Consider the following 281,593-nt stretch of genomic DNA (forward strand, 5'->3'; position numbering starts at 1 on the left):
GGTAGCCATATGTGGCCTTTATTCCTGACCACTAATTATAGTTTGGGTCAAGCGGCTATAAATTTACACTTTGATCCAAAGGACAAGAATTTCACCTTCATCTCAGGCACTGTATTCTGGTTCCATTCTTTCTGTTGTAACCAATGCTACTAATTTGGGAGAAAGTTTCAATTGTTCTCAGCAGGTCTGCGGACTATAACAGCTGTCGTGGGCCACGTACCTCAGGTGTGCAGCAGAGAGGAAAGGAGATTCCAGGATCACGGCAGCCAGTGCCGCCTCCGATACTGAAGCAACAGTTTCTACCATAGCCCTCTCCTAATCTGTAAATACTGCAAGCACAGTGGATCAACTAGCAGGTGTTTTGGCTTAAGCCTTAGCCACCCAAAACACACTTGATTATCTAGTACAAATTGGCATTTTCAAACTAAATTTACAAAGTAACCTCCTATAGAAACACTTGAATTTTTGTGGGAAGCTCATATGGCTTCTTGTTCTCTGTATTTCACACATATCTGTGTTAATGCATCATTTTTCTCCAGAAATCCTGGAGTGATCAGTTTTTAAGTTATACACATGCTTTAGCCATCAGATCATTAACATCTATGAAACCTGAGTGCCACTTGCCAATGCAGAAGACATTTTACAAGGACTTCAACTTGTGGGCAGATTACTGGGGTTCGTAGCCCTTGCACTTGGTGCTACTTTGCCACAGCATTAGACAGGCCCAGGCCAACTCTCAAACAAGACAGATACTGTCTTTGGCTCAAGAGAAAATGCCTCTGCCACGTGTGGCTGACAAACTATTCACCAGAGACGGGTAAGGCAGAGGGGGCAAATATCCAACCTAAGATAGGAAGGTTATGGGGCCTGGGTGACCTCTCCAATGACAGGTAAGGAATTATGCTTATGTCCTTTGTCACCTAAGACAGGTGTTAGTTTATATTAAAAGGGGGACCTGTAGAACCCTGCATGGACCCCCAAGTCACCTTGAGCAAGCCTGAAGCTGTTGGCTGGAATTCCTTACCCCAAGGCTATTGTTGGTACTCTTCCCATTTTGATGACATACACCTTGTGACAATACACCCCTCATAGGGAGGAGCTAAGCCTAAAACTATAATTTTCCACTGTGCTGCAAGTCAGTATTTAAGCCCGCTCTTTCCCCTCAATAAACGGCATTCGGCATTTGGCGTTCTGACATTGCCATCGAACGAATGACCCGCTGTCTTGTCTTTATTTCAGTCTCTAGGCCTTCGCCCAATTCGTGGAACAGATGTGGGCGATACACTCTCCCAGGGTGTTTGTAATTTGGAAAGAAATGAATTCAAACTTGAAGGCAAAGGGAAAAAAAGAAGGGGGTGTGGTTGGGTGACGGAAGGCTTGCCCAGCTAGCTGGAGGTTCTGGACCACGAAGGGAAGAAAACTGGAATGTTGCGGAGTACTTAAGCAGTCATAATAATGACGATTTAAATACCCTCCTGTTATGAACAGCTAGGGCCCCAAGATCTTCCTGAACAAATAGGCTCTGTCAGTGGGAAATGTGATCTGATTTTTCCTTTTCCTTTGCCACGAAAAAATTCCACTCCGACTAGCAGCTCTTTTTTGGCTCAGAGCCAAGTGGCAGGAGCCTCTTTTCCTACTTTTACCCTTCCTGGACCACAGGGGCCCAGAGGATGCTTCCAGAGCTTGGCCTCCTAGGTTTCCCTGCTGCCACCAAAGACCTGTTAGTGTCAGAGGAGATTTATTCAGCCCAGGCAGAGAACTGGAGCCTCCCTACCCCTCCCTTTTAAGTGTGCCATGATGAAGCGTCACCAGGGAAACCTTCTGGGAGGCTGAAGAGAGATCCTGGATTTTAGACATAAAGCACCAGTTGAGAGCTTTTCAGTCTTCAAAGTGTATACTGTGTGTGCTATATTTTGTTTTGCTTTTGATTTACTTGTTTTGAGCTACGTTCTCAGTAACCCAGGGTGGCCTGGAACTCACTACATATTGGAGGATGTCTGTGAACTCATTTCTTGCCTCTAGGTCTTGAGGGCTAGGATTGCCCTAGGGAAACCCCATATACCCTTTTTGTTTGCTTGTTTGGTTTTTTGAGGGAATGTCTTCCTAAGTAGCCCTGTCTAGCCTGGAGTTGGATTTGTAGATCAGGCTGACCTTACATACACAATGATCCTCCTGCCTCTGCCTCCCAGGGGCTGGGATTGCAAGTGTGTCACACCATATAGCCTTTTGTTTGTTTGCTTTGATTTTGGTTTTGAGATAGTCTTGCTAACATTCTAATAATCTCTTACAAGCTTATTATCCAAGTGAATTTCCCATCATGACATAGATGTGTACTTAGTTTTTATAATAATTACGTATTAATTGTCTGCCACCCCTGCCAAGATGCAATACCTGACTATATTTCCAGGGCTGAACCAAAAAGCCCTTCAGTAAATGCAGTGACAGATTAGATGACTGAATGACCAATTCTTTCCAGAAGGGAAAGGAAAAGGCCTTGGGAAGACAGGGCATTGGTGATGGGAGAGTTTTGAGCTGGGGTGCAGAGTCAGACAGTATAAATGGGAGAGGGAAGAGCTGAGGGGATGAAGTTCACGTAGTACAGGAGCGGTTGGTTCACTTCGTGAGGGCAGAGGGACTTCATGGGAATGAAGCAAACTGGAGTAATGACATAGAGCACCAAAGTGGGCATGTTGGGACAGGCCTGAAATCCCAGCGCTTGGGAGGCAGAGGCATGTAGGCATGTGGGTTTGAGGTCAGCCTGTTCTACATAGGAAGTTTCAGGCCAGCCAGGGCTACATAATTAGACTGTCTTTATTTTTTAAACAATGCAGCGGGGTGGGGTGGTCCCCTCCAGTTCCACTCAAAACCCAATGTAAGGGATTCACAGAAGCAGTCTTCTCACCCCCCCCCCCCACTTCATATTTCCAGCCACTCTACCAACCGCTGGGTCTGGGACCAGGACCACATGGAACTGGACCCCAAACTCTACTTGAGACCTCCATAGTCAGTCCCCTTCCCCCAGGTGCTCACTTATCACCAACCCCTCCCGCTATGTCAATCTGGGACTACTTAGAGTCTAAACCCACAGTCCTAACCAAAATGTCAGCCAATCTACCTACTGTGCTGATCTGAGACCACTTGGAGTTTGAACCCTGAAACCCAGAGTGGCCCCAACACTGAAGGCTTAGCATCATTCAGCTGGTCCATAACCTAACAGATTGGGTAACAGCAAAGACCCAAACATCTACTCAACCAGCTATCCATGCCAAGATCCCATCTCAGAAGCACAACCATGAACAAGAACAATATACCTGCTCCAGAAACCAGCACCTATTATAATATTCCCTCAGAAATCAGTTTTTCTGAAACACCAGATAAGGACCTCAAAATAGCAAGTGTGAATATATTCAATGACCTTAAAGAGGCTATGAAAAAAAAATGCCTGAATGAAGACCATGAAAACACAAATAATTGAATGAAATAATGAATACAATGTAAGATATGAAAACAGAATTTAACAGAGGGATAGAATGGCTAAAGACAAGTCAAACTGAAAAAAATTGAAATGAATAAAGCAGAAAGCCATACAAAAAACTCAGGGACAAGCCTCACCAACAGATTAAATGAAGTAGAAGAAAAACAAATCAAGTCTTGAAGGTAAAGTAAAAAAATGAATCAATCAGTCAAAGAATATGTTAAATCTAAATTTAAAAAAATCCAGGCAAAAAACATTCAGGAGTCAGGCAGTAGTGGTACATGCCTTTAATCCCAGCACTCAGGAGGCAGAGATAAGTGTATCTCTGTGAATTTGAGGCCAGCCTTATCTACAAAGTGAGTGCCAGGACAGGCTTCAAAACTACACAGAGAAACCCTGTCTTAAAACAAAACAAAACAAACAAACAAACAAAAACATTCAGAAAATCTGGGACACTATGAAGCGACCAAACCTATGTAAAATAGGTATAAAGCAAGGAGAAGAAACCCAGGTCAAGCAACAGAAAATGCCTTTAACAAAACTATAGAATGAAATTCCTCCAATCTAAATAAAGAGATTTCTATCAAGGAACAAGAGAAATACAGAACACCAAATAGATAATACCAGAAAGAAACTCCCTTAGACACATATATGTACAGAACAAAGCTAGGGAAAAAATGAAGTCAACTAACACCTACCTATCTTTTCAATGGAAATTCTGAATGTTGGAAGAGTCTGGACAGACATTCTACTAGCTCTGAAAGATGACATAGCCAGCTCAGACTACTATATGTAATCGGATGTTTCTCTCTCACCTGCCTGTTCCAAAATACCCAGCAGCCACTTCCCAAATAATTGAGTTGGAGGCTTAATATAAATCATAAATAGCTCAGGCTTATAACTAACTAGGGCTTACACTTTAAGTTAACTCATATTCCTTATTTATGCTCTACCATGTGCTGGTACTTTTTTAGCATGGCACGTTTTCCCTTGCATCTGTCTGTCTGGCAACCCTCTGACTCTACCCTTCTCCTCCCATTCTCCTTAGTTTGTTCACCCTGCCTTTACTTCCTCCCTGGCTACTGGCCAATCAGCGTTTTATTAAACTAGTTTGAATGACAAATTTTTACAGTGTACAAGAGGATTATTCCACAGAAACTATACCCAGCAAAACTATCAACCTGAATTGAAGGAGAAAGAAAACCCTTTCACGATAAAAACAAATTTAAAGAATTTATATCTATTATCTCTACAGAAGGCACTAGAAGGAAAACTTTAATCTGAAGAGGTTAGCTACATACAAGAGGACACAGGGGATAAATTATCCCAGGACAGTTTACCTGAAGATCATTTATGGTTGCATATCACTGTCCTTAGCACCTTTTTTCTGACTAAGAATTTAATCCTGGGACTTGCTATGTTAATCAGGCTGACCTTGAACTCACAGAGATCCACTTGCCTCTGCCTCTTGAGTACATATACCATCACACCTAGCTCAAAATTACTTTTCTCGTTTATTTACTCATTTGAGTGAGGGAAGGGGGAGGGGTGTGTATGTCCCTGTAGTGACATGGAGATCAGAGGACAATTTTTGAGTCTCTTTTTCCACTATGTGCATCTTGGGGACCAAAGTCAGTGAGGTTTGGTGGTGAGCCACCTGGCTGGCCCCTTCTACAGTCTTGAGGATGCTAGACAAGTACTGAACTACATCCCTCCCTAAGAAAGTTTTGATTCATTCATCCAAGTTATTTTTGGCAACCATGTATCAGCCTCATCATGTTCCCTGGGACATGGGAGGACAAGGCAAATAAGGTCCCCAGAAGATGAGAGTAGGAACTTGGAGCCAGACTGCTTGGCTTGAATCCTCTCTTGACTCACTGTATAATCATTGACAATCCAGAGATTGTGTGTCCGTTTCGTGACCTGTAAAACAGAGACAGTACAGCACTTTGATTGGATTGTGTGTTGAATTGCAAAGGAGTTAACTCTGGCCTTATCATGTGGGTAACACTCAGGAAACACTGGATGTTAATGTGACTCTTCTGTCCACTTTGTAGCACAGGCTGGCCTGGAACTCTAGTAAGTAGCACAAGCTGACTTTGAATCCATAGTGATCCTATTGCTTCTGCCTCCAGATTGCTGGGATTTTCTTTTCTTTTCTTTTTTGCTTTCTTTCTTTTTTTTCAGGACAGGATTTTGCTATGTAGCTAAGGCTGGCCTGCAACTCACAACAGCTCTGAATTGATGGTTACTCTGCCACTCTAGCTTTAGCACAATTCTTCATAGGCCAAGTGGCAGGAAGGAAGTGAGAAGCTTTGTCTGCTTTTTGTAAAGAAGCTAAGGTTGGAAGGTTAAGCACATTTCCCAAGTCAAACAGTCAAATGAAAGGGGTAGGGGTGAGACTTTGCCCTCTGTCCCATTGGACAGCAGGTTACTGTCTTCCAAGCTCAACAGACTCACTGTCTCATTTCATGTACATCACCAGCTGGCTTGGAACTCACTATGTAAACCAGGCTGGTCTAGAACTCACAGAGATCTGCTTGCCTTTGTCCACTGAATACTGGAATTGAAAGTGTTGTCCCACATGGCTTTTTTTTTTTTTTGGTTTGTTTGTTTTAGATGACTTAGAAATAAAAGAATGCATTTTGCAAGATTTCATGCCCCAGGTTATCTCAAGGGTGAATTCAGCAAGGACCAGTTTCTATCTGTTACTGGTAAACAACACCTCTGAAATTCTAAGTATTCTATGTAGCAGGATAAGCCTATACTACAAAGTGAGTTGTGTACCTCCCTTTGACTATCAGATTATTGAAATAATAAATACCAAGACACTGAAACTCCCCAAGGAATCTGTCTCATCCTGTGAAAGAAAAGCCCTTCTTCTGGGCCAAACAGAAGGAGAAATTTCCTCCTTCCAAGAAATTTGAACCAGTCAGACCACCTTATAGGAGAATGGAGCTGAGATGATGGGTCAGAGATGGGTAGGACCACACTGTCACAACTGTCACAGGGCCCCAGACCTTAGCAGATCTTCAGACCTTAGCATGACTGACTCCATGATGGAAGCGCCATTCAGGCTGTAAAACTCAACATGTAGACAGGACCACCTGCTAAAACTAAAACAAGGGCCTAATACATTAAGTCCATAGTTCTGAGAAAGTCTGCTTCTGGTTAAATGTTCTTATTCCCTGAAGTATGTCAACCCAGGACATGGTTTTTGTGCTTAAAAGCTCACCCTGAGAAGGCTTGGGTCTACACCGGGATCCTGAACACCCAAGGTAGTCACTGGCCAGCTAATAGAGTCTCTATTGGCTTAAACCCATGTCCCAGCAGTCTCTGGTGAATACCCCGCCACAACCATGACTGCTTAGTTATACATACCTCTTGCCTTTTAGTCAGACCTAAACCACACATTAGGACTCTGCACTGTCCCTCTTCCTAGTAGCCACATTGAATACATCTCCTCTCTGTTTTTCAATATTAATTTGCTTCCCACTCCTTTTATTGGCTTATTGAGGGCAGGTGGCTGAGCCCCTCTTGTCAGGGCTGCCAGGGGCACAGGCTCTGACCCTAACTCTGCTAACAAAACCATCAGTCAACCCTTCAGGAAGTCAGAAGCAATTCCCATGAGCTGCTGCTTGCTTCATCTTCAATAGAACATATAAACAGTTTTTTTTTTAACTTGCTTGTTTTAAACTTTGATGTTCTAGGCACTTTTCTAAGAGAGAAGGCTATCAGGTCAGGCGCAGTGATCTTCATCTCTTCACAGTTAACGGGGTTCTAGATGTAAAACAAGAGAGCCTCCCACAATGCCAACCTAGTAACTATATGAAAACCCTGCTGTGTGTTTAACTCAGATGTAGAGCCTGGCAGGGCTCCAAGAAGGGTGAATAAGCTTGATTTAGAGGAATAAGAGGACTTAGAGCCACTCCCTGATTGTGGACTGACTGATTGGTTTTGTTTTTAATTTTAATTAAAAAATTATTTTATATGCCTGTGTTGCCTGCATGTCTGTGAATCACATGTGTGTCTCATGCCCAGGAGGTTAAAACAGGGTATTAGATCTCTTGGACCTGGAATTACAGATGGTTGTGAGCTACCATGTGGGGGCTGTGAATCAAGTCCAGGCCCACTGGATGAGCAGCCAGTACTATTAACTGTTGAGCCATCACTCCAAGGCCCTGGTGATTTGTTTGCTCAGACTGGGTTTTTAAACAGCCTCTCTGCCTTGACTGACCTATAACTCACTATATAGACCAGGCTGGCCTTGAACTTGTGTCATTTCTCCTGCCTCAGTCTTGCCAGTGCTAGGATAAAGGGTACACCAACCTTCATGTCTCAGTCTCACAATGCTAGGATCCTGGGTGTGCACCTCCATGCTTGGTTAGCAGACCCCTCTTTAGTCAGACAATGGGAATACCTAGGGTCTGAAAGCACCAGACTGGAGTGAGAAAGAGAGCTAGCCAGAGTAGGTGAGAAACAGTGAGGCAGTGTCTCAGCGAGGCCAGAGTACAGAGCCTGGATAATCATCAGTGCTTACTTGGTGGCTAATATAAACATGAAATGCTAATTTTTCTCTAACACTTGGGCAGATGGTCTGTGTAATAGTCAGCTTTGTGTCACTTGAGATCACTGACACTGGATACTTAAGTAAGAAGAGGTTTATGGTTGACCTATAGCTCTGGAGATCCAAGTGGAAGATTAGGTAGCTGCCAGGTGGTAGTGTGAGTTGAGAGAGACAGAGACACACAGAGAGATCGCTTTTGAATGCATGGTTCCCAGTGACCTAAGAACCTTCCACAAGACCCATCTCCTAGTACCTTGTGGACCAAGCCTTCACTTATGGACCTTTGGGAAACACTCATCAAAACACAGCCCAGGTGATTCTAGTACATTTCTAGGTGTGGGACCATTGAACTAAATGAATGGTGTCAACCAGTAGAGATGAGACAATTTGTGTTTGTAGTTTCCATTGAGTCAAATGCTCCACATTTATTGGCTGGCTGGCTGTGGTGGTACATACATGTAAGCCAAGCTTTTTCGAGGCTGAGGCAGCAGAATCAATGTCATCCTTCCAAATATAGTAAGTTTCAGGACAGCCTGGACTATATGAGAACCTCCCTCAAAAACAAGACAAAACAAACTGGGTGGTGGTGGCACATACCTTTAATCCCAGCACTCGGGAGGCGGAGACAGGCAGATCTCTGTGAGTTCAATGTCAGCCTAGTCTACAAAGCTACACAGAGAAACCCTGTCTGGAAAAATTATAAACAGAAATTACCTTCTTTTACTTTGACTGGAATGCTTCCTAGCAGATGTATTTAAACTATTTCTGAATTTAGAGTCCTTGTATCTGATAACAGTTATTTATTAAGCCAGTGTCTTGCTACATGACTCTGGCAGGCATGGAGTCCCCTGCATAGTACAGGGTGGCTTCAGACTGGTGACACTTTTGCTTTTGAGTGTTGAGATTACAGGTGTTACTCCACATCTGGTGCAGGAACTCCTGGCCACCTGTATATTCACAGGGTTGGCTCAGAGCCTTCATGTTATTTTGCATTATTAAATGGACAAAGGTGCCAGAATCAGTTGGCAATCAAATAATTCACCCAGAGCAGGATTGCTTAAATGTTTTCCACTCCTGACACCCATATATAAGTATACAAATCAGACATGCAATGGTAATAAATAACAGATTAATTTTAAAACAATTCCTTGGTATACATATCATTTTATAATCTATTAAAGAGGAAAGGAAATTTGCACGCTAATGAGATAGACAAAGAATGAAATCTTTTCTGAATATTTGATACTTTAGGAGTAAATAAAAATGGGTGCAGTAAAGAAACCAAAATCTCCATGGGTGAAGAAGGAAAAGTTTATTCCAAATTGTCAAGTCTGTCTCCCCAGACAGCAAGAAAAATGGACAAGAGGGAAATGTCTAGAGTTAAAAGGGAACCAGAGCAAGGGGGCTTGTGAGAAGGGACTGAGGGAGTCTAGAGTCTACCACTACCCTTGACCAGTTAATGGGCACCATAGTCATGTGTTAATGTAAAGCCACAGGTTCCAGAGATAAAGAGAATGGTTCCCTTTTAGTGAGCCTGAACTTTCTTCAAGCTCCCTCCCCCCAGGGAATGGTGGCTTTTGTCTAAATGCCCACCTTTGGGAAAAGGACTTTCTTAGGGGACCAGACTAGGACATAGAACACCTTCAATGTCTTTCCAAGATGACCAACATTTTGACTTATTAGCTCTTCTGGCAAACCCAGTAATTAATAACACAGCAAAAGTAAACTAAGGACTGGAGAGATGGCTTAGATGGTAGGACCTGGGTTTGATTCCCAGGATCCATATCATGGCTCACAACCATTCTCACTCAAGTTCTAGGGGATCTGACACCATCTTTTGACCTTAGTGGGGACCATGCACAAGTATGGTGGACAGACATACAGGGAGACAAAACATTCATACACATAAAATTAAATAAATCTTTTTAAAATGCCTTTAATAAGTTCAAAATTACTGCAGGCTGTATCTCCAACTGATGCCCCTGCCTCAGGCTCTTATGGATTAAGCATAGACTCAAACTAGAGTCACCCATGCCAAATCCCATGTCTCCAGGCTACAGTTCAACTGTTCATCTTACCTTCTGAGAAATCAGGACTAGAACAATATAGTCAAATCTTCCAAACAAGCAAACTCCTATTAGTTTGATAATCAAGAGTCACTGATGAAGTGACCCCAGATGGCCTGATGTTAATGATCATCTTCCTATTGTTTTCCTGGTGCCACCTTACACAGAACAGAACTGTCTGTTAGGTGCGGTAGCCCAAGCCTGTAATCCTAGCCCTCAGAAGAGGATATGGGGATCTAGTCCTAGGCAATATTGGGTTGAGACTATTTCAAAAGACATGAAGGAATTCCCAACAAAAACAGATGTCAGGGGTGTCACTGAGCGTGCCTCAGGGCCTGCAAGAGTTCATGGTGAGGTCTAGAGCAAAGCATAGTAATACGACATGCAAGATGGTCACTGTTACTCTACCATTAAGGGAGAACTCTGTAAATTACATGAAGTACCTTCTGGTAGTTGTCACAGCAAAAGAATGGCTGTGTCCCTTTCCAGCAGAGTACTCCATCATATAATGATGGTGACTCAGAATATTTAGCACAAATAAGAGATGGTAGCTGGGTGAGGTAATGTACACCTTTGATACTAGCACTTGTGAGGCCGAGGCAGGAGGATATCTGTGAGTTTGAAATCAGCCTGGTCTACATAGTGAGATCTAGGATAGCCTGGGCTACATAGTGAGACCCTGTCTCAAGAAAAAAACGGAAAACAAAGAGCTGGTTCAGACCATTATGGTTAAGTGTTTGCAGGGGCCCTGCACGGTAGAATGAAAGGGCTGTCTGTCTCCTAACCTAATACACGTGAATGGCATTCATGTACAACCCCTACAAGAACACAGGCACACAAATTAAGAAAACACATTAAAAAGGGCAAGTTCAGTGGTACAAGATGGCCATTTCAAATACGTAATCTTCATAAAAAAAAACAGATCAGAAGAGCCCCAAGACTCCTCAGTAAATAGTGGAGTGAATTGGTCTGGCATGGTATAATTTATTACATTTGTTGTGTATTCATGAGTGTGTGCACATGCATGGGAAAGCCAGAGGGTGAAGCTGGTTATCTTCACGAAATACCCTCTTACCTTATATTTTTAACAGTTCAATCAACATATTTACCATTCATTAACAAATTACTTGCTTCTCCTGGGACTAGAGAGATGAGTCAGCAATAAAAAGTACTTGCTACTTATGCGGAGGATTTGGATTTGATTCCCAGGACCCACATCAGATGGCTCACAATTGACTTTAATTCTAATTCCTGGGGGAGCCAATACCCTCTTCCAGTATCTGAGGGCATCTGCACACATATGTTACACACACACACACACAATCACACACATATACATAAAATTAAAAAAAAAATCTTTAAAGATTTTTACCTGCCACCCTCCGTCCCTTCTTTTGCAGACAAGAGTCTCACTATGTAGCCCTGGCTGTGCTGGAATTTACAGAGATCTGCCTGCCTCTGCCTCTGCCTTTCTGGTGCCAGGATTAAAGGTGTGCACCCCTACAACCACCCACTCTCCCAATTTTAACAACGTAAGTACAAACCCAATATTTATCCCAGTACTTGGAAGCAGAGGCAGGAGGATCTCTTGAGTTCTACTCCAACTTGGTCTACATAGTGACTACAGGCTATCCAGGGCTACATAGAGATGCTGTCTCAAGAAACAACAAAAAGTAAATTTCCTATTGGGTTTTACAATTTTATTTAAACTTCATTTTACGTGGATGGGTGTTTTGCCTGCATGTATGTCTGCGTACCACATACATCCCTGGTACTTGAGGAGGCCAGCCCTCTTGGAACTGGGGTTACAGATGGTTGTGAGCTGCCATGTGAGGGTAAGGAATGGAACCTGGATCCTCTGAAAGAGTAGCCAGAACTTACTTTTTAAAATGTCTCATATCAATCCCATTCTCCCTCCCTCCCCTCATCCTTTTCCCCCCATCCATCCCTCACCCCACCCCCTATCTACTCCTCAGAGAGGGTATACAGTCAGTACTGCTGCCCAGCCACCTCTCCACCCCTATACCAGGCTCTGTGTGTGTATGAGGGGTGGGGCCAGGTCTCACTATGTAGCCCTGGCTATCCTGGAAGGCACTGTAGACCAGGCTGGCTTTGAACTCAGATATTCACTTGCCTCTTCCTCCCAGTGCTAAGATTAAAGTTGTGAGCCACCATGCCAAGCCCCTACTAGCCTTTAAAAAAAAAAAAAAAAAAGAGAGATAAAAATTAAGTTTGTGTTTCTTCAAAATCATGCCAAGGTGAACAGCTTCAGGTTGTTTTCTCCAAAAAGCACTTCTGTTTGCCTTGTCCTTCCGAGGTTCCCTGGAGACAACCATCCTGCTGAATGGAGGATGGGGGATGATGGATCCCCTTATATTTTGAGATAGGTTTTCTCATTGATCCCAGAACTCACCAATCTGGCTGGACTTGATGGCCCATAAAGCCCTGGGGCGGGGGACCCTCCTGTCTCCATTTCCCAGCACTGCACCCAGACTTTTACATTTGGGGGTTGGGGACTGAACTCAAGCCCTCACGCTTTCGTGGCAAGCCGTTTATAAGCGAGCCACCTCTCTGACCCACAACAACATGTTTTAACAAGCTCTCCACGTGGATCAGAAGCGTGCTCTTGTCTTCATAATCACTGTAAAGAACTATCAGCTGTTTATTACACAGCATACGGCGGGAACATGAGAGATTCAAGCTCCCTCACCACCAGTTCAGAATAAGGTGTATAGCATGTTGGGTATTTTAGGAAATGAGTCTATGGAACAAATGCTGGCCCAGGGTTTGTTGGCCTCAGTGTGTTGTCTTGCCACAGCTGTGTGTGAAATGGCAACCAGGGGAGCTGGGCTGGCAAGACACCATCTCTGTCTTCTGCCTCCACAACACACAACAGCCAGAAATCTAGAGGAGGCACTTTCCCACCATGACCCCGCTGTGCTGCTCCTCACCACCTCGAAGTTATGGACAGCACTGATGAGAGCTCTGCAAAAGGTTCTTGCAAGGGAGGCAAGGGACCTCAGGAAGGGAGGCGGGACACACCAAAGTGGGCAAGAAATGGGAATGGGTTTTTCCTTTAGCAGTCTTCCTAGTGATAGAAGGGTGCAGGAGACAGGTTTGCAGGTGATTCTCCCAACACTCAGGGTGGGAAATTGAGGGCTTTCGTGTAATTTGGAAAGAAAATTGAGAGAGGAGGCAGAAGGGCCTGCTGACCCATTCCTGTAATCCTGGTATTAGGGAAGCTGTGGCACTGTGAATTCAACACCAGCCTGGCTACAAAGTGAAACCCTCACTCAAAACAAGGACAGAGGCATGCAGGAGTATGGGATGGTGTATGTGAGAGGCAAGGAAAAGGAAGCCTCCTTTCGAGTTGTTGAGTAGAGTTAGGAATAACACATCCTAGGCACAGAAGTCCTGGAATCATCTGGCTATAGGGTGCTGGGCTTTGGAGCCAGCCAAGGGTTCAACACTGTGGCTGCAACCATGGGGGCAGATCACTTGTATACCCAACACACAAAATACGTTAGGCACACAAGACAGGTGTTTCTTCTCTTTTTGATTTTTCCATGCAGGGTTTCTTTGCATTGCTCTAGTTGTTCTGGAAATCGCTCTGTAGACCAGGTTGTCCTCAAAATCGGAGACTCCCCACCCCCAATCTTCTACCTCCCAAGTGCTGGGACTGAAGGCATCAGGCAGGGCTACCACCCGGCTTTGTTGTTTCCTTTTCCTTTTTTCTTTAGACTGGGCACAACTTTTTATTCTCTTTCCAGGACCTGCTGTGAATACTGGTGTAAGATTTCCTGGTTTAAGATATAGTCTCAGGGGGTTCGAGCCCCCCACCCCCATGGATTAAAACAAGTAAGTCCACTCAACACTGCTAAGTATATGAATGAATGGTTCGTATTCCAAGCCTTTCTCCATCCGTACCTGCAAAGATTGCATAATAATATCTCACAGCCTAGAATTGGACACAGAGTAGGCGCTCAACAAGTTGTGTTTTTCCTTCCCCTTGACAATAGACTGGGTCCCCAGGCGGTTCCTTTCTCCCTGGGCGTCTCCACCTCCGTTCGCCCCCGCAGCCTCAGCATGGCCCCGGACGCGCCGGGAGGGGAGAGGAGGGGGCGCGGCGGCTGTAGCCAGGAGCCGGCTCCCGGCTTACGTAAGAAGCGAGTCCGGCGCGGCCGCCGGGCAGAGGCGGCGCCGCCCAGAGCGATCCTGCTCAAGTCAGGCCCGGCTCCTTTCCGCCGAGGTGTCTCTCTCCGGCTGCTTGGGGCAGAAGTGGCACCCCCTAGTTTCAGGCAGTGGCCACTCTGGGGATGCGACTCAATGAGGAAAGGCCGGCGAACGGGCCCCGCTCAGCCCACGTGCGGGAACCGGCAGGGGACGCCCGGGATCGCTCGCCTGGGATGGGATGCAAGGAAGGACCCGGGTGGGTCTGACTGACCTTTGACCCCAGAGGGCCGAGCTCTCAGGGCCGGGGCCCCAGCAGGGCTGCACCGGCGTGGCCCGGGGCTAGGAGGTGGCGGAGGGCGGGGCTGAGGGCGGGGCCGTCTTGAAAAGCCTCTCCTTCCCCTATAGGGGTGGCAGGCGAATCCCCGCGTGCAGAGGGTGCCGAGGCAGGGTCTGTTGAGCCAAGCGCGCGGGCTGCGGTTCAAATCACCCTCTCCCCTCCAAAGCCATGTCTTCCAAACTCCTGCGCGCGGTCATCCTCGGGCCGCCCGGCTCGGGTAAGGGCACCGTATGCGAAAGGATCGCCCAGAACTTTGGCCTCCAGCATCTCTCCAGCGGCCACTTCTTGCGGGAGAACCTCAAGGCCAACACGGGTGAGGGGCCGGGGCAAGGGAGCGAGGGTGGAGACGAGCTCGGAGGGGTGGGTGGTAGGGTCGGGATCTGGGCAGTCGCGGCCACGGGTCCCCTCGGTGCCGGCGCCCTGCCCCCGCCCGCCCGTGTGTGCCCGTGCGGGCTCGTACGTGCCGCGGCGCATGCAGCCAGCCGCCCGCCCGCGCGGCTTAACCGCGCCCGGAGGAGGCCGAGGCTGGCCGGCAGCGCCTCCCACTGCATCAGTCTCTCGCTCGTGGGGAGGATCTTGTGCTCCAGGCGGAGGGAACGCGAGCCTGTCGGCGGGAACCCTAACTGGCCTCTCATGCCGCCTCCCGTATGCACAGTCCCTGGGTCCCCTGTTGCAGTCTTTCCGTGCCGCGCGTCGCCTCCGCGGGCGAGGAGCTGGGGATCGCGCGCCTCCCACCTGTGGGAGTCGCGTCGGCCGGCGCGCTGGGACTCAGTGGCGCGCTCCGGCCTGGAGCTAAGCGCTGCATGGCGGTGAAAGGCCTGTGGTTGCTGCTGGCGTCCGCGGCAAACTGTCCCCGCTGACTTTACTCCTCAAGCCGGGCTTGGCTGCCTGGAGACTCGCAGACTCTTAAAATGCGTTTTGAGTTCTGCCTTTCCTGCAAATGGCCTTTTGAGACTGTGTGGGCGGGTGCGATGAAGTTGGGAATCTAGATTGCCCCATATCTTCCTAGTCTTGCAAATTCCTGGTTTCTCCCCTCTTCCTGCGCTCCGGGTTCCAAAGGAATAAGCTCGAGAAGGCAAAGCTACAGCGGGGAACTGCGGGGCATGGATGCTCCTAGGATGCAGATGAGGGTAATTAGCAACTCCCTCATGAAACGTGTTACCTATGAGGATCTTATCTGTGGCCAAGGTGAATTTTGCTCCTTATGGGCGAATTGTTCCTGAATCTGTATTTCAGAGGCATCTACAAGTGTGAACAGGTGGGTGGAGGATAATGAGTGAAAGTAGATTAAAAGTCAAACATTTTAAACATCTGAAAGGCCGATTATTCTGAAGCAGGTTATAAAAGCCGGCCTTTATTTTTGGATTCTCGGGCACGCTTCCTCACACCTGTGCCTGAGATAGAAGCCTTTATGTGTATCAGATTGTATTGTTATCTCCAGGGCGGCCCCCTTAGCCCAACCACTGGGTGGGGATTGAAGCCCAGGCTTTCAAATAGGCTAGGCAGGTACTGCACCACAGAACGACATCCAAAACTTTTAAAATTCCATTTTAAAATCTTACTTGTATGAGTGTGGTCCTAGCATTGTGCATGTGGAGCTCAGGTCCCCAGTCAAGTGTCCCCTTAGGTTTGAGATAGGTTAATAGTTTTTCAGTCTTAGTAGCCTGGGATATAGAATCACGCCATTCCCAAGTTAGATTCTTATTCTCTGCAGAGAGTGGAACTTCATTCAGGTGTGAATGCTAGGCAAGCAATGCACTCCTGAGCTCCATACATTCCCTTGTCTAATGTACTTTTCTAGTATTTTGAATACAGTTGGGAGCAACCTGAGGGCTTGTGTGTAGGGTTGGACTTCTAGGTAAGGCTATATATAGAGAAGGGTAGCTGAGACATGGCTAGGATCATATCCAGCCCATTTCATAACACCCTCTGCACTGAGCCTGTGTGGCCAGACTGGCCTTTTTCAGATGGGCAGTAGAGGTAGCCACCGTTATTGGTGACTTTAGGCTGTTTGGCTTCACTCCAAGACCATGAAGTTGATTCCAAAGTCACCATTTACTACCGAATAGCTGATGACCTTCATACTGAGGCAGTAGGGGAAATCTGGCAGCTTGGTGGTCAGGTCAGCCTGGTTGAGAAGATTCATGCCTCCTCTGTGGTGCTCCCAGGTTGGAGAAGGAAGGCAGGCTACTGGTGCTCTGTCTCCCGGGTTCTGCTGTCTTGGCTGTTGCACATGAGGGCAAAGACTTGTGATTCCTCATCAGCCCAAGTCGGACCTGTGTCATTGTGCAAGTGTAGCCCTAGGTGCTGGAACTAGCTATGTAGATCAGGTCTGCCTCAAATGTAGATCCCTCTGCCTCTACCTCCTCAGTTCGGGAGTTTAAAGGCCTGTGCATTGCTCCATTGCTCCACACCTGGCTCCCTTTCTACTTTTGTAAAGAGCATTAAGCATTTTAAAACAAGGTTAATTCATTATTTGTATGAATGTATATAGGAACCATGTTCATGTGTGGTACCTACAATAATCAAGAGAGCGTCAGATCTCCCAAAACTAGTCAATGGATGGTTGAGACATCCTATGGATACTGGAAACTGGATCCAGGTCCTTTTGAGCACCCAGTGCTTTTACCCACTGAGCCACCCCTCCAGCCCCATCATTTTTAATTTGAATTTCTTAAAGACGACATCTCATATGTTGACCAGACTGGCCTGGAGATTAGATCCACCTGCTTCTGTCTGCTTAGGGTTGGGATTAAGGTGTCCTTTGTCATACTCTGCCTTGTTCTCAGTTTTTAAATTACCTGTGTGTGTGTGTGTGTGTGTGTGTGTGTGTGTGTGTGTTTATTATCATTATTATTATTATTTCTTTAAGAGTTTCTCGGTGTAGCCATGGCTGCCATGGAACTCACTCTGTAGACCAGGCTGGTCTTGAACTCAGTCTGCCAGCTACTGTCTCCTGAGTGCTGGGATTAAAGAAAGACATTCACTACTATTGCCCTGCAGGTTTCTATCCTTTTAAATGTCTTCATTCCTCCACTCTTTTCTCCCATAGTAAAAGTGACCTAAATGTTTTTGGGAATCACCCTCCCCCCTTTTCTTTAGAGTTGGTGTGTATGGTATCATTCTGTCTCTCTAGAGGTCTATGTGAGAGTCTTAGGGTCCTCTGTCTTGTAAGGACACAATTTACACAGTATTTATTTTTCTTGTCACCCTGCTGCTTGCTTTTAACCTCGCCATGAAGCCAAGAACCCTTCAGAATATACAGTTTGTATCTGAAGTTTGAAGGTGACATGAAACACAGCAACCCAGGAAATCAGCAATTTCAGTTGGAAAGTAGCTGAGGCCATCTGCTACAGCCTGGATTTGGGCAGACTCTTGCCTCCTGCAGTCGGGTCTGGCAAAAAGCTGCCCTGCAGGAAAGGGCCTATCTGAGCTCACCACTCTGGAGAAGGAAGTCCTCTCACTGCCCTCCTTCCTCTGCACTTACCGATTGTATCAGCATGGTTGAATGCAGCAGAATGAAGGCCGGTAGCTTTCTGCCTCATCCACTGGCCACATGTCCACTGTGCCAGTGTGCCTGGTGCTGGGGTAATAGCACTGCTTAAGAAAAAGATTTACCATAAGCTTTTTATCCCTAAAAAGTTATTATTTTTTTGAGATGAAGCTGTGTGTGAATTATGTCAGCTTAAGCTGAACTTGAACTCTTTTTTTTTTTTTTTCTCTTGAAACAGTTTCTCTGTAGAACAGTCCTAGCTGTTCTGGAACTCTCTGTAGACCAGGCTGGCCTCCAACTCAGAGATCCCTCTGCCCTAGGATTAAAGGTGTGCTCTACCACCGCCTGGCGAACCTGAACTTCTACCCTGATACCAGGTGCTAGGATTATAGGCTTGTGCCAGTAGGAACAGCTTAATGGTGTACCTCTTACTGTACTTTCTCCCTATAGCATGTGTTTACCCCTGGTAAACTAATGCAGGACAAAGGGTTCATGTCTGTATTAAAGGTACGAGTCCAGTCGTAAATTGTGTATGTGTGGAATCAGACAGCCTGCTTCAGCTTGATTAGTTTTATGGTAAGAATGGTACTCACAAAGGACTTGAGATCAGCTTGGCAATAGTTGTTTCTCCCTTGGTTTTTCCTGGGCTGCCTGGAGCTATGCAGGCTGAGGCTTATCAAATACCTTGTTTGAGTACCCGCCTCCAGGTCTATGGAATGTATCCCATCAAAAATTCTGTATGTGGTGGAAATGTAGTTTAGTTGGTAGCATGTTTGCCCAACACTGAAGTACTGAGGGTTTGAGTCCTAGCACCGTGAATGCCTGTAATGTCAGTGTCAGTGCATAGTAGGTTGAAGTCGGTAGGGCTAGGGCTACGAAGGGAAAGTGTGTTTCAGAAGGACCCCCCCCCCATGAACTCTGATATTTTGTAATCTCTTTGCTAGGTTTTATCTGCAGGATATAAAGATCCCATCTAAGGAGCAGACAGATAGTGATGATATAAAAGCAAATAAGTGGCCATGGTGGCACACACCTTTAATCCTAGCACTAAGGAGGCAGAGGCAGGTGGATCTCTAGGAGTTCAAGGCCAACTTGGTCTACTGAGTGGGTTCCAGGACAGCCTCCAAAGCTACAGTGAAACTGTCTCCAAAAAACAAGAAACAGGCATCTTTTAATATTGGTGTCTAGTATCTCAAAGTAGAAATTGGAGAAGTTGCATTTGGAAGCATTTCTTGAAGCATTTGGACTTGACTAAAAGAACCTGTTTCTGCTTTTTATTAATATTAACTGCAGCTCTTACTAGGGTTTTACAGATGGACTAGCACTTCAAATGAGGCTCTCAGTTGATCTTCTCTGAAGAGATGACCTCGTCCAAAGGTTTGGGTACTCATTAAGTGTCAGTATGCAGCTTATGTAAGAGATTTTTCTGAGAATTAAGTATACTGGGGTTTGGAGACCTGAGTCAGAGTTCAGGGTTGCATCTATATCAACTTTAACCTTCCCTGGTTCATCTGGGGTTTGGCCTACTTCAGATTTCTAGGGTATGCTATATTCCAGTTTCCCTTTTTGGTTAGACTCAGGACCAAGCCCAAGTAAGTGAAGGGCTAGATAGTCCTTGGATCTAGCTCAGTTGGGTAGCTTACCTAGCCTGAAGGGAGCCTTTGGTTTGATCTCGGCTCTGTGTAAATAGAGTAAGAAGACATCTCATTGAGTCCAGCCTCAGTTCTGGGCATTGGAACTCAAGTTTTTTTTTTTTTTTTTTTTTTTTTTTGTACTAATGCACAGCAGGGACTTGACTCACTGAGCTCTTTCCCAAACCCGATGGTCTTGAACTTCTGGTCCTGCTGCAACCTCCTGAGTGCTGCCTTCGTAGGTAGGAGCCACATACCTTGTTCATTGATGTTTTGCTTGTATGCACATCTGTGTGAGGGTGTCAGAAGCTCTGGAACTTATAGACAGTTGTGGGCTGCCATGTAGTGCTGGAAATGAACCTGGGTCTCTGAAAGAGCAGCCAGTGCTCTTTAACTGTTGAGCCATCTCTCCAGCCCCATGCTCAGTTTTATGTGTCTTTGGGATTTTAGCCAGAGCTTCTGCCTATTAGACCGGCTGAGGTATAGTGTTTAATTAAATTGTTTCCATAGGTTATTTTCATAAGCTAATAATAACTCAGTAAAATTAACATTGACCGTGTCATCACCTAATTTGCAGATATTCTCTGAATACCATTTGCTAAGATTCCGTTTAATAGTGTCCTGAAGGAAGTCAGGACAGGAGCTCACACAGGGAGGAACCTGGAGTCAGGAGCTGGTGAAGAAGGGATGCTTACTGGTTTACTTCTCATCGCTTGCTCAGCCTGCTTTCTTCTAGAACCACCATTCTAGACGTGGCCCTACCTAAAACAGACTGGGCCCTCCCACATCAATCACTAAGAAAATGTCCTACAGGCTTGCCTACAGCCAGATCTTATGGTGTTTGCTGAGGCTCCCTCTAATGGCTCTAGCTTGTGGTCAAGTTGACAGAATTAGCCAGCAGAAGTTGTTTCTTTTTTGACAGGGTTTCTCTGTGGCTAGAGATCCACCTGCCTCTGCCTCTGCCTCTGCCTCCCAAGTGCTGGGATTAAAGGCATGTGCCACCACCGCCCGGCTAGCAGAAGGTGTGTTTTGAATTTGATAGATACCACTCCACAGGCGAGGAAATGGGCTTAATTATAGTGTCACTGGATACTGTCTCTAGAACTGTTGTCCACTAGAGCTCACTGACACACCTTTATAGAGCATCATTTCAGTCTTCATTAATATTTTCTACTGTCCATTGCAGTGCTTTGCACAAGCCAAGCCAAACCTTAGTAAGCATGGCTGCTGAGCTGCACCAAGTCTAAGGTACATTGTTGTATTTGCTCCATGCCCCTTGCTCTGGCTCCCATTGCTTGTGCTTTTAGATGCATATAAAAATAAGGAATCAGGGGCTGGAGAGAGGCCTCAGCAGTTAAAGAGGACCTGAGTTCAATCCTACAACATTCACAGGCAGCTTACAACTGCCTTTAATTTTCACTCTGGGGTACCCTAGGGGTGTGTTCCTTAAACACAAACTCTTTCTCTCCCCCTTTTACACATTTTCTTCCCCTCTCTCAAATATAGTATATATCAGTGTATGAAACTTTGATGGTTAATGATAATGAAGCTGATAAATTGAGGTTCAAACTATTAGATAGAAATAGACAGTTTATGAAGGTCTATTGGCTACCTTTTTGCCAAAAAAAGTTGTTAGATGGAGCTGTACTCTGCTGTGCTTCTCTCTGTGATTTATAGAGTTGGAAGTGATGTTATCCCTTTCCTGTGACGTTTTTTTTGGCTTTCTGCGTGAATCAGGCATTCAAACATGGACTTCCCCCTCCCTTAAGTTTTTAGGGTTACTCTGACCCCTCCCCCTACATTGACATTTATTTAGTTCTGCTTGGCCTTTCAGACACAGTACAAAAGGTCTCATTTGTACAGCGCATGAAGTCCGTATTGGATGGTTGATGTTACATTTTAACAGCTTTACTTACCTCCAAGGCCGAGAACTTTTGTACCAGGGAGATGGCCAGGCAGCAAGCATCCACTTCATGTGGGAAGACTGCAGCATTAGCCCTGATCATCAGATTCTGAAGAAGCTAAAGATTAATTATTTTTTAGACTTAGCACTTTAATTGACATCACTTTTTAAACTTTTATTTTTATCACTAACCAGGGACCCTGCCTGGCATTTTGTAATTCTCTGGGACTTGGCCCTAAGTTTGCAGTGAGCGTAGCATCTGGCAGGCTCTGGGCTGCCTCCCCTGTTGCTGTTAGTTAGAATCTACATGCCTGTCTACACAGTAGCAGTCCTTGCTGTGTAATTTTCAAATAAGTAAATGGCCCCAGAGGTTGAGCAACTTGCCCTCTGTCGGACAGCTAGATAAAAGCTGGGGCTCTTCATCTGGACTCAATCATTACATCATATTACCCTCCTGGCACTGTGTGTGTGTGTGTGTGTGTGTGTGTGTGTGTGTGTGTGTGTTCTAGTGTTTTCTATTAGAATGTGTTTCTCAAGTTTTGATCACTCCCTCCACTGCTTTTTGCTGAGAGGGACTCTTGCCACATCGCCTGCGCCAGTTTGAAACTGGCCCAGGCTGTCCTGGAACTCTCACCTGGTTAGAAATGCCTTTTGAGATAGTGTATCTTAATCTGTTTGCCTGCTATGACAAAGTGTTTTCACGCTGTAAGTTTAAAGCAGCAGGAATTCATTTCAACATTTCTTGGGGCAGGTAGACAGACATAAGTTTCTTTTGCCTGACTGGCCTGGCCTGGAACTCAGTGTATAGCCCAGGCTGGCTGTGAACTTGGATCTTCCTGCCTCAGCCCCTTAGCGCTTTGGAATCACAGGTGCGTGGTCATTTTGTATGTGCCTGAAGACTGGCAGTTGCCAGGACCAAGGCCTCCTCAGGGGCTTTGATTCTTTTTGTTGGCTTCCTGAGCACTGAGCATGTGCTAAGGGGCATAAAAGGGTTAAGTGCTGCTTAAAGAGTTTTGTTTGTTGCTGTAGTTTTTTGAAAGTTTATAACATGTATTCATGAGGGGTGGTTGCCTATTCCGAGGTCCCAGGACAATTTATAGGAGTCAGTGCTACTGTGGGGCCCAACATTGAGCTTGGCGGGGAGACCATCATGCTAAGCATCCCAGATAAGCTTTATAGCCATGATTTATCCTTCTGCCTCGGTTTCCCACTGAGTGCTGAGATTACAAGCTTTACTATCATGCCTAACTACTAAGTTGCTTCTCCCGCCCATATGCTGTAACGATACCGACAAACTATACCATAAACTCTAATTGATCTTTACCCCTAGCCTTGTACCTTTTGTAATAGGGGAAGCAACCCCATTCTCAAGGGAGGTCAGGTGTCTTCACCTTTAATACTATCAGTGCAGTTATCATGAATCTTGAGGTGTAGGGGATACAGTTGACAGAAGAATGGCAGGTGGCAGAAAAAAAAAAAATCCCAGCAACCTAGTTCTCCACTAGTGTGTTGAGTTGCAAAAGACCCTTTAGGTTGGGAGGGCAGGGTGGCACATACTCCAGATGCTAGCACTCAGGAACCTGAGGCAGGAGGATTGAGAGTTTTCCAGGCCAGTGTGGGCTATTGTCACAAGAAACAGGTTGGTAGGTTGGCTGGGGGTTTGTGGGGTTTTGATTTTAAAGCTCTGCCCTCAAGACAACATAATCTACGGAGAAGGAAGCGCCACCCTCAATCCCCAAAAGGTCGGAAAAGGTCTAAAATAGAAACCATCTGTGGTGGTAAGAGGGTAGGAATGGGTCTTCATCGTAACAGGATGAGGTTTGGCATATTGCCGGAGCCCGGTGTCCTTCATTAGGCATTTGATAGCAGTGTCTGTGCCAGTGTTAGGCATGAGGAGGCATGCATGCAAAACTTGTTCTCTGACCTTGAGGCACTTATGGCTCAGGGTTCAAGTTTCAGGTCTCATGATGTTCCAGCAAGGTGTGCGGGTGCGTGCGTGTGCGGGTGGAGTGTTGAAGTCAGAGACCCCGTGGACGGGGGACATTGCTCAGATGTGACTTCCCTGGGGTGACTTTCATTTTCTGACTCTGGTTTCAGCCTTGCCTTTGGAGTTCTTCCACAGTTCCCACTGCAGGTGGCTCTTTTCTGGGACTTCCCTTCACACCATCTGTACCTTCAGTTGGGTGTTCACGCTCTCCTCCCAGTGACAGGCTCCCCTTGGTTTGGTTGTTAATGGCTTCAGCTGTAGTCTCTCACCATTGAATAGCAAGTCAATCAGTGGCAGTTGAGTTCAGAGGCTTTTGACATTAGTTCAACAGGGTAAAGTGTGGCATTTCTTATGTTTTTGTGTTCTGTGTATGTATATCAAGAAGGTGGCATACCACAGTGATGATGACTGGTCCCTGGAAGGCCACTTCATTCATGCAGGGTGGGCAAGCACTCTACCACAGAACTACAGTGAGATGAGACTAAAGCCCGGTCTCTCAGGAGATGTTAAAACAGCTCCAGGTGGAGCTGCGATCTGGAGGTCCTTTTTGGGGGAAGAGCAAAGTTAAAGTTGGAAAGGGGGAAAGAACCTGCTCCACCGATGGAGGAAGGGGTTTCCCGAGTGGTCAGATTCATTATTAGAGATATGCATTTCTATTGCTGTTAATATATAAACCAGCTTTCCTGAGAAAAATTGCAGTAAAATTGGCCTTCAAATGAGTTGGACAGTAGTGATGCATGCCTTTAATTACATACAGCACCTGGGAGGCAGAGGCAGGTGGATCTCTACGGCCCAGGACAGGCTCCAAAGCTACAGAGAAGCACTGTTTTACAAGACCAAAACCAACCAAACAGCCCCCGCCCCCCAAAATGTTCAAATGAGATCAGTGGGTAAAAGTGCTTGCTGTCTAAGCTTGAAGACTTCAAGTCCCAGAACTCAGGAACCCAAGTTACAAGCTGTGTGTGGTGGCTGGCATGCTCCTGTAATTCCAGCACTCCTATAGGCAGGTAGGAAACTCACCTGGAAGCTTGTGGGACTGTAACACATGCACAAGGAGCAAGAGAGACCCTGCAGAAGCAGAGAATAGGTCTGACATCCCCCATAAGCCAAGACACTTTAAAGACCACATGTTCCAGTTACCCACCACCACAAGCCAAACATAACTACAAATCAAGCTAAGTGTGATGGCATAGGCTACAACCCCAACTTCTGCAGAGGTGGAGGCAGAAGGACTGAGTTCAAGGCCAGCCTGGGGAGTTTTTGTCAGCTGATGTAAAGCTCTATTTGCTCTCCACCAAACAGTTTGTTTACACAGAGCAGTTGAGCACCACATCCTACATCTGTAATCTCAACATTAGGGAGGCAGATGCAAGCAAGCAACAGGAGATTGTGAGTTCAAGGCCAACATGCCAATGAGCACCACACAACAGAAAACAAAAACAAATAAATCAACAACCAAAACCTAGAAGAGAAGTACTCCCAAAGAAATAGTATTCAGTGTATTTTACAGAGTGGTAAATCCGCTATCATCACCTTGTCTCAGACCCTGTGCCCATTAGCAGGCAGCCCACACCAGATTCCGGCCTTCTAGCCTCTGTCAATCTTGTACTGCTTGTAGATTCTGGCTTCAAATCTTCTGCCTTTGCCTCCAAATGCTGGCTGTGCTCCATCTGACAGTGTTACGGTCTTATTTTGGATATTAGTCACCTTAGAGAGCAGCAGTAGAGTAGCCAGATAGACTGAGCATGAGATATATAGTTCCGGAGTTTTCCTTAAATGGTACCGATGGGTAACATCTTAGGACCCACTTTCTTTTTTCCAGAAGGTTGGTTTTTGACTTGTACCAACTCCAGACCCCTTAGTTTTAGGGAAATGAAGTCTGCATCTTGGAGGCAGTATAAAAATCTCCACAGTTTTGTTTTGTTTGGTTTTCCAGAGTTCTTAGTGGCTAAACGCTATGCATAACAATGAACCTGGTAAGTTTTAATTATTCAGTTTCTTAAATGTCTTAGAATTGGAAGGGATTTTTGGGTCATTCTGTCCAGTTGGCTGGCCATTTTAGCTTGCTTCCTTCTGTGGCAGCTGACAGCTCACCCCCCCCCCCCCAGGCTTTGAGAGTGGCCTCTTCCATCAATTCATAAGTCCAGTTGTTGTGGTTCCCCCCACTCCCTACAGAGATGAAAGCTAGGTCCTTGAAATGATTATCAAGAAGCCGCTGCCCATTTGTCTAGCTTCTGTCTGTTCTGTATATTATATCCACTTTCTATTCAGATAATTGAATAATTTCAAGGCACCTCTGAGAAAAATAGCCCTACTTTCCTACACTATTGGGGTGTGTTGTGTGGGGTGTGTTGTGTGGGGTGTGTTGTGTGGGGTGTGTTGTGTGGGGTGTGTTGTGTGGGGTGTGTTGTGTGGGGTGTGTTGTGTGGGGTGTGTTGTGTGGGGTGTGTTGTGTGCGGTGTGTTGTGTGGGGTGTGTTGTGTGGGGTGTGTTGTGTGGGGTGTGTTGTGTGGGGTGTGTTGTGTGCGGTGTGTTGTGTGCGGTGTGTTGTGTGCGGTGTGTTGTGTGCGGTGTGTTGTGTGCGGTGTGTTGTGTGCGGTGTGTTGTGTGCGGTGTGTTGTGTGCGGTGTGTTGTGTGCGGTGTGTTGTGTGCGGTGTGTTGTGTGCGGTGTGTTGTGTGCGGTGTGTTGTGTGCGGTGTGTTGTGTGCGGTGTGTTGTGTGCGGTGTGTTGTGTGCGGTGTGTTGTGTGCGGTGTGTTGTGTGCGGTGTGTTGTGTGCGGTGTGTTGTGTGCGGTGTGTTGTGTGCGGTGTGTTGTGTGCGGTGTGTTGTGTGCGGTGTGTTGTGTGCGGTGTGTTGTGTTGTGTTGAATTCAGCCTTGGGTCCAGCTTTATCTGTTTCTGTACAGGATTTCTCTGTGTAGCCCCAGTTGTCCTAAAACTCAATCTGTTAAACCAGGATGGCCCCAGATTCAGAGAGATCTGCCTGCCTCTGCCTCCTGAGTGCTGGAATTAAGTCATGTTCCATCACACTGGCTCCCATCTTTTTTTCGAGACTTTGAGCATTGGTGAGTGCATGCATGGGTACCTGGGGCCCTTAGAAGTCAGAAGAGGATACTGGATGTTCTGTAATTATAGGCAGTGAACCACCATATGGGTGGGTGCTGGGAGTGGAACCTAGGTCCTACAAGAACAACCAGTGGTCTTAACCAATGTCATCTCTCTAGTTCTCCCATCTTAATTATAGAGATAGTCTCTCACTTTCTTAACTCAGTTAAGCTAAGATCTTGGGTTAGAGCCCCAGGGCCACCATGGCGACTTTTTCTTTTAACATCGGTACTGTGTATTGAACTCCATTTTTCTCAATTGCATGACAAGCACTCTACTACTTACTGTCAATCTCCCCTGCCCTAATTTGTTAACTCTCTGAATTCCAAAGCTGTATGTGTTTAAGCTAACCAGCCCATTTTAGTGATGTAGAGCTCTCAGTGGCACCTGCCCATTTCAGACCTTGGGCTCTCAGTGGTACCCTGTGACCTGAGGTGAGGTAGCCAACCTTTGGCAGAGCTATTGGAGGATTTCTTGGAGTATTGGCAGGGCTAGGGCTAAAGTGAGGCAAGTCAGTGGGTGTTGCTGGAAATGTGAGGGATACTGAGAAATCTTCATAGCTTTACATCACTTGAAAGAAAAAAGAGACTTTTAAAGATTTTTATTTGTGAGCTTTCATATGGTTGCTAGGAATTCAATCCTGATCTGCTGAGTTCATTTTCAGGTCCCATAGCTTTCTTTTTAGTATTTAATTTTTAATTATGTTTGTATGTATGCTTTGTGTGTGTACATGGTTGTATGTATGTGTCTGTGTGAGGTATGCACATGAGTGAGTGCAGGTACCCAGGAAGGCCACAAGAGGTCATCAGGGGTTTCTGATCTGCCTGACTTGAGAGCTTGGAACTGAACTTGGGTCCTCTGAGCCATCTTTTCATCATCTATGAAATAGTTTTTTCCTATTTTTTTTTAAGCCAGTGTGGGAGCTCATACCTATAATCCTAACACTTGGGAAGTTGAAGCAGGAGGATTGTTGAGAGCAGATTCCAACCTAGCTTAAATAATAAACAAACAGCTTGGACTACAGAGTAAGACCCCCCTCTAAAAGAAGAGGGGGGCCCTCCAATAACATAATTAGTATTTTAACAAATGAGCAGGATGCCAAGTGTTTTATTTTTTAAGAGAAGTCTTTTGCAATGTCCAGGCTGGGGCACATGAAAGTAGGTGGCTCTTCAGACAGTGACACCATAGGTGCCTAGCATGGATGCAGGTCAGTACACTACACAATTGATTTGAGCTTCAGGGCTCAAAAATCCTCCATGTCAGCCCGTGGAACAGGTAGCTGGTACCGTCTGTCCGTCCGTACTTTCTTTATATCAAGCTCAGAATGCCAGTTTGAGGTCCCAGCACTTGAGGGGCTGAGTCAAGAGGGGAAGAGGGGAGTTTCCAGGCAACCTGGGTAGTGGTGCACGAGCCAGGGTTTGTGTATAGAGGTCAGGGAACAGATTTTGGAAGTTTTCTCTCCTTCCATCATGTGGGACCAGGGGGCAAGGACCTCACCCACTGTGACCAGCCCAGAGCCTCCAGAAGTTAAAAATGGAAGTAAAGACCAGACCCAACAAACTTGAGAATTGACTTGAAGTACAAGGTTAAGTCCTGTTTTGGGTTAGAATTTTTGGAGATTTTTTAGCTTTTGGCATTTCTCTTTGTACTGAAATATTTCAATAAATGGGCCTGCTGAGTGTGCATCTGGCATCTACAGTGGGCCCAGTTATTACGGAGGCTCAGGATTGCTGGAGTTAGGGATAAACCTGAACTTAAGGACTACCTGGTCTATAGAGTGAGCTTGTCACAGACCTCAGTGGAAAATTGTAAAATAGCCCATCATTACTATCAGTCTGGCTAGTAGGGGCTAAGGCAGGAGGCTGTGAATCACTGTCTGACACTAGAGGTGTTTTGAATGTCATGTTGCAGCACCGACTACCCAGGCTGATGTGCAGAGGAGCCTAGCCAAACTGAGCCTGCTGCTTAAACTGCACTCCCTCTATGTAGCTGGAACTGCTGCTGGTGGCAGGATGTTCTGGGGACAGAAGCCAGAAACTCACTGGAGCTGGCAAGCATGCTTCTGGACCTTAAAAAATTATTTTTGTAGTTCTGGTTCTGCTGCTTTTAGATTCTTACTGTTTTGGATGGAGATCTGTAGCTCAGTTAGGGCTGGAACTCAACAATGTAGCCTAGGCAGCCTCAGGCACTATGGCTGGCACTTTTAGTTATCTCTTAAATCTGTCTCATGTGATAAGTGGCCCCTGAAGGGGGCCATAAGAAGGTATAGAATAAGCTGTGGAAGTGTTAAGTTGTGCAGACCAGTGGTCTGTTTAGGACCCTGTCACAGCTGTTCCTTCTGAGGACCCAGACCCTGCTATAGTGGTCTCTTTGTGACAGTATCTCCTCTTTGAGACAAGTTCTTTCTGTGTAGATCAGACTGGCCCAGAACCCATTCATCTTTTGCTTCAGCCTCCCAAAGGTGCTAGGATTGTAGGTGTGCACTACTACGGCCTACGCTATAATTTTCAAAGTATAGGTTTATTTTGTTAATGTATACAACATAATTGTAGTTGCTCGTAGGTTTACTGAAGACCAAAATGGGCATAAATGGTGTATTTGTTTATTTTTATCTAACTTGTGCACGGATGCACATGTAAGTACATGCCACGGCACATGTGTGGAGATCATAGGACCACTGTGGGACTTGTTTGTCATTTTAAGCAGCACAGCAATGGAATCTGTTTATACCCTTGGAGTGTAGCGACTTTAAAACAACTTAATTTCAGTGGCTGCTTTATTCAGTTGCTGCCTTGGTGGGCGAGGAGTGTATACTGCATGGGTCACAGTCATCATCTCTTAGGTGCCCTGGTTTAAGGAAAAAGGGAGGAAGTCACTCTAGCAAACATGCCTTTCTCTTTGTGTACCCTTTGGAGAGCAGCCCTGGGCAATTCTGAATGCTACGCCTGTGTTTTTCTCCTTTCTCTCTGGCAGTGGATTGTGTGAACATTTTGAAGTGTCTCTAAAATTAGTCTCCCTGGTAGAGCATTCAGCTTCAGGTATGTGCTATTTGAAAGAGCTATGTTACTTTGGAGACCACAGACTTGTTTGGAGTAAGCTCATGGCTGGAAGTCATGGGGCTGGGACCCCACCGGCCATTGTGTAGCAAGGAAAGCACCTTGGGGTGTCTAGGAGCCTGTTGGAATAGAAATAATCATGGAGTGGATGGTCCCTGTAGAGAGCAGGCTAAAGGTAACTATGTTTTAGTTTAATTTTTTATTTATGCATGTGTTTTGTGTGTGTACCACTTGCGTGCTTGGTCCCTGAGAGAGCCAGAAGAGGGTGTTGAGTTCTTTGTAAGCTACTTGTGGGTGCTGGAATCAAACCTATCTCTTCTGCAAGAGCACCTAGAGCCATCTCTCCAGCCCCTGGGTTACTGGGTCTTATTCAGCATTTTCCTTCCCAGTTCATCTTTAGTTAGAAAGGTGAGATTTACAGTTTCAAGATGAAATCCAATGCTTTTTTCCCCTCTTCCTCCCTTTGCTTCTGGGCCAGTTTAGTCTGAGATCCCAAGATATTGTTAAATCACAGCAAAAATTCCTGGTCACATGTTGAGTCATTCTGATGAGGCATAATAGGAAGTGTTTGCTATGAAGGGAATTGGTGACCCCGCCTGGTCCTAACTGAGCGTTGACTATTCTCATGTCCTCCAGTATTGTCTGTTAACACTGAAAAGATGGCAAGTCAGATAACCCGATTACATGATGCCTCACAACTGTAACTCCAGGAGATCTCTGTGGGTACTAGGTACAAACATAATGTACAGTAAAAACACTGAACACACATGAAATAATAACAAAGAAATCAGATGATTGGGCATGTGGTTCCGTGAGGCTTTAAGTGACTCAGGTGAGCCTGTTGGGAAAGGATCGCTTGGGTGAAGCAGTACTACAGACTGCAACAGCACAGAGTCAGTTGCATGAGGGTGTTGCAGGGAAGACTTTCAAAGGCTTTGCTCAAGAGATGAGTCAGCAGTATAGACTCTGGGATCCTATTTGGTGGAAGCCAGGTATTTATTTGTAAACATGTTCTATCTCTACGTTTTGAAACCACAAACTAAGAACAGTAGTGTGATGCCAGCCTTGGGGTTCCTGCATGCAATATCACACTTGGCCCTGGGCCCCAATGGGATAGAACCCGGGGACTTGAGAGCAAACATTCTACCAACTGAAATTGTTCCCCAGCCTTGTCACTATCATTTCTCTACCCCCCCCCCACCCCCCATTCACCTGTTTCTCCTCATCTCCCTTGATAGTGTCTCCTTGGCCTTGAACTCAGTCTTGCCTTTGGGATAGTTTTTTCCAATCGCCAGGGTTTTCATCCATTTGTACTCACACCATTCCCCCCCCCCCCCAGTGTAGCTTTGGAACTCACTCTGTAGACCAGGCTGGTCTTGAATTCACAGAGATACACCTATCCCTGCCTCCCATGTGCTGGGATTAAAGGCGTGCACCACCACCGCCTGGCTACATGCACCCAATTTTTATGAGCACTCAAGATAGCAGGATTGAACTAAGTCTCAGTCTGTCTTCCCTGTCATTAATTATGCTTCACCCTTACTCTCTGACTCTTGATTCCTCTATGCATGCATGTGAGTGTGTGCAAATAAAGTTAGAAAAAATAATTATTACAGAGTGAGGCTGTGCTGGAGGGAGGGAAGGGAGTGGGTTGTTAAATAAATAAAACTTGTTTTTGAAATTCGGAATTGGTGCCGGATGTCCACCACTGGTGGAATGCTCACCTTTCAGACATAAGGCTATGGATGTGTTCAGGTGCAAAGAACAGCAGCCGCAACAGAAACCTTAATTCAGCACTAGCAACAGTTGTACCACATTAGGAATGTACTAAAAGTCACTGGATGGTATGTTATAAAGGGAAATGGTGTGTGAATTATGCTGATGAAGCTGCCACACCTCATCTCTGGAGGTGAGGACCTTAACGAGGGTTTCAGGGCAGAGCACGTGACTACCTGAAGCATAGTAGTGCTTCACTGTGTCAAATGCTCAACTAATGATGTCATTGTTGTTACCAGTTACATGTTGTTACCAGTAAGCTGGAACGAACTGTTCATCTCTGTATAATCCACCATATAGTTTGCAATTAATACTACTTGTTGAATAAACGTGATTCCTTCAAAAGTTGTGTGTTTGTGCTATGGTGAAGTGTGTCTGAGGACAGCTTGTGGGATCAATTCTTCTACCATTTTGGCCCTAGGGAATGAATCTTCAGGTCCTCAGTTGGTTAAGCCTGGCAGCTTTACCTACTGAGCTGTCTCAGGTGTCCATTCCTACCAATCTTAGTGCACACTTGCATACGGCTGAGTTTTTGGGTTCTTCTGCTGGCATGTTACCTGACATCCAGGCTTGAGATGCCTTGACTGTGTTGGTTGCAGTTGGTTTTCTTTGTAGTCTCCTTGCCTTAACCCTGTGGTTAGGCATATCTGGCTTGGACCTGTGTTATATTTTTAATTAAAATATAATGTGAGTTTGAGGCCAACCTGGTGATTTCCAGGACAGCCAAGGCTACATGGAGAAAACAGAGGCAGAGATGGGTGGATCCCAGAATTCTGTTTGAGGCCAGCTTGATTTATGTAGTGTGTTACAGGATGGCCAGGGCTACCCGGAGACAGCCTGTCTCCTTGAAAGAAAGAATGAGGGAATATACATAAATATTTGAGTATTTTAGTGTTGCTTGTGTGTATTTGCTTTTAGAGCTGACTGCCTCTGTCATTATCAGTCAGTAACTGTGTGGGGCCCCAAGAGATTTCCCCATCTGTGTTAATCAACTGGCAATTACTGTTCAGATCTTGTTTAGGAAGCCAGTTGTTGAGATTTCATGGGTATAGCTTCCTTGTCATGTTGGAAGGCACATCTTAACAGTAGGCTGTCCCTTTGGCTCTTGGGTAGCAGTTGTATTGTAGATATAACAGTTGGGCCTGGATAGAACTTGTGGATCTGCCATTTTTAGCTGCTGTAAATTGGGGATTGAGTGCTTGCTTTTCACTTGAGGATAAGAATGTAGACTCAAGCTGGGGAAGCAATGGATCTACACAAATTTAAGGAAAGCCTGGGGCCAAAATACGTCTCAGGCACTTTCCTGGTAATATTCTTAAATATTCTACTTACTTTGTCTGTTTGTCTACCTACCTGTGCTTGTCTGTCTGCCCATCCATGCACCCACCCTAGTGTGCATGTGTGCGCTAAATAAAAGCATGAGTGGAGGTAAGAGGCAATTTGCTAGAGTCTGTTCTTGCTACCCAAGGTAGCAAGGACTTTACTTTTGTACAAAATGTTCAGTTCTTAGAGAGATTGTAGGTTTAACCCAGTCCTTTATCTGCCAGTCCTATGTAAGATAACGGTTCCTACATACAAAAAATTGTTGGGTGTTTTTTTCTCCTGAAGTATGGCAGTCCATTAATAACACCAATTTTACCATTACAAACTGTGCTGTCACTAGATATTGAGGCTCAGGAAAAGAAACATATATGTGTGGATGCATGTTAAAGCTTTGGGAGACAGTCTTTCTAATGTAGCCTTATTAAACCCCTGATCCTTCTATCTTGGCCTGCCTAGTGTTGGGATAATAGGTGTGGATAGCCATACTTACCTGTTTGATGTTTTTTTTTTTTTTTTTTTTTTTGAGACAAGGTGTAAATGTAGCCCTAACTGGCATGGATTTTGCTTTGTGAACTATACCAGCCTCATTCTCAGATCTACCTGCATCCTCCTCCCCAGTGCCAATTGGAATGTTTACGTTCCCTGGTGTCTCCCAGAGAATGGCTGAGCCATCTCCCATCTTCCCTCACTGCTTGATGAATACCTGTTTGGGGCCCTTTTCAAGACAGTGTCTTCCTGTGTAGCTCTGGCTGTCCTGGAACTCACTCTGTAGACCAGGTTAGCCTCTGGAACTCAGAGACCCACCTGCCTCCACCTCCCAAATGCTGGGATTAAAGGCATGCAGTGCCATGCATCTGTTCTTGTTACCGTTGTCTGTTGGGGTCTTGCAGCCCAGGCGGTGGCTTAACTCCAGTGTGTTTCCAATCTCCCTCCTCATTCTAATCTTCTTGGGCCATTTTTCTTGAACAGTGCCCCAATGTAAGAAAAGCTAATATTAAACACTATAATAGTTACCTCCATTCAACTTTGCTACCATGTCATGGATGATGAACCTATTTATTAACTTATCTCCCCCCACCCCAATTTTGGAAACATCACATAGGTTGGCCTACATCTTGCTGGTAGTTAAGGATAAAACCTTGAACTTCTGACCCTCTTGAGGGCTGGGATTATAGGCTTGTGCCAACATACCTATCTTGAAAGCCTTGTTGAGTGTTTTTTCTCCCCATCTCTTAAACAGAAGTTGGTGACACGGTGAAGCAGTACCTAGAAAAAGGTCTTTTGGTTCCAGACCATGTGATCACACGTCTAATGGTGTCAGAACTAGAGGCCCGGAGCACACAGCACTGGCTGCTAGACGGTGAGTGGGTAATGGGCAGGCTGGATTTAGCACCCTTGATCAATCGAACCCACAGTTTACATTACAGTTCATTAGTTGTCCCTCCCCCAAAGCTGTCATCGATATTAATATTATAATTTGACACCATGGAAACCCAGTGTGGTGATGCATCTAAATTTTCTGCCTGCTGACCATTATCGTAAAAGCTTTAATTTGAGGGAAGCATGCAGCCCTTGCCTTAGCTCCGTGGTGTCCATGATGAGCTAAATTAAGAGGTGTTTTCATTCACCAGGGTTGTACAAATTCCAACTCTGAGTTTCTTGTTTTTCTCTTGACTGATTAGCCTTATTTTTATGATGTAACCATTCCGTTGCATTATTCTTTATGCTGTGGAATGTTTAACTCTGTAAAGCTGTTACTTTGCACAGCCAGTGGCTAGGCAGGAGAGAAACAGGTGGGGCTGGCAGGAGGGGGAGAGGACACCAGGGCCCAGCCACCCTGCCAGTGACTGTGTAAGAAGAAAGGTATATAGAATAGAGAAAGGTAAAAACCCAGAGGCAAAAAAAAAAAAAAAAAAAAAAAAAAAAAATAGATGGGATAATTTGAGACGCTGGCTAGAAAGTGAGCTGCTAAGTAAGGTCAGGCATTCATAAGTAACAATAAGCCTCTGTGTATGTATTTATTTGGGGGCTGGGTCATGAGCCCCACAAAGAGGAAAGGGTAAAATAACCAATTACATTCCATTCTTAATTTCTGCCTAGGGATGTGTCTCTAAGGATGTTTATTTGATCTCCCCTTTGGTAAATAGTTTAAGACCTTAAAAAAAAAAGATGCTAATAGCTGTCTCCAGAAAGGAGTAAGCCATGTAAAGAAATGTTTAAAAAGAGGAAAAAAAGCTACAAACAGTGTAAGAGAAAATAAGTGTTTTTATGGTTGTCTGAGGGAGAACACAGGGGATGAAAGAAAGGGTTAGGTTAGTGCATTGGAGGTAAGTGGGGCTTGGAGAGGCCTCAGTAGTTAATGCCAGGTCTCTGCAAGAGCTTGCTTCCCAGCACAAACTTGGTAGCTCACTTGAGTCTATAAATCCAGGCCTAGGGGATCCAGTAACTAACCTGACCTCTCAGAGCACCAGGCATGTACATGGCACTTTATGCAAATATTTGAGCAAACATACACACCCATAAAATATAAGCGAGAAGATGAATGTTCCCTAGGTAGAAAAATGTGATACAGAAAATATGGATTTGTGTGAGGGTAGGTACAGTAAATGGGGTATGACTCAGCCTAGTGTTTGCTGAACTTTCAAGAAAAAAAGCAAAAGAAAGTCCTTTTGATTTTGTGCATGTTATTCCAAATTGTATGTCACTGTGATCCAAATAACCAAGGAGAGATAACTCAGATACTTTTGATATGTTAATTGTATGAGTTTCATGATGGTATTTTGTATATAAATGTGTTTTGATCATATTTGCTCTTCATCTGTTGTCCACCCAGACTGATCTTCCCTTTTCCCAACTAGTCCCCATTCTATTTTTGTACTTGTGTGCCCCAGTGAGTTTAATTAAGGAGCAGTGGGGGGAAGGCTTAGTCATAGGAGACAGGACAACTTACCAGCCACTGTACCACCAAAGAAAGTCCTTTTCTCCTGTACTTAACTGCCTGTGAGTCCTCAGGGAGTGGCAGAGCCTTGTGAACTTTTTCAGGACAGAATGCCAATGGGTCCAGTTTTAGGCAGGTCTCGTGTAAGTAATAACAACCACCCAGAGTTCAAAAGTGCAAAGGCCAACCGTGTCATGCTTAGAAGACAGCATTCTACAACTCGTTTGTCTGGCTGCTTTTACGCTTCTCACCCTGTTTTAGTGTTCCCATTGCTGTGAATAAACACCATGACCAAAAGCAATTTGCTTACACTTCCCCATCACAGTTCATTACAGAAGGGAGCCAGGGTAGGAACCTGGAGGTAGGAGCTGATGCAGAGGACATGGACTTACTTGCACATTCAGCCTGTAGCACCCAGGGCCATCAGCCCAGGGGCGGCCCCACCCACAATGGACTGAGCCTTCTCATAGCAATCACTAATTAAGAAAATGCCTACAGCCTGTTTGGAGACAGTTTCTCAGTCAAGTAGCCAGCACACACTGTGTATCTGTGGTGGTTTCTGAGCCTCAGCGGATGTGGTTATGGGTGCAGGTAGGTTGGTAACACTGGTGCCCTGTTAAGGGATGAATACTAAGCAGGCACTTATTCTTAGCCCTTTGAACAGTTAACAGCGTCTACTTTAACTGCCACCCATGGCACACAGAAGCTTCTTTGACTGAACTTGATGGAGGCACTAATCTGTGGTCACAAAACATAAATATTTAGAAGTCAGCTTGACAGGCAGGATGTATCATGGCCACTTAGCAAAACAGCAGCAGTCTCTTCCCTGCTGTGAATTCCTTCCTATAGATTGAACCTCACACCCAACTGGAAAGCAGTTGGTTACTATCCCTATTACAGGCATGCCACTATTGCATCAGTTGGGATAGTCTCATGGCTTGGGCTCACAGCTGGATGACATTTACCCCCAGCAGTGGCATTATAGGCTTGCAGTCCTATACCTGTTTCCCCCCCAAAAAAAATTTTTTTGGGGGGGTGGTAAACTCTAGCTTTGCCAATCCCTGTCAATAATTTCTTTAAAGTTCTTTAATCATAAGGCCTTGTCTACTTTTAGTGATCATATCTCTCTATTCCTCTCAAGAGGCCGCTAATGGGTATTGGTTCTTAACTTACCTCTTCTCCTTGGGAGAGTGTAACCTTGGGCCAGGCCACCATAGTTTTCTGTGCATTTGATTCATTGTGGAAGATGGATTAAGAAAGAGTTTAAGGATGAGATGAATGACTGGGTGCAAAATGCTTAGGAATGTAACATTTAAGTAAATGCCATGAAGATCTTATGTACAGGGCTTTCAGCTGGTGATGGTGGTGGCACATGCTTTTAATCCTAGTCCTGGGAGGCAGAGGCAGGTGGATCTCAGGTTCAAAGACAGAACCCCTTTGGTGGGGGTGGGGCGGGGGAGAGAAACTTTAAAAATGAGCCTTGCAGCACATATGGCTTGTTTCCTACTTGCTTTTGTCTCAGAGAATAGTTAGACCTTTTACATCACTGGCCTGTTTTTAGTGAAGTGCGTCAGTCTCCCAACTGGGTTAGTTTTCATCTTCCTGAAAACCCATCTGGCCATTTTCAGTTTTGATTTTTCTTCAAAGCCCTGGAAGCTGTCCATTTGGCATAGTGTGGGTGTAAGGCTTGCCTGGTCCCCATGTTCTACTTTAGGCCCCTTATGTTGTAAGGAACATGATTGTGCTTCGCAGAGGGCAAGCTCGTTGAGCGTGCTAAAGGTGATTGAATGTGTAGAGGCCTGTCTTAGAAGGAATTCTGGATGACAGATGATTCATCATCTTGGTCCATATGGCTTTGGAGAGGCATTCTGCTAACCGTGGGTGGAAATCAGTTCAGTGGACTCAAGCCAAGGGAACACCAAGTCGGTGGGGGATGGAGTGTGTTCTGCCTGGCCAGCACCATCCTTGTTAAAATGTACAGACCTTTCTACCTTCTGAGCGTTTGGAAAAGAAGCACCCATTTTGTGCTTTGAAGTAGAGCTGCACTGTGTAGCTCAGATGACTTCAAACTCCCGGTAAACCCCTCTGTAGCCTCCCAAATGCTGGGATTACAGATATGAGCTGCCATGGTTGGTTTTCAAAAGATTTTTATTTGGTGCATTGGTCAGCTCTCACCAATAGATGAGTAACCGGTGAAGAAAAAGTTTTGTTTAGTTTGAAGTTGTGTGTGGGGCATGTATATTAGTTACTCTTCTGTTGCTGTGATGAGATACCATTACCAAAAGCAGTTTGTGGAAGGACGACTTAATTTTTATTATGCTAGGGCTCCAGAGTCCATAATGGGAGCCGGACGGAGCAGGAAGCAGAGGGATCACACCATCAACAGCAGACATGAAGCAAAGGCAGCAAATGGAAGTGTGGCGAGATTATCTCTGCCTGCCTGCTTAGTGAGGACAGTCTCTACTGCAACATGTCATGATTGATTGCACCTCAGTAAGAGCACACGCACAAGGAGAGGTGCATGATGTAAGGAAGCCAGAGTTGGTAGGGTGCCATGCTCCTTGATGCTGCACAAGTCTTATGGGGATTGACTGGCATCCTCAAGAACCATAGTAGTTACTTCCAAGGAGTGGACACACCCCTACCTTCCCATTAGGCTGTACCTCTGAAAAGTCGTATGATCTTACACGCGTTGTCTCACTGGTTACTACATCTCAGAATGTGAACCTTTGGGGGATGTGCCCAACTCATCCTAATTAATTATAGCATTTGTTTTCATGGAAAGCACTCTTGCAATTTGGAAAATAATAGGTATACAAAGCTTTCTAGAGTGCTCATCAGGTTATGGTGCTTGATCCCAAGGCTAACTACTTGAGTTTGACCCTTTGGGCCTAATGCTGGGGAAACAAAACTAAGTTCTGTAAGTTGTCCTCTGACCATCACAGGACCACTCTTTCCTGCCCACTCCTCCCAAATAAATAAATGAATGTAAACGTCTAAAAAAAGGAATATAGACATGGTAATAAGACAGGTATGATAATGATTACATTTTGTTGGTTTATTTTGGGGGCAGGGACTGTGTAGCATTGGCTAGCCTAGGACTCCATAGATCAGGACTCCCTAGAGAGCCTCCTGCCTCTGCCTCATGAGTCATCAAACCACGAACAGTACCATTATGGTAAGAACAATCTTTGCCCTAACCCTGTAGCTTAGGCTGACCGTAGCTCATTATGTTTCATTCAGGTGCTGGCCTTGAGTATAATGGCTAGTGCAAGGCAGCAATGAGATCACACATAGCTCGACTTTTGAACTCAGAAACTTTTTCTGTTGCCAGATTATTTTGCAATCAGTTACAAATGGGCCTTGGTGGGAATTGTATCTAACTGGGCTGTATTTTTAAGAAGCGGGAACTGTATTAAGCGGGCTGTATTTCATTGTGAACAGGACCGAACTCAATGGTTCTTCCTGAAGGAAATTTTATGAATTCATTTTCTGCTCTGCCATGCCTGCATTTCTTCCTGGAGAGTGATCTCAGACGTGAGATCAGCATGCCTGCCTACTGACTTGGGCCTTCGAAGGAGATGCATTTAGAGAAAGTGGAGCAGGGGTCCTGGGGCTGAGGGTTGTGTTCCGTCTTTGCAGAGTTGTTTTTAGCAGATTAGCCGGCTTTGACCTCTTCTCTGTATTTTCCTTTGTGAGGCTGACCTCTGAAGAGTACCATTTCCTGCTGGGCAGCAGCTGTCTACGGGGAATGAGCAATACATTTGTTTCATCACATCTTTTAGCGAATGCCTAGAGCAGTTTTTCCTGTTGCCCTTGTGATAGTGTGATAGTGTGTGATTCTGGATGTGGTAGATCTGTTTAGAAGGTTACTGAGGAGTTTCTGTTGGAAAATGGACTGTAGCCTCCACTTTGAGGCAGTATGTCCTCCTGTGTATTTTTCTAAAGAAGTCAAGTGTAGCTGATTCTGCTGGTGATAGTGAAGGAGAAAGGAAAAAGATTTAAGGAGGGATTATGGCTGGTGAGATGGCTCCATTGGTGAAAGTGCTTGTCACTCAAAGCCTGAGGGCCTCAGTGTGACTCCTGGAACCCACAGTTGGCTAGAGAGAGCCAGTTCTGAAAAGTTGTCCTCTGACCTATAGGTGTGCTATAATCTCTCTCAGGCAGATCTGAGTTTGATGTCATACAGTCCATCCAGGGTTATGTATGTAGTGAAGCCATATCTTAAAAAAACCAAACAGGCAGAGGCGGGTTGGTTCAAAACCAGTCTGGTCTACAAAGTTCCATCCAGGACAGGCTCCAGAGCAACACAGAGAAACCCTTGCCTTCCTGTGTACCCAATTATTTCCCAAGTGATCTTGCTGTGGTAAGATGCCATAATCAGTAGCAACTTAGGGAAGAAAGACTTATGGTCTGAATGGATAGATCCCATCCCATCCCATCCCATAGGAAGGCATGATATGATCCGCAAAAGCAGAAAACCGGCTGATCATCTTTCATACATTCAACTTGCATACAAGGGGCACAGGAAAGAGAAGGCTCTAAATCTCTCAAAGCGCTACCCTCACTGGTGACATAACTTCCAGCAAGGGACCCCCTCCTTAAAGTTCCATAACCTCCCGCAAAAAACTGCCAGTTGGGGACCATTAGGGAACCTTAATGCAAATCATAACAATCAGATTTTTGTGTGTTACTTTGGTAACCTGGTAACCATGATACCATCAAGCTACTTTTGAACTATTTCTCATTCATAAAGGTTTTATAAATAAATACTGGTTAGAAGCTTGTTTGAGACAGTGTTTCTCTGTAACAGCCCTGGCTGTCCTAGGACTTGATTTGTAGATCAACAGATCTGCTTGTCTCTGCCTCTCCAAGTACACGTGCCACCATTCAAAAATACACTTGGCCCACAAGCATGGAGTGCTTAAGGTTCTGGACATAATGAAATCATTGGCATGTGTTATTGTTATTAATATCAATCACCACTTGTATTATATTTTTCCTCGGTTTCATGTAGGCTGGGTTGGCTTTGGATAGCCAAGAATGACTTTGAACTCCTAATCTTCTTGCTTCTACCTCCTGAGTGCTAGGATTATAGGATTGTCACCACGTCTGGTTCACTCTTTGTGAGAATCACATGGCATCATGTTTATTTGCATATTTGGTTTCTTAGTTCTTTGATCCGCAGTGTAGGCTCACACTGCCAGTGTCTGATCATAGACAGATCGTCAGCATTTACAGAAATACTTTATAAGGCAAAGACTTCCGAACCTTATGTTCATTTCAGAAAGACCTCACCTGCAACCAGTGGCTGAGCCCTCATGGGATGTTTACCAGCTATTTCCTGAGTGCAGTAATGAATGGTCTTGTGGTAAAAATAACTTGTCCCTTTGTATACGGTGGGACCAGTTTCCCCCCAACTTGTCTGTGCACAGAGAACAGAGAGAGGGTTCTTAAACAGAGGAGCCTTTGTACAAGGTTTTGCAGATGGGAGCTTCTGCTTCCACTCATGGGCATCTTCCCTTGGGGGAAGGATGTTCAGCCTACAGTTGGGATGGTCAGAAGTAACCATAGACTTGATAGGTTGGGGAGAGACTTTCCACAAGGTTCAGCTGATCTAGGCAGATGTTGGCCTTGCAGAACTGTCAGGTTATTTCTACCAGGCAGTGGTCCTGCACCTCCCTGTGACTGTGTGCCTAGTTAGGAAAACATGAACCCTCCTCTGCTGTTGCTGTGGCATTCTGCTCTAGCTGCCCCCTCCCCCAGGCCTGTGGCATGATTGGGAGGACCAGGTACCAAAGCCCATTGGCCAGAAGAGACTTAGCTACTTCTCACTGTTGCACAAATCTTTTGAGGAACTCAGAGACAAACCTGTTGGTGTTATGGTTAGTGGTGCGATGAGGGACTTGGAGCTTTCTACCCAGAGTGGCTGGACAGGGAAGGAGACAGTTCTCTGTAAGGGAGAGAGGCAAGCACTTTTTTTTTTTTTTTTTTTTTTTTTTGCTGAGACCTTTAGCCATGCCCTAGGCAGCTAGCGTACCTCCAACCAAACACCCATTGGCAAGTATTCTCCCTTTCTCTGTTAACTGAGTCTGGGTCAAACTGGTCAGAAAGTCAAGCTGCTCTCCTGCCTCAGCTCCTCCCAAATGTTCTTTACAGGGACAACTTCCCTGCCCAGTTGTAATTCTCTGTTCATGGAGAAGTTGTTAATGCTGCCACCTGTTGACCAAGCATGCACACACATCGCATCCACTTTCAGCATCCCTGCCCAGGTGGCATCTCTCTGTGTTCTGGGTGTGGCAGAAGTAGGCATTAACTAGGTCTCTTTAGGATCTGTCAGCAACCAAGTTTAGTGGGGTAAGTACCCCACTGGGATGGCACTGTCTCTGGGGTCACCATTGTGAGTAGTAGCCTGTCCAGTCAGATCAGTATTCTGTCTTGTCTGTCTTTCCCTCCTTCCCCTTTCTCCTCCTTCCTATCTCCCCCATCCCGAACCCCCCTTTGTATGTGTAATGCATGTACAAATGCAAGTTCTGGGTTTTGATTCCAGAATACAGCATCCCTCTTGTTAAGTTGCTCTCCACACCCCAGAAATGGCTACTCTTACACTCTCTAGGTTTTTTGAGATAGGGTTTCTCTGTGTAACAGTCTTCGTCCTGGTGATCCACCTACCTCTGACTTCCAAGTGCTAGGATTAAAGGCATGTGCCACCACCACCTGGCTGATATGGATTTTTCTATTCAAAGATTTTAATGGATTGTATTTTAACTTGGAATTTCACTTGCTTCTTTTCACAAAGCCAATATCCTAACAGATACACTCATTGTTCCAAGAACTTGAGTCTCCAAGGGTAAATCTTTAGAAGGGAGTTTGAATCGATACATATCAAATGCTAACTTAGGTCAGAGAAACAAAATGCGTCCAGTTCTTAACCTTTTTCCACCGTCTAAAGAATAACTCATTCACACAGACATTCTTGATTGATAGGTCTTCATACTGTCAACATGTTGATTTCAAAAATTTCAAAACTACATTGCTACCAGTGGTTCAAGAGCCTGGTTCACCATGCTCTCCTGTGTTCTTGGCTGCTGTGATGGTAGAGTTACACTTAAATAACTTGATGTGCTCAGATCAGCTTGAGACAGAGCCATAGACCAGTTTGTAGAATACACCACCTACCACCCTTGGAATTCAGGGCTTAAGACCCTAGTCTATACTCTTTTTCCAGTCCTAAACCCTAAAAAGCTGAATAGAAAGAAAGCTAAGAGTCATATTTCAAAATCTTGAAAGTAGTTAAATGGCACATTTCAAGAACGTGTGATTTACATCTAATCAAAGTAACAGCCTGTTCTCCAATGCCTGTGACAGTAGCCCAGGAGGCTATTTTCTAGGCCTTTGGTCTAGGATACTGTCCTGGCGAGTCTGTTCATGGCCTGTCACTTCTAACCATTGAGTTTCTGTAATGTTTGGGCATGAACTAAAAGGCAAGGCAGTCCTCCCTGATTTTTATTTTGGGCTTTTTTTTTTTTTAAACATTTAAAGAAGTGGACCGACCTGTAACTTGCAATAACCAAAAACAAGGACTAGTTACTTATGAAATCAGGCTTAACTAATGATAGTGTCTGGAACTTGCTATGTATACCACACTAGCCTCAAAAGCCCCAGTGTTGGGATAAAAGGTTTCTTCCACCACATTCAGTCAGGCTTAGGTATTTTGGGTAATTTTTTTTTTCTTTTTGAGACAGGATCTCACTTATTTTTTCACAAGCTGGCCTGGAATTCACAACTCTTTGTGTAGCCTCCAGAATGATGGAATCATGAGAGTTTGCTACCATTTTCCAGGCACATTTTTCACATGTATGGAATTGTTAGGTACATAAAGTACAGGTGAATATCTGGGTAAAGGCATCTATTGATTTCAAGGCTGTGCCTACTGTTGCTTGTGGTAACCTGAGAATAAATAACACAGAGTGTAAGCTAAAAGGCCCCAGATAGGAGTCTACTCTGTCTGTAGCAGAAGACGGAGGAAGAAGTACAGCTTGCTCAACGGCATATGGGGGTGGTTAAGGCAAAGCTCTTAGCCTTGGCTGGGCTAGTGGTTTTCAGTTCAGTGCAGTCTACTTTCAATCCTGTGACTCCTGGACCAAGCATGAGAGCTGGCAATGAAAGGCCATGGTCACATGATGTGCTTAGACCATGTAAGCTGGGCTGTCAAGGGCGTATTTACAGAGGCAGTTAAATGCTTTGTTAACTCCTTTTGGATTATGTAGGTTTTCTTATTCCCCACTCAGTGGATAGTATTTTGCAATTGATTTTTGTTTCGACCTTTAGGCTTTCCGAGGACATTAGTACAGGCAGAAGCCTTGGACAGAATCTGTGATTTGGATCTAGTGATCAGTTTGAATATTCCTTTTGAGACACTCAAAGACCGTCTGAGCCGACGATGGATTCACCCTTCTAGCGGGAGGGTCTATAACTTGGACTTCAATCCACCTCAAGTGCTGGTAAGATACACCGAGTGCTGGAATAGGGGTCATGAGTACACTGTTCAGGGGAAAAAGAATGGCCAAGACGCTAAATTCTGTAGAAGTCAGAGGGGACAGGTAGGACTTGCCAAGACAAGCGTTGCTGGTGACCTGGGAAAGTTGGCATTTTTCTTATTTTTTGGTTTGTTTTTCGAGATAGGGTTTCCTCTGTATTGCTTTGGAACCTGTCCTGGAACTACCTCTGTAGACTGGGCTGGCCAAAAGCAAATAAGAAGGAATGTTCATCTAAAGGATTGTTTAAATAAACTGGACAGTATCTGCAAGTTTTAGGTTACAGAATTGGTAAATTTTGCCCATCAGTGTTGGGGATCAGAATCCCTGAGCCTTGTGTACATTTACCAAGAACCATACCACAGAGGTATACCTCTGCTTCCTGATTAAACCCCTCTCCATAGGTAGCATAGCCTGCCTCTAAGTTTTCTAGCCTTGGTCTTTCAAATGCATGAGAGATTATGGGTGTGCACACCATGCCTGGTTCATACTACTTGTGATTATCTTTCTGTTAATTTTTCTCTGACTCCCTGATAATGACTGATTAAAGTTATTTCTGGACTGGAATAGGTAACACAGTATCAAAACTTTACACAGAAAAAAAGCCTGATATATGGAAGCAGTAAAAAGCTACAGTGGTATCACCACTACTGGTTGCCACTGTGCCAATAATGTCCTTAATTGATGCCAGTTCATTTGTGATAAACATTAGTTTTCTCCTACCTTTTTTTTGGTTGTTCACCATACTAGCTAATTGGTTTGCACATTCAGTCTTCATTCATTTTATAGACCCAGTTTCATTGTGTTGACCAGATGGGTCCTAACCTTCTGAGGGGCTGGGTGGACAGTGTGTCACTGAAGTGTAACCCAAGATATGGTGACAGCAAAACAAAATGGGAGAACGAAAGGAGGTTGAGAACACAGACAGGAAAACAGAAGCCTGTCTCAAAGGCTCCTGTCCTGGCCTGGTTAGGAGTTCATCAATTCTTCCAATATCTGAAAAGCTTTACTTGCTAGCTAGCATGTTACTTTCCAAAAGCCCAACTCTACCAGAAAGAACCTAAGCACAACCAATCAATGCTTTTTCCAGATTCAGCTGTGGAAGTGAATGGCTAGTTCCACCAGCCACTGGTGTGTCCCCATGATAGAGTGACATTACTGCCCAGGTGTCTCAAATGAGTTCTAAGTGTTGTGGCCATTATAGATTTCGGCCTCTCCTCTTCTGCCTTGCTGACACCACCTGTGATAATGATGTGTCTTGTCCTGAGTCATCACTCTAAATTGTATACCCCTAGCGGCAGCAGGATTTTAATACATGGGCATCTTCTAATGGTTGGTTTGTGTTGCCTGAGCCTTGTAGTTCCTCCCCAGCCTGTTTTTGACAGATTCACTCTGCAGCTTTCCCCAGAGAGTATTGGCCTGATACTACTGCTGCGCTGTACTTCCTATAGGACTCAAAGTACTGAATTGGAAATTTGTTGGTTGGTCTGGAACTAACTGTGTAGATAAGGTTTAGCCTTGAACTCATAGACAGATAGGTCCTCCTGCCTCTTCCTTTGCTGGCATTAAAGGCATGTGCAACCAGAGCCACTGAAATTCTTATACATTTAAATTTCTCATTTCTTAGAGTGCTTGTCTCTGGTCTGGGGCATTTGAATCCTGCCTATTTTGATATGCCTTAGGGACATCATGCATGGAGCCAGTTTTTAAATTTTAAAATGTTTGTGCCTTTATTATGGATGTTCATGGCACAAGTGTCGTGGGTTATGGTTAATTTGCAGGAGCCTCCTACTTCGTGGGTCCAGAATCATCAGATTTGGCAGCGAGAGCCCTTCGCCTGTGAGCTTGCTAGCTCCCCAGTTCAATTCTTGAAGTTAATTTGTTTCCCACAAGAAGTCAGAATTTAGAAAACAAAGCAGTTGTGTGTGTGTGTGGGGGGGATATTAGTGGTACCAGCATGACATTGTGTAGGTGTGTTGTTTAGGGAGTCCCATTTGGCTGTAGCACGGGGATATGCTTATAAAGATGTGAATAGTTACGGAAGATCTATTGCCCTTCTCAGGACATGAGGTCAGCACGGGGAAGCCCCGGGCTTGGTGCGCTGTGGTTGGAGTTCACTTTGCTCACGTGGTTATTGTATAATAAGAAAGTTGGGAATGCCCAGTGGTTGGCCATGCTAACTGGTTCCTCTGATGTTTTAGGGGGCTGATGACGTCACTGGTGAGCCACTTGTCCAACAGGAAGATGATAAGCCTGAAGCCGTTGCTGCCAAGCTACGACAGTACAAGGATGCAGGGAAACCAGTCATCGAGCTATACAAGTGAGTGTGTGTGTTCGCCAGACCGTAGGTAGGGGCCTGATGGGAGAAATACTAGGCTGGGCTAGGTATTGCTGCTTCTAGTTAGACATGTCTGAAGGCCCACACCTCCCAGAAGGTGGGTGGGTTGGTGGAGTGGTATAGGGGAGGTAAGGTCCAGCTTGTTTATTCAGAAACTCTTAGAACATGAGGACTCAAACCCAGGTGTGTGTGTGTGGGGTGTTAGATAGGTTTTGGTAGTTGCCGTTGAGGTGTTATGCTATGCAGATGTTCCATCTGAGCCCCCCCCCAATATTAAATGTAATATTATAAAGTTATATAATTATATAATTAAAAATGGCCTCAGATATTTTGACATGTAAATAAGTGATTCAAGTTGACTTAGGGCTGGCTGTAAAACTATAAGCAGACCAGGGGATGGCACCTGCTTTAACTCACTTGGATCTTTGCCTGTCCTGTGATGTTAAACAATCTAAATGATGTTTATCTGGATTGTCTTTCAGGAGGCGCGGGATCCTCTACCAGGTCTCTGGGACAGAGACTAACAAAATATGGCCTTATGTTTACACACTTTTCTCAAACAAGATCACACCTATTCAATCCAAAGAAGCATACTGAGCCTGTTACCGTCGGAAGAACCAAGAGGACATGATCGTTCACTCAATCATGCGTGTGTCATCCTGGTGCCCTGGCCAAATTAGAAGCTAGCAGAGATAGCTTGCAGCATCTTTTCTAGTTAAAATGATGAAGTAATGAGGAAAATCTAGTGGGTAGAAAGAACTCATGAGGAAGAAATGCTCATCCTGCCTTTGAAAAGAAGCTGTATGTAGCTCTGCAGGTGTGAAAGCAAGGACAGACTGGATTTCCACCAGCGTTGAGCCTTCACTCTCAATGGGTTGACAGCCATGTGCTGCCATCGTAGCCTTTTTGCATGTGGTGGCAGCGGAATCCCTGGCCCACACCACCTTCCACAGGCTATTGAACCACACTACTGTCAGCCTGAGAACTTGAAGGGCTGTGGTTCCAGCTTGTCCCCCGCCATACCCTCTTGACGACAATTGAATTGATGCTAATTGCACTCGGTGATTATTTCTCCCTCCCATCTTAGACATGCTAGTTTCTGTGTCTTCTCTCATCTGCTTGCTACTCAGTAACACAGTGGTTTCCACATCTCTCTCTACCTTCTGTCTCTGGGAGATCTCAAAAGACAGGGGTATGTTCACATAAAAGACACGTGGGATGATCCAATCTTCTGCATAGAAGTAGTGATCGTATGGGAATCACTGGACCAATGAGATGGGTTAGGCTTCTTTTGCTCAAGGCGAGTATTGAACATGCTGCTAAATATTACTGCTGACAGTGTTTAACTTCTTTCTGTGAGTGGTTCAAGCAGGTGGTAAGAAGTCAGTAAAGGGAACAAGTCTGTGGGCTTGGAGCATCTTGCACTAGATGTATATTGCACCTACACTGAGTAAGACAGCTTTACCATTAAGGGAACGCAGAATGTTTTTGTTTTCTTCCTATTCCAAAGATGCAGTCTATAGGTGGCCATAAAGTTCAGAAATGAAGATGCTAATATTTTGTCAATCATCATGTGTCAATAAAGCATTTGTTAAAAGACTTCCCTGGTTCCAGACTTGTTGGCCACCTTGTATAATTCTTACTCTTCTCTGGAAGAATGAATTTCTTCCCGCTGCCTTAAAAAGGTGCCCTGCACCTGCCTGTCCCCAGGGAGCGTCCTTTATTACTGGTGGTGGTTTTTAGTGTGACTACTCATAGTCTATGTGGGGTCAGGGTGTGGGGTGGACCTAGCACTTTAGTGGTATCGAAACATGTGATCAACATTCTGAAGGTGTCCTGTGAATCCCCAGTCCATTCATTGCCATGTATCCTGTGTGCTAATGAGTCTGTCTTCCTTACTGTATTGCCTAGACTCTTGTGGTTCCTTGCCTTGTCCTTCCATGAGCATGTTCTTTGGCTGCCTTAGTGGAAATGCAGACCAGCACCAGTCCTTATGCTCTCAATACAGAGAAGTCAGATCGTTCACCTGGTAAGCTTCTGAAGTGGACATACATACATGTCTGGCTCAGGCCTGCCACCATCAGTCATTGTCACGATGATGCTGACTGACTACTTTTGAAAGCTTGCTTTTGGTGTAGGGGCTAGGTCAAACAGATAAAGCCCAGGGTGGGAAGCTATATAGTTTAGAGGAAGATCAGCCTGAGATTATTCCCACAAACCAAGGGAAGTAGAGAGCTAAAGGAATTTGGGGTAACTCAAGGGGGGGTTACCTTCCAACTTCTTTCTTCACCTCCTGTAGAGATGTTCCTGCCTGTGCATGTTGTTTCTTCGCCTTTTTCTCTTTGCATTTCAAGCTCCGTAGACTATGGTAGCTAGCACTGGGACAAAGGGGTCAGGAGTGTCTGCTGGTGAGACCAGCAAGGGGCAGAAGGCTTATTTCCAAGGTCTTTGCTGATTTTCTTGTTCCTTGACCTAAAAAAATCTGGTCTTTTGCACCAGACACACCTGTTCTCTTTTGAATGATTTTGTAGAAAGCGCATTAATACTGAAATCTCTTGACAAAGGTGAAAGAAACATCTTTTCTTTCCCATGCCATGCATGCCTACCCTTCAGATGGGAGCCAAGAGTCTGGGTGGTGTCTTGAGTCCAGTTTGACCTTAATTCTCAGGATCCACCCGGCCCTTCCTTCAGTTTGCTTCCCACAATCCTCTTGCTTAGAGCTTGGAAAACTGCATGCTCGTTCCTTCAGTATTATGACAAAAAGGTGCTATGAAGGAGGCCTGAGTGAATGGTGTACTCTCTGCAAGCATCTTGGTGAATCTTCCTCGCTCCCCATGAGGTAGACAGAACCAGTCTTCTAGAAACAAGGAGTCATGTAGTCTTGCCCAGGCTCTTGATACAAGTAAACAGTGCAGCAATGACTCAGTCCCAGATTTTCCTGCTTTGGAAACAGTGGCCTTTTATTGGGTGTTAGTTGTCTGTCGCCCTAAGCAACCCAGGGCCATGAGCCTGCTTAGGTCTGCATGTGGGCTCAGGAAGAGTGGCAGACATCATTAGAGTGGCTGCCTGAGACTTTACTCTTTACTTAAGCAAAGGAAGTTGCTGGAAGAGTCCTCTAAATACAAGGCTTTGAGGCAGGCTGGGTTTAGACCCAGGCTGATTACCTCAATTCCAGGTATCAAGAAGCCATGAAGCCATATGAAGAAAACCTACATCTATTAAAACATGAAAGTTAATCATAAATGCCACCTCTTATTTTTGGTGTGGCAAACTGCACAATTCTTGCCAGAATAAATGCCATCTCACCTGTACCTCGGCGCTCCTTGGTGTGGCCATTCTGTATGTGGTTGGGTGTGAAGGACAAAGGCTAAGCCATTGCCCAGATGGCAAAGGTTCACGTATGACATTCATGTGAACACTATAGTGACAGGCAACTATAGGAAGCAGTGTCTTTCAGTAAAATGTTCTTGTTTAAAACCTTTGGAAGGATCGTCACCTCTAGGTTTAGGGAAAAGGGAATGAATGGAAAACTTGGTCTTTGTAAAGTGCAGACAATTTTAGGGCTCAAGGCTTTTCTAGTTTTATGAGAATTTGTACTACTGAATTTATTGATAAACTTGTTTTTGAGATGAATAGGTCTCTGGGGGAATAAATATATTGAGCTACCATAGCATTTCACTGTGATCCCCCAAAGTTCAAGGCAGTCTTCTAACCCAGTGTGACATGCTTTTTGGTTCACTGGCCTCTAGAATATGGTGACTTAAGTTTTCAAGGAGCCACAGGTCTGCTTTTCTTCAGTGTGACAGTTGGTGTTCTTGATTTGGGCATATATGCTTAATTCAAAGTATCTGAGTGTGTTCTGTATATGCTATCCTAACTATTCATTGTATTAATTGATTTTTTTTGTTATCTTGCCTGAAGATTGATTTGTATTCAATTTGATAGAAATAAACATTTTTCTGCTTAATGAGCAATTAGTGCTTGTGGCTGTTTATCCATTAACGTTTTCAGTTCGCTCATTTATGCCATGTGATGGCTTTCCCATTATCCACAGTTGTTCTGCATTTGCAAATGAGGCAAACAATGTAACCTAAACAGATTTGTGATGGCAAGCATTGCTCCTGATCCAATTCATCTTCCTGCTGTTGTCTTGTTGGTGTACCCTCATGTTCCTTGTTTGCCCTGTCCTTTACCTATTAGTTATATTTTTACAGAAGTCCCTTTGTAAGGTTGTCTGGTGGGAGCTGGGGCCATGAAAATGTATCTACTGGCCTTGAGAAGAAATCTGAGAAAATGGAGGTATGAACCCTGGCCTTTGCAGACTCTGGAATGGCCTCCTGACCTGTGGGGCCTCCCAGTAGCTGGAACCAGCTGGAACCAAGTTCTAAACTTGTTCGTGTTCCCCAGGAAGGACAGGGAAGGCCATCTGCATAGGATGGCTATGTGGTAGGTTGTCAGATGGCTGAGACACCATGTTCTCTCATCTGTGGAGTTCACTTCCCTGCTCTCTGAGTGGGCTTCATGCTGAAGTCACTGAAATGAGGGGATGGTTAGACTTAACAGGAGTGAAGAAAGAAAACTCATCCATGGGGAAGTGAGGAACAAAGATGAGAAAATGGGGGTGAGCTTAAAGGTGAAGTGGGGTGAGTATCTGAACAAAGAGGGAGCCACTGCAGCTAGCCAGTTGCTGTCACTGTCATGTAACGGCCTGTTGTTGCCCACTCAACTCACTTTTCTCCGATAAACCTGTATTTCGTGTGTGTTGAACATTTCAGATTTTAACTGGCCATCTAGCAGATCCTTGTGGACCAATTTGAGACTTTTATTAGATTAGAGCGGCAAGATAAAGGAGTGAGAGTTATCTTGGTGACTAGTTAAGTGTGTGTATAGACAGAATGTAGTGGGAGACACTGGGCTGTCTGATGCCAGGCAGTTGGCCATGCAACAGTCACCGGTGATGAACTGTCCAATGACTGATAAATTGGTCAAGCCTGTCTACTCAGTAAATCAGTGGTTAAAGGGACTACTGAGTACCACTCAGCTTTTCTTTCTCATTCTGACACCCAATATCCAAGAGCTTGGAGGGACCACAATCTAGCTACTTTGGGTCTTGGTCAAGATGATAAGTCATCTGTCTAGGAGCTAAACAGTTAATCAGGCTTTTCTCCTGGCCATGGTTCTGGTGGCCAGCCCCTTTAACAAGCTGGGAAAGCTTTCCATGGAGAGATTGTCTCTTGTCTGATCAGGGGCTGACATTCTCTGTCCCACCATCTAAGCCCATGGGTATAGAGAGAACAGTTTCCTGACAAGCAGTAGTCAGGAATAGAGAGATGGATGGCAAATCCAGCTCTGAAGCTAGAGCAGTGCTGTCTTCAAGGATCGCCTACAGTCTAGATCTAGTGATTGTAACAACACCATATACCATTTCAGGTGACTCTGGACATAGTGACAGCAAGACAAACTGACACTGGACACATGGGTCATGGGTCATGGGTCCTTTTCACTGGTCCATGAGTGAGTAGGAGGAAGAACAAATTTCTTAGACCCGAGAGAACTGTTTTCTTCATTTAAACTTCCCCTTATTTTCACATTTACTTGTTTTAATCTTTTTCCCTACACACACACACACACACACACACACACACACACACACACACACACACCATTATGTGCATTGTGTGCAGAGTTGGTCTTTTCCTTTCACTATGATCCTTCCAAGTATCAAGCACACTTGGTATCAAGCATCTTTACACTCTGAGCAATTTCACTGTCCCTGTCTTATGTGTAGAATAAATCTGTTTCTTTATTATGAAGCCAATAAACCAGGCCTATTGTATAATTTCCATGTGAAGATGTATCAGTATTGGTACTTACAAGTTTTGACAGGACTTTGAAAATAATACTTAAAATCCGAGCCCATACTTCTTTTAAAAAATAAAGCCAACAAAAAGCAGGATAAAATTGTATTTAACTCATATATAGTCAGGGCATAGTACTGCAAACCTCTATTTAATTTGGATTGGGAATTAAAAAAATATCTGAGATAGTACCAGCTCTGGAGCCCATGTGGAAACGGAGCGTTAGACAGGATTTATGAGACAAAACCCATAGAAACATCCCATGAAATCTATGACATCCAACTCTCCCTAACATTGCCCCAAAAGATGCGCTTATATTTCAGGGAGCTGGGGGTGTAGCTTTCTTTGATGTTTCCATTGCATATGTCAGAGCTGTTGACTCCAACCTTGCTGTAGAAACACCCTGTGCAGGAAAATCAACAACTTGAATAAGCAGAAAAAGCATCCACACTAGCGTGTGTGTGTGTGTGTGTGTGTGTGTGTGTGTGTGTGTGTGTGTGTGTGTGTAGGTGCCACTGCTCAAGTGTAGAAGTCTGAAGACTGCAGGACTGAGGTGGAAATCTCACTACGCAAGATTATCTTATTCTATCTTATCTTATCAGGTAGGTGCTTGAAATCAAACTTGAGCCTAGGAGCAAGTGTCTTTAGCCATGATCCATCTTTCCAACACTCTACAAAGTCATTTTTAAGAGGAAATAAATTGGAAATCTACATTCTATAGCTTATAAATAACATTCAAGACCCAACTTCAGAGCAGAGGCAATTGTAGTCCACCACTCCCAACAGTGAATCAAATAACCAGGGAAGTAACAACAGACACGAAGAACACCATAAATCAGAAATGCAAGACACAAGAAAGGCGCTGTAAGTAAGAGTTAATAGAGGAACACAAAGTGAGACAAGAGGCCTTGGAAGTAACTCTCAAGGAGAGTCCAGGGTCTGGTGAAGTGGCTCAGTGGCTAAGAACACTGACTGTTCTTCCAGAGGACCCAGGTTCAAATTCCAGCACCCACATGGAAGTTTAAAATGGTCTGTAAGTATGGTTCCATATATATGAGTCCAAATTCAACCAGGCGTCCAAAGAAGGCATGGAGAATGAAAACTCAAGGGATTAGAACAAAATGATAAAAAGGTGAAATGTTCAGGAAGGAAATATGCATAGGGATGGAGAAGACCCAACACACTTAAAAGCCAATCCTCCAGAAGAGGAGAACAAAACCATGACTCAAAACCAACATTCAAATTCATAATGCAGTATAGCTTATAAAACAGGTTTAAAAACTGGACGGGTGTTGGTGCGTGCCTTTAATCCCAGCACTGGAGAGGCAGAGACGGGGATCTCTGTGAGTTCAAGGCCAGCCTAGCCTGCAAAGCAAGTTGCAGGGCAGCCAGGACTGTTACACAGAGAAACCCTGTCTTGAGAACTAAAACGACAAGTCCTGAACCTACACATTGATTTAATTCAGATCTTGGTTTTAAAATTTTTTAAGAAACAGAAAAAACAAACAAACGAAAAAACAAAAACGTGGGCTTCTGTGCAGAAAGTCCAAGCAATTCATACACAGGCAGAACAGCAGGGGAATCATGAAGAATGGAAACATCCAGCTCGATGATCTTCAGTAGACAGGCGTATGGATAAGGAGTCTTCAAATATGCAAGGAGTCCTCACTTACGACTCTGTTACTGCTTGATGACAAGCGTCACTGAAACTGGGAGATGGGCGGAGGGGGTACAGCAAGAACTGTGGCATAGATACAGTTTAACTGAAGAGACTAAAATGAAAGTAGTCCTAGAGGAGTAGAAGTGGTGTTGAGCAAAAGAAAAAACGAGAAAGAAGCAAACAGGAGAGCATGCTAAGTGAATGACTCTAGGTATAGGAAGTAGGGGGAAGAGGAAGGGATTTGTTTAAAGCAACAAATCAACTAGTTCAAGCCTAAGTGAAAACAAGAGACTCCCTTCGTGCCAGGATGGTTTGTGGGAAAGGGAGGCGGCCCAGAAAAGACAAAACTGTGTCCGTGTGGAAGCAAAGGAAAGGAAGGTCAGTCACCATGGTGGAGATTTCTTTCCCCTCTCATTTTAAATACGAGAAGTTTGCTGTTGGTTACAGAATTTCTCAGGGACCAGTAAAGGGATGGATAAAATGGCTCTTTGTTCTTCACAAGAACAGCTCTTCAGTGTGATGGAGACGGTGTTTCTGAGCAGGTGATCTCAGGTCAAGAAGCTGTGTGAGAGCCAAAAGCAGAAATAGATGCAGCTAGCAAACTGTTTGCAAGGTGTGACTCATTTGTGGGGAGCTACTCCCCAAATCTAAAGTTTAGAAGGACAGCCACGTAAACAGTTGCGATCGTCATCATCATTGGTGATTCAGCTTGGCCAGCTGATTCTCAGTGTTCCAGTTCTGAAGAGAGAGTTTAACAAAAGGGGGAGGGGCAGTTCCTGAAACCATAAAAAAGAAAAGAACTCCAAAAACAAGATCTAGTAAAGCTGAGCCTGAAAACCTTGATGAACAGCCCCTGTCTGTCTGTTGTCCATGTGGAAAGGACCTCTTCTAATACCAGAGAAAAGGCTTCCTAAAGTTGATGGCAAAGAAAGAAAAAATGGGTGGAGTATGGGGGAGGACAGAGGTGTGGTTCACCTGACTCCCAGCCACTTCCTACAGAGAAGACTATTAGCTACTGGGTCTCACAGGAATAGTAAAGAAAGAGGACATTATTGAATTCCTAAATACAAATCAAGGAACTGTTTCAGACATAGTAAAATCCTCAGTATTAGAGGCACAAGACTCAGAGAGCTCAGAGAATGAACTGTCAAGAGGCAAAGGATGGATCGAAGGGATGAGAGTGAGTTGAATAAAATAAAAGAAAGTCAAATGAAGTCCAGTTATAGTAGGAGGAAGAGGAGGAGGAAGAGAAAGAACATAGACATGTGATAGACACACCTGAGAGACCAGACAGTAAAGAGAAAAGGAAGAGAAGGTTAAAGCCATACCTGATTGCAAAGAGAAAGACATCAGAAAGAAACCTAGAAAAACATGATAAATACAATAAAAACAAAGTGAGGAAAGGAGGTAAATCAAAAGAGAGAGATGAGGTCAATGAGAAAAGAAAGGTGACAGGAATTCTAGAAAAGTTTGCTTCTAAAGGAAAAGATCAGGGAAGGGTCAGAAGTCAATAGAAGATAAACAGAATCCAAAGTAGGGAGCAATAGACCAGCCAAAGCAAAGGGTAGCCATAGGGACCACAGTCCAGCCAAAGCGAAGGGTAGCTAGAGAGATCACCGCCCAACCAAAGCAAAGGGTAGTCGTAGAGACCACGTTCCAGCCAAAGCAAACACAGTAGAGCAAGGGCCCATGGCAGGAGTAGGCACAGAAGCAAGAGCAAGTGATCTAGAAGTCATGAAAGATATCTCAGCAGAAGCAAGGAATGCTGTAGATAGAGAGGAGTACGAGAGGAGGGTCGCAAAGCTGAGAGAGAACACAGGACAATGGAAAAGGCAAGAGAAATTCTCATAGCTCAGAGAATATAAGGAAAAGTAGAAACAGAGAGAGAAAATAAAGGAACCAAGAAGATAAGGATTTACAAAGAAATGAAAATTCCGAGGGTGAAAAGATGTCCTCTAAGGACCCTGATCATAGTAGCTCAAATAGTAACGGGGGGGGGGGGCTGAGAGACCAAAGTCAAGAATTCCATTGTTTACTTTCCTGACAAATGCAATTTAAGGAAGAGAGGGTTTATTTTGGCTTACAATAGGAAGTACTATTCACTACAGACAGGTAGTCAAGGCAGTGGGAGCTTGCAACAGCTGCTTACATTGCATCTACAGTCAGGAAGTAGAGAGAGATGGATACAAATGTGCAATCCACTTGTTCCCTTGTATAGAGGCCAGAATTTCAGCCTAGAGAATGGGACCACCCAAAGTGGGCCAGTCTTCCCACCAGTCTTCCCACACTAGTAACCTAAGCAAGATAATCCCCAACAAACTCACCCAGAGGCTTGTCTCCCAAGTACTTCTAGCTCTCATCAAGGTAACAGTTGAGATCAAACATTTTTAAAAAGTATAAAAAATACAACTAAGCAGTCAGGACAACAAATTGCAGTTCTCCATGTAGAAAAATAAGGAGGCTGGGAAGGCCAGGTCCTGATTGGTAAAAGAACGAAGATCAGAGGGCCAAGAAAATGACCATGTACAACAATGAACAACACACATACACACAAATAAAATAAAACAAGCAGGCAAGCAAATAAATAAATAAATAGATAGATAAATACACACTGTGGTTATGAATCAAGGTCCAGCAGAGATGAGGACTCACTCATGTAGATAAGTGAGTTGGAGTTGTAAAAAGTTGTAACTTGTAAACTTGTTTCCTTCCTGTCTCAAATTTTAAGTTTTCAAAACTTGCTGTTAAATCTACCTCTTGCTGGTTTTGTTACTCAGTATCAAGTTTATAGGATTGGTATAAACAGAACTGCACTATATTTTGAAAAGGAAATGTTTACAAGTCCACAAATGAAAAGAAAGTCTTGTTTTCTGACTTGATTAGGCAAAGAAAAGACTGAGCTAGAAAAGAATTTGATCATGTTGTTCACTATTCTAGATTAAAGCACCTTTGTATTGTGTTTCTTGAGAGGGGGTAGACATTTTAAAAAACAAATTTTTTAAGTTTTTTTAAGTTTTTTGTTGTTTTGTTTTGTTTTAAGCAGGGTTTCTCTGTGTAACAGTACTGGCTATCAGGCTGGCCTCAAACAGAGATCCACCTGCCTCTGCCTCCCAAGTGCTAGCATTAAAGTTGTATGCCACCACTGCCTGGCAAATTCATGCATTTTCTTTGTTTAAATATGGAAACTGTAACAGAAGGGATTAAGAAACCTGCACTTATTTGTGTACAACTATAATCCCAACTGCTCTGGAGGCTGGTAAGGGGATTCAAAGTTGAAAGCCTGTCTGGGTGAGTACAAAGTCAGCCTGGTAATGTAGCCTTATCCTGTCTCAAAATAAAAATTTTTAAAAAGATGATGGTGAGAATATAGATCAGGGAAGGTGGGTAGTCTGTACCCAGTGTCATAAAAAAGGAAAGAAAATTATTATTTTTTTGCTTTTGTTTTTTGACAGTATTGCTATGTAACCACGTCTGACTGGAGAGCCTAAAACTCTTAGGGATCCTCCTGCCTCTGTCTCTAGAGTCCTGGGATTAAAGGCACAATCACCACCCCAGGCAGTTCATACCTTTTCCAACATAAAACATTTTTCCACCCAAAATTGATGTTTAGGTTTTTTTTTATTAATCCACAGAAAATTTTAAAAAATATAAAGAAAATCAAAATAGACATTCCTGGAGCTATTCACTTAGAGCCAATAAATAAAATTTCTTCCATATTTGTTTGCTTCAATTTTTTGGCTAAAACCATTAAAAAAATCATTTTGCTTATTTGTGTGTGTGTGTGTGTGTGTGTGTGTGTGTGTGTGTGTGTGTGGTGCCTGTTCATATGCCACATTGTGCATTTTGGGGAGACTGGGGAACAAATTTCAGGAGCTAATTTTCTCCTTTTTTTTAAAAGATTTTTTAAAAATTTATTTATTATGTATGCAGTGTTCCAAAGGGCACCAGATCTTATTATAGATGGTTGTGAGCCACCATGTGGTTGTTGGGTATTGAACTCAGGACCTCTGGGAGAGCAGCCAGTGTTCTTAACCTCTGAGCCATCTCTCCAGTCCTGATTTTTTCTTTCTATTGTGGGCCTCAGGGATTGAATTTAGATTTATCAGGTTTATACAGCAATTGACTTTACAGAGATCTTGTCATTGGTTCAGACTTTTGAAATGTGCAGGCACCAGGAAACCTCACCTAGGTTCATAGCTGTGGTCAGAGCTGGAATACTGGGACAATGTTTTGTCCTCGGAGTGGAACTACTGTGGAATCTTCATGGTTGCTACATCTTGGTGTGATGGAGCAGTGATGGTTTAAGATAGTGGGGCACTTCCCACAGTTAGTAGTGTGTGAAGCCGTGAGTGAGGTCAGTGGGTTGTGCCTGAAAATGGATGTGCTTCTGGGAGAGGCCTGGGCCCCCTCTCCTATCCTCACTGAGTTCTGGATCTCTATTGCACCACCCACACTGTGGCTGTGGCCACTTTGGCCCTGGTATCTGTGGGATCAGTGAGAGACCCGGCTGTTTGAGAAGACTCAAGCAGTTCTTGTCATACCATGTACTGAACTCAGTAGAAGCTGGGCACTCTGAGCCGGGAAAGCAGGAATGGCTCTTTTAAGGGTCCTCTCAGCCATCTCTTTACCCAGCAGGTGCACTCAGATCCCTACTGTAGGATTTTGGGTTTTGTTCTTTTGTTTTCTAGTTTGGATTTTTTTTTCCTCCAAAATTTCCCTAAATTACCCAGAGTTCCCTGGAGCTCCTCCCATCATCCCCTCTTGATAGCTGAGGTTACAGAAGCCTGTAACTGTACCTATGCCATTTAAGTTAGAATCTTCTAAAGCAAAAGATCTTTAAAATAAAGATCTGTCTTCAAGACAAATTTGTTAATCTGTTTCATTTTCAAATATATCACAATACTCTCCCACTGTTGAAGTTTTATATTTTTTCATAATTGTGGAAATATTTAATAGAATGCATGCTTGCTTTTGTCATGTCAGCTTTGAAATGCTCATCACAAATGCCTGCTTATGCTTTTTTGGTTGAGATCATGAAGGCAGTTTTTTTTTTTTTTTCATTTCCTGTGGTCCATCTGAGACAAAACACTAGAAAATGATGACACACATTCTGCCCATGGGAAACACGTGCATAGAAAGTGCCAAGTGCCATGGGGAGCTCCTTCCCTTGTTACATGCCTGTCTTCCTTCCTTCTTTCCTTCCTTCCTTCTTTCCTTCCTTCCTTCCTTCTTTCCTTCCTTCCTTCCTTCTTTCTTTTTCTTTGTTTTATTTTGTTGTTTTATTTGTGTAACTGCCCTGGCTGTCCTGGAACTCTCTCTGTAGACCAGGCTTGCCTCAGACTCACAGAGATGCAGCTGCCTCTGCCTCCTGAGTTCTGTATTTTAATTTTTTTTTTTAATATCAGGGAATTGGTAAGAGTTTAGTAAACAAGCAGGGGCTGGGAGAGGGATGACTAATGATCCCCTGCTTGTGTGCTGGCCTGGCTGGGAGTTCAGTGTTCTTCTGATCTGCCTTATTTGTACATTCCTTTCCATTTCATGTGGACATAATGACATTTATTGTGAATTTATATTTGCTTTTGATGTTGTCATTATAAAACACGTATTTCTTCTACCTTATCATTTTCCTCCCTATTTTTAGTTATTTCATAGTCATCGAATATGCTGGTGCATCATTTATTGTATAGTTGGATTTTAAAACATTTTTTACTAAATGAAAAGCTGTTTATCTGATTTTAAAAAGAATACAAATTAGTATATATATATGAAGTTTGCACAGTATAGAGAAATATAATTTCATGCCTTTAATTCTTTTACCAAGAAAGAGATTAAAAATTTTGCTTCCTTATCTTGATGCACTCCATTTCTCAGTCCATAATCTGTGCTATTAATAACAATAGTAACAACAGCATAAAAATCCCCATGTGTTATATAAAGCAAAGAATGTCTTGTATGACTTTTTAAAAGGATGTATTTTATTATTTCATGTGTATAAGTTTTGTCTGCATGCATGTTTATGTACCACACATGTGCTTGGTGCCTATGGAGGTCGAAAGGACATCAGGTTCCTTGGGATGGGAGTTCAAGGCAGTTGTGAGCGGCTATGTGGGTGCTGGGAATCCAGCTCAGTAAGAGTAACAAGTGCTCTTAACCCTGAGTCAACGCTCCAGACCTAAGATATGTGCAGGTGTATGTGTGTGTGTGTGCATATGGGGGGACAATCTTGGGTGTCATTCTCAGGAAAGTTATTCATCTCTTCTGAGACAGGGTCTCTCATTGGCTTGGAGCTCAGCAATCAGGCCACACAATATCAAGGAACCCCACAGCATCACCCCTACAGGTATAGTCTCAAGGAATCTCACAATATCAGTCTAAAGTAGAGCTTTCTTTTCTCTTGTTTCAAAGAGCTGGAAGCTGCTGTCAATCCAGCTGAGATTTTTGTTTGTTTGAGATAGCATCTTATTATATAGTTCAGCTGTTCTGGAACACAGGAACCTCCTGCCTCCACCTCCTGAGGGCTGGAATTACCTTTTGATTCTTAAGTACCATGTGAATGTTAAGGGCGTCTATCAGCATAGGCCAAGGTACTTACCTTTCTGTGGAATTCTTGGTGGCCAATTTTCACAGTTGTCCCTGTCCGTCAATCTACTGGCTTTTACTACCGCTTCTCCACCCTGCCCAGGGCACAGGACTCATGGCGTGCTTCTGCTCCCTACAGAGCACTCCCATTCCCACCTTTTCATGATTCAGCCTCAGGCACAGGTCACTGGGACCCTCCCTCTACAACCCTCCGCCTCCCTGATCCCTATCTCCACATAGCCCTACAGTTTTTTTTCCTCTGTCCTCTCAGTTTGGTTCTCTCCCTCTTTAACAACCAATGATTGATAAGAAGAAATGGGTACCATTACTCAGAAAATCAGCACACATAAAATGCTAACTAATATCACTCAGAAGAATTTGCATGGCGCCATCAAATAATCTTAGTTGGGTTTTGTGGTTGGGAGATGATGACATGCAGCTACAGCTAATCTTCCCATGAAAATAGTCACTTACTAGGATGTTGCCAGCAGCACTTGCCAGTGTCAGGCATTTATTTCAGCTGTACATGGGAATAGAAGGACTGAACTGATGAAACAAACATCTGGAGTGTCTCAGTTCTGGGTCTGGTAAAGGCATTTCTTGCTGGCTCTGCTATTTTATGTGATTTGTATCATGTTGGTGGTTGAACCCTTTCTTAGAGGAATCACAGACAAAAGTTTCCCCTCTGGGCACGGATGGCAAAACAAAGCAAGATTCCATCAGTGCCCAGGTGGGGGAGCCAGTGAGCTACTGGGCTAACTTCCAGAGTGTGAGTGAATAGTTACTTACTGGAGTGTGGATGACCCCCAAAGCAACTGCCCCACCAGGAAATCCATTTCAGCATGAATGATGACTTCCCCATAGCTACATAGATGAAGACCCTGCTTTAGTTTACTTTGCTCATACTAGGCTGGGGTCCAAGAGGATCTGTGCAACTGGGGTAGAATTGCATATGGTGGGCTGGGAAGTACAGCAAGGGAGCTCTGGGAATCTCCTGCCATCTCTGAATGAGCTGCAGTGGTTAACAGGCCCAGTGCTGTGGGTCTCTTGCAGGTTGTCAGAGCTGCTCTGATGAAAATGATAGCTGTTGTGCTGGAAAACAGCACTCCACAACATTGCAGGGACCTTGGCTCCCACCATCTCCGCCTCCATCAAGTTGAGTTGGGCAGAAGAAAAAGCTAAGTAGGTTGCATGAGAGTGTTCAGAGGCCAGACCTCCATTGGTGTGCATATTTTACCTCTAGTCCTTTATCCAGTCTTGGTCCTGAAGCTGCGAACACCATAGGACCCGGCTCTCTTTGCACTGACTGGACAAGATTGGCCGATTTATCACTGAGCAAAGTGATCCACAAGAATTTGGTAGGGTTTTTGTTTTTGTTTTTGTTTTTGTTTTTTTTTGTTTTGTTTTTTTGAGATAGGGTTTCTCTGTGTAGCCTTGGCTGTCCTGCTATAGACCAGGAACTCAGAGATCCATCTACCTCTGCCAGCTGAGTGCTGAGATTAAAGGTATGCCCACAATTTAGTGGTTTGTATAGGACATTAGCTCAGAAGTAAGTAGTCCCTCCAGGTCTTCCATGCCAAGCCTGATGCTCTTTCCCTGGGCGTAGCTGGAACACAGCAGGTGCTCAGAAGTGGTTTTGGGGTTTCTGATGGTTTTAAGATGAGACCACATTCAGACCTGGCGGCATGCCCCTCTTCCTGTGCATGTTCCCCATTTAATGGGCATTTTCCATTCACATAGGGAGTTCAGTCAGCATACTGTATCTGATCATTGGTAAGAATCTGGCAGAGGAGATTGTCTGAGGGCACTCACGGTGCTATAGCCTTGAGAGACAACCTTGAACAACTCCACACACCTTGCAGTGAGTGTATTCTTTCCATCACGAAGTGGGGTGTAGGGCTCCCTGTAGAACAGCTGAAGGAAACAGTTTGCTGAGCACTTCTGAGCTAAGGCTTGAAGGGAGGCCAGCATCTCTGCCTTCCTGCATTTTGAAACCCAGCCATCACTAGTGAGGAAGACAACCCAGCCACTTGCAGAAAAACCAAGGATTTTGGCAGAGCTCCTAGTGACCTCCAGCACCATCTTGTCAGCGGTAAGAGTAAGTCATCCTAGAGTGGGGACTTGGAGTCTTGAGCCTGAGCAGCTGTGGCTATGGAGAGCTGCTTCTGTGAGTACTGCCCAGCCCACTGAACCACCGTTGCTGTTTTCAACTACCGAGAGATGGTGGATTACTGGGCAGTAATAGGTGATTGAATCAAGTTTCTTAGAAGCCCCGAAACATTTCACCTGAAGAGGGTCCCCTCTTTGCACAACTACTGCCACTATTTAAGTTGTCCCAGGAGTAGAGTGGGAGTTTTACACAGATGTCACTCTTTGTTGTAGTTACTTTTCTATTGCTGTGAAGATACGCCGTGGCCAAGGCAACTTATACAAGAAGCATTTAGTCCGGGATTCAATTCATGGTTCCAGAAGGTTAGCGTCCATAGCCATCATGGCAAGGAATATGGCAATAGGCAGGCAGACATAGTGTTGGAGCAGTAGCTGAGAGCTTACACATTGAGACACCAATCATGAGCCAGGGATGTAGAGAAAGAGCTAACTGGGAATGGTGTGAGTCTTTCGAAACCTTGAAGACCACCCCAGTGACATACCTCTTCCAAGAAGGCCACGCCTACTAATCCTTCCCAAACAATTCCACTAACTGTCAGGGAAGGGATGGGTGGATGGGGTGACAAAGCATTCAAATATAGGAGCTTATGGGGGCCATTCTCATTCAAACCACCGCACCCTTTAATCTTGTGAACTTGGAGAACTTGAGCTTGAACAGCAGATTTAGGTGGGATTATGTTCAGCTTGTTCCCTTCAGTTCCCTATTGGAATTGACATTCATCCAGAACTCAGTGACTTCAGAGGCACTGGCAGTGGGAGACAGTACAATATAGTTCATATCCTGGAATATTCTGGAAGGGGGTGTGTGGGTAATGGGAATGTTTAGGCATAATAGAAGAAAGGAGGATTTGCAGGATGGAGCTTGTAGGATTTGACCTTTATCCCAGATCAAGGCCTTCTCATGCCTCTATCATTACACACACACACACACACACACACACACACACACACACACACACCACTTCATTAGTTGAAAACAAAAAAACGACATAAAGCCTGTCACTGCTTTTCTAAAGGACATGGTGTTATAGCAGGCTATTGTCACAAATCTGAGCCCATTGGCTCTAGAGCGTTGAATGCACTAAAATTATTACAAGTACTTCTCACCACTTTTACTTCATGGATGAGGAAACACAGGTTGAGCAGGTAGGCAAAGGTGCTAGGATTGTGCTGTTCCCACAAGGCAAAGTTATAATTCTCACAGTGTACTCCTTCCTTCTGTTATCTCTTTAGATACCCCATACCTGCCTGCCACAAACACACACATGTGCACGTACATGCATGCACACACACACACAAACCCATAAGTGCACACATGCATGAACCTACACATTCCTTAAATCTTATTAATTTTGAGAACTGAAATTAGTATTTCTTATTTCTGATAATTAGCTTTGTAAGCTTTGTAAGCAGAATGACATGAATGGAATTTATTTTTTTTCCCTCTCTCTTTGCACAGTGAACTAAATATACAATTAAGTGGATTTATTTGGTTTTCATTTTTCACATTTGAATTTTTACATTATTTGTTTGTGTGTGTGTAGTGTATGTGTGTGTGTTGTGTGTGTGATATATGGTGTGTATGCAAGTGTGATGTGTGTGATGCTTATGGGTGTGTGGTGTTTATGTATGTGGGTGTGTGTATGTGGTATGTGTGGTGTGTATGTGTGTGTATATATGTATATGGTGTGTGTGTATGTGTGTGCATGTGATGTGTATGGTGTATGTGGTGTTTATGTGTGTGGTATGTGTGTATGGAGTGTGTATATGTGTGTGTGTTGTGTGGTGAGTATAAGTGTATATGGTGTGTCTGTCGTCTATGTTGTATGTGTAAGTGTGATGTGTGTGGTGTGTGTATGGTGTTTATGTGTGTAGTGTGTGTACATGTGTGTGTATGTATATGTGTGTGTATGTGTACATGGTGTGTGTGTGTGGTATGTATATGTGTATATGGTATGTGTGTATGGTGTGGTGTGTATATGTGTGTGTTTGTGCATATGGTGTGTATGTATATGTATATGCTGTGTGGTTTGTGTGTGTGTTGTGTATATGGGATATGTATGTGTGGTGTGTGGCATGTATGTGTGGTGTATATATGTATATGTGTGTTTGTGTGTGTGTGGTGTGTATTGTGGTGTATGGTATGTGTGTGTGGTGTGTGTATATGTGTATGTTTGTGTATATGGTGTGTGTGTGTGTGTGTGTGGTTGTGTGTGTGTGTGTGTGTGTGTGTGTGTGAGGTCAGAGGACAGTTTGAAGGGGCCCGTTCTCTTTTTCTACTATGTGCGTCCTGAGAGAATGAAGGTCACTGTACTTGGCAGCAGGTGCCTATATCTGACAAACCATCTCACTATTCCACATTTTCTTTCTTTCTCTGCCTTACTGTATTTTCAGTCCACATTTTTGATCTTTGAAAAGAAATTCTTGTCTCTAAGCTCCTAAATGTGCCTCAGGGCGCTTGGATGTTTTCACTCAGGCTGAATTCTCTTCTCATGGGCTTCCAGGGTTTGTTGAAGAGAGCCCATTCTACCCTCCCCCATCTATCTGTGGCTTGCTTTAACTGTGAGAAGCAGATGCTTCTGACCTTGTCCAGCTCTGAGCTGGAAGAGTGTCAGGAAGTCACACAACGTTTGGAAGAAAAAGGAAAATAAGTCTCTCTGATTTTTTCCAAACAAATAAAATCTTTCTGCTTGCATGCTGTCTGCCTCTGTCTGAGGCAGACTCTCATTCTGTAGTCTAAGCAGGACTTTAACCTGTAATGTTTCTCCCTCTGCCTGCCAAGTGTGGAGCTATAGGTACATACTACCACACCTGGCTTAACCAGTAAGTGGTAAGCAACTTGGTCTATTCAGGTGCATCAGAGCCCAAAGAGATGCAGACAATGCGGATGCCAAGGGGAGTCTTACTGGCCTGGGATGGTATTTCAGAGCTAGCTGGTAAGACTTGGCACATATAGGTTAGTATGATGGGGTACACAGGAAGGGCCATCTAGGACATCTGGTTACACCCCTTCCTTGATGGGAGATGCATATATATATATATATATATGTATATATATATATATATATATATATATGTTTCTCATACTGGTTAATGAATAAAGCACTGTTGGCCAATAGGAAAGGAAGATAGGAGGAACTACGAGACAAGGAGGAAATAGGAAGTAGTAAGTAAGGAGCCAAGATGGAGAGTCTGGAGAAAGCAGTATGCTGGCCGGCTCCCCGGTAAGAGAAATACATAGATCAGCAGAAATTGGTTAATAATTAAGACAGAGCTAGCCGAGAAGAAACAAGTAACTGGGCCAACAGCATTGTATCAAATACAGAGTCTCAGTGTGTTACTTGGGGCTGGCGCGGGGCAGCAGGACAAGACCAGGCGATGGGTGGAAAAACTGTATTCCTTACACTTCCTTTAATGAGAATGGGCATAGAGGTGATGGTTAAAGCAGGGGAAGCTGCATAACCATATTCACAGATGTCTTCACTAACACAAATTAGATACACGAGTTCTAACTCCAAGACTCTCCATGCCCCGAGTTAAGAAGTCACACAAACTGGGGAAACCTTGTCTAGGGAATTAGTAGATTACATGCCACAAACGTTCCTGAATAGCTCTGTTAAATAGATGATTTGTTCAAAGGGCCAGTGTCTTCAGTTTGGAGGCCATGGAACCTGAAAATTGGTGCGGAAGAAATCTGTTTACTGTTTACTGGACACACACACACACACACAGACTTTGTGTGTAAGAGAGAGATCAATCTATCTGCTTCCTAGTCTCTCCCACTGAGCTTTCATTTTATAGCTATATCTTCACTTTTCTGCATTGCAAATTAATCAAATAGGGCTGCCCTATAATTGCTGTGTAGGGTTAATTATTTAGACCATCAAGGGCCTCTTTGATATCATGGAGGTTATATCCTTGCCCTTGTAACTTCTCAGAGTCATCAGGCCTCTACCTTAGGTGACTGCTGGCTTCCTCAAGGGGGAAAGAGTGATGAGTAAGTCAAACGTGGTCTTGGAAACAGCCTAATGATGCAATCTCATTTTATATACTGGATTGAACTATCTGAAATTCAGATATGCCTTTGATTGAAGCGCTGAGGGGGCAGAGACACAAGGATCTCTGCAAGTTTGAGGCCAGCTTGGTCTACATAAAAAGTTCCAAGATAAACTATTACTACCTACATAGGGAGACCTTGTCTTAAACCAAGTTTTTGTTTTATTTTGTTTGTTTTTTTTTTGTGTGTGTATACACGGCATAGTGTACACATGGATGTTAGAGGACAACTGTTGGGAGTTGGTTTCCCCGTCTACCTTGCTGAGGCAGGGTTTTTCTTTTTTCTGACTCTCTTTGCACTGTAGGCTAGCTGGGCTGTGAACTTCTGGCTGTTTCTACTTCTCATCTCACAATAGGAGTGTTGGATTACAGACCTGAGCCATGGCAACTCCCAGCTTTTTGTTGCTTCTGGAGATCAAATTTGGGTTGTCAAACTTGTGTGGCAAGTGTTTTCACCTGCTCGGCCCAGATATATATTTTAAAACATTTACTTGCATTTATCTTTTTCTTCTTAGTATTGCTACTGCTGTTTTGTAGCTCAGGCTGGTCTTGCATTTGCCATCCTCCTGCCTCAACCTCTTCAGTACTAGGATTATAGGCGTGCACCAACAAGCCAAACACTGAACTGCTCTGAACTTTGGTCAGACATTGGTTGGGAGTCTATTGGAGGATATACTTCCTGGTGACTTATTCAGTCACATTGATCTATGTGTCTTGTTCCTTAGCAAGTACCCTATTTTGTTACAGCCCTGAGAACATACTCAGGACCTTGAACATTTACAGTGTGAACATTCCGACTCTGAATACTACACTGTTTTGATGCCTGGGCTGTAAGTGATTTCTCCCATTTTAGTTTTTACCTTTACTGTGTCTTGGTCCTTTATTTTGAAATACTTCAACATATATTTTCTAAAATTGAGGAGTTTTTAAGGTAACTATGGGACAGCTACTGCTAACAAATATATAATTAAAATATGGTTATTTTTACCAGCCATATTTAATGGGTTAACCCATTAGTATCCTTTATAGCCTTAAAAACAACAAAAACACGAAATGCCTCTATGCCAGGGTGCAATCGAGGTGCAAAAATCGTGTTTGGTAATTAGCCGTGTCTTTTCGGCCTCCTCTGATATTGTACATAACCTTCTATGACATCAGCACCTTGGCAGAATACAGGACCCCATCTTAGGACTGTTGTCTTAATTTTCTGTTTACTTGGTGTTTCCTAACGTTAGATTATGTGTGTGTGTGTGTGTGTGTGGTGTGTGTGTGTGTGTGTGTGTGTGTGTGTGTGTGTTCAGGGTACAAGCCAGAGAAGCCTGGATTTCTTAGCACGTCATGGTCTGAGGAATGCAGTTTTCATCTGCCGTCACTGGTCACTGGTGATTTTAATTTTGATCACCTGACCCTTGTCTGATTTTAATGACTGCAAAAATCAAAAACAAACAAACAAAAAACCTGACAGTTTTATAATTTGACGGCTGTATAAAGAGATGTATGTTTAATTTCTAACATGTTCATTCATTGAGGCAGAGGACTCAGAAGCCGTCCTTTTAGCGCGCTACCACCTATGGGTAGAAGACTTACCCGTGGGAGCTTCGATCTTATGCTCGTTCCATGCTGTGAGATAGGATCGAGGCTCTCCCAGGGCTCGGGCATTAGCCTAGGACGCCTGGCTACTGCAGCAAAGAGCGCGTGTTCGTGGACGCGCACACCTGTTCGTGGCCAAGGTCCCGCGGGTCCCGCCGCCACTGGCGGACTGGATCGCCCCGCCGCAAGCTCCTCCCCCGTGGCCGCGTCCACCCAGCAGTGACCGGGCACAAGCAGACGCGCAGCGACGGCGGCGGCTACCCTGGGCCCAGGAGGCGGCGGAAAGGGGCGGGCGCACCTATGGGCGCGACCGAGGCCGGAGGCGCTAAGAGCCCGAGGCTGCTGTCCGCGCTGCGGCGGTGGCGCGCGGGCCGGCGGCTGCGGAGGACGCGATCGGCTCTCCGGGCGGAACGGGGTGAGTGCGCGCGGAGGGCACCGGGGCGGCGGAGGGCACCGGGGCGGCGGAGGGCACCGGGGAGCCTGCGGGCACTGGGACGCGGGGCAGAGGCCGGCCAGAGGTTCCCCAGGCTTCCGCAGGGCAGGAGCGGGTCCCGGTGTGCACCCCCTCCCCCCGCCCCGCGTCTTGTCTTCGGGCTTGGCTCTGCACTGGGGGATTCGTGTGTGACACGCGGCAGAATCTCAAGCAGGTTGGCTCCCCTTCTGGACCCCACACCTGGCCCAGCCCCTGCAGTGCGGTACCTTTGGGGGCATTGATAGGATTCCTCAGGCTCCCTTCCCGGTTCTCCCTATCTGTACCCATCCCACCACCTTTCCAACCTGTAAGCTCTGGGGGACTCTAGGTTATCCCAAAGCGCTGCTACAAGGAACTGCTTTCCAGGCAGTTCCAGGCTTTCCAGGCCTTGGTGTCGTCATCAGGACCTCTACTCAACAACTGCTCATCATTCCATTCATTTTTATCCAGTCCTTCTCTCTGCCTGGATCCGAGGGGAATAAGATAGGCAAAGCCCTGCATTTGAGACCATGTCTAGAGAAAGGGAGCCACCCATCCCTGGGAACTGGGTGTGCTGAGGAGGCCTGAGGCAAAGCCACAAGGGAACCAGCCCTAGACCTGTTGAGTTACTCCTGTAAGCGCCTAGGAAAGCAGTGTGGCCTCAGGGGAAGCAGCGGCATGGTTCCCAGGAGCTCAGCAAGGGCAAATGGAGAGTTGTAGGGCAAGGATTGAGGCCTGGGAGGAACGACATTTTATTTCACTGAGAAGAAAGGCTTCTGAGTAGTAAAAAACACGATGATCTATAGGCTCATGTTTTTCCAGCCGGCAGTGGCCATGCCCTCATCAGGCAGCCTGGCTGACTGCCACTCAAACGCGGTCTCTCCGGAAGCTTTTCCTGCCACCTGTAACCTCTTCTTTAGGATTTTTACTCTCTGCAGGGCGTTTGTGTCTGTCCATCTGGTATTACAGATCACACCCACCCAAGCCCTGTTTACTTTTCCCACCATTTGAAGCGTGCGGTTGGTACTTGTGTGTGTGTGTGTGTGTCCCTTTTTGTCTGTTTTGTCATCTAGAGATCTTTTCTCTGTGAAGCTGACATGCCTTGATTTCTAAAATGGCCGACAGATCCAGACCTGAGCCAGATTCCAACAGAGCCCTGTGGTGACATAGTCACCCTTACTCCATTGTTTTAAGTATCGAATAAATAAATGATTGACTAGGAAGAGTGAATAGCTAGAAGGTGCAGAAGATCAAAAGTCTTGCAAATATTTATTGCCATAGGCATGAGCTTTTGTGAGTGATAAAGAGACCCCCAGCCTGTCACCACCACCTTGCTGGCTTCTAAAGTTTGTTTTCCTATTTTAATTAACATACACATAAAACTTCTGCTTACAGCTAGGCTACCAAGATCCGTTGCTGCTGACACCCAGTGGGGCTAGGGACAATCAGCTTTTCCCCCCTAGGCTGTTGAGTCCAGAATGGCAAAAGGCACTCCCCCTACAATTGTATGCACCATCTGGTTCTGGGTAGGAAGGAATGGATAATTTTACAGTTCTACCTTCACGTTCAATCCCAGTACTTGGGAGGCAAAGGCAGGGGGATCTCTGTGAGTTCAAAGGCAGCCTGGTTTATAGTGAGTTCCGGGATACCCAGGGTTATATAGTGAGACCCTGTCTCGAGAAATACAAAATTAATTAATTAATTGATTGATAGATAAGTAAGTAAATAAATAAAATTCTATAATGAATGCACAGCATCCTCTGCCTTCTGCTTCTGTTGCTGGTTCCTATCTTGTGGTCCACCCATAGCTTTTCAGGCTGTACACCCCTGTACATTCCTCTTTTTGTTCCCTAGACATCCTGGGAATAAAACTACTGTGATATGACTAGTAAATGATAGTTTTTTTTTTTTTTGGTGTGTGCAAGAGGTTTATTGGGGGAGAAGGGGGGAGAGAAAGCAAAAGAACAGAAGACTAAGAAGGCTATCTTAGAGTGGGGACACAAGAGAGGCTGACAGACAGACAGAGCAAGAAGGGGTTAGGGATTAAATGACAGTAGATTAGTTCAAACAAGATCTTGCTTAGATTTTTATTTTTTTTTCTGAGATGTTCTCTCTCTCTCTCTCTCTCTCTCTCTCTCTCTCTCTCTCTCTCTCTCTCTCTTTGTTTTTTCCAGATAGGGTTTCTCTGTGGCTTAGGAGGCTGTCCTGGAACTAGCTCTTGTAGACCAGGCTGGTTTCGAACTCACAGAGATCTATCTGCCTCTACCTCCCGAGTGCTGGGATTAAAGTCATGCGCCACTACCACCAGGCTCTGAACACGGTTTACTATGTAGCTTTGATTGGCCCAGAGCTCTCTAGACCAGAGCTCACATAGATCCTGTGTCCTTTCCCAGTAGTGTGGGATAAAAGCTTCAGGTCACTGTACTCAGCCTTGGTCAGATCTTGAAAACAGGCCTGGGAGGAAGAAGGGTAGATGTTACTTATCCCCTCCATTTTGTACTTGAGAAGATAAATCAAGGGCTACTGAATGACTTGCAGGAGGCCTCATAGCAGGTAAATAGCCACATCAGGCCTCTCTGTTGACCTTTCTGCCACATCTCCCAGCACAGAATGAACAGATTCTCATGTTCTCACGGAGGGGAGAAGATGCACTACTTCATGATAAAAGAAACCCACTTTTATCTGGTTCCTATAAAAGGTGGCCTGAAGTTTTCTTCATGATGACATTGCTGTCACCTGAACATGTGGAGACATGTTCTTTGATGGTAGCAATGCTACAATTTTAGTCTGCTGCTACACAAAATAGACAGTGTGATCTTTGCCAGTGGCCCTTAATCTTCCTAAAACTCAGCCATTTGTCATCTGCAAAATGGGGATGCCAATTCCCATGGCATCTTGTAGCTGTGCTGATTAACCTTTGCCTAGTACACGAAGGCTCAGGAAAAGGCTACTTATTATTTTTATGAATATTAGTATATGTATTATACCTGAAATCTGGGTGATCATGGTACTGAGAAGTTTCGTGAGTTGTAGGAAGGACAATAACTTGAGTCTCACATGGGCAGCTGAATCTTCTGGGTTAGTGAGGCCTTCTGTAACAGCATGCTGCTATCTGCCAGCCCTCCTCACAAGTCATAGGGGAGAAAGGAAAAACATAGCTTCTAGGGACTCCTGGCATCTTCTAGTGCATGCTGCTCTTCCAGAGAACAAGAGTTTGGTTCCCAGAACCCATGGCATGACTTCCTGTAACTCCAGTTCCAGGGGATCCAATAATAGCTTCTAGCCTCTGTGGATACCAATCTCCATCCCCACATATACGTTTAATACAAATAAAATCTTCAGACATGTACTTTGAGTATTTATAACTGTGAGGACAATGTAAGTACTTAGAGTGACAATTACTGGATAAAAGGTGACATACTTTTGTTTTTGGTTGTTTTAAAGGATCTTACCACATTGACCTCTGAAGATTTGTGCTAATTTCTTCTGTCAGTGGTGAGATTCTTGATTCCTTTCTGTGCTCTGCTAGGCCCTTTTTTGTTTAAAATTTGGTAAGTTTACTCTCTGACAGTTTCATACAAGTATACAGTGCATTCTGATGGTGTTAGATATTTTAATTTTTGCCAGTGGATGTGTACAAAACAATGCTGTGGGCCCTTTCATTGCTTTGTGTTTTTGGAGACAGGTATCTCAGGCTGGCCTTGAATTTCTGACTCTCCTACCTCCACCTTCCAAATGCTGTATATATGCATGCTCCAAGTAGGCATGCATGATCATTACAACCAAGACCACCATGGTCATTTATCTTACAAAAAAAAAAAAAAAAAAGGAAAATAGTGACTGATTTTTTCACAAACATGGGCTACTCATTTGAGCCCCCATGGAAAACTTGATGCTGACCTTTCCCACTCTTTTATTTCATAGCTTGCCTTTTTTTTTTCTTTCTCTTTATAGGAATTCTTTAAATATTCTGGGCTCTAATCAGTTGCTTGATTTAGATTTAATGATATAGTGTTTTTGTCTTCTTCCAGTTCTGGGATCAAATTTAAGGCCTCTCCACGAATGGGAATACGATCAGGCTGTGTGGAGTGGAAGTTAACCCTTCCAGTGCCTCCATCCTTCCCAGAGAATGACTTTTAATCATACCCCAAAGCTGTTAGGTGTAGAAAAGGGATCCATTTGTTTCTGTTGCCAAGAGATGGCTCAAGCCTTTGGGATTATGCTAATCAGCCCCAGATCAGCTCACCCTGCTGGATTCTGAAATAAGCTAGTTCCTGGGAAGATACAGCTGGAACCAGCTCAGTCTGTACCAGTGGATATTATTCCAGGACAAGAAGAGAGCAGAACACATGTCTGTTAATCCCCAGCTTCACTCCTTGTTTCTAATAGTGTGTCTTTTTCTCTTTTAAACACATCAAATAGAGAGAATGGTTACTGGAATCAAATGAGATCACAAATATGAAAGGAGTTAAGGTGTGAGCAGATGGCTCAGTGAGGAAAGTACTTGCTGAATAAACAGGAGTACCGCACTTTAGCTCTTGAGCACCCATGTAAAAGCTGGGTGTGGCAGATCGTGTCTGTTGTTGTCACCCTCACTCCTGAGTGCACATGCATGTATATGTAATACGCACGCACGCACGCACACACACACACACACACACACACACACACACACACAGAGTCACACACATAAAATACAAGATAGCTAAGCCCTGGCAAATAATCAACACTTTGACTGACAGTCTCAGGCCCAATTCCTTCCCCTAACATCTGTTCCGCTTATAGATACATAACTGTTAAGGGAGGTTCTGCAAATCAGCCTTTAGGGATACAAATTCATGCCACACTGTTTTAGAGTCACAGAGTCAGAAACTCTGGGGATAGAACCTAGAAATCTGTCCTTTACTAATCCCTGCAGTAACCCCAATACAAGCTAAAATTTGTGAAACTGACCTGTGACAGAGATGAGGGCTTTCGTCAAGTGTGGGTCTAAGCCCTGTTTCTTCCATTTGCCAATACTGACATGAGTGAATTGCCAGTATTTCTTGGAGCTCGCAGCAATACAGGAGGATGTTCGGATGCTGCCCTTTCTTTCCAGAGCTGCTGTGAGATATGAATGACATGGACCTCCCTGGCTTGCTGCTTCTTGTCTTTACAGCTTCTGCCAACTCACCTTGCCTCTCACTCTATCATTTTTCTTGTCTAAGAATTGGGACTGTAACATATATGTAGTACTGTGTGCCAGCTAAAGAGCGCGTGGGCATACACACACACACACACACTCTCACACGTATGGGTGTGTGTGTGTATATATATATATATATATATATATATATATATATATATACACTTTTAAATTGTGTGCATGTGTATGTGTGCTTTTCTGGAAACCAGAGAAGCAAAGCTGCCAACCACTAGAGAGTTCCCACTCTATCAGTGTTGAGACTGAAGGGGCGATCGTGTCCTATGACTGCTACCTCCAAACTGCACCGCTCCTCAGACTGCCTAGATTGCAATGGTTCCTCTCTCCTCCAGCTATAGCACTCCCACCCCACCTCCCTAGCGCTGGGGTTAAAGGTGTGAGCTGTTTCTCTTTTAGACTGATGTGCTCTCACACAGCCCAGGGTGGCCTTGATCCATCTGCCTCTGTCTCCTGAGTGCTGGGATTAAAGATGTGTACCATCACTGCCTGGCCTCAATGGCTATAGCTAGCTTTGTACTTTGATCTCTAGGTAAGCTTTATTAGATCATAAACAAAATGTCACCACACTTGCCCCAGAGGTTCTGTCCTGTCTCTGGCCCTGTGGAAGTGTTGGGATTACTGATGGGTGCTACTGCACCTGGCTTTTTCCGGATTTAAGAGCTCAGGCTCAGGTCATCAGGCTTGCTTTGCTAGCACATTTCCCTCTGAGCCATCTTCCTGGCCAGAACAACCTTGTTTTACAGTCTCCATTTTATGAATAAGAAAAAGGCCAAAGCAGAGCAAGGGCAGATAATGCTCCCACAGTCACAGCTGGTACCCAGGGAACTTGAACCCGAGCTGCTTGATGTGAACACACATGCATTAAAACCACTGCTTGGCAAATGAGTTCTCCAGTAAACAGTATACAGATGGCAATAAAAATTAAGAGCCTGGCAAGTGGTAGGCATTGCACGGGTTAATTTCCTTCCTCTTGTCTGGTAGCTTGGCTTCTTGGGAACTCTGCCTTCCTTGTGGCCTTCCTGCCTGCTATTCTCCTGTGGTTAGTCTCGAGGCATACTCAGCTACACATCCCCACTGCTCAGCAGTCCACCCCCCACCCCCACCCCCGGTATTTTAACTTCTTAACCGCCATTTGGGTGCTCAGAGCAAACCAAACAGATTCAGCCGGGTGGAGATAGAACAAGTGTGATACTTCCGGAGAAGCTATTTCTCTTTTCTCTAGCATGCATGTGACTCACAAAGTGACTAAGAAGTGGCTTCTAACAAGACAGGGGCTGTGCAGAACTGCTGAGGGACTCAGTGGCTTGTGGAGTTGCTGGAAGCATTCCCTAAGTCCAGTTATTGAGACAGAGTGTCATGCCATGGCTGGCTATTTAGAACTGTGTTTTTTATGGTTCTTTTGAAGCTCCGGGTCAGAGACACCATTTAGTGGAAAGACTCAATCTTGTTCCTGAATGAGGCATGGTCTTGAGGCTAACTGTGGGGCAGGATGAAACTTCTGAGAGCTTGTCTGACCCTGACTAGAATGGTCTGAGGATCAGAGATATAAGGTTTTGGTAAATATTGTGTCATGAGGGGAATGTTAGATCCCTTTCCATTCAGTAAGACTTTCAAATCCCTTATTTTAAAAAGAGAAAGAGATATTCTGTTAGCCATATACAGTGGCCCAAGCCTGTAGTTCCAGTGCTCAGAAGTCCCAGATGGAAGAGCTGCTTAATCTGGGGCCCCATCTTAAAAAAAAGAGGAGGAGATAAAATCTGGGTGTGGTCCTGGGTCCCAGCACTTGGGTGGCTAAAACTGGAGGGTTGTAAGTTTGAGGTCAACCTGGGAATGTAGCTCAGCAGACAAAGGCACTTGCTGTACAACCCTGATCCCCTGTGTTCCATTCTTGGAACTCATGTAAAGCTGGAAGATACTAATACATTGCAGAGTAGTTCTCTGACATCCACGTGATCATCATGGCATGCACACATGTTCTCTTTCCCTCTCTCTCTTTCTCTCATGTATGTTCTCTCTCCCCCACACCATAAAGTAAGGAGCAGCTAAGGACAGATTAGAGATAGAAACATGAACCAAATATAATGAAATTGATATGGTTAAGGGGCTCACTGAGCAATACTTTCAACTTCTTTGCATGCCGGAAACCTTTCAGAAACAGCGTTTGGTAAAATGCAGATAGCCATAGAGAAGGTCACACTTAAAAATGTTTCTTCATTTGAAATATGAATGGCAGTTCTCCTTCCCTTCTCCCCACTTACTACTCCTTCCCTGAAATAAATACAGCTTGGGTGAGCTAGGCAGTGGTAACTGCTCCTTTATACCACAGGCTTTATCTCCTTCTCACAATAACCCCACACACTAATGACTATTTTCCATAGCTTGTGAGGAAAGCTAAGGCTAGGAGGGCTGACTCAGACACTCACATTAATCTTACAGCACTGTCTGTGACCTTCCCCCATGGCATGTGTCAAACTCTTTTCATGTTTGAAGCCACTATGCCTCACCCAGCCTTGGGAGATGGCCCCATTGCTATCTTCAACCACAGAGTTGGAATAGAAACTTATAGAGGCTCAATAATGGACTCCAACTTTCTCTAGGGACCAGTAAACGGCACAGCCCATGTTTAGCCCCAGACTATTCTGCCTCAGACCCCTTTTGCCCCCTACAATTCAGACCCAGGCCTGGCATTTGCCTGACTGATTCAGTAACCCCCCCAGCTGGAGGTCACAAACTCCATCGTGTTGTTCAGAACATGTGGTTCAGCGCTTCGTCTTCTTATGTTCAGAACAGCTCCAAAATGACGCGTATTACTGAGTGAAGGGAGGACATAGGAACCACAGCATCAGCCTCCTGAAGTGCTCCCACTTGGCATAGTTTGACTTAGTCCTTGGTGGAGGAGATGCCCAGTTGTTTGAGGTGATGTGTGGGCCTGAGGCTCAGAAGATGGATACTAAATGAACCCATTTGTGATAGTCAGCTTTCCATCACTGTAACAAAATACGTGAGATGACTTAGGAGGAATAGATTGTTTTAAACATTTTTTTACATTTATTATTCATGGGTGCATATGTGAATGAGGTCAGAGGGTAATCTTTGGGAGTCAGATCTCTCCTTCCACTGTGTGGGTTCCAGAGATTTAACTCAGGTCATCTGGTTTGGTAGCAGGTGTCCTTGTCCTCCGAGCCATTTCATTGGGCTGGGGAAAAGTTGGTTTTTTATTTCGGTTCCTGATAGGTTTGACCAATTGCTTTATGTCAGTGGCAAAGCAGCATATTATTGGGGATCACCTGACAAAGCAAAACCAGTTTATCCTGTTTCCAGAAAGAGAAAGAGGAAGGGGCTGTGGTCCCATATTCCTTTTTGAGAATATATTCCCAGTGGCTGAAAGACACCCCCCCACACACACAACACACTGTACACTACTTCTTAGAGGGCTACCATCCCCCAAATAGCTGCACTTCCAGAACCAACCCTTTATCGAATGGGTGTCTTGGAGACAGTGTAGATCCCACTGTCTGAGTGCATTCCCCTCACTGGCCCCCACACTTCTAAAGAAGAGCAGAAAGGTATCATACATTGCCAAGGAGTAATGGAAATCAAAACCAAATGCTTAAACATTCCCAAATTTTCCAGGAGTCTTCAAATGTAAACAGCTAGGATCAACTCAGGGGCCCCTAGTGGCCAAAAACAGCTTCTGCTCCATGGCCATCCTTGAGATTAGTCATCTTAGATGTGCCCTAGCAGCTGGTAAAGACTCCTCACATTGACAGAGTGCTTTGTTTACCAAGTTCTGCATTTCCTCTCCCTTCATCTTCCCAGTGTACCAGGGCAGCTGTGATGAGCTCCTATTTATAGTGGAGGAAGCCATTCTGGGAGGTTAAGTCATCTGCCCTACACTACTCAGTTGATAATGGCAGAGGGGTCTTCAGCTCTCTTCTCCATGGGAACATCTTTTGTGTCCAGACTGTATTTACCAGTGAGTTCTGAGGATGAGAGTAACAGATGGATTTCTTCCTGTTGGTTTTCTCTCAATGTGGTTCTTGTACTTCATCAGTTAATTTCTGAACATTAGTTTCTCCTTTTTGTAATGAAAAAAAAAAAAAAGTCACACAAAACCAGCCAACCACCACCAGTGAGGCAACATGTAGTAGAAGAGGTTGTTAAGGATTCAGAACTAAAAAAAAAAAATTATTTTATTTTTAATTTAAAAAGTTACTTATTTTTATGTGTATGGGTATTTTAAATTATATATATATATGTGTGTGTGTGATAGTTTTTAAGTAAAATAAACCTTAAAAATAAAATAAAAGGGCCGGAAAGATGGCTCAATGGTTAAGGGCACTGGTTGCCCTTCCTGAGAGTGAGGTTGGATTCCCAGCACCCACCTGACAGCTCACAAATATCTATAACTTCAGTTTCAGGGGACCCTTCTCTAGCCTCCTTGGGTCCTAGGCATGCACATTGTACACACACACACACACACACACACACCACAAAAATTAAAAATTATGACATTCATTGATTCAGTATGCATGTGTGTTGTGGTACATGTTGGAGGGCAGAGAACAATTCTGGGGAGTAGTTCTCTCCTTGCACTATGTAGAGCCCAGGGATTGAGCTCAGGTCACCAGTCAGGCTTGGTGGCAAGCACCTTTTACATAGTGAGCCATCTCACTAGCTCTGAAAAGCAAAGCTCTTTTCATTTTTTTAGGGGGGGGGCATGGAAGGCTGTAAGGCAATGCTAGAGGTGAAATCCTTGAACACGCCAGGCAAGTGTTGTACCACCGAAGCACACTCCTGGCCCCAATTTTAAGTAGAGATGTTTGGGAGACTATGATAATGCTGACCCATTTTCCGTGAGTTAATTACCATCTCACTTGGCCACACTGTCTAAAAATGGCATTTGTCACCTCATTGCCACGTTCCATTCGTTATTTCTCACAGCATTTGCTGCCACTTATGTTTTTTTACTGCTGGTCTGAATTCTCTCACCGGAAGGTAAAAATTGTTACCAGAGCGGGGACATGCCCGCCTCTGAAGCCCTAACAGGTAGAACAGTGCCTGCCAAAAATTCCTGTTTGTTGAATGAATGAATGACAGGGGAAGGAAGGGATGTACCTGAGCTGTATAATGAGACAAAATTCATTTTGACCTGAATGAGTAAAAATTGTTTGCTGGACACTTGCCTTCCACTGGGGGGATCTCCTGGTCTGGCTTCCTCATACTTGGTCCTGGCTGATTCACTGGCTGGCTGGTTTGCAAAGCTTCCCTGCCCATTTGTTAAAACCCGGGTGAAGCAGCTTTAGGAATCATGTCCTCGGAGCAGATACAGGTCACTGTGTGGCACCCATTGTCTCTGTATTGTGCAGACCTAGGGGTTGGTCCTGTGCACACTGCTGTGCAGGCAGGGCTACCCTGTGCTTGACTCACCCAGAAGTGAATAAATGAAGGAAGCAGTGAGTGAGTATGGAAGAGGAAGGTCTGGGCTCTTAACCCCCTCCAAAGTTGTTGGGGAAAAGTCTGCACAGACCTTCCACATTTGAATGTCTACTGAGGCAAAGAGGCACTAAGAAGTCAATCCCCGCTCCAGGGAAGGGAGAAGGGCAAACATAGGCTCCAGATCCGATTCCATGCCATGTTTTGGAAGTCGTGTTTAAGTCTGCCTTCATCCTCATCCCTTCCGCTCCAGCATAAGCAAAATTATAACCCTGCACACTGACTTGCATGCCATTATCATAGCCTGGGTGCTCCTGCGTTGGGGGACTTTGCCCCCGGGACCGCTGACTGTGAATGACAAATCCAAAGTCAGGGTTGCACAGTCAGCTGGACCTCGCTACTTTCGTGCAGCAGAGGGAGGAAACAGAGAATGAAAGATTCTGAAAATAAAGGTAAGGGGTTGACAGCAGAGGGGCGGCTAAAAGATGCTTGGGGGGAGATGTCACAACATGGACAAGATTAGTTTGTGCTGATGGCTGATTTGATTACTGAGGTACATTCGCAGCAATTTTTAGTTATGTAATAGATGTCCTCTTTAAATGACGGTTTTCTAAATACCATTTCATTCAATATTCTATTTTTGCAGTACTAAACATTTTATAAATATATATGTACATATACACATACATACATACATACATATATATATATATATATATATATATATATATATAATTTTTTATTTAATCTTGGCCGAGTACCTATCTCACAGTTTTCTTTATAGTCGCTTCCATAATTTTGATACTTTTATTTTGGAGGTGTTTACAATTGTTAATCATTAAGATGTAGGGTTTCAGCCAATTATTGGAATAGCTGGGGAACTTGGTACTTAAACAGTTCGGGTTTTCTAGAGAGTCTTCAGATGAACATTCATCTTTTTTGGGAGGGCCCAGCGGGGAGTCGTCGCTGACCTTCAGAACTGTTTACCTTGCACAGGGATGTTCGGACGCAAACTCCCCCTATTCCCCGCCCCCACCGCCGCCTCTGAAAAAGAAAAAAAAAAAAAAAATCATCAGCACAAGAATTCTGTTGGAGGGGAGGTAAAGGGCAGAAACAGATTGAAGTAAAAGCTTCCCCCCCCCCCCCCACAAACAAGGTCTCCGGAGGATTCTGGGGTTCAAGGCGGAGGCCCGGGCAGAAATTTGCCGCAGCGGGAGGAGGAGCAATGGCCCCCAGAGTACACGTGGTTCATTCAGGGTCTGCACTTCTGCATCCTTGGTTCTCCAGATCCTGGTGCCCAGAGGGGCCGCGTGAGCCGGGGACAGGCCGCCATCTCCTTGGCCCGGCTCTCATATTGGGGTTCACTAGCTGCGTTTCTCAGCAGCTGATCATCGTGCGGGTAGCCCCAGAAACTGCCCCGACCAAGCGCTTTGCCCTTGGCCAGGAGTGTGTGCAGGTGTAGGCAGGTGTAACCACTCGCCCCAGCCCCGCCCCCCCCCCCAGCCTGCCTGCTTGCCCAGTAGCCGGTGCACCCCCCCCCCCACTCGCCCCACCTCAACCCCCACACAGGAGTCTGACCTCTGCTTGTTAAAAGATTCCTTTCTGGTGATGATCAGTGGTGTATACACACTCACATACAGGAGAACTCCAAAGTGGATAGGGTGTGATGGATGCCTGGGGGGGGGGGGGGGGATGGTGGTGAGGCTAGTTTTCCCATCTACCAAAAGCAAGGCAGTGTCTTAATGGATCCTGGTTTCTCCTGACTTTAAAAGTGATAGGGTGGGACCTGGGGTTTTTAGAGGCTTTGGACCCTTCACATTCAAGTATTGATCCATGTGGTTTTTGATGTTTAAATTTTAATTAAGCAGTCCCAGGGAGGAAGGAACAGCTGTGTGGGGCCCTGGTGAAAGCAAAGAGGACAGTTCACTCCTATTTCCCAGCCAGCTGCCACTCATGAACAAATAATTCCTGTGTGATCTAAGTATTCAAAATCAGTTCCTAAAGAGGGCTCTTCCCTGCCATTTGCAGTGGCTAGAGAAATGGAGAAGGAGGTGTGGGGGGACTGCCTATCTGTCAAGTCATGCTAGGCCATGGGCACGAATTAAAAACAATTACAGCTGTCTGATTCAGAGGCTCAGGCCCAGCTCAATATTTAGAACAGAAATACTTCCCATCTCAAAGTGTCAGCATGTTCTAAGCCTCAGGTCTCTCTCTCTCTCTCTCTCTCTCTCTCTCTCTCTCTCTCTCTCTCTCTCTCTCTGTGTGTGTGTGTGTGTGTCTGTCTCTCTCTTTTTCTCTCTGTCTCCTGACCTTTTTGACAGGGCTGGTATTTGGGATTTTTGTATCACTGTGTTGGAGAGAGCTTAGGCTGGCAATCCAAACAGACAGGTTTTGGCTTGTTCAGCTATCTCACAATAGAGACCAGTGATAAGACTCTTGGTTTCTAAGGGTCTCAGTTTCTTTACCTCCCAAGGGGAAAGATGTTAGCTAGATGACATTAATTTTTTCCCCCCAGATTGTGGGGGATTGGGTAACAATTGAGCAACATTTTAGGCAGACACACAGAATAAATTCATCTTAGAAATTATTGCACATATGTGACTGATCTGTTTCCTGGAGCTTCTGTTTCAAATATTTATGTTTATGTGTACAGACAGGTGACTGTATTCTGTCCTCTGGTCTATGTCCTTTGAGTCCTAACCAAAACACAATGAAGAATGATGAAACAAGCAGTAACTTACTAATTTCATTTTCAGAGTCTGTAAAATGCAACCGTACATGTACAAGTGTCATCTATCTATCTAGAGAGAGTCAGCCATCTCCCTTTGATTTGAAAAGGTGTCTAAGCCTCCAAACAGGTCATGAATTAATGTGTGTCTAGGGTCTCCCAAGAGCCTTTCAGGTCAATTTCTTTCTGTGTTGGGAGATGGGTCTGTGTTCAGGAGTGGATCTGAGTGTGTGTGAGAGAGAGTGTACAGAGGTGAGTGTGCATATGCATCCAGGTGCATACACAGAACTGTTGAAAGAGGTTATGAGTATGTCCACAAGACCATGAGAGCTATTTTGGGGAGGCAAAGTACCAGTTGTTGATCTGAATCTGAAATAAATGTACCAAAACTGTAGAGTCTTCATGCTGAAAAGGGCCCCTGAAAAAGTACCAAAATATGGGAATTATTTAGAAGTCAGTTCCCAAAAAGACTAACAAAGGAACCAGGTGGATTGCAAGAGGTAGTTGGAGCCAGTGCATGCTCAGTATGTTGGCAAACAGAACTTGAATTTTAACGAGCTACTGCCACATGACTGTTGTTCGGGAAATGTTAGATTGTGGTTTAATAACTGCCTTCCTTTCATTGCCCTGTTCTCATGACATCTCAGATAGCCCAGTGAGGGTTTTAACTATGAAGGCCTTTTATAACTTATGCCCTCTTTATAACTTCATCTCAAAATGCTTTGCAAGCCAGGAAAAACCATATGTATAAGACAATTAAAATAGTTGAAGGAATTAACTAGATATTGACAAGCATGGCTGCTAATTTTAGTAATAATCATCCTAGAGCCTATTTAATGAACAATGCATTTGTGAAAAGTTGTCTGCCGGGTGCTTTACATGTTGTCCTAGTCGTGCAAGGTAGGTGGTATTTCATGTCTAAAGCTTATAGACAGAAAGCGGTAGAATTTATTCAAACTCAGGTCTTTTCACCTCACTAACCACTTCTCAGGTAGGTAGGGGTTTGCAGACAAGTCACTCCATAAAATTAGCATCAAAAAATTATGTAGGGTCTGGAGAGATTGTTCAGCAGTTAAATGCATGTATTGCATGTATTGGTCTTGCAGAGGACCTGAGTTTGATTCTTAGTCCCCACATCAGGCAACTCACAACTTCCTATAACTCCAGCTGTAGGGGATCTGAAGTTCCTCTGACCTCCTCAGGCACACACACACACACACACACACACACACACACACACACACACACACACACACGTACACACACACATGTACATAATTGAATAATAACAAAAATATAAAGAAGATAAAATTGCCTATAGTCATATTAGAATTAATTTACCTTGTATAAAGAAGAGAAACATAAACATGAATTCTAGAAAATATAATAATGGTTTTTGACTAATTTTCTACTTTGTTTGAAAAATAAACATGTTAAAGTCTGTGAATCAATAAGGTCTTAGAAGAAAAGATTAAAGGACAAGAAGAGAAGCTAAAAAAAAAAAGGGGGGAGTGGATTTTTTTTTAAAATATAAAAGGCAGAGAAAATATTTCTTGTCCCATGTTTATGTATTTTGAGGGATTTTATCTAATATTAATAAACACAACATTCTATGAGCAAATGAGGATGTGCCTAACATTTGAATGTGCTGAGACTAAAGTTTCAGCATTGTCTGGGGTACAGGAACCTGGATGTTCTCACTAGAAGACATTGCAGAATCTGATTGGGAGCTGAGCAAGGTCAGACCCAGACTTCAGGCCTCACATATTAAATATGGTCTCTATTCTTCAATCAAAAAAAAGGATAAAAATGTTAGTTTTTATTTTCCTTAACCATCATGACTCCTTTTGATGTCTCAGAGAAAACACAAGGGCTTTTCTTCATGGCTACCTTTGCTTCGTTGGACTGGTGAAATATTTTTTCAGGAAAGAAATATCTACAGAAATATCATGTGATTTCTCAGGGGCCCAGGGCATGTGATAAGACTGGAAATTTGTCCATGCCAATGGTTATTAATGAAAACAGTATGCACACTAGAAATCTGTTATATGTTTTTCATTTTGTAGCATTCACAGGGAGAAACCAGAACTGTTTGAATTAGCTTATGGGATATGTAACTTTCAAATGTTTTTGCTGAAGAGGTGAAACTTTTGTAGTTTCTGAGCTTAGAATATATATTGGTCTTATACATAACATGAAATTTCCAGGATTAAAAGTGCTATCAAATCTAAGAAAGTTTGTAACAATTTTATTTCAGAATAACTCACCTAAAGCAATGTTGCATATTTTGCAGGGCAGTGGGAAGAAATTGGAATACAATTTATCTTTCTCATTCAGTCTATATGCAACTACAAATACCTGGCTACATTGTAGCATGATTCTGCTTGAATGCTTACACATTGCAATACATATATTTTATTTTTAAAATGTTATTTACTTTCTGCTCGGTGCATTGCATGGCTACATTGTAACATAGTGCTTAAGTTGCAATGCATATATTTTATTAATGTGTTATTTAATTTCTACTTGATGCATGGGCATTTGTGGGATGTGGAGGCTAGAATAGGATGCTGGGTGTCTTCCTCCATTGCTCTGAGCTAGGTTACTCACTGAAGTAGAAGCTCACCATTTTTGCTAAGCTGACTGGCCAGCCTCCCACCCTCCAGTACCGTGCCAGTGCGGAGGGTATAGTCACTCACAGCTATGCCCAGCTTTTTACATGGGTGATTGCAATTTGAACGCAAGTCCTTATGCTTACAGAGCAAGTGCTCTTACCCACTGAGTCTAAATATTTTTCCAGTTACTCCTGATTTATTTACTTATTTATTATTTATTGAGGCATGTTTTCCCTGTGTGGCTTTGGCTGTCCTGGGACACTGGAGCAGTTTTTCTCATTCACACCTCTGGAGGAGTCTGATTCACACTATACCGGTCTCAATTTAGATGTCATTTAACACTTAGTTCTTGTTTTTGTTTTTGAGACTAGAACTAGCTCTGTGGATCAAGCTGGCCTCTAACTCACAGAGATCCACCTGCCTCTGCCTCCTAAGTGCTGAGATTAAAGGCATGTGCTACCACCACAAGCTGGCTGTATATTTTAATATTTATATAAAAATGGTTTGGTTTTGACTCCTTTCCTCTTTTTGTTTTGGGTTGTTTTGTGCAGTGCTGGGGATGAAACTCAGGGCCTTCTGCATATGAAGCAAACCCTCTTATCTGTACGTCTTACTCTTGACCTTCCTGCTTTATAAAGAGTTTAAGTTCACATTAAAACTTCTTAACAGTATATATTCCATCCTGTAATAATTTTGGTGCCTTTCCAAAAAAAAAAAAAAAGATGGAAACAGTATATGACAGTTTGTTACTGAAATTGAGCTGAACAGAAATGACACTATTTTTCCTTTTCTTTCGCTTTTGAGACAAGATCTCACTGCATATGCAGCTCTCACTGATCTTGAACTTGGTTCATTCCTGGCTGGTCTTTGACTTGCTCCTCCTGCCTCGGTCTCCTGGGATGCTGAGGTCATAAACAAGTACCATCATATCCAGTGATGGGACATCAGGCATACAAATCTGCTGGACAGTGATGCTGCGGGTACCAATTCTGCTCTATGCTGCTGGAGCTGGCCTTCGGAGTTTTCATTTTTGAGTTGTTCCTGGGATATAGAAATGTGATGCATTTTCTATGTGTTGGCTTTGTTCCAGTGATCTTGAGAAATGCCCCTATTAACTTGAATAGTTTTTAGATTTGGAAGGATTTCCTGTGTTGACATTTTTCTGTAATTAAGACAGGTTTTATTTCCCCATTTCCAATTCTTACACATATTTTAACCTTCTCTTACTTGAGCGTTAGCTAGGATCTCTCTTAAAATGATGAATAGAGGGCTGACACGATGGCTTAGTGTAAAGGCACTTGCTGCCAAGCCTGAGGCCCTGAGTTTGATGCCTGGAACCCACATGGGAGAAGGAGCAAGCATATATACATTTCCTTTGAGCATGGCTGCTGTAAATCCTGCAAGTGTTGTGTCATAATTAGTTATTCTAAACTATTTAAATATCTTTTTTTTTCTCAGAAGCTCATATAAAAGTGTACTTCATTACTAGGGAAGTAAGTAGTTCTATCTAGCTACTTCTTTGCTCTTGACTTCTAGTTTAACTTCTACTGTAGTGAGAGGATGGACAGACTGTGGATATATTAGTTCTTAGAAAAAATATGAGATCTGCTTTGAGGCCCTGCATATGTTTATAGCATATATACTTATTATGTACTTTAAAATATGAGCATACTAAAGTTGCTTGGATCTATATTTTAGGTGTGTTGATTGTTTCAATTTTTTTTCTTAAGAACAAAGATTTACTCTTGTTTTTACGAATGTCTATGTGTGTATGTCTGTGTGAATGAATGTCATGTGTGTCCAGGTGCTCCAGGAGTTGAAAACAAGGTGTCAGATCTCCTGGAGCTGGTTACAGGGTTGCAAGCCAATGTGGGTGCTGGAACTTGCACTTTCATCCTTTGGAAAGGCAGAATGCACTTGTAATCCTGAGCCACCTCTCTAGAACAGTTCACTTTTTTGAGAGAAGGTCTAATTCTATAACCCAGGCTGGCCTGGAACCCACTGTGTTGCCCAGGTTGGCCTTGAACTCACACCAGTCATGGTGCCTCAGCCCCCCAAGCTAGAATAGCAGGCATGAGCCACCTTGCCCTGCTGGTGTTGGCATTTTCCCCCTCCTTTTCTGCATAGCCATAAAACCTGTTCTGGAATTTGCTATATAGACCAGGCTGATCTTGATGATGTATCAGTTTCCCTACCTCTGAATCCTGGGTGTTAAGATAACAGTTGTGAGCCACCATGCCCAGGTCACCCTTGCCGTTTGAAGGGTAGTGCCACACTGGGTGAATACAATTCTGGGAGAAATCAAGAAGATGCCATGCACTATGGAGGCTGAGCTGGGAGGGTCATTTGAGCCCAGAAGTTCAAGGCTGGCCTGGGAAACAGTGAGGCCCTATCTCAAAACCACACCAAACTAAACCACCAACAAAACCCCAAGCTGGCAGATACTCTATTAGCATTTAAATGTTAAACAAACAAACAAACAAAAACAAACAAAAACCATTTTCAGTTTTTATTGGCATATAGACATTGTACATAGCACTGGCTCGTTGTCTGAACAATTGTGCACCCAACTCTCCTTTCTTCACAAATGCCCATTATGGCAGCTCTTGATTCATCAGGAGAGTAAAATGGCCTAGAGCTGGGAGGCCCTGAGCTGATCCATGGTGTGCAGTTGTGGATACTGTACAAAGAGTTTTCACGTTTTCTAGTAATATTAGACCAAGAGACAAACTGGTACTTCCTTTGCGTCTTGGTGTGCCTCCCTACTCCACTTCTAGTACAGAAGATGTGCCAAGCAAGGGGCCTTGGGGTGTCACAGTGTGCTGTCAGTTATCGGACCGAAGTGCAATGTGGGAGCACCCTGAGCTGAACATGCACTCTGTTCATTCTCAGCACATAGGTTACACACCTGAATAAAAATTGTAAAAACCCAATGCTTTGATGTTATATGTCTTTTTTTTTAAATTTTTGAATTTGAGGTGGGTTTTCACTATGTAGTCGTGGCTGACCTTGAGCTCAGATATGTTCACCAGGTGAGCTTGCAGCCATCCTCCTGCCTCTGCCTCCTGAGTGCTGGGATCACAAGAACAAGCCACCATTCCTTGATGACGTCAAACTCTTTAGAAAAAAGTTCCAAGGACAAAGCAAGCCAGGGGACCACTCAAGGTCAGCTTCATTTTTATGAATGAAGTCATGGGAAAGGCATGCTACCTGGGAGCTGTGGATGCCCTAGAACCCGAGGTCAGGCCTTCTGATTCTTACTCTTTGATAGTTTTAAACTTGCTGATCCGAGAGTGAGGGACTGGACATGGGGACTAGAGGATGCTCTCGAATCCTTAAAGCATCCCGCATGACTCAGCACCTTCCCCCTTTCTGTTTTTCTCTCTTGTCCTCATCCTTTTTCCTGGCCATTTAAAAACAGCCACTTATCTCAAACTGTAACCTTGGAGCTGCTGCTTCTTCTTTTTTAAAATTATCACCTAAGAATCATTTGATCACATATGAGAATGAGAGAGAGAGAAAGAGAGAGAGAGACTTTGTGCCTGTGAAATCTAACAAGAGCCTGATTCAAGGTATGGCTGTTCTTCTCTGGGCCATTTTTAGTTTGGTGTTGTGTTGTTTAAATTTAGAATCCATTTTCCAAGTTGAGGGGGTGGCAGTAGTTAGCAGAAATTGAACCGGCTGTGACTCCTGCTGCTGCAAGATAAATGGAAAAATCTGGAAAGGTGTTGGGAGAGGTCCCCCCTGAGGAAGGGATTTGCTTTAATGCCACAAAAGTAGGATAAAGAGCTGGTTGTGGTGGCAGCGGCATTCGGAAGGCAGAGGCAGGTGGGTCTGTGAGTTCAAGGCCAGCCTGGCCTACATAGCATGTTCTAGGACAGCCAGGGCTACATATAGAGACACTGTCTTACAAACAACACACCCCAAGAAAGTAGGGTAAGACAAGAAAGATGGTGCCAGCTCTCTTCCTCCCTCCCTTGTGAGACATGGCCTGCTGAGGATACAGTGATGGGATTTTTGGCTTGGGAGCCCAGACTTTAAACTATAAATCTTTAAAACTTAGCCAACAAGTATTAATAATTACTAAGATGTCAATATTAAAATCAAGGTACTAAGACATACAGTTATATGCATATGCACTCATAAATATGCATGTCCATATCACATACTGTTAGCTTTCTGTCACTGTGACAAGACCCCTGAGAAGAATTGCCGCTGGCAGAGAAGATTATTTTGGCTCACAGCTGCCGAGATTTCGGTCCTTGGTCATTGATTGGCCTTACTGCTTTGGTGCTTTGTTGATACAGTGTATCATGATGGGTCTGACAGTGTATCATGATGGGACAGTGTTGTAGGTAAAGCTTATTAACCTCCTGGCAGCCAAGAAAAGAGTGGGGGGAAGAGAGAGGGGCCGGACAGGATCCAGGGTTCTAGGATCTCCTTCAAGGACATGCCTCGGTTGCCCAACTTTTCTACTAAGCCCTTCTCTCCACTGGTCCCCCCACCTCCCAAGGCTTTCAGCATATAGCTCTTTGGGTGAGGTTTAATATCCAAACCATAACGCATAGCTATCTGCACATGCTCAGCTTGGAACTGGTAGCCACCGGGCTGGATTGCTTCCCATATGCTATTCTTTCTGCTTGTACTATGTTTCCATTTCTCCTGTCAGCCTGGCTCAGGGTCCCCCTCTTTTTGGCAGTGGCATGGTCTCCAGAGAGCTCTCTGACTCCAGGTCTGGCCCATAACCTACTCCCAGGGCCTTCTGCATTTTCTCTTGCATGGCTTTTACATTTTTAATTGCTATATAAAATTTGAACACACCTTAGGCCTTCAGGTGTGGGATGGGGACAGAGGAAAAGAAGGGAAGGAAACGGAGAGGGAGAAAACCACAAGTGAGTAAGTCCCTTACTTTCCTGAAGCCTCATTATCTCGTGTGTGTGTGTGTGTGTGTGTGTGTGTGTGTGTGTGAGAGAGAGAGAGAGAGAGAGAGAGAGAGAGAAAGGAGATAGTTCAGTCTGTGAAGCCTCATTATCTCGTGTGTGTGTGTGTGTGTGCGTGTGTGTGTGTGTGTGTGTGTGAGAGAGAGAGAGAGAGAGAGAGAGACAGAGAGAGACAGAGAGAGACAGAGAGAGACAGAGAGAGGCGATAGTTCAGCCTGGCCTTGCATTGTGGCAATTCTCCAGTTTTGGCCTCCCAAATGCTGGAATTATAGGTGTTATGATAATGATTGAGGAGGACCTTGGCAGGCGAGTGTGACTGAGATGGTGGACAAACATGCCAGGCAGACAGAGCTTAGTGAGAAGTTTCATTGGGGGGCAGGGGGAGAAAAGAGGTAAAGAGACACAGAGACAGAGAGAGGACAGAAGAGAAGAGGGAGACAGGAAGAGTCCTGTCTGCCCCAGGGGAACAGCAGGAAAGAGAGACGGAAAGAGAGCAGGAAAGAGAGAGCAGAAACAAAGTGTAAGTTTGCAGAGGTCTTTCTTTTAAAGGGGTCCTTTGCACCTGGGCTGACCAGAGTACTGCCTGAGTGCATTCTGCTAGAGACAGGGGCAGGCCAGCATAATGCCTGAATCCTTATAATAGGTATGTGCCATCACACTTGACAATTTATTTTTAAAATATTTTAAAGTGTTTTTATTTATTAATTTTGTGTCTGTGTGTATGGACTCGGATACCTGCATGCCATGTGAAGTGTATGAAGGTCAGAGAACAAGCTGTGTGTGTGGGTTGCTTCTTTCAAATAAGCGGGTCCCAGGGATCAAACTCAAGGTCATCAGGGGTTTACCCGCTGAACCACCTTTCTGGCTCAGTCTCTGTGGTTTTGAGAAGGAAATAGTAATACTTACAAAGTTGTTATAAAATTAGCAATAGTACATTGAAAACGCCAAGCACAGTACCTGATACTGAATAGGTAAAAGCATATATACTCCCCAAAGAGATTTACAAACATCCAGGAAAGTACAGAGAAAACCTGTAATCGATGATCTTGTTTCTTGGAGATGACAGCTGCAGAGGCTCTGCGTTCGTTCGTTTCGTGCTCACACATTCTTTCCTATTTGTCATCATATTCTTTCTTCTCTTAACTCGGCATCCCATTTTCTACACTTTCAGTAACTCAAAAATTGGTGTTATACTCACAGCAGCTCATCTTGATTACTAGGTCTTCAGTTATGGAAAGGGGACTTATAAACCGGTACTGTATCTTCTGAAGCCCAGCAGGACACTGTGTGAGTTAGGGAGCTAATTCAAATCCCTGGTAAATGAGATGGTGGATATGATCCAGATAGGCCTCCCTTCCCCTCTCCTTCTCTTCCCCTCCCCTTCCCTTCCCCTCCCCTCCCCTTCCCCTCCCCTTCCCTTCCCCTCCCCTCCCCTTCCCCTCCCCTTCCCTTCCCCTCCCTCCCCTTCCCCTCCCCTTCCCTTCCCCTCCCTTCCTCTTCCCTTCCCTTCTCTCCCCTTTCCTCTCTTCCCCTCCCTCTCCTCCCTTCTCTCCCCTGCTCTCCCCTCCCCTGCTCTCCCCTTCCCTCCCCTCTCCTCCCTCCTCTCCCCTCTCCTCCCTCCCCTCCCTTCCCACCCCTCCCTCCCTTCCCTACCTTCCCTTCCCTTTCTTTTTGTGATATTCCTTTCTTGCTCATTTCAGTGGACGAGAGGGTTACTTTTGGTCTTTAAAGAAATGAAGCAGCTAGGTAGAAGAGGCACCCGTTGTCCTGGAAGTGGGGAAGTGGGTGTTTCTGCTTACTCTCTGACACCACTCAGCTATTTCATACCTGCTGTTTTTCTCATTTGAATAAGTGGGAGCAGCAGGTTCTGCCATAGAGGTTTTCACACTGGGTTCATGTGAGTTTTAGAGTTGTGTGGAGGTTTGCATACTAGTAAAATGGTGTCTTTTGGCTGAGCCAAGCACTTGCTTGGTGTGCACAAGGCCTATGTTTGACTCAGCATGGAAAAACATAAAAAGAAAAAGAAAAATTAGATTTGAAATTTTATGAGTGAAATACCATGGTACTTTAAAAAATTGAGATAGACTTCAGATACAAGAAAATTTACCCTTATGAAGTATGCCTAGTCTAGACATTTTGTTTCTGTCCTGCCCAGACCTGCAACTGTTCAGTCTCAAATACAGAGGCTTATATGAATTATAAACTGTTTGGCTGATGGCTCAGGTTTTTTATTGGATAGTGCTCTCTTGATTATTAAGCCATTCCTATTAGTCTGTGTATTAATATGTGTATGCCCACGTGTTTTTGGTTTATCAGTGATGCCCATGTCTCTTGCTTCCTTGGCTACATGGCATCTCCCTGACTCCGCCTGCTACCTTTTTCTGTCCTTGTTTGGATTTCCCACTTGGCTAAATCCTGTCTGTCCATTGGCTGAAACAGCTTTATTCATCAACCAATAAGGGAAACATATATTCACAGCATGCAGAAGGACATCCCCCATCATCCAACATCCAAACCTCTATGCCTAGCTAGTGGCAAGCTCCATTCTCTGGACTTCAGACAAGCTTTATTTGTACAAGCAAGATATAACTACAGTTTTGCATAAATATAATCACAGAATATAATTTTTCACATCTGGCTGCTTTTATTTAATGCAAAGCTTTCAGATTTCATCCATATTGTAGCATGTGTAAATTCCTCTTAATTTTTTATTTTTTGTTTTGTTTTGAGGTAAAATCTTGATGTGTAGCCCAGACTGGCCTCAAATTCATTATCCTACTGCCTCACTCTCTCAAAGTTGGGGTTACAAGCATGAGTCACCATGCTCAGCCTACGTGATTATTTTTTTTTTAAGCATGTTAGGAATTTTTTGCTATGTTTGGCTAAAAAATTGGCCAGACTATCAGAGAGAGCCATCATAGGGATGTGTTTTGTGTCTATTCAAATGTAAAACAATTTCAGTTCCTTTGATTTTAAGCAAAATGCTGTGTTTAGTGCATGGGGAAGCTTATAAAACTCCTATTCCCTTAAAGCCTGGAAACCAATACATCAATTGGTCAATTTCATGTCTCTCCTCTAGGTCCATGGCGATGACTAGAGCCAGTCTTCCTTGGATGAAGGAAATGGTAGTACAAGGCTTAGGCTGGGCTGCTTAGGGAGAAACTGTGTTAAATGACACCAGACAGGAAGAGATGAAAGATGGACTGGAGGACTTTATCTGTTCACCTCTGGGGCAGAGCTTCTTGCTTTTTTATCCCTAGTATCTCCAAGGAGGTGTGAGGAGGGCAGTTGGACCATGCAGATGCTGTCTTCCTCAGTTCCTACGAGATCAAAAGGAGCTCTTTCAGTGTCAAACTCCACAGGAATCACAAACCCTAGAGGTCATTTTGTCTCATCACAATTGCATCCTGTTGTTTCATATGGAACCTAGCATACTAGTGTGCAGTTTATTATACTATTGATTAAAAAACCCAACCAGCTCACATCACAATACATACCTCCAGCACCTGAACAAGAGAGTGGTGAGTTCAAGTCTGCTTCACTGCTCAGCTAAAAGATGAACACAAAGAGATGAAAAACCAACAATAGCAACAGCAGCAGCAACAACAACAAATCAACGAGTTACAGAGTTGCCAAGTATTTCAGAAATGCACCATGAAGTCCAGTGCATCTTTCCTGTTCCCTCTGTGTGAAACTATGCTTATTTATTCATTTTCATGTGATTACACATGTGTGCATGTGTATGCTGTGTGCAGGTCTGAAGTTGATGCCAGATGTCTTGTTTGATTGCTCTCCAGTTTGCTTATTGAGGTGGGATGTCCTGCTGAAAACCCAGACCTTCCAATTTGGATAGTATAGGTAGCTAGCCTGCCCTCTAGTCCTCCTGTCTCTGCCTTCTTGGTGCTGGTTTTATAAGCAGCACTATGCCTGCCCAGCTTTTACTTGGATTCTGAGGATCTAGGCTCTGGTCCTCATGCTTGCCCAGCAAGAGTTTTATTCACTGATCTGTCTCCTAGGCTCCATTAAACCTCCTATGCCTGCTATACTGTATCACAAATAGGAAACTGACACTTGTACATTGTTATGCCTATTTAGGTTGTATGAATCACACATGGTCTCATCTGTGTGTTTGTATGTATAGCTTTGTGAAGGTTTTAGCATACTTGCAATTTTAAGTAACCACTACTTTACTCAAGACAGTCAATTAAATCATGGCTATAGACTTACTATAGACTTCCTTGTGTTACTCCTTCATAGCCATCCCTTTCCTTTAATCTATGACACTTTACTTGTTCTTCTTCATTTTAATTGTTACTTTGTAAGTTTTGCAAAAATGAAGTTGTGACATATGATTGGCTTTTTTTTTTTTCCCACCCAGCCTGGTTTTCTCCAGGATAATGGAGGTGGTGTGGACCAATACAGCTGTAGTCTGTGGTGTGCCCACACCATAGCTTGTTTATTCAGCCTTGAAAGACGTGTGAGTCATTTCGTGGTCCTGTCTATGGGGACCAGAGCTGCTGTGAATATCTGTATATAACTTCCTGTGTGAAACTAAGATTTCATTTCCAAGTGAAAAAGAACTCAAGTAAAAGGCATTGCCAAGCTGTTGTTCAAAGTGTGTACCATTTCCCACTCTTACCAGCAGTATGTGAATATCTTCACACACCTGTGTGTGCCATTCTGTGATATGTAGATGACCCATTGTCCCTCCTTCCACCAAATAAATATGCAGGCTGTGAGCCCAGCTTTACCTGGCTTAGGCTTTTTTTTTTTTTTCCTCTAAGCCTGAGTCCCAGGGTCCATCTCTAGCCTGCCACCTTCCTAATTCCTGGGGAAAGTCACAAAAACCAGTTTCTGCTGGGACTTGAGCTCCACAACTCCTGCACACTCCTTTCCATTACCTTGGTAACTCCCATTTCTGGAAAATCCTGCTCTAAATGTGTGGTGCCATCATCACGTCCTCTTATCTTAGGTGCCCTCTCCACTGGTGAGCAAGGCTGAGACCATTCAGCTTGAAGATCCTGGGCATTTTTGCATCACAGTGGTCCACATCATCCATCTCATCTCATGCCCTTCTCTTTTGAGGAAAACCCAACTGATTATGGGAGTTTGGTCCACTATACTAGCAGAATTCTCATTTACCTAGAATGGGGATCATTTTGTTTTTCTCATTTGATCAATTAGTATCCATCACTTCTTAGGATTAAAAAACCCATGGACGGTTTCATCTTGCTTGATAAATGCAGGGCACCACAAGAGAAAGGACTGGAAGAATGTGTGATATTTGCTGTAACTCCTTTGAGAAAGAGTTTGATTTAAAAATGTTACAGAGTAGGTTAGTGAATTGGAACAAAGTTGCTACTTGCTGCTCTTTACTGAGTGCTTGGACACCTCTATTGCTAACCCCCAGAGATGTGTTGGTTTAAGTACATTGGTAAATAACCACACAGTACCCAATGTGTCAGTGTTGCATTGTAGAAAGGAAATAAAACACATTTCTCCTTGAGGAATTTAACCATGAGCCAAGATCTGAATACTCTACTTATTTCCACCTGTGTTGTCCATTATCTCAGACCTGTTTTATGAGTCTGGATCTATGCCTGCCTGAATGCTGTCTTGTCTCTCCCTGTGTTTGTGCTGTCTGTGTCTGTTAGTGTCTGTGTCTGTGTCTCTAACAAAGGGCTTTGGTCTGTGTTTCTTAAACAGCACAGAAAGAGTCACATAGGAATACTTTATAGAAATCTTTAACAGGGAATGAAACCTTAGTGACTCTAATGGCCCCATGCTGACCCAAGCTGTACTGTAAACACCACTGCACATAGATTTATCAACCCGTATTCATGTCTCTTTCAACATTTATGGTGGATATTTGCTTTATAAGGTTGTTTTCAACCTATTTGCTGTTTCCAGTGTTTATTATCATTACATGCACACACACTTGCCTTACCCATGGGTCAGAATGCGGAAGAGTATATAATTTAAGATTACAGCTATTCATTGGTTTTGGTTGTAAAGTTGATTACATGGAATCTCAAGGCAAGCAAGGTTGGCTGTTACATTGTTCTCTTAAAAGCAGGTTAAACAAACAGGTGGAATGCATACCAGAATAGCAATCTTAAGTCTTAAGTGACCTCAGGGTGTCATTAACTCTGGTAGTGAGGTCCAGCAAAATTTCCAGTCTCTTAGAATGTAAGAGATATTTTTATAATGATGTACTGCCACATAGAAGTAGGCATTAGTATATCCATTCTGTGAATGGAGGCATTGAAGCTCAGTGCCGAGCCATAACCTGCTCAAAGTCAGACAGCTAGTAGGTGGTTGTTATTCTCATAACAACTGTCTGCCCCCCCCCCAAGCTCATGCCTTGAAGGCTTAGTCCCCTGCTGATGGTGTTATTGCAGATGGTGGAAGTATTAGGAAGTATTAGGAGGGTAAGCCTAGTGGAAGGAAGGTGGTCATCGGCAGTATGCTCCTAAAGGGAATTTGGGGGCCCTGGCTCATCTTTTCTTTCTGCTTCCAAGTTGGTATGACATGGACAACTTTGCTAGACTAATGCACCTTCCCCTTCCCCCACGCAGGTCCCAAAGCAAAAGAGATGGCCAAGATGGAAACCTCTGATCCCATTAGCCAAAACCCAGCTTTTACTCTCTCTCTCTCTCTCTCTCTCTCTCTCTCTCTCTCTCTCTCTCTCTCTCTCTCTCTCTCACACACACACACACACACACACACACACACACACACACGCACACACACCCGACAGGGGTTTCTCTTTGTAGCCCTGGCTGTCCTTGAACTCGCTCTGTAGACCATGCTGGCCTCAAACTTCGAGATCTGCCTGCCCCCTACCCCATGCAAGTGCCACCACTGCTTGGCTAGCTTTTCCTCTTTCTGTATTGATTAGCTACAGTATTTTTGTCACAGCGACAGGGCTGGATCCAGGATTCCAGCATGTTTCTTTGATCAAACAACTTATTTATTTTATTTTGTTGAGACAGGATCTCATTATATAGTTCAGGGTGCCTTTAAATTAGCAACCCTCTTGCCTTATCTCCTAGAGTGTTGGGATTACTAATGTGCCAGCATGCTAGTCACAGCTCTATTCTTTATGCTGTTTTGCCTGCCTACATAAAGGCAGACATTGTCATACTGTAAGAATCAATTCTCATGTGAACACTATAGTTTGAAGTTGCTATCTTTAAATAATTTGGGGCCTGGGTGGAATGCCCAAGCCAGTGGTGAATGAATGAGAGAGGGTAGGCCTGAGGAGTCATATGGATGAGTCAATGAATGAATGAGTGGAGTCGGGTCGGCTGTTTTATGTACTGCTCTGCCTAATATAGCAACACACTTAAAATTAGATTCTTGCATTGATAGATTTGCCAGAAAACCACATTCAAAAAAATTAAAAGTCTAACAAAACAATGCAGACAAATGAGATAGTACAATGTAAAGACATGGAAGCGAGGATGGGCTTATAGAGATACACTGCTTAGATGCCAAGACCTGCAGGTCCATGAATCATGGGGGTAGTGAGGTGCTGTAGTAGTCAGTTGTGACCTATTAGAAGCCCTCTTCAATGTTTCTTAAATAGTAATTTTTAATCCTGGTTACAGCATGTTTTTCTCATGTCTTTATCAGTCTTTAGGGGAATAGGCATTTTTTTTTAACTTATTGGGGACCTATTTTATGGTAGTAGGATTGAGTCAAAGGTCATGAACTTTCTAGACAAGGTAGGGTACCACTAAGCCACATATGCAGCTTGGCCGGCTTTGTTAAACTGCAAGAGACCAACTGCAGAATAACCAAGGCCCCATGCGCCTGCCTCCACCAGCCTTGCTGCTTACTCTCCTTTGTGAGAATGTGTAGCAACTCAAGAGGACTGGGGGGCTTATGAATACTCAGGTATTTATGAGATGATCATTTATTTTCACTCTCTGATTCCAGTGTGAACCCCCACCTGAGTCCCTGTTGTTCCCATAGCCTTTATTCTTCTGCCTGGCACTTGCCCACTTCAGAGCCAGAAGAAGAGAATACTCAGATCTCGACATTTCTTAAGTAAATTTGCAGCCAATCCTAGTTCCTAAGTTCAGTCTTGCTTTCACAACTCACTCATCACACAGAGCAGTGGTTCTCAACCTTCCCAGTGCTGTGACCCTTTAATACAGTTCCTCATTTTGTGGTGACCTCTAACCACAACATTATTTTCATTGCTACTTCATAACTATAAGTTCGATACTTATGAATCTTATGTTATGAATCTTAATGTAAATATCTGTGTTTTCTGATCATCTTAGGCAACCCCTGTGAAAGGGTTGTTCAACCCCCAAAGGGGTTATGACCCATAGGTTGAGAACCACTGACATAGAGGCAATGTGCTGTTAAATTCTGAGTCCTTGGATGATTCTATACTGTAACATAGCTTCCAGGCTAGGAGTTAGCATCCTTTAGTCAACATCCAGTGGCATAGGATAAACATTCCATCCCAAATGTGGTAGATGATGGTACAGAAAGAAAGGATGGACCAAAGCAAGACCCAAGTGCATCAGGGCCAATATAAACCCTGTAGCTCCTTGTCTGGTATTTGTTATCTGAGCACATCATGCATTAACTTAAGCTCCCAGTGGCTTAGGCAGCACCATCCCTATGGCCTTGCAGGCCAGAGCCTATATGATTTATTTTTTGTGTTATCTCTGCTTTCTGCCTGTGTTTTTTTGTTGGCATGTGTTCCACATTCCTGGCATTGCTAACTTCCTATGTTCTCCATTGTTTCCTTTGCCTTCGTGCTCACAGTTTCACACACTGCCCCCCTCAGGGGCTGCCTACAGTGGTCTGGAGGCTACCACGTATTACTACTTAATCTCCGAGGTCTTTGAAATCACATGGAAGTATTAATGGCCCTGAAGTTCTTATATTCTGCATACCTGCAAAAATAGTATCATGTGGAAGATGCCAAGGCATGCTGAAGCTTGAGGTCTCTGTGCCTGGATTGCAGAACAGTAGAATTAATCCTGAAGAAACAATTTTTTTTTTCTAGGTCAGCTTGTGCAAGCAGTATGATTCAGAGATGCTCTGTACTCAAGGGAAAGTATTTCATATTCATGAGTCTGTCACCAGTGAGTTCTGGCCAGTTCTTCAGAGCATGTAAAGACACATTTTCTCTGATGCGACTAATCTGACTTCTTGTAAATAATCCTAGATCCTTTAGAAACCATATCTTTCTTACCTCTGATTTTGCATTGGCTTTATGACCAAATTGTGAATTTTCCCAGTCTTTATACTCTGCATTTTTCTTCCTATTTTCACTGTAAACTTGGCTAGAAGAAGCCAGCAATAACCATACCACAGTCTTAATTCTGGTTTGATTTGAAATTTCCTCACTCAGATCAATTAATCTATCACCTTTAAACTCAGTCTCCTGGCAAGATACAGGTCATGTATAAAAATGTAACCAAGTTCTTTGCCAAAATGACAGCAGGAATGGCTTTTAGCCCAAATCCCAATAGAATCCTTATTCTCATTTGAAACCCCATGAGAATAATCTTTATTGCTGTATTAGTTACTTTTATGTTGTGATAAAAATTCCACACCTTTAATCCCAGCACTTGGGAGGCAGAGGCAGGCAGATCTCTGTGAGTTTGAGGCCAGCTTGGTAACAGAGCTAATTCCAGGACAGCCAGGGCTGTTACACAGAGAAATCCTGTCTCGAAAAAAAAAAATGATCAAAAGCAAATAAAGATGCTTACTTTGTCTTACAGTTCTAGAGGAGGAGTCCATGATGGCGAGGGAGGCATGAGAGCATGCAGCCAGATCACATCACAGCCAGAGAGAGTGAGCAGGAAGTGGAATAAGCCCATAAATCCTCACAGCCCACCCCTATTGACATACTTTCTCCATCAAGGCTACATGTCCTAAAAGTTCCATATTCTCCCCAAACAGCCAGTACCACTAACTGGGAGCCAAGTGTTCAAATGCATGAGCCTTTGGGTGACATTTCTCATTTAAACGATGACAATTACCCACCTTTCTGCTGTCATTCTGGTCCCTTGAACTCTCACTTAATCACCTGGTAATCTCTGCTTGCAATAGCCAGGACTTTCTTGGCTCACTTCTAATTTTTCCAAATTTCTCTTGCATACTCCTGTCTAAGTGTAGAGTCTTTCAGTCAAGTGTAGTCACAGAAATGACCCCACTTCTCAGGGGGCCGGTTTCGTTTTTTTTTTTTTTTTTTCTCACTTTCGCTGTGACCAAACACTCGAGAGAGCATATTGAAAGTAGGGACTGTTGGTTTTGGTTGACAGTTTCTGAGGTTTCACTCCATCTTCTTAGGCTCCATGGCCTGTGATGTAGCAGCAAATGATGACAAGAGGAGCACCACATGGCAGAGACTGCTCAACTCGGGTACACATTAAGTAGAAAGAGATAGAAATATAGACAGACAGATGCTAGATAGATAATAGATGCTAGATAATACCTGCATTATCTGGATTAAAAAAAATATGCAGCCCATGGAGTGACACCACCCACATTCAGGGTAGGTCATCCTTCTTTAGTCAAACCCTTCTGGGAATATTCTCACAGTCACAGCAGCAGTGTGGTTTTCCTAATCTTGTCAACAGTTCTCAAGGCAATCATGTTGGCAATGAGGAATCTCCATCACAGGGGACAGAACTTTAGATTATCAGAGGTGTGAGGATTATCTTGTTTTACCACATCTTTGCCTTTTGAGGCTCTCAGTCTTTAAAATTTTAGCCATCCTGTCTGGTATGGAGTGGATCCCTATGGTTATAATTTGAGTTTCCATTATGACTCAGGGGTTAGACATCTTGTCATAAATATATAGGCCACTTGGATATAATTTTTTTTTTTTTTTGGTTTTTCAAGACAGGATTTCTCTGTGTATCTCTGGCTGTCCTGGCACTCACTCTGTAGACCAGGCTAGCCTCAAACTAGCCTGTCTTTGCCTCCCAAGTGCTGGAACTAAAGGCGTGCATCACCACTGCCTAGCTGGATATAATCTTTTGTAAAATATCTGATTTAATAACTTTTGCCAATTTTTTTTTCTTTCAAGACAGGGTTTCTCTGTGTAGCTTTGGCTGTCCTGGAACTCCCTCTGGCCCAAAACTCAAAGATCTGCTTGCCTCTGCCTTCAGAGTGCTGTAATTAAAGGCATGTACCATTATGGCCTGGATTTGCCAATTTTCTTACTGGGCTTTGTTGTTGTTCTTATCGATTCATAGATTTTAAAAATTAATTAATTATTTATTTAATTATTAGTATGTGTGCATGACATATGTGTGGGTCATGTGTGCCATATCATAAGTGTAGAAGTTGGAGCCTGACTTTGAAGAGTTGATTTTCTCCTTCCACTGTGGGGTCTGAGGTTTGAAGTCAGGTTTCTAGACTTGAGCGTCAAGAGCCTTTACCTGCTGGGCCATCTCCTCAGCCCTGCTGTATAGATTTTTCTTATCGAATTATACACACACACACACACACACACACACACACACACACATGCATATATATATTCTCTGGATAACAATATTGTGAAATTGTGAATATTTCTTTAGTGTGGCTCATGTTTATATTTTTATTCTCCTAAAGATTTTTTTCAAATATATTTTCAACTGGGCTAGCCTAAATGTGTGATCCCCTTGCCTCAGCCTGATGACTATTAGATGATAGGAATGTACAGTTATATCTAGCTTCTTATTGATGTATTTGATGGAAGAACAGTTTGCTTTGGGGCAGGGTTTCTGGAGACTGGATAAGGTGTTGCCTGCTATGCATGTGTTCCTCTACTGCTGAGCCACGACCTTCAGATTTGTGACCGTTTGGAATGTTGTCTGCTAGTTTTACATTTTGATTCCTGCTTTCTGGATACTGTTTGGCAAATTCTGTTTCCTCAGTGTCATAAAGATGTTATTTTATGCTTTCTTCTGAAAGCTTTATTTTAGAATATGGTGATTTTTAAAATGTTTAATGAATTTGATCTGTTGAAAATAAATGCTTAAGAAAACTTGAATAATGATTTTGCCATGCATGCTTTAAAAATTCTTTTGGTGTTGGTGATCAAACCCAGCAACTCACACTTGCTGAGCAAGCATACTGCCATTCAGTTACATCTCTATGTCCTTTTATTATTTTTTCAAAATGTATAGACGTGTGTTACATGTATACATATATGTTATGCATATATATGATATTACATCTTGAGATATATGTTTACATTTATTTATTTATATGTTTATAATATCTTACAAATGTTTATCTATCTATCTATATATATATAAATTTGCACACACATACACACGTGTGTCTGTGTTGTGAATAGTCAAATCTAGCTAATTAACAAGTGAATGCCTCACATAGTCATTACTTTGTTATGAGAACATAACTTTACTGTTCCTATATTTTTCAAGAATATGATATAGTAAGCCATCATTGACTATGGTGATGGTGCCATTTAGTCGACTTCTTAAACTTACCCCTGTAATTATGTACCTTTGACTAATATATCTCTACCCCCACTCCACACCATGCCAGCCCCTGGTAATTACTATTCTACTCTCTGTTTACATCAGCTGTTTAGGTTTCACATATGCGAGGCCATGTGCCATTTGTCTTTCTGTGCCTGGCTTAGTTCACTTAACATCATCCAGGTTCACCCATGTGGTTTGAAATGATGGGCTTTCCTCCTTTCATAGCTAAGTAGTATTCCATTGTGTATGCATACCACATTTTCTTCACAAGTTTTAAAGTGACAGACACTTTGCTTGATTCAGTATCTTAGCTATTGTAAATACTACTTCTGTAAACATGGGGGTGAAGGTGTTTATATGACATTGATTCCATTTCATTTGAGTATGTGCCACCAAGTTGTGGGTTTTCTGGATCATGTAGCTGTTTTATTTTTAATTCTGAGGAACTTTTAAAAGCTTTCCACACTAACTATATTAACTTACATTTCTACCCACAGTGTGTGTGTGTGTGTGTGTGTGTGTGTGTGTGTGTGTATCTTTTCTTTACATCCTTGTCAACATGTACCCTTTGTGTTGTTTTGGTGATAGCTCTTCTAAGGATGAGGGGATAGCCAAGTGCTTTTGAATTTTTCTATTCTGATGATAAGAGATACTGAGCACTTCTTCATATACCTATTGGTCATTTGTATGTCTTCTTTTGAGAAATGTCTATTCTTAATTGGTCATCCATTTTCTTACTCTTCATCATTGCGTGTTGTTGGTACCATTGTTGAAAGTCAGGAGGGCCTAAGTGTATAGATTTATGTCTGGGATCTCTGGTATGTCTTGTTGGTCTACATGTCAGTTTTGTGTCAGTATCATGTGGTTTGTCGCTATAGCTTTGTAGTGTGTTTTGAAATTAAATAGTTGGTGGCTCTAGCTTTGTTCTGTTTGTTTATGATGGCTTTGTATGTTTGGGGTCTTGTGTGATTCCATATGAATTTTAGGAGTATTTTTTTTCTCTTTTTATGGTTAATGTCATTGGTATTTGGTAGTGATTGCACTCAGTTTGTAATTTGCTTTGATTGGTGGATACTTTAACAGCATTGAAGCCCAGGATGTATTTCCATTTATTTGTGTCTTCTCCAATTTCTTTTCAGTGTAAAGCTCTTTCACCTTTGTGATGGTGTCACCTTGGCTGGAGTGAGGATTACCCGGAGATCTGGTAAAGAAAGCATTGTTGTGGTTGTATGTCTGTGTCCTAAGGAGCCTGGCATTTGAGTCCCTGCCCCAGTAAGGAAGCTCTGCCCTCAACGCAGGCAGCTGCGGTCCAATCAGCCAAGGGCGATCAGACAATACAAAATGATTGGAGGAGTTTAGCTTTGTGTCTCTTCAATCCGGGGTTCACAACTCTTAACTCCTGGGCATCAGCACTCCAAGTTTAGACTTCAGGACTTACCTGAGAAGCATACTACTGTCCTCGGGGCTTTGATCTCCCGTTGAGAACTGTACCATTGGCTTCCCTTGTTTGGAGGACTTAAAGCTTGGGCTGAGCCACCGAACACTCTTCACAAGGTATTTAATAACTTCATCAAGTGGAGTTTGAGTCACTTCATTTGTCCAGCATGAGAACCCAGCTGAAAAGAAATGAAGAGTAAGATGTAGTGATGGTGAAGAAAACTGAGCCATAATCGGTTTGTAGGCCTTGCTGGGTACAGAAGAAAGTGGAGAAGCGACGTGAGACATATTGAATGCCCATTAAATGTCAGTTGATCTGCCAGATAACATAAACATCTTTAAAAGTGATTTTGGGGGAGAGGTATACATTTAATCAGCTTTGGGTGATTTAACTAACATAGTTACTAGATGGTAAAGTCAGGATTTGAACTCAGAAATATACTGTTTTTCCCCCCACTCCCTCCCCAACCCCTTTTCCAACCACTTCCCTTCTCTCTCCATGCATTTTCCAGCTATATTATTGTCCCCTTTGTGGATTTCTGAAGCTCTTCCTTACTTTCTATGGAACATAATGTATCTTTTCATTCTTTCTTTGAGACAGGGTCTCACTATGTAGTTTTGGCTGGCCTGGAGCTCACTATGTTCAAGGCTTGCCTTGAACTCATACAGATGCCTCTACCTCTGCCTTCTGAGTGCTGGTGTTAAAGACGTGTGCTACCAATCCTTACTGGGTCATAGGGAGGCAGCTTCCAGCCCACTTTCTTACCCTAAAGTATTCCACTTTTTATTGTATCAGTCCTGAAGCATGCTCACGTGTTGCTTAGGTTGTGCTGTGTAAGGAACCATCTGAGCGGAGTGGCTCGGGACAGCATACACTTAGCTCACATTGCTACAGCAGGAATCAGGCACATCAGCTCAGTCATGCTGAATTGGGCCACACTCAGTTGTTCTCATGTCTGGGGCATCAACTGAGGTGCTGGGATCAACTTCTCCACGTGGCAACTACCTTACAGCTGGCTAGCTTGGACTCATGATTCTGGAGGAGAAGAGGAGCCAAGGAAGCCCACAGAAGTCCGTGGAGCTCTGGGGCCCAGGCACAGAGACAGTACACTTATAGTGTCTAACTCAATAAAGTACCTCAGACTGGGTGACACAAACAACAGGTGTTTTTTCTCATAGTTTTAGGCACATGGAGATCAAGGTCTAGATGCTGGCTGACTTCGTGCCTGGTGCAGACCTTTTCGTGGCTCAAAGAAAGCCACTTTCTCTCTATGTCTTCACATGACAGAAAGCTCTGAACTTTCTGCTTTTTGACAGTTAATAATTTTTTTTTCCGCAAGGCTCCTGCCCTTGTAACCTTGTCATCATAAAATAATATTTTAAAAATGGACTTATTTTTAAATTACATTTCACATACACTTAGAATATATTTTGATTACTCTCTCTCCACATCCTTTCTTATCTCCTCCCCATTCTCATCAACTCCTCCCTCTTCCACTCTCCTTCCTGGATTTTTGACTTTTGGTTCTGTCTTGTGGTCCATGTAGAGGTCATCTGTGTGACCATTGGATTGACACTACCCATTGGAATTTGGTGCATTTTTCAGTGGGCACAAACCTGAAGGAAATGGTTCTCCCTGTTCCTGAATCTTATTCGTAGCAAGTAGTACAGCCAGATTCGTCCCCATCCCTGTGTGACTGCTAAGGGCCAATTCTGCTGGCTCAATGCAGGCAACTACAGCTGCTCTGGGTACATGGTTACAATGACTGATTTGCAGCTCCTCTCCCTGTCTTCTGGCTCTTATATTCTGCCCTCTGCTACAAGTTTCCCTTAAGCCTTCGGTGGAATGGCATAAATGCCTTGCTAGGCTGAGCATTCATGCTACATGACCTCACCTTTACCCAATTACTTCCTAAAGGGCCCCGTCTCCAATATATACATATTAGGGGGTTAGGGCTTCAGCCTAGGTACCTTGAGAGGCCCAGTGATAACGAGGAAAGGCAAACTCCATTTCTGTCCCTGTACTGAATGCTCTCCTATTGTAACAAACATCATTTCTGAGATCTCAAAATGCATGGTTGATTCTTGTCATCTACTAGCAAGCAATCAATTCTACTATTGCAGGATTCAATTCAATTCTGCCCTTGCCTACTTGGGGACAGCATCAGATCTCAAACGTTAAGGGTTCAGTTTCACAGGTCTATTTAGGCATCAGCCAAGAGTCTAGGCTTCAGGACTTCTGAACAGCTGGCTACAAGCAGCTCCTTGCATCTCCCTGGTTTGCCTTAGTTCATTTGCTAGGGTGGCTCACAGACCTTGAGGAAACATTTATTGATTTATTTTAAGGCCACAGATAAGGATCTGAATGAAAATACACATGTCAGGGGCTTGACTGTTCCTGGAATGTGGATCTGTTCCTCCTCATGTTCCTCAGTCTCCATAGGTTAGGTACCCAGGAGCTCTCTGCACCCTCCCATTGGCATGACTTAAGGAAGCATATGTAACTGTGTACCAATGTGACTGGACAGAAGGTTCTTATCTAATGCTCAGAGACAGAGTAACCCAGTGCACCCTGTCTGTTCAGATTCCTTGTGGCCCCTTTGTACAGAGTGCCTTCCTTTCAGGTATGGGACAGGAGTTCATGTGGAATGAAGGCTTTAGGATCTATTATTAGACAAGGTAGGCCAAGACTGTCTTTCTGGTGAGATATAAGACAGGAAAAGCAGGAAAGGGTTATAATGTGATTTTGGTTTCAGTAATCTGACTTGGGGGAGAAAAATCTTAGTTATTCCGGTGTGCATTCAGGAGAAAAAAGGACAGAGAAAGGGAAAATAGAAGATTGGAAACAGGATTTTCTCTGAAGCATAAATTGCCCCAGCATCATAACAAAGACACTTTCTATCCTCTATGGCTATAAACCTTCCAAAACAAAAGACCAAATCCTTTAACAGAAGGTATACTTATTGTTCTAGCCATGTTGGAGCTAGTAAGAGCAATGAAAACTCTCTTCTCTCTCTCTCTCTGTCTCTGTCTCTCTCTCTCTCTCTCTCTGTGTACATGCATACCATGTATCCATGTGCACACATACATTTGATTTTGTGAACACAGAGGGTACCTTGCAGGCTAAAGAATATGTGATGGAGGGAAGACATGTTAGTGACAGTAATTATCCCATTCATGAATACACACTCACAGAGAAGTATGGATTTGAGATTATTTTCATTAAAGATTCTGTGTGATCTGAGAGGAAATAGAGTCCTCACGTCTGTGGGCTGCATTGTATGGGTGATGCCTTGCTTGGCGCATGCGTTCCTTTGATGTGACTGTATTTCAGGATCATTTTGAGCACAGTCCTTACACTGCAGACTACAGAGTGAAGTGCAGAGTGTCAGAAGCAGAGGCCAGAGGCCAAGGTTGAACTCTAAGCTGTGTACTGATTAGCTGTTGTTGGAAAAAGAGTTTACCTCTTTGAGTTTTAGTTTAGTTTTAGTTTAGTTCTGTTTTTTTTTTTTTTTTTTTTCCTTTATAGCTACAAAACGCTTGTGGTCTCAGGTTGCCAGGAAGATGGAAATATTTTCTATCTGTGCTTGCTGGGTCAAGCACTCTAAGAGCCTAATGCAAAATGAGATACACTGTAATATAAAATGTAAAGCCTATCAAGTATGCAGCAGGAAGAAAATCTTACTGGTCCCACATTGAAGTAGCAATACTTGGTGTATACCAAGATAAATGAGAGACACTACAAAACTGAATTCTTTTGTTTCCTTTTAGTTTTTAATGTGACAACATTTGAAAGCATATATATATATATATATCTTATCTTTATTTTCTGTTGTTGTGATAAGAACTGATCAAAAACAATGTAGAAAGGAAGGTTTTAGTTCATCTTATAACTCCCCGGTCATTCTCCATCACTGAAGGAAGACAGGGCAGGAGCTCAGAGCAAAACCTAGAGACAGGATCTGAAGCAGACACCGTAGAGGGATGTTGCTTGCTGGCTTGATCCACCTAGATTGCTTGGCCTGCTTTCTTAAACACCCCAGGACTATCTGCCTAGGGGCTATGCTGCCCACAGTGAACTGGGCCTTCTCATGTCAATCATTAATCAAGAAAACACCCCCCACACAGACTTGCCTACAGGTCGGGGTGACAGAGGCATTTTCTCATTTGAGATTCTTTCTTCTCAGATGATCCTAGCTTGTGTCAAGTTGACACAAGACTAAACATTACACACTTGTTGCTCACTGGTGGCTTGTATCCCATTTCCTCAGACCAGTGTTACGCTTTGTGCCCATGAAGTATTGTATAAATGTTAGTTCTGGCCTGGACATGTATAGAAGATGTCGTTATCACGTTGGGATTCCTTTTTCATCTAAAACTTATTACCATTAATTAAATTTTTTAATAGAAGCTTTTATGTAGACATCTTAGTTTTTTCTCCTAATGTATAATAGGGAAGAAATAATTCATTTATGTTAGCAAACTTGAGTGCACTGGGTTGGGTCACAATGATGTGAGCACTTTTCCTATAGTAGGTAGAATCCTTTTGGCTATATACCACAGATATAGTGCAAATCAATTTAATTAAAAAAGCACTGGGTGTCTTATAATTATGGAAAGGTAGTGGGTTTCTGGGATTACTGCACCTACAATGTTGTCTTCTTGTCTCTTAATTTCTCTCAAACGTACTTCTTCCTCATTGGCAACATTTTCTCCTTAGATCTCCTATCCACACACATCAGAAACACTGGTCCTAGACCTGCTGTCTGTTGCCTTTGCTCTATGGCAGGATTCAGTCTGACTGGTTTTCAGAGCACCTGTTGACCTAGCTTCATTTTAGATAATGTTCTGGGTAGGACTTGGGCAGCTCCAACTGCAACCATAGAAGAGGAGAGTTTTCCAGAAAGAGTCCTTCTTTCGATGGCTCAAAGAAAATATATACTATGTCTACTGTTTTAGCTGTGACTTCTCTCCTAAAGGTTTTTGTGCTGAAAGGTTAGTCCCCAGGATGGCACCATGACAACAGTGGGCCCTTTAAGAAGTAGGCTTAGTGTAAAGGAACTGGGTCATTAGGGCTCCAAGCTCATGAGTGGAGTACCATTTTGTGGAGGTAGCTCATGGGAGTAGACTCATGGTGGTAGGGCTGGTTTATACGTCTATAATCCTAGAAGATCTCAAATTCAAGGCCTGCCCTAGGTTACAGAGTGAATTCAAAGCTACCCTGGGTAGCTTAGCAAGACCCCTTTTCAAAATAAAACATTAAGTTAAATAAAAAGTTGGCTAGGGATACAGTTTTGTGATAGGATGCCTACTTAGCTTATAGCATATGCAAAGCTCCGGGTTTAATTCCCATATCACAAAGAGTAGGTTTATTGCTGTGAGTAGGTGGGTTGTTATCAAGAGCAGGCCTTGACTTTCTTGGTTCCCTGTCAAGCTAATGCCTTCTGTGTTCTGCTTCTCTGAAGACTGTTCTCCCGTGTTGTAATGTAGCGGCCAATTGTACTGTGATGTTTAGTCCTTCCGCTCTCCGGAATTGTGAGCCTTATAAATCTCTTTAAAAAGGGACCACAACTTACATCCTTTGTTATAGCAACGTAAAACAGGCCAGGACCACAGTGGTAACAAACACGTACAGCCAAGGAAAACAGTGAGACGCTCCATTTGGAAAAGAGCAAATTGTGACTCAAAGCAGTTCTATGTTTTGCCCAATTTCAAACTTCTAGGCTAGATGCTCAAGTCTCTTTAAAGACCACATTTTAACCTAAGCACCAAGAGAATTCTAGAAAATTGGATTGGGCTGACTTGGATTTTATGGGGTTAGATTTTATGTGGGGGGACTGATGGTGGGACTGCAGATGAAGGAACTGGCCCCTGATTACACCAGAAAAGTTTCTCTGGAGCTGAGAGTGGGTACCACTATGCCCTGCAGCCTTGTAGCCAAAGCCTGAAAGGAAATGGGAAAGTACATCAGTTACCGTCTTTCAACTACTGAGCTTCAGATGGTGTTAGTAGTACATACATGTGGGTGTATATGTATTTTCCACCATTACATGGCTCCCTGTGGTCCAGAGCTCATGGGCGTTGTGATTGTAGGAACAGAGGTGAACATCATAGTCTGTCATTCACAAACGATGTAAGAACTGAAGGGTTATTCTTTTAGACATCACCTATCACTCAAAGGGGAGTCTTGAGATACTTGCAAGGTGACTTAGTGGGTAAAGGCACTTTGATCCCAAGCTTGCTGATCTGGGTTCAGTCCTTGGGCCCATATGGTAGAAGGAAAGAAACAAGTCTCTCAAGTTGTTCTGTGACCTCCACATGCTTGTGTGGTCTCTCTCTCTCTCTCTCTCTCTCTCACACACACACACACACAAAAGCAATAAAGTGTAATAATAATAATTAAGAAAAGATGGTGGCAAGGTGAAGCACGAAGTGTGAGTTCTGATGGGGAGGGAGCAGGCCCTGGAGTGTGAAGGGTACATTGTGTTAAATACCTAGAGCAGTGATTCTCATCCTTCCTAATGCTGTGACTTCAACAGTTCCTCATGTTGAACATGACCCCCAACCGTAAAATCATTTTCATTGCTACTTCATAACTGGAATCTTGGTACTGTTACGAACCATAATGTAAATATCTGTGTTTTTCAGTGATCCTAGGTGAACTCTGTGAAAGGGTCATTGGACCCCCCCAAGAGGTCAAAGCCCCATAGATTGAGAACTGCTGACCTAGATAGAAAGCTGAAAGCTGAGTTCTTAACTTCTTGTCCTTTTTTTTTTTTTCTTTTCTTTTCTTTTTTTTTTTTTTTTTTTTTTTTTTTTTTTTTAGAATTTTTATTACTGGGATGAAACCATCACACCATGACCAAAAGCAACTTGAGGAGTGCCTTAGTTACTGTTCTATTGCTGTGAAGAGACACCAGGGCTAGGCAACTTATAAGAGAAAGCATTTTATTGGGGGCTTGCTTCCAGTTTCAGTGGGTTAGTCTATGATCCCCATGGCTGGGAGCATGGGGGCAGTCAGGCAGGAATGATGCTGGAGCAGTTGCTAAGAGCTTACATCCTAATTTGTAGGCAGTAGGCAGAGAGAGAGGAGTTAGACTGAGAGAGATAGAGGGAGAGAAGGAGGGAGAGAGTAAGAGAAAGAAAGAGGGAGAGGAAGAGAGGGGGGAGTAGAAGGAAAGGGAGGGAAGGAGGAAGAGAGAAAAAGAAAGACAGGGGGAGAGGGAGAAGGAGAGAGAGATATTGGAGCCTGATTTGGGCTTTTGAAACCTCAAAGCCCAACCCCAGTGACTCACCTCCTTCCTAAACAGTTGTACCAACTGGGGACCAATCATTCACTAGCCTATGGTGGCCATTCTCATTCAAATTACCACAGAAAAGAAAGGGTTTATTTTATCTGGGAGGAATGTTGCTTACTGACTTGATTCCCCTGGATTGCTCAGTTTGTTTTCTTATACCATAAAGGACCACCTGCCTAGGGCTAGCAACACCCACAGTGAGTTAGGTTCTCCCACATCAATCATCAGTCAAGAAAAAGCCTTGCAGACTTGTCCATGGTCAGTCAGTCATAGGGAAGCATTTTCTCAGTTAAAATTCCTTCTTTTCAAATGACCCTAGCTTGTGTCAATTCCTATAATTGGATTTGCATTTTACATGTGAATCAATTTGTTCACTCTTCTGACTCATTTCTCTTATCTCTAAATTGAAAGGGATCTTCTGCCCAACACAGTTCTCCCTACTTTAGAATCCTGCACCTTTCTCTGGCTGTAGAAATCTTAATGCCATGCCAGCTTCCAGATCTCCTGGGCATTGAGGCCCAAGATTATAACCAGGGATGGAAGAGGTGTGGTGTGGGTGGGGGTACCCAGGGACAAGAAGCAGACTGGGAGTTGTATCTTTCCCACACAAAGTTAGCCAGTGCGAATGGTAGCGGTTATCTTCGTGGGTCACCTGACAAGGAATGGGTGGGAAGCTTCAGTCCCTCAAGCAGGTGGAGTACATCTTGCTCACTTCTGGCATGGGTGAAATTTAATAGCCACCTCCTCCAAAAAAATCGAAAGTACTGCATATTGAAGTATTCAATGATGAATAATACAAAGCCCGAAATATGCTTTAAGACACTGGGGAGTACTGCAGGGGTGGCAGGAGAGAGGGTAGAGCTTAGTGGCCTAGCATGCAGGAGGCTCAGGAAAGATCCCCAGTCTTGCAAATAAAAGACAAGCACACACAAGAAGGTGTTAGTGAATAAAGTTAGGGTTATACATATGAACGAAGATTGGTTGTGTCATGGTATCAGTAATGTTGAGTTGCAGGTAAAGGAATCAACAACGTAATTTTATCTACTTTTGTGTGTGCTTGATAACGTCAACAATAAAAATGAAAAAATAAAATAAATGATAAAATAGAATGCTTCACTCTCATTACCTAAATCTCTCTCTCTCTAAATGGAGAATGAATCAGACTCTCACTTGGCCCTATAAAACAGTCTTTGAACTATTGGCAACACATTTTTTTTTTTTTTTTTTTTTTTTTTTTTTTGAGACAGGGTTCCTATACGTAGCTTTGGAGCCTGTCTTGGAATTCACTCTGTAGACCAGGCTGGGGTCGAACTCACAGAGATCCACCTGGTGGGATTAGAGGTGTGCACCACCAGCGCCTGGCCACAACCAACTGTTTTAAGTTATGTTATCAACTTGAATTGAATGGCTTCAAGAGTTCTAGACTGCATTGAAATTATGTGGGTAGGTGAAAGAAATAGAATTCTGTACAAAGGAAGGGGCATAGACTAGGGAAGTTGTAGGTGACATAAACCAGGCTTGAAGTTCTGTTCTGGGTCAGTCCAGGAGGAATCTTTGGGCAACACGGTGAATTGCCAGCCTTGGAGTCAGATGCAGTAGACACAGCTATGTACTTGCTTAATTACAGCAGATAACATCACAGCCAGGCACCAAGCTAAGCTCTTTCTGTCCTTGATGTCACACAGTTTTAATAGCTGCTTTACTTAGATGTAACAATTTTATGAGTGAGCTAATAGGGTCTTAAGTTATAAAACTTGTTTCTGACCACATGGATATGAAATTCCCAGTCACTGTTATGGTGAATGAAGAATTGAGAACCAGAGGTCAGGTGGAACATTGCATCCCATAGGGGACTAGAATGGCTGCATGTTACAGGAAAAAGCGAAGGAGTGGCTCACCACATGGTGATTTCTTCCTTCCTTCCTTCCTTCCTTTCTTCCTTCCTTCCTTCCTTCCTCCCCCCACCCACTCTTTCTTTCCCTTAACTGATCTGGGGATAATTATCGCATGGCTGTTATGGATTTCTAGGGCTCAGGGTCCTTATGTCTTTCACTTTGGCACTGAAGCCTTTTGTCCTGAAGCCTACCCCATGGTTTGAGATGCCTGTGTGAGCTCCAGTGTTCAGCCATAAAAAAGAGTAAAAGATTGGAAACAGGATGTTATACCTGCATTTGTTTTTAAAGATCAATGCCAGAAACTGCTTACATGGCTTCTTTCTGTATTACAGAGGCTACTTAGTCCTGTGAATATGTCCAGCAGATTGTAGAGAGCTACATGTGGCTTTCCAAATCCCGAGAGGAAAATGAACCCTGTGTTCTTCATACTGAATGGTTAGACTCCCAGCTTCGTGGCTTCTGTTAATCCTGAATATGAAGAGAGGGATATAGGTGGACACCTGCAATAACTGTTTAGGCCAAACAGCTCATTTTAGAGCTCTGGTCTCTTTGAATGAAATCCTAAGACCTTTCAAAAACTGAACAAGTAAAAAACACTAGACGCCCAAGAATTCAGCTTAATGTGCAGGAAGGCTAGATTCTTCCAGCCACATGTAGCCAGGAGGCAGCAGTGTTTTGGTGCTCCAGTTAGCACCAGCACTCAAAATCAGTTCCCTTGGTGCTGCCAGATGTTCCATGTGCTTTGGGCCCCAGCGCCATACTAGGCACAGTAGGACTTGGAGCGTGGGGGGGTGGTTCAGATTGTAAGGGTTGAGGCGGGGCACATAGGAACATCCAAGATTTAGTCCCATGCTGGCGTGCACCTGATTTGGGGAAACACTACCAAAAAGAAAACAACAACAACAAAGTTTATCTGTTTCTCCCTGATGGAAAACAGCTGAGCACACGGCTAGCCTGAGGTAGTCTATCTGTCAGCATCTGTCAAGTTGTGTACCTGAGGTTTCTCTGCTTGAAAGGGGACATGAAACCAGCCAGCGTTTCCATGAGTTACTCTCCCTTTAATTACATGCACTCACTTATTTCACACACTAGATTGGTTATACAGAGAAAAGCATGTGCAACTGCATAAAAAAGAATCATGTTGTCATATAATCAAACACACAGCAGTGAGCAAAAAACGATAGACTATAGAATGAATGGACCAAAGGTTGCAGAAAACACACTATGCAAGGTGTCAGGCTGCCAGCTTCACTGAATCTAGAATTGAATTTGCTTCTTTCTACACCTCAGCTTCTTCCGAGTCTTTTTGACATTCTAATATCTGCTGAAGATGGGTGTAGACACAGCCTCTAACCTGCACTGGCAAGCTGTGCTCGTCATCCAGGACTGTTTCAAATTTGTTGCCTGATTTGTAATGGCATCATTTTCAATAATTCTTTGCTTATGATACCTTTTTTAGGCCAATGGTTTTACCATGTGGTTCTGAATCTTGATCTCCATGGGTTACTATTACAATGGCAACACAAGGATATTATGCATGAACAATTTCTTGAAAAGTCAAAGACATGCCAGATGCCCAGGTCAGCCAGTGATGTAAGCCAAGAACCTGTAAGAACATAAACAAAAACTAAACCCAACCAAAACCAACAAAACAAAACCAAAACAAAAAGACAGATACCTAGCAAGCAACATTGGTAACTATATTTTAAGTAAGTGAGCTCATTAAGAAAATGCAAGGTGGATTGTTCTGCAAGCTAAAGGTAGTCCCCAAATAACATTTTGCTTTTTCACTCACTTAGTAGTATGTGCTTTCTGTTACACCTAACATGGAGCAGGCACTGTACAAGGCCTGGTATAAAGTGATGCAGATTGTGTTTATGTAACTGCCAGAGTTGCTTAAAATACTTTCATGAGACACTGGCGATATCAGGCTAATACATACTTAAGAATGTTGTGACATTTCTAAAGCAGTTTTTTTTTTAATGTAAACGTTTATGAAATCTTGAAGCACCCTAAAATTGGTATGTCATATTTGCATCTGCAACATGTTTTCCTTTCTGAATGCTGTGACTTAAAATGGATTCTTAGATTTGATAAAATGTAACATTTGATAGGTTTCCTGCTCATTATATGCTTTCATGTGTCTTTAAAAGTTTTTCAAGTAAAATTTATTTGTTTGTGCGTGTGGGGTAGGGGTGCATGAGGACTAAGAGAGACTCAAATAGGAGTCTGTTCTGTCTTTCTACCATGTTAGTTCTGGGGGTGGAACTCAGGTGGTCAGGCTTGGTGGTAATCACCACAATGCCTGATTTCATGCATCTTACTTTGTTTCATTCACTGAGGGAGGGATTGGAGTTTCTTCCACTGTGGAGAACAAGAATGTGGGCATGAGTCCATGCCAGGCCATGGAAAACTTGTATATACACATTTGGACAGCACTCAAATATGGGTACAATGGTGCCTTCAAAGACAGAGGCTTTTCTCCATGCCTCTTTAGTCTCTATGTGCTCAGACTGGCATACTGACATGCCCATGTAACCACTTTCATTGTTAAGAGCATTTTTTGTTTGGCTTTTTTTTCTTTGTGGCTTCAAACTTGTCACCATCGTCCTGCCTCTGTGTCCTAAGTGCTGGAGAAACAGGCATGCACCATCACGCCTGTCTCAAGCCTTACCTTTTTTTTTTTTTAAATTTATTTACTTATTTTTATTACATATATAATGTTCTGTCTGCAAATCTGCCTGTAGGCCAGAAGAGGGCACCAGATCTCATGATAGATGGTGGCGAGCCACCATATGGTTGCTGGGAATTGAATTCAGGACCTCTGGAAGTGCAGTCAGTGCTCTTCACCTCTGAGCCATCTTTCCAGCCCCTCAAGCCTTACCTTTTTATTTTTAACTTTTTAAAAATCTGAAATAAAGTCTCCCTATGTAGCCAAGCCCAGCCTTGAACTTTCCTGTCCCAGCCCCTTGAGTTGCTGGCATTTTGAGTGTGTGCCTCCATACCCCATGTAGGAATTACTTGGTCATTTTTCAAAAAGACCAACTATATTTTAACTAGTTTGAATTTACAATTGCTAGGAGCTTGTTTTTTCATGAAAATAAAATCATTTTCCTTCTAGTCATCCCCTCCCTTCTTTGGGTTTTTGAAACAGTCTTTCTGAGTATTTCAGCCGTCCTGAAACTGGCTTTATAGACCAGGCTGGCTTCTAACTCAGATCTGTCTGCCTCTTCCTTCCAAGTGCTGGGATTAAAGGCGTGCACCACCAACCTCTAGCTCGCCTAATGATTTTGAATCAAACCAAAGGGTAACCAAGTAGCAAGTTTTAGGTGTACGGCCCAAAATGTTCTTTGAGCCAGTTGTTTGTAAAGCAAGAGAGCCTATGAGGAAGCTGTATGAATCGGAAAACTTCAGGCTTCACTGAGCAGAGGCTGCTACATGGGCAGTGAAGGCAGGGCATTTCCCTTTTCACTGGTCACCCTGAGAAAGGAAAGCCAGACAAGTGTGGTGACCCCCCTGGCTTGAAGCTTCACTGTCACAGTGGAGTTGCCACTGTAGCCTTGTGACCAGAAAATTTGACATTTGAATCCTGATATCTGTAGTGAGATAGTTCTGTGGCACTGACCACGCCCATTGGGGGGTGGAGCCATGGGCGGAGTGACCTGTGGAAGGAGGTCGGAGGAGGCCAGGAAAGGCGCTCTCTTTCTGGCGTGACTCGGTCAGGAGAGGATCGGGTTGAATTTCCTGGTGTTCATCTGTCTAGGTTGTAAGTTATTTCTCCCTGAATAAACATCTATTCGGCCTATTTGTTTATCCTGATCCTTATTTAACCGCGATATCTGGTGTCAGAAGTGGGATCTATTTGTTTATCCTGATCCTTATTTAACCCCGATAGATATCTGTGTGAGCGTGGGAGAGACACATAGGTATTCCAAGTTTGCTTGAAAGTAAGATAACATTTGCAGGGTTGCCAGGGGTGTGAGAGTTGAGCAACAAAGGGAACCTGAAAATAGGAACTGACTTTATTACTACCGGCTCTTGAAGGAAGCACAGGTTTTGGGGTGAGTTAGTTGTCTTGGAAAATATGTCCTACCTGGAAAACTGGTCTTGTTTTCCAGGAGACCCAGCACTTGGTCGGGTCACCCAAAGCAGCCATCTCTGCTCCCAAGTAATGCTTAGTAGGGATTTCCTGGGCTTGGTGATACTATGGTATTCTCACCATTTTCCAGCACACTGCCTACTTGCTATTGTGTGTTGCTGTGTGTAACTCTTGGCAGCTGCTCTGAGTTACACACGTGATTCTTTGCTGAAACCTTGATCTGCTGGGGCATAGCAAACGGGAGCACTTGAATGATAGGAGTTTCCCCCTTTGGGCGTTGTTCGGAGAAGGAGAGGGAAATGACGAGTCAAGTTTGGGGAAGATAGGGAATTTGAGCCCAAGAGACCCCTGAAAAATCTGCATTTACTGTCAGGAGGAGAACGAGTCAGGTCTACCTTGATGTCCAAGAACAGAGTGGGAAAAGATTCCCAGCCTGGTCCCCTTTCTTCTTGGCTGTGGCTCAAAGATGTAAATTTTGTCATTGGTCTTGGTCCTTCAGGCGAGACTTTGACACTACAGGTCTCAGGTCCAAATGCCTGGGAGGGCTGGCAGGAACTAGGACAACAGGTGGGAAATGATGTTGGGATGTGGCACTCAAACTAGATCCTGGGAACCTTCTGGAAAGACATGACAGCTAAAGGTTTTTCTTTTTTGAAGTTCAGACAAATCAAACGTGTCCAGGATACCAGGAACTGCCCAGCTCAGTGCTTCAACTGTGTGCATTCACAGGTCATAGCCCACAGGAGACAGCCTGAATATGACTCTGAGTTGTGGTGCCCATGGAAGTTTTAATGCTGTTCATTGATTTATATTCGTCACAACAGAAAACTATACGTCAATGTTTCAGAGACCTGGTTTTGTAATGGAAAGAACACACCAGGAACTTGGCCCTCGCTTACTGTGTAATTTGTAAGATTTCTTTGTTATCCAATTGTTCAGGTGAGCACAGATGTCACAGTGTAGGCAGTTGTCATGGTTAGGCACACTGGTACTGCTCAGAAGCAGAGGTTGTACTTATGAGAGACACAGACAGACATTTGCCATCGGAACCTATCTGTATCGTCACTGAGTGTAAACACACACACACACACACACACACACATACACACACACACACACACACTCACCACCACTACCACCTTAAGCAGTATTTTAAGAAACAACATTTCCCACATTCAAAAAACTAATTTTTTAAAACTTATTTCCTTTTTGCTGAAAATAATAGCTATGATCTGCTGTTCATTTTACAGTTTACCACTGAGCCACAATATGAATAGTTAAAAAAAAAAAAATTAAAGACATCACTGGACTAGGTCCAGGGATGTGGCTCAGTGGTTAAAGCACTTGCCTGAATTTGTATCTCCAAAACCCACATAGAATGTTGAATGGGCATGCCAGCTCATTTGTAATCCCAGTCTCCATGGCTGAGACAGAGGATGCTCAGAACAAGGGGCTAGCAAAACTAGCTATATTTGTGAGCCCTGGGTTTAACTGGGTTGACTCTGAATCAACAAATGACATGGAAGAGTGACCTAGGGTTTTCCTGATGTCAACCTTGCATTTCTGCATGTATATTCCATACATTTGTGCCCACATACAAACATACACGAGCACATATACCACACAAATGCAAAAAGGAAGGTGATGATACAGTATTTTTGCTTGGTCATTAATTGGTTAGTTTAGTATTTTTTATTTGTTTGTTTCAGTGGCATTGGAGATTGAATCAGGGCCCTATGTGTTTACTGGCTTTTTGGGTGCTCTCTGATTGTCACGGAACACAAGGAAAATATGGACTTTCCTTCATAAATACTTCTAATGTAACTGGAGAAACAGTCATGAAGACATGTAAAAATCCAATGCTAAAAAATCACTTTATGTCATACAAAATGCTTTTTATATTATCATCTATCATAATGGTTACAAATCTCTAAGGCACAGCAGGGTTCGCTTAATTTTAAAGATAGGAAACTGTTTGTATCCTTGAAAATGTGACTTAATGAGACATAAAATACAGTAATAGGTGGAAATATAAGGAATAAGTCATAACATTATAATAGTAGGAATAATAGGTAATTATAATAGTATTTGTTAAGCACTGTTATGTGGTTAACATAGGGCTGGAGAGATGGCACAGTGGTTAAGAGAGCTTGATGATTTTCTAGGGGACCCAAGTTCGGTTTCCAGCATCCATACTGGGAGATTAAAACAGTGTAAATCCAGCACCAAGGAATCTGTGGCTGTCTTCTCTACACTCACATATATACCTACATTAAAAAGATTTTTTAAAAATTGATTTATTTCTCTCTTCAAACTTGTTATAATGGAAGTATGTCCCTTTTAACCATAGGAAAAGTAAGACAGATTAGATGATCTGGCCAGAGCCTGGGTGAGGCTAGGACTTGTTTGCTGAGTGATTTGGTTCAAGAATCTCATTCTCCATCACTGTTCCCAGAAGTGAAAGGGTGTTACAGCTGTAGCTTACCTTCACTTGGCAGCCTCACTGCCAAATGTGGGTGATATTTTCTGAGAAGAGAGCTTTGGCTGGGGGAATGGAAGAAAAGAGCTGAATATCTATCTCTCAGTATGGACACTCATCATGGAGTTAGTAAAATCAACTGAAGAATCACCCCAAAGAGGGCATCCAGTCCTTTGTGTCTGTCCCCATATGCGACATTTTATTCTTGAGATAAAATAGGTTATAGAGAAATCTGTTATTTTTTATTAAATATCTACATCTATTTATCACCCATCCATCCATCTATCTGTCTATATTGAGGTATGATCTCACTGTGCAGTCCTGGTTGCCTGAAACTCGCTGTGTAGACCAGGTTGGCCTTGAACTCCTAGAGATCCACCTGCTCTGCCGCCCAAATGCTGGGATTAAAGATGTGCACCAACACACTTGGCAACTGTATTTTTATTTGTGTGTGTAGGCCAGAAGTGGGCATCTGATGCCCTGGAGCTAGAGTTATAGGTAATTGTTTTCTGCCCAACATGGATGCTAGGAACCAAACTCCATTTCTTTGAAAGAGTACCAAGTACTCTTGAGCATTAAGCCTTGTCTCCAGCTTCTATAAACCAGCCTTGATGTTGGGAAACAGCAGAGTACATGTTCACCCCAGATTTTGTCAATACTACCTCCCTCTCTGAAGTGCAGGTTTTCATCATCATCAGTGTGTGTGTGTGTGTGTGTGTGTGTGTGTGTGGTCAGTAGTTGATTTTGATTTCTGCTATGTCTTCTTAGGTGTGGTGCACCCAGCTTTTTGGCTTTGTTTATATAGGATTTCTCATTGCCCTGGAGTGCCAGGGTTCTTCTTTTCTTCACTTCCACAATGCTGGGTTATAAACTTGAAACCACTAGGAGGAAGCCCTTTATCAGCTGAACCATCTCTCCATCCATCCACCCTTCACCAGCTGCTCTCATGGGAAGAGCTAGGATTGAGAAAGCACAGGAGAGAGCTGTTCCTGAAGACAGACCAGCACAGTGACAATGGGAAACATTTCTGTGCTTAGGTTAGACAACTCTGCTAGGTACTATTAATTATTCCTTCAGCTACATCATGCTTGTGGTTGTGCCCTGCACATCCAATAGCAAAGAGCAGAAAGATTTCTGCTCTTTAGGAATCTGTTAGAGTTAAATTGGTGCATGTTCCAAGTTAGTCTCCAAATGCTAGACTTTAGACTACTGTAAGTTAATCTAGAGAGTGTAGTTTTACTGTGTTCATTGTACCCCAGCTTTATAGAAATATTAATAGTTATCCTGATTGATTTAGTTAGTGTTAACTTTGTGTTAAAATGACACAGCCCAGGGTGTATCTCAGTGGTACATTCTTTGCTTACCATATTTGAGAATCTGGGTTCCATCCCAGAAAAGAGAGAGAGAGAAAAACATACTGTCTAGCCCATTCATGTCTTTCTTTAAATTTTCAAACTTGGGGGATAGATAGCCAAAAATACAAAAGCATATGTCTCAGTTTCTTTCGCCAGTGTGTTTGCAATTCTGAAGTGTAGCAAAAATAACCCAAAGTGCTCCTTTTGAAAATCATAGTTTTCACTTTCAGAAACGGCCATCTCTGAATTCTCTAAATTTAGTGAGTATAAAGTCAGTATCTGCCAAGACACATGGTGGACATGAGATTCTGTGCTCCCCGCTGGTCAGTAATGAATTGAGAAAGTGCAGAAAGAGGTTATTAAATGCCACTAAAAGCTATTTTGTTACTAGATTTTAAAAGTTATTGCTTCAGTGAAGTAACCAAAATAACTCAGGCTTACAGATTTGCAAGTTTGAAAGTAATGCATTTGTGTTTAGAACCACATTTCAGTTTTTCCTGCCACCATTCAAAGTTGTTCTAAGCAAGCATTAGCTGTGGATTCAGCTTCTTGTCACACCCCACTCCCTGGAGAGGGAGTAGAGAAGGGTGACAGGACCCAGCACCCAGCATCCTTGACCTCTTCAAACTTCTTCTCTACCACAGGATAGGTGTCTGTGTGATCTTTGAACAGGAGAACACATTTGTCAAGCCAATTAATTTATTGTGTTTAGGCCTATGAGGAGCTGGAATTTCCAGGGACTTCAGTTTCAGATGTTCGGGATGGAAGACCCCCAGTTGCTCTCATTTGTTTTTTGTGTCCTCATGTGATCAAAACAACAACAGCAAGGGAAACCCATGTGAAACTAAGAAGTAAGTCAAGCCCCCACGCACTGCACACACATGCAATTTTTTTTTTTTGTCTTGTATCACAGGAAACTGTCAGAGTGCCTCTAAAAGGTTTTCATTTTACTTTATCCAAGGACCAGGAGGGAAAAATGGTACTCTTAAGTCAACATTTTTATCTAGTCTTTCACCTGAGCTGAGGAGGGAGCCTTCTGGAATACTATCAGGTGAAAACAAACATTGGGCCATTTCTTCTTCACACTGAATAGAGTTCTTTTCTAGATTGTGGAGGTCTGAAACACAATATTGAGGCCCTCTTTAAGAATACAAAAATCACAAGTGGACGGTCGGTTAGGCAGGTAGGCTTCCAGAGCCTTCCTCAAGAAGAGGGCTTTAGCTCTCCAGCTTAACTGACTGTGACATTTTTTCCCTGTCTACGACTATGAAAGAAAAATAAGGGGCCAGAGGATGGAAAGAAAATCTGGTATAATTTTCTTTCCAGAGATCCCCCAAGTCACTGAGTTGGGGAGGCCTTTCTCCCTGTTCCAAGCCAAAGGGTAAGAGGCCCGGAAGTGCCCATGACTTAACATTCCTTCCCAGATTATACCTACAGCAAATAGTTGCTGAACGGATCTGGCCCTAGCTCCCTTGCCCCCTCACACATCCACAGCTCATCCTGTGCCAGCAGAGATGCAGCTCTGCCCTGTGTGTACAAATGGTCTGCCATCAACACGGTTCTTTCCCCCCTCCTACTGGAGTTACCAGTCAGTCCACCAGGTCGATCGCCATCCAGGCGGCTTCCCGTTGCCGAATTCTCCAACAAAGACAAGCCGAGTTACATGAAATGGGCGTGCCTGGCTCTCCCCGACAGTGCCCTTCTCCAAGGCTCACTAGGCCTGAGACACCTTCCCCCCCTTTTTTTTTTTCCTGAAGCAAGCGCGCGCGCTGACACACCCCTCCCTCCGCGTTGTCGCGGTCCCCTCCCCATCCCGCCCCGCCCCGTTTTCCGCTTTCAGCCTCCCTCCCTTCGACTCTCCCCTCCTTTACTAGCTTCTGTTTATTCCCTCCCCCTCCAGCCACTCCGGGAGCTGCCCGGCTGCTGCCCGGCTACACCTACACTTCCTCGGGCGCTGTCCAGCCTACGGGTGGCCGGGCCGGCTACGCGCGCTGTGCCCGGGGCGGCGGCTGCAGAGCCCTTCCTTGTGGCCGCTCCCCCTTTCCCTCCTCTTCGCGTCATGTCGGGCACTTGATTATTATTGCTATTATTTTTTGCATCCCTCTCTGTCCCGCTTTCCCTCCCCCTTCCTTTCCCAGTTTGATTTTTTTTTTCTTTCCCCTCTTCTCCGGGCTTGCACATGAGCCTCCTCGGGAGCTACCGGAAAAAGACCAGCAGCGATGGTTATGAATCTTTGCAGCTGGTGGACAGTCACGGGGACTCGAGTGCGCGGGGCGCGGTGGCTGGCACGCAGAGGGTGACCGCGGGTGCGGCGCGCAGTCCCGCCCGGCAGCCTCCGCACCGCGCCAGCACCACGGACAGCTCAGGTAGCGGCCCTGGTGGCGCAGTCCTCTGGCCCGGCGTGTTTCCCCGGCCCCAGCAGGGAAAGGCTGGGTTGTAGGCCACGGCATGTAATACCACAGGGTGTAACGTCTCTAATTTCGTTGGTCCGGGGAGCTAAGAAACGTTAGATCCGTCTGGAGGCTCGGTGACATTAGCGAGCACCTCTTAATCTCCCTAGGCTGCTGAATACACCAGCTGGGGGCGGGGAGAGGAGGGGAGGGCAGGGAAGGGGAGGGGAGGAAACCAGGGGAGGGTTGCTCCCAGCGAGGCGAGGCGCTTTCACCGCCCAGCTGCAGGAGCCGAGGTGAAGGAAAAGTGGCAGGTGCTTTTGCAGCTTAAAGACCACGTTTATTCAAGTTTTTTCCCCTGAAGCTGCTGTTATTTACAATTATGTAAAGCTCGGCCACGTCTAAACGATCTGCTAGGGTTAATGTTTCCTTTCTCCCACGGAAGGCTTTACCTGGGATCAAGAGCCCTGTTAAGCAACATAGCTCTTAGCTTTACACGATGCAATTTGTTTGTTCTGTTGTTGGCTTTGATCTTATCCTTTGCATGCTAATAGTTCCTAAGGCTTCTCCTACAGGGAGACGGAAATGTTTCTAAACTTTATTATCTGTGTTTGCAAATGTTTTAAAGAGTCAGAGACCTCTTAGACCTGGTGAGAGTGAGCAATTTGTGTATCAAAAGAGTCATCCAGGAATCCCTGCTGGCCAAAGCCTTGTGTCAGAGCTGTTGTTTACCTTTTCAGGATGGGAACCACAGGGGGCTGGTTTTACATTTGTGAGTCTAACTCTGGGCAACTGAGGACTGTGGTGGGATGGAACCAAGTTGGACTTTATTCCCGTCACTTTACAAACAATGGCTTGGAGATTTTAATTGTGTAATATCTCTCCTTGGGATGTCATTTCCCATTTCCTTCTACCTGAAAGTAACGTGAAATACTATTCACAGACATTCAGACATACTGGACTGAAAGGGAGTTCACTAGGTAAGCTCTGGTTTAAGTTGAAGAGGGTGTTGGTGGGAGGTCCTCTGAGACTTACTTAGGGCTGTCTTTGTTCCTAGTGGACTGCTGCTTTCAGGGTTTGGGGAGTGATGCTGTGTTTCATGTTTTGAGCGGCACGTTTCTACATGGGTGTCAGTCATCTTTTGACTGGACATGGTCCTCCTTTCAATCATTAGCAGATTCTTATTCTGAGACTCGGAGTCATTTTGGGAAATAATTGAAATGAGCACATATCTAAGTGAGTTCATAGAAGCCCTGCATCAGGGACAGGAAAAATAAATCATGGATTTCTTTTTTCCCCCACAGAAATCATATAGGGATGGGAATTTGTTTTGTGAAGCATGTTACATTATAGGAAAAAAACCCCACATACTTTTCATAGGAAAAAATGTATTTCCTGGGTTCAGTGGTGTTCAAACACAAGTTTAAACTTTGTGGGAGAATTCAGTTGAGAACACAGTCTTTTGGGTCTCTGGTGGGTTGTCATTCGGTAGGGACAGCCATTCTAGCACAGAAGGCCTAGTTAGGTCCTGGACTTTTGAGGACTGTTTTTCTCTTTTCTTTTCCTCCTCACTAAATCAGGTTTTGCAGTAGGTGGTGAGAACAATGAGTGCCTTGTTAAACTGTGGAGGTGGGAAGGAAGGTACAGTTATCTCTACAGTGCTGTTGCCAGGAGTTGGTTCTTCAACTTCATCAAACTAGAGCTGTTTCAAGAGCCCCCCATTCCTCCTTGCTGCTCCCTGCCACCCTGCCATGTCTGTCCCTCCTGCATCTGCTTAGGGAGATGCTGTTGCTCTGTAAGTGGCCACTGTAGCAAGCTGGTACAACGGAGGACTTGATGCATGTTTTCAATAGAGAACATAGTTTAGAGTGATAATGTTTGCTTTGGATGAGGGATTAGATTCTGAGAACCACATTTGTTTCCTAGTGCTATTGTATGCCTTGCCTAATTAGAGCTTTCTTCTAAGAGGTTCAAAGTGTGGCCCATGTTGTGTAAAGATATCCATTTGTTAAGATATTTAATTAAACTCATAGATCATTTCTAATGCAATAGTCATCTGCTCATTTATCCAGCTGATTGTGTATGATGTGGTGGTCCGGATAGGAGGTTCATGGGGCTTTGTTTGAGCAGGAATGCTTTTGAATTGGAAAATACGTGGATATTGCTGTGGAAAATGGAAAGCTTAATCTCTATACTGCCTTACACATGTGTGACAATTTATATAGAGCTCTTGGACACTTACCTTATTTCATTCTTTAGGATGCTATGAAACAATAAGGTAGCGACTTGTGCCTGTGTGCATGAGACTGGGGGATGGAGCCTCAGAACTATTGTTTCCAACTGGAAAACCTGGTTTTAAACCCATTGCTTACTTGCAAAAGGAGGCAATGTGCAGCAGAAGTTGCAAATTTCCCTTACTTTATTGACTCTTGTGCTCCCTAATCCCGGCATGAGGAAGAGGATTTTGTTGAAGATGTCTAGTGAAAAGCAGTTTCCTAGGGGCAGCCAGGCTCTGGTCTTCTGCCTTTTTCCTGTCTTTTAATTATTACATTTATTTACATTTTTATTTGTGTGTGTATGTGCATGATTGTGTGTGTATATATGTGTGTGCATGTGTGTGTGTACACAAGTGTGTACACATGTGTGTGCATACGTTCATGTGTATATATGTGTGTATATGTGTGCATATGTATATGTGTGTGCACGAGTGTGTGCACATGTGTGTGCATGCATATGTGCATGCATATGTGTGTATGTATGTGCATATATGTATATGTATGTGTGTGTATGTGCATGTGTGTGTGTATGTGCATGTGTGTATGTGTGTCTCATATATGAGGTCAGAAGACAGCTGACAGGGGTCAGTTCTTTCCTTCTTCCATCTAGGTCCCAGGGATCAAACTCAGGCCCTCAGACTTGATAGCAAATGTCTTTGTCTCCTGCCCCATCTTGCTGGCCATGTTTAGTTTGGAGATAGGGTTTCAGTGTATAGCCCTGGCTGGCCTAGGATTCACTGTGTAGACCAGACTGGCCTTGGACTTGCAGCGATCCTCCGGCCTCAGCTCTGAGCTTCAGGTGTGTGCTCAGTCTTCTGTCTTCATGAGCTGAGTTTTCCCCCGTTAGACTAAAATGACTTTCTGTGTAGGCACTGTGTCAAGTGACTGTTGAAATCAAACAATCTTATCAAAGTGGATTTCCCATCTGTTTTCAAAGGGAAGAGGGGAAGCTGTACCAAGGACAGTAATAACTTTCCAATGTAACAGTTTCTAGGGTGTTGAGTTCAGAGCAGTTTTCTAGCCAGATGTATCTTATAGAACTCTCTGCTTTGACTGGTGTGTGTGTGTGTGTGTGTGTGTGTGTGTGTGTGTGTGTGTGTGGGCTTTCACTTCATTCAGATTATTGTCTAGAAAGGGCTAGAACGGGAGCTTATCCCAGTATACTGTTTGAGAAATTTTATATCTCTCTTGTGTATATTCTGCCTTCTGGGGGCAGATGGTAGAATTCATAAAACGCATGAAAGTCAAATACCCTAGATTGAACCAATTAAGGTTAACTTACCAAATTTATACTGACAGGCCATAAAAGATGGTCCACTTAAAAATCTGGGATATATTAATGAAATCAAAAAGAATAGGACAATGAGCTTTTATGACAAATAGCAATGTTTCCAACAGACTCATGTGTTCGACACTTGCTGCTTTTGGGGGTTAGCTTCAAGGGGTACAGCATGTCTGGGGGAAGTGTGTCACAGGTGAGCCTTCCATGTTTCTGCCTTTCGTAGTCTCAGCTGGACCTGCCCTTTATCTTTTTCTGCTTCCTGGTTGCCATGTGTAAGGGGCTCTACTCCATCCACCCTCCATGCCAGGACAGACTGAGACCTCTGAGACAATGAGCCCAAATAAACTTCTCATTCTTTTAAGTAGTTTATATCAGGCATTTTGTCACAGTAACACAAAGTGACTAACATAGGAAGAATGCTAGAATACTTTTCAAGTTGAGCATGAGAATCTGTTTGGAAATAAAAAAAAAACTATCTTTGGTAAATACAATGTTAAGAGTGTCTAAATGTAGTGTTCACACTTTGAACTGTGTTTTAGTGTCATGAAATATATATTGGGTAACTTTATGCTTCATAGAAATGAATGTATGTGTAACAACCCTTTCCTGTTGAATTCCATTTTAAGGATTTTATAGTTTTGAGGCAAATTTCATCTCGGTAACTTATTTAATTTGTGGTTAAGTATGTGCTACCTTTGGGGTAGGTAATGAGCAAAATATGTTCAAATTTCCAATGCTGAGGACTACCAGACCTCTTGGACTTGGAAGGAGAATCCTAGGAACTAAACCTTGGATGTGAGGACCATGTGGCTGTGACATCTTCCACCCAACTGCACCGTGGTAGATTGGTCCGATCTCACTGGCTAGATATCCACATCCTCCCTCACCTCTCCCTGAACATCCTTCTCCAAGTGATAGCTCAGTTAAAGAGGATGGCTTTCCCTGATAGAGGAGAGCCCATCTTTGGCAGGATCAAGGATGTATAAGCAGCTTCGTGCTCCTGCTGGAACCCCCAGACAGGCTCTTAAGGAGCTCACCTTTCCGAGCACAGCCCTGCAGCCCCATGAAAAGCACCACCTTCAGAGATGGTGTCTTTGGACTGCCCTTATCAACAGAGTCCTTTCTGTGTTGGGGCAAAGTAACCTTTCTGTTATTTAGATCCAAAAACACCTTCAACCCTTCTTTAACATGGTGACTTTTGACAGTTGGAGAATAGAAACTTTCCTTGACCTGGTCTCTTTTTCTGGGCCAAACTACCTTCTTCACTCTTTTATTTTTCCATTTGATTCCTAGCCATTTTCATATTGTTACTCTAATACTGGAGAATAATTCATAGTTTTGATTTTCCATAACAGATATTTTCATTGATATTTACTATAAAAGGTTCTGGCACTCTTGGTTAAAAAGAATTAATGATTACAGAAAGGGACAACATGAAAAATGTAAAGTAACCTTTCATCTTTGGTACCTTAGGCTCTTGCCTCAGAGATAAATCACTATTGGATGTTCCTGGGGTGGGAGTGTCCAACGAGGTAGCTCAGTGGGTAAGAGTTCTTGCCACACAAGCCTGATGAGCTGAATTTAATCCCCAGGACCTATGTAAAAAGACCAGATTTGGTAGCACACATCTGTAATCACAACACTCTCACAGGGAGATGGAAGGCAGACCAAGTGGTCTGAAGTATGCAATGTGGCAGAAATAAGGTGGAAAGAGAGAGCCAGTTCCTCCAGGTTGTCCTGTGACCTCCACATGCATGCTATGGCACACACATTCCTGTACACACACACACACACACACACACACACACACACACACAAAAATTAGAAGTTTCTGATCTGAAGGAACATTCAACCTATAATGTGTGTTTGCATAAAATATATATTATATACACATCTATCCATAACATTAAAATTGTAATAAATGCAAATTAAAATTATTCCAGTTATATATGTGTTTTACACTATTCAATAATGCTTAATAATGAAATGGATATGATCCAAGCATCATGCTAAATACTGTACATGTGGTATTTCTTAACCTTCATAAGAATTATGTAAGGGAGAAATGACAACAAATGCTCTCAAGAATGTGGAGTATGAGGAAGACTTTTAACTGGTAGGAATGCAAACTGGTGTAGTTCCTATGGACATCAGTGTGGAGGTTCCTCAAAAACCTAACAGCAAAACTACCATGTGACCCAGTTATACCCTTCCTGGGTATAGATCTGAAGGACTATGAGCCAATTGGTCACAGAGATGTTTGCACAGCCATGTTACTGCTGCACTAGTCTTGTGTGGATATGGATGGATGGATGCAAGTGTGTACACATGTGCACATGTGTGTGTGTGTGTTTGTGTTGTGGTCAGAGAACAACCTTGGATACCATTCCTCGGATGTCTTCCACTTTTTTGCAGCAGGGTCTCTCACTGCCCCGGGTCTTGCTGTGTCCAGGGAACTGTCTGGGAGCAGTAAGGGAACTAGCAAGACAGTCATGGGGCAGGCCAATGGAGATGGGAATAAGAACAAAGTATAATATGTAGGTATGAAAATGTCACAGTGAAATCCACTTCCCTGTTTGCTGACCAAAACAACTATTAAAAACTCAAGTTCCAGGTCAGTGTGTTACTTTACAGACCTGGCCAGTGCATGTGCCATCCTGCCCAGCTTTGTTTTCTTTTTAAATGGGTTTGGGAATTTGAATTCAAGTCCTTATGCTTGTAAAGCAAGAACTTTACTGGCCATGTTCATAAACAGATGAACAAATATATGCAAAATGTAATCTTATTTAGTTGTAAAGAAGAATAAAGTTTGCTGTTAAATTTACAGGGAGAGATTTATTACAGTTTAATGGATGGAACTGAAGATCATTTTGTTAAAAAACAAAAAACAAACAAACAAACAAAAGAGTCAGATCCAGGCAAACTGTGCATGTTTTTCTTCTATAAATGTAGGGCATGAAAGGAGAAGGTGGACAGTGTTGGGGAAGAAATATTTAAAGAAATGGGTGACAGGGTAATAAGAGAGGTTAATGGCTAATACATCTGTGAAGCCAGATGAGGGATCTTTCGGGACAGGTTTAAGGGAACTAGTAAGATGTGGAGATAGGTTGGGGGCAGGGCAGTGGAGGAGGGGAATAAGAAAAAAAAGTGTAATATGTATTATGGAAATATCACAGAGAAAGCCATTTCCTTGTATGCCAACAAAATAGCTAGTGGAAAAAGATGCAGTTAAAAAAAATCTGCTTAAGGTAGAGAACAATCGTTACCTCCTTCCTGCGTTTGAAGTAACTGAGATGCAGAGGGGTTGAGCTACTTGTCTCTGGTTATATAGGCTTCTCTTATTCTTTTAGGGAACAGAACACTGCAGAGCAATGCCCTTCAAATTGCAAAGGAAGATTTGCAGTGAATTCTCTTTGTTTGCCTCTTTCTCTGAGGCAAGGTGGAATAAGACGGATGAAGGAATGGGAATGCATGTAGTTCCTTTTCGTTTTGAATCTCCCCAACATGACAGATATGTCGTCCTTATTTTCATATAACATAAGGAATTTTTAAAAATGCAGGAACGAGGGAGACGGAGCCGAAGCATCGTGGAATAAGGCTGATTAAGCTTTGAGATGGCACTTTGGCAATAATGTAATTGGTGCAGGTTCCTAAAATTTATGGGGTAATATCTTGCCAAGGCAAATGGATTGCTAGTTCTCTTGGGATGAAGGCCAGGATATTGTGAACTGGACACTAGCAGCAGCCCAGTGTGGGTCCTTTGAACACCAGCCCAGAAGCACTTGCTATTGTCCCTGACTAGGAATGCCTCCCTCCTCTTCTGAGCTTTTGCAAACATTTGCCCCTCCGCTTTGAGCATCTCATTCCAGAGCCATCTGGATGCTCCTTTCCAGCATCACTCCTACTCTTTGTCCGGTGGCAGCCTGGGGCGGTCATGATCCATGCTCCTCATCGGCCTGGCTCTCACCACTGTGATACCCTGCCTGATGTGTCTCCTGGAGGGCTGTAGATAAAGTTCAGAGAGAGGCTTTGTCTTGGTCACCTTTGTGTTCTTTTCACAGCTTGGCATTTATTAGCAGCCTGGACAAATACTTGTTGAGTAAAAGAAAGCAAGAACAGATTCTGAATTTTTAAAAAGGGCATTTATAATGGAAAGTGCCCAGCCAAACCTAAAAATAAGAATATGGCTAGATTTGATCAGAAATGAGGCCAAGCTTAAATGAAATTGTGGCAGAACGCTCAATCAATTCAGTAATGAACATTTTTTTTTTTATGTGCAAGAGTTCCAGAGGGGGAAGATGGTTAAGATGCACCCAGACTGTCAAGAGCCTCTTAATGCAGAAATGCAAGTAAACAGTTTATCCCAAGACTACTTTCTTGACCAAAAAATTGCAGCCTATTGTTTGACTTATCCTAAAGGTGGCTTTTTGTTTGTTTGTTTGTTTTTGTTTTTCAAGTCAGGGTTTCTCTGTGTAGCTTTGGAGCCTGTCTTGGAACTTGTACTATAGGACAGGCTGGCCTTGAACTCACAAAGATCTGCCTGCCATCACAAAAGTAGTAACTCCAGATACCCTCCCATTGTCCCACCTGCTCTCCACCCCCTCCCCACTTCCTCTCTCTCTGCTTCCCTCCCCCTTCTCTTTCTTGCCCTACTCCTCATTCCTTTTCTTTCTTAAGTAGAGATGGCTTTTATCCACAGACTTGAATATCCCTTAGTCATTAGCACAGACTTTAAGTCTTGGCCATTTTCACATTTTCTATTAGAAGTTCTGCATATCACCATTGGCCATATGAAGTAAGATAAGACTTACTGTCATGCAGTCAACATCACCCTCTACAGATGCTTTCGCTTCCTTCCCCCCTTTCTCACTCCCTCCCTTCTTCTCTTCCTCCCTCCCTTCTTCCTTCCTTTCTTCCCTCCCTCCTTCCTTCCTTTCTTCTTTCCTTCCCTTATTTTGGGGGTGGGGGGGACTTTGAAGTAAATAAACGAATCCTAGAGATAAGAACATGTGTTTCTTTGCTGCAAGATTTTTAAGTTAGGTAGAAACTGAATGCCCATTGTTTTGTGTGAAACCATTCTTCCCAAAAACCTCCCTGGAGAATTTGATGGGAAAACTCAGTCTCTGCCGGAGTACGAAATTCATGGTCCAAGGAATTAGAAAATTTCATAACTTGGGCCAAGGGATCTGGCACATTCTCCTGCCTTTAATTGCTCTATATCACTGGTCATAATCTAGATCTAACATATCTTATTTCAATAAATCATCCAGATATAATTTTAAAAGGCATTAGAGATAGAAACTAAATGAAAATCCAGCCATATATAGTATTAACAATGCGAAGGCCACTGCCAAGGACTTAACCAGACTACTTACCGCCAGAGTGGAGTTAGGGTTGCACATGCAGAAAATGACTGTTGGCGCTTTGCAGGGTAGCGTTGCATCTGGGAGCTGACAGGAGTGCTTGGTGCACATGAGGCTGCCTCCTGACTCTAGAGTATTCTGTCGGGAAAGAAGTGCACATTAGAATTGGGAGGCAATATGTGGTGTAATAGTAGACTAGCCTGAAAAATGCCAAAGAAAGATTCACTGTTTAATAGGAGGGATAGCCAGGGCCACAGTCAACGGTGACAGCTGAAGGAGAAATCAATAGGCAGAGAGGTTACGGTACCAGACCAGAAGTTGCCATGTTTCCTGCTGCCAGGCCAGCTGGAATTGCTGCCTTCCCTGGGCCCTCACACTCCCCAGCAATCTGGTCATCAGCACCCTAGGTTGTCTCTTATTCCTGCACCAGCTGGCACTGCCCTGGTGTGGCTGGCCAGCCCCTTAGCTTATCATCTGGACTGCCATGTGACAGACTCAAAGGTTATGCTGGCTTTCAATGCACTTCTGCTCACCCTACTTACTAAGTGAGCATCCCTGGACCCAGGTAGGTGGAGATGCTGAGGCCAGGCAGGTGCAGGGCAGCTGGCTGTCCCTCCTTTGCCCTCAGTAGGTGTGCATGGGGCTCTGCTTCCTTGCTTGGTGATGGAGTCACAGCAAAAAAGGTCAAACACCAGAGAAATGTAGACGATGGTTATGGAGAATAAGGATTCTCGGTCTCCGTGGAAACAGACCTTGACACTAGAGATTGTCAAGGACTGCCTGTACCAATCAGTATTTGACTACTGGAGCTTTATGGCAAAATCTTAGTTGGGTAGCTGCTTTTTATTTTTCTTTCCTTGAATCCTTCTTTCTGTCTCTCCACATTCTACAGTCCTCCCTTCTCTTTTTCTCCATCCTCCTCCATCTTTGGCTTCCTCATTCCTCTCTCCTCCTCTGTCTCTACTTCTCTTCTGCTTCCTTCTCTCCTCCTCTCCATTTTTCCTATCCATGCTCCCCACCCCCACCCCCAGTGACTGAGTCAGCGTGTTTAAGATACTTACTGAACAGGATGGTGTATGGATGGCTGCAGTCTTGGTGTGTGTGTGTGTGTGTGTGTGTGTGTGTGTGTGTGTGTGTGTGTGTGCCTTAGCCCCCAGCCTGCTCCTGCTTGTAGCCCAGTATGTGTGAATATGAGCATCACTTTCCAATTTGGGTAATTGCATCTAACCTCCCTACAGTTTCACTTGCTTCAATTAGCAACGTGTTCCACACTACGACCTGGTGAAGAACAATTTCATAAGGGTCCCAGAGGCTGGTGTGTTCCATCAGAGGAAAAGAAAAAAAATGTACTTACTCATTTCAGGCAAGGCGTGCAAGATTACAGCTCTCCATTTTTTCCTTCCTTTCCTTACCTCATTTTTGCAAGAAAGCAGACCTTTGTCTTCCCTTTCCTCATGGCTGATTTGCTGTATTTTCAAGTCTCTTGAAGTTCAGATTTGTGGATGGGGTGTGTGTGTGTGTGTGTGTATGTGTGTGTGTGTGTGTGTGTGTGTGTGTGTGTGTGTGGTATATATATAGGGTGGGACACACCATCGTGTTATGAGTCAGAAACTCCAAATTTAAGTTCTGCCTTTGTCATTTACAAGCAAGCACCTTGGACAAGTCATTCAACCGAGGAATCTCATATTGTCCCTGTGTTTCACTGGTGAGGTAAATGTGGGAATGTAAAATGTACTTGCGAGCTCATTTTATAGCCTGTATTTCATTTGCTCATCCCTAGACATCTCTTGGCTTCCCATTTGCCATGGAGAAGCTAGAGATGCGGAAGAGGTTGAGACAGATAAGACCGTGGCTTTATGGATTTCCCTGTGGCTGTATAGTGTGCTCAGGAAGAACTCAGATTTGGGAGGAGGGAAGGCCTGTTTCACAGAGGTGGGTCAGGAAGGCCCATTCTGAGGAGACGACAAGTAAACTTTGAACTAACTGATAAAGAGGCAGGCAGGAAGAACACTAGCAGGCAGAGGGTTCAGTGGCTGTACTGTGCCTCAAGTGTGCAGTTTGAGAGATGCATTGTTAGGCAGATTTCGTGACTGTGAGTATTATAGTATGTGTGCCCAAGCTCAGATGGCCATGAGGTGATATAATACTCTGGGACTACTGTCATAGAATTGGCTTGTTGCTACCCAGAGTCCTAGTATGTGGCTTGTGCCTGTACTGTATGACAGTGAGTGCATGATCTGCAGGTCAGCACAGATTTCACAAAGGGGTATGTGGCAGAGAGGCTGACATTTGGTGAGCTAGGAGGAGAGGCCAACAGTTTAGGCCCTGGGTGTGTTGGCGGATTAGCTGGAACACTTGTGGTTTTACAGATAGCTGGTTACTTACACAAATTCACATTAGAAGTCAAAGTTAATTAATTATTGTTTTTTTTGAGTCAGGGTCTCACTGTGTAGGCTAGACTTATGATCCTACTGCTTCAGCCCCCTGAATGCTGGGATCAGAAGCGTGTGCTGCAATATCTGCCTTTAGGGTTAGAATTGTTTAGCTTCGCTTATAAGGAAATGGTATTGTGGCATCTTCATACATAAATGTCATTATCCTTTGCCCTTATTTTAATCTCCCTCCACTGCAACTTTATGGCTGACTTGTTTTAGGGCAGTTTTGTATTTATTGCAAATTTGAGTGGATGATAGAGAGATGTCCCATACAGTTCCTTTCCCCACCCCCATTAGCAGGATCTTCACCATCATCAGCACCAGGGTTGTGCCTGTCACATTTAGCTCTTACAGAGGGGATGTGGAGTGAGTGGTGTGCACATAACGTAAGAGGAAGAAACCCGGGTCCTGAGACATAATGAGCTGTGACAGAGGTCTGCCAAGGAGAGTCAAGATCCTGGGCACCCCGTGGCTATGATGTATCAGCTAGAGAAATAGAAAATTGGGTTTTAACAGCCAGAGAAATTGGAAGGTTGTCCAGAAAGTATAGCTGAATATTCACTGTATTTCCTGGTTTTTTAAAATGGAAGCCCCTAAGCTGGATAGGAGGCCAGCTTTGTCTCTAAATGTGCCAGGAGAGTGCTGTCTCCATTATGCCTGTCACAGGCACACAGAGGCTGAGGACATCACACACTGCCTTGTTTTGTGTGCAGTCATAACAGACGTGCTGTTTCATGTCTGGCTTTGTCTTTACACTGTACTCTGCTGCAAGGCATGGAGCCTTTTGACACACAACTTCCTCCCACAGCCCACACAAGACTAGCTTGTAATATGACACATGTATGTTCATGTAAAGGAAATTTAAAACAATCCAGAAAATTAAGTAAAAGTGGAAATAAAAACCTATTTCCTTCCCTGCCCCCACCCTGCCCTGCTCTCAATTATCACTGGTTTCCACATTCACTTAGAAAAATTCCCATGCATTTACAAAAGTGTGCAAGCCTGTAAACACATGCAAATTCCTTTATGTTCATGTATGTGTATAAGTCTATTCACTCGTGTGTGTCCTGGAATCCATATGTGTTGCTACAGAAGTTCATATTTTACTTCCCACATTAGTCGCTAAGGATGTACCTGTTTTTTTCTAGTGACTTCTCTGATCTCTTTGGGGAGGTAGCAAGTATCTTGGGGCAGAAATACTTAAAAATGTTTTAAATTTACACATAGTTATCATTTATATTTATGGAGTAGAGTATGAATTTGAATGCGTATATATGCTCTATAACTGGATCCATGGAACTGGAATGCTGTATGCTGTCCCTGTGGCAATTCTTGAAATGAAATGAAAACCAGAAGAATACAGGCAGACACATCGATAGGCTTTCCGTGTTGATGAGAGCCCTGTACCACTAACGAGGATGCTTGCCTTCCTATATTCCTCTCAGAGTTGAGTGCTAACAAACTTCTTAATCTTTGCTATATGTTGGTATGTTCAGGAATTATTTTTGTTATTCATAATTGTTAGTTACTGTGTTAGTGAGTCACACATGAGGGAATAGACATACATACATGTGTGACACGGGGGAATCTTCACACGTTTGTGTGAAATTTCAGCAGTTTGTATAGTCTGGGAGATAACGTAGAAAATGCAGACAAGCAAGCACAGTTGTGCTTTCCCTGGTGACTGTGGCTGGCGTTTGTCCTGTTCTTTGGGGGACTGATTTTTACACCTGTGCCTCTGCTTCCCACTCTGTAAAGGAGACAATGCTGCTCTTTAGATTGCCAGGAAGTCCAGGTGAAAAGGGACCCAGGAAATTCCTTACCCTGTGCAAGACACAGATAAATACTAACTGATCAAGAGTTGGAAGCAAACTTGAGCAGGGTGGAAAATATTTGCCCTTCTGGGGGTTTTCCAGGGCTGTTTTACTCTCAAGGACCCGAATCTTTTATTTGTTATAGTCATCCTGGGGTTATCTGTAACCTTTGTAAACTTTACAAACACCTTGGGTTACTATAAAGTTTGCATAATACTTACCCTTGGCTGAAGAAGTCAATAGGTAGTCAAGGTAGACTTCGGCAATTAACCAGTAGTAATGCTTGCTATGTCATGGGACATCCATCCAGCATAGCCTAGTTCAAGGAAAATTTTGAAGGTATAAGACAGAAACTTTCCAGAAGAAAGGGAAAGTAGCATCTATTTTAGTATGACTGGGCATTTGCCCACCTCCCATTTTATTGCTTATAACCGAGCATGTGAGTAATCTATGAATACACACTTAAACCAGCATGAACTATATACTGGGACTATGTGCTTTTACAAGAAGGGGATGTTTTTGCTCCCTCTCCCTGGGACATTTGGAAATAGCTGAAAACACATTTGGTCATTACAGTAGTAGGGGGAGCTGTAACTGACACCTGTTAGATTAGAGACTGGGATTTACTGATGAACATTCTCTAGTTAACTGGTAAAGCTCCTCATAGAACAAAGCCTGTTCAGTATGTCGACTCCATCTGGAACCCCCCTCCCAAAAGAGGAAAGAAGTGATTATATGGGTTGAAGTTAAGGACCCTGGTGAAGGGTGTGCCTTTGGACGTATCAAGATGATGGTATCATCCATTAATACCCACCCCAGAAGAATTTGGAGCTTCAAGATGGGTTCTTGCCTTGTAGAGAGCTGAGGCAGTAAAGATTAAAGTCCACTTGGCTTGGGCTATCTTTTGGAGGCACATGTGATGCTGTAGCTTCATGTTCATAGTTCAGGATGGATTTTCCTTTTCCACTCACATTTAGTAAATCCATTTAGCAAATACTAAGTATAAAGCCCAAATACTATGCAGTGATAAACAAAAACAAAAACAAAACAAAACAAAGCAACAACAGCAACAAAACAAAACAAAAGCTGTTTGTCCCAAAGGGGCTTAAGAGTTGATACATAGATCTGTGTTCTCTGGAGTCAATCAAGGTCGAATCCTTCTTTGTTTGTTTGATTGTTTGTTAAGAGCTGAGGATAGGCCATAGCCCCTTACTCATGCTAGTCAAGGGCTCACCACTGAGCCAGACCCTCAAGCCTGCCTGCTTTTATAATAAAAGTAACAAATACATATCATCTCAGCTTTATACATATATCACATTTCTCTTGCTGATCTGAGGTCTTGTGGATTTTCTAGGGTGTTCAGATTTGATTGGTAGGTAATAGATTCTTTTACACAGTAAAGCCTTAGCCTCTGCATGTTTAAAGTATATGAAAACAGAGAGTCTCTGGTTAATGTAAAGATGTGAGGCTAGACACTGTTTTTAGAGGACTGGCCCACTCTCCCCAATAGTATTTAGTGTATGGCTGCCTTGGATCCAGTTTGATCACACACTTTTAACCCAGTTACTTTGAAGCCAGGTCCTCTGCAGGAGAAAGGGATAGTGGCATCTAATGTAAGTATGGCAGGGAAGTATGGCTTTCTTAAGCCAGCCAGAGTCCCCATCTCCATTTATTTATTTATTTATTTATTTATTTATTTATTTATTTATTTATTCCCATTGTTATTACTACAAGAGCTAGGTTATGTAAAGTAGTGGATTTGCTTTGAGTGGATTAGAGTAAAGAGCTAAAGGCCTAGAGGAAAAGGCAAGCCCAAGAATAGCTAGTGAGCCATTGTCAAGCAAAGGTACCTGACTTCACAGACAGGGCCTGTCCTGGCTAGGCTGTAACTGGGATCAGTCAAAATAATTAATGAGAATATTTATAATATAGTTGGAAAGAAAATTTTAAGGGGAAGATGGTAAGATAGGAGAAGAAGGAGAAGGAGAAGAAGAAGAAAAAGAAGAAAGCCACGGAGTCTTTTCCATGTCTTAGTACATCATCTTTGGGTGCAAGTAATAAGAACTTGAATTCTAAAGCAAAGGAGGGGGGCTGTGATGAAATCCCAGAGGCAGAGAGGGAATGGAGTGTGGCCTTGGATGGACCTGATGGCTGGAGCAAGCTGCTGGCTGGCAGTGCCTCATGGCTCTTGTCTTCCCTCTCCTCACATTTGCTTCGTCCTCTGTTCTTTCTGTGGATGTCCTTTTCTTCTCTGTGTATAGCTGCCCAAAGATCCCTAGTTTGTGTGTTGCAACCAGTCCTCCCTGATCACCTCTCTGTCCCAGGAGAAAGGGATCTGTTGGGCTGTAGGCAGTATTTGTATATTTATTACCAAGTAATCAGAGTAGCAGGGGTGAGGAGCCTCTCTTGGGGTATCAGTGGTTGGTAGAGCACTCCTCAAAATTGAAAATGGAACAAACTGACCCTCAAGTTGCCCCTTTGAGAAACAGTTGAGACAGATGCTTGTGTGGGTATGACCAGGTGTGAGATAGATAATATGGGCAAGAAACAATGAAGGGGCTTGATGGCAGTATCCTGTGGATGGTACGAGCATCTTTGAAGTATAAGCAAGAGCTCCCAGTGGGGAGAAGGGGGCAGGGAGAATGAAAACTGGGAAGAACTCTGAGTGTGTGAGCATTTGCATACACCAGGGATTCCTCTATTCACTTAAATGACAGGCACTTACTGAAGGCCTAGTAATGGGTCCATTTGTTTATAGATGAAAACAGGGTTAAAGTAGTTAAACTGCTTAGAAAGTGGGAATAGGATCCTGTCTACCTGGTTCTGAAGTCTTAAGCAGCTTTTCCTATTGCTTCCTTCATTTCTGCCTTTCATATTTGATTCCACAAGGTCAACTATAGCCCCAAGCAAGCTTGGTGCTGAGGCTTGAATCTGCTCATTGCTGTCCCTGCAGGGGGAACAGACATGCAATTTCTACAGCTGCAGAATTGCTTGTGTGTGGGCACATATTTGTTTTAGGGGAAACAATTGATCAGCTGCTTTCTAAACTGTGTTCTAACTCTTGTAGCAAGATAGGGTTTGGTATCATTCATTCTGGTTATGTTGGAAATCAGCTATATGTGTTTCATTGCAGAATTACTTACAATAGGAAAATCTTCGAGTTGTCTAACATTTCTCCAACAGGACAGTGATTAAGAAAATTAAGATATGCCCATAGTCTTACTAAATAGCCATTACAATAATTACTTAAGGAAGCTGTAACTAATAAAATCTCCAAATAGAATAAAGAAGCAAACTATATGCATTAAATGCAACACCCCCCCCCACATATACACAGAGGAAAAATTTTGTGAAAGTACATCTCCTATTTAAAAACAATGATGAAAGTAGAACAAAATATTACAAAAGCGTATTTGGGTTTTACCACCAGCAAGTGAAACTTTTTTTTTTTTAAATGTGTTTTGCTTAAATCTCAACAGTGAATTTATATTTTCTGCTACAAAGTGGTATGCCTCTGTTTCCTCTATAGAAACTGGTTTTTATTGAAATAGTTCCACATTCATTCATTTGTAGTTCTGCAGGACAGTACAGAGATACCTGTAAACGTTTCCTACTTCTCCCAAATGTGGTATTTTGCAAATCTGTAGAGTAATGCCACATCTAGGACGTTGGCACTGATTTGTTTGACACCAGATTCCCTGGGTTTTACTTGATTTGAGTATGTGTTAAGTCTTGTATTATGTCTCATCTGAGGATTCCAAAATCTGCCATCACAATGAATATTAAACACCTTCGAAACCATAAGAGACCTCGACTTGTTCTTTTCTAACCACATCCACATCCCCCGCATTTTTTATTTCATGTTTTTATACTTAATATTAATGCATTACGTACTTACTTTATTATAGCTTTTCATCTGAAGCCAAAATTCTAGAACCTTAGAGTGGGAAAAGGATTAGAAATCTCAATGGTCACTTTGGATGGGAAACTTTTAAAGTGGGAAGAAGGTCTACTATGGTTGTCTTCCATTACCCAGAAACACCACCAGCCTGAGTTCTTTCCCCACTCCGCCTCTCAGTCTAGGCCAGGTGCCCTGATTCCACGCCACATCTTCCATATTGCCGTGCATTCTTCATTTAGTAATGGCTAATAGGTAAAACATTGAACAGGGCCTGGCTCAGTGGATAAAGTGCTTGAGGACCTATGTTTAGCATCGCTGAACTCGCAAGAAGACACTGTCTTAAACAAGGTGAGGATGAGAACCACAACCAAGGTTATCTTCTAGCCATGTGCACCGTGGCACATTCGGCACTTGCCCCCACACCCATGCTTTCCACATGTGCCTGAAACTGCTAGCTCTCCCATTTCTTCCTGACGTGAGTAGTTTTTGATATTCCTGTGTGTGTGTGTGTGTGTGTGTGTGTGTGTGTGTCATAGTACTCATAGTAGGAATTGTACCCAGGGCCTCCAGCATGCTAGGCAAACACGTGATCACTCAACTACATTTCTAACCCTTCTTGCCCCCTCCTCTACCATGTCATGTTTGTGGTGGGATTTGACTTATTTTGGCTACAACTACTGACTTTGCCCAGAAATTCCAGCTCTTTACCTGCACACACATCTATCAGAATGCTGAATCTTACCTTTCGAGTTACTCCACGAGTGAAGGTAGTAAGACAGTGATTGATGCTTCAAGCAGCTATGAGCCTATCACTGTGCTGTGTGTTTGACATGCGTTATCTTCTTATTTCACATTATACTTTATTATCCCTAGCTTTAAAATGAGGAAATTCAGGCAAAAAAAAAGTGAGCCTTTGTTCAGGATCACATGACAGTCGCAAGTTCAGAAATGCCATTCCCTAGCCACTACCCTGACTAGTCTGCAAAAAAGGAGCTGAGGTCTATGGAAATGCCTTAGTTCCATTGAAGTTTTAATATTCAACACTGACTCTGGGTGCCTGAACCAGCGTTCAGCTCCTGACCCAGCCTGATGTTAGAAGGTCATTCATCACCTTTTGATATTTAGTGGAAATCTCCCCATACATTCTCTGTGTTGTATCCTTGCAAGTTGGTGTTCTAGACTTTGCTGGAACACATTTCTCTGAATCTATAGATCCTTCCTTGTATAGCTAAAAGGGATTCCATCCCTCCTCTTGTTTTACCTATTTATCTCAGATGAGGAAATTTGAGTGCAGAGAGGAACCCTGTTCAGCTTACCAACCCTGGGTGATTTGCAACCTTATCATGTCGTCCTGGCTTACCTCCCCCCTTCTCTCAGTTCTCCCCTGTGACATGGGTTTTCTTGACCTTTCATCACCCTAGCTATTCTGTCGTCACTTTCCAGCCTTTGGAACTGACCTCAATTGTCCAAATTTGGGTTGGTTGCCTGGAGACCTACAGCAATTTTACACGTACGTGTTAATGAGCTCCTACTGGGTGCCGAGGCAATGTCATAACCATCACTCATGCTTTGCCTTTCTCCATATTGTCTACTGTATTTATCATGCTGTAGGTTTGACTGCATGTAGTAAAAGCCATCATGATTGTAGCCTGAAACAAAAGGAAGTTTCTTTCTTGCTTATGTAAATGCCTGGTTTGAATAGATGCTTTACCCTATGAAGCAGGAAGGGTCCCAGGCTTGTGTCTTGCCACTTTTTGACCCAGAGGTTGTTACTTTCCTCATCTTTATATAGAATGGGCAGCCAATGTGTTTGTATCTAGTAAGTATAAGGCTATAATGGGATGGCACACCTCCTCTCACTTAGGAACAGCTTGCCAATTGAAAGCTCACATTCCATTGGTCAAAACATAATCACAATGGTCACAGCAAGCCTGGGTAATGTAGTCTTTTATTGTAGGAAACCACCTGACAAGAAGGGATGTGGGTTGGCAAAGATGTCTCTGCTATATCCTTTTTATGTCAATTCTGGGAACACAGGCTCTGGTTGGTTGATAGAAGAACTCAAGTCCCAGGCCTACGGGGTTCTAGAAAAAGTGCAAAGCAGAACCTTCCAGAAACTGTCAGGATTCCACAAAAGATAAGAACTCAGAATAATATGTGAGGAGGTTGCAATGTTAAGAATACCCGTGATTTATTTGGGGCTTAACTATTTATATGCTGGGTTTTTTTTTTTTTTGATACTTACGATGTATTATGTAGATTTTAGGGTAGCTAAAGGGTAGCTGCCATTTTTAATCCTCAACTTATATATCAAATTTCCCAGAGAGATGAAGTAACATCCCAAGGTCACTAATCAGGGACGTGAGGAAACTGCTATATGTATTTATTAAGGGAGCCTGAGGTCACTGCCCGCTTACTTTGATGCCAGATAACTCAAAATTGCTCCTCAACACTTCCAAAAGCCTTCTTGTGTACCCACAATAATTAGACCCTTTCAATCATAACTTAAACAGGAGGTGTTCTTTAAATGTTCTTGAAACCAAGTTGAAATGTCCTTTGTTATGCCCTGTTTGCAGAGTGGGAGCTTAGATCAAATGGAATAAGATCAGACTGGCTAATGGTGTATTAGCTCCCTGTTTTGCCTTGTGTACACCATTCCTTAGGATGTTTCTTTGTAAAAATGTTTAAAATTATAGTGTGCGTGTGTATGTGTGTGTGCGCGCGTGCACGCACACAATAATATGTATGTGAATGTCAAAGGGCAACTCTTAGGAGCTGCTTATCTCCTCCCATCGTGTCAGTTCTGAGAGCAGAACTGAGATTATCAGGCTTGGTAACCTGGGTAATCTTTACCCACTGAGCCATCTTGCCAGATGTAAACTGGGACACAGGTATATCATCGTCACATGAAGTAGAATTGAGATTTGGCCACATGATGATGTGATGCCAAGTTGGAAGTCTTACTTTGATGCGTTTATCTAATTATTCTTTATCAATAAAAAAAAGTCAGGACTGGGCATTGGCTGTACATGCCTTTGATCCCAGCACTGGGGAGGCAGAGGCTGGTGGATCTCTGTGAGTTCGAGGCCAGCCTGGTCTACAGAGCTAGTTCCAGAGAAACCCTGTCTTGAAAAAAACAAAAAAGCAAACAATTTAGGAGTCAGATATTGGGGTAAGAACCTCAGTGATCAAAGAAGTGGTAGAGAAGCAACCAGTGGCTTCCTGTCTCTTCTGTTCCTTCATCCAAAAGGGTTGAGACCCTCTTTAAGCCCCGCCTTTCTACTTCCTGTCCCTCTATCCATCTTCTGTCCACAAAACCACTGTGGTTAATTTTGGTCAGCTAGTGGCTAGCTCTGCCCTCTGATTCAAAGCAAACTTTATTGTCTGAATTTGATCAAAATATCACACATAACTTTGCTTGATGCCTCATGTCTATAATGCTAGTGAGAATGTCTTTATGAGGACTCTCCATGTGTCCTGGGACCAGGTATCAGGCCTGTTGCTGGCCTTTCTGCACTGGTTAGAGAGCACAGACTTATTGTTTATGGACTTTTATTTGATGGCAGCTTTGCTTTTTAAATTTTTGTGTCCTTTTCTTTACCAGCATGATGGATGGGTTATGCATCTAAAATCAAGAATGGGGCATTCTATGAAGAAAATATATCTCTATAGTAAACTGGGTTTTCAACCCAAATCAGGATTAGGTAGTTCCCAGAAGGGACCCTGGAAAGCTGGATATTTCAGAATAACTTTTCGGGGTAAAGTTTGTGTGTGTGTGTGTGTGTGTGTGTGTGTGTGTGTGTGTGAGAGAGAGAGAGAGAGAGAGAGAGAGAGAGAGAGAGAGAGAGAGAGAGAGAGAGAAATACTGCTCTTTGGGGGTGGTGGCATTTACAGGGGATCTGCTGTTGGAGGCTAGGAAGTATTTATTCATGCAAAAAAATGAGGACGATGGTCCCTGAAAGGAATAGCAACCACAGATTCCCAGGAGATGGGAAAGAGACAAGTACTTCAGTGCAAGTTTGAAACTTGGAACATAGAGCTTATTTGTTACAGATGGGAGCTAAGGCACATTGCCAATTCAGCATCCATTTCCCAGTATCAGTGGATGTTTTGGGCAAGCTTCAGCAAAACTGGGAGTAAATGCCATCACACTGGTTCAACAACTTCTACTTTGGACATATTGGAAGAATGGCCATCGGCTGTCTGGATGAAGGGCTGGTCTCTTTCACTTAATTACATTCACCTCGGATGTGATTGGCTTAACAGTGATCCTTTGGGACTTCTTTTGGGTCCTCTGACTATAAGGAAGCTGCAGTGTTTTTCAATATTGGTAATGTTTGGTGAAAATATTTGGAGTTTTGTTTCCACTTAAAAGCCATTTAAAGAGTTAAGAGGTTGGAAATTAAATGATCACATCAGAGTTCTAAACCTAGAATTTGTAGAAAACTCAGAGTGTTCTGTTGACAGAGGAGTTGAGCTGTTCTGAAAACAATGGCAGATTCTTTCATTTACAATGCCGCTGACTCACAGATGTGCATGGCTGGCTGTTGGCCATCAATAACTAGCAGATTGGGACATTGTTTCAGTGTGGGCATTTGGGTTTTTAATCTGATGTTAACTCAGCTGTTCACATTAAGGATTTTTAACAAATCAACAGGTTCTTTAAAAACAAGTGAAAAGAACACAGGCCTAAAATGAATGGTAGGAATTTAAAAGTACATTCTGGACTTGTTCCTTGCAGAGGATCAGCGGAGAGCCTTTTGATGTGTTTCCCAGCACAATGGAAATGCCAGCTGGGAAGGATGAGCAGACTCCCAGGTAGAATGCTGAAGCTTGGGAGAGCACACTCTTCTGATTGTATTACTGTTTGGCAGTGACCACAATAAAAACGCCCATGTTTTTATTGGGTTTATAAAATGATGGATATCATTTCCCGTCCATTTTCTAGCTGGCTCATGAACAGTATATGATTATATTAATTTTATGGGGGAGGAGACCGGGTACACAAGGGTTAAATGACTTTGCCCAAGGTTGTAGCAGAGTGGGTGATTGAGTCAGTAGTTCCACCCAGATGTCACTGTGCAGGTGGTTGGCAGTCTAACATCTGCCAAAGCATCATAGTCATCATTGGAATAATGGCTTGGGGTCGTTTCTTCCACTGGTATTATTTTAAACATTCAAGGAGGAAGAAAACTACAAATTTTGTTTCATTCTCAGCCTTTTCAGAATGTCTCACAAATCAGAACACCTTGGGATTATTTGATGTTTTTCTCTGGGCTTTAGTCGTCAGTGTTATCTTGTTTGAAGGCAGAGCCTAGAAAATCATTATGTATTGTTTGCCATGACCTTTTAAAATGAGAACCATCCTTGTGAAGAGAAATAACCAAGAGCATTATACAAAATTACCAAGTCATCCCATCAAGATAATTTTGAATTTCTCAGACAGCATAATTGGGAAAAATGAGGCAATGTTATTAGGGTATGTAACTATCACTTCTTTGAAGAACACAATAGCAAAATCATGTCAAAAGAAAAGGAAATTTCTGAGGCAGCATTATACTCACAAAATATTTAAGGCATCAAAATATGAGCTGTAACGACATTTGACAGTGGAACTAGAACACAGACTACAAAATCCTTTAAGCTTGACAGCCTTTGGCAAGGCTGAGGAGTGTGAGTTCTTTCATGTCTCTTCTGGGCAAAGCACCAAATGCAAGGCATGCTACTTGCAGGGCCATTGCTGCAGAGGATGCTACAAGATGCTCCTGGCACCATGGAGAACACTTGGGCAAGTGAAAGATTCTAGAGCAGTGGTTCTCAACCTTCCTAATGTTTCAACCCTACAATGCAGTTACGCATGTTGTGGTGACCCCCAACCAGAAGATTATTTCATTGCTACTTCATAACTATAATCTTGCTACTGTTAATAATTGTAAAGTACAAATCTGATATGCAGGATATCTGATATGTGGGTCATTTGACCCCTCAAAGGGGTTGTGGCCCACAGGTGGAGAACTGTTGAAGAAAGGGAGAGTGTGGGCTAAGGGGACATTTCTACATGGTTTCCTGGGATTAAAGCAAAGCGCTGAAGAATGATGGGCCCTTGGAATTTTGGGGGAAGAGATTGGTGACATAAGGTCTGCCTTACAGCAGCCTCCATGTGGAGGGGTAAAGGACAGGCTGCAGGGGCCAGTTAGCTGGCTAATCAGAGGCCGAGGATGGAAATGGCTGAAACTAAGATTCTAATTGGGAGTGGTATGTAGAAATGGAATGGCACTGAAGTGCTGGTTAGTGTTTGGGTCTGTCGACAGAAAGGGTTTGGAATGGGGTTAACTGATAGTAGGTGTGTAGAAAGGGACATGGCTACTAGGAAGCCATGTTGGCTATTTATTTATTTATTTATTTTCCTTTTCACGTTTCTCAGGTCCTAAGTAAAAATATGTGCCCCACATTGGGGTCCAAATGCATCAGGCTTTCGTAGGCTGCCTGCCCCCACATCATGACAAGGACAGAAATTTACTATTAATTATCAATGCTTGGCCTTAGCTTGGGCTTGCTTATAGATAGCTTTTTATTGTTGTTGTTTTTTGTTGTTGCTGTTGTTTTACTTAACTAACACATTTCTATTAATTCATGTGCTTCCCCAGGCTTGCTTACATCTACATATTGTTGACCTTGCTTTCCTGTTTCCTCTGTGTCTGTCTAGCTGGCCCTGGCTGGCTGGCTCCCCTTTTCTCTCCGCCCACCAGCCCTGCCTATCCCTCCTCTGCCTAGTTACTGGTCATTCAAATTTTTATTAGATCAATCAGGTAGCATGCCTTATTCAAGCAAGGTGATACAGCAATACATCTTTACATAGTTAAACAAATGCAGCATAACCAAAAGCAACACGTCTTTACATAGTTAAACATACTCCATTCTATAACATTCTTCCCTCTCTCCCCTCCCTCTCCCTTTTCCTCCCTTACAAGAGCATGGCTGAGGGAGCACCTTATCAGTAGTCACACAACTGAAGAAGATGTCCCTTCCTTAGCTACCGTTAACTATATTATAGACTCAGAGAAGGATGAGTCCTCATGATTTCCTCTGACCCTGTGACAGAATATGGACAGGCCCAATCTTGTGCAGATCTTGTGCTGGTGTCAGAGCTGCTGAGAGTTGAAGAACACGATGGCTGCATCAAGCTCAGAAGAAAGCGTTTCCACTGCAGCTCTTACATTCTTCCTACCTCCACTTCATGATGTTATCTGAGCCGTGGGATGATTATACAGATTCATTTTAGGGACCAGTTTTCAAGACTCAGTTATTCTCAGCACTTTGACCAGTTATGAGTCTCTATAATAACTGCTGTCCACTGCAAAAACAAACCTCTGCTCTGACCAAAGCTATACACAAATATATATATATATGAGAATTTTGACAGGCTCATCGTGCCTAGCAGATGAGGGGTTCTCCCTCAGGTCTGTGACGTAACTCACTGAGAGGCTTTCGAATAAGCTTATTGGGCCAGATGTGTTTTCCTTCCTATGGAGCAGTTCTGACACCCAATCAGAAAGCCCTTAGTTTTCTCTATCATACCCTTTCCCACTATTGCACCAGCAGAACTTCTTGCCTACCTGGTCAGCAATGCAACCTGTGGGATCTACAAGGAAGCAAGATTGGTAAGACTTTTCCTTCAGCATCCTGTGGAGCAGTTCTGGTGCTATGAAGTCAGGCAGGAAGCTTCTGGTTCAGTTCCAGGTTGATCTTTTTCTGTTTTGCAACCAGTGTGTTGTGTCTTTAGCAATAGTCTTAGCAGTCTACACAGCAGCTAATGGCAGTGGCAATAGCTTGCATTGTTGTGCCATAGTTCATAGTCAGGTGGCTCACCACTACTCAAGAGCAAGTCTTTAATTCTCAAAGAGACTATTTCTTTTTTTTTTATGCATATAGAGTATTTTTTATTTAATTTTATATAACAAAGTCCAATTAAATGAAAACAAACATTTATACACAATATTTGGGAATTTGGGCGTCGTTCTTTCCAAACTACTTCCTGCTGGTAAGGGGCGCTGTCTTGGGGGATTCGAAGAAGATTCAGATATCCTAGCTGTAGTCTGTAGGGCTGTTTTGTCCAGCTGTTTGGAATGTAGGATCAGCTTGTACTCTGTTTCAGGCGGTCTGGTGTGATCAAACCACATTAGTCTGGAAGGAATCCACATCTTTTCATTTTCTGTGGAAACAAAAATAGAAAATACTTTTCCCCAGTAACTTGTTCTTCAACTTAAATTTTGGAGTCAAAGCGTTTTTTTTTTTTTTTTTTTTTTTTTATTATTATTATTATTTTACATGTCGATCCCAGTTCCCTCTCCCTCCCTCCCTCCCTCCCCCCAAGCCCTTCCTCCTTCCTTCCCTCCCTTTTGCCCTCTCTACCCTCTCCCATGCACTCTAAACACCCTCCCCTCCCAACCCCCCACCACAATACAATATGTAGGGGAATGCCATCCAGTTGGGGTCATGTAGATCTGACAGGTCCTGTGAAGTAGGGACTAGGGCTTCTCTCCTATCTCTAGAATAAGGCAGTTATCCCTCCATGGGGGATATGTTTGCAAAGTCCTTTTGTGCACCAGGGATACATCCTGGCTCCACTGTCTGAGGTCTCTTAGACTGCTCAGACCTTCTGGCTGAGACCCATATTCAGGGGGGTCCGAGTCAGACCCCTGTTGGCTTCCCAGCTATCAGTCTAGTGGCCCTTAGCTCCTCCTTGTTCAGGTAAGCTGTCTCTATGTACTTCTACCGCATGGTCTTGTCCTCTCCATCTGCTTCTGGGTTCTAGTTTGACTCAGTGTTTATGTATGGGTGTTTGCTCCTGTTTTCAACAGGCATTAGTTGAGGACTCCATGGAGAAGTTAGTTGTTGATCTCACTCTCTGGGAAGGGCATTTATGATAGCCTTTCCACGGAAGCTGAGATTGTTAGTTGGGAGCAGTCTTGTAGTTCCCTCGACCTTTCTTTGTGTTCAACTTTATCTTCAAACCAATATTGGCTCCCTCTTTTATGTTCTCTCTCTCTGTCTCTGTCTCTCTCTCTCTTTCCTATTTTCCATTCCTAACCAGGCTCAATCCTCCTGGTCGCACATGCCTTCCTCTCCTCCCTCTCATTTTCTCCTACTTCTCTCTCCATTAGCTGTCCTCCCCCACTATACCTGAGGTCTGGGGGACTTGTCCCTTCCCAGTTCTGTGAGGGACTTTATATGAATCTCTTAGAATACAACTTGTATCCTAGTTCCTCTGGTGCTGTGAATTATAGGCTGGTGATCATTTGATCTAGGTCTAAAATCCATATATGAGTGAGTACATACTGTGTTCCTTTTTTTTGTGACTGGGTTACCTCATTCAGGATGGTTTCTTCAAGTGCCATCCACTTGCCTGCGAATTTCAAGATACCATTATTTTTTTCTGCAGAGTAGTATTCCATTGTGTAGATGTGCCACATCTTCATTAACCATTCTTCAATTGAAGGGCATCTAGGTTGCTTCCAGGTTCTTGCTATTACAAATAGTGCTGTTATGAACATAGTTGAACAGATGTCTTTGTTGCATTGATGTGAATCCTTTGGGTATATGCCTAAGAGGGGGATTGCCGGGTCCTGTGGTAAACTAATTCCCATTTTCCTGAGGAACCGCCATACTGATCTCCAAAGTGGCTGTATGAGTTTGCACTCCCACCAGCAGTGGAGGAGTGTTCCACTTTCTCCACATCCTCTCCAACATAAGTCATCACTGGTGTTTCTAATTTTAGCCATTCTGGCAGGGGTAAGATGGTATCTCAAAGTTGTTTTGATTTGCATTTCCCTGATAGCTAAGGATGTGGAGCATTTTCTTAAGTGTCTTTCAGCCTTTTTGATTTCCTCCATTGAGAATTCTTTCTTCAGTTCTGTACCCCATTTTTTAATAGGGTTATTTGGTGTTTTGTTGACTAGTTTCTTGAGTTCTTTGTATATTTTGGAGATCAGCCCTTTGTCGGATATAGGATTAGTGAAAATCTTTTCCCAGTCAGTGGGCTGCCGTTTGGTCTTGTCAACTGTGTCCTTTGCCTTACAGAAGCTTCTAAGTTTGAAGAGGTCCCATTTATTAATTGTTTCTTTCAGTGTCTGTGCCCCTGGAGTTATGTTCAAGAAGCGGTCTCCTATACCAATTTGTTCAAGGGTACCTCCTACTTTCTCTTCTAAGAGGTTCAATGTGGCTGGATTGATGTTGAGGTCTTTGATCCATTTGGACTTGAGTTTTGTGCATGGCGACAGACATGGGTCTATCTGCAGTCTTCTACACACCCTCATCCAATTGTGCCAGCACCATTTGTTGAAGATGCTGTCTTTGCCCCATTGTATAATTTTAGCTGTTTTGTCGAAAATCAGGTGTTCATAGGTGCGTGGATTAATATCAGGATTTTCAATTCGATTCCATTGGTCTACCTGTCTATTTTTATGCCAATACCAGGCTGTTTTCAGAACTATAGCTCTGTAGTAGAGCTTAAAGTCAGGAATGGTGATGCCTCCTGATGTTCTTTTATTGTATAGGGTTGTTTTGGCTATCCTGGGTCTTTTGTTTTTCCATATAAAGTTGATTATTATCCTTTCAAGGTCGGTGAAGAATTGTGGTGGGATTTTAATGGGGATTGCATTGAATCTGTAGATTGCTTTTGGTAAGATTGCCATTTTTACTATGTTTATCCTACCTATCCAAGAGCATGGGAGGTCTTTCCATTTTCTGGTATCTTCTTTAATTTCTTTCTTTAGAGTCACAAAGTTCTTATTATATAGATCTTTTACTTTTTTGGTAAGCGTTACACCAAGATACTTTATGTTGCTTGTGGCTATTGTAAAGGGTGATGTTTCTCTGATTTCTTTCTCTGCCTCTTTGTCGTCTGAAAAAAAATAGGGCTACTGATTTTTTTGAGTTTATCTTGTATCCTGCTAGTTTGCTGAAGGTGTTTATCAGCTGTAGGAGTTCCCTGGTAGAGTTTATTGGGTCGCTTATGTAAACTATCATATCATCTGCAAATAGAGACAGTTTGACTTCTTCCTTTCCAATTTGGATGCCCTTGATCCAAAGAGACTATTTCTTAAGAATAACTCACACCTTTGCACTGACCTGTGGCATGACTGTGGGAAATCATCTGAAGTTAATTGCTATAGAAAGACCCAGGCCACTGTGGGTGGTTTTGTTCTCTAGGCAGGTTCAGAGCTGCTGAACTGTAAGAATGGATAAATGAAGCCAGGTGTTGGTGGTGCACACCTTTAATCCCAGCACTTGGGAGGCAGAGGCAGGCAGATCTCTGTGAGTTTGAGACTAGCCTGGTCTACAGAGCGAGTTCCAGGACACGCTCCAAAGCAATACAGAGAAACCCTGACTCAAAAAACAAAACAAACAAAAAAGGATGGAGAAATGGTGCTGTGTTGTGTAGTAAGTAAGCAAGTGAGCATGTTTGCATCCATTTCTTTGTGCTCTTGATTGTGAACGTGATTAGCTCCTGTTGCTGCCTGTGACTTCCAGCAACAAGGTGTACATTTTGTGAGTTAAAAGACAACAACAACAACAAAACAAACGTTGTCTTCATGAAAGCTGTTCTTTGTTGGGATTATGTTATCACAGCAACAGAAGCAAAACTAGAACAGATACTTCAATAAGAAGAAATTCTTCCTTATCAGACACTTGAACAATTTATTTAGCAAAGATAAGAGAAAAAGGGCTTAATTTTTATTTCTATTTATATTTTCAAAAATTATCTTTTCCAATGGTGATTGAGTTTCTTTATCTTACTATTATTATGAACCTGTATTTTAGTGCCAGTTAGCACTTCATTGATACTCAAAAAGATACACCCTTTGCTGGCCAGAGCCCCTTCTGTGGCCCCTAGTTCCTTTGTAGTGGTCTCTGACTTGTCTGTCGGCTGCACTGCCCTGAGGATCAGCCATGCTTCCAAAGGGCCCTCATTCCTTTCATAGGGAGGTGGTGTTTTGTGGCCATAGTCCCCATGGAGGGGGGCTCTCTGCTTCTGGGCAACAGTGTATAGGTCTTTTTAGTGGACAGTACTACAAATAACTTTTTAAAAGATAAAATACCACATGGATCCTAATGATATCTTGTGTGCTCTGTATCCCAAACCTTTTTTAAAAGTTATTTATTTTTATTTAATGTGCATTTATGTTTTGCCATGGGTGTAGGGTCCCCCAGAACTGAAGTCACAGATAGTCGTGGTTGCCATGTGGGTGCTGGGAATTGAACCCAGGTTCTCTGGAAGAATAGTCAGTGCTCTTAGCCACTGAGCCACCTATCTCTCTTACCCCCATCTTAATTATAGGTCCATAACTACTTACTTTTATGCAGTAACACACAGCAATAGAATACAGGAGAAGCTCAACTCAAGATACTTTACATTGCTTCGTACTCTTTGGGAGAGCCAGTGGATTTCACTTTAGCACATTATTTTATCAAGTCATTTGAGATCATTTCTCTGCATGGTTATATCATCTGCCATGTACTTACTGAGTTCATTTGTTTCATGTCACTTTTACTTTGGGCGAGTTATTTTAAAACTTATATTTATAATAATGTAGAATGATTACTATAAGTATATTTACAGATTCCAATACAATAACAATTGTATTAAAAGAAACCCGGTTCCTGCCCCGATCCCTCTCTTATGGGTGACTCTTTTAGTTAGAGTATATCTTTTTACTGTATAAATCTGTCAGCCCCCATTTCTTCTGCTTTCTTTGAGATAGTGGAGAATTCTGTATAGAGTTGGATTGTGATAGCATTCAGGGTGAAAGAGGAAGTATTTTATGAAATGTTGGATACAAGACATGAGAATAGGATCAAGGTTGATACCTGGTGGTGTATACTGACTGACTGTGAGAATGGAACAATCTGGCCTGCCTCTTCATCCTTACATGTCCATTCATCTGTCCCTGTCCTCGGGTGTCCTCTGCTGAGCTCCTCTGACATGCTGTGCACAGCACTGTCCTTCCTGTAAGGCATTATGCACCTTTCTTGTTTACGTTTCTCAGTCCATAGGTTATGCAAAGCTTGAAGGTAGCAACCATGCCTTCTCTCTGTTTTCCTGCTGCCACCCAAGAACCTCCCACACTGGAGGGGCTCAGTGACACACACAAATGAACAACAGGCAGGCACAACAATGGGTTCCGTTTCCTTGTTTTATGTTTATAGGTGTATGCACACTTATGTGACCACATGTATGTGCAGGACCATGTGTCCATGGATCTAGAGGCCAATGGTCAACCTTGGATGCCATTCCACCTGTTTTTTGAGACCCTGTGACACTGACAACTCTTATAAAGGAAAGCATTTAGTTGGGGCTGGCTTACAGTTCAGAGGTCCATTGTCATCACGGTGGGAAGCATGGCAGCATACAGGCAGACTTGATGCTGGAGAGGTGGTTAATATTTCTGCATCGGAATCAGCAGGCAGCAGGAAGAGAGTGAGACACGCCGAGCCTGGTTTGAGCATCTGAAACCTCAAAGTCTTCCCCCAGTGACACCCTTCCTCCAACAAGGCCACACTTCCTAATAGTGTCACTATGGGGGCCACTTTCTTTCAAGCCAGCATAGAGTCTCTTATTAGCTTGGTACTTGTTCAGCCTCCTGTTTCCACCTCTCCAGAGCTGGCATTATAGGACTGTGCCAGCACCATGGCTTTTTCATATGGCCCTAGGAATGGAGCTCAGGTCTTCATGGTGCACAGGAAGAATGTCACCCACTGAGCTACTTTTCCAGCCCGACCCTGGTCTCATTAACAGGTGCTGTCTCTGATCCTCAGAATGGCTCCAGGAGGTAGATGATGTTATCCCATTTTTCAGGACATGTAACAAGCCCAAAAAGGTTTATGCCATTTATTTAGAGAAACAGCTGGCTGAAATGAGACACAGACACGTGCCCCCACCCCTAACTCAGAAGCCATCTCCAACTGATAACCACTTGCAAATGAAAATTTCCTTTCCTCCAAGGGAGTCTCACTAAGGGCAGGCTACACGCCCCACAGTAGACAGCCAGCAGAAAACAAACTCAGTGGCGTCCTTGTCTCATCATGTCATGTCAGGGCTTTTCACTTAAGAAATTGCTTATTTTTTTATTATATATCATATTAAATATATACTTTATATACATGTTAGTCTCTCTTTTTACCCAAACAGGTCCTTTGCATGCATAGCATGGCTTCCAGTTTGGTGTTCTTATGGGATTCCTGATTCTTCTGGGCTCTTTTCCTTCTGTTTGTTTTGTCCAATTCCAATGTGTCAGTTTTTATTTTATTATTACTATCATCATCATCCCTTAGTATCCTGCTTGCTTTCTACCGAGAGACAGAAAAGGGGTGGATCTGGATGGGAGAGGAGGTGTGGAGGAACTAGGGGGACAGAGGGAGGAGAAACCATAATTAGGATATATTATGTGAGGGGCGGGAAACTATTTTCAAAACATAGTCAGGGGGTATGGGAGAAAAAGGAACAGCTAGCAAAGTGCTGACCTGAGGTTTGGGCACACATCGCCTGGTGCTGGCTACTCAGCCCTGACTGTGTTCCCATGTGTTCCCATTCAGAGGGCTGGGTGGGACTGTGCCCATTTGCCTGTCCCACCACTGTGCACACGCCCTGCACTGTGTTCATCCTACCCATCTTCCAAACGAGGTGTGTGGTTAAAGGTTCCAAGCAGGGCCATGGGCAGAGGTCAGTCAACAAGCAGTCTGCTGAGGTCAATGCCAAGTGCAGAGAAAGGACGGAAGGCATTTGCAGCTGGCCAACCATTATGGAGCAGTCGTCATCGGGGCTTCCAGGGCAGGGAGAACAAAGGCTGCCGTGGAGCCATCCATGCTCTTGCTCCACAGACAGTGCTGCCGTTAGTGGCAAGCCCAGCCAATCCCCCACACACTTTGGTGATGTTAGTACCCGTACTTGCCATGTAGTTGATTAAGTCATGTTTTCCTTGGGTTATTTAGTCTAAGAATCACAGGGTGACTGGCATTAGGGGGACCATGGTAAACAGATAATTCAATCCCCCTTTTCATCCAAGGAGTCATTTCTTCAGAGTACCCTGGCAATTGGATCTGTGCGTTACCCTCAGGGGTCAGAGGGTGGATACCCCCAGTGTCTGGTTCAGGCCTGGGAGTGGTGGGCATCTACTATGGAAGTGTCAGGAGGAAAGTTGGGGCTGCCTTGTTGTTCTGAGCTTGTGCTACTAGGCAAAGCCAGCCTTCTGTCAGAAGAGCAATGGTGGCTGGTGAAGGAGAGATGGATCCCTCTAGTATGTGGCCATTTCTGCTATGCGATTCATCTTGTATTGTACAGTCTTCCCTGCAGCCATCCATACATAGCTGATGACTGTAGTGAGGCTGGTTAATATCATTCTCTGCAAAATGGTATGATAGCAAAAGGGGGTGTGGCTTTAGAGCTGGGCAGACCCGGATCTGTTCTGACCTTGTGCAACCTATTACCTAATCATTTAGCTTTACCAAACCTCAGTTTCCTCCTCATCTATCAGACGTGAGAAGATCTGCTTCGGCAGTGTGTTGTAAGGACTAAATGTGATTTAATGCACCTGACAGATGAAAAGTGCTGAGTAAATGGTACTTCCTCTGTAGCTCTCCCTCGCTCCCACTGGACCTTCACTTAGGGCGAGCTATTCTTGGTAAGTAAGATGACAGAGTTGAGGCTGTGTAATCGTGCTTCCCCGGTCAGCAGCCACAGACATTGTTCTAATGCAGAACTCTCTCTCTCTCTCTCTCTCTCTCTCTCTCTCTCTCTCTCTCTCTCTCTCTCTTTACTTAGAAGCAAAAATTCACTATGTAATACTCAGGTTGGCCTCGAACTTACTCTGTAGCCTCAATTGAATGCTTTTGGCCTTAGCCTTTTGAATGCTGTAATTACAGTACAACCCTCCAGACTCCTCCCCCCCCCCCTTGTTTATCCGGAACTCTGGCTGTTTGGATATAGTGGCCTGTCTTCATCAAAGTCAGGCCGGTCTGGAGTCAGCAACTCCTGCTCCTATGCTTGCAGGCCTCTTAGCTTAGGCAGGCTCTATAACCCCTAAACCTGTAAATCAGGCTTGCTCCCAAGCCTTTGAAAGGGTGGAGGAAGATGCTGTGTGCGCACGCATCTTCTTGTCTGACCTGACACTTAGCAGGAGCCCAGGGAAGCTTAGCTTTCCTGGGCCACCTTGCCCGACTGTGTTCAGTGATATTCATATATAGGCTTGGGCCAGGCATTGAGCAGAACTGCCCCTGAATGTACAGGTTGAGTCACCCTCACCCAGTGTGCACAAAGGTTCTGTAGAAGCCTCGATCCCTCCTGTTGAAGGACACCAAGCCTTACAAAGTGCTTGGCAACCCACGGTTGCCTTTCTTTGCAGAGAACATTCTGTGCAGAGTGGAAAGGCACAGGCTTTCAACCTTGCCAGCTGTCTGCCTTTTACCCAGACCCCTGTTGTGGTTGTCAGCGCTGGCCTTTGAAATCTCAGAGCCTCTGAATCCTGGTCATGTTGCCTGGGATCTAAAGGACACAGAGGGAGACCAGATTCCTCTAATGACTTGGGAATTTTTTCCAGTCACAGCCACCTCCCTTTGAGAGTGCTTTGACCTTGGGTCTGTCAGTGAGAATGTGCTTTTCTCCCTCAAAGAGACTTGACAGTGAGCAGTCTCCGAAGCTCTTGGAGAGAGTGAGTCGTGCTTGCATTGCAGCTCGCCCTCTGAGTCCTCGCTCTTCCCATCCTGTGCTCTGTTGCCACACTGGCAATGTCTGTGCTTGCCTCTGGTGAACATAAGACTGAAAGTCTGAATGGATGCAGTCTCTAAAGACAATGCTCTGTGTGTGTGTGTGTGTGTGTGTGTGTGTGTGTGTGTGTGTGTGTGTGCGTGCGTGCACGCCTGCATGCGCGTGCACATGCGAGCATCTACAGGGTCTAGGCAGCTCAAGAAGACTCATTAGGAAAAAACATCTTTGTGAGATGTTTGAAGAAGGGGAGAAGACTAGAGTCCGCCTCCCCCCCACTGTTCTCTTCTCCTGCCAATTAAAGTTCTAGCTGGTAGTTCATTAATTTGTGTCTTCCTTTCCAGCCATTGCTTCTCAGCAGCTCCCCCTGCTGGGTGTCTGGTCTTGAATATATCCCTAGATGGCTCAGGGCAGACATCAGGCCGAATCTGATTCTCCCCTTGCTGGGCTTTTTAACAAATACACAGGAAGCAGTGATGTCACAAGAAGAACACAAGCTTTAGGTGAGACAGACATGGAGAAGAGACTTGGCTGTATGTCGTGCTTGCTAGGGACTAAATATTTGTGCAGGATGTGGGCATGGGACATCCGGAAGGTGATTGGATCACCACAGCAAAGCTGTGGAATTAGCTTCTTGGGACTGGAGATGGCTCAGTGGTTAAGAGCACTGGCTGCTTTTCCCAGATCCTGGCTTTAATCACCTGTACCTGTATAATGGTTCATAGGTACCTGTATCTCCAGTCCTAGGAAATCAGATTCCCTTTTCTGGCCTTTGAAGGTGCAGCATGCTTGTGGTATACAGACACGTGTGAAACATCCGCACATATTAAAAAAAAAAACTCTGGAGGACTCATTCATCATGCGAGGACACAGGGAAAAGACCCTCACTGTCTCCCACTGGATCTTAGACTTCCCAGCCTCTGAACTGAGAGGAATATAGTTCTGTTGTTTGCAAGCCACCTAGATAGTGGCATTTTGTTAGAGCAGCTCAAATACACCAAGACAGGTTCTCAGTTTGCTCTTCTGTAAAATAGAATGATAAAGCTTAACCTGAAAATATATTGGATGGTGGATACAGGCCTGTGGCCACATTCACAACACTGAGAATGTGGGTAATAAACAATGGCCAATATTGTTAGCAGAAAGTCATACTTCAGCTTGATAGAAGTTGGTTTGAAAAATAAATTGAGGGGTGAGGAAGATGGTTCAATTGATAAAGTGCCTGCCATGCAAACACAAGGACCTGAGTTCAGACCCTCAGCTCCTACATAACAATGTCAACATCTGTAACCCCAGTTCTGAAAGATGTGGAGATGGGATCCCTAAAGCTCACTGGCTGGCCAGCCTAGCCAATCAACAAGCTTCATATTCAGTGAGGGATCATGTTTCAACAAGTAAGTCAGGGCTGATGAGATGGCTCAGCAGGTAAAGCTGTTTGTCACCAAGCTTGGTGACTTGTTTGATCTTCAGGTCCTACATGGTGACCAAGAGAACTGACTCTTCCAAGTTCCTCCTCTAACCTCCACATGTGTGCTGTCACACCCACATGCCTACCTCACATAAACAGACAAACAAACAAATAAGTGCAATAAAAATTAGCAGTAGTGGAGAGTGATTGGGAAAGATGCCTAATGTTACCTCTGGCCTTCAAGTTCAAGTACATGCAGTTGCACATGTATCCCCCCACACACGCCCATTCCCATACAAACATGTACATATACCATAGACACATATACACTCACAAAAGAAAGAAAGGAAGAAAGAAAGGGAAGACAAGGAAGAAAGAAAAAAGGAAGGAGGGAAGAGGGAAGGAAGGAGAATGAATTGGAGCTTTTGGATTCTTGACAGGTTCAGTTGAGTTCAGTTTCATATCCTTTAGACTGCTCATGCTGAGAAGCATTGTGCTGAATGCTTTATTTTTATTTATTTATAAATAAATAACATGTAGGGTTATTCCATCCAGGAGGGGTGATGTAAATCTGTCAAGTCATTTGAAGTAAGGACTAGGGCTTCTCTCCTGTCTCTAGGTTAAGGGAGTATCCCTCCAGGGGGATGTGCCCGCTAGGTCCTTTTGTGTACCAGGAATACATCCTGGTTCCACTGTCTGAGGTCCCTTAGACTGCTCAGGCCTTCTGTGCTGAATGCTTTATATATATCAGATCCTCACTTGTCCTTCTTGCTCATTCTCATTTGTCTCAAAGCCTTCAAGAGAGTCATCTCCACACCTTCCCAATGGTTCCAAACACTGTCTCCTTTGAAGGTCAGTTTAGCCTTGAAGCCTCTGGGGCTGAGAACCTCCAAGTTTCCCAGTCTCAGCTCTCATGTCCCTAATACATGTTTAGTGTGCCCAATTCCAAGAAGGAACACAGCATGTGCTGTAGACAACATTTTTTAATGTGGCACACCCCTAGAGAGCCTCCAGCCTTCCCTCTCGTTACTCACTTCTCTGTGTTGGCACTGTGTGTCTTTGACTCAGAACCAGACACAAGCTCACAGGCAGATGGCAGGAACAGAAGAGACATATTGGCATCAAGTCAAATGTCAAGCAGAGACAGATGAAGCCTTGAGCTCAGGGAGGTGCTGGGTGGGACTGACTTTTCTATGCTATTGGTGGCATCATTTTTTTGTAGCCAATCGGGGTTGCAGCTTGTAGCAAAGAAGGCCTCATAACGATTTCCCCCATTTTTTTTAAAAAAAGGAAGATTGATGATAATTGTCACTGCTTCTTGAGCTATCTATCTATCTATCTATCTATCTATCTATCTATCTATCTATCCATCTATCTATCCATCCATCTATCTATCATCTATCTGTGTGTATATGTGTTTTGTGTCTGTCTGTCCCTGTGTGTGTTTCATTCTTTTAATACCTGTTATCTCAAAACAAAGTTTCAGAGAGGTTACATCTATATGCATGGTTGAATATATAGAAAACAGAGAGGTCCGAGTGAAGGTTATGTCGCCTTCAAAGCGTGACTTCAGACTGATCTGATGGTTGGGTAACTAGCCAGCCCGGGAAGTAATCAATTACCTGTCTCCCTCTGCAGGGCTCAGTATTTGGCTTAGTTGTCATTGGCACATGTCAGTTATCTTGATAGAGGTGAAGAAACAGGTTTCAGAAAATTTAATCCGGATGGTAACACTATGCCTGGAATTCAATTAAGGCCATGATTTCCAATTAATGGACCTTCACGTCAAGATTGAGGTCACGTCGTTAATCTTGCTTTTATTTTAGAATTTCCACTGTCATGATTTACAGCACGGCTCAGCCAGCCTTGTCAGGGTTATTTGAGCATAATTAAATGAGGAAGAGAGCCAGATGAGCCAGCTGACAGTTGGAGCAGGGAAAGCAACTCTGTTCTTGATTGGTAAAGGAGGCTGGCAGGATGAGGCACACATGGAGATTCCTTCTTCAAGACTATTTCCTGGGTGTGTGGCCTCTCTATACGCCTCAAAGCCACACAGCATAAAAACTCTCTCTGACTCTCTCTGTCTCTCTCTGTCTCTTTCTCTCTCCCTCTTTTTCTCTTTCATTCAACACAGGGTCTCACTTTCAATTCCTCAATGTCCCCAGCATCTCAGGTACTTGGCTAGCTGCCATGAACTACCAAACCCAGCTGGCTTAGTCCCTCTTAATCATATTATCCTTGTAGAAAATGCCTTTTCCCTTTTCCTGGTTCTTGAGGAGTTGTCATTGGAGCTGAGACTCTTTGAGAAAAGGGGCACACAGAACGTCATTTTTGCATGGGAGGGTCCTGGATAGGAGGTAGCAACCATCCTTCTGTGGCCCAGCAGGCAAGGGTGTGTTATTGGCTGCTGTGAGTAGAGTGTAGACCTGGCTGTCTACTCAGGCTAGCAAAGCTCAGAAGCTCACCAGCCTGCTCACTGACTGAATTTGCTCATTGATGGATGTGTCCACATAGAGAAGAGGTTACACTTATTAGAATATCTCCGTAAACTACACCCACACAAAAGTTGGTTTACATATAATGTTAGTCTTCTTTGTCATTGAGACCCATGAAATGGAACAGTAGCCAGTTATCTTAAAACGTTTTTTTGGGGGGGGGTTACATTTATTTATGTGTGTGGGTGCATATGTCATGGAATGCATTGCATGGCAGGATAATTCGAATTAGTCACTTCTCACCTTCTATCATGTGGGTCGCCAGGATGGAACTCTGGTTGTCAGGCTTGGTGGCCAGTGCCTTTACCTGCTCTGTAGCCAGCTCTGTTTGTAGTTAAGTAGCAGATTTTCTTTCAGGTGCTTGCTATGGGAGTTTTTCTGTCTGTAGAGTCATTTTCTAACTTCTCACCTTCCCTGTTTAGTCAGCATGTGAATGTGTTCTCTTGCAACTCTCTGAGCCTCCTTGAACATTTTTATGCACCACGTGAGTCACTGCGGACTATTACTGGGTCCTACTTGCACATTTATCTGTGCGTTAGATGCTTAAAACAAAACAAAACAAAATAAAATGAAACAAACCCCCCCAAAACAAAACTTCCTTGAAATTTCCTTCAGATGCCTTGGGGTGGGATTCTGGCTTTTGAAATATACAGTAAAGGATGTGCTATCCCTTGCCAGAACTGTAACAACATGCTCCGTGAACAGCTCTTTGAAAATCTGCTGGTCCCTGTAGTTTTACCATTGCCGTGTGAGTGCGAGAACTGAGCTCTGTATGTAAGCAGTTACATAGAGAGTTTGGTAAAATGTTCACACTCTTCAGCTTGACTTCTGAGTGTTCTGGAATCACAGGGACATTCACTCACCATCCCAGTTTAGGTCACCCTCCCTACCATCCTCTCAATCCCTGGGGAGACAGCAGAAGGTGCTGGTATATAGCCAAGTGTGTGATTTGCCATCTCAGAACCACCCCCTGCTTCCTCATCTCTTCAGTAGGGAGGGACCAGAACACCCACTCTTCAGTGTTGGCTGAGCCAGGCAGGGTCGCTAGTGTGAGGATGGTAGTAGGCGCTTAGCTATGATTCCTCTCATCTTGGTGCACTGTTCTCTTGACCTTTGCTTGTTTCCTAAGCTTAGCCCATCCCCACTCAGGCTGCGATTCAGATATCCTTTCTTAGACAGAGCTCTCTTCTCTCATCCTTTCTATAGTAACATTAGTGCATGTGGTGATCAGAATATCTTGGAATAACCTAATGATAATGATGAAGCCAGGTGAGAGAAACCGGGGGTGGGTGCCAATAATTGTGTGTGTGTGTGTGTGTGTGTGTGTATGTCTGTGTGTGTGTCTCTCTCTCTGTGTGTGTGTGTATGTGTATGTCTGTGTGTATGTCTGTGTGTGTGTGTCTGTGTGTGTGTGTCTCTGTGTGTGTGTGAGTGTGTGTGTGTGTGTTTTCTGTGTGTGTGTGTGTGTCTGTGTGCATGCCACGGTGCACTTGTGGAGGTCTGAAGACAACCCTGGGGTATCAGCCACCACCTTCCCTCTCCTTTTGAGACAGGGTTTCTTTTTGTGTTGTCGACTTTTGCTTTTGCCAGGGCTAGCTTACCCACGTGTTCTGGGCTCTCCTATGTCCGCCTCCCATTTTGCTGTAGGAGCTCTGTGGTTATAGATTCACAGCACTGCACCCATCTTCATGTCAGTTCTGGGGATCTAAACTCAAATGTGTGACAAGCACTTTACCCACTGAGACATCTCCCCCGCTTGGCATCTTCTGTTTTGTTACATAGGTCTCACGAGGTGGACCAGGCTGGCTTCAGACTCTCAATCTTGCCTTGACCTCTCCGAGTTTCAGAGAACAGGCATGCACAACTGTGCTTGAGTACTAATAACTTCTAGTACTAACTTTTACTGATAAATAGGAAAATCGGCAGGCTCAAGGCAGTATAATATGACTTCTATGTGTGTGGGTATAGGACTCCAAATATTTGTCTGCACTTGTATATAAAAAACACGGAACCAAGAATGGAAGACTATTGTTTCTAAAAATACCAACAGAGATTTTTTTTTTTTTTTTTAAAGTAAAAACCTGGAGTTTAGCCAGGCATGGTGGCATAAGCATTTAATCCCAGCAATCTAGAGTCAGAGGCAGAAGATCTCTGTGGATTCTAGGCCTACAAAAATAATCAAATAAAAACCAACCCTGAAGTTTACATTTGTGCCTTGCTTGTCCTTTCTTTTCTTCCCCTCAACTCCAGGGTCACACACACACACACACACACACACACACACACACACTCACATGCCTGTACTAACACTGGTGGAGGCTTGCTTAGCCAGTTAAGCTCCCATCTCCCAAGCAGCATTTTTTTATGATAATTTTTTATTTAAATTTGAGACAAGCTTGTTTTACATGTCAATCCCAATCCCTCCTCCTCCCCTTCTTCTCTGCCACCCCCCCCCAATCCTTATCGCATCCCCATTCTGCTCCCCAGGGAGAGTGAAGCCTTCCATGGAGGATCTTCAAAGTCTGTCACATCATTTGGGGCAGGGCCTAGGCCCTCCCCCATGTGTCTAGGCTGAGAGTGTTCCTCTAGCAGCAGAATTCTTTATTGCACATGTACACAATCCCTCCTTTGAGCTCAGTGACATATGACATACATGGCATTTCCCTCTGGTTTGACTCAAGCTGCTGGGAATTGGCTCTTAGTTCTCAGCAGGGGACATTCTTAACAGAGACTAGCCAGGCAGGGCAGATAGGATGATGGGACAAAGAACGGTATTTTTGTGTTTGTTTAGCTTATCAGTCTAGGCTTTAGTTAAGGGTATGGTGAATGGGTCATGACCTTTAGAAGTAAAGCCATTTCATCTCCCTGCTCTGCCTGTGACTTCATATTGGGCAACATGGATCCCTTATTATGTTATCAGATATTTTATCCAGCCTGGGCTGATCCCAGGAAATATGTATTGTTTTGAACTTTGAAAACTTGCAAGACTTATGCCCCATAGCTCATGTAAGCACTTGACAAGATGCTTTGTTCTTTTTCTTTACCATATTTTGTAAATGTCAAGTAGGGGTAGATAGTTGGTCCTTATGGTTTGAACACATGAAAGTTTATTTAAAAACCTACCACTAGAATTACCATGTGACCCTGACCTCTAAGTCAATGAATTACTGGTACTGAAGTACCTACATGTCTGTGGTTAGAGCCACACTACTGAGAATAGCCAGGAGATGGAATCAGCCCATCATCCGATGAATGGGTAAAGGGAATGCGGTATATCTACATAGTGGAGTTTTATTCAGCCATAAAGAAAAATGGGGTCATGGTATCAGTAGCAAAACGGATAGAAACGTAAATAAGAATGAGCAGCAGAAAAGCCAGACCCTGGAAGAAAAACAGCACACGTAGACCCTAGCTTTGAAATTACATGTGTGAGAGTTGTATTAATATGTGTGTACACATGAGCCATAAAAATAAAAGATGAGCATGAGAAGGGAGGAAGAGCTCTTAAAGGTGGTAGAGAGAGTCAAGGGACACCTGTGACATGAAGACACGTTGGGGACTAAGTGGAGTAGGAAGGGAACCAGTCAGAATGGGGCAGGGAACCTGGGGAGGGCAGTGGGGAAGGTGATTAATTAGAACAAAGCATGGTGGTGTATATATAGGTAGATAGATAGATAATAACATCTATTACTTTGTATTAACTTATTTAAAAAAAAAACAACCACATTCTGAGGCTATTGTGTAGATGCAAATTAATTGACAAAATAGAACCAAAGAGGAGTAGAGAGTGTATCAAGTCCTGCTATAACTTTTTAATTTTTCATACTTAAAATATGCAATGATTAGTGACAAATGTGTATTGTAACCCAATGAAGACACCATCTTTCAAAATTTTAAAAAAAATTACATAGACAAGAGGCCAGTAGAAGAAGTGAAATTTCATACTAAAATGATATGAATAATCCTAATAAGGTTGAAAAAGAAGAAAAACAAAAGGCTAGACAAAGCAATGAAAAAGAAATAGTGAGACACTGGGTTTTCCTCTAACCACATCTGTAGTTGTTCTGTGTATAAATGAATGACACACTATTATTAAAAGGCAGCGGTTACTAGACCAATGTAATGGCTAAATCTAAAATGGCATCAAGGCAGTGTGCTACTGACTTGGCTGCCAGCTAAGGAGCCTTTGGGATACAACTGGATCACAAGGACTCTGATAACCAACAGATTCGCCTATAGGAAGGTCATAGTGACCGTGGAAGTTGGAGGAAGAAAGTCACTGATAACAGGTCCCTAGAGACCATGATGCTCTTACTGCCTTAGCTGAAGCCCAAAGGAAAGGAGCCAGCCAGACATAGACACAAACCTCTAAACCATGAGCTAACATAAATCTTTCCTCCATTGAATTATTCACGTTTCCTTGCCAAGCTGCACACCATCTGTATGGAACACAGTTTAGGTGTAAAATCACAGTCCGAGAGGACCGTCCACATCCTTACAGTGACTGAAGTGTTACCGAGTACAGGAAGATGAACTGGCAACTTTCTCCTGGAGAAGGCCTTAGCTGGGGATGAAAGTTGGGCTTTGGTAATTTTTTTTTTTTTTTTTTTTGTCAGTCAGTTCTTTTATTGGCAGGCTGTGTTTTGCCATTACATAAAAAGAAAAGAAAAACAATCATTTTATTACTTATCTTGAAAGGTAATCTTATAAGGGATCTTTTTTTAAAAAAAAATATTTTTTCTTATTTTACATATCAATCCCAGCTCCCTCTTCCTCCCATCCTCCTACATCCCCCCACAGACCCCCTGTCCCATCCCCCATCTACTCCCCAAGGAGGGTGAGGCCTTCCATGAAGGAACATCAAAGTCAGTCAAATCATTTGGGGTAGGGCCTAGGCCCTCCCCTGTGTCTCTCAGCTAAGGGGGTATCCCTTCATGGGGAATAAGCTCCTGAAGTCCTTTCCTGCGCTAGGAATACATCCTGCTTCCATTGTCAGAGTTCCCATAGACTTCCTGGGCCTCCTAACTGAGATGCACAATCAGGGTCTGGGTCAGTCTTATGCTGTTTTCCCAGCTTTCAGACTGAGCTCTCCCTTGTTCAGGTCAGCTGTTTCTGTGGGTTTCTCCAGCCTGGTCTTGACCCCTTTGTTCATCACTTCTCTCTCTCTGCAGGCTTTGGTAATCTTACTTTTCCTGGAAACAATTGTCTTTTGAAATGGGTTGAGAGAGGAAAAATAATCCCTTGTGTTAGACACACTTCATTTTGGAATTGTGACTTGTTTCCAGTCAAATAGGTTCCCATCTGGTAACATATCCCATAAGACTGAAGAATAGTTTTTAGCATTCCTCATAATGCAGACCATTAGGTAACAAACTACTAAGGCAGGTTCTCAATATATGACTCTGGCTGACCTTGAACTTGAAATCCTCCTGCTCCAGCCTCTTGAGTGCTATCATGCTTAACCTAAAAAGTTTTTTTTTTTTTTTAAGGAGTTTTTGCCATCTATAACATTCTTGGTTGATAGTTTTTCTGTCGAAACCTCCATTCTGTCTTTTTATATTTCAATTGCTTCTGATTAAATTCATGCCAGTGTGACTTTATATGTATCCCCCCCCCTTTTTTTTTTTTGCTCTGTTTGGTGCTAAGTTGCCCCGTTAGTCTTGGCTTCTGTGGTTTGATTCCGATGTGTCTCAGGTTGGTTCTTTATGTATTTATCTTGCTTGGGGTTTGCTGAGTTTCTTTCTCTCTTCCTTCCCTTCTTTCCTCCCCTCTTCCCTCCATTCTTTTGATAGAATCTTTTCAGAGGGTTCTTGGACTTGATACCTTCTGGCCTCCCCTTCCTGGATACTGAGATTTTAGGCATGTCCAGCTATAATGGCAGTTTTAAACCAAAGACAATTGTGCTTTCCTAGGGAATACTTGGCTCTGTCTGGAAGTATTCATGGCTACATATTCTGGGACTTGGGGTTGATTATGATATTATTACAATCTGGTTAATGGACGCCAAGAATGCTGCTGCAAATTGCAATGTGCATGGTAGCCATCACAACAGTGGAAGGTCCTGCCCTCATGTCAGTATAGCTGAGACCCGAGATGAAGGAATTCCATCTTTTTTGAGACAATGTCTGCCCAAGCAGACCTGAAACTCATGATCCTCTTGCCTCAGACTCCACAGTACACAAATATTGAGATTACAGGTGTATGTCACCACTCTTCACCCAGAGACCCTCATTTAAGTTTTTCTTTAACACATTTTAGAAAGATTAAAATCTTTTTTTCTCTGTCATCTCGATCCCTCACCTTTCCATCACACATCCCTTCCTTCTACCTCACTTCCAGTTTTCCCAGGATCTTTAACTATTTTCCTTCCCTGGGGCCCTCCATGTGTGTCCCTCTTAGGTTCCCCCTTTTTACCTAGCTTCTCTGGAGTTGTGGATTGCTCTGGGGTTGCTTTAACATCTAATATCCATCTAAGAGTGGACCATATTTGTCTTTCTGGGTCTGGGTTACCTCACTCAGGATGTTTTGTTTTCTAGCTCTAGTCTTTGTTTTTTGAGCTAGGTTCTTGCTATGTAGCCCAGATTGGCCTTGAACCCATGATCTTCCTATCCTGACCGAAGTCAGTGGTTCTTAACCTGTGGGTCATGACCCCTTTGGGGTCACATATCAGATATTTACATTACAATTCATAACAATAGCAAAATGACAATTATGAAGAGTTATGAAGTAGCAACGAAATAATTTTATGGTTGCGGGGGATCACAGCACTGTGAGGAACTGTTTTAAAGGGTTGAGGTGTTAGGAAGGTTGAGAACCCCTGTTCTAAGTGCTGAGATTACAGGCACGTACCTCCACTTTCTCCAGCTTTCTAATCTGCCCCCAAGTTTATTTGACAAAATTTTCATTTCTTATTTTCTGCTTTGGATTCTAGATTCTAGAACTGAATCCTCCCCTTCTCCCCACCCCCTTCCCCCAGTTACTTTTTCAAGACTTTTTTTTTTTTTTCTTCAAGACAGGATTTCTCTGTATTGCTTTGGAGCCTATCTTAAAACTAGCTCTGTAGACCAGGCTGGTCTTGAACCCACAAAGATCTGCCTGCCTCTACCTCCCAAGTGCTGGGATTAAAGGTGCCTGGCTCTCAAGACTTTGTTTTGTTTTTTGTTTGCTTTTTAAGCTCTTTGAAGATGTTTACTGTAATGTATATGTAGCTAATTCCAACACTGGGGTCATCTTAGGATCTATTTCTTAGAGCTTTCTGAGGGAAAGCATCATGGAACTGGCTCTCTGGTACTGAAAACCTGGAAGCATTAGAGTTGAGGCTAATGCAAGCCGGTCTGCTTCAGTCCTGAGATGGAGTTGCAAAGTAACATGGGGAAATGGTGCATGGGGCAAGACCCTCTCAAAAGAAGGCAGGATGGGAAGGTAGATAATAACTGAAGCCTTAGCCTCTTCCAGCCCTCTGTTCAATTCTATTTTGCCATCACTTCTTTCTCTTTATTTAACTTTCTTTTTATTTATTCTTTGTGTCTTTCACACCAGGCATCTGGATCCCATTCATTTCCCATCCCTTTGTATCTACTCTCTGCCCTTGAACCACCAACACCCCCAAAATAAAATTTAAGAGAAAAAAAAAAAAGAAAAAAGAAAAGAAAAAGGAAAAATATCTTCATGGAAGCTGCAGTCTGACACTGATCAGACAGTTAACCTTTTTATCCATACATCTTTACTTGTGTGATTGCAGAGTCTTTGGTCTGGTTCAAAGCTTCTGGTTTCTGCTGCACTATCAATGCTGGGCCCTCACTGGGTCTCCTCTTGGATATCCTGTTGCTGCCCTTCGTCATAGGGATCCTGCAGCTTTGGGTCTGCAGGCCATGCCCCTTCATGTGTTCCAGTGGACCTTAGATAGGGTAGGTGTGGAAGTGGCCAACTCATACCCTAGTTCTGGGCTTGGGTAGTTGCAGGGTTGATCAGCCCAGCACCTTTCCTTCATCCTCATCACTAGGGTGAGCTCTCCTGCATTGCCCTGGTTAGTTCACCCCTTGCCACAATGAACAAGGGGTGGGGCCAGTTCTCCTGCTTCTGTGCCTTCAGAATAGACTCTCTGACCATCAGGGCCAGCTCTGCTGTTGCCCAGGTGAGACGTAGGGGCCACTCTGAGGGGCATCTGGTGAGGGGCAGGAACAGCTCTTCTGCTCTTATGGCTTTAGGGCCAGCTCTCCCACCTCCCTCAGGTGTAGAGGTGGAGGGAGGGCATCTCTCTCCCACCCTTGTCGCCATATGGCAGGTGAGGGGTGGGACCATATCTCTCATCCTCATTTTCTTGGGGTAGCTTACACATGCCCCCATAAATAGGGTCCGTTCCATTGTGCTGACCAGATGAGATGCAGGGCTCCTGTCATCATTTCTAAACTTAACCAAAGCCCAGCTTTCCCCTGTGGGATGCTATTTTCTTTCTGTTGCTGTGATAAACCCAAAGTAATGTGGGGAAGAAAGAGTTTGTTTCATCTTTGCGGGAAGCCAGGGCAGCAGCTCGGGGAAGGAACTCGGATGCAGGAACTGAAGCAGAGTTCCTGGAAGAGGCTGCTCGCTGGCTTGCTCCAGGTTCACCTTCAGTGGCCCAGGCCCACATTCCTAGCAATGTTCCCACTCACAGTGGGCTCAGCCCTCCTATATCTATTAATTAGCCATCAGGAAAATGCCACAGAATTGCCCACAGGCTGCTCCAAAGAAGGCTGAGGTCACCTCTTCCCAGGTGTGTCAAGTGACAACAGAAGCTGACTATGACAGATGCTCACCTGGTCCCCTGCATAGCATGAGGGTTTAATTTTGTAGTTTATGGAAACTATTTTATTAAGTAGTGCCTAGATTAGAATATTTGCTCAATAGGAAGCTTTTCTGTTATAATAATGATGCCATCAAAGGGTTTCAGAACTGGAGGAGACTTCGGGAAAGATGTAATCCATTCTTATACTTTTAAATTCTTTGAGACCTTGAGTTTATAGTCTTCCCATGGCCATATAGACTGGGGAAAGAAAGAGCCAGCTGGGAACACAGATCAGCAATCCAGAGCAGTTTTAGCAGCAACCTCTGACAATGAGAGGAGAAATAGTGTATCTGTGGATTCTGTGGTGTCTGTAGTGTTATAAATATTTAATAGTTGATACAACATATGCATTATAAAGGATAGCACTCCTTCAGCCTATAAAAAATAAGAAATGTTAAACACATGCACATTGTAACTACTTGACTGATAATGTAACATGGATTACTTATCACTAACTTCCAATATTTTCCCATTGAATTTTGGAAGTTTTCAAGACCGATCTCCCTGTCAGCTAAATTATCTCTATTTTGAGGCAATGGATGGAGAAAGGGAACAGAAGCAGACCCTTACAGCAACTTTCTCATTAAATTAAATTCTACCTAGTCCCAACCTAAGGCAGGCTTGCCTAGGCTGACCTACAAGCACCATCCTGCGCTAGTGTACCCATGCTTTTTCTACACTGCACGAACCCATAAAACCTGCTGCTCTGGGCCCTTGCCAACCCTGGCTCAATACACCACAAGACCTACTTCTGTCAAGCAGTCATTAGACCTGTCAGGGCTGCTCTTGAGCACTGTGACATAATAGCTCACACTGTGGGCCAAACAGCCCAGAAATCACATAGTATTTAAAAATAGTGACATGAAATCCATGTATGCCTTAATAATAGTTCTGCCAATAACCTATCATAGTCCCACACACCAGAGCTCTACGAGATGGAAAGTAGGGCCCCAGAGATATAGAGAGTGCTGCTTCTGTTAAGCAGTTTTGATTCCGAATCTCCATAATGGATCCCTCCCTTGCTCTAACCCTGTCCAGTCCAGTCCGGCCAAGTATGAACCAGAACAATGTGGTTCTCTGTGATGCAGGGTGCATTGGTCATGGCTTTATCCACAGCTGCTGCTAACTGTCACTTACCAAGCGTTCACAATATGCCGGGCATATGCTAAGAGCATTATGGACCTTTAGTTCTCCCAGCCCTCCCACAGCTGCATCTGGTATTCTGTGGGTGCTTCTCTCCTGCGGGTCAGGAGACTGCTGGAGGGCAGCTGTAGGCTGTATGCCCTTCTAGTAGCACAAGCAGGGTCCAACCCCGTTCTGACTAAGCGGCAGTCTGCATTTTAATACTGCCAGCTCTGTTTAGCCTTCCTCCTTGTTTGGCATATAGTGTTGAATACCTTTTGCTTAATTTTACTTAATTTTGCATGTGTTAAATTTTTATTTTGCGCACTTGGATACCTGTGCTCTCTGTTGTGGGCCATCCCTGGAATCATTTACTAAGAGAGCTGAATTTCTAAGGCTACAAATTAAAGTTCTCGCTCATTTTTTAAAAAAGGTCTTATTACTATAAAAAACAAAACAAAACATCAGCATACACAGTCCCCTTTGATCCTATTGATGCCATGAGGCAAGCTGCAGGAAAGCTTTTGTTCCCAACTGGTTCCATTTTATGGGGAGAAGGAGCCACAGAGGAATATAATGATATGCTCAAGCTTACATAGGTTTTAAGTAGGAAAATCAACCCTCAGGTTTAAGACATTTTTCTCCAGAGTCCCATCTTCTCTCCTTGAAGGTTCCCTGGAGTAGACTGAGAGGGGAAAGATGATTCTGGAAGCCAAAGCAGTGGGCTCTTTAGTAAGGAAGCTAGTTGTTATGCCTATGTGATTTATTTGTTTAATTGATAGGAAATCAAGAGCTGAAAATCTTTTGCCTTGGGATAAGGGAGCTTTTTGTGGCAATGACAACGCTTTCTTTGCCCTTGGCAAGCTTTGGGCAAAGGCATGCTTTATTCTTGAGGCAGGAGATGGTGGTGAATGCCAAGGCCGTTGAGGCCTGGGATTTCACGCCTACACCCATCAACTTTGTAGATGCCAGGCAACATGTGTAGCATGGTGACATTTAAAAAACAAACAAACACAAGGGAAAATGTCCTTTGGTGAAGGAGAATGTGAACATGGCCAGGACCTATTAGCAAAGTTGGTTTTATTAGTCTTACCTGAATGCTAACTGTTATTAGGACCAGGGATAGAGGCTTTCTGGAAAGAAGACAGATGGAAGACTCTGTGGAGGTGTCTTTGTGTAGGCATAGAGGACCAGCTGAGGATGGTTGATGGCCCCAGACACGTGATGTGATTGTTGCCAAGTGTTCCCTGACATCACTTCTCTGTCCTTGGGGTCCTGGATCCAGGCCTTCGATGGGGTCTCAGGCAGAAGGATGCCCAGCTTGCTTGCAGTTAGACAGCCACAGGGGCCACTAGAATGCTGCATCAAGCATGGCTGCTTCTCAAAAGCCATTGAAGAAGCTTTTGTGTTGGAACTGTCCCATATAGAAGAGGGATGACCCCACAGCCATTCTGAAAGCATGTACTGGCTTGTAATTGTGCAGCACTTGGCTATTGTCCCTACTTTATATGGGTTTTAAACTGTGAAGGTGTGAGATGTAGAAAATCTAGAAAATGCAGTCATATGAGGAAATAAAAAAAATCACTTATCATGTTACAATTTTACTGCAACTAATTTGAAAATGTAGTGGATAAAAGCCGGGGCCTTGGAACAATTTGACTGGCTGCACACCCTAGCACTTCTGCTGTGGGGGCCTGAGCGAGTTCCTGGTGGGCCTGTGAGTCTTCATCTTCCTGTGTGAATGGGACAAACAGAGGAACTGCCTTTGGAGTGATGTGACAATTCATCGTCACTGAGAAGGAGGCATTTAGATCAGTGTCTGGTACATAGGAGGCATCCCGGAAGTCTGGGCTAGTGTCATTATTCTTTTATATTAATTATAATTTCTGAGATAACTGTGGTGGTGCATGCCTAAAATCTCAGCACTGGGGAGGTGGATCCTTCAGGAAGGAGTTCAAGGTCATCTTCAGCTATACGTAGAACCCAAGGACTGCCTGTATTACATGACATCCCTTCCCCAAAACACCAAAATATATAACACTTTTGAATTCTTTCTCTACTTGTCAACGTTTTTCTCCTACAAGTTGATGTATAATGTTTATATTTTAATTTTCATTTTTTCCTTAGTCCTCTAAGTATCTCTATTCTTCCACAAGGCAATTTAGTGGTTAATTATATGTGTGTGTATACATACATATATATAATCATATATATGAGCTAATTATATATAATTATTATATATCATACACACACACACACACACACACACACACACACACACATATATATATATATATGAATGAGCTAATTATAATAACTACACAGCAATGTTAGGAATATTCAACCAATTCCTTTACCATTAAAAATACATCATACATCATTTGGAGCCGGACAAATGGATCTGCAATTAAGATCATTGGCTCTTCTTCCAGAGGACTTGGGCTTGAGTCCCAGCACTCACATGATGGCTCACAACTATCTGTAACTACAGTTCCAGGGGATGTAATGTCTGCTGCTGGTTTCGATGGCACTGGGTATGCACATGACACTCTGTGGTAGATTAAATGAGAATGGCCACCATAGATTCATGTATTTGAACTCTTGGTGAAATTGTTTGGGAAGGATTAGGAGGTGTGGCTTTGTTAGAGGAGTTGTGTCACTGGGGAGGGGGGGAGGGTGGAACTGTGAGGTTTCAAAAGCCCACACCATTCCCAGTTAGTTCTCTCTCTCTGCCTCATGGTGTTGTCTCAAATGTGAGCTCTCAGCTACTGTACCAGGCCCATGCCTGCTTGCCTGCTGCCATGCTTCCCTGCCATGATGGTCATGGACTCCACTACCCCTGGAACTGGAGCTCCAACTTAAGTGCTTTCTTTTATAAGTTGCCTTGGTTATGGTGTCTCTTCACAGCAATAGAAAAGCAACTAAAACACACCCATTCACATACAATTAAAAATAAGGTAAAGTGCATCATCTTTATTTTCTTGTCATTCAAAAAAGTGCCATGGTTAATATCTTAATATGATGGGAGATGTCATTCTGTAAATATGTTTCTCTTATTGGTGAATGAATAAAGCGTTATTGGCCAATAGGAAAGCAAGATAGGTGGGACTATGAAGGGAGAGGAAGAAGTAGGGAGGAGATTCAAGATGGAGGACAGAGAGAGCAGAATGCCAGCCCCTCTCTCCGGTAAGATGATACCACGTGGAAATACTTAATAGAAATGGATTAATCTTTAAGACAGAGCTAGCTGATAAGAAACTAGTAACTAGCCAATAGCCTTATATCTAATACAGCATCTCTGTGTGTTATTTGGGGTTGGTGCGGCTGTGAGACCAGGCTGGCGGGGAAAACCCTGCTCCTAACATATCTTGTTATTTTTAACTTTTTGCAAGATACAGTACTGCATGGGAGAGCATGCCTTATTAGAGTCAACAAGTAAGACTGCATGCAGTTCAGGGTGCTCTTGACAGGTCGTGATGTGAGCCATGGGAGCATGTGTGGGATGACAGTGTTCATGATGGGCTGTGATGCCCTTGTCTATATTTTCCATCTCTTCCCTTGGCACTTCTCAGCATCCTGACGAAGGTATCATAGGTATAGAAAATTCTACTTTTCTCACATGGTGAGGCAGTTAGGCCCAATGACTACTGAATTGCTTCCAGTCCTCCTTGAAAAGAAGTTGGTGCCTACAGGTAGACAGACAGGGAACAGTTCAGTGGGGAGACAGATGGATGCTCTCTCAGCAGTCAAGTGTTCTAAGAACGAGTCAGGCAATCCGAGTCTCATAATGGGAGGGGTGTGATGCTAATAATCCCCAAGGAAACCCATTCTTGACATTTTTGGGAATTACATGGGGGTTGGTTAGTGGAAAAGCAGGGTATGATTCTGACATTTGCCTTCTGTGGGCTTAGGTTTTTAAAATGACGAAATGTCTTAGATAAAAAGCTACTTGGAGCCTGAAGCACAGAGCCAGTCCTTTCTCCTTCTAAAATAATCTCATATTACACTTTCAGTCCTGGCCTTGACACTGCGTTAGATATTCAGCTCCCCCAAGGACCCCGGCCAGAACTGCTCCCACGGGTAGCATTTAAGGTGGGCAATTGAGTACAAAGGTTGAGAAACTCTTAAAGGGCCAGCAGATAAATACGTAGGCTCTGTGGGCTGTCAGATGTGTCACAGCTGTCCATCTCTGCCATAGCAGAATGGAAGCAGCCACAGACCAGACAAAAAGACAAAAGTCTCATTCTGCTTTTGTTTTCTGTTTGTTCCAGGCAAGTGATACACCACTGAGCTATACCTCCTGCCCTGTGTTCCCATAACATTTTACTTATAGACACTGAAAGTCGGCTTTTATGTAATTATCATGTAGTATGAACTCAACTGTCTTTGATATTTGCTCCCTAGCAGTTAAAACATAGGAAAGTCGTTGGGATCTCATAGACTGTAAAGACAGGCAAGTGACTGGATTTGGCTCACAGGCTAGAATTCAGTCCTGGTAGCCTCTGGCCACTGCTCTGTCAGGATTTGAAACCCCTCTCCCTTTCTTTTTACCAGCTGAGGCAAGAACACTCTTTGCAGAATCCCTTCTCAACACTAAGAAAAGCTGTCATATCCACCCCAATGTGCCACTAGAGCAAAATCACACAGTGCCTCCTGCCCCCCCCTTTCTCTTCCTGTGTCATGGCTCATGTGACAAAGTTTGGATGCATGGGTGTTATAAATGGCTCTGGAAAGTCATCCTGGTTTGTGCAGCATTTTTAATGAGCAGAGTGAGGCCTGAGTGATGCTGAGACTGAGTTTCAGAAGATCAAAGACAGTCACATCTTTTAATTGGCCTATGCCTTAGGGTTCTGCTCCAGCATGAAACTGAGAGTCAGCGAGATGTCTAGATAATCAACTTGATGTCTCCTTTGAGAAGTGGAAACCAGGAGGGTGTTCAGACAGAGCACTTTGGAGTGTGAATGGGGGTATCATTTTATGCTTCTCTGTCCTCAATATATTTAAAATGAAAGCAGGATGTCACTTTTTATACATGCATGTTCTTAAAGGGAGGTATCTACCCTCTTTCATAGGTGTAGTGGTTTTTGTGAGATGTGCCCTATAAGTCTCAGGCATTTGAATATTCGATCTCCAGTTGTGGGCTGTTTGTGGAAGATTAAGAGGCATGGCCTTGCTGAAGGAAGTAAGTGTATCACTGTTGGCAAGCTTTGACATTTCTAACAATGCATGCCGTTTCAAGTTAGCTCTGTCTATTTCCTATTTTCAGTTTGAGGTGTAAGCTTTCAGCTGCTGTGCCAGCCAACATACCTGCTGCTTGCTGTCCCATGCACCATCATGATGGACTCTTATCCCTCTGGAACCATAAACCCAGATACACCCTTCCTTCTTTAAGTTGCCTTGGTCATGGTGTTTTATTTTTTGTTTGTTTTGTTTTTGTTTTGCACATCTATAGAAAGCTAACCAACACAATAGGAAACAGCATAAGAGAGTCTCTTATGCTTGCAGCACCAGCCTTTGCTAGTCCAGTATTTCACTCAAGTGGTGGAGAAGAGGGGCCACCAGAGCTCAGGCTATTTATACAATGCTTTAGTTTGTCTGGTGTCTTAGTTTCGGTTTTTATTGGTGCGAAGGGATGTCATGGCCATGGCAACTCTTATAAATGAAAACGTGTAATTGAGGGGGCTTGCTTAGAGTTTCAGAGGTTTAATCCATTGTCATCATGGTGGGGAGCATGTGGCATGCGGGCAGATGTGCTGCTGGAGTTGAGAGTCTTACATCTTGACTCAGAGGTAACAGGAAACTGACTGACACACTGAGGGAAGCTTGAGCAAAAGAGACTTCAAAGCCCACCCCACAGTGACATACTTCCTCCAGCAAGGCCACGCTTCCTAGTAGCACCACTTTCTTTGGGGAACATTTTCTTTCAAACCATCACAATTGATTTGACAGATGTAGAAATTTGGGGTTGCTGGTCATGGGAACATTGGCACTGAGCTGACAGATGAAATTCACACAGTTAGGAGGATGAGAGGACCAAGAGGCAGTTAGGGAGGCTGGATATGAGGACAGAGTTGCTAAAATTCCTTCTCGGGGGGCATAAGAATACCCATCCTCCCTCCTCAGGTCCCAATAACAAGTTGAGGCAAATTCCTCCAGAGTTTACTCTAGGGAACCAATGAATTTATTGAACTTCTTCTTCGTGTATAGGTGAGGGGTCACTTGCAGGGGTGTGAGTTCTTCCCCCAGCAGGCCACACCTGGAAAGCCATTACTCAGCAGGGATGAGGGGTTCCTTCTAGTTGTATAGATGGAGGCCTCCTCCCCTAGACTTCCCTGCCTATATACTCCATCTCTGACTCAAGGCAGAGGTGCTGTAACAGGTAGGATTGGCTGGGTACTTAGGTGAGGGTCTTTTCCCTGACCCTCCAAGACAGAATCTAAACAGTCCACAGAAGGAAGAGCAGCTGATACTCCCCAAGATGGTTATTTCTTGGTTCGGAGGAGGGTCGCACACAGACGGATAGACACGTGTGCACAAGAGAGAGACAGAGAGAGAGAGCAAAGAAGGACCATCTTAACCACAGCTGGCAGAATCATGGGCTGATGTGGGTCTGGGGCATAGTAGGATATGGCTGGGTCTCAGACTTTAGAATTGCACACATGGGTGTGAATAGCCAGCCGGCTCTTCTAATTAACAAAGGCTCCAGTTCTCCTACTGTAAAAATAGGAATAATAGGCCCAGCATGGGCTTTATCTATAATTCTATCACGTGGGAAGCTGAGGCAGGAAGATCACTGTGAATCCAGGTCTGCATTGGCTTTGGAATGGGACCCTGCCTCACTGCCTCTCGGTAGGAATTCCAACTGTGAGGAACTGTACCACGATGAAAGGTCCAAGTAGAGCTCCCATCGTGCAGGAAGAGGAGGACACTGTTGTCATGTGCTTACGTGTCTATTTCTTTAGTCACCAGCATTTACTGTTCTTTGCAATTTCTGATATATCTCCACTTTGAAATTGATGCTTAAGGATGCCTAAGGCACCCATGACTTTTGTGATCAGGATAGAAGAGTGGCAATAAAACATGTATTTATGGGCATATGCCAATAGCAATGTAGGAGTATAGTAGGTACTTGAAATTAAAACAAACAAACAAAAAAACCTTTCTGGCTAGATAATTACCTCATCTTAATCATCTGCAGAGGCTAAGTTCCAAGTCCCCAGAGGATGCCTGGAGCTAGATAATACCAGACTCTAAGATAGCTAGGGATTCTAAGCACCCTGTGATGCAGGTGGTACCTCAAAAAAGAAGTACTTGACCCAAATATCAAATGCTGACAAGAACTATCCACAGGGGGTATAATGTTACCTGGTCACATGGGGAGAGATGTCGCAGTGTTAGATAAGGCACAGCAGTGTCCACTGTGCAGTTCTCAGCCAATGATGGACAGGATCTGTTGCTGTGAGGGTGAGTCTAACAGTCAGGTCCCCTGGAGGGCAGAGCAGGCCCCAGGTGAATGAACTTAAGCTGCAGGCTTCTTCTTCTGTCCTGGGGTCTCTCTGTGTCAGCCCCAAATATTAGAATAGGATACAGGTTATGTAGGTGATTTAAACTTTCTAACTTTTCCTAACCAAGTGTGATGGTGCACACCTGTAATCCCAGATACAGGGGGCTAAGGTAGGGAGATAATTATGCTGGAGGCCAGTCTACTCTGTATAGCGCCACTTTGTTTCAAAAATTAGATGAAATACAATATATACAATAAAATAAAAATAATTTTAGTATTCACATTAAAAAGAGACAGTTAAATATTTCTGAAATGTAATTATTTCTTTCTCCCTTCCTTTCTTTCTTTTGAGACAGGGTTTCTCTATGTAGAACAGGCTAGCCTCAAACTCACAGAGATTCGCCTGCCTCTGCCTACCTAGTGCTAGGATTAAAGGCATACCCCCCCCCCACACACACACATACATGAAATTATTTCAAAATGTAATCAGTGTGAAAATATGGAGGTCTTTCATTCCTTTTTTTTTTTGTGCCAAGGTTTTCAGGGTTTGCTGTATATTCTTACAGGACAGGTCAGTGTGTCCAGTTGTATTTCAAGTGCTCAATTGCTACCTAGGGATAGTGGCTGTGGTGCTGGGCAGTGTGACTCTGGAGGTCCCTGTTCCTGTGACCCCTGGTACTCTGGGAAGAAGGAGCATGGCTAAAACTCATAAATTCTGAGAGCAGTGCTTACTTGCTGGGGCAGTCCCGGCCTCATAACGACGATGTGCGTGCTGTGGGATGAAGGGAGCCAGGGTTCAGGGAGGTCTTTGAACTAACCTTCTGCTTTCCTTTACAGGTGCCTCATCTCCAGACATGGAGCCCAGCTATGGGGGAGGCCTTTTTGACATGGTAAAAGGAGGTGCAGGGAGGCTGTTCAGTAATCTGAAGGACAACTTGAAGGACACCCTCAAAGACACATCCTCTCGAGTCATCCAGTCAGTTAGCAGGTATGTGCATCCTTCCGGGTGAGGCTGGCGGAACCCAGGCTTCCATGGGATCCTGTTACTTGCCAACTCCGTGTTGGACTCACATAGTGTCAGCCTGGTGACATAATGGCAGACTCTGATCAACTGAGAAGTGAAATACAATAATGTTAAGTCACTTTGAAGTTGTAAGCACAGTCAGGGGGGACGTCAGCTCATTGGTGTGTTGGCATGAAATGGTCACCATCTTTGGCTATACCAATATTGTGCGTTCTAACGTAATATCTGTGCTTGTAAACTATGTGGTGTAAGGCAAGGTGATAAACTCTCTGATAGGATTTGTGTCTTTGGGTGGCTTGAGGATTAGATTAGATCATGCACAGGCAGTCTGTGGATTGCAATTGAAAACAGAACTTTTGTATCCTGCTAGTCCTTCAACACTCATTTAGCGGGTGTGGGGGTGTGGGGGTGAGTTCATTTCTTTTCCCCTATGTGAAACATACATAGGGTAGTAGTGTACTTATATTTTCTTTTCCTCTAGCCCCACATTGGAATGCCAAAATGTTGTTGGTGATTTTTACTCATACTACTCTGCTCTCTTTTGGCTCTTAGTTCTTTTGGGGAACCTGCCACCCAGGTCCCAAATAAATCATACACGGAGGCTTATTGTTACTTATGAACATCGGGCCTTAGCTTGGCTGGCTTCTTGCCTGCTTTTCTTAAATTATCCTGACTACCGTTTGCCTCTGGGCTTTTACCTTTCTCTGTTTCTGTCTATCTTTTCTTTCCTTTTTACTCTATGTGACTGGGTGGCTGGCCTCTGATGTCTCCCCCTCTTTGTTCTATCTTGCTCCTTCCTTCCTCCCAGATTTCTCCTCCTATTTATTCTCTCTGCCTGCCAGCCCCATCTATTCTTTTTCCTGCCTCATTATTGGCTATTCAGCTCTTTATTAGAGCATTAGGTGTTTTAGACATGCAAAGAATCCCAGCTTCACAGAGTTAGACAAATACAACACAAAAGAATGGAACACATCTTTGCATCATTAAAACAAATGTTCTTCAGCATAAATAAATGTAACATACCTTTAATTTTCCACAATGTAGTAGTTCTTATATTTTTTATTATTTTAATTTATTTTTAAATTTCATTTTACATTCCAACCACAGTTCTCCCTCTTACCCCCACCCCATCTCCTCCCCAGCTCACCCCCCATCCACTCCTCCCAATAGGTAAGGGCACCCATGGGAAGTCAACAAAGTCTGGTACATTGAGTTGGAGCAGGACCAAGAGCCTCCCCATTGCATTAAGGTTGAGCATGCCATCCCACTATAGGGGATGGGGTCCAACAATCTAACTCATGCACCAGGCATTGATTCTGGTCCTACTACCAGGGGCCCCTCAGATAGTCCAAGCTTCACAGCTGTCTCCCACATATGGAGGGCCTAGTTCTGTTCTCTGGAATCTCCACAGCTGTTGGCCTTGAGTTCATGAGTTTCCATGAGCTTGGTTCAGCTCTCTCTATAGATTTCTCCATCATGATCTTGACTTCCCTTGCTCATATATTCCTCCTCCCTCTCTTAGACCAGATTCCCAGAGCTCATCCTGGTGCTTGGTTGTAGATATCTGCATCTGATTCCATCAATTACTTGATGAAGGCTCTATGATGACAGTTGGGTATTCACCAATCTGATTACAGGGGAAGGCCAGTTAGGGTACCCTTTCCACTATTGCTAGGAGTCTTAGCTAGGGTCATCCTTGTGGATTCTTGGGAGTTTCCCTAGTTTCCCTAGCACCAGGGTTCTCCCTAACCCCAAAATGGCTCTCTCTATTAAGATATCTCTTTCATTGCTCTCCCTCTCCATCCCTCCCTGCCCTCAACCATCCATTTCTCCTATGTTCTCATCTCCCATCCCCTCCCCTTTCCTGCCCCTGACCCAGTTTACCCAGTAGATCTCATCTTTATATTCTTAAGAATTAGAAAATTATTTATTAATTTTTGCTTACACAATGCAGTTTTGAATTGAAGATCAAATATCAACTCCAATATCATTATTGGCATTTTAATCTTATTTCAAAGGCAAAGTTTCCTGTATCTTCTGTTGCTTAACCAAGACCTCATTAGGAGCTTCTTCTTTCTCTCCCTGTAGCAGTCCACAATTAGGAAAGAGAGTTCCAGGGGGGTCAGACACTCCAAATTGTTGGTGTTAGGAAAGACACAGTAGTTGTGTTCTGAAGTTGACACTGCTCATCAAAGAGCATGTGTAGGGTGGTGTAGCCAGAGGATGTGGGTTGCCTTCTCTCAATGATGCCCCCTTGTCAAAAGAAAGACAGTGAGGAGAGTTAAAATATGCCTGCTGGACACAAGTGCCCCAGCTCACGATGTTTACATGGAGAGAGAAACCTTCACATGTTTGAATTGCTCTAATGAGTGCCCTCTCCTGCCTTACTTTTAGCTACACAAAGGGAGACCTAGACTTCACTTATGTCACCTCCAGAATTATCGGTAAGTTTCTCATGTGTGGTAGCTGCTCTTCAGCGCCATTCATCCTGACAGCATTGACTGAACCTGTTCTCTTTGTGTGCAACCTCTCCTAGTGATGTCCTTTCCTCTGGACAGCGTTGACATAGGATTCAGGAATCAGGTTGATGACATCCGTAGCTTTTTGGATTCCAGACATCTCGACCACTATACAGTATACAACCTGTCACCCAAGTCCTACCGAACTGCCAAGTTTCACAGCCGGGTAAGGAATTTTCACCCTGGGGAAGGATTCTTGAGGACACTGTAGTTTCACTATTTGCATGCTTGAGGGTATTTTTGCTCTTGGGAGATGTCCTTGGGGCCTTTGTCATAGGCACATGAGCTGAGAAATTATGGACCCTGGATGTTTCTAGCCACAAACTCTTGCTATGAAATATTCTGGATGTGAAAATACAAGATCATGTGCCTACCCCATTGGAGCTGGGGTCTCAAAGCATTTAGTGGTTGCGTATGAGGCTCAACTTAGAAACTGAACTGCCCAGGATAATTAGCTACTGTTTTGCTGTAACACTAACCATGCCTTTGATCTTCCTCAATAAGGCTACATGGCTATCAGTATGAGGTAGTTAGACAAGTACAGACAGGCTGATTTTAAGAATAATAATTTCTGGGGCTGGCAAGATAGCCCAGAGGCTAAGAGCATTATCTGCTCTTCCAGAGGACCCAAGTTCAATTTCCATCACCTACACAGTGGCTCACAGCCAGCCGTAATCCCAGGTCCTAGGTACCAATAGCCTCTTATGGCTTTAGAAGGCCCTTCATGTACATAATATTCAGATATACATGTAGACAATATGTTCAGAAATTTAAATTAAAATGATAATATACTTATGACATCATATAAATGAAGGGTAACATGCAGACATCTGTACTATAGGATTGGTGCTACCATTGATTTTATTTTGTAAATTAACTTTTTATGAGACAAAGCCTTGCTACATATCCCTAGCTGGCTTGGAATTCTCAATATAGACTATACTGGTCTTGAACTTGCTGAGATCTTGTTGCTTCTGCTTCTCAAGTTCTGGTATTAATTAGACACCTTCCACACCTCACCTTGGTAATATGATTTAAAACATTGATAATGGAAAGAGCATCAGCCAACATTTATAAAGTATTTACATAGCATAGAGAAGTGTACATGCAACATCATACACAGCAGAATAAAAAACACCCAGAGAAATGAGGGAACTTGCCCCCAACACATAGCTAACAAGTGGCGTTCTGCTTCTGTTTTTAACCATCAGCCTGGGTTAACAGCTGATACTGGAAAATCTAGATTATCCTTTTAAATTTTAATTAGCCTTTCAAAGGAGTTTTTGTGAACAAGGTAGAGGAATATTCTTGGTTTCTGGCCTGGGAACTATGGGAGCCAGCTTAGGTTTGACTCTGATGTCATGCCTGATACTTTTGGCTTCTGAGTTCTTGACTAACTCACTAAAGTATGGCTTTGCTGCTCTTAAGTGCTCGCTCTGTCTGTCTGCCTGCCTGCCTGCCTGTCTCTTTTGTCTTCAAATATTTGTGGAAACCAGAGGCTGACATCAGGGCATCTCTCTAATTGCTTTTCTGCCTTAGTTCTTAAGACAAGGTCTTTCACTGGACCCAGAGCTTGAGGTCTCAGCTAGACTGGCTGGCTAATGAGCCACTGAGACCTGCCATCCCCTATCCTCAGTGCTGGGGTTATAGATACACACCAAGGTGTTTGGCTTTTAAATGGATACAAACTCAAGTTCTCATTCTGGCAGGACAAACACTCTACCCACTGAGCCCCATAAAGGTATTTATAAGGAAAGGCGCCTAATGGTGTAACTAAAGCTCTTGCTGCTGGTCTTAATTGGCAAAAGGGAACAGGGATTACATACTGAGCATCTACCGTGGCTGGGTTGCTTTCACTCACCCTAAGAGAGCAGGGACCTTGTTTATTTTATTTGATATACAGAACAGTACTCAGCATGACTAATAAATGTTTCCAAAAATAACAGATGTGCCAAGAATTCTTAAACATTGTAGCCATAATAGAAATGTTTGGTTCTTGCTGTCAAAGCACTTAAGCCTAGTTGGAGAGAGAATGCAGGGGGTTCTAAAGGTAAATAATAACTGTGTGCTGGGAGACAGGCATGTGGCTGGTCTTGAGAGTGGGATACACAGTGTAGTTGGGAGAAGTGGTGTCATTTCTCTTCCAAGCAGAGGTAGAATGTTTCTTATAAGTCCTGTCCTGAGGACTTTGCTTCTTTCTCTAGCTTCATCATTCACTGTCCTTCATTACTAGAGCCAATCAGGGATGCTCAAATGATGTATACACACACTCACTCACAGACACATTCTCTCTCTCTCTCTCTCTCTCTCTCTCTCTCTCTCTCTCACACACACACACACACACACATTCGCACTCGCACGCATTCACATGCACACACCATACTTTTGCCATACTCTTGCATGAACTATGCATTCTCCCTAAAAAAAACATCTGAGCTGCAGGCCCTCCACCCTTTCCTTTGCTGGTCTTTTCACTAAGGGGAGAGTTCTCACACCCCAGGCTTTTGCAATTCTTTCCCACACCGTGGATGACATGGCATCCAGAACCCTTCCCTGAGAGTCCCAGCAGAGTTGGCCAAAATGGATCTGGACCTGCTGACCTGCATCTCTTAACCCTTAGCTGCAGGTATAGTTCCCAAACCTGAATGTTCCACTCAGCCCTGGTTTTGATTTGGTTCATCTCCTTCCAAAGTTGTTGCCCATCTCTCCCAACACTGACTCTGTGAACTAATTGGCATCTCATTGTCACATACTTAGACAATCTGTCTTCTTAGTTGCCATCCTCCAGGCAACAGGGACTAGAGCCACACCTCCTGGTGCCAGCTTAGTGAAGGGCTAGGTCTGCTCCTAAACGTCATTTTAATAAATGTAGGTATATTTTTCCATAAAGGACCATTGGGCATGACGTATTGCAGGACTCCAGCTGTCTGTGTGAAACCTGAACGCTATTGCATCCCCTTTGATTATGTGGTTGAATTTGGGGTAGAGCACAGGGGTGGAGACAGTTGTAGCACGAAGATTTTTAACTTCTGTGATTTGATGAACTTCCATGGTTTAAGTCATATAAACTGAAATGAATTATATGAGAAAATCACATAGCTGTTTTGTAGTATTTGCATATGTGTGGCAGGATTTAGTTACACAAGAAAGAATTTTTGTAGTCTCAAGTTAGTAAAGGAGTATACTCAAAACACATTTGGGCTAATAAACCCATACTCAAGTCAAGGCACTAGAATTCCCATTCAGGATTGCCAAGGAGGTATAGTTTTCCTATTATTATTTATAGAAAATATCTACCTTTGGGGATTAAAAGTATCAGTGCTGTCAGTGACATTTGAGAGAGAGCATAGGATTAGTTGGCTAAGCCAAATATTTTTCCTGAAAATTATTTATTTTGTTATATTTATTCATATGCCTGTGTGGGTTTTTACATGCCATGTGCATAGGTGCACAGCCGTGGAAGCCAAAAGATCCCCTAGAATTGTCATTAATGTGGTTGTGAGCTGCCCAGTGTATGTGCTGGGAACTGAACCTGGATCACCTGCAAGAGCAGTGTATGTTCTTATGTTGAGCCAACTCTAGCCCTAAGAGAAATATTCTTAACATGAATGACAAACACTAATAGATACATTGTATATATGGATCAATTGGTGGGATGCAGAGAACTTCAAACAGGCATTTGCACTTTTAAAACATTATGGGAAAATGTATATAGCAATGATGCCATTTTAACCACTTGCAGTATGTAATCCAGTTTCACTAATTGTACTCAGAAATGTTGTATATCTAGATCCAAACCATTTTTCTTATCATCCTCAGTATTAACACTGTACTCCCCTACTCTCTGTGTGTGTGTGTGTGTGTGTGTTTCTGCACAGGTTTATAGCTGTACCCTTTAATCCCTTTAATATCAAGAATATTTGCATCACTCATTCCTTGGCCATACTGTTGGAAAAAAAATATGGATGCAAAGAGATCAGGCCTAACCTTGCCCAGTGTTCTGAAATTCTGAGAATGGCATCCAGTGCTGCCCAGGCCCACCCTTCTCTGTCCACCTATGTAGGACAGGACTGGGAAAGCCGTGTTAGTAGTGTAGAAGCTGTTCTCCCAGCTGGTTCTTTTAAACTTGTCCATCATGTGGGTTATTTCCAAATCTTGTGGGATTTATTTATTTATTGATTGCCTTGGAAAACAGTTCAGTTTGGGGAAGGTGTGTTAATGACTGCAAGCTAGGGTTTTCCTTCCTTTCTTCCAGAGTCCACTGTAGAAGTCCCTATAGCTCCTGGTCATTTCTGCTTTGGTTTGAGGCTGCCGGGGAGGTGGCTGCAGAGGAGCCTTTGGCTCCATACATTGGTATCTGAACAGGGAATAGGAAGGTGGAAGCAGAGCGTGGGCTGGGAGCCAGAGGCTCACATAGTGTGCAGTTACACATGCCTCTCCCTAGGGAAAGTACAGCTACCACCTTACAAATGCACCGTGGAGCGATTGTTTGTAACTACAGGTAGGGTATCACAGTAGAACTCATTATTTTTATTGGGATGAAATCCTATAATATACACACATTATACGCTTTTAAAATGACCTTAAGCTCATATCTCAATTGGTTTTTTGTTTGTTTGTTTTTTGCTAAACAAGACATTCCACTGCCACTTGGACTCAGTTCTTTTCTTGTATAATATAATTATGAAAACCAAGTGTAGTGTTTGCCTTTAATTCCAGCATTTGTGTGGCAGAGGCAGGCAGATTTCTGTGTGTTTAAGGCTAGCCTGTCTAGTTCCAGAGAAAGTTCCAGGACAGCTAGGGCTACAGAGAGAAACAGATAATTTCCCTGTAAAAACAGATAATTATGACAATAATAGTATCCCCCCCACTTCCTCCTTCCCTTATTCCTCCTCCTCCTCTTTATAGTGCTGGGGATCAAACCCAGGGCCTCATGTACGGAAGGCCAACATGCTACCAACTGAACACCATCCCCAACCTGTGCAAGCATTCTTTTACCATATGCTTAATGTAAGAAACAAATTTGAACATTAGTAGTGAGTGGCTTGGAGTAAGCACCCCGTAAATGGTGACCAATATTAACACTAGTAATAATAGAATATCAGAACTGGTGACTGAAATACCTCTGTCTTCCATACATGATGAACTAATCAGGGAGCACCAGACAAGATGTGCCAGTCTGACACTTGGCTTCGCTGTTGGCTCATGTGCTTAGCACACTACTTAGGTGTGGTCCCCAGCTCCAGCCCTGCCGTTGTCCTGGTCTCTTCTTTCAGTACCATGGTTGGCCTGTAACTGACATGAAATTCTCTGACGCCCAGAGACTCCAGGAGTGTTCAGGGAGGTTGGGGATGGTGTAAGGAAGTGTCACACAGCCTAGGATCATACTTACTGTATTGAGTGTGACCTAGAGACTCACAGAAAAGCTGGCATTGATCAAACTTCTCATTTTGGGGAGGAGGTGTTTATGCCTTAATGTTTTTCCTCCTTTAGACAGAGAACATGGTTTTTTTAAAAAAATTCTAATTATGTGTTTGCCTAGTGCTATGTAATTATATATCAAGTAAAGATATAATTATGGAGCACTTTAAATTAATATTATTTGCTCGATTGATTTAATGATTCTAGAGCTGTTAGCCTATTGTGCTAAGAACAATTTAGCCAGCTTTTAGCTGAAACTCATTCCAGATATTGACATGTGGTGTGTGGGTAGTTAGCATACAGTTTTTTAAATCTTTAAAAACATTGCCTCAAGGGGGAAAAAGTCTTGTATTTTCACTCGGTTGTAATCTAAAATAATCTTCAACAATTTTGATTCACCTGCTCATTCTCAAGGCATACATGTAGAGGCTAGAGAGGTGGCTCAGTGTTTAAGAGCTCAGTGCTAAAGAGCACTTGCTGTTTTTGTAGAGGAACAGAGTTCATCTTCCAGCATCTAGGCGAGACAGCTCACGACCTCTTGCAAACTCACCTCCAGGGTAACTTATGCCCTCTTCTGGCCTCTGTGTGTACCCACACACATGTATACATAACATAAGTAGAAATGGAATAAATCTGTTAAAAGGATATTAGACAAATCCTATTACAAAAAAGAGATTGCCAAGTGGGATTTATTCTTCTAGTTTTTATTCATTCATTCACCTCGCAGCGACCTACCTAAAAGACAGACACCCATCAGTGAGGTTACAAAAAGAAGTCAAACTTTCTTTTTTCATGAAACTCAGTACCTAGGGAGGGAGATAGAACAGCTGACAATACATGTCAATACAGTTGGCAACACATGCCGTAGTCCCCACAACGACCCTCAAATACTCACTTGCACTCAACTCCCAAGAGGTTGGAAGCTTGGGACAGTTAGTACAGGTGGTCAGTGGTAACTGAAACATGAAAACCCATCCTGAATCCATAACTATGCTGTTTTACTAATGAAAACTTGGAATAGGTGAAAACAGGCCAGGGCATGGATACACCTGTGATTGGCTCTGTCTGTGAGAGTCAGAGATAAGAGAATATTGAACTTGGGATTTGAAAGGGTAATGACGTTTTCCAAGGGAGACAAACACCCCAGACAGAAAGCAACACAGACAGATCTATCTTTTATAATCCTCCTGACAGCAAAATTTACTCTCCTAATTTTTCAACTCTTTTATTCAGTAAGTCATTTCTATTTCTTAAGAAAACTTTGGTGAAAAGCACACTTGGGAAGTAAACAGGGGACAAGATAGCTCTGAATTCTGTTGGTTAGAAGAGGTCAGCCATTGTGGAGTTTAAATTGGAGCTAGCACCTCTTGGACCCTTGGGTTATTTTGTGAAGTGTTTCACACACTTTGTTTAACATGCCACATCTGTTATTCCCAAGGGTATAGACAAATGGGTAACCTGGAAGTTCCTCTTCACACACAGTTATTGTATAGTAAAAGGGCTACAGAATAACAAAAAAGAGCATGCTGCCTTGGCAGATTAGAAAGGGAATCCCTACCTTTGCCTTTTGAGGCCAGCACACAGAAAATTCTCACTTACATTTTTATTAGTGTTATCTGCTGGCCAGGGAAGGACCAGTCAATGAGATATTTCCACTTCCCTTCCCATTGTCATAGGGAGTTGGAGGTATCTGAGTTTTCTTAGGTCTTTCTGTACCATGTAGCACACTTTGTTGACAACCTTCCTTTGCTTCCATCCCTCTATCTGGCCACTCAAGCTACAAACACGGGTATCACCCTTAACGCCTCTCTTAGGTACACTTCTGTGCAGTTACTGTGGCCATGGAGCACTTACCAAGACTTCCTTTTTGTCTCCTGAGTTGCTGAACTGTGTTTGTACCTCACTGCCATTGAGCTAAGCCATCACCATCCCTTCCTTCACCTCCCCACCATCTTCCTGGTGGTTCCTTTGCCTTCTTCTGTTGAAAAATACAGATTCTAGAGTGAATCGCTTTAAATAGCCTCATACTCCTCCTGTGTGTGTATATGTGCGTGAATGTGCGTGTGTCAGACATTGAGTGTCTATCTTGATCATTCTCCACTTTATTTATTTGTGGAGGGTCTCTTGATAGACCTACAGCTCATTAGCTAGCTGGCCCAGGGGGTCAATCCTCTGGCTTTGCCTTCTGACTGAGTACTACAACTACAAGTTTTGTGGGTTCTGGACATTAGATCCAGTTCTGGTCTTCTGTTGCCCACAAATGTTTTATCAATTGAGCCCGGTCCCTAGTCCTCTTCTTTAGGTCTCCTGTGGTCTGCCTTTCACCCACACTCTTACCACACAGGTTCAATGTGTTCAGTCTGACCTCAGAGCTTTGCACTGGTAATGGCTTGGTAAAAGAATGATAATTGCTAACATTTATTGATCAACTTGGGTGTGTCAGGTACACACTAAGCCCTGGCAGTTAATTCACCAGTAATACCGACAGCTATGGTTGCAATCCCACCCACCACATTTTGTGAGGAAAGAAAGGGTTAAAGATGTAAAGTTTACCCAAGTCTAAACTTTTTAGTATTAGGTAGACTACTAAATGTGTAGTTAGTCAGGGCACGTGCCCTCCACAGTGAGACTGGTGGTCACCTGGACTTAACAGTGTGACTATAGACAACTCACCTTTGAGAGCCAATTTTCTCATCAACAAATTGTTATCTAATCAATACTTGTCCTCCTTGATTGTCATACAGATCAGGCCAAGCAGAGTCATGGCGATACTCTAACACATACAATATGTATGTTAAATGAAGATAGGAAATAATTTCCCTGTGGAGAAAACTAAGACACACAAGCCATCCTGCAGGACTTTTCGTGTTATAAGAAGAGCTTAGATGAATGTAGAGACCACAGAATCTAAGAGAAACATCTAGAAGAAGGATACTAGAAGCTGAATTCTGTGCTACCTAAGACAATTAAAAAAAATCAAAGCATTAGCATAAACTGTCTAGTTAAAATGCATTTCTAAATGTGTTTTAACATCCCCTGTGAAACATAGTTATTTAATTAAAAACAAAAACAAAAAACTGTTGTATTAAGTCAAGTTATCCCACCTGTAATCTTATTACTGAGGAGGTTGAGGCAGGAGGATGGTGGATTTGAGGTCATCTGGGCTATGTACTGAGACTCTTTATTACAAAAATGACTGCGTGAAGCTTTTCTTTCTGCTTTTAGATTCTTTTTCCAAGTCTGCCTGGCTGCATTGAAAGATGCTACAATGCTACCTTTAGGGGTGTAGGTCATGGCTATGGAGATCGTAACAAATTATTGCATTAAACTTGTGTCTTCTGCATTTAGACCCTGTTCCATATGTGGAGAGAGGACAGGATGGCACTTCCAGATATCCCGTGTGATGCGTGCTTATGGAGATGAATTGATGTGGGAATTCATTTCCTTTCTCCATTTCCTTAGGTCTCAGAATGCAGCTGGCCTATCAGGCAGGCCCCAAGTCTACACAACCTGTTTGCTGTGTGTCGGAATATGTATAACTGGCTGCTACAGAATCCCAAAAATGTCTGCGTTGTCCACTGCTTGGTGAGTGCTCTTTGGTCCTTCTGCTGGTGGGCTTTGGTGAAGTATGGACCGCTGAATCCAGAAAGATGACACCTGAGCTCAGCAACATTTACTGAGCCTCTACTTAGAGGTAGAGTAATGTCAGGCAGGTAAAGATGAGGAAGAGAAGACAGGCTGTATTACTGTCAAAACCTGTTTTTATTACTTGTGGCCTTTCCCATAGTCCCTAAAGAAAAAAACAATAGGGGAAAGAATTTATTGATCTTGGTGGTGATTTGTTTTGTTTTTAGATGAATTCCTACTGTGTAGTCCAGGCAGGTCCTGAATTTGAGTCAAGTTGGTTTCCCAAGTGATGGGGTTACAGGTGTTTGCCGCAGAACCTGGCTTTATTCTTGGCTTGATGTCTGAGAATGAGTGGCAGAGGTCTGTTCTAAAATGTACCAAATACCTTAAAAAGAGGTAGGAAAAGAGTTGTGGATACCCAGGTAAAAATGCACCAAGCTTTGTGTGGATAAAATATACATAAACACATTTAGTTTTCTCAACTAGTTGTATTAAAATAAAACTAAGAGAAAGTGACATTTATGCCCTTGTGAGTAGTTTCATGGACTTCTGGCTTGGGTTTTCTACTTACCCTTTCCCCAGCCCTTCCTCTCGGGCTTCTTAACTGTATCTTAAAACTCAACTTCCAGCAAAATCTTTCTAACTCTTGGGTGTTTGGCACAATACAGACGTTCACACTGTGCATCTGCACATCACCTGTGGCGTTTAATACGCAGCGTCACCCCAGGCCATGCCCTGACCATTTCCCACCGGACTGTCCTCTTGCAGGAAAATCTGAGCAAGTGGCTATGTATATGAACACACTGAACCTGAGCATAAGTGCTGGAAATGGTCTATCCTTTCCACAAACATATGTCAGTTTGCGTTGCTGTTTGCTGCTTTGTTTTGTTGAGGTGACTGGATGACTTTCCCCTCCTTAAGAGCCAGCTGGATAAAAATGCAAAGCCAGTTGAAGAACCTCTTTATATTTCTGTTTTAACTCCCCAGTTTTTGGCAAGCAAAACAAAACACTCGGTGTTTTAATCTGAGACGCCTCAGGGCTTCCCTTATAGAGGCCCAAATGGGTCACTCCAAGAGCAGGTTGCTTTTAGGGCCTAGGCAGCCTTGACAGCATTGGGAATTTTCACTTAAATTTTTTTTCCCCTGAATGTTTAAAGAAGCTAGAGGCTCCCCAGCTCTCATAATGCAATCACAATGGATTAAAAAGCCAAAACTTAGTGGATTCATCTGGGGATTTGATTGCCATGGTCAGCACAACAAATTATTGAAGCATGAGCCATAATTCTAACCCCTTTCACTCTGTCTTTTCTGCAGGGGGACAGATGTCAGGCTGGCAGGGGCAGCTGGTGAGATAAAGTGGGCAGGTATTGAGGTGGTGTGATAGATAGCCTTGCAGTGCCACAAATTAGCCCGTTTTCAGGACTTAAATTCTGTGACAAATTGCTGACAGCATGTAGAGAAACAGCCATGGATTCCCTGTGTCCCAGGGAAGCAAAGAGAACTCACCACCCAAAAGATGGAGGTAGTTGATCCTGCAGAACTGTGGGTCCTCAAGAATAAGTCAAAAGAACCTGCACATACAACTTAAAGCTCTAGAAAAAATAGAAGCCTATAGGCTCAGCTGAGTACAAGGATCAAACCAACTAAACATTTTTTTTTTCAGTGAGAAAGCTTATGGGGTTCTAGCTTGAAATTTCCAAATTTCTTTGGGTTAAGATGAAGTAATCTGAGATGGGTTATTTGATTTTCATTTGGGTTGTAACTGAATATCTGCTTGGAGTGGCATGTGATTAATAGATCAACATCCTCATGGGTGAAAGCTTTGTTTCAAAAAATCAACAGCTTTGGATGGAGATATGGAAAGCTCCACCAGTTCTCTTAGAATGGGATGGTCCCAGAATGAATCTGGATTTTGAATGTTCTTCTAGTGAGCTGGAGAGCTGGCTCACTGGGTAAGAAGTTATGTTCTTACAGAGAGAGCACTGGAGTTTGTTTTCAGCACCCACATACCTCCAGGCACCTGGACATCTTCTCGCCTCTGCAGGCGTCTGTACGCACGCATGCATGCACATATGTGCGTGTGCGCGCGCGCACACACACACACACACACACAAGATTTTTTTTTGAGGGGAAAAAACCAAACCATTAAGCTTGTTTTTTTTTTTTTTTTAGCAGAAACACTATGAAACATAGGATCAACATGTGGCTATATTTAAAGGAAAATCAAGCAAACTATCTTAGCTAGGATTTCTACTGCTGTGATAAAACACCATGATGAGAATCACCTTGGGGAGGAAAAAGTTTTAGTTCCATATCACAGTCTGTCACTGAGGGAAATCAGGGTAGAAACCTGGAGGCAGGAAGGGATTCAGAGGCCCTGAAGGAGGGCTCTTTAGTGACTTACTCCATGGTGTGTTCCACCTGCTTTCTTATAGCACCCAGGCTCAGCAGTCCACAGGTAGCATCACTCACAGTACACTGGGCCTTCCCATATCAATCATCAATGAAGAAAATGTTCCACAGGCTTGGCTATGGACCAATCTGGTGGGGGACATTTTCTTAGTTGCGGTACCTGCTTCCCAAATGACTAACTTGTATAAACTGACATAAAACTAACCAGCATGTATTAGTTTAGCAGATGATTTGAGAAAGAGCTAGGCGTTGGGGGACTACAAAGGTCAGCATGAGCATTATTGTTGACTTGTAGCATTTGTACTAGTAACCCAACCCTGGAGTTGTGTTAATAAAAGTGTCGAGTACACACTTAAGTCAAATAGTGTTTCTCCTTTTGTTTGACCAAAACTCATTCCATTCCTTACTTTTATGTCTGGGCAGTACACTAAAGACTGGCATGTTAGGTATGTTCTGAGATGGGTATTCCAAATGATAGCATCTTTTAGGGACGTTATCTGATCCCAGATGAAAGCCAGCTCACTCTCTGCAATTCTTCCCCTCTCTCAAGGAGGGGAGAGAACAAAGAAAGAGAAAGAACTTATAAGGGCCTGTCCCTCGTGACCTAATTATACCAGAACCCCAATCCCTGGTTCCAGTGCTCTTACATTAGGAATTGGTATTTCAATACATGCATTTCAGGAGGAGACAATCAGTGCATAATACATTGATTTGCACAAGGAATGAAGTTGTTTGCATTAATGAGCATATAGGGTGGGAGGAGTATATATATAGCATGTTCTAAAGGTTCCATCTAATCCCAGAGCTCTTTATTTCCACTATTCATCACATGCCTCTAGTAGAGAGTTGTTCTAGTTCTCAGAAAACATATGCAAGTGGAATTTGTTTTGTTGGGCTTCATGGGTGAGCCTAGAGTAAATTTTATCCTAAGTAAAGTCTTTCCTTGCTACTTTTTGATTTCACAGCAGGGACAGATTTTTAGTCTTAGACAATTCCAATGTGAAAGGCACCCATAAATCATTAGGAGGTACCTGCTTTCTCTGTGTGCAGGCTTTCCTGGGATCTGATGTTTCTGATGAGTTTGTTGGTCTTCTTTGACAGGATGGACGGGCCGCATCGTCTATTCTGGTTGGTGCTATGTTCATTTTCTGTAATCTCTACTCTACTCCTGGCCCTGCTGTTCGATTGCTCTATGCAAAGCGACCAGGAATTGGACTGTCTCCGTCCCACAGGAGGTACCGTGATGGAAGTGCAGGGTGTGGTTTAAGTGGTTCTGTGGAAGGTTGACCTCACGGGAGCTCTCTTCTGAATTGTTTCTAATTAATTCGGTGTTGTCCTGAACTATGATGGCAATTAAAATGGATGCGAATACTGGGGTTTCATGCAGGTTCGTGTACCGTTATTTGAAATTCTGCGATTTTAAAACCGAAAGAAAACTTTTTAAAAAATGCCGATGTTTACTGAATGAAAAAAAGAAATAAAAAGGAACACGCTTTTTTGTAGATGTGAAGGAGAACATAGGCAGAGGCAGAGACATCTGGAAGACTCCAGAGCGGACATGGCCAGACTGAGCTGGACCTTGTGGGGAGAAGGACAAAACAGAAAGGGGATGGGGAGGGAACCAGGGGCAGCAGTCAAGAGAGCAAAGGTACAAAAAAGGGAAGTGAGTAACCGAAGTGGATGGGTTATATAGGGAAGAGCCTTTGGGGGAAGGGCAATCGAGCCCCTGGGCTGGAGAGTTCAGGGGGTAGAGGGTGGGGTATGTCCTGGTAACAAACAGGTAGGGACTGAAGGATCCTGGAAGAATCTGGTAGCCAGGTCTGCTTTTGAATTGTTACATAGGCACCTCAGCCGCTTGCCCTAGGGTTTGATATTTAGCATTTCCTTTCCTCCTTTAAGAGGAGAGGAAGTATGAGCAAGAACTGGGTAACAAGGCTGTGCTGAGCACCAGTCAAAAAATACCCACAGAGCATAGCTTGACCGCTCTCTCCAGTCCGAGCTCTCAGTGCCTTCTGGCTTATGCTTTAGGTCTTTATTAAGAAACACCGGTGATCATTGTGTGAAAATGCAAGAGTGTAGAGAGAATATGTATTTTAAAGCTTAATTTTTCTTACGGGGTGTAATAGATATCAGTTATAACAGATAATATGGAAATGGCTTTAAATTGGATGCCCATATTTTGGATAGCTGATTTATTTTCTTCCCTGGAGTTGGAATTACTTTCTCGATTCTTACTTAAACTTCACCTTCTTACTTCTTTGGATAAGATTCCTGATAATAAATTCTAAAGTTTATCCAAATCTGCCTGTTGCTGACATGCTTAATCTGCTAGAGATAATAGGAATAGATGTTCAAATATTGGGCAAGTATAACACTGCCACACGCTTCTGACTGAGTAAACATCCTGCAATGGGCTCAGCATGTCAGTGGAAACAAGCTTTCTCTCATTTAAAATGATTTATGTTTATGTTATGTATACGGGTGTTTTGCCTACATGTACTTCACATGTATGACTGGTGCCTCTGAAGCCAGAAGAAGGTGGCAGATCCTCTTGGACCTAATATTACAGAGTGAGTACATAACCATATGGATGCTGGTAACCAAACCTGGGTCCTCTGTAAGAGCAGCAAGTGCTCTTAACCTCTGAGCCATGGCTCCAGCTCTGATCTACAAGCTTTCTTAACTGTCTGCATTCGCCTTTGTTGGTTTATGTCAAGGAATGTGCAGAATACACTTTTCCTGTAATTTATTTTACAAAGGCAAACTTCACCGCAGAAATTGTCTACGCCTCCTGCTATGATGGGCTCATAGAATGGCAATCTTCTGTTTCAGGTACTTGGGCTACATGTGCGACCTACTTGCAGACAAGCCCTATCGCCCCCACTTCAAGCCACTCACTATCAAGGCAATCACTGTCAGCCCAATTCCCTTCTTCAATAAGCAGAGAAATGGGTGTCGTCCGTACTGTGATGTCCTAATTGGAGAAACCAAAATATACTCAACTTGCACAGACTTTGAGCGAATGAAGTAAGGCACCATGCTTTCTCTTCTTGCATGCTTAATTCCTGTGTAAGTTGGATTATTCTTCCTGCTTATTGCTGTGACGAGTGGTTGCTTTGTTTTGTTTTTTTGTTTGTTTGTTTGTTTGTTTTTAAGTCCAACATGTGTAATCAAAGATAAGCACAGCTGAATCCAAGGATTGTTCTCCTTTATCCACAGTGGTATCGTGTTGGGGGTCCAAATGATAGGGGTGGGTGGGCACTGAGGACCTGGACATTTTAGAAAAGAAACTCAGTGATTTGGTAGATGACTGTCCTAGTTGCTTTTAAATTGATGTGCTAAGATACCACAACCAAGGTAACTTATAGAAATATTAAAGAGTTTATTGGGGGCTTATGGTTTGAGATGGTGAATTCATGACTATCATGTGAGGAGGATGGCAACAGATGGGGAGACATGGTACAATGCAGTAGCTAAGAACTCACATTCTAACACAACAATCGGGAGGAGGCAGATAGAGCTAACTGGGAATAGGGTAGATTTTTGTATCCTCAAGTCTGCCCCCAGGAATGCACCTCCTTCAATAAGTCCACGCCTCCTAATCCTTCCCAAACAGTTCTACCCACTGGGACCAATTATTCAAATACATGAGCCAATGGGGGCCAATCTCATTCAAACCACCATACTGATGATGTCCTTAAAGTACTTACATGATCTAAAAAGAACAGGCACCAGTGGGAAGTGCTTGTGTAGGAGACAAGGGAGTGGCTGGTAACAATGCAGACTTAGTTGACAATAGGTTAATTTAGGAGTCAGAATTCTAGACCCTGGGAGAGTATGATACTTCTCTCTCTATGCTGACCTTGGTTGGATTTTACTGTGTGAAGCAAGGAAAACAAGATCTGCCAAAACTCCAGTTGAGATGGAGAGAGAAGGCCTATATCGGGTCAGTGCTCTACCAGTCCATGCTGGCTGCATTTCTACCTTTGCACAAGACAGGAAGTAGTTTCTTGTTCCAAGCCTTGATAAACAGGTCCCTTTGAGCCATAAAGGAGCATTCCTGGGTCTGTGATGGTACCAGACTGGACACTTACATGATCTCTTCTGATCTCTGTTTAAAGAGAATACCGTGTCCAAGATGGGAAAATCTTCATCCCTCTGAACATCACAGCCCAAGGCGATGTCATTGTATCCATGTACCACCTGCGGTCAACCATTGGTAGCCGGCTGCAGGCTAAGGTAAGCTGTTAGGAGGACTCAGACTATAACTCACTTGAATTTGTAATATGAGTATTACTGGATCTTTTCTCTATCACTCTGAGCTTGGTTGACTTGTGAGTTTAGCATGAGAAAGATACTTGAAACTTGCTGATGTCCATCTTCATCATTATGACCTGAGTATGATTCCTAGGAGTCCTCTCCAGATGCAGTGATTTTTAGTGCATTCAAAAGGTGTTGCTACTTTAAGAATTCTCTTACTTAAGAATCTATTCTTTACCTCAAAAAGAAAACTGAACCCTTTAGCAGCCACAAACAATTCCCCCCCCCCTTCCCTGCTTGCCTTCTGACCACTGTGAATCTTTTTTTCTGTTTCTGCAGACTTTCTTATTTGGGAGCATTTCATATAAATGTAATCATATAGTATGCATGCAGTCTATTGTGGCTGACTTTTTTTTTTTTTACTCAGTGTTGGAGGTTTATTTGTGTTTTAGAATGTATCAGTATTTCATTCCTTTATATAGTTAAGTAATGTTCCATTGAATGGATATACCACATTTATTGATTCTCCATGTTTGGATTGTTTCTAATCTTTAGATATTAGGAAAGATGTTGCAAGTAATTATATCTTAATCACATATTCCACTCATTGCCTAGATGTTTTGGATTAACAAAAGTAATATTGTATTCTTAGCTTTACAAAACTGATCCAAGGAGGGGGCAAGTTGAACATATGTGAAAGTCACTCTGCTGTATCACAGGAAGGCTGTTGCGCTGTCACTGGAACAGTTTGTTTTACCTAGTGGTGGCCAGGCAGACCATGGAGGGTGGGCCTTGAAGGATGAGTTTGTTTTAGAGAAGGCGATACCCTGGGAAGAAACAGTCTAAGAACATGGGATATCAGTGGGAATTGGCTTGCTCTCCTGGAGGAGATAAACCAGCAATGATGCTAGGAGTTCATTTAATGGTCACATTCCATGAAGAATCAGGTAAAGAAGCAAAGGAAGGTACTGGCTCCCCAAACCCAATCTTTGGTGCAGACTCCCTTTTCTCCCACCAATCATGCTTCTTGCACATATTTTTTTTAGGTGACCAACACACAGATATTCCAGCTCCAGTTTCATTCTGGATTTATACCACTGGACACAACAGTTTTAAAGTTCACCAAGTAAGTGCTGCATGAATCTGAGGTCTTTACCAGTATAGCCAGGAGCCCGAAGCATCTGTAGCAGCATGCGGCTGCCACCTCCAAAGTCCCACACTGTGGACTGCTGAGTGTGGTTGGCCTTAAGAAATGCATAGGTATCACAGAGTTAACTAGGAAGGTCTGAAGTTCCATGTTAGGAAACAAGGACTCATGACTTCTATCCTTTGTGTTTGTGGATGCTTATGCCTGACAGGAATGGCAGTAATTTCTGGGATGGCATAAGCACTGGCCCCTCATAAGGGTCTGGCTAGAGCATTGTGAATGAGGTGCTGGGGAACCTGGCTGCACCAAATATTGACCTGAGGTTACTATAACATAATGTGGCTGTGGATCTCAGGGTATGGCTGAATCTGGGGGGTGGGGACGGGGATTGGCGGAGCCAGGAGACCGGGAGCTATGAAGGATTCATGGGTTCAGGCAGAGAAGGTGGCTTTGGGTCTGTCTCATTATTTTGATGACCTATTTAGCCATACCAGTGCATACTGAACCCTGCTTCTCACGGTGCTTTTGTTAGCGTGCTTGGTAGTAGTCAAAGGACTTGAGCGAGTGTTGTTCCGCTTTCTCTACATGAGAGAACCGAGGCATAGTGAAGTAAAGTGACACCTGGTTAGTGACTAAGTCCACCTAGAATTGAGTTTCCAGCTGAACTTGTCAGCGTGAGCTGAGCCTCATGTTGAGCACCCTGCGGATCACACTGCCCATGCTGTGTTTTTCTTTCCATTAGGCCTGAGTTAGATGCATGTGATGTACCAGAAAAATATCCTCAGCTGTTCCAAGTGACACTGGATATAGAAGTACAGCCCCAAGACAAAGTGATCGACTTAACTCCACCATGGGAGCACTACTGCACAAAAGATGTGAACCCCAGCATCCTCTTCTCCTCTCAGCAGGAGCATCAGGATACTCTGGCCTTAGGAGGTATGCATGAGTCATGACTGGTTTTAGGGATACAGCCTCTGTATTGTTACTGCATTGCTTTTTTCCCTGTGCTCTGGTGACCCTGTGTGGGCTTTTGTCTTGCAGGTCAGGCTCCCACAGATCTCCCTCCAGACCATCCCAGGAATCTTGGGCAAGGTGGCTTCTTTGCCTCCCTCTGTTGGCAAGGTATGGCAAAGTCTCTAAATTAGGATGATTAGGTGATTAAGTGACTAAGTTGTCTAGTGGTTTTATTAAGACATTTCTTGAAGCAATCTCCATCATTTCATTTGTTTTTCAAGTTAGGCAATTTGCCTGCTTTCAAGTCCATGAGTGCTCAGACTGACCAGAAAGTCAATGTAGGCTAAATTCTACCTTCTTTATTTACACAGAGTTTTCAAGCTACATCTTCCAAGACTGATGAACTGGGATGTGTTCTAGGATCTCTCTTTAGGCTGCTGACAACTCAGAAAGACTAACAAAGAGTTCAGTTTCCTACCTTCAGGCACATATTCTAAAGACACAAAGTTGAGTATTTTCTCAAGCACTGTACCTCTAGCAAAACGGGATGGGTCTTGCCCTGGCCTGGTGAAAAAAGCCACCTGGCCTGTATCCCTGCTAGTTGCTTTAGCAATCATAAACCCAGACAAGGCTCTACCACTGTGCTATTTTCTCCCACACTTGGAGGCATTTCCAGACCCTTTCTCAACCTCGCATTGTGCATTACTATCTTGAGACAGCCATGGGCATTCTAGTTATGTACACTGGCCATTCTTGCTTTGCAGTTTGCAGAGGTTAGCCACAAAGTGTGGTACAGAATCAAATAGTCAAGACTTTATATGTGAAAGGGGTGGGGATTCAGCTTCAGAGATGGCCTAGCCAATGTTTTCTTGACTGCCCTTCCTCTGATGTGTGAATGTAACATAGTATTCCTACAGCCTGTAGATGTTTTTCAGGGTTGGGTAAAAAACAAAAAACAAAAAACAAAAAAACCAAAAAAAAAAAAAAACCTCATCTGATTCCTTTGGATGAAAAGGTTTGCTTACAGATTTTTGTCTTGAACAATGCACTGGGAGCATCTCAGCCCTGGAAGACCAGCTGGATGTGATTTGCAGATGGTCATCAGCCCCTTCTTGGTCCTTACCTTGCATCTTTCTCACAGAAATGGCTTCTGATAGAGCATTACTCTCACCTTCCCCTTGCCATTAATATGTAGAAATAATTTCTGTATGGGGCTGCAGAGATGGCTTAGTGGTTAAGAACACTTGATGCTTTTACAGAGGACCCTCTGTGACTCCAATTTCTGGGGATCTGCCGTCCTCTTCTGGCCTCCAGAGGCACAGGCACCATGCACAGACATACATGCAGGCAGGCACACAAATCCATAGTAACTTGTATGAGGCAGCAGAAGCCAGCAGGTAGCCTTAGACCCATCTGACACTCTTCTGCTGAGCTCACACCACCAAACCTAACAAGCTTCGCCCTTCCCACTGGTCTCCGTGCTTCAGAGTTGGAGCTCACAAGTGTGAGCCTGCCCTAGATTTAGATTGTGGGCCTGTCTGGCATGAGATAACAAAGTACTGAGGAAGATGGTCTCGAGCAGGGCCCGGGCAGGCATACAGATGCCTTCCATTTCTCCCCAGCAGAAGCATCTCTCCTAAGTCCATTTTATGTGGGAAATATCTTTTTCAGGATGTTGAGAGGATTGTGGGGCAGAGCCACTGAATTTGCTTCTTAGAATGTGTTGCTTCTGCTTCAATGTGGAGACATACAGGGCAAAGGGTGGTGTCCTCAAAGGACTGGGCGTTACTGTCATTTTCTGTAGCACACCACATCGTGTCTGGGAATCAGCATTGAGGTTCTACTTGCTACTGATCTGAGTTCTTTTTATTACCATCTCATGTAATTCTCACAGCAGCCTTGCATTGTGCGGTATTTTTCACCCCTGTTTTACTGAGGAGGAAACCAAGACACAGAGAAGTAAATTTCCTTGCTCAGTGTTGCACGAGGGGTGGAGTTGGAATCCATCCTAGGCTGCCTGGACCCAGAGTTTTGCCTCTTAGACCTTATGTTATAATGCCTTGCAGATGTTGAATAAACAGCTGAGAATGATCTGACATAAAGGTTATCACATCGGCAGGGGTCTGAAAGCACTGTTTGCGCAGGGCTCGTGTGCCTTCTCTTTCTAGAACAATGTACACATAACAAAACTCACCTGACCCAGCAGTCAGTATTCCCATCATTTATTTCACATTGGCCTTTCTCAGATCAGAAATCAGAAAAGTCATTCTGTGAGGAGGACCACGCTGCCCTGGTGAATCAAGAAAGTGAGCAGTCGGACGATGAACTACTGACCCTCTCAAGCCCGCATGGCAATGCCAATGGTGATAAGCCTCACGGAGCCAAGAAGCCCAGCAAGGAGCAGGAGCCAGCGGCCCCTCCTCCCCAAGAAGAGGTGGACCTTCTGGGCCTGGAAGGGACTGATGTGAGCACGAACTTCTCTCCTCTGGCAGCTCCTCCCAGCAATTCTGAACTGCTGAGTGACCTGTTTGGGGGTGGAGGTGCCACAGGTCCTGCCCAGGCAGGACCGGCTGGGGTAGAAGATGTGTTTCATCCTAGTGGACCTGCGTCTGCGCAGTCCACACCACGCCGCGCTGCCACCTCCGCCTCTGCGTCACCAACCCTAAGAATGGGAGAAGGTAATCTTTCCATATTTCTGTTATCTCAGACTTCAGGAATAACTCTTGGGCCAAGCACGTAGAACTCAAATGTTTTAGTAAACTGAACTTTTCTGGCTTCTTTGAGAGTTATTTGAAAGAATACAAGGAAAATACAAACATGGTCATTTTGGTGGAAAGGTATGGGGATATATTTGAACTCCATACTCCTTTTTTTTAATTTAAATTTTTTTTTGAGAACTTCACAGCAGTACTGTATTTGCATTATTTCAACCTTCCCCCTCCCTCCCCTCCTCCAACTCCTCCCATATCTTCCCTCCCCTCTCAAATTCAATTTCTCATTTCTTAATTATTATCGCTACATCTATATCAACTTACTGAGTCTCTTTAGTGTTGCTCATATACCCTTCCGACTGACTACTTGGGATTGGGTAACCTATCAGGGAGCTCACTCCTGGGGAAAAAAGTAGAGTTTCCCTTGCTCCACAGCCTCCGGCTTTCTGTAGCTCTTCGCCTACGGGTGGAACCTTGTAGATTTCCTGTCTGTGTTGGCATGCCCACTAGTGCTGTCACTATGCAGGTCTGGTTTAGCCAGCCATATGGTTGAGATGTCACGGGTGCTGCTTTCCTGTAGCATCCAGAAGACACTATATGGCAGCAGGCATCCCAATCCTCAGGCTTACCTCCATACTCTTAATTTCCTTTTCTTGGGACTGGAGTCTTGAATCTGCTTTAGTTATTTCTGCTTGGAGACGGAGATGGATGAGCTGTTATTTATTACAGCAGCTGATATCTGTGTGATACTCTCCACTTGCTAGATATAGAACACATGATTAGACATGGCTTGGTTCTTATATAAATCAGGAGACAGATCTTATCATTATCTCCATTTCATAGTTGAGGAGCTAGAAACTTACTTTAATTAGCAGCATTTGTTCAAACAGCCGGGAATTGATGGAGCCAGGGTCCCAGCTTGACCTGTGGGTTCAGAGCATTTCCTCAGACCTCCTATAATACTTTCTTTGAAATCTTGTTTTCTGGATATACCCTGCTGTTCAGAGAAGTGTTTGGTCATATCAGAATATCAGGCCAGCAACGTGGTTGAGGAGAAGTGTGGCCGGACTCTGTAAGGAGTCTGAGCCATAGCTGGTTTCACTAGACACACCACTACAGACTTGACCTTTCCTTTTCTTGGTTAGCCACAGCATTAACATTTTCAAGATGATGTAGCTGGGTACAAGAGATTCATGACAGCCCCAGAATAACCAGCACAAGCCAGCCATCCCTGTGACTGTCACCCTAAAGATGATACTGTGTCAGAAAGGGCAAAGAGATGAGTCTCAGCCACTTAGGCTTGGAGGATGCTATTGGAACCCTCCCTCACATTAGGCCTTCACCTCTCTGAAGGCTCCAGGTTGGTCTTGGTTTGTGGAGCTCTAGATGCCTCTTTTGTGAGAAGGGAAACTAGAATCACAGAGCTCATTCATGTGAAGAGTTTCAGTTAGTGGTGGCTGGATGTGAACCTGGGAGCTTGCATCCCACATTGTGGCTCCTTTGTGCTTTGCTTCCTTCCATCCAGTTCTGATTTATCAGGAAAGATGAAAGGTCCACCAGGAAAACAAAACCCAAAGGTAGAAAACAGCAGTGTTCCATGGCTGAATTTTAAGGCAAACTATCCTAAGGACGTCCCATGCTGAGGTGTATTCATGTCATAGCTAGAAGGCACTGTTGACATCAGTTAATTCTGTCTATAAAATCATAGATATGCTGTCTGAGCATACTAGCTATTAATGACAGACCTAGATGGAAGGCTCAAGTTTTCTGTCCCTCCAAAAAGAAACAACACCAAGTCTAGAATTAATGGCTGCATCTGAATCACAGGACTAACACTTAGCTATCTGGGTAGCCTTGTTAAAAGTTTAATTTGATCTGGGCAGTGGTGGCACATGCCTTTAATCCCAGCATTTGGAAGGCAGAGGCAGGCAGAACTCTGTGAGTTCAAGGCCAGCCTGGTCTACAAAGTGATTTCCAGGATGGCCAGGCTGTTACACAGAGAAACCTGTCTTGAACCCCCAGCCCCAAATTTTTTAATTTGGTCAGGTGTGGTAGCATATGCCTTTATCACAGTACTTGTGAGGCAGAGGCAGGTGGATCTTTGGCAGTTTCAGGCCAGCCTGGTCTACATAGGAAGTTCCAGGCCAGCCAGAAATATTTAGTAAGACCCTGTCCCAAAAATAAAACTAAACAATGAACACCTTCTTACTTTGCTTGGTTGGGGATAATGCCAGTGGGCATAATGCTAAAGACTAACTCTTGAGTTTTCATCTGTAGTATTCACATTTCCTCTTTGGTTCTTAGAGAATTTTTAAAACAAGGTGATATTAAAAGTGCTCCAGTAATCTAAGAAGTCTGTTGTGTCTTCTCCACTGATTAGCTTCAAGTAGAAACAGTGGGCTTCCCCTTTGTCCTCTTATAATCACAGTCACCCTACTAACTCCAGTGTTCTTTTGTCAGAGAGGATGAGGCCTCGTGAATACTAAGCAGGGTAAAGGATGTGCATCCTGGACTACATTGTCTGAAATGGTGCAAATATTGCTGATCTGCTGCCCCACAGGTGTGGGGAGAGCATTGTGCCAATGACGTCATAGCTGTAAACTTGTGAGCTACATGCCCCACTGTATTGTGACAGTGGGAAGTGTTGGTTCACTGCTTTGGTTCTCAGGCTCTATTTCTAGAATGGGTCAGCCCCACTCCAGGAAGCAGGCTGTCATCAGTTTGGTGCCTACAGCTTTGGAAGTGACATCTCACTTTAGGGTAGCTCAAGGAGGTTTGTATCTTTGCTCAATAGTAAGAAATCCATGCAGCCCTGTGAATGGCAGGCATCACATTCATTTTATGACTGATGTTTGTGGGGATTACCTGGAGCCTGGAGCTGTGAGTCTGGTGTAGTGTTTCCTGGACTTGAACTTCAGTCTCCCTAGGACTGAGTGAAGGTGACAGCACTTCTGTTTGCCAGGAAGAAACTGAGGTCTTGTACCACAGTAGAGCCCCAGGAAGCTTCACTCTTGCTGACAACCAGGGACCCCAACCTTGCTAGTTTCCTCCCAGCTTTCTCTAGCTCCTCCTAGCTGGCTGCTGAGTCAGTGTTTTAGGAATGCTTGAATCCCATGGACTCAAGAGAATGCAGCTTCACTCACTGCTCTCATTTTATTCCATTTTTAGCTTTCAAGTGAATTGAAGGTCACTTGAAAACAAAGTTAAAGAAAGTCCTACTTAGCAAGACTGTCCTTTTCTTTTGACATGGGCTTACATAACTCAGACTGAGCTTGAACTCACTGTGTATCCTAAGATGAACTTGAACTTCTGATCCTCCCATTTCCACATCCTAAATGCTGGGATTGCAGGCATGTACCACCATGCCTCGTCTTACACGGCACTGGAGATCAAACTCAAGGCTTCATGTATGGTAGGCGAGCAGTCTACCAATTGAGCTACATCCCTAGTCCTGCCAGTGGGATTTTCTGCTATTTGTCTTTATAGTAATGCCACTCCCCCCCCCCCCCAGCCTGTTATTTTCCCATTAATTCCTTTTACATGAACACTCGGTAGTCAGTGAACCCCTGTAGTCTATACATAGATTGGGCAGCTCACTGATTCATCTATGTTGACCTTGTTTTCTAGCTAGCCTGTAATTATGATTTGCTGGTTTTATGTTATTAAGATTTTCAAAAACTGGCTTGGGGAGGTGACTCATTGAGTAAAACAACTTGCCACACAAGTGTCAGAATCTGAGTCTGAACCCCTTTCCCCCCAGAACGCACATAAAAGCTGAATGTGTAATGTGAACATCTGTAATCCCAGCATTTTTGCAAGGGATGGAAAGTAAAGGAAGACAAGTCCAGAGCCTCCAGGCTAGCTGGCCTGATGTACACAGCAGAAAAACAAGACAGCCTTAAACAGATGAGGACAGATATGTGCACTGCGTGGTGTTTTGTACTTTCTTTCTCCCTCACCCTCTCCCTCTCTCTCGATACATACACATACACCATACACACACAACACCTCCCCATATCATATCCCCCAACATGATACACATCATATATACACACTACACACAACATATTCTCTAAACTCACACACCACACACATACACGCTCTCTCACACACAATACACCCCTACACCATATATCTCCTACATAGTACACACCATGCGCACACACACACACCATGCATACTATACCCCTATTCCCCCCCCACACACACACACACTATACATACACACAGGATTTATAAAAGCTACTTGGACCCTCATTTAGAGTTACAGCTTTTCTAATAAATCCAGACTCTCTCATCTACATGGGTGGGCTGAACCCTGTCATGTCGGGACCCACTGTTAGTTCTGGAGGAAGTTCTAAGTCTAGGAAGAAGTGAGGGAGGTCGGGAAGCAAGCACAAGCCTGGTCTTTCAGGTTTTTGGCTATTGTGACTGCAACAGCCCTTCTATATCTATACAACAGCCAACTGGCAGGATAAAGAAATGTACTTTCCCTTTGTTTTCTAGGAGCCACCTTTGACCCTTTTGGAGCCCCCTCTAAGCCACCAGGCCAGGATTTGTTAGGCTCCTTTCTGAACACATCCAGTGCTTCTAGCGACCCCTTTCTGCAGCCCACGAGAAGTCCTTCCCCTACAGTGCATGGTAAGAAAGTGTTTTCTGTGGCACTTAATGGAATAATGGAATGGTTTTCCACAAGACAACACTGAGTACTGAGATGTGAAAGTAAAAGCATCTGTGTGTGTGTGTGTGTGTGTGTGTGTGTGTGTGTGTGTGTGTGTTTGAAAAGACAATTCATTAACATATTAAAAACTCTGGAATATCTTATTGGAAAGAGACTCACTTAATATCTCAATTGGTTTCTCTGTGGTCCTGAAAACATTAGGCTGTGGGTTTCTGCTTATTTTTACACTAGCGCTACATACCTAGAAGCATAAATCATCATTGATTATAACATACATTATTACTTTATGTACCAGTAAAAAAAAAAAAAAACAAAAAAAGGAAAAATGCTCCCACTTTTAATTAATTGGAAGTTATATCCTAGCTACAGAAATCTTTGAAATGTGAAAAAAAATAGGATTCTCAAGTTAGTAAAATATGATGTTGGCATTCCATAGCAGAGTTTGGGACATGCCGCACAGATGTATAGGAGCAAATCTATCTAATGTGACAGTTACTAGCTGTGTGTGGCCACAGAGCACTTGAGACATGGTTAGTCTGACTTGAAATGTGCTCTATGCATAAAGCAAACACAAGATTCCAAAGTTGATTGCACTATAGAAGAATGCAGGGATTCTTAATATTTTTGTAACAGTCACTCTTTAGAATAATATCTGAGTTATCTGCTCAGTAAATTAACATCATGTTTTGCTGATTTAGGAATGCTGTTTTTCCACATTTCAAATGCAGGGGTGATAGTTAACGTTATCACTGTTTTCTCTTTTACATGTAATCTAGGTCACCTGTGAATTCATAATGGCTCCTTATTTCACCCAATGTAAGAGCCAACTTTATGTACCCCATTTACTCTACCACCCTCATGCCTGGGATGTCATGTCCCAGTTTTTCTCTTTACTATCTCATTCCAGCCCCTTGGGGTTCTCTCCCTCTGTCTTCCTCTCTCTTTGCCTCATTTTTACCCTGATGGATATTAGACAAACATCAGAATGTAGAGGACGCCAGATGGCAAATGTTGACAAGGCTGTCTACATTTGACCTCTTTTTCATGGATTACTGTGAAGTCAGAGCAGGGAAGAGCAGAAAGGAAAGAGGTATTGTCACTGATAATAGTGTGTGCTTTTTAATTAACTACCTGATAGGAAGGTACACGATATGTTGACAGTGGGTAAATAAAACAAGTGACTATGGAGCCTAGAATGCTGGTCCTGGTGCCTTGGGTCCTGTGTGTGGTGTGTGTGTGTGTGGTGAATGTGTCTATGTGTAGTGTGGTGTGATTTGTGTGTCTCTGTGTGTGTCTATGTAATGTGGTGTGTGTGTGTGTGGTGTCTGTGTGTCTATGTGTGTAGTGTGGTGTATCTTTAGTGTGTATGGTGTGTGTCTGTGTGGTGTGTGTGTCTGTGGTGTGTGTGTGTGTGTGTGTGTGTGTGTGTGTGTGTATTTTCAATCCACTTATAATGCTAGGTTAGTGATTGTGCTCTATTGCTGATTCTATGGACAAAGTGCTGGGGAGGAGTCTCTCCCACAGTAGCACATTTCATTTCAGTTCTGCTCAGAACCTCTTAAGAGGTCAGACCGATCTCTCTTGAAGCTCTAAAGGGTTTCTTTTTGAGTGACAGTGGACACATATCTGCCACTAATATAGTGAGAGACACAGTTTTTGCCCAATTAGTGATCTGAATGGCTCATCCTTTTCAATCCATGCCACAGATGAAGAGAAAACAAGATCCCAGTTCTAAGTGGCTCATGCTTTGGTGCCCTTGTTAGTGCTAAGTTAGCTGGATGAGTTTAAGGATATTTTCCCTCTTTCTGCATGGTGCAGAATATTAAGTGTATTAGTGGGGTGCAGAAAGATGAATAAGACGTTCTTGCATTCAAGGAACTCAACATTAAATGAAGACAGACACATGCACAATTATAATTCCAAGTGGGTGGCAATGGAGGCAACACAAAGGTGAGCCAAAGGATGAACCCACATAACTTATGGTTTCTACCAAGCTCTCATGAGCATGCACAGAAGAAGAAACTATCCTTGTTGCAGAGTAGGGTAAAAGCCCAGGAGGAGGAATGAATCCCTTAGGTACTGAGAAGCCATGTGAAGCCATGCAGACCAGAGGAGACAACTTTGTCCTATGCAAACTCAGAAGAGGGGGCTCTGAGCTGTCTTCTTCTCATTCATCTTCTCTATTTGCAGCTTCCAGCACACCTGCTGTGAACATCCAACCAGATGTTGCTGGTGGATGGGACTGGCATACCAAACCAGGTAAAGATCAGCAGGTTATTTTTTGCATACCAGTGACCAGTGGCAAACACATGGTCCTTCACCCAAGATGAGGTGGATGCTTGGAATATTATAGTCTGCTGTGAAGTTGGGTCATTCTTAATGTAGCCGGATCTACATTCTACCAGACTTTTCTCAATGCATTTGATGACATAATATGTTTACATAAATTATATATTATATTTTTATAAATGTATATTGTATATTACTATAAATAGTTATTGCTATATATAGTAATAACTTATAAAGTTAAATATAAATACATATTATATGTATATGTATTTATATGTGTATCTGTGATTTAACTTTATGGGACTCATTTGCTATGCATCTATCTCTCTCAATGATAGAATTAGATGGATCTGAATTGGTTCCACCACTTAGACTGTCCTGGAATTTTTTTCTTTTTGGCTAAGTCTCAACCTCAGTTTTCTTATCTGAGAAATGGGGCTAATGGTGTTTGTGCATTCCACACAGCAGAATGAATGTAAAAGTAACACAGTGTAGATGTATCCTCTCTCATTGCTCATGCACGAAACGCTACACCCGCCAAGGGTTAGCCTCCATGGCTTCCCTTCCCTAGCCCTGGAGAAGCAGCGCCCTATTTTCTATGAGTTTGACTGAACAGGTCTCCTATTAAGTGGAATGTCACAGCATCTGTGGTTTTGTGAGTGGCTTATGTCATTTTACGGAATGTCCCAAGGCTTATCCACGAGAACATTTCTTTCTTTTGAAGCCTAGCTCATATTTCCCTGTCCACATCCACTACATTTTTTTCTGCCTTCCATTTCCAGTGGCCATGGTTGTGTAATACCTCTTTAAGGTCCTTATTTTGATTAATACCTTCGATATATTCCCAGGAACATGGTTGCTGAAACATGATAGTCCTACCTTAGTTTGTGATGAGCCTGTGCACTATTTCCCACAGTAACTGTACCAGCAGTGTACAAGAATTCCAATTCCTTCTCATGCTTACAAACACTTATTTTCTTTTTGATAAATGCCAGTCCTGGCAGTTAACGTCTCATTGTTTATTGATCTGCATTCCCCCTAATAATTAGTGGCTGTAGTGATTTGAACTCATAGGCTTATATATTTGAATAGTTGGTTCCAGTCTGTGGAATTATTTGAGAAGGGTGTGGTGTGTCACGGGGAGTAGGCTTGAAGTTTCCAAACCCCACCTGTTCCCAGTTAACTGTCTGCTCCATGCTTGTGGATAGTAGTATGTGAGCTCTCAGCTATGGCTTCAGCACCAACCTGCCTGCCGCCATGCACCCCACCATGATGGTCATGGACTCTTAACTCTCTGGAACCATGAGCCCAATAAAGTTTTCCTTCTATAAGTTGCCTTGGTCATAGTACTCCATCACAGCAATAGAAGAAAAGTAACTAAGACAGCAATGTTGAGAATCTTTTTATGCCTAGTGATCATTTATCAGTCTTCTGTGGAGGAATATCCTTGGCCTATTTGTAAATCAAGTCATCTGTCAATTTATCAGTAAGTGGCAGTTGCTTTATATATATTTGGGCTCAAACTCCTTATCGGAATAATGGTTGGCAAATATTGTCCCCCATTGTATACTTGACTTTTTACTTCTGTCAGCTATTTCCCTTATACAGGTTTTTCTAGTTCCATTTGTCTACTTTTGGCTTTTATTGCCAGTCATTTTTATTTATTTTTTTTTCTTTCAAGTTTAGGGGCCGGAGAGGTGGTTCAGTGGTTAAGAACACAGTCTATTCTTGAAGTGGACCCATGTTAGATTACTGGCACCCACATGGCATCTCACAATTGGCTGTAGTACTAGTTTCCGGGGAACCTGAGGCCCTCTTGTGGATTCTGTGGATATTGCAGACACATGATACACAGACATACATGTAGGCAAAACATCCATGCACACATAAAATAGATGCTCATGATTTTTTTTAAAGTTAAGAATGTTGTGGTTGAAAGATGGTAAGGAAGATTCCCAGGGTGTTGGGTAGGGGGAATTCAAATCCAGCCTGACTCCAGATGTCTGAAGAAATAGAAAGTTGGGATGGGAGAGATAGACATGGGGAATAACATGTATGGCCAGGGAAGAGTGGATGCCTGATCCATGTCTTGCCCTTGCTTCATGTTGCCACTCACATGAATCAGAGTAATAATATGCAGGGACTTCTCACGTGTTTCCAAACCCTATCCTAATTTGCCTTAGAGCAACTGAGCAGGTGGCCTGACTCCCAGCATCCTGTCCCAAGGAACTCACTCACTTTCATCCATCTCCATTACTTTTCAGGGGGCTTTGGAATGGGAAGCAAATCAGCTGCCACCAGCCCGACAGGCTCAACACATGGCACCCCTACCCATCAGACCAAACCCCAGACTCTGGATCCCTTCGCTGACCTGGGAACACTAGGTATAAACTTACCTGATTAAGATCTGAATAATACTTTATTCTAATGTCAACTGTGGCAGGGACAGAGGCACAGCTCCACACTGTCCCTATAACAGTACAAGATTTCCCTTAATCTGTTTAAGACCTCAAGTCAGGTAAAGTTGGACCCTTGTCCTCAACTCAAAGCGGAATTGGAGTTAAGCACTAGTATTAAAGAGAAAGGGGGACACCGGGGAAGAAATTGAGATGTGTTTGAGACAGTGGGTGTGGGCTTCTCAAAGAAGAGTGTAACACAGAAACTAAAAACCAAGAGCCTAATCTTCAAGCTTCAAGCTGAAGATCAGAGAAGCAAAGTAGCCAAGCCAGTAGCTCTTATCTATACCCAGGCTGAAGCAATCCTGTCCTCAATGTGGCTGGAGACCAAAATGTTCCACACTGACTATCTGCTCCTATCTTATATACCTCTAAAGATTTGGTTAATGGCATATGCCTTTAATTCCAGCACTGGAGAGGCAGAGGCAGGCAGATCTCTGTGAGTTCAAGGACAGCCTGGTGTACAGAACTAGTTCCAGAACAGGCTCCAAAGTAATACAGAGAAACCCTGCCTCGAAAAAAAAAAAAAAAAAAAAAAAAAAAAAAAAAAGGGTACATGATCCCAAGTGCTGAGATCTCCCCAAGTGCTGAGATCTCCTTTGTGTGAGCTGTTTCTCTTTTAGACTGATTCAATCTTGTGTAGCCCCGGGTAGCCTTAGACTTAGACTCACAGAGATCCATCTTCCTTTGTCTCCTGAGAGCTGGGGTTAAAGGTGTGCCCTAACTCTGCCCAGCTTCTAGCTGATTAGTATAGTTGGCTTTGCATTTTGATCCTTCAGGCAATATTTATTAAAACATAAATAATATATCACCACATAGCTGTATAGACTGTTTTGCTTTCTTTCAAGTTATATCTCAAAGGGTTGCCAGAAGCTTTTTTGCTTCCTTTTCCATTAATGAGGTCATAGAGCGACTCCAGAGAGCCTTGGATGGGATTATAATTTGATAAAAACAGCAGAACACAACAACAACAAAACCAGGAGCCACTAGGACTACACAGGGGTTTAGGGAATACACTTTTACTGTAAAGGGAATTTTCTGGTGATATTCATAGAAAAGTGAAGATTTTACCACTGGGAAGAGAGGAAGGCTTTGAGCAAATATCCTGTTAGAATTCTTCCTTCTCAGCCCAAAGCAAGCCAAATACAAAAGCAGTGGCTGGAAATAAATGATTAAGATTGGGGCATAAATTAATGAAAATAGAAATGAATGAAGCAGTGCAAGAAATAAATCAATGGAGAGAGGAATTGAAAAATAAGGTGGGCAGACCTTTACCAAACTAAAGAAAGAGAAGATCCACATTGATGAAATTAGAGATGAGAAATGAGAAACTACAACAGATATCAGTGAAATTCACAAATTCATGAGGACATACTTTAAAAATGTATATTCCACTAAATTGGAAACTCTAAAAGAAATGGTTGTAATCCTAGATAATTTGACTTGACAAAGTTAAATGACAATGAAAAACAATTCAAGTGGCTCTGTAACAAGCAAGGAAATTGAAACAATGATCTAAAAAAAAAATCTGCATCTGAAAAACTCTGTGCCCAGATGTTCATGGTAGAATTACACCAGAGCATTGCAGAGTAAGTAGTGCCAACCCTGCTCTAAAGCATTCTGTAAATAAGGAAAGGTATACACCCAGTTTTATCCTGATATCTAAGCCAGGTAAGGACAATGACCACAAAAGGAAATTATGGGCAACCTCCCTGATGGTGGGTGACTTAGAATACAGGCGTTACAGAGTGAATGGTCCATAAGTGCCACTGCTGAACTCAATCGGGTTCAATAGCTATAATACAGCATCCTAGTGTGAAAGGGAAGAGGAGTCTCAGGGTCCTAATGAAAGGACACAGCTGTAGAAGAAAGACACAGTTAGGGGTGAGTTTTAGTAGCAGTTCAGCTTTGAGAGTAATGTGAGACTCTGGGTGCAGAGGTAAAATCCCCACAGTCAGGGCATTCCATTAACCAGCTGTGTGACCATGAGCTTGTCAATGAACCTTAGCTTTGAGTCCCTCATCTTTAAACCAACCCAGTGATACTATTTACCTACACTTGATGCACTATGAAGAGCTATATGAGTGTTAGCTGTTTTATTATATCACCATTATTTAGGCTCTTTAAAGGATCAATGGAGATCATGATATTTCAGCTTCTCATTTTACCTCCGCAAGTACTAGCCCTCCTACAGAGGAATGCAAGCAGTGTAAAATTGGAACCTATTTGTAATATTCTAAAAACATTTATAGTTACTCTTGTGTCCTAAGCAGGATTTTCCTTATAGCAATTGACAGTTAATCCTAATAATTGACATTTAAGCAGAACCTTAAAGAGGCCATTTGTTTTATCCTCTGCTCTCATCACATGGTAGTTTTGAAATAAAGCTTGCTTAAAACAAGGCAGGCTGGGCAGGGTGACACAGTCTGGCTCTTCTGGCTGGGACTGAAGGTCTAGTTCAAGTGTTCTGCCATATGCTGTCGGAGTGTTATAGAAAAAAAAAACACTCAAGTATTCTGAGTTACTGTTTGTTCATCTGAAGAAATGAATGAGGCGAGGGTACTACTTAAAAGTACCACTGGCCTGATTAAGGAAATAACAGATATACAGACATGCCTGTGATTTCTTTACCTTTTAGGGAGGCAAGCAATGCCTTTCCACACGAGTTTGAAGCTACTCCAGACAGGCTTACCTCCTCTCTCCCTTTTCCCCCACAGGTAGCTCTTCATTTGCCAGCAAACCCACCACACCAACTGGATTAGGTGGGGGATTTCCACCTCTCAGCTCACCACAGAAAGCATCCCCCCAGCCGATGGGTGGAGGGTGGCAGCAGCCAGCCGGCTACAACTGGCAGCAGGCACAGCCTAAGCCAGCGTCCGGTATGCCTCACTCCTCCCCCCAGAACCGGCCCAATTACAACGTGAGCTTCTCAGCTATGCCTGCTGGACAGAGTGAACGTGGGAAAGGATCTTCTAATTTGGGTGAGGATGATGAGATGAGCCTGGCATAGGAGGACCTGTCTGTGTTGTCACACTGCCGGGGATGTTATGTCTGAAGGGCACAAAAACCAGTCACAGAGTTGAAGAGACATCAGGTGATCCACACCCCCCAGAGCACCTGGGCCTACCATGACCCACACAGGTGTCATGTGACTGTGGCTCACTTGGTCTTTCCTTCTCCATGCTGCAGCATGAAGGAAATCGTTTGTCATAGGTTTTCGAAGCTAGCATTGAACCTAGCATAGCACTTGCTGTATTGCAAGTCTTAATACTTGGGTGGGTGGGTGAGTAGATGAGACTGAAAACTATTTCCTTTGGAAGAAGGGAGGTATTCCTAGGAGGAAAGGATGGGAACCTGTCAAAATGACTGTAAGTTTTTTTCTTGGACCTCAGTGAGAATGGTAGTTGGTGGATCCCTGAGTTTGGGGGCATGTGTGATGGTGCCATTGCCTAGGGCTAGAAGATATCTTAGATTGGATTAAGAACAAAACATAGTTTTAGGTTTATTTTATATGTATGGATACTTGCTTATGTGTATATATGTATACCATATACATGCCTGGTGTCTAAGTAAGTCAGAAAGGGCTTCAGATACCCTGTAACTGGAGTTATAGATGGTTATAAACCACTATATAGATGCTGCGAATCGAGCCCAGGTCCTCTGCAATAACAGCAAGTGCTCTTAACTGCTGAGCTATCTCCCTAGCCCAACAAGATTAGACTCTTGCCATTGAAGTAAAAATACTACCTGTTACAGCTGAGTTTGTCAGATAGTGTCAGCACACTTGGCATCTCACTTGCTTTGATGATTCCGTTTGGGGATCATGAACAAAGGCGATTCTTCTTCACAGTGATTAACATGTGTTGAGCGCTTACTGCATGCAGCAGGTATCCTAGGTACTTTCATGTCTTATCCTCTGTGGTAGACGAGGAACTGTGAGGGAGATCTCTAAGGTAATTTCTCAGTTTCTTGAAACTTGTGAGAGCTGGGACATGAATCCCAGTCATTTGTCCCCAGAACATCTGCCTGTCACTGTCACTTCCCGCTCACTGACCGTAGCACCAGTGTTGTTCACAGCACTGTTGTGGTGGAGATGCAAGTGCTGGGAATGTATGACATCACGCTAACTAAAGTTAGCAGGGGGACTCTTTGGGCGATTCTGTTGAGTCACATGGCATCCCCTTCATCTTGGTTTTGAGTAGAGGGTGAGTGTCTCATGGGATCACTTAATTTTCGTGTGCACACATGTGAATGTAGCTTCTTAAGAACAGAGATGGTAAAACATTCTCAATCATGAAATAAAAAAAAAAAAAAAAGGTTGATTACTACCAGCTGCATGGGCTGTTGTGGTTTGGTTCTGTTTTGTTTTCAAATAAACGCTGAGATAACCAGGCATGCTTTTAGTTCATTCTCATGACAACACTATATAGTTAAAACCATCCCTCATTCTTTAGATTAAGAAACTGAGGTATAGACACTTGCAGTGTCCCAGTGGTCATAGATAGACATCAGATACATAACACTTGTTTCCAGGATCTGAGTCTTCAAAAAGACTGAGAGAGATTTTGTTTTCAACCAGGCTTGTGGGGGAAGGGCACTGTGATCCAATGAACCCATCTGCTGGGAAGTGATAGCTGGGAGAATTTCAAGGACTTGCATCTAGGCTCTTGTCTAGTCTCTGACACTAGTTCAGTGTAATTGGGGTGGAATCATGAGTGTCTTTGTCTGCAAGGTTACACTGGAGATGAAATAGACTTTAGTGATCCAGATCCTAGTCACGTGCTTGCCATAGACATGTGTGATTCTGGACAGGCCCTTTAGGTTCTCTAGCCTTTATTTTCCTCATTTTTATTCAGAGCATATACTGTTCCTCACAGGGCAGGCATGAAGAGGGTGGGAGTATGGAAAAACTGCTTTGAAGCCCCATACTTCCAAGAAGCGAGGGTTTGCCATTCTGCTTAAGAATGAAAGTTGTAATGGTTTCCAAACAATATGTTACAGAAGGGAAACAAAAGGCTGCTGACTTTGAAGACCTGCTTTCTAGTCAAGGTTTCAATGCCCACAAAGACAAGAAGGGTCCCAGAACAATAGCTGAGATGAGAAAGGAGGAAATGGCTAAGGAAATGGATCCTGAGAAATTAAAGGTGAGTGAGCCCCTTGATTATCCTATAGGACAAAGATGTGTGACAAGGTCATGGATTGATACCTGTATGCTGATGCTGGCCACGAGGGACTAAATACTTGATAGCTATAACTTGAGGATGAAAGGCTTTATTTCTCAGGAGATTTTGATTTATGGGGACAGGAAGGGCATGGCAACGGGAGCACACAGGGCTGCTGTTCACTTGGAAGCAGATAGGAAGCACAGAGAGGGGTACTGCAGTAAGTGGTGAGTAGGAAGATCCTTCAAAGCCCACTTCTAGGGAGCTGCTTCTACTAGCTCAGCCCCCACAGATTCCACAATCTCCCAAAAGACCATCCACTGGTGAACAAGTGATCAAAACATGAGCTCATGGAGGACGGTTTAAATCTTAACACCCACTAAGGGCGCTACCTCCTAATGCCATGCACCACCGTGAGCATCAAAACTCAACATTGACTCTAGCTTGAGACACAGACTGTATCAACTATGGAAGACACTTCACTCTGGCCATCACTGTATTACAGTGAGCCTCTGAAACTATGGCTTGAAGACAGCCATGCTCTTCAACAGCAAAGTAGCTTTGGGAAGAATTTTAGTCAGTGGTTTGGAGATGAACAATGCTATTTGATTTTGTAGTTCAGAAGCCTTTAGATTGTAGGTATTAGTCATTAGAGTTTGGTGACAATAATTCATCATTTGTATTGAGAACTTCTGTTGTTCTTGGTTGACTGAAACAAAGTTTCAATTCTCTGTTGAACAAGAGAGAAATATTTATGCACCCAGGGTTTACCATTGTGGAGACATTAGGCATGAGATTTGTATAGGTTGAAGAAAGGAAAGCTAATAATGGTGAAGACCTTAGCCTTTATGCTACTACACCCCTTCTACTTTTAAGCCAAAGAAGTTCTACCTTTTCTTAAAACAATAAACAAAACATCTGTTTTTGATTCTAAAGTTCTGGTGAGAATCAGTTTGGGGAAAGGGAGAATTTTTTTTTTTCACTTTAAAAGAAAAAAAAAAAAAGAAATTTATCACTCAGTGAATCCAAGTTCCTTGGCTCGTAGATAAGGAAGTGCGTTCTTCACAGGTGAGACTGTAGTGTAGACAGTCAAATGCAGATAAGGAAGTGAGTTCTTCACAGGTCAGTCTGTAGTGTGGACAGCTGGACATAGAAAAGGAAGTGAGTTTTTCTTAGGTGAAGCTATAGTGTGGACAGCTGGATGCAGATCAGCCCGGAAGCAGAAGGGTGGGCTTGTTGATTAGTACATAAAGATCAAAGAGTTATGTTGCAGGATATTTGATCACACTGTGAGCCCAGAGATTGTATTTTGTCCTAGAAACCCTGTTTCTAGTTGTGGTGTGGCTCAGCCTTTAATTCAGGAACTTTATGCTTAAATATTGTAAACAGGATTAAAGTCAACCATAGGTCAAGAGGCAGAGCAAGCAACCAGTTGACAGGAAGTGAACATGGGATTATTTGAAGAAAAAAACAAAAACAAAAACAAAACATATCGAGTAAGAGGAAGTCAGGAGGACAGATAAAGAGATGCTTGGGAAGTAGAATGAAGTCTTGTTTGAGACAGTGTGGAGAAGATGGGAGGCTTCTGGGATTGTTGGGTTAGGATAAAGGCCAGCTAGGTGCTTTCTCTACCTTTCTGAGTTACTGGGCTTTTACCCCAGCATCTGGCTCCCAAGTCTTTATTGATAAAATTGAATTATTGAGATTTTGTTAAAAACAACCAAGTTACAAGGCTTATCCCAGTTGGAGAGGTTGAATCGTTCATGGTAGGACAGTAAATATGCTGAAAATTACACAGTGTCTATAGGTTAAGGCATCTCCCAAGGCGACTACTCACATCGCCTTAGAAACAACAGACATCAGTGCGTTTGCTTCATGTCTCTGCAAATTTAAATATCAGTTGTGCATAAAAGGGTCCTTTGAGACCTTTTGAATGCAGTGCTGGGTCTGTATTTTTGCTCGTTTCTCACGCCACATAACATCACAGAAGCTTTGTGTTCCCAAACTGGTGTCTACTTCTATTTACCATTGCTCACTAGGTAAACTGAGACAGTTTTCCATAACAGAAATTTTGTCTGTAAAGCCACGTTTGACTGTTTGTTTGGCACAGGGTTTTAATTGCCGAGGAGGGTAGCTATCACTTGCCCACCACTCACTGAAGCCTGGGTATGTGACAAGTGCTGATGCCACTTTGTGATGCCTTCTGTCTTAGCTACTCTTCTGTTGCTGTGAAGAGACCAGGCCAGTAGCTGAGAGCTTATTTCTGACCCACAAGCATGAAATAAAGAATGAGAGAGCTAACTGGGAATGGCATAGGCTCCATTCAGAAAAATTAGGACTCACACCTTCTCTAACGAGGCCATATTTCCCAGTCCTTCCCGGTCATTTCCACAAACTTGGGGACAGGAACTCACATATGCGAGACTGTGGGAGCCATTCTCACTCAAACCACCACGCCTTCCATTTGCTCTCTTCTTTCTTTAATCGTGCCATGAAGGTTCTTAGTTTGAATAAGTGAATCAAGGGGTCAATGAATTTAACTAACCTTTCGAGAGCTACTCTGTGCCAGGTCTGTTTGGTTCCTGAGATACAGTGATAAGAAACAGTACCTTTCCATACATAGCTCTATGTAATGACAGGGAAAGGTGGACATACAAGTTCAATGAAGTGTGGCAAATATGGCACATTTACAGTAGGACAGGTGACATTATTTTTCCTTGCTTGTGTTGGGAGTCAAACCCAGAACAGGCAGGTATTCTAGACACTGAGCTACATCCTAGCACAACTTTGGCCTACATGAAAGGAATATGTATGTGGTTAATGGAACAAAGTAGATCCAGGTGTGACCTCATGAAGTTCATCTGTTTGGAGTGTGTAATTAGTTGTAGGAAGTCTGAGGGAAAGGTGTAGTCTGAAGTTCATGCACAGCTTTTGAACAGCGATGCAGACTGGAAGGACAGGGTAGGGGGTGGGGGAGTGTTCCGGCTAGAGGGGGCTGCTTGTTAAGTTTCACCGAAGCGGGATAGATCTTTAGGGTCCTGATAGATAGAAAGCATGTGACCATCTTATCCTTTTTGTGTTTCCTGTTTGCAGATCCTGGAATGGATAGAAGGCAAAGAGAGGAACATCAGGGCCCTGCTTTCCACGATGCACACTGTGCTGTGGGCCGGGGAGACCAAGTGGAAGCCCGTGGGCATGGCAGACCTGGTGACGCCAGAGCAAGTGAAGAAAGTGTACAGGAGGGCTGTGTTGGTGGTGCACCCAGACAAGGTGGGTAGGACCTGCCCTGTCAGAGACCTGCCTGGTCCTTGTTTCAGAGTTGAGAAGCATAGAATTAAACAGTATGCTTTAAGTTTGCTGATTGATTAAGACATTTATTTAACAAAACTTACTCTGTGGGTCATTTAAATCACGTGTCTAAACAAATGGTCCAGTTTCATGAAGGTTGGCAGAAAACAACCAATCCCAGCATCCTTCACAAACTGTGGATGGGGCAAGCATTTCATTCACTATGGACTTGCAACGCTAATCAGTGACTTAGTTTTAGGGCTTACAGGTGATCGTGAACTACAATAATAAACAAGGCTGAGTACCTCAGAGGGAAATGGGGTTCCTGTAGAGGGCAGTATCATGTTTAGCCAGAACTACAGGAGACAATTGGGGGAAAAAATGTTGGTGAGAATTAACAAGAACTTGGACGATAGGGGTCAGCCACCCAGACATACAGCCAGCCACAGAGTAAGTGTAAAAGGAAGATATACAGAAGTAAAAAAGATAAAAGCCCAGAGGCAAAAGGTAGATGGAATAATTTAAGAAAAGCTTAAACACAAGTGAAGCTAAAAAAAAAAAATTAAAATGTCATTGGGTGTTGCCATTGATACTATGGTTTGAATAAATTATGAGGACATGTAAGGGCTCCACAGAATTAGAACTTCAGCCCCCTTCTGGCTGAATTCCTTGTAATTTGCCTGTCATGTGAACTGTAACAGGCATGCGACATGAAGTCATGATTGCAGAGCCTTTGGGAATGCATGTTTGAAATCATGCTTGAGTTCCAACTCTTGGAACCCCTTATGACTAAATTGGATAATTAATGGTAAACGACATTAGTACTTGGACTTTGATGAGTCAAAAGAAAAATAGGAGCCTAGAGAAACTGGCAAACTGCCCTCTTGTGAGTCTCAAAGACTTTAGCTTTATAGAAATTGGAAAAGGGAAGTCTGGAAATACAGTCAACTGGAGATGACAGGGCTTTCATTAGCAAAGAGATGCATCTTTCGATGCCCAACAAGCTCCCAGCTTTGTCCTTATCCATAGGTTTCTGTTAGTCTCTGGGAGTTTCCAGGGCAGTGCTTAGTGATTGATTATGGAAGAGCATTTTAATTACAATGCACATTCTCGGGGACTTTAATATGTTTAATTTTAAATATCTAATTGTGTTTTTTGTTTTCTTTAGGCTACTGGGCAACCCTATGAACAATATGCAAAGATGATTTTCATGGAGCTAAATGATGCCTGGTCAGAATTTGAAAACCAAGGCCAGAAGCCCTTGTATTAATTTGTGAGCTTTTCTATGCTGGCTGCAGCCCTGTGTTAATGCTTAGTGTATATCACAGCTCTGAGTTTTTCACAGATGAACCAAAAATTCCAGTAATGTATTTCCAGTACTAAACTGTTAAGTTCCTCATGAATTCATTTCTCATGGTAAAGGATGTGAATATTTGGTTTCTTGAAGTCCATAGCACCTAAAGGAACTCTAGCAAGCTGACCTTGCAGAGTTATGACATTCCAGCCTGCCCTCTGGGAAGCCTCCTCAGCATTTTGTCTGGGGAACTGGGACTGAGGCCACCCAAGGCGAAGGCATGACAGCCATCTCATTGTCTGATATTAAGATTTATGAGTGAACGTTATGATCATTGGATTACATAATGGTTTTAAGGAATTGATTTAGGGATACTTTTTGTTTGCGTTTGTTTTTAAAAGATGTAATATGAGCAATGGCTTTACACAAACTCCAAGAATATCACCAAGCAAGTATTTTTTTTTTTTAATGGAAATGAACTGGAGCCTTTAGCTCCTTTAGTGTGTGTCTTTTGATCAAGAGCATTATCAATTACAGAAGTGGCTAGATGGTGGGATGTGATTATGCAGAAATCTAGGCATTACCCCTAACTTTTCCTGGGTGAGCTGCAAGCTCAAGCGCATGGTAGCTAAAGAAACCAGGAGATCTTAGATGTCAAATCTCAACTTCCATTGAGGTAGTTGGGCTGCTGGCTCCCTTTCCCTTAAAAAAAAAAAAAAAAAAAAAAAAAAAAAGTCTGTGGTTGATTAAAGAAAAACCTCTGATTACTACTACTACCACCACCACCACAACTCCAAACCTATTTGAAAGCCTCTTCTAATTGCTGCTAGGAGGAGGCTTAGTACTCTTGCTTAGTCAAGAAAACATTCTTCATGGGAGATAGTTTGCAAAGCAGTTTGGCCCATTCACAGTTGATATGGGCCTGGTGTTCTATGGGAAAAAACAGAGAAGACAACACTGAGTACTAGTTAGGAGAAGGGTTCAGTTGGGGACAGAGCTGTGTGTGCCTTCAGATCCAGTTGGATAGCTTGCCAGTTTGAGATATCAGAGTCCCACCCACCCAGTGAATCTGGAACCCCCTTGGATTATTTCCACTGGGTTTGCTGTTTGATGCCTGTGAAAAATATGCAAGAATGAAGCTTTTCAACCTAACAACTGGTCAGATTCTAGCACAGTGTTCAGTGCTTCCCACACTTCAGGGTAAGCAGCTTGGGCTGCTGGGACTTCATTAGGTCTCCAGATGAGCACATGTACAACATCTGTTTATCCATATATGCATATGTACATGTGTAATGTGCACATACATAGTCACAAAGCAGGTGGTCAGAAGATTTTCATTCTAATCTTAAAAGGGTCATACTGTTGTGAAATACTTTCAAAAGTTGCTTTTCAAAGACAATCATTTTGTTTGTTTCTGTTTGAACATTCTTGTGACAAACTGAACTGGAAAAGCAGCATGTCAGAAATACCTTTGTTCTATATAGATCTCTCTCTCTTTTAAATTATAAAAGTTCTTTTTTTTAATTTTACCTTTTACTGATCATGTGAAACTCTCAAGAAATGCTCTTTTAAGTATACAGCTGTAAACTGTTCAAAGTAAACATAACAACCTAGGTGTTATTTATTAACGTATTATACAATGATGTCTTATCCAGTATGTGCTTGTCCTATTTAAGATTGGGATGTGAGACATGTTGCCGTGACCTGTTTTGATTTTTGGTCTTTTTTTTTTTGTTGTTGTTGTTGTTTTTCGTTATTTTTCCTCATTCACATTTGTAGATATTGTGTGAACTACAGTATATAATGACAATAATTAAGAGGATATTATGTGGTTGTCACGTACATTTTGAAATGATAGCATTATATTAGCTTTGTATCATGTTTGCATAGCTCATTAATGTTGATGGTTTAAACGCCACTAAATGTTATGCAATTAGCAATGAGAAAGAACCCCTCCTTAAATCTGGGGGTTTTCCCACCTCTCTTCCCCAGATGCATTATGATTCTGGACGCCTGTCTATCTCAAAACTTTTAAGACATGCAAACCAGTCGGTTCTGCATTCCTTTTAAATACCTGATTGTGACAGCTTGTTGGTCAGACCCACTGTCTCATTCATATTTATTGTAATATATTTTTGTTTTGTAAATACGTTAAACACAACAAAATGTCATTGTTCTAAAATATTTGTAATGTATATTAAAAAGGATAAAAATACTTTAAGAAATATACGTTATTTTGTACTTGTGGGATTATAAGGGTCTAGGGCCATGGTTCCCAACCTTCCTAATGCTGTGACCTTTTTTCATACAGTTCCTCATGTTGTGGTGACCCCTCCAACCATAAAAATCATTTTTGTTGCTACTTTATAACTGTCATTTTGCTACCATTATGAATCATAATGTACACGCTCTTAGAGACAGAGGTTTGCCAAAGGAGCTGTGACCCCATAGGTTGAAAACCGCTGGGCTAGAGAGATGACTCAGGAGTTAAAAGTGCATAATGTTCTTGCAGAGAACCTGACTTTGGTTTTCAGCACCCACATTGGGTGCCTCCCTGCCCGTCTCTTCAGCTGTAGAGGGATCCGATGCCCTCTTTTGGTCTCCACAGGTACTTGCATTGGTGTGCACATACCCCCTCCCCCAAATACAGGACTAAAAATAAAATCTTAAAAAAAGAAAAAAGCCAAACTGGACAAATGAGATAAGGAGTACAATGACAAACTTGAAAGACACCTTCTGACCTGATTTGCTTTTAAGGAACAGTAAGGGGAAAGAATGTGAAAAGTGAAGAATACATTTGCATCAAAATGTAGCCTAACAAGATTCTATACAGTTATGCTTTCATCTCCCATGATCATTCATGCCCTGAGACAAAATGACAGACAGATGACATACATATTGGTCATGCCTAATGACTACTGAATACTGTGTTGCAAAAGGAATCAACACAGAAATCCTGTTCTCACCAAAATGTTAATGCATTTTCAGCTGTGTGTGTGTGTGTGTGTGTGTGTGTGTGTGTGTGTGTGTGTGTGTGTGTGTTGAGTCAGAGAGATTCATCTATAGTCTGGGACTTTACCATAGGACAGGAACATTTGTAGATACACTGTACCACAGCATTTGAGCCATTACTGTGCCTGTGTGTCTAGACTCAGAGGCTCAAGTAAGTACCAATGCCACTGGTGAGGTCCCACTTAGTAAGAAGTCAGCACAAAAGTTGAATTCCAGAAGTTATCACAGGACACAGGTCAGTCCCCATGCTGGAAACACCAGACCAGAAAATGTAAGTCAATTCAAGAGGTTTTTATTATCCTAAAAATAAGTCATACAGTTTGCAACATAGTGCTGTGTGTTGGCCTGAAACTAAAAGAGTAGCATTGAATCCTGATTTTTTTTCTTTCTACTTAATATCTGTTACATTAACAAACACCTTAAACTCTAGGAGCTCTTCCTCATAGCTCCTCCATGAAAGAATTAGGGACCATGGGTATAAATTGTTATCCTATGGATACTGATTAATAACTAGTACTACTGTTAATGATAATAAATGAGAAAGGGAGCCCTCCCATTTGAGAAATGGGTACAGCAGTAGGAAAGTCTTTCTGGAAACACTCCCTCCTTTGGCACTTCTTCCTGTCTTCTTGGGACAAGGATTGGGTAAGATCTGGGTGTGGAAAATGGCAGATGCTTGTAGGGTCTGTGGATGGGGTAGCTGTGGGCAAAGAGGTGAGTCTACAGCTTTCTGTTAGTGTCATAGCACATTTCTATTTAACTGATGCGCTGACCTTAGAACCTGCTCTGGACACATATGAAACCTTGTGGTGATCTTACATGTATGGCCATGTAAGAGCTGGAGCTTGAGAAGGCTATTTTCCATGGGATGGAGAGAGATGACATTATTTATAGTAAACTAATATTTGCTATGCCAATTACTACAAGCTGAAGATCTCAGAAGCCAAATTTCTCCAATCTCCCATCTTCCTTCCTTAGGCAGATCATAGAGACTAGAATTCATTTTTGCTTAGGCAGGTCATAGGACCCATGCCCTTAAAGCCAGGCATGAAACCTAAAGTCACCTCACTTTCCTCCCTTTTGCTGTAAGAGTTGATCACTGGAAGTTCTTTCACCTTTAATTGTAGATCGCAAGCTCACTAGTCCAGGAAGGTTCCTGTGCCATCATGTCTGGAAGAAGGAACCCTGCACAGAGCACCCGAGAAGAATATGAGACCTCTCAGATTTCCATCTGAGCCCATCACTGTTAGGTCAGACTCTTTTGACTGTCAGTGCTTCATCAAACCCAAACATAAGAATGCACAGTGAACACAGACTCCTTGAATCTTCAACCTGCAGGCTCCTGTGTCTTTTAAAACTATGATCAAATAAATTTGTTGTGATTTTTTTTTGTTGTAACCTGTCTTTTGGTATAGTGGTATTGGCTATGAAACTTGAATGGGAAATGGATCACAACTTTCTTTTGCTCCCACAGTTGATAGAGCCAACCTTTGGTATATACCACAGGTAAGACACTAGTAAACACGCAGATTGATGTGAAGTCAATGGATTGCTTTGAACACCCTCTTACATATCAGGTATTACTGTTATTTCTCATCTCTGTCAACCCTGCCCTCTTTGAGTATAAGATCTACTTATACTCAACAGTTGCTTTTTGTTTGTTTGGTTGGTTGGTTTTGGCTTTTCGAGACAGGGTTTCTCTGTATTGTTTTGGAGCCTCTCCTGGAACTACCTATGTAGTAATTTCCTGAGTGCTTTTTCAGGTACCACAATGCCTCCTTTTCACCAGGTGTATTGTCCACGATGCTGGCAGGTGCCTGACACTGCAGATAGTACCAGACCCTGTGTACACTGTTTATCCTATAACACAATGGTACAATGGCTTAACTTGTAATGGTTACAATATAATTAACATATTAGAAAAATTAGAAAACATATTGTAGTAAGTTATGCATATGTTGTGTTTGTTTCCTCGTGGTTTTTGTCTTTCTAACCTTATCTAAGGAGCTGTTTGACCCAGTTCCTATCCTTTCTGAACCCCTTTCTGTAGAGGTTTTCTATTGTATGGTTTCTGGGGGGAGTGAAAATTGGCTTTAGTTACTTGCAGATCCGCGTTGAGAAAAGAAAAAAAAAAAAAGAAAGAAAAAAAGAAAAATAATAGATGCAGGGGAACTTAGGACTCAAAGAGTCTGTATGGTACTTAATCGCTACAAATAAACAAGAATGAAGGAGACAAACCAGACGACACACAAGTTTACACAAACTGCTACTGTAGCTACAAGCATCTAGAATATCAAGAGGCAGCATCTGGGTCCGAAGTCACGACTGTGAGGGATGTTTGGTCCCCACCTTGAGGGACGGGGCTGGGACATCTCAGGATTTCTAGGATCCCTGAAGAGTTAAAATTAAGGGGTTATTCTGAGGTAGTGAAAGTGGGAGGGGCGCTAAGATTGGGAACCGAGTTATGTACCAGGGGCTTGGAGTTTAGTGAAGGACGTTTGAGTGGCAGGAGTTAGGGCCAGTAGAGTCCGGGCTCTAAGTGGCAGAGGCGGGAGCAGTCCAGCGGAGGCGGGGTTCTGCAGGGCGGGGCAGGATCGGTGTGGTAGGGGCGGGACTGTAAGAACTGGGGGAGGAGTTATAGGTTCGCGAATGCGGGAAACGCCTGGGGAGGATCTCCGTGGACTGGAACAGAACAGGAAATGCTGAGTGCCCGTAGGGCAGGATCCGGCCGCATTGGGCGTAAGGTTATGAGTGGTAGAAGCCAAGACCAATAGAAGTCAGGATCTGCATGGTGGGGCGGGCTCTGTCCCCCTGGGGGCGGGGCTCCGACAGCTGAGGGTGGAGCCTCAGGATTAGGGGGCGGGACTCCGCGGACGGGGTGGCGGGGAAAAGTCTAAAACAACAGGAGGAGGATCCTGTTGGAAGGGGCGTGGCTCTGTTGGCTGGGGGCGGGGCGGACTCCGGATTAGCACGCCATCCCTAAACTAGTCTGTGTGGGGGCGGCTTTTGGAGGAAGCCGGAAGCAGCGACGCCTCAGGTCCAGGGACATGGCGGGCGTTAAAGGTACACCGCGACTCCCGCCCGCGACCGGTGGTTGGGGTCTCCCTGGCTCCCAGCTGTGCCGCGAGCAGCTAGCCGAGCGTGCGGGCTCTTGCAGACCTTGGGCTCTTGGGTGCGCTGCAGCGGTGACTCGCCGACCCTATAAACGCTCGAGCCCACGCCCGCCAGACCCTTGGTGGGGCTTCTCCTCTGGGATGTGCGTTCCACTGTCGCCTCCTGAGCTTCTCAGTTCCCCATGGGTCACACCAGGGTCCTACATCCTCAATTTCCTGCCCCTCCGCAGTTTCCTGTGGCTTACAGAGGAGCCTTTGTCTCCAAGCAGGGTGTTGGAAACTTGGTCCTGTTGTTTCTTACGATTTTCTAGATGGGCAGAATCAATTCCGGGCGTGTGACAGTGAAAAGTAACCAGAAATACTCTCTCTATTTGTCGCAACCTTGTGGCTCGGATTAGGTGGGATTTTAAACAAGACTTTGAGTGTTTTCCTTGACTCGACTGTGAACAGACAGCGCAATGAGTGTGCTGTTCGTGTTTTTGGATGGTGATAAAAGGGGCTACCGAGATTACCACCCCGATCTGTATGAATGAAGGGCAGTAGGGGTCTGAGTGGGGTTGTAGTTATTGGAAGGCTTCCTGTTATTTTGACTTCTGGTTATCCGCACAAAGTAGACTAACTTGTGTCTTGTGTTGGACTTCCTTTCCTTGAACACTGTCCACCAAGACCTTCCCTCTTACCAACATGTGTACAGATGGACAGCTTGTGTGTGTTTGTGCGGGCACTATGAATGTATCTGTTTGAGCAGCTAGTAACAGACATAGCTTACTATTTCTGGGGGACTTTTCTATTCCGTATCAGCTGAGTAAGCGTGGGCAGTGTCCCCTGTATAATATACCCATTTGAAGGCACTGCAACAAACAGGACAAATGGTGTCTCACCACTACAGAGTGTTTGGTTATGGCCAGAAAGTACAAAATGTAACAGTAGTGTATGTGTCAATGTGCTAGGAACACAGGCTATGAAGTGGACAAGAACTAAGCGAAGTAAACAATTTTGCTGGTAATTCAGTTGTTATTAAGAGACTATATTGGAGACAGGATAAAAGATGAATGAGACATTTTTACCAAGTTGACGGCTGCAGATAATTATATTTCTGTGTAAGGAAATGAGATGTGCTCAGAGACAGTTGGTAACATAGAGATAATATGTTGGAGTGAATCATGTTCCTCCAAAGATATGTTCAAGTTGTAACTCCCTAGTGCCAAATAAGGGTGTGACCTCATTTGCAAACAGCAGATGTTATCATGATGTCCTTCAGAGAGAAATTTGTACATGAAGGCACCCAGGGAAAGCACTACGTAAGGACAGAAGCAGAGGCTTAGTCCAGTGGTCCTCCACCTTCCTAATGCTGTGACCCTTTAATACAGTAAGTACCTCATGTTGTGTGACCACATCCCTAAAATTATTTTCATTGTTCTTCATAACTGTAATCTTGCTACTGTTATGAATTGTAATATAAATACCTGTGCTTTCTGATGGTCTTACTTAACCCCTGTGAAAGGGTGACCCAAAGAGGTCACAACTCACAGGTTGAGAGTCACTGGCATAGTAGGAAAGGCACTTGCTGCCAAGCCTTAAGACCAGAGTGTGATCCCTGGGACCTACATAGTGGCAGGAGGAAACCCAGAAACCCATGGAAGGAGAGAACTGACTTCACAAGGCTGTCTTTACATGTGCTATGGCATATGTATCCCCTTACACACACACACACACACACACACACACACACACACACACACACACACACTCACACACACCAGATACATATACACACACACAGACACTCCAGACATATATACACATACCACACACACACATACAGACACACCAGACACACACACACTGGACACACATACATAGAGATATACCACACACACACACACACACACACACACACACACACACAGCTTACAGAAATGCAGTTGTGAACTCTGAGATGGTTTTGGAACAGAAAGGGGAAGTAGGCCTGTGGTTCTCAAGCTGTAGGTTCCTGAAAGAGGTGCTCTGTCCCAGAGGAGCAGGGCGAGGAAAAGACCAGGCAACTTCTAAACTCACAGACCTTTGTCCATTAAAAGTACCCTATTAATAGAAAAAGAGAGAAACTAAGATAGAAATTCCTTCCTCATCCCCTGGTATTTGTTTTTATCCAGGTTTTCTGGAAAGCATAATTGTATCTCTCAGTTAAATACTCTCTCTCTAAATTTCTTAATAAAAGAAGGCAATAAAAAATTCTTCATTAGTCAGTGGCTAATTAGGGGTTTTAAGAAGAAAATTTGGATGATCCCATACCCTGTGCTTTTGATTTACTATTTTATCAAATGGCTAGGTGAGTGGAGACCTTTGAGGTGAGTGAGCCCCTTTTGTCAAACACCATGTATAGTTTATCTAATTTAATTTTCATAAACCCAATGAAATGGGACCAGCATTGACAGTTTACAGGTAAGAAACTAGGCTTAAGAGAGGTCCAGTTGCCTGGGTCATGCAATCAGATGGTTGCATAATTGATGTCTGAACAACCGCATTTGGTGGCTAGGAGTTAGTCTGAGTCTGTCACATAGCAAAATGGAAAGGGCAGACATGTTCTGATGTGAGTATCCAGTGTGTGGGGGGATTTATAGTGGCCATTACTTAGGGAATGATTCCTATGAAGGGCATGTTGTGTGTTCCCCGCCCTGCATTGACAAACCTAACTGCCCTCCTCTGGCAAATATAGACAGAAGCCATGTGGTAGGTAGGGCCAAGTTGGTGGAGTAGCTAGAGAGCATTCCACCTTGATTTCAAAGGTGGACAGAGGCAGTTGTACTCACTTTGGGCTATTGTACCAAATGAACCTCAGACCAGGTAGTTTAAATGGCTTAATCCTGAGATTGGATCCAGGGGCAGACAGTAGAAAAAAAAGAACTCTAGTTTCTTTCTCCTGTGATAAGGACACTGATCCTGTCAAAAGAACCCTACCACCATGCTCTCCTCTAAATAGAATGTTTTCCTAAAGGTTCGGCCGCGCATGCCTGTCATCCCAGCTCTTGAGCTGCGAAGGCAGGAGGATCTCAAGTGGGAAGCCAGCTTGAACTATATTGTTTTAAAGAAAGCAAACCCAAAGGCCTCACTCCTTCAGACCATCTTACCAGGAGCTAATGATTTCAAATATATGAGTTTAAAAGGTACACAGACATCCAATCACATAGTAGTACTCATTGGAAGGTCAGCTATAACATCAGGTAATGACAAGTAAATTGCTACATTTGCTTCAGTTTCTGACCTCTCAAATTTAAAAAATGTATGTGGGTGTGCACATATCATAGACACCTGTGGAGGTTGGAAGATGACCTGCAGGAGTTGGTTCTCTCCTTCCACAGTGTGGGTCCTGGAAATTGAACTCAGGCCATCAGGCTTGGCAGCAGGTGCCTTTATCTGCTGAGCCAACCTGCCATCTCCTTATGCCTCTTTTTAAGTGAGAATGTGCTACAGAGATATTCAGATACCATAAACTCAGCCCTAACTGTAAAATTCTGTTGACCTTATCATGTTTTCAAGGCTGTGGTGCTGTCTACTCCCATGACATTTTGCCATCCCTTGAACAAATCTCTGTACCTTTTAGTAGTTTCTGGACCCACCTCCCCTAAACAACCACTGATTAGACCTTTTAACATTTTTTCACTTGTGTTTTCCACAGCTCTGGTGGCACTGTCCTTCAGTGGGGCTATTGGGCTGACTTTTCTTATGTTGGGATGTGCCTTGGAAGACTATGGGTAAGTTGTTTGAAAAGAGAATTACAGTGTGTGTGTGTGTGTGTGTGTGTGTGTGTGTGTGTGTGTCTGCACATGTGTGCGCACATGCACGCTTGTTTGTGTGCATGAGCACACACACATGTATGCAGTTGTTTGCAGAGATGATTTGTCTTCTAGTCTCTTTCCCACCTTACTTTTTGGAAGGCAGGGTTGTAAGTGAACCTGGAGCTTGCTAGACTGACCGGCCAGCTATGCAGACCTTCTGTCTCTACCTCCCCCCTTAACCCCCCCCCTAGTGTTGGGATTACCTGGGTGCTAGGGATTGAATTTGGCCTTGCCTTTATGTTTGTATAGCAAGCACTTTACCTACCAAGCTGTTTCCCCAGCTCTTAAAGAAAAGTCTTTTTGTGTCTCTCTTACTGACCAAATTTGATCAGTGTGGCTCATGCTGTAATGCATGAGTTGGTGAAATCTAGATTAGGAATTCAGCCCCTTCAGGCACCAGTGTATTTGTGTAGAGGAAAGCTCTTTTAAAAAATGGAAATATTCATTTAATAAACAGTTGTTTGGCTCTGAACCTGCAGCGGCAGCTAGAGATGTGAGAACAAGTCCTGGCCCCAGGAGCTTTCAGGTGTAGACTGGAGAGAGAGACAGACAATTAATCAAGGAGACAAGGCAGTAGGAGCTTAGAGAGCCAACCTGTGCATTTCTCCTGAGCCAAGACTTAGTGGATGAGCAAGAGTTTCTCTCTATCCCAAGCATAGGGAACAGTCAGTCAACAGCACTTATCCTACAACCCACTAAAAGGGGATTAATCCAGCCCTTGGGACTTTGTGTGCCCTGTGGAGGAGGTTAGATTATATATCCCAGAGCTGGGAAAACATATCATGAATCTAGGTAGGAATGTGCTGACAGAGTCTGGGAGGGTCCTAAGAGGTCACTGTCAGAGATGTAGCAGTTTCAGGGCCCAGAGCAGTGGATGTGGAAGGAAATAGACTGTGAGGTTTTATTCACTGATCAGGGCTCAAGCAAGTTCCTGCCAGCTTGAATTGAGTGGTGAGTGACTTGAATGCCTTGACCCTAAAATATGTGGTTGAGACCAGCTGGAACCAGTTTTTGTGACCTTTGTCTTAGGTTTTCTATTGCTGAGATTAAAAACAACAGCAACAAAACAAAACAAACAAAAACAAACAAACAAAAACCACCATGGCCAAAAGCAGCTTAGGGAGAAAGGTCCTATTTCAGCTTGAAATTGAAGTTCATCCTGAAGGGAAGTCAGGGCAGGCTATCAAGGCAGGAGCTGAGGAATGCTGGTTACCGGCTTGCTCCTCATTGCTTGATTGCTTTCATATAACCCTGGACCACCTGCTTGATTGCTTTCATATAACCCTGGACCACCTGCTCAGGGTGACACCACACACAGCCGACTGGACTTTCCATGTCAATCATAAATCAAGAAAATGCCCCATAGTCTGTCCTGTAGGCCAGTCTTACAGAGGTATTTTCTCAAGTGAGATTCCGTGCTCTCAAGTGACTCTAGCTTGTAACAAGTTGGAAAAAAAAAAAACAGGGAAACATTTCAGAGATAAAAAATCTACCATGGAGTTAGAAGTGATCGCAGACATCATGTAAATATGATGTAAGCAAAAACATTTGTTCAGAGTTTTCGTGGTCATGACTGTTTTTGTTGAGGGATATGTTGTTCCCTTTCCTGCCTGGGAAACCAAAGCCTGACTGGTGAGAACCTTGCTGGCTGTACAGTAAGTAGTAAGTGGCAGACGTGGGTGTGGCCCTCTGCTCTCCTCTTGGCCATGTGGCACTTTCTGTCATTCCATGACTAATTGAATCTTGGTGTTTGGATTCTCTGTAAGATGGGAGCATCACACATTACTGCCACCACAACGAGACTCATTTTATGCCTCTGTGACAATAGCTTGGGACATTCGTCTGCATGAGAAGTTGTCACCCTGCCTAACATAGCTGCTGCCCATTTCTGTGGGTAAGGCTTTACTGGGACCACTGTCACGGCTTTTATACCACAGTGGCCGAGTGTAGAGGTGACAGAGACCCGAGACTGCCTGGCCGCTTGTGTTCTCTATTTGGTCGTTTTCAGAAAAGGGTTTGCCAGCCTTTGGCCTTCCCACTTAGTAAACCGTGTTAAATGTTACATTCTATGTATGAAAAGACCACTCCCACACTACGAGTTCTCTTGACAGAGGCTCCCTTAGATTGTGCCTCAGAAAACGGTCAAAGTATTCCAGGGAGAGTGCAGGTGCCCGTTAGTTCCCTCCTCTGTAGCTTGTTCCTCACTGTCCTTGTCCTGGTGTTACCCAGCAGCCCCTTGCAACAGTACTTTCTGGGATATATTCGCATAACCTCTGTAGTTTCAAGTGAGGAGCCCACATTCATTGTTTCCATCCCCGGTCTACTTTCTGAAGGACACTCCCTTCTTGCTTCCTGATTATCACCCGACTTCCTACATCTGTGGCCTCACCCCAGGGGTGCCTGCTGTGTGGGTGGATCTGCGTGATTACTGTTTGGCGATGGTGTGTGTTATTGTGTCATGTGTTTATGATAATGACTGGCTGATGTGTTTTTCTTCAGTGTGTGGCTAACTGAAGGACACAAGGGTGATAGATTATTTTGAAAGTATTTATAGGGAAAACACAATGGAAATTCAGTGGCTATTCTTAAAAAGTGAGGGTGTTTTTACCCTCTTGTGTGAGATTATCCTTGTAATTATCTACTGTAATAAAGGTGGGGTTGGGTGCATCTGGTGAGCAAAAGTGTATTTTCATTCCTTCATTGCTAAAATCTTTTGTTTTCTCACCCATTTAATAAGTGTAAATGGAACATCCCATTCCAGGCTCAGGAGATAAATGGAGATTGACTAAGACAAATTGCATCTCTGTTCTAATGAGTGCAAAGATACTAAGTAGTGTTGTTCAGAAAGGGGTGTTGTAGGCAAGGATCACTGGGGTCACCTTCAGGAGCTTAGACTGCATTACAAATGAGAAGAGCCCATGGCAAGCTTGAGACCAGAGTGTGCAAGGAGCAGGGAGAAGGCTTCTGTGGCTTTTGGTTCAGAGAATGAGGGTGGGGTGGTCCAGAATGAATTGAAGACATGGAAAGCATTGGATATGAAGCCTGATGTGTGTCTCATTTTAAATCATCGACGCTTTTGTGCCTGCATGCACTCAAAAGATCTCCATGAAACTAGCATGTGTAAACAGCTGTACTGTGTTATGCAGGGGATACAGAGGTGGCTTTCTAAGGTCCTGTCCTTGGAGCTGCTAGTCAGCGTCAGTGGTAGAATTCTTGCCGAGCTTGGACAAAGTCCTAGGTTTAGTCCCCGCTACAGCAAAAAACCTGCAGATCTGTAATATAACACTCTATAGTTGTTTCTTAGCATACTATAAGCTGTATATGTATTAGAGAATAAGTAATGTTTTCTAACTATATATGTGTCTGGTAGAAATATTTTCATGTTATAATATTCATAGTCGATTAATGTTCTTACTTAAACGTGTAAGATAATGATAATGAAGCAACAGTATGCCCTTGAGTTAAGATGTAACATTTCTCTTGGTCCCACTGATGACAGTGTTTACTGGCCTCTGTTCGTCTTGATCTTCTACGTCATCTCCCCCATCCCCTACTTCATCGCCAAAAGGGTCACCTATGACTCCGATGCGACCAGCAGCGCCTGTCGGGAACTGGCATACTTCTTCACTACTGGGATTGTTGTTTCTGCCTTTGGGTTTCCTGTTATTCTTGCTCGCGTGTCTGTGGTGAGTTCTGTTTTCTGTTGCTTTACTTGCAGTCAGGGTTTGTTTCAAAGGCCTGTGTCTGAGACCTCAAGTTCGTTTTCATTGCCTCAACTTTCCTTGAAGCTAGCTGTAGTGTGAGTTTCCTCTCTCCTATTCTCCTACTTGAGATTCATCAGTGTCTTGGTCATATTTTCAGAATGCTTTAGTCAAATCACATGACATCTTGCTTTTTCCACATCAAGCCATTCTTTTTAAACTGTTCTTAGATTTCTGCCCCTTATGCCACAGGGCAATCCATAAAGACAATAGAAACGAAGCTAAGACAATCAGAAATGAAGATCATATCAAATTGGAACCAGGAAGTTACTTCTCAGTGCTCTGGGATATACTGAGGAGTATCTGGTGAGGGACATCACCACAGCCATTGTAGGGTTTGATTTTTTTTTTTTTTTTTTTTTTTTTTTTTGCATGTAGAACAAACATTGTGGGTATAGTTTATTCAGTTTCTTGATGTTCTCTAACTCTTCTACTCTTTGTTTTTATTCTGCTAAACACATTGGCTACCAAACAAACATGTACAAATATATACAAATCTTGTTTATCCATTCAGCATTAAATACCATTTATGAAATGCCAGGATTAAAAATTCCATGGTTTCAGCACACAAAGAACACGATGATGTCCTGATGAGGACGTATGCTAAAGCACACTACATGTGGGGAGAGACACCAGTTCAAATGCCATAGGAGTACCAAGAAGAGAGAAAAGCCAAATAAGGATTTTGATCAAAGTAGAAAAGGCTGTTGGGATGGTGCCCAAGCGTGCAAATGCAGCGTGTGGAATAAAGAGCCGTGCAGTGTGACAAAGCACAAAGGAGGCCCTGAGAGCGAGCAGAAATGTCGTTGAGGCCTGCTGAGCCAGAGTCCCCAATGCTGCCTCCGTCTGAGCTTTTCTCAAGCCATGAGGCTCTCAGAAGTTCTGAATACAAGGCGTCCTTGCGCCCATTCTTCAGCCTTAAGTGTGCGAATTTCAGCACTGAGGCTGTGTGTGGGGAAGAAACTTTCATTGATGTTTCTCTTGCTTAATTAGAAGCCAAAGGAAAAATAAAAAAAGTGCCCACTAGAGGGTACCCTCATCCCCAGCTGTGCTGCCATAAAATCACCTGCCCAACTGGCATGCCGCTTTCATTTGACTGTGGAAGCATTGTTTAAAGCATGCTTTGCCTAGAAAAAAAAGCACACGGATGTGGAACTTTTCAACCCCTGTTCTCCGTGAGAGAGAGTGATGCCTGCAGAGAATTTGCACTTAATGTAATTGGATCACCAATAATCTTGCTTACATGTGCTTTGCTTGAGGCAGTCATTGTCAGCTAAAACCAAGTAGAGACTTTTCTACAGGAACAATGTAAAGGATGACACTAGACTTGATGAGCAAACATCATGGAATCAATTAAACAAATGACTGAGACGGCCACTGTCCTCCTCCCATGACGTGACTCAGCCTTGTAGCAGCCCTGTGTCAGGTTTCAGTGGGGGTTTGTGGTGTGCAGAGAATTGGAGGTTTACAAAGAGTACCATCTGAAGATGACTTACTCCCTCTCTTGTGTTTCAGATCAAGTGGGGAGCCTGTGGCCTTGTGCTGGCTGGCAATGCTGTCATTTTTCTCACAATTCAAGGCTTTTTCCTCGTCTTTGGAAGAGGAGATGACTTCAGTTGGGAACAGTGGTAACCTTTACTCTTGACGGAAAGCATTGCGTTTCTTAGAATTTGTACTGTACTCATAAGTGTGCACGTGTGGTGGTTTCTTACAGATTTTAATACGCTGAGTTTTTTTTTATACCTTTATATCATGATCATCTTAGGGAAGACGTTGTAAACAAAAGATGAGTTTTATTCCTAGCAAATCGATCACTCCATTGACTCAGATTTTACTTGGGATATGCTTGGGTTACCAGAGACCCTGGGACAGATCTGTTACAGCCCAGGCAGAGTTGGCGTTCTCTCTATACACTGTAGCCTCTTCTCAGAGCGTGCCTCATCCACACAAAGCATCAGCATCTACTAGGCACTTATCGGAGATGCGGGGTTCGAAGCCCCCATTAGATCAAATGCATTTAATGGGAGTTCACGTTTGTCTCATGCATGTTGAAGTTTGAGAAGGCTTTGTTGTAGACGGATAAGCATCATGTCTGCTCTCTTGTCTTCTCTGTGACACAACCACTTAACCTCTCTGGGTATTCCATGTTCATTTGTAAAAGACAAAACAAAACAAACAAACAAACAAAACCCCTGCTCCATGTTAAGAATAGGTTCAGACTCTTGATGTTTCTAAAGTGTTTAAACCTATAATATTTGTGATGTTCCTCAAATGTTGGGGTAGCTGGGTAGGATGTGGTAGAGCATACCCCTTTAATCCCAGTACTCAGGAGGCAGAGCCAGGTGGATCTCTGTTAGTTTGAGGCCAGCCTGGTCTACAGAGTGAGTTCCAGGACAGCCAAGGTTATACAGAGAAACCCTATCTGGAAAAACCAAAAGCCAAACCAAACCAAACCAAACCAAACCAACCAACCAAACAAACAAACAAAAAAAAAACCCAAAACACAAAAAACCAAAACAACAAAGAAAACAAACAACAACAAATTGGGGAGCCCTGTTCTTAGGAGGGATGGATTAATCCTCACATCATTTAAAGGGCAACAACTGTTTGGCAAGAGTAAGTCACAAGATAACCCCAAAGCCCCTCTGGGTGCATGGAAGGAGGCTGGAGTGGGACCCATCCCTGCTTTAAGCAGAGGGACAGACAGACAATTCTTTGAAAATCCCCTTAAAACCTTGTACCTGTCCCTTTCTGCTGTCTCCACTCCCAGCATTCCCATTTGCACTTGTTGGCTCTGACCTCTCCTGGAGGTGTATGGGCGGCAAGAGCAAGCAGGGGGTGAGGGCTTCTTGGGGTTTACACGCTGGCACACTTTCTGTCCTTTGTATTGAACTTGAGGTCACCTCTACAGGAAACATGGGGATCCATGTCACGTTGGCTCTAACAAACAGTTTTTCTAGCTAACCCTTTTTATCCACTACCTATCAGGAGAAGGGAGTAAGAACAGCCACCTCATCAGGATGTTGCCGGCGGCGGCGGTGGTTAAGCATTAATGTTGGAAGCTGGTGAGGGTCCAGGGCTACCCTCTGTGAAGCCTGTGGTCTGAGGGACCAGCAGACCCTGCCAAGGCAGGACTGACACTGAGACTGGCTGATGAACGGACAGTGGACAGCGTGCAATGTTACTTTTTGGCCTTGTGCATGATACTACGTTTTCAATATTTTGTGTACATATAGAATTGTTGTCATTTCTAGTATTTACATTTAAAAAGTTATTTAGATACTTGATCATTGTAACCAGCATTTTTAATCATGGCACTTGCTATTGTAATAAATTTGACTTTAAACCCCAAAGGAGAGTTGAAGTTCATGTCTTTCATCTCATGCTACTCTGCTTAAAAGACGAGTGAGAATTTCTTGAACTGGAACGGACAGTTTGAGCAATAATCCTGTCTTAGAATAATAGCGGTGACTTCTGTGATGCTGTCTGGGTGTCCAGTTAACTGTAATAACTTTTCTTTCCCTCAGATGGCAATAGCCACTCACCAATTTATCCTGCTTTGTTCAGAAGTGTCTTGGTTGTTTGCCCATGCACATCTCAAGCAACCATGAAGGCTTTAATGTAGACACTTAAAGCCTTACTTTTTACCTCCTTTGTAAGCTGGGGTCTTACTCAGTAGCCCAGGCTGCCCCCAAGCTCATCTGCTACCTCTGCCTCAACAGGAGTGAGTGTTGTGATTACAAGCACTACCCCACACCTGGCTTAAGAATTATCTCTACATTTTATTTCCAGAATGATGAATGGTGTAGTGAGATATTTACTTTGTCTGCACCTGTGGTACAGGCCATGCCCATTGGGGGTGGAGACAGGGGTGGACGTTACTTGGGGGTACTAAGTCTGGAGAGGGGGCTCTGAGAGCTCTCTTGCATGCAGCATGGGGACAGGAGTACATCCGGAGGCATCCTTGGGACCAGGAACCTGCTGGTGTTCATCTTTCTCCTTTGTAAGTTATTTCTCCTTGAATAAACATCTATTTGGCCTATTTGTTTCTCCTGACCCTTATTAAACCTCAATAGAATGGTACCTGTATAAAGAGTATTTGAGGGGCTGGAGAGATGACTCAGGTTAAGAGTGCTTGCTGGTTTTGCAGAAGACCCGAGTTCACTTCCCAGCACCCACATCAGCTGACTGACAACAGTAATTCCAGAGGATCCAGTGCTTTCTGGCTCTGAGGTTACCTGCACACCACAACACCACACACACACACACACACACACACACACACACACACACACACACACACACACACCACAATCTTTAAGAAAGTATTTGAAATGGCAGATTATTAGATTTGCTGTGTGTCTGAAAGGGGAGATATTTATTAGCATAAGCATTTTCTTGGTCACAATGTTGGATAAATTTTTTTTTTATCCTTCCAAGAAGTACCCATCCTTTTATTGTAGAATATATTTAAAAAATTTGGAGTGTATTGATTACATCCTAAAAAATTGAGAATACACTTCAGAGATTTGTTCACAAGCAAGAATGCTCATGACCGGACCAACACATTCCAGCAACTAGCTTGCAGGAGAATGGGAAAACCCCTTCCATAACTGCGCTGTTACAAATGGGTAGAGACAGATAAACTGTGTTGACCCTGACCTGTAAGGCTGAAGGCCCTTACCTGAGTTGAAACAGCAGTCATGCTTTAAAGGTGTGAGATTTTGAAGAAAGGAAAGTGGGAGTTCCCACCTCTTTTATTCAGAACAAGGTCTTTCTTCATTAGTGTTTACTCCATTCTGCCTCCAGGTACCCTTGGGGTCCAGGCACCTTCCAGTGAGTTTGACCTATTCCTCTTCCAACCAGGGGTCCTTCTACATCAGCTTCACCCCTCTGCCCCCATTAATCAGCTTTAGCTGGTAATCCTGTGCAGCTGAAAATCTTCTGATTCAGTTTCTTCACAGAAGGAATAGACACTGTCTGTCTTCTCCCTTCTGAAACTGGTATCTGTACCAGCAGGTCTCCTGTGTGCTGCAGCCAATTGCTTGTGAGTACCTCTTGACCCACTGCTAAGTCACAGAGAAACGGACAAGCGGTCCAGCCATGATAGTGTTTGGGACAGGGCAACCCATCCCCTCTTCAGTTACCAGTTTTCATGTTCACAGGTGCATATCTGACCTCCACTAAGGGACCCATGTGTGTTTCTTCCAGACCTCCAGAAATCTTCCTCTTAGTTACCTCCCCGCTGAGGAGTTTTCTAGAAGCTGAAATGTTTTGTTATGTTACTAACACCTCTGATACTCTAGAGGAGTGCTCAGATGATGTCACAAATGTGCTTCCTCATAGTTTACTAAATTAAATTTTGTATCCTAATAGAGCCAAAATGTTTATGATGCCAGCATTTTCCAGGCATAGTGATTAATTATAGCCTGGACACATTATCCTGTAGATGAATGTAATGTGTGTATTTCTATTCTCTCCATTTTGCCTCCATAATTCCTTTATTTGCAAAAGTTCTAGCTTATGAATTATGATTTGCTTTCAAATGGCCAGGCTGCCCAGGTACAGGCAGTGATGTGTGCAACACAGTTCTGAAGCCAGAGACCTCTGACTCTGCCTTTGGGTATGTGATGTGATGAAAATGGTCACTTTTCAAGTAAAACTTGTCACTTAACCCTTCATAGGAAGCTTTTTATGCACATTATTAAGTTTAAACGATTCTATTATGCCTTGGGATGCATTGTATCTGGAGAGGGGACCAGGTTTGCTCCAGTGCTTTTTTCCAGTTCTGTTATCAGTTCAATTACTAGGAACAAATTTTGCAGTGCTGATATGAGTATAAAAGGTCCACAAGAAAATAAAATAAAATAAAATAAAACAAAACAAACAGTTCTCAAGGAATTGTCTGTCCTTTGTGCTGGGAATACAGGCAGGGCTGAGGTCTCCAGACTGTCCCTCAGAGCACAGCACACTTTAGAGACTGCAATGTGTCCCTTCAGTGTTGATTGTCAGAAATGGGTGTTATAGCACTTCACACACTTGTAATAATGGATAGTGAACTTAGGCATTAATTATTCTCAGAATAATTCGAACAGTGCTAATAGCGGTCATGCAGTTGTTAATTCCCAATGCTTTGGCTAAAATCTGTTTATCCCTGCTGGCCATTACTTCATAAGTTGAAGCATGAACGTAACTGTGCTCCTGTCTCAATACTTTCATTTCCTCTGTAGTACCATATTCTGCCAGTTTCATAATTCTTAAAGCTCTCCCTAAACTGTGCGCTTCTTTCTGGCGTATTTATTTATTTATTTATTTATTTATTTATTTATTTATTTATTTATAACAGAACAGCTTGTACTCCAACAGGTCTCTCTCCTGACTGTCCTGGAATTCACCATGTAGACCAGGCCAGCTTCTAACTCACAGAGATCCACCTGCCTCTACCTCTGGAGTGTTGGGGTTAAAGGTGTGTAGCACCGTGCCCAGTCTGGTCATCCACCTTTAATAAACCAATTAAAAGAGCCAGATTAATAATGAAATACAAAAAAAATAAGAATGAGGAGGGGGAGCGAGAGTGCAGAGATAGATTTATTCAGTAGGGCTACATGGGGAAGAGGAACAAAGATTCAGTGACGACTTTAAGTCTATCTTTTGGGTCCTAACATGAAGTTTAGGGTTAACTGCATAATTAAGCAGTCTGGTCAAGATGTGGTCATGTCTATCACCATCTAATCCCGGTGTCTCCTCAGGGAAGTCTAGCAAGTTACCCGCACTGTGTGAAGTCTGTTTCAGGAGACCGTTTGGTCCTCTGCTGGAACTGTATAATCCATAAGGAGTAAACTCCAGCAGAACCTTTCCTATGCTACACTCACTGACTTGGTGGCTTCATGCTGTCTCACTGTAGTAGTTTTCTGTTGCTGTGACAAAATATCATGGCCTAGTCAACTTACAGAAGCTTTTATTTAGGTTCATAGTTCTTAATGATGAGGACAATATGGTAACAGGCAGCAGATATGGTGGCTGAAGCTGGAAGCTGAGAGCAAGCTAGGATTTATCTCAGACTACAAGCATGGGGCAGAGGGGGTTAACTGGAAATGGCCCATGGCTTTGAAACCTCAAAACCCTCTCAGTGACACACTTCCTCCTGCAAGACTTCCCTGAGCACCATCCCCAACTGGGGACCGGAGAATCACACCAAGGTTGAACCTATGGGGGCCGTTCTCCATTGCAATCACCTTTGTCTGTTGTAGGCAGATGACACACATTTCTATTCCTGGGGCAGACTCCTCTGACCCCCAGAATCGTCTACACAGCTAGTAGTGTGTCTGTTCACTTGAGTCTCCATGTGCAACACCCAAACTCAAGCGCATGATTCCAGTTTCTTGGGCCAAAAGACTTGTAATGTCTCAAAGCTTCTCCTCTTTTGCTGTCCCACAAAACTGACCCTCTAAAAATATGCAGTCTTTTAGGTTTTTTTTTCTTTTTTTCTTCAAAGATCTGTGCAACCACCACCTCTAGTTTCAGAATGTGTTCATCATCCCACAAGAAATCACATATGCATTAGCAGTTGCTCATTTCCCTTTCCCCCACCCTAGCAACTAGAAAATGCTATGGCCCTGGGGTCTGTCTCTTATATTTTTGGTTGTGAGCCTAGCCTTTAATGGCTGAGCCATCTCTCCATTGCCAGAGCCTATTTCTTTAAGTAGCAGACACCCAGCAGACCCGGAAGGCACATGTGCTCAGCTCTATGTTTAGGTGGGGTAGGAGGACTCTGCTCGCTGTTTTCTCTCTTGTCTCTTACCACAGCAAAGTAGCTTGCATGCTTAGACAAATGGTTCTCAAAGTGGACATCCTCAAGGCCCTTCTACATTTAACTACATATTTCTTTCCAGAGGCTATCTAAAAAGTACCCCCAGTGACTGCTGATTGAAGTATGCTAACATAGTCTGGCCATTTAGAAATTTCCAAAACTCATGTGCATGTTAAAATGGGCATTTTTGTAAATTGCTTTGTTTTTCACTTAGTTCTCCCTTCCTTGTTTTTTTTTTTAACCCAGTTATGTCTGTTATAATATCTGTAAACCAATTACCCCAATAAGTGGTTATTTAAAAATTCCCCAAACAAGTTAAAAAACAAAATAGCCCCTGAATTGCTGTTATGGCTTGAATATGAAGTGTTCTTACAGACTTGGATCTCGAACACTTTGTTCCCAGCTTGTGGTGCTATTTGGGGCAGCTAGAGAAACTTTTCAGGTGTGTGTGTGTGTGTGTGTGTGTGTGTGTGTGTGTGAGTGTGTGTGTGAGTGTGTGTGTATGAGTGTGAGTGTGTGTGAGTGTGTGTGTGAGTGTGTGTGTGTGAGTGTGTGTGTGTGAGTGTGTGTGTGTGTGTGTGTGTGTGTGTGTGTGTGTGTGAGTGACAGGATCAACCTGGAGGATATAGGTCACTGGACATGGGTCCTTGGAGTATTGTATGGCACACCCCTTCTCTCTGCTTCCTGTCTATCATGACATGAACAGCTTATGTAGCTCTCCTACTACCAGCAGGCCCAGCTCAGCCAGGTCACCAAGGACTGACCCTCTGAGCAACACAAGAAGTAATTAATGCACTTAGGAACTGAAGGTGTGTGCTAGTTGGGACACTGGTTAGATTATGGTCACAAGGAAAAGGAGAGGTCTGAGAAGCCACTGATGGTGGCACATACCTGTAATTCCAGCATTTGGGAAGCTGAGTGATGAAAATCATGCCCAGTGTGGGCAACATACTATTGTACATGGCAACTTCATATAACTTATCTGCCAATTAAGAAAATAAAGATGATGTGGACAACACAAAAAAGGACTCCTTTTGTTGGGGAATGGGCTTTTTGTTTGTTTTGATTTTGTTTTTTGTCTTATTGAAGGTTTTGTTGATGTTTTTTTTTCTTCTTCTTTTTTCTTTCTTTTTTTATTAGAGAGATAGAATGTGAAGTTGGGTGAATAGGAGGTAGAGAGGATCTGGGAGGAATTGGGGACAGGAAGGAATATAATAAGAATATATTGTGTGACAAAATGTTTAATAAACAAATGAAACTTTACAATTTTTCTTTCTCTCTCCAGACTAGTTTGTGAGTATACCACCCCCCCACCAAATAACAAGGGGAAAAAACTGTTTCTAACAGCACAGATATTATAGGTAGGTATCATCCAGAGTCACAGAACAGAGAATTTGATGAGGGACACATGACTAGCGATAGAAACAGAGACATGTTTATTAAGAAAGAGAAGGAAAGAACATTTCTGAGTATTGAAATGGGTTAGAGAACTGGGCCAGGTCATGGCTCAGAAACCTGTGGCCACAAGACTCCTGGTCCTTTAGAGGTCATTTACCTCGTAGTCATCTCTTCCCTCACTCAGAGATTACAGGAATTTTCTAGAAAACACATGCTCTATTTTGTTCCATGTAGCCCAGGTATAAAGGGGGTTCTGTGTGTGTGTGTGTGTGTGTGTTTGTGTGATATGTGTGCATGTTTGTATGTCTGTGAGTGAACATTCCAGGACACACTATGGAGATCAGGGGAAAATCTCAGATGTCAGCCCTAACTTTCTGTGTTGTTTGAGGCAGGGTCTGTGTTGTTTGATGCTGCCTGGCTAGGCCACTTAGCCCACATGCTTCCAGAGGTTTTCTTTTCTCTGTCTCCCATCTCTCCTTAGGAGCACTAGACTCAAGGATGGGTGTTATGGAATCCTTTTTTATGTGGCCTGTGAGGATTTGAACCCAAGCTTTCATGTTTATATAACAAGTACATCTTTGCAACCTTCATATATTCTCCTAACACATGAATACCTGTCTTAGTCCAGAAACTCAGGTGTAAAAATGATCTCATGTGATGGCTAATTTTATATATCTACTAGACTGGGTCACGGGTGTCAGAATAATGATTAATGGTTGCTTTGGATGAACTGTGAAACATTTCTGGATATTAACATTTAATTAATTTGACTCAGGGATGTAGATTTCCCTCTCCAGAATGTATGGACCTCATCCAAACATGGGTGATTTAAAAGAAAAAACAAAAAACAAAACAAAACATGCCAAGTAAATGAGAATTTTCTCTTTCTACCTGACTCTTTTAGAACTGGACACTTCCCTTGCCTTTGTGTGAACTCACATCATTGACTTTCTTACCTCTCAGCCTTTGGACTCAGATTGGGACTATACTTGGGTGACCTGGGCCTTCAGCTTCCTGACTTGAGATCTTGGCATATCTCAGTCTATATAGTCATATGAACTAGTTTTGCATAAAAAATCAGTCTATATATCATCTATCTCTACTGTCTGCCTTATATATCTATTATCTATCATCTATCTATTATCTGTCATCTATTTTTATCTATCTATCAATTATATACCTATCATATATCAATCAATCTATCCATCTATTATCTATCATCTATCTACTATCTATCTGTCATCTATTATCTACCTATCATCTATCTATCTATCTATCTATCTATCTATCTATCTATTATCTGTCTTCCACCATTCCAGTTGGCTGTTGCACTGGAGAACCTAGAGTTACATACCTTATTTTCTTTTGTTTTTTTAATGTCATCTTATCTAACTTCAGTTTTATGCTTCCTGTTTCTATTAGATGAATGAGAACTCCACTTCCATTTGAAACCTCAGATATCACAAAGAATCCAGACCTGAAGTCAAGGAATAAACTTAAAATCTTCTTATTAATTTTCATCATTATTTACCACTAAGATATTCATGGCCTTAAATTTTATAGTTTCTACCTTGGGGGGCTACTACTGGTACAAAAGCATCTCTGATAAGGCTTAAAACCATGTACCTATTCCCTTCTTAGATCTTGTCATTTTCTTAAGGTATTTCAAAGGAAGAAGATGTGATCCCTAGTGCTTTGAGGATATTCAGATATGTACATATCCAGTGGGTTGGGCTCACTATTAAGATGTCAATTTTCCAAAAATGCAACCCTGATCAAATTTCTAGAAAAAAAATGGAGAATTTAATATACTAGCACTTGGGAGGCAGAGGCAGGCAGTTCTCTGAGTTGGAGGCCATCCAGGTCTACAGAGCAAGTTCCCAGGACAGCCAGGGATATACAGAAAAACCCTGTCTTGAAAAACCAACTAACAAACAAAATCCCCAAAACAAACAAAAACTGGAAAGAGAGAAGTTAATATAGAAGTTGAGTTTTAGACTTATTGAGGTCACTCATAAATCAATGGAACAGAATCCAGAGTAAGAATGCATCCATCCACATATGGGCAAGTTTTGATCGAATTTTTATCTAAAAATAATTTGAGACATGTAAATTCTTTGCTCCTAAGTGGGTAAGACAGGGATTTTAAGAGAAACAATTATTTGACTAATGTGCTAGCAGTCAATTCATTAAGCAGTTAAGTCATGACAAAAGCAGAGAGACCAGCTTCTAGGAAGAGCCATTTAAATTAGATGGCTATGGATAACGGGTTGTCGGAGAGGTGTGAATAATTAGAGGAACACAGTGGGGCCTGATTGAGGGTTAGTCACTCAACACTAGATTTTATTTGTCTTTCATCCTTCCAGGAAGTGTTTTTTGAGTGCCTACTATATTCCAGATATTATTCTTGATATACAGCTAAGAAGTAAAATGGACAAAACCCTTTCTTCCCTGGGATGGTTCCTCTGGGTCATCAACTTGGCATACCTGGAGAGAAGTCGTCTAAGTTGAGGAATTGCCTCTGTCAGATTGGCCCATGGAGCATTTTCTCCATTGCTAACTGATGTAGGAAGGTCTAGCTCTTTGTGGGTAGTACTATCCCTAAGCAGGTGGGCCTGTGATTTAAGAAAGGTGGCTGAGGTTGAGCCTGGAAACAAGCCAGCAAGCAACATTCCTCTGTGGTCTCTGTTTCAGTTCTGCCTTACAGTTCCTTTGTGGAGCTCCTGCCTTGTCTTCCCTTGATAACGGACAGTTTACCTGTAAGCTGAATAGCCCCTACCACACCCCAAGTTGCTGTTGGTCATGGTTTATTACAGCAAGCAAACTAAAACAACCCCATCCTGGTTGCTTTTTTTTTTTTTTTTTGGTAGAGAAGCAAAAATGAAATAACTATTGATATGTTATGCTAATGAAAGTGGAAAGGCAGCATGGTGTGGTGGGGTATGCCTTTAGTCCCAGCACTTGGGAGGCAGATGCATGCAAATCTCTGTGAGTTCAAGGCCAGCCTCGTCTACAAATCGAGTTCCAGGACAGCCAGCTAGGGCTGTTACACAGAGAAACACAGTCTTGAAAACCAAAAAGAAAAAGGGGGGAGGAGAGAAAAAGCAGTAAAGTAAAGGATAGACTATTATGAATATGGGCTTGGATATGGGCAGGTGAGGAGACTTCTGCTTTTGACACAATAGCCAGGAAAAGCTTACTAAGCATATTGCATCCAAAAGACGTAGAAGACAGGCAGCCAGTACAGGCAGTAATGAGAAGAGATGAGGAAGAGTGAGCAAGTACCAAGTCCTGAGCTAGAGCACACCTCTGCCTGGCTTGCAGCTGGAGGCCGGTTAGTGTGTGAGGGTTGGATATATCCCATGGGGCCTTGGAGGTCCTTGTAAGGACGTCAACACTTACTCAGAGATGACAAGCTGTAACTGTCCCAGCAGGAGTGAGCATATCTAAAGAGAGACACATGTTCCCCTCCCTTCGGCTCTCAGACTGCTAAGACTATGGGCAGTAGGGATTTCTCCCAGGAGTCTCACATTGGAGTCTTGTTACCAGCTAGAGGGGAAGTTTCTCTCCAGGAAAGATTTCACACAGCGTCCATAACTGTGAGGAAGGAGTTGAGACATGCCACAACTTGACCAGGAAGGGCAGCTTGACTCCATTTTAATAACTGTGACATCAGGACCCTGAGGATGGACTTGTCAGGGGACAGTCACTGGATCTCTGTATTTGTTCCTTTTTCTAATATGGCTACAGTGGATACTTTCTCTGCACCACTCCATTATTTTTCTCTTTGGTTAGCATATCAGGGACAGGGGTCAGAGCTGAGTTTGTCAGGGCTGCTAGAGCCTGAGGGTTGACCCTAAAAACCTCTGATAACAAAGCTGTAATGAGAGGGTTTTGAGAAGACATGGTTTGAGTCCTAATGGGATTGTGCTGGTGCGTTTTAATTAAAAGTATTCTGTAAGGGGGGGGATCGCTCTTCCAAAAATTGCTTTTCCAAATCTGTCTTTGAAAGAAAGAAAAGAGAACAGCTAACAACTGAAAACAAAAAACAAAACAAGACAAAAACTGCATTTTGCTCAGGGACAGATGGCTAAAGCAATGAGAATGAATCACAGAGTCAGAAAATCACAGTTGTGTCAGAAGTGCTCAGGAAATAGCTTGGTCCCTAATTAATAATTCCATGTTGTTAAACTCCATGCAGATAAATTTAGCCGGTAGCAAGTGGAACGAGCAAGTTTATATGGCAACATGCTTCCAGTGAGGTTGGCAAAGAATGCTGTATAGAATTAAAATAAGCAAAGCTCTGTCCTGACAGGTTGGATGTACCATGTCCTTAGCAATGACTGCTTGGGTCTGCTGTGGAGCATGGAGGCAGAGGTGTTGTCATCAAGGGTTTGGCAGAAGGGGTTGAGAGCGAGGCAGGAAAAGCAAGGAGACTGTCTGTACAAGTGTGGGTGCTGTGGGGCTGCTATTGTCATGGCTACCCTAGGAATTGCCCTGTTCCAATTAGGGCATTGCTGCCAATGCTCTCACTTGTTAATATCATTGAAATATTTTAGGTTTGGGGGGGGTCAAGGAAGACACTTGGGTGAATTGACTTATTAGGAGAGTTAGCAATGCTATTGACTGACAGTAGCATGGTGAGCTCTGATGTGACAGAATAGAAGTCTCTTCTTTAGGTCTCAGGGGAAGGAGATGTTTCATGTCATGCAATTGCTCAATAGTCCACACCACAGACCTACAGCCTGGCTATGCCTAGTTCCTAAGCAACAGGTAATGGAGAGGGAGTACTATATTCCAAGGAAGGAATGCAGGACCCAACGTGCAGAGGAAGAAAGGTTGCATCTAGTTGAGATGCACCTTTGTAATCGTAGCTCCCTGATGTGGGAACTGTTGGCTGAGCCTATAAACTTCCTTGGGGAAATGAGAATAGCTAGGTGTCAAATGAGATGAAGGTAAGAACATACCAGAAAAGATCCAGTTCACAGAGGTGGGGGTTGGGGGGTTTGGAAGTAGGGATAGGGGCTGAGGATGGTGATGTAGGGGAGGAGAGAAAACCCGCCAAAATGGTTTTCAGTCAGATCAACAGCTCCATTTCCTCCTAGCAGTGATCTGTGCTTATAATTGTAGAGGTGGAGATAGGAGGATCCTTGGGGGCTCTCTAGCTAGCCAGCCTAGTTTAATCATTTAATGGGTGAGCCTCAGGTTCTAGTGGGAGAACTTATCTCTAAACAACAACAACACGTTGGCAAAATGGATAGCCATCTGCAGAACAACACCCATGGTTGATCTCTGGCTTTCACACATGCATGTGCACCTGTACACACACACACACACACACACACACACACACACACACACACACACACACACCACAAACAAGGTAGGACTTTTCTGGTTCGGAAAAGTCTCAAAATTTGCAAATCATCACAAAAACACAGCTGGATTGTGAGCTGGGAGGGAGTACTGGGCTCCCACAGGGCAAAGTGGGCTGGGCATTCTTTGGGAGAAATACAGGATTGCTTGAGGAAAATTTGATGGTTATAAACTAATGCAAGTCAGGACTGACTGCAAATTTCATCTAACCATCTTAATGTGCAGGTGAGGAGGCAAACCTTGCAATGTGGTGTTTGAGTTCAGCAGCTTTTCCCTCTGATAGGCCCAGCTTTAGATGTTGCAGTTTATCCTAGGTCAGTCTATCCCTAAGGGCCATGAGGATGCTTGTGCTTTTGACCTGTAGGCAGCCATTTTGTCTTTGAAAGATCTAGATGATGATCATGAACATAATGTGCTATGAAAGAAACTAGGTTCAAAATGAGGGCTTGCCAAAACCAGAAGCTAACCCCTGTCCCTTGACATTAGAGTAAGGAAGGAGAATATAAGGGGGCCCTAGAAATACTGGGGTGCCCTATTTCTTGGTCTATTGATGGTTCCCTAATATATAGTTGGGTATGATTTGGGCCACCTCAGCAGTCTCTCTGTTGACCACTGGCATTCAAGGTGATTGCTGATCAATAGGCCAGCATCTGCCAGACTTGTACTTTCTGCCTGTTCTTTGGTCCAGATTTTGTCTTCACTCTTTTTCTGCTTTTAGTCATTTTGAACATCTCACACAATTCCATTTTCCTCTTCCCCCTCCTCCCTTTCTCTTTTTCCCCCTCCTCCCCTCTTTCTTTCTTGTTTACTTTTTTTCAGTGGTTACACTGGATTTTGCAATTTAAGTTTACAATGAGCATAACTGTACTTTCAAAACAAAAATCCCACATGGTTTCTACAGGTACTGTGAGTGTCTTGTAATGGGAATAACCAAATTCCTTCCTTTTGCCTCCTGCCATGACTGTTGTTCATTTTACTTATAGCTAATTATGCAAAAGCACATACAAGAGATACCCAACTATACCTAACTTTATATATTCTTGATGTTATTATTTATAAAAAGACATTATATTAGGCTAACTAAAACTAAGAAAACTAAATTTTGTTTAACCTCTTCTCCTTTTCTGTAGGCATTTATGTTAGGTACACCTCAAGTTAATATCTTTAAGGATAAGCCACCTTTCTTGAGTATTCTGTTTTAATTTTCCAATTTTATTCTCTTTGTGTTCTCGGCTTTTGAGGTCTCTGATAAGTTGTCCAAGACAGAGTTGGTCAGCCATGTCTACTAATTGATTACTGAGTACTTGCTGTAAGTGAAGGAGTGTGGTGGACTGAGTCCCTGCCCTTGTGAATTTATGCTGGGGATCCTGGGGAGAGGGCAGAGAAAAAACCGGAAGCAAGTCTCTCAGGGTGCCAAGTTAGAAATCATCACTATTACCTAAACACATCCCCCATTTGAGTTAAATTTTTACTTTCCCCAACACTATTGGCAAATACTGTAGTCCTAGGTAGTACTGGGGAGTGAGTCAGGTCTGGGGTCAATACACTGTGTCATTTATGCCCTTTGGCATGAATACTTCTGCCCATGTGGTCAGAAAGACCTCATCAACCTGTTTTTTCCAAAGGACCTTTGTCCAAATTTGAAGAACAAACAGAATCATGTTTTCAAGGATTCATACCACACACACACACACACACACATTTCCTACAGCAACATTTGTTTATTTTGTTTTATTGGTTGTTTTGAGACAGGGTTTCTCTGTGTAGCCTTGACTGTCCTGGAACTCACTATGTAGACCAGGCTGGCCTCAAACTCACAGAGATCATGCAGTCTCTGCCTCCCTAGTGCTGGGATTAAGAGCATATACCACCATGTCTGGTAGCATATTTTAGAACATGCCCAGTGGCATATTTTAAAAGTAGAAAATGGAGACCAAAGGAGGGGACATGTAGCTGTGATGACCTGGGTTGACCTTTTAACTTTCCAAGAAGCCTTAGTTCTTGGTAAGTTGACATTGAGTTATTTATTTGTGTGATTTAATGTCATAAAGAGTTGGAATGAAGTCACTCATTTAATAAATATTTTTTAAAGCATGTACCTTCTGCCAATGCCGTGCTGAGAGTTGGGACACAGTAGAAAACATTATCAATTTACATATTTATCTGGGAAGAGAGTCAAAAAAATCACCACTCAGATAAATAGATAATTGGAAATCATGTGGAGATTCAGGAGACTAAAAGAGCCAGGGCTGTAAAGGCATGGAATGTGGGGGGGTGAGGTAGGGCTGCTGATTGGAGGGCTGTCAGGGACAGCTTGCTGAGAGACTGACACCTTTGAGCAAGGATCTGAGGGTGTATGGAAAGTGATCTGTCCAGGATTGAGGGGAGGAGGTCTTCAGGCAGGAGGAGCACCATGTGAGGGGAGGAGGTCTTCAGGCAGGAGGAACACTGTGTGGGACTGAGAATGCTTCCTCTTTAATCAGTTTCATATTGTGGAAACTTTCCAAAGCCTGGAAGAGAAACACAACATCCCCTGCACTTCAAACATCCACTTCCTCAGTGTAGTCTGGCCAGAAATGTGTCAAGAGGAAGACTTCAAAGGGGCAGATTTCATCCTTCTGGCCTGTAAACAAAATGCCCAAGATATTTCCCCAAGGCTTGAGGCCAGTTTGTAATTTGGCTTTTTCATCATTCTAGGATGAATATCCAAACATAGTAAAACAGGCTATGATGAAATATAGTTCAAATGACAAGGCAAAGAGCAGCTCAGGTCCTCAAAACATTTTCATTAAGGAAAAAGGCATGGATGAAACCATTCTACCAGTGGTGTGCTAGTGAGAGGCAGTAAAATGACACCACCCAGACCCCACATTGTAAACCACAAACTACCATTATCTGGGAGACTGAAACACATCAACTGCAATCTTTTCATGTCTGTTTTTAACCAGTCAACTAACTCTCATCCTCTGGGTCATTTAGCTATTTCTACAAGTAAGAAGAATACGTTAATTTTCTCCTCTTGTCTTCTTCTTTAAAAAGCCTAATTGATGCCACAGTCACCTTCCTTTCAGACTCGCTTCCCTAAATGAAGATCCTCCTGATCCTGAGATTATAAGTAGTCCTTTTTTCCCCATTCATCTAGAAGGGGTATGCCACTGAGTCCAAGGACAGTGGCCAAAACAGTGAGTATGTCTTCTTGAGTCTTACCCACCACTACAACTGGAAGCATGGCCATTGCCTGCTGGTGACATCATTCTGCAGGTAAGAGAAAGCACACCTGTTGTTCTATAGAAGCTCACCTTTAAAAGGACTTGGAATTTAATGCAAAAACTAGTTTTGCTTCCTGTACCTTCATAAGTCTGGCTACATGCCTCTTGGGATGGATGCTCACTTGGAAGCAGGTTCTCTGACAGCTGCTGTTTTTGAGTCCTCTTCTCAATATAAAGGTAGAGTCTTTGCTCTTTATCTCCACAAATAGCAATGACATTATTATCTGGACCACTTTCTGTGTTCCATGGCTGTGACAGACTTCATATCCATTGTTCCTACTGCTTCTAAGTAGAAATGCTGAGAAGTGGTCATCATACATTCTTTATAGGTGACAAACTAATGCAAGGTCACAAAACTAAGAGGAGAGGGCCATTTGGCTAAACTCAACACATAAGCCTGTTTCCTGATAATGCACACAGTTGTCACCTCAAATTTGTGTATTTCAAGTCACATGTTACGCTGAGTTCCTTTCTTTAGTCGTATCTCATAGGACATACTTTCTAGTACCTCTAGAATATACTATGACTATGTCTTTAAAATATCTATCATCTTACTGTCTTAATATCTATTTATATTATATATATATAATCTATTATTATCACCTATCCATCTATCCACCTATCGTCTATCCATCATCCATCCTTCTATCTATCTATCTATCTATCTATCTATCTATCTATCATCCATCTACATACCTATCTTTTCATCCATCCACCTATCTATTGAATCTATCACCTAGTTTTATATTTATCTCACAAAGGAATGAACCTCTAGAAAATTGCATATAGTATTCCAATTGAGCTATGTTCATTCCAAAGTAACGTCTTTAGTTCTTTTATTAATTATTTTAAAATAGGATAGCAATATATTGGTGAGGACATAGTTTTAGATAACATTTAACCTCAGGTTTCAATACTGATGAGGTTTTGGGTTCTTGGCATTTTACTTAAAAATTCAAATTCCCTATTTTCTCGCTTATATGGTGAAGATGCCAATGACCTCTCTTTTAGAACTATGAAAATTGCTAAGGAACATTTACAGTGTGTTCAATGACATGTTTAGTAAGTAGTGATGACATCATTATTGTTTGACTTGAAGGAAGTCAAATCTGCATAGTGCTTTCAGGTCATACCTTCCTTACCCCACATGTATAAATTTGGGTTTTGGATATAAGTGTAAGAACTTGAAATATCCATGCCAAATTTCATCATAGTAAACCTTCAGCTGAAAGGTTCAGGTAGAGTCTTGATTTTGTCACTCAGTGTATTAATCCTTCTTGTATATTGTCACTGGCAGATTGGTGATACTATTAGTATCCCTAAGCTGATGCTACAGGTGATTGGGAAGAGAGGTCAATGTTCTCATTTGTGCGTGCTGGCATAGAATTGAGTTTGACAGCCATACATAGTATTTTCCTTGTGCTTTTGTCTCTTTCCCTAGAGATTCTTATTTTTTTAAGCTGCCATTGGCTTAATGTTCTGTACATCTGATGGTGACATAGCTGAATCATTTAACTGTCTCCTAGACTGGAAACTAGCTGAACAAATATTTGTAATTTTATATAATAATTTGAATTAATTCATTGAGAATTTCAATCATAATCACCCCCACTTCCTCCAACGCCTCCCAGATCCATGTCTTATCTTTCAACCTAACCTCAATTTCATGACCTTCCTATCACTCTTTTTAAGTTTATTTTTTTAGACACACTGATTGCCTTGTGCTGCCCCCAATTGCACAGGTGTAGGGCCATCCACTGGAGCATGAGCAACCTACCAGGGACCACGCCTTTAAAGAAAACTGACCCTCTCTGTCTTCTGGCAACCATCAACTGTCACTAGTTCCTCAGTTAAGAGTTTGGGAGCATATGAGCCCCTCCCCCATTTCTGCTGGAATGCTGACTTGCTTGACATTGTGCAGGTCTTAGGCAGTCAACTTCAGCTGCTGTGAGGTCATGTGTGTAGCAATCCTTCCATGTCCAGAAGACACTCTTTTGTCCCAGCCCTCCCAAACCTCTGTACCTTATAATCTTTCCATTTCCTTTCCCACAATGCTCCCTGAGTGGCTGACTATTCCACAGGAAGTTATTCTCTTTGATTGAGAGAGAATCCTCATCCACCTCACACCTCTCCATCTTATAATTCTTATCAGTTGATCTCTATTGATAACTTGTTGAGTTTCTACCATAACTGCTATCTGCTGCACAAAGACTTCTTCATGAGGACTGATTATTAATCTACAGTGCTAATCTATAGGTACTGAGAATTGTATTTATTAAGTCATTTGATGCTATGTCCATTTAGCAAACTAATAATAGTAGGTCCACCCCTAGGCATTCTTATCTCCCTAGCCATAGGCTCTTTGCCAGATTTAGAATACCAGTCATGTACTTCCTCCCTCGGAGTGGACCTTAAATCCAACCAGAAAGCATTTGGTTACTCCAATAACATCCATGTCACTAATGTACCATGGGCTTATATTGCCAGGCTGGTCATTATTGTTACTTGCAGGGTTCATGACTGTGTAAGGCTGCTTATGACTTTTCACCTCCAGCTTTTAGTGCTGTGGAAGCCAGACAGCAGTGGGGAGGGTTTCCAGTTAGCATCTGATTGATTTTCCCCCATGTCCTATCATCAAAGTGTATAGTGTCTTAAGCAATAGGGTCTTAACATCAAGTTCTGGTAGGTAACCATGACCAATGACAATGGAGTTTATTTTATTGCTTTAGGGGTTTAGCATCTGGCACTGGACTGTTATTTAGTAACCTATGACTTTTGGGAGATCTCTTGTATTAGGTAACTACATGAAGGGTGTGTGTGTTTGTGTGTGTGTGTGTGTGTGTGTGTGTGTGTGTGTGTGTGTGTGTTGTAAAATAGCCAATTTCTGTATGGCTTTTTAAAAAATTATCTCAGTGTTAGCCCTCTGCCTGTCCCCTTCTCTGCTCTACTCCCCCATTCTTCTTCCCACTTAAACCTCTTCTCTCCATGTTCCGGCCTTTCCTCATCATATAACCCGTGTTTTACTATCCACCTTTCCTTAAGATTCCCCCAACCATGACCTCTTTCTTGTTTCCTCATTTCCATCTCATGTGCACATGTGTACTTGTGCATGTGTATGGACATGCATGCCTGTGTTTGTGGGAAATGTTCAATGGTGGGTGTCTTCCTCTCTCATGGTTCTCTCTGGGGATGTGGATGAGAATGTCCCCCCTAAGCAGAGGTGTTTGAATACGCAATCCCTAGTTGGTGATATGGCTTTACTGGAAGAAGTATGTCACTGAGTAAGACCCATGCCATTTCCAGTTTGATTTGTTTGTTTCCTGTGATTGTTTGTTTCTCTGCAAGCAGTACCATGATTTTTCTTTGTGGTGCTACCTTGCTTGTACAAATAAAGCCTGTCTGAAGATCAGAGAATGGAGCTTGCCACTAGCTAGCCATAGAGGTCTGGAGGCCTGTACAGACAGACAGGAAGTGAGATGACTGGGTGGAGAGAGGAGCAGGGTCAGCTACAGCCCTCTTGACTGAGCAAGCCTATGAGAACTGGTGGCTTTCTCAGGGCCCAACTGAAGGCCACCTGGGGTGATTTGCCCCTGTCCTGCCATTAATGTTCTGGCCACATGGGTGCCAATGTAAAAAGAGTTTTTAATTTGTCTAAATAATAAAAGCCTGGAGTCAGATACAGAGGAAAATGCTGAGAGATCAGAGAGAAGAAGGAGCAAGCCATAGTCATCTTTTATCTCCTTGGCATCTCAGTGGACAAGAGAGCAAGTTCATGTTTCCTCCTGCTTGTATCCTCTCTCTTGTATCCAGCCATCTCCCTTCACGTCTTTCTGTACAGATCTCCAGACCTCTACGGTTAGCTAGTGGCAAGCTCCATCGCTCCATTCTCCGACCTTCAGACAGGTTTTATTTGAACAAGTAAGATATCACCATATTTCTTTGAAAATCCTTTCTTTTTTCCTTTCTCTCTCCCCCCCCCCCACCCAATCTTCCTAGGTTGCATTTAGCTCCTCAGGGAAGGTCCCTTATGCTGTCTAACATTGTTCTTCCCTCTGACTGGATGGAGCCCCTCATGCAGACCAATTCAGCAGCTACAAACTTTTGGGGAGAATATAGAGATCAATGCCACCATATCAGAAAGATCTTCCCTGACTGCCTTTCTTCATATTTTAATTCCTTCCATTCCCTGTCTCCATTAACACTTAAGTGGTTTCCAGGGAGGTTCTCACTTTCTCCTTATGAAGAACTTTTAGCTCACTTGCCACTCACTTTTAGCTCACTTGCCACTCACTCACCTTCACTAGAATGTCGGCTCCATACAACTGGAGGTTTTGTCTGTATTGTTCATGAAAGCATCACTCCCGGATAGGTGCTGGCCCAGGGAAGTCCTTTGTGATGGTTGTTGTGATGGGTCCTGCACATGAAAGGCAAGTACTTCGCTACTCTGATCTTCACCCTGAGAACTCACTTTATATCTCATTGTCCAGTAATGAAGCATTAATATACATGAGTGCATAACTGGATAAAATAGCCAAAGTGCCCTTTACAAGTTTGCTCTTTTCTGCCATACAAGAAGTGTGCAGCAATGCTTTGCCAGATACATATTTTTGGTGATCAAAAACCTTGTAGCTTTGCCTGAATGCTTCCAAAGAACTCTGGGGCAGGCACTGAGTTGGTAGTTTACACCATCAAAGCAGTGTGCAGTGTGCTTGGGCCACCTGGCCAATAGCAGGTGTTATACACAAAGACAAGATAAAGAGACTATCTTCCCTCAAACAGACTCAACAGGGATGTTTTAAAACATATCCGGCACCCAGCTATTGGTTTCAGTACTTAAGCACATGACTTGCTTAATGTTATCAGTTCTGGGACCCGTTCAAGGCCATGTCCTGATTTCTGTAGGTCCTATCTTTCTGTCACACAGATTGCCTAATTTTTGGACTTTTAAAGCATAGAGTGCTGCTTTCAGTGTCATTTAGTCATTTCCCACAACTCTCTATCCTTCTGAAGTAGCTTTTAAAGTTGCTTGAACTATTGGATAACAGGACACTGGGTTTCTATTTTCGTTCTACTAAATAAATGGAAGGCTTCTTAGAATCAATGCTTAAAAACATACCACACACACTCTTACTATACACTCTTACTATTCACCTGGAGGATTTTTTTCCGTCATTATTTGATGTCTTCCCAAATAAGACAGTATATCTGAATTGAAATCAAATACACAAAAAGGCATGTGGTCTTTTTATAAAATTTCAAAGGAATAGCAGAGATTTGAAGAAGAAAGGTACTAATGCCAGGATTCAGGGGCCCTGGACTTTGGCATCTCTGGCAGTTGTTAGCCCTAAAAGTCCCAGTTTGTCTGGGTGGTAGGCCCACTCATCCTAGTTCACAAACTAGAACTCTCACATAGAGCAATAAATCCGAGTTTTATAAGGAAAGCTGAAAGTATACCCAATCCAAAAGGCTGTCCCAATTTTGTTGAACACTAGTGAATAATGGTGGGCTGGTAGGAGGAGGGGCTTTGAAGGGCCCCAGAACTCTTTTTCCCAAACTGCTTTCCATGAACTCTGCTTCAGTGAGATGGACTTAGCTCTTCCTACAGTCATTCTGAGTAGCTCAGAGACTTGGAAGCTATTCTTACGATGTTTTGTCCAGAGTTCAGCCTGGAAGCTTAGTTATTGTTTTGCTGTTTATTCCTGAACTAACAATCATCCTGCCACAGTCTGTGAGCTCTCCTGTACAGGCATGGGTCCACTAAGTCTGGCAGAAGTTTAAATAGAAATGAATAAATTTGGTCTTCCTGGGATATAATGGGTGAAGCTCATTCTAAGCCAAAAACTGAAACCCACCTCAGTCTAGAGGAGGGAACATATTAACCACAAAAGATAGACATAAGTAGAAGGGGGTGGAGACTGAAGCTAGATTTGGAGTGTGTCAGCAACTTTGTCTGTCATGGTTGAGGTATGAAAGTAGAGCCCCCAGAGATGTGTGGAGACTCTGGGAATTTTAGGAGGTAAGGCACAGCAGGAAGGAGTAGGTTACTTGAGACCTGTCCTTGGCTGTGTCTTTTCCTGGTCCCCTCCTTGATTGCTCTTCTCTGCTTCCTGTCCATCATCAGGTGGACAGCCAACTCTATTTCGAGCTTCTTCTTCCATGATGTTCAGCCCATGTGTATATATCCAAACAACCTTGGGCAGAACCTTGTGGGCCATTGAGTCAAATACATCTTCCCTTGTTTTGACTTCCTTCAGTCTGTAAAACTAACATACCATGCTTCAGTTATATCACTGAGAAAATTAGTCACCCACTATACAAGTGGGCAATGAGCAAGAGGGTGGAGAAAAACTCTATTCCCCTACCCCATCTCCTGAGAAGCTGGAGGTAGATTAGGTCCTGCCTTGTTTAAGAAAGAGAGAAAAAAAATACTAGGTAATGAAGAAGACAGGAAACCTCTTTTAGGCTGGGCTCCTTGGGTGGCTCTACTTCAAGCCTGTGGGTCTCCCAGGCTTAGTTTTACCAAACTGGTTATGTTCAGGTCTCCTTCATGTGTTTTTCATTATTCTAGAACAAGTAGTTAGGATGAGTTCCCATGGAAATGACATCAGTCAAAAGATAAGTTAATTTGTTTAAAAAAAAAATTGAGACCTGGCTCCAATCACATCCTCTAGTACCCTACTGACCAAAGCAGGTCACATTACCAGGACCAACATCAGTGATGGGGGAAAGCATCCTTCACCTTCAGTGGAGGCCACTGAAGATTAAATTATTAATCTGAAATTTCACAGATGCGCTTTAAAAAGATTATTGGAGTTTGATTAAAAGAGCCTGGAAGTTTCAGGCATTCACAAGGTATAGTAGTATGTTGAAAGCTCTGGGGAACTTGGTTTATTTTGCTTAGCACAATGCTTACCAAATTTATATAACTACATTGTGTTTTACTTCTACTTTGCAAAGAGTATTTACCTTCACTGACCTATATTTGTTGAATATTTATTGGGAAGTTCTGTTCCAGAAGATACAAGTAAACAAAATCAGGTGCCCTGGCTTGCATCAGGGAGAGATTCCTTGGACTTCTGACTTGGAATCATTTTAAAGATTTGGAATTCTTGGATGGACAGTTGATTGAGGAAGTTATGAGTCTGGTACTAAAGATGGCTGTGTGACTTGTCTTGAGGCTGTGATGGAAGAGGACTGGGTGGGTCAGACAGAATCTGGTGGAAGGTTCTCATGACAGAGTCTGCAAAAAGGTGGCAGAATATGTCTTGCCAACATTCAGTTGGGCTCTGCTCAGGTGATAAAGTGTAAAACCTCCGCGTTCTGTAGGAGAAAGTCATGAATGTAGGTTCCATAGGACTGTCCCCACCTTCTCTGCGGTCCAGATTTTTCTTGAACATACTTAACAATGCCTGGATTCTTTTGCCATAAAATAAAATTCTACGTTGTATGGGGGAAGAATATTTCAATTTACTAGTAAGATTGAAATTCATTCATTCTATATATTAAAGTATAATTCATCAATTAAAAACAATAAATATGTGGGTAAGGAAACTGATACAGAAACATGAAACATGGAGAGAGAAGCTCAAAGGAGGCATGAAGGAAGGAAAATGCACAACAAGTTTTACAGATTACAATAAGAAATTGAAGACCATGTGTTGATTAGGGACATCCGAGGACAATCAGGACATTGGGCTAAGATACTTCATCTGGGTCATGTTTTGCTTTGTAGGATTCAGAGAGAATCATGCTTGCTTAACATGAACTTTCAGTAAAGAATTTCCATTCCCAGAGAGTGAGAGCAGCATGGTCAACACACCCACAGGATGTTAGAAGGTCAGAACAGGCAAGAGTTTGAAGGTTGTTTATCCCAATACAGTAATTTCACAAGTGAGAGAGGCAAGCCACAGAGAAGGATGTGGCGCTTGAGGTTACTTGGTTGAAAGAGGTAGTAATAAATGCATCTCAAGGATGAGGAGCAGTGGCCTGCCAAGGCCCTGGTCGTGGTTATTTTATTTTCTTCTAATAGATGTTGCAGCTCATTACCCAGGCTTTGCAAGTGAGGAAGAAAGCACAGAATAGAGATGAGGGAGTCAGGACTCCGGTCCACATCGAGTGGGCTGCAAAGGCAGTGTCTAGATACTTGTCTTATTGCTTTCTGTTGTCATCAAGGGCATCCTGTTTCACATGGGGGCTGGGGATAGACATGATGTTCAAGGCTGCTTACATAAATCTTTCATCACGTCATAGGCTGAGAATACACTCGGAGAGGTCAGCCTATTTCCCTTTCTGTTTAGAAGTGGTGCCACTTCTCAGTATTGTCCTAAAAACAGATTAGTCACAGGAGATGGTATAGTGCTTGTATTACCAGCCTGTACAGTCAGCCTTCAACACTGATGATAAAATGTTCTTTTGGAGCCCCAGTCGGTCATCTGTACACAGCGTCCGCCTGAGAATGAAGAGGATGAGTAAAACACAGTGAAGCATGGTGGAGCAAGGCCCAGCTCAGCCATAAACTGGAGCATCAGGGGAAGTCATTATGGTTCCAGCCTATGGCAGAGCCAGGACTTCCCACCATTCCAGTAGCTGCCAGGAATTTTGTGGAGGGGATTCCAGCATGGCAGAGAAGGTCTCTTAATTTTTAGATTCCAGAATGAAGCCTCAGAGGATGGAGTTCAGAACCATGATGAGTCACTTTGTATGTGAATATCATGTTGATATACTGAGCTTAGCCTTTAACATTTGAAGGCTCTCTCCAGCCTGAAGATAATTTCTATTTTTTTTTAAATTTGCTTTCAGCTGTCACATCTGCTGACAGAAAATATTGTCTTTAGCAGTGTTCCCTTTCTTAAAAAGAAAAGATTTTAAGAAAAGTATGTCTGTGTATGTCTGTTTGCAGGTGCTCATAGAGGCCAGAGGTGTCTGATATCCCTAGAGTTGGAGTTACAGATGGTTGTGAGATGCCCAGTGTGGGTGCTGGAAACTGAACTCAGGTTTCCTGCAAGAATAGCACAAACTATGAACTTCTGAGCCACCTCTCCAGCTCCCATTATTTCCTTTCTATTTATTTCTTATCACCAGTGGAGTAAGAGCCTAGCATATTACTAATGCCATGCTCATGAATAACGATAAGTAAAATAAAATGTCACAGATTTTCAGTGTGGGGTGACTGGTTCTGAGTGCATGCTTTTTGCCATATCTATTTTGCATACAGATAGAACACTGACCTACTGTTTCTAAGGTTTTGGGTTGCTGGAGATATAGAAAGCACATGTTAGATTACCGGAGAGGCATATGAGTCTTATATGTGTTATAATATGACATCATATATGTTTATATCCTATATGCCTGTATGATGTGAGTGTTTATACATGGGATATATGGAAAAAGTGAGTACAGGTTCTGTGAGAATCCAACAATGAGAAATAGTTGCTCATATTTCCGTAAGTAAATGTGATTGTATGTACAGACCAGCAGATACACTGAGAGTCCTGCTCTAATTATGCATATGGAATACAACCAAAGGTTAAACATATCAACTCTCTAGACACCCACCCCTCCCATCCCACTCCTTACTTCAACCAAATTAATAAACATTTAGACACCTATTTCCAAGATGCTTTTCTGAATATTGCTTGTGATTTGTGGTCTCTGTCAGTTGTGGGTAGAGTTTCAGAGACATAATGAACCACACATTGCTTTTCTAGTCCAAGTGCCTGTGCAATAAACCAACTTTTATAAGTTGAAAATCAATTTTCTTTTAAAAAGATTAAATTGCACTTTTTGTTTATATGTGTATATGGATGCCTTTGCCATGATATGCCCATGGAGGTCAAAGAACAACTTTTAGGAGTTCTCTTCTTCTACTCTGTAGGTCCCTGGTATCAAACTTGGGTCCTCAGGCTTGGTGGCAAGTGCCTTTATCCTCAGAGAAAATCCATTTTCACTCAGGATAGAAGCAGAATAGAGTGAGACCAATGATTTGGATGCTGGATCCGCTAATCTGTAAGCCAATCTCTTGGTTTCTGGGAGACTGTTTATTTATTTAGTTTTTCAAGGTGATGGATACTAGCAATTTACAGGAATTTCTGTACTGGCTAAAGGACTTAATGTCTGCAAAGTACTATGGGTAGTCCCTTATGTAATAGGCCATTAGTGAAAAACACCTAGTGTTTTCATTACTGAGGGTTCCACTGTCTGAGGCCCCAACAAAAAATAGAGACTGCACCTTACAAAATAGAGGATGAAGGGAGATGTTCCAAAAGAGCATGGTGCACTTTCTGGCCATCCTGATGTTTTAGCATGGTGACAGTTTGCTGGAGGAAACAGCCTTCGTGCTCAGGAAAACCATACCCTTTCCTGGGGAGAACAGGAATTTCCCTGACAGGACTCTCCCAAACTTTTTTTTCCCTGTGAGTAGATTCCCTTGTGCATCTTAAGTTTTGTTTTATTATTTTTTTTTCCCCCTTGGCTTGGAGTCTGTTTTCCCTAATTCACCACGGGTTTTTCTGAACTTTTCCCCCTTTAGTGTTGGTTGTTTCAAATCAATCTGTGGCAGGAATGGTATTTAGGGTGGTATGCGAAAGGATAGCCCCATAAGACAAACAAAGTCACTTAAGGCTCTAGATACACCTACAATAATATTTCTCTCTTGAAACTTTGTGGAAAAGAAAAAACAGGCTTTTCTGTGTGTTTTTGTCTTTGGACTAAGGAAAAAGTTCTTCCTAGCCAGCTGCCGTGCCTTTGAAGGCTTCAGTCCCTGTGTTTTGGTATCCTCCCTCTTGGATGAATTAGGGAAGTATTTTCCAAGCTTTTTCCTGAGTAAGTTTCCTCCAATTTGAGCCAAGAATTAGAAAGGACTGTGGCTGCCTAAGTGTAAATAGTTTATAATAGTCATGAAGTGCTGGCTCAAACTCACAGGGAGGCTGAGAGTACCAATGGATGGCTGTGGAATCTACAGTGTAGATTTTATACACCAGGATGGAGAGATTTAAAGAAGCAGAGGATTTGATGGAGCTTGAGTTAGTTCCTGTCCATAAGGTAGATTTAAAACTCCAAAATGACAACTCTTAGCTGAATAGTACACATAGACACACACACACACTTATGTAACGTGTTGTTTCTCTTTTTAAAAAGTTAATTATTGTATTATATGTGTGTGGGTTTTTGCCTGCATGCATGTCTGTGCACTGTGTACATGCCTGGTGCTCACTGAGGTTAGAAAAGGGTAGATAGCCGGGAGTTGGTGGCGCATGCCTTTAATCCCAGCACTGAGGAGGCTGAGGCAGGCAGATCTTTGTGAGTTCCAGGCCAGCCTGGTCTACAGCTCGAGTTCCAGGACAGGCTTCAAAGCAATAAAGAGAATCCCTGCCTCGAAAACCAAAAAAAAAAAAAAAAAAAAAAAAAAAAAAAATTATCTAATTCCTGGATTAGAGATGGTCGTAGGCTTCCACGTGGGTGCTGGGAATTGAACCCTTTACAAGTGCAGCTAGTGCTGTTAATCAGCCCCATGCTGTTTCTTTGCTGAGCCTTCACTGTATTCTTATTGCTGGTGGGAAACCAGCCTGGCCCGAACTGTGTTTGCTACTTCAGATGTGAGTTTGCTCAAGTTTGTCATGTATTTTAAAACTACAAGTATTTCCTCAAATCAACAAAATGCACCAAAGAACATCAGCTCTCAACAGAGGGCCGGTTTCCAGCCAATATGTCCATTTGTGCTTAGATTGTGAGAGTTCAGAAACCCTAAAGTGCTTATCGTACTCTGGAAGCAAGAAACCTCAAATATGTAATTCACTCCTGGTGAACAAACGAACATCTACCTTTACTTTGCTTTCATTGAAGCTTTCAAACAGAATTATGGCCAGATCCATCAGCCTGGCCACTGAGACTCTTTCCCCATATGATCTTTGGCCTGGAGAACTTCTGAGTGCCTGGGGTATAAAAAGCAAACCTCGTTTTCAACAACAGTCAAATACTAAGGCAGGGAGTAGGCGGATCATCTTTATTGCTCTGTCATCTGCCAGGGTGGACAAGGAAACATTGTGAGCTGGGAACATTGAGCTTCCTTTTTATCAGTATCCTTACCTTTTAGAAGGTAGCTGTCAGGAGTACTTAAAGCACAATGGATGGCCCCTAAAATTGGGAAGTGAGCTTTAAGGCAGCTTTTCTATTTAATTAGCTTTTTCTGTGATTTGCTAATGAGAAAGACTGAATAGGAGTTAAACTACCCATTTGCTGAATCTGACAGTTGCTTAGAATCCTTTGGGGCTGGTGAAGAACACTGTTTCTAGCTATTCCAAAAAGTAGAGATAAGCAATATGTGAGCTTAACTTTGTGTCAATTACAGTCACTTGTGATCCTTCCTGGTTTGTGGACATTTACTAAGCTCTGCTTATACTTATGCCAGTGGTTCTCAACCTTCCTAATGCTGTGGCCTTTTAATACGGTTCCTCATGTTGTGTTCATCGCCAACGGTAAAATTGTTTTCATAACTGTAATTTTGCTACTATTGTGAATCATAATGTAAATATATGATATATAGGATATCCAATATGTGATCCCTGTGAAAGGGTCATTTATCCCCTAGAGGGGTCAAGACCCAGAGGTTGAGAACCACCAGCTTATCATGTGTCCATCCAGTGAGAAACCTAACATTGAAATAGTTCAGGCTTGGGAAGCTCCAGGTTTTCTCTCTATTATCCCCAGAGCCCCAAAGCTCAACACTTCAAAATAAAACCATATTGATTTTTAATAACAATATTTTATGTGTTCCTGATTTTCATTACCATTGCATTCCATTTAATTTGTTGCTCCTTAACTGTATGTGAAGTAGTGTGGACCAATCATTCCAGAATCCGGGAAGCAGATGCAGAAAGATCAGGAATTCAAGGTAGGTTGTCCTTGCCCATATAACAAGTTTCAGGATACTGGGCTACATGAAACCCTGTCTCAACAGATGAACAGGTGAATGGGTTGTGAAAACATGATATACATACAAATGGGATTTTATTCAGCTATCAAGAAATGATAAGTTTTTTTTGGGGAAATGGATAGAACTATAGGATATTATGTTATGTGAAGTAACCCAGGCCCAGAAAGACAGACACTACATGCTATTTTTCATACATGGTTCTTAGCTTCTAAAGGTTGAAGATGAAAAGGGCCCAGGAAATGGGAAAAATAAGAAACCTTACCAAAGAGGCATTGGAAGGTCAACAAAACCCATGCACTATAAAAAGATAAGGGGGCATTAAAGGGGGAAGTGTAAGGTAAGGAGGCCAGAGGTGGGGGAGGAGCAGGGAATTGTATTAGAACTGGTTGTATTCCTCTTATCATTATTTCAAGAATGCTGTATTCAAATAGTGTTTACATTGTGTTATGTAATGTAAGTAAAACATGAAAAACCCTGAAAAATAATTAAAATATATTTTATTACATATTAACTTATTAATTCAATAAAATTACTATTAACCTCTTAGGAACAAGGTATAGGTAGTTATAAATGCCAGTAACAATTCAGACGACACCTCATGAGGAATGCAATTTCCTTGTTAGGATGGCGGAATAGAACCTGTGAATACATATTTTACTTATTTATTCTCTGTAAGGAGTTAGGCTTTTCCTCCCGCCGCTGGTCTTGTCCGGCTGCTGCGACAGCCCCAATTAACACACAGAGACTTTGTATTTGATATAATGCTGTTGGCCAGTTACTTGTTTCTTATTGGCTAGCTCTGCCTTAAGTATTAACCCATTTTTGTTAATCTACGTGTTTCCATGTGCTTTCATCTTACCAGGGAATGGGGCCTGCGTCTGGTCTCCCCATTCTCTCCATGCTGACTCCTCCTTCCTATTCCTCTTTCCTCCTTGTCTCCTAGTCCCTCCTCTCTTGCGGGACAAGACCAGCGGCAGGAAGAAAAACCCTACTCCTTACAATTCTCCAATTACATTAGTGTCCAACTAAATTCCCATTCTCTGATTGATTTTATTCAATGATTCATTCTGGTTTGAGGGATCCCAGTCTTCTTTCTGAGGTTACCTCTTTGTTTTCCTTCATTCTGGTCAATGTACTTGCTAGGTACACATTCCTCCCACCATCCCTGATCTCTGCTGGCTTCCGGGGTTATGATGCTGTCATAGGGAAATGCTCTTTTCTCCATCAGTCATGGCAAAATCCATCTTCTTCTAAAGCTTTTAGCTGCCACTTTCCATGAAGCATCACTGTTCTTGCTTGCTCTATGCTGGTAGGGTCTGTGCGGTCCATTCTCCAGCTTCACTCTACAGCTGCATACCATGAAATGCTTCCAGTTCTCACCAGAACATTTGCTGGCTCTGAGTTCTCGCGGCTAGCATGCGCCTGTGCCCTGCCAATCCTTTGTCTGTCTCTGCAGCATCACACATCTCATGATCTGCTGTGTTTTGTTTCTTGTCTTAGTGCTCACGGTCAATTTAAAACTATCTTCTCCGTGTCTTCTTAAGTTGCATATATTTGGGTCAGATTTTGTCTTTGTTCCCCAGAATCTAGCCTTGCCTGGACCAGATGATGCCATCTTCTCTCTCTCTCTTGTCTATAGGAATGGTGACCAATTAATGATCACTGTGTACTTTTATTTCACTTTAAATTAAAACTTAAAAACTAATTGTGATAAAAATATCTATAACATAAAATTTTTATTTGTTTTAAATTTTTATATATATTTAAATTAAGATAGAATTGCATCACTTCCTTCCCTCCATTTCCTCCCTCCAACCCCCCCACCCCAGTTACCCAGCCTCAAACCTCTCTCATCCCCCTACTCTCAAATTTATAACCTCTTTTCCTTTCACTGATAATGTGTATGTATGCACAAATACATAAGTAAAATGGCTGAGCCTATTTTTGTTGCTTTTGTGTGTATGGTTTCAGGGACAACCACTTTGTATTAGAGAACTAACAAGGGAGGTCATCCCTGGGAAAGGCTAGTTCTCCCTCTCCCAGAAGTCACTAGTTGCCTGTAGTTCTTTGTTTAAGGGCAGGACTCCAGGAAAATTTCCCCTTTCCATTTATGTCTTTTTCCCTTTATGTCTTTTGAAGAACATAAAATTAATCCTGTCTTTAATTTAAGTTTCTCTATTTTGGTGATGAAGACCATGGCCAAAAGCAGCTTGTGGAGGAAAGGGTTTATTTTAGCTTACAGCTAGTCATGGGAAGGGAGTCAGGACAGGCACTCCAGGCAGGGGCCTGGAGACAGGAACTTCAACAGAGACTGTGGAGGAATGCTGCTTACAGGCTTGCTTCCCAGACTCAGGTTCAGCTACCTTGCTTATATGTCCCAGAACCACCTGTCCAGGGATGACATAGCCCACAGTATGCTGGGCATCCACATCAACCACTAATCAAATACACAATATACAGAATTGCCAGATGAACCTAGTTTGTGTTATGTTGACAGAAAATCTAATCAATACAACATGCTTACTATCATTGTACGGTTATTAGCCTTCTCTCTAGAATGCTTATCATGTTGTATCCTTTCCTTATATTTCTACATATCCATTTAGTACTAATTTTGCAGCATGGGGGATTGAAACTAAGGTCTTCTGTATTGTAGGCAAGCACTCTTCCACTGAGCTATAATCCCAAGCTCATTTTTTCCCTACTGTTTACCTTGACGAAGGGTCTCGCTAGGTTGTCCAGGGTGACCTTGCATTTGCAGTCCTCCTGCCTCAGCTTCCCAAGTAGCTAGGATTCCAGGCCCACACATTAGGCTTGGCTGAAATTTTGTGTATCTTAAAAACATTTCCACTTACGTAATCAAGAGAGAGGAACATCAACAGAGTTAGAAGTTGGCGAAAGGGGTTGGTTGTATCTGTTTGGAGTTCTACTTTTTGGCTTAGCTGTTACATGGTGCTGTTGTTTTGTTCTGGGAGATGGGACAGTGTCCTCTTGTTTGCTTTGAGAAGGCAGCAAGCCAGGAACACACAATCAAACAAGGGAAGTTTCTGTGCCGGCATAGTATTTTTCCAGTTAAAATGGCAACAAGTAAATTGTAACTTCCTTTTGCTTGGTGTGGCCCAGTGTTTACTGGAATTGAACATTTCACATCGATTAAACCCAGTGCAGCAAATATTTGCAGGATTCCAGTTGTAGAACAGGCCCATGCACACCACTACCAATGTGCACTTTCACACACTAGCACCACAGAAGTGTACTATGCCTGTCACCGGTCTTTCAGACTTAAAGGAAACTCATTATCTCCCCTCAACCTCCTGATTTTAGCGGTCCTCAGAGGGCTCATATCTCTGACAGTCATTTCTCATTTTAATGTCTACTTCCTTGAAATTCTCTATTTCTTCCACCTGTATTTTGCTTTCTGTGGCTTTTCTGTACACTACCAACCTGGTCCCCAAAGTATTTTATTTTCCTTAACATCTCAAAGTGGAAGAAAGAAAGAGGAAAGAGGAAGGAAAAAAGAAAGGAAGAAAAAGAACCTTAAACTAAGTGGTTGCATGCTATGCTGAGTTGAGAAACAGGAAGAATACAAGTTGTGTTTGCCCAATATCAAAATGGTACAGAAAAGCTTCACCTGGGTATCAGACACCCTGCTCATCAGCTGTGGCAGTGCCACTGAGCCCTGACTTCTCTGTATTCCGTGATGGTGACACTGAGCCCTGACTTCTCTTTATGCCAGTTTTTTTTTTTTTTAAACCACATCACCAGGTTCTTTCCATTTCCTTTATTGTGCTGTCTAGAATCCTAATTTTCTCTTGCTTCATTGTTCTTTGGTTACCGATATGTAGTATTGTGTTTGTCTTATTCTAGGTGAGGAGTCTCCCACACGGTAGAGGCATCCTCCCAGATTCTGAATTAGGTACAAACATTATCCAAACCCTTATTTTCACAGAGAGATATTTTATTAAGCAGGGAAGAAAAGTAAAGTGGCTGCTTTCTGACTCAGGCAGAAAAACAGCAGTGAATGACCTTGCAGGTGCAATTTTAAGAAGATAACAAGGGGGAGTGTGTGTTAGAATGGGCTAGGATGTGGTGGTAGAGGAGATGATAACAGGTGAAGAACAGGGGACAGGGATAAGGGAAAGGGGACAAAGGACTGCCAATGAATAAAAAGGAGGCAGACACAGCAGTTTATAAAGAGAACCCCCGGGTTAGGATGCGGTATTCAATTTTAATTAGCACGTTAATTAGGTGAGCCAAAGGGGGCTTCTAATGGCTGGACTTTAATACTTTGATACCTGGATTGTGGTAGTCAGCCTCAAAAGGAGGAAGAGGCCAAATAAGGAAACAGACATTGGTGGTTGGCTTTAGAAATATAATCTAAAGTTTTTCCAAGGAGGAGGGAATGGGAGAGAAGGGGAAGGCCTACCAGAGCCACATGCTCAAATGGGCTAGTGTCCTTAACTAGCCTCTATCTAGAGTGTACCAGGACTATTTTTCCATAAATATACTGCAATGTTTCTTTCTTTTAGCTAAACACTTTAGGAAGAATTTAATTTTTTCAAATGTATTTTAACTTTTATCTAAATAAAAACAACAAAAATAGACAGTCCCTCAGTACCCTATTAATATATTTTTAAAGGACACTTTTATTTGTGTGTAGGTATTTGTGTGAATGTAGAGGCCGGAAGAGGGTGGTGTATCCCCTGGAATTGGAGTTGTAGGCAGTTGTGAACCACCTGGCATAAGAGTTGGTAAACCTAACTTGAGTCCTCTGGAAGAACAGCAAGCAGTCTTAACCACTAATCCAGGTCTCCGGTCCACTATTTGCCTCTTATAGCTTAGTATGGCTCATTTACCATTATCAGTGAACCAATACTAGTAAGTGGTGATTAAGTCCAGATTTCTTTACAATGCTTCCCTCCCAACGTTGCTTTACTCTTGAGGGCTCCACCCAGTGTGTTACACTGCTATGTTGTCACGTCTCCAGAGAGTATGCATGGCCATGACAGTTTCTACAGCTTTATTTCTGATGATCTCACTAACTTTTAGGAGTGATGATCCAATATTTGGAAACTTTCTCTGGTATTTTTCTCATGACCAAGCTGGAGTTATATGTTGTTTAGGGGAAGATCAGAAGGTCACGTGCAGTTTTCTGCATGCACCATTGAGGGTTCCATAATCATCTTGGCTTCTCCCTGTGGGTGTTGACTTTCCCCACTTGGCTGAGGCAGTGTTCATTGGATTTTCCAGTTGTAAAGTTACTCTCCCATCCTTGGTTTCCCATTATACTTCTTAGGATGAGGTTATTGTAGCCCACACTTAAAGGTGTGGCAATGGAGGGGCCATGCAAATGATTCCAAATTCTCAGCATGGCAGATTTGCTCCTTGGGTTGTTTGGTTGGTTGGTTTTGTTTCTTTTGTTATTGGTTTTTTGTTTTGCTTATTTGGTAATGACATTTAGCCATTCATTTACATCCATGTTATACTCATCCATATTTATATTTACATTTGGGATTATAATCCAACATTACTTATTAAGTTTGCTAGTTCATCTTTGGCTTCTAGCTCCCTCTGACATACCTCTATCTAAATGGCTTCTTTTATTTGTTTTGTTTTGTTTTTTAATTTTTGAGTTCTTTTCTCTGGAACTATAGGACTCTATAAGGTCCAAAGGGTAAAATTTTCTGCAGCCATAGAATCAGCTATGTCCTTAAGAATTTCTGGTTTGTTGTTTTGTTGGAGAATGTTTTAGAGTCCAGGATCTAAATGTCTAAGATATTGATTGCTACTGGGTCATCGTGGCTTCTAGATTCCTGCACCTGACAGAGAAAGGAAACAGATTTCTATGCCAATCTCTGTACAGTCATATATCTATAGATGATTCTATTTGTATCCATCTATTTCCACATCCAGCTAGGCACAAATTCATTAGCTTTCATCTGTATCTGCATTAAGTTCAACCATGAATTCGAGCTATAGCCACATGAGTCATTCCAGCTTTTTCACTGTTCTTGTCTGTAACTTCCTACTCAGATGGTGAGAAATGGAGCTCCCATCTGTCACACACAATTTAGAGGTTCAAAGTCAGCCTTTGTGGGTAATATTTTGGAATGATTTTCCTGCTCTCTGTGGGATATAACTTTATCAACTGGAGAACAGAAATGAAGAGTGCACATCATGTACAGTCTCCTCAGCTTCTAGTCAAGATTCCACCCATTTTCCGTGTTACTCAAGGCTGTATCTCTCTCCCTAGGTGCTGTTTCATATCTGCAGTCTGCTTAGCTTGGTTCATCACATTCTGAGTTCCTTTCTGTGATTCCTTAAGTGCGGTGTCAAGTTTGCATGCAATCAGATTCAGTAATGCTGAATTTTGAAAAGTGAATAATCCAGAGTCTCCATGACTAAAAGCATCATAATGAATGATGTTCCTTCCCTAAAAGTCCCAGCACTTCACCTGTTCTTATCTCCCCACTGAATCTGGGGGAAGATGGTTATTCACTTTTAAATCCCCTTAGGAATTCTGCTTTTCTAGATGTCATAACAATTGCAAGCCAGTCTGTAGCCTTTTCAGGAGGATGCATTTTACTTCATGTAACATACTTAATCTTCATCTACCCTTTCGTATGGGGTGGTGACATGTTCGTTTTTATTGCTGTCATGGTATGAATGTCACATTGTACAAATTGTAACTATAGAAGCTTCCCTTTCTGACTCAAGAAGTTTGTCTCAATCTTTCTTTCTTTTCCAGTTTCCAGTTCTGATGGAAATGAATTCACTCTAAGTTCTTGATTTATCCCCCATATTGGAAAGTGCTTGTCTACCATTCAAAAAAAAAAAAAAAAAATGCATTCTGGTCTTTTCTTGCTTGCTTGATTTCTGATGAGAAGCATGCTATAATTCTTATCTCTGAGCTCTCCAAGGAAGGTGGGTTTCTGTTATTGCTGTTCCTCTTAAGAGATTTTATCTTTCTCTTTGCATGTGTCAATCTTGAGTATACCAAACACAAGTTTTTAAAATAAAAGTTACTCTGTTTGGTGTTATCTAAGATTCCTGAATTTATGGTTTTGTGTCTTTCATTAATTTTGGAAATTTTTATTCTTTTATTACTTTTTTGGCCTCATTATCTTTTTCTTCTGTTTCTGATATCCCAAGTATGCATGTTTTATTTTAGAAACATCCTAATAATTCTTGTATGTTCTGTTCTGATTATTTCTTTTTTGTTTGTTTGATACTTTAAATTTCAGTTTTGGATGTTTCTATTGACCTAGGCTCAAGAGCACCAAGGCTTTTCTTGATTATGTTAAGTCTAGTGATAAGCTTTCAGAAGACATTCTTCATTGCTGGTTTTGGTTTCCAGCATTAAAAAAGTCATTCTTCCGTGTGTGTGTGTGTGTGTGTGTGTGTGTGTGTGTGTGTGTGTGTGGTGTGTTTGTGAGCTATGCACAATGTGTAAGTAGGCCAGATATTTTCCTCAATCACTTCTCCACATTTTTTTGAAAGAGTCTCCTCCCACTGAACATGAAGTTCACTGTTACTGCTAGAGTGACTGGCCAGAAAGTCTCAAATTATCCTGCCTCTGTGCTTCCACTGCTGGGATTATAAGCAGGACACCTGTACCTGGCCTTTATGTGGGTTCTACGGATCCAAACTCAGGTCCCCATGGTGTGGAACAAGTGCTTTACCTACTGATCCATCCCTCAAGCCCTCTCTTAGAGTGATTATGTCTCTACTTATAATATCCATCTCTTGCTTATTGTCTACTCTATCCCTTAATTTACTAATCACAGTTCTCTCAAATCTTCTATCTGATTATTTCATTGTTTGTTCTTATCTGAGTTTGTATCTGACAGTGGCTTTGTCTTTTTAGTCTTTTTGTCTGTTTTTGTTTTGTTTTTTGAAACAAGGTCTTACACTGTACATACGGTTGGCCTGATGCTTGCTTGAACTCATGGCAATCTTCCTATTTCAGACCCCCAGGTCTAGAATTACAGAATGAACCATACACGTAGGGTTTTTTTTTTCCTTGCCATTTGTCTTGTCTTATACTTTTTGGTTGAAAGTTAGGTCTGTTATTATGAACAAAAGTAACTGAAATCAATGGGCCAAACTGAGGATTTGTATTAATCTGTCAAGGAGTAGGGCTATTACCAATGTTTCTAAAGCTATACTTGACAGAAACTTCAGGTTCTTCTCATAGCCTTGGTTTGTCCCCCTTATTGGCTTTGGTCCTCACCAACTACTCTTCCTTAGAAAAAGCATGCTTTACAGCCATCTGTCCTAGAGACCAACCAGTCATATGAAAGGGAGTTGATACAGGTCTGAGTTGGTTTCCCATGGATAAACTGTGTCAGCCATCCCCACTCTGTCACCTGGTACACAGTCTTTGTCACAGTATCTGATAAAAGGTAGCATGCAGTAAAGAAGGCAAGACAGACATAGAATCATGAGATTATTGGTTCAGCTGCACACTGTGCAATTAGAAGCAACTGGATTGCTAGAGTGATGGGATAGCTTTCAAAGAGGCAACTGTAACAACAGCCTAAAGATGCTATCCTCCAGCATTTGGTATATAGGTTAGTGGGTGTTATGCTATCTCTGTGTGCCTGGTTAGCAGAACACAAAGAAACCAAGAGAGAGAAGTGGAGATTTCTCCGATCGCATGGGATCCACTTGGTAAATCTGGGCTTCTCAGGTCTAGGGTTTCTAAATTTCAAAGGAGGAATAATTTTACATCAAGTCCACTTTAGCCACTAGCTCTGGATAACACTGGTCACCTCAGAATCTTCATAAAGCAGAGAAGTAGCAAAATCTTCCCTGGAATGGGCAATTAACTGCTGGAGGCGATAAGATTTTACATGGTGATATCAGAGGAAAATATATTTAGTGTTCACATAATCCAGTGGGATGAGTTTTGACACTATCTTGCCTGAGTTGGTAAGTCTGGAAGTGTAGGAATCATGGCATGGGAAGAAAAGGATGGTAAGCAGGGTCTTGTCTGTCTAAGAATGACCATCAGAGTTATCCACTATTAAGCCACCTGTAGTGTCAGAGATAGTAGCTGAGGACAAAGGAAAGTTAGGCTAGAAAGTAATGAAAGAGGGTGAGAATCAATGGTGGCTTAAAGATCCCTGTGGTGGGTGATGTTCCAGCTTGCTCCACCAACCTTCGTCTTCTAGGCTTTCCCAGCCTAGATTAGATTAGATGAATTTAGCATCTACAACAAATGAATCCAAATCTCATCTGACAAGATGGGGCTAGGAATAGATGCTGTTCATGCTACTCTGACAGCATCTGGAGAACTAACTCTCCCTCTGCCCTGGATGTGAGCTATGCTGTGTGCTAACATCTCATGGATGAGTCCAGCCATAGAGGGGGAAGAGAGATGATTCACCCAGATGATGCTGTAGCTCAGGAGAGGCTGGTATCTAGTGGTCCATCACTTTGGGGGGGGTAGAAGGGCAGCCTGTTCCCTGAAATTAGCGCTCCTCATGTGACTGGCTTAGACATCCGTAGCGCCTATATTGCCTCTCTTGCAGCTGTTTACTGCCTTGTAGATGATATCCCATAGATCATGCTCCAATTAACCACCTACATTCATCGCTCTATCTCAGACTCTTTACTGGGTAAAGTCAATATCTGACACACACGAAGGGGTCAGAGGTCTTAGTAAAGGCATGTCACCTTCAATCTTTTCCATAATGCATGAGCTTAAATATCAAGAGAAATAATGGTAGAAAGTAGTGATTGCTGGGAAAACAATGGAAGGGTTTGAATCCTGTGTTACCAGTGAAATAGGAGATAGAGTGCATTGATTCATAATGGGTTATCAGTATTGTGTGTGTGTGTGTGTGTGTGTGTGTGTGTGTGTGTGTGTAGTTGAGCACCTGTGGACGTGCATAAGTCAGAGAGGAACATTAAGTATATCCCTTTATCTTTTTCCACCTTTCCCCCCACAATTTTTTTTTAAGATCTCTGTGTATCCCTAGCTGTCCTAGGGCTTTCTCTGTAGACCAAGTTGGCCTCCTCACAGAGATCCACTTGCCTCTGCCTTCTGACCACTGGAATTGAAGATGTGTGATACCACTACCTTATTTCCTTAAGACAGGGGTTTCTCATTCGTTAAACTAAAACCTTGCTTTTTCTTTCCTTGCTAAGGTGGCTGGCCAGCAAGTGATAGTGGTCTACCTGCCTTGTCCACTTCCCTCAGGGCTGGTGCAGCCATGCTCAGCTTTCTCTATGGGTGCTGAGAATCTGCACATAGGTCCCCATACTTGCATAGTTAGCTCTCTTACCATCGCTTTCACTTGGATTGACAATGTTCCAGGTGTTGGAAAGATAGATAAAATATGATGGAGCTCACCTAGTATGCTATTTGTGGGGGTGGAGGACTGGGAGGGAGGCAGGCAGGGAAGGAAGCGGTCTGGGCCAGATTATTAACAAAAAAGAAAAAAAGAAAAGAAATTTGTAAGTTCAAACAAGTTCAGCCTGTGAGGTCTTTGGATTCTGTTAGCTTTTTGTGAGGTCCCATGTGTCTTCTGTAGTATGAAAGCTGGGCAGAGCCTCACCATCTGCCCTTGCTTCCAAAGTGAGAGGTGGAGGGTAGGTCATCCATGGGGAAGTGAATAGATGGAATTTTCAGAGTTTCTCATCTGTTTATAGTAGTCGAGATGATTTCATTCTTGCCAGGATTCCTTGAAACGGGGTGAAAAGTTGGTCTGTCAATGTGCCAGGATCATGCTGTGCATCCTCATGGAGCCAGTGCAGCACTTCTCTGTAGTATTTACCATCCCTCTGACGCGCTAAATGATGGATGGCCTCCTCCTTAGTCCCACTATCACAATATATTATTCTAATCCTAGCCTCTTTGAAACTTCAGTGTGCCAATAACAAGTGAAATGCGCCTTGTAGGTTTGCCATGAGCTTGCCTGTGGAGGTCAGAAACCAGCTCTGTTTAGTTCATTGCTGAGTGTTCACCCTGCTTCAGATATTAGTGGAGAGTAGGTCGGCACTCAGCACATTTGCTGGGAGACTTTGACTTAGTCACTTAATATGCAAGGTCTTTTTTGGCATCTACTGAATTGGGGTAGAAAGTCTTGTCTACTATTTATGTGAAAGCGTTTCCAGATTTGAAAGGAATAGCCACATGGGAATTTCTGTTACAAAACTCTTGACTCTAATCATTGGACTTGAAAGGAAGCATTGAATCCATTCTTGCATGCCACGTAAAAACGCTTTCTGCTGTAATGCTGGCAGATAGCTCCAGGTGAGGCTGAAACACTGTCATTGTTTGGCAACCTATCACGTCCAAATGAGCCCATTGTTGGCTAGCTCTTCTTCAGTGTGACCTGAGAGGCTGTTCTAGAACAAGTAACATCACAACAACTTAAGATTCTGTCTACAATGAAGAATCTCAGACCCCAGGACCTGAAGCTAAATTCATGTTTAATAGGAGCATATACACATTACAATTTGAAAAGAATCACTTTAGAGGTTTTTAAAAAGTGCACATTGGCTGAAAATCTTATTCTTTGTAATATTTGGTCAGTTATTTTGACTCTTGTAGTTTTAAGCCTAAGTTATTCTTTATTGCTTATGACAGCTATTCCCATATTTGCAGATAGGATCCAATTGTTTCCTTGGCTGGGTTCCTCTGAGATTTGAGACTAGGAATCCTTCATACCCAGAGCTTGCCATTATTTTAAAATGAATGCCAGGGATGTGAGGTGGTTATGAAAGGAGATGCTGGCTGTGTTTCCCTTTGCCCTCATGATGAGTGGAATAGCAGTGAGAAAGAACATGATGAGCTACATGTTTGTGCATCCAAGCCCTCTCGAAAACAAATGGGATGAGAGTACTTGTCTCAGCTTTGCATGACTATTTAACGCAGATGGTGTCTATTCCCTAACTTCTCCATCCCTACAGGCACAGCTTTTCAACTCTTTTTGTTTCTAAGTGAAGATACCATGCTTTCAGCTGACCTGAGCAAGTGGGAGCTCATGGACCCCAGTCTGACAGGTGGGGAACCAGCATAGGACCCAACCAGGCTCTCTAAATGTGGCTGTCAGTTAGGAGACCTGTGCAGTCTATGGGGCCTCTAGCAGTGGATCAGTATTTATCCCTAGTGCATGAATGGGCTTTGGGAGCTCATTCTCTGTGAAGGGATACTCTCTCAGCCTAGATACATGGGGGGGGGTATCTAGGTCCTTCCCCAAATGATATGACAGACTTTGATGATCCCCTATGGGAGGTCTCACCCTCCCTGGGGAGTGGATTGGGGTGGGGTGGGATGGGGAAATGGTGGGGAGAATGGGAGGCTGAGAGGGAACTGGGATTGGTATGTAAAATAAAATTGTTTTAAATAAAAATTTTATTTAAAAAAAAGAAAATACCATGCTATTCAACCACCTCTCATATGACAAGAATGTAATGTAGACTTTTTGAGAGAAAGGACAAAGCCTGTTTTTTTGTTTTTGTTTTATTTTGTTTTTTGTTTTTGCATTTCAACTTAAACCAATTCTTAGCCCATCATATCTCCTAACAAGTGGTTTTGAATACACAGAGGAATTAATGAATGAGGTGATAGGATTGTAACTTTTGTCATGTTTTGAAAACATAGCAGTGGCTTCTGTACCTCACCTAGAGAGGCATGATGAAGTAGGCAGGATATGTCATACACTGTTCAATCACTGTGGAGTTATTAATATTTCTAATTCAGACTTTATAGTTGATGATGTCAGCCTAGTTATAACGGACAAGAATATGGTCCTCAGTGTAATGGCTGTGTTCGGAAGGCCAAAATAACCTGTACTGAGTCAATTTAGCTAACCAATAAGGTGGCGTTTGCTTCAAATTACATTTTTAAGGTTTTTTCATTTGGGATGCGGGGGCTTTCCAAGGTTGGGAAGGCCTTCCTGCCTCGATACATGCTGGGTTCTTTTTCACTTCCTTTCTTCCCATCAGTCTGCTAATGTAGTAGAAGCCTTGTCCCTTGCCAGCAGCCGCCCTTCCCTTTAACCATGACCAAGGCTGCAGACGAGAGAGATGAATACAGAGTACATGGATAACACAGTGATCCCGGATGGCAATGGGAAGCATGGCATTTTCTGGTATTGGATATAATAATAGATGGAGACAGGGGAAGGAGAAAACAGACTGGCCCTTTTGCCATGGCAACAGTAAGTGCATTTATTACATAAACAGAAGAAGGAAAGGCATTTATTTGGTCCCTGTGCTTTTCTTTCCTAATCCCCAGGCTCTCTCTCCTGTTTTTAGTTTAGTTTAGACTCTCCAAAGGGCTGCCAGTTACCTCACAATGACATCAATGGTTCCTCTAAATGCCTGTGTTCTGCAGGTATATGCTTGACTTCATGATATTTTATTATCTAAGTACAAATACATAGTCTTCTTTTAAAGCTCACTGAAGAATAGCCCTAGTCGTCTTTTGTTGGTCACAAAAGGATGCTCTCTTTCGAAGTCCGTCTTTATCTGGAGGCAATATGCTTCCAAGCAGGAACCAGGGCATGGCACTCTCTCTACTTCAAGGTCATTTGAAAATGGGTTCATTCACATCTGTCTCAAGAGTAGTAAGTGGTCTCTGGCGCATCTCTGAGGGAGAAACACCATGTAAGGAAAACCAGTGAACACTTGAGAGCAGCCTTTCCCTCCAGGTACCTCAAAGGGCACTTGTCTTTACTGTGGTGCTGTGCTCCTGACACCCACTGGTCTACTGGGGGAGGCTATTAAACATTTATGAGTCAAACATTGTTGTGGTGATATACTGTTTATGAGCTAACAAAGCAACCGGAGAACAAAAAGCAAAGCTAGTCACGGCTGCAGAGGCAGGCAGTGGTGGTCCACACCTTTAATCCCAGCAGTCATACTAGCTAGCCATAGAGATCAGGTGGTGGTACACACCTTTAATCTCAGGATTTGGGAGAGATGGACAGATCTCTGCTAGTTCAAGGTCACACCAAGCTACATGAAATTGATCTAGTCTAAAAGAGAAAACAGCTCACACGAAGGTGATCTCAGCATTGGGGACCACACACCTTTAATCCCAGCACTAGGGAGGTGGAGACAGGAGGAATATGGCTGGGTAGAGAAAGAATATAAGGTGGAAGGAGACAGGAGCTCAGGGACTGCATTCTGAGGCTTGATGGAGAGCAGTGTGATCAGAGGGACACAATGGCTCCTTCTGTCTGAGCATAGAGGTGAGAACTCTCTAAGGCTTGGCTGCTTTACCTTTCTGACCTTCAGCTTGAATCCCAATATCTGTCACTGGGTTTTTACTATTCGTGTTACACATTGTACTTTAGGAGTTAGAAAAGATGAGGGGAATGGATAGCTGGATAGCAAGCTCACCAGACCATTGCTGTGTAGTCACAGACTTCTTTTTTTGGGGACTCAACAAACTAAAGAAAAACCAAACTTCTCAAAACCCATCTAGTGAGTGTTCCAAACAGCCCACACCTGTGGGAGCTGTGGCATGGTTTGACATAAGTTGAGGCGGGAACCTAATACCAGCTCCCTCTTTTATGGTGCTAGGCATGGAACCTAGGGCCTTGTGCATGTAAAACAGGTGTGTTCTGTGCTATAACTCCAAGCTCCCCATTTACTAGCTAGGAAAGATACTCAGCACCTCTGAGACTTGGTTTCCACAACAACTGTGCACAATCAGAATAAATTCTACATCTTCGAGACTCAGTTTCCACAGCAACCATACACAGTTAGAATAAATTCTAAGGGAGGGAAGTGTTGTTAGGATTAGCACAGGATGTGGAAGAAGTCCAGCATACTGGGGAATAACAAGAACCTCGGTATGTTTCCATTCCCACTGTGGTTTGGAGCTGAAGAATGTGTTTGTTGGGCACCCTACTGTCTTCATCTCCTTTGGCTGTAATCCATTAATCATTGCTTCTCTCTTAGTATTTCTGTAAATTTCATATACAACCTTCCTAATCTGTTTCTTGTGTTGTATCTCAATGTTCAGAGACATGTTCAAACCCCTTATTGCAGGACACTAAGATATTTAAAATCTGATGCTCAGTATCTCCTCCATACATGCCTCATGTCTTTGGTTATGAGACTGAGAACCACTACATAGCAGGGCATACCTCTGCCCTTTTCAAATAGAAAACAAGAAATAATTGCTCCCTGGAAGGGTTATTATTGTGGATTGTACTGTATCTCCCTGAAATGTATATGCTGAAGCTCCAAGCATACTTATCTCTGAATGT

The 281,593-nt window shown here is 43.2% G+C and overlaps 3 protein-coding genes across 9 annotated transcripts; all 3 read left to right on the forward strand.

Moving 5' to 3' along the window:
- The first annotated feature begins 14,778 nt into the window (after nt 1–14,778).
- Ak4 (adenylate kinase 4) lies at nt 14,779–47,639 on the forward strand. The gene is made up of 5 exons (XM_051188248.1): nt 14,779–14,931; nt 34,134–34,253; nt 44,163–44,335; nt 46,570–46,688; nt 47,189–47,639. The coding sequence occupies exons 1-5, from the start codon at nt 14,787–14,789 to the stop codon at nt 47,301–47,303; spliced, it is 672 nt and encodes a 223-aa protein (XP_051044205.1). The 5' UTR covers nt 14,779–14,786; the 3' UTR covers nt 47,304–47,639.
- A 21,168-nt stretch (nt 47,640–68,807) lies between these two features.
- On the forward strand, nt 68,808–221,948 carry Dnajc6 (DnaJ heat shock protein family (Hsp40) member C6). 6 transcript variants are annotated; one of them, XM_051188243.1, is made up of 20 exons: nt 68,880–69,033; nt 103,610–103,674; nt 179,444–179,594; nt 182,025–182,074; nt 182,167–182,315; nt 191,033–191,155; nt 194,711–194,844; nt 196,442–196,636; nt 197,731–197,848; nt 198,916–198,995; nt 199,759–199,952; nt 200,058–200,138; nt 202,217–202,648; nt 207,188–207,322; nt 209,553–209,621; nt 211,916–212,035; nt 214,825–215,088; nt 217,109–217,251; nt 220,363–220,539; nt 221,726–221,948. In XM_051188243.1, the coding sequence occupies exons 3-20, from the start codon at nt 179,461–179,463 to the stop codon at nt 221,825–221,827; spliced, it is 2,700 nt and encodes an 899-aa protein (XP_051044200.1). In that variant the 5' UTR covers nt 68,880–69,033; nt 103,610–103,674; nt 179,444–179,460; the 3' UTR covers nt 221,828–221,948. The 6 variants fall into 6 exon arrangements, with proteins under 6 accessions (XP_051044197.1, XP_051044200.1, XP_051044201.1 ...); XM_051188242.1 differs by lacking the exon at nt 68,880–69,033 and adding an exon at nt 80,080–80,160; XM_051188240.1 differs by lacking the exon at nt 103,610–103,674 and having other exon boundaries at nt 68,808–69,033.
- Nucleotides 221,949–227,773: 5,825 nt separating this feature from the next.
- On the forward strand, nt 227,774–238,926 carry Leprot (leptin receptor overlapping transcript). 2 transcript variants are annotated; one of them, XM_051188246.1, is made up of 4 exons: nt 227,774–227,926; nt 231,653–231,728; nt 235,312–235,498; nt 237,089–238,926. In XM_051188246.1, the coding sequence occupies exons 1-4, from the start codon at nt 227,911–227,913 to the stop codon at nt 237,203–237,205; spliced, it is 396 nt and encodes a 131-aa protein (XP_051044203.1). In that variant the 5' UTR covers nt 227,774–227,910; the 3' UTR covers nt 237,206–238,926. The 2 variants fall into 2 exon arrangements, with proteins under 2 accessions (XP_051044203.1, XP_051044204.1); XM_051188247.1 differs by lacking the exon at nt 227,774–227,926 and adding an exon at nt 229,264–229,345.
- Nucleotides 238,927–281,593: the final 42,667 nt, after the last annotated feature.

This window comes from Phodopus roborovskii, unplaced genomic scaffold, assembly GCF_943737965.1.
Source record: "Phodopus roborovskii unplaced genomic scaffold, PHOROB, whole genome shotgun sequence".
In the NCBI taxonomy this organism is placed as follows: domain Eukaryota; kingdom Metazoa; phylum Chordata; class Mammalia; order Rodentia; family Cricetidae; genus Phodopus; species Phodopus roborovskii.

Bases quoted from the DNA above. Each gene is read 5' to 3' on its own strand.
- Leprot (XM_051188246.1), top strand. The intron at 231,729-235,311 runs GTAAGTTGTTTG...CACTGATGACAG, and splicing joins TGTGCCTTGGAAGACTATGG to TGTTTACTGGCCTCTGTTCG. The intron at 235,499-237,088 runs GTGAGTTCTGTT...CTTGTGTTTCAG, and splicing joins TTCTTGCTCGCGTGTCTGTG to ATCAAGTGGGGAGCCTGTGG.
- Ak4 (XM_051188248.1), top strand. From the start codon at position 14,787: ATGTCTTCCAAACTCCTGCGCGCGGTCATCCTCGGGCCGCCCGGCTCG. The intron at 14,932-34,133 runs GTGAGGGGCCGG...TCTCTTAAACAG, and splicing joins GAACCTCAAGGCCAACACGG to AAGTTGGTGACACGGTGAAG. The intron at 34,254-44,162 runs GTGAGTGGGTAA...TTCGACCTTTAG, and splicing joins ACAGCACTGGCTGCTAGACG to GCTTTCCGAGGACATTAGTA.
- Dnajc6 (XM_051188238.1), top strand. From the start codon at position 123,213: ATGAGCCTCCTCGGGAGCTACCGGAAAAAGACCAGCAGCGATGGTTAT. The intron at 202,649-207,187 runs GTAATCTTTCCA...TTTGTTTTCTAG, and splicing joins AACCCTAAGAATGGGAGAAG to GAGCCACCTTTGACCCTTTT. The intron at 212,036-214,824 runs GTATAAACTTAC...TTTCCCCCACAG, and splicing joins CGCTGACCTGGGAACACTAG to GTAGCTCTTCATTTGCCAGC.